Source organism: Oreochromis niloticus, linkage group LG17, assembly GCF_001858045.2.
Source record: "Oreochromis niloticus isolate F11D_XX linkage group LG17, O_niloticus_UMD_NMBU, whole genome shotgun sequence".
NCBI lineage: Eukaryota > Metazoa > Chordata > Actinopteri > Cichliformes > Cichlidae > Oreochromis > Oreochromis niloticus.
The window spans coordinates 3,286,560-3,541,375 of record NC_031981.2 but is presented as its reverse complement, the minus strand read 5'-3'; the positions used below and the strand labels follow the sequence as shown (position 1 = coordinate 3,541,375).

At 41.1% G+C, this 254,816-nt stretch overlaps 7 protein-coding genes and 2 long non-coding RNA genes across 18 annotated transcripts in view; 4 read left to right on the top strand and 5 right to left on the bottom strand.

Annotated features, from left to right (window-relative positions):
* LOC100711030 (protein FAM19A2) overlaps positions 1-10,160 on the bottom strand; it is an 86,600-nt gene extending 76,440 nt beyond the window's left edge. The window contains exon 1 of one of the 2 annotated variants that reach the window (XM_005451807.4): positions 9,124-10,160. The gene's annotated coding sequence lies outside the window, so the exon portion shown is untranslated. The remainder of the gene's footprint in view (positions 1-9,123) is intronic. The other variant, XM_005451806.4, reaches the window with a different exon arrangement.
* Positions 10,161-10,255: 95 nt separating this feature from the next.
* On the bottom strand, positions 10,256-39,509 carry etv6 (ETS variant transcription factor 6). Of its 3 annotated transcripts, none has more exons than XM_003445043.5 (8): positions 39,098-39,509; positions 35,399-35,528; positions 19,488-19,652; positions 16,262-16,396; positions 12,887-13,507; positions 12,599-12,741; positions 11,007-11,107; positions 10,256-10,877 (listed from the first exon to the last, which is right to left on the bottom strand). In XM_003445043.5, the coding sequence occupies exons 1-8, from the start codon at positions 39,125-39,127 to the stop codon at positions 10,775-10,777; spliced, it is 1,428 nt and encodes a 475-aa protein (XP_003445091.1). In that variant the 5' UTR covers positions 39,128-39,509; the 3' UTR covers positions 10,256-10,774. The 3 variants fall into 3 exon arrangements, with proteins under 3 accessions (XP_003445091.1, XP_005451865.1, XP_019202232.1); XM_005451808.4 differs by having other exon boundaries at positions 35,399-35,525; positions 39,098-39,508; XM_019346687.2 differs by lacking the exon at positions 35,399-35,528 and having other exon boundaries at positions 39,098-39,508.
* A 2,395-nt stretch (positions 39,510-41,904) lies between these two features.
* Positions 41,905-42,860, bottom strand: LOC112842668 (uncharacterized). The gene is made up of 2 exons (XR_003214599.1): positions 42,735-42,860; positions 41,905-42,388 (listed from the first exon to the last, which is right to left on the bottom strand). It is a non-coding gene; the product is annotated as an uncharacterized LOC112842668 (long non-coding RNA).
* LOC100711295 (poly [ADP-ribose] polymerase 12) lies at positions 42,819-112,179 on the top strand. Of its 6 annotated transcripts, none has more exons than XM_019346679.2 (12): positions 42,819-43,304; positions 44,779-44,914; positions 101,212-101,893; positions 101,983-102,033; positions 102,121-102,247; positions 103,540-103,705; positions 105,046-105,166; positions 105,261-105,357; positions 106,440-106,515; positions 108,430-108,560; positions 108,925-109,076; positions 109,248-112,179. In XM_019346679.2, the coding sequence occupies exons 1-12, from the start codon at positions 42,952-42,954 to the stop codon at positions 110,003-110,005; spliced, it is 2,850 nt and encodes a 949-aa protein (XP_019202224.1). In that variant the 5' UTR covers positions 42,819-42,951; the 3' UTR covers positions 110,006-112,179. The 6 variants fall into 6 exon arrangements, with proteins under 6 accessions (XP_019202224.1, XP_019202229.1, XP_019202228.1 ...); XM_019346684.2 differs by lacking the exons at positions 101,212-101,893; positions 101,983-102,033; positions 102,121-102,247; ... (5 more) ...; positions 108,925-109,076; positions 109,248-112,179 and adding exons at positions 45,433-45,916; positions 46,009-46,059; positions 46,147-46,273; ... (5 more) ...; positions 54,716-54,867; positions 55,125-56,440; XM_019346683.2 differs by lacking the exons at positions 101,212-101,893; positions 101,983-102,033; positions 102,121-102,247; ... (5 more) ...; positions 108,925-109,076; positions 109,248-112,179 and adding exons at positions 45,433-45,916; positions 46,009-46,059; positions 46,147-46,273; ... (5 more) ...; positions 54,716-54,867; positions 55,125-56,440.
* Positions 66,009-81,503, top strand: LOC109195140 (poly [ADP-ribose] polymerase 12). The gene is made up of 12 exons (XM_019346685.2): positions 66,009-66,530; positions 67,180-67,315; positions 71,553-72,147; positions 72,237-72,287; positions 72,368-72,494; positions 72,920-73,085; positions 73,903-74,023; positions 74,125-74,221; positions 77,252-77,327; positions 77,800-77,930; positions 79,768-79,919; positions 80,115-81,503. Exons 1-12 carry the CDS (start codon positions 66,253-66,255, stop codon positions 80,735-80,737), a joined length of 2,553 nt encoding a protein of 850 aa, XP_019202230.1. The 5' UTR covers positions 66,009-66,252; the 3' UTR covers positions 80,738-81,503.
* A 7,537-nt stretch (positions 112,180-119,716) lies between the features above and the next one.
* Positions 119,717-249,202, top strand: syn3 (synapsin III). Of its 2 annotated transcripts, none has more exons than XM_005451810.4 (14): positions 119,717-119,882; positions 131,458-131,927; positions 148,084-148,141; positions 162,274-162,365; positions 180,994-181,150; positions 181,911-182,000; positions 227,801-227,863; positions 233,771-233,913; positions 234,576-234,650; positions 234,906-235,008; positions 241,429-241,560; positions 242,989-243,007; positions 243,106-243,262; positions 243,366-249,202. In XM_005451810.4, the coding sequence occupies exons 2-14, from the start codon at positions 131,515-131,517 to the stop codon at positions 243,487-243,489; spliced, it is 1,626 nt and encodes a 541-aa protein (XP_005451867.1). In that variant the 5' UTR covers positions 119,717-119,882; positions 131,458-131,514; the 3' UTR covers positions 243,490-249,202. The 2 variants fall into 2 exon arrangements, with proteins under 2 accessions (XP_005451867.1, XP_019202537.1); XM_019346992.2 differs by having other exon boundaries at positions 119,717-119,889.
* Positions 165,184-171,550, bottom strand: LOC109195211 (uncharacterized). The gene is made up of 3 exons (XR_002056904.2): positions 171,327-171,550; positions 165,763-166,260; positions 165,184-165,640 (listed from the first exon to the last, which is right to left on the bottom strand). It is a non-coding gene; the product is annotated as an uncharacterized LOC109195211 (long non-coding RNA).
* LOC109194546 (protein ZBED8-like) lies at positions 171,585-173,666 on the top strand. Its single transcript, XM_019346991.2, has 2 exons — positions 171,585-173,503; positions 173,652-173,666. The coding sequence occupies exon 1, from the start codon at positions 171,598-171,600 to the stop codon at positions 173,494-173,496; it is 1,899 nt and encodes a 632-aa protein (XP_019202536.1). The 5' UTR covers positions 171,585-171,597; the 3' UTR covers positions 173,497-173,503; positions 173,652-173,666.
* On the bottom strand, positions 182,123-199,168 carry LOC100696712 (metalloproteinase inhibitor 3). Its single transcript, XM_003445045.5, has 5 exons — positions 198,829-199,168; positions 190,332-190,414; positions 188,722-188,833; positions 186,369-186,490; positions 182,123-184,414 (listed from the first exon to the last, which is right to left on the bottom strand). The coding sequence occupies exons 1-5, from the start codon at positions 198,950-198,952 to the stop codon at positions 184,217-184,219; spliced, it is 639 nt and encodes a 212-aa protein (XP_003445093.3). The 5' UTR covers positions 198,953-199,168; the 3' UTR covers positions 182,123-184,216.
* Positions 249,203-254,816: the final 5,614 nt, after the last annotated feature.

Sequence of the window (254,816 nt, the reverse complement as noted above, 5' to 3'; positions counted from 1 at the left end):
CAAGTAAATAGTTTTTAAAGGTAAAATGGTTAAAAAAGTGGTTAAAAATGGCCAATTATCCCCTGGACCCCAGAGGGTTAAACATTTTCTTTAAAGTAACACAATAGTTACTTTTCAAGTAATTAATTACTTTTAGAATCTTGTAACTCATTTACTAACTCAGTTACTTTTTTGAAGAAGTAACTAGTAACTATAGTTAATTACTTTTTCAAAGTAACTTGCCCATCACTGGTTAGTTTGAAGCCATATTTAGTCTTTTGCTAATCGTACTGTCATGAAGTAACATTTAACATGCTAACTGATGCCTGTAGACTCTGAGATGTAATTCTTGGAATTTTTACAATTTCTTTGAGCATTGCGAAGTGTGATGTTGAGTTGAATTTGCTGGGACAGTCCACTCCTGGGAAGACTGGTAAGCAGCGTGGAATGAAACACTAGTAATCCAGGGTTTGAACCCTTTTTTGGCATCAGTAGTCAGCTTGTCATTTTAATCAGGCAACTTACATGTTAAATGACATTTTTAAGCAGTTTAATTTTAGTTTGGTCGACTCTGAGATAATCCCTCCCTTTGAAATGTTACAAACACAATTGGAGAGAGAGATCCTACAGGTGGATGCCAGGGTGGTGTAGGGCTTTGGCAGGCAGGAATGCATAGGAAGTAATGGGAAATCTTGCAGCTTAAATGGACCACCAAATTGCAAGGGTGTGTTTGGTACAGGGTGTAAGGAGAGGAAGTTGTGCTGCATGGGCAGTTGAAGTTGCTAGCCTGAACTAGCTCGCAGGGACCGCTCAATTTAAGTTTATTCATTTTATACTGAAAAAAAAAGAAAGAAAAGAATTTGTTCCATTTTTTCGTTTGCTTAATTGTTTTGGGCACTTAGATTTTATTTGACAATGTGTTCGTACATGCACGCAGTTAATAATTGTATCATTTCATATAAATTTGAGTTTGTCATTTTTTAATAGTTAACTTTGTATTTGCACCCACAAGTTGTCACTTATTAAAGAGTGACTCATTACATCTCTTCGTCACAGGTCTGTATTGTCATACAATGTTCCATTGCATAATTAGCCTTACCATTACTTTTCCAGTAATGGTACACATTAGCATTTGCATGTACAGATATCTGACAAACCAAATTATACTGTTATCGTTGCTCTTAACTGACTGCTTCATCAAAATCTGACAGTTAAAAACTGCTTGCCATAAGATAAATTCTGGTCTTTTACAGTATTTTTGACAGCACTTCCATGATGTAACATGTTATCTGTCATTTAAGTTAACCTTCCGGTCTCTTAAGTCTTTGTACAGATTGGCATGTCTGTTAGCAAACTGGTTGTGTTTCTCTGTTGATCTGTGGAGCCTTTAAACATCTTTTACAGATGGGGCTTGTGGTTTCTGAGTGCTTTCTCGTCACTGTTGACTGTCTGCTTTTTCTAATCCACAACCTGATAAAACCTAAAGATACTCTTTATAAGGATTCAAAAATGATTTAATATCATAAAACATAGGCTGGTCTCTGGTCATATTAGATGTCTTCAGCTATAAATGTCACAGATGAGCTGGCAGCTGTGAAGTTCAACCTCTCTGCTCTTCTATTTATTATTGTGTCTGCATACTAAAATGTAGCTATGCCATCAAAACATGACACACTGGAACAAAAACTGCTGCCATCACAGTGTTGTAATATTCATACAATGTTTTGCCATGTAACTACACTGATATCCAAAAACTTTGAAAAATACATCAGCGAGCTGTGCTTTTGCACTGGTTGACATTTTCTTTCATTATTGTGTGGCTGCTTTATTTTTAGAAGGAATGATTATTCATATTACTCATTTTAAATAGATGTATGAAAATAATCTGCTGCTGTTGTTCAGTCGTTTTTAACAGTGCAATAACTTGTAATTGCAGAAAAAGAATAAGATGCTTTTTGTTCAGGAGTCTTTATTTCCTGTCTGTGAAGCCTGGACGTGTTCCCCATCGACTGTAGAGTTAGCACAAAGACTGAAAACTGAAAAACAGAGATTTTAAAAAAATGTGCGAGGTGAAACTTCAGGTAAATCTAGTGTAGCCACATTTCAATGTGTAATGATAATATAGCATAACTACAGTTAAAATCTTATCGTAATATAAACATTAGGCAATTTGACAATTATGCTACAAGCTAGCTAGCAGCTAAATATTTAACTAGCCTAGATTGGCAGAGTTGTACTAACTCCTAGTCTTTAGTGAGTGACGTTAACTTAAGCCAAATACTTAAATCTCACTCTAAGTCTATACATGTATTGTTTAACAATGTATTTATTAGGTGACCTTGTTAGTTTCTTTTTAAAAGAAATTCAAGGACTTAAAAACTTATATTAGGTACAGTTTGGCAAACCCTTAAAAAGCTAAACCATTATATAACTGGTTGTATAGATCATCAGACAATCCTCACAGACAATCACAGCAGCCTGCTGTTGGAAGACATTCAGGTAAATATAAGAAATCAATAACTGAGGTAGACTTTAAAGATAGCAGGCTCACAGCAAACAACCTTTTGAAGTATACCCATCACATCAGGTTTATTTAATTTTTGCAATAAAGTTTCAAATCCATCTACAAGCTGTAACAAATACCAGCAGCTCAATGTTTCTCAAGCCGGCGCTCTCTTGTGGATTGCCGTAACAGCTTCAAAAAGAGGCATGAGACATAAGAACATGTATAGATTGGACAAAGAGAAAAAGCGAAAGCAGCAGATTTCACTCTGTAGACGACGCAGCAGATTGACGCAGGAGGAGAAGACTTTGACCTTGGTCTCGACCTGAACAAACTGTAATGAGTTCTGAACTTTCTGCCTCAGCTCAGTATTGTTGTGGTTTTCAGAGTGCTGAGAGCTGGCAAACAGGATATTGAGCCCCAGATGGGCTTTGGCTCACATCATGAAAGTACTGGAGGCCCACAGCTCTGCACACGCCATCAGCCATCGAAATGAAACGGAGGGAAGGGGATGGGTGGAGGAGATGTGAGAAGGGCGAGGCAAGAAGTTTTTCTGCTGTCGAAAATACGAGTTGGTGTGTTTGTTTGGAGGCTTTCGGAGGCTGGAGTTATCCTGTGTGACGGGCGCGTGTTTAGAAGCCACTGGGCCACACAGAAAGCAACACTAGGACGCTGCTGAAGAGATAAAACAGCCACATGGGGGGAATCCTGGACACAGACCAGTGGATACCCGTTTTTCCCTCAACATCCTTTTTGTCGCTCTCACCCTTCTTGCGTCTCTCCGTCTTTTTTTCCTCCTCTGCATGAAATAGGATCACATTTAACTGGAGGAGGACTCTTCCGTGTGGAGGAGGAGGAGGACAGCGTGGAACGATGAAAACCTGGCTCTTCCAGCAAAGGGACACTCAGGGATGGATTGAGAGGGAAAAAATATTCAAAGCGTATGATGCAGAGGAAGTACAGGAAAAACCTCATTTCAGCAGCTGTAACAGATCGGTTTGTTTCCATCGTATTCCCAATCTTGGAATGTTTTTGTAGGACTTTGAAAGTATTTTTGAATCGTGGGTTTGTGGTTATTTTTCCTACACTTCAGGGAATTCCAGACATACCAGAGAATATCACATTTTATAATTTATAGATCCAGAACCAACATTCAAAGTCAGAGCAGGTGGTGTATAACCTTGCTATGCAAAGGTTGTAGAGATTGTCTATAAAGTGTAGCTATGCTGTTTGACTTGTCTGAAATCAACAGTAAAGTTAGCAGTCAGTTAAATTATCTGTTACGTCTTCATTTAGTGTCACCACAATACCAAAATCAGATACATGCATATATATTCACAGCAAAAGCATGAAAATGAATAGAATACCTTTAAGGAATACTGGGGGAAGGACTGAGTCAGAAGTACTCTGTCAGTGTCAAACCAAGGCAGCGAAATATAAAGAACAGGTGTAAGATCGCGAACAGGTACCCACAGCATTTATGAGGGACGAGGAAAGTAACGAATACCAGCTCAGGGATGTGGACTGAAAGTGAACTGATCATTTGAGAACTGCATGTTCTGGAAATTTAAAGTAAATGTGGAAATTACATGATCACAAAAAACATGTTTGTTTTTTTTTGTCTGAATATATTTGAGTGGAAGGAAATGACTGGGACTAGGATGACATCATCCATGACATAGAAATGACATGGAATAGAGTTGGTGGTAGGTTTTAAATTCCTAACAAGATTAGAAAATTCTTTTCAATTAAAACAGTATTTATAGCACTGCTGATTCTCCTGGTCTTGATTTGCATATGACCATATTTACCTTATTGGTAAAACTGCCAAAAATTAAAAATTAAAAAAAGATTAAGCTAAACTGAACTTCTGTCATTGCTGTTAACCTTTCCATTAAACATAAAACGCATTCATTTGAATAAATATTTGAGAGGGCAAATCATAAGAAATCTATCGCTTAAATAAAAAGATTTTTTTCACAATAATGTACTAATAAAAAGAGGAATACAGTACTGTTTGATGGCAGAGTAAGAGGATGATGGCGTTCCCAAATTTACAGTATTTTTTTAACCAGGTATTGAATTTCACTGATTACAGAAATGCCCATAAACATCTGTAAAAAGACGGGTGTGCGAACGTGAAGCTCCCATTTTTTTAAAGTTTTGCCCATCCTTACTCGGCTATTTTAAGTATAATAACTGAGTTAGCTTATTTATTACTGTAGTTATACTTTTTTGTAGGTTCGATTTGTTTTGATCATAGTTAATTTTTTTTTATGTAACAGGTCATTTCCAAAATAGTTTTTATGCATCTGTAATGGTGAATCCACCAGTATACACAAGCTCTTTAATAGTTGTGATAATTTTAATTGTAAATATATCATTATTATTTTTATCCATGAATTTTCAAATTTACCATTAACATAGAAGGCCAATGCGCCAGCTCCAATTTGAGTATAAAAACGTGAGTTTGCTATTTGTTAAATAAATAACAGTATCATTTCTAGTGTTAAACAAGTTTTTGACAGATTTCTAAAATATTTGTGTTTTCTTGCTTTATGTCAGGTGGTCGAACAAATTTGTTAATGAATCTATTATGACTGACCTTCAAGTAACCATTTATAACCTCTAGTTGTATATTTATATGGGCCTCTGTGATTTTATTTGTAACAAAGACTCCAATCACAAATTGTATCCATCTATTCTTACAACTTTCCACATTAACACAAATTGCTCCACTGGTGTGTAATTTCCCACTCCTTATCATTACATTGTAATGCTTTGCTGTGAATCACAGCTACCAGACCCAAAATCATTTTTTATGTTTCTGTAATGTTTGGAAGGTTTACTGCTGCAGAAGCCTTTAGCCGGATACTTGAAGCCCAGATGGGGAAAACAGCCCAGTTGGCAGCAGGTTGATGTTATTACATAGAAAAGAAAAAAATGATTAATTTGATTAGGACATTTCAATATATATGTCATAGATATAGGAAACAATACCGGTGTGATGAACACAAATAGAGCCACTTTTAAAATGCATAGTAAATAATAAGATCACTCAGTTAATATACTCACAGGATGGACAACACTGTAAAAAAAATAGAATTTAAAAGAAAAGAGGAAAATGTGACGGCACATTACCTGTTGTTGTTACAGAAGAGTACAGGCATTTCTGTAAATGGTTAAATTCAATCACTGCCTTCATTACCAAAAATGTTGTCAATTTATCATTTTCTACTTCATGCTTTGCCTCAAGAAGCTGAACTTTTTTGCCATATTTTCATTGTAAAACATGGCAGCGAGAGTGAGGTTTTAAACAATGTCACCAGTTGTGACAATTTTTTTCCCCTTTTTTTTGAGTGCACATGTGGATTTTCCTCTTACAGTCAGGCATCCGGGTTAGGCTGCCCATCAATCAGCCCCGTGATTGACAGGCAGCCTGTTCAGGGTGGATGTCAGCTGGGATCGGCTCCTGGTAATGAATCACTTTTCTTATACGCTACTACCTGATCAAGATGGATCTTCGTCACCAAACACTGGGCCAGCTTCCTACTCTATAACACAGTGAACATCCTTTTCAAATGAATGCTTGTTGTTCAGAAACACAATGAAAAAAACACTGACAAATCTGTGTAATTAACATTTACGCTGAAGGATCTGAACCAGCACCATCAGGTAGTTCAGAAACCAGCACTGAATATTCAAAGTGGTGAAAGGAAATATGGGAAATAAAGGAAGTGGAAGAAGCAAAGTGAGAAAAGAATCTAATCAGAAGGAGAAGACCGAGGTCAGAGCAGGAAATATATCGGAACCTTTAGCTGCTTTCATATCATTTCTGCAGAGCTCCTGTTTATTCAGCGGCTGGTGAATTTGTTTTAGTTCAGATGAAACAGAGAGAGAGGAGAGCGAGCTGCACATCAAATAGAATGAGAAAGGGAGTGAGGAGGGGGGAGAGAAAAAGCCTCTCGCTTCCTCCTTACATCAAACAACCGCACAGCGGGTGCCAATCAGCTGCCGATATTTTACACAAATTCCAATCGTTTTCTGTTGAGGAGAGCGCAAAGTCGAGTATCAAGGAGCCGCAGCAGAGCACCTGACCTCCTCTGAGGTCTTTCATTTAAGGGATGAGGTGGATCAAAAAAAAAAAAAATCCCAGAGCAGTTTGCATACAGGTGTCATCCGAGACATTCAAAAGAGTCTCTGTACAAGTGCGAGAAAGTCTCATCTCAAAGGTTTTATTTTATAGAAATAGTCATTGCAAAGAGTCTAACAGGGGGGTCAGTAGCCTGCCTCACAGGCATGAGGTATATAGTCAAAAAATGATTTTATGAATGAATCAGGTGCACATCACTCTGAAAGAGGCCTGCAGGATCTTGGAGCTGAGGATTTTCTTGGATTTTATTACGTTGGTATGACTTCTAATCAGGACATCTTCCATCATGGTGCACTTGATTTGTGCAGTTCCTGTTTACTTTCTAACTAAAACCCCCAAAGAAAAAGAAGTTTCCAGGTTAATTCAGAGACAGCCCCCGCCTCCCGCTGATGCTTGTGTGTTGCCCGTCACAGCTGTTCGGCGGCAGTGCTGGGTCGGCCTGGTTGGCGAGGAGCAGCGGACCATGAAGCTTCAGTGTCACTGCTTCGGATCAACGGCCAGGCAGAGCCAGGACGAGGTTGCGTGACCTGCCCCTAAAAGGTGACATTGGCCCATCCGCCGGTGCTGGCCAGGCAGCCGGCACCAGTTCGCCCAGCTGGACCGAGGGAGGGGGCCCGGTTTGACCTGAGCCAGGCGAGCTTAGAGCCATTAAAGCTCATCGTTCACGCCGGAGGAGCTGCTGCTAATGCTTCCAGCTAATTGCGGACTGCCGGGGCTGCCAGTTCTTTTTCTGAGGGGAAGTAGAGTTTGGCTGATAAAAAAAAAAAAAAGTCGCTATTAGTTGCCAGATGATGTCATAGTGTGGTTTGCTCCAGCCCCGCGCTCTGTGCTGAGACACAGCAGTGGTGGAAGAGGGAGTCTGACCCTTTATTCAGTACACTCACATAAACATATTCAAAGCAAATACCCCAAGTGAAAGGAAACGAGACAGAAGACTCAGTCTACGTGTTCCACTTAGACTGAACTACTTCATATACTGTGTTTGTTCAGATCAGTGGTTCCCAACTTAACTCTCTTGACATGGAAAACAAACAGTTTTTCTGTAAGGGGCCACATCAGAAAGAAAAGATCTCAAAAGGTCATCGTGTTTATGTTAAATTGGAATATGAAAAGTAGCAGCAGCCATATTTGAAAACAGTTTCTTTGACAACAATGGTTTGACTCAAACATTTCATGTATTTGAGTTTGTAGTTACTTGGATTTGTGTACTTTTATGTGGATCTGTAGCTCATTTTTTAATCTATCAATCCTATCCAGCAGGGATTGTGAAGAGTGGCTGGTATTAGATATGGAAACATGAAGCTGCTGACAGTAACTGGAGCTTTAGCGTTGTTTCATGTAGCGTTTTTAAAGCCAAACGTTGTAATTGGATAAAGGTCGAGAGAGAGGTGGAGTGGCAAGTTTTCCGGACATGTGATGTCTAAATAAAGGTCGAGGGGATGGGGAAGGCAAGACGAGGAAGACGGCACTGAAGGAGGGCTCCACACTAATTTAAAGGTAGCTTAGCTCATCATGAGGAGAGCTATTTAACCTTTGGAAGCATTTTAAACCCATTTCAATAAAAAAAAAAAAAAAATTTTAAAAGTGAATTGGATTGTGGGATCCCATCATTTTGGAAATACAGTCACAAAAACATCAATGAACGGGTGAAATTCTGCTGTTTATGCAAGCTTTCTGAAAAAAAAATATTTTTTTTTAAACGTGCTCCTAAATGTTGTTTTTACATCAGGCCAGTGTGGGCTTAGACTCCATCTCATCAGGATTTATTCCTCTGGTTCCTGATTCACTTTGGAAATGAAAACCTTGTGGCAGCAGTGGACGGGGAGCCCATGTGAACCTCCAGCCACTGTGTCACACGATTTCATCATCACAGGATTTATTTGCTCCTGGTGAAACCACGTTAGCCTCAGAACAGGAGGTCAAGCTGATAAAATGAGTCCACTCACATCTGTCATCGCACCTCTATCGTCTTATTTCCATACAAAGTTTCTTACTTGCACTAAATTCAGCACTAAAATCAGAGCACACAAGCATGACCCCAGGTTCAGAATCATCTGGTCCAGACTCCAGTGCAGACTACCGTTTATTGACTGAGTGAAGCTAGACTGTCACCTCTGCCTGCTGCTCTACACTGTACTGTATATCCAGGACTCCCAGTGAGGCGGCATTGATTTGAGGGAGTGAAATTAACTGAATTGATTGCAGAGTTCAGCGGCAGTGACTGACAATGAGAAAACTGCACTTCCTAAAGCCTGACTCTTGTACTTTCTTTTTCAGGAGTTACTGCAATTAAAACAACAACAAAAAATAGATCCAAATTTATTTTCTGGTTATTAGGGGGGCAATGCAAATATGACTAATTTTAATGGGGAGAGGCTCGATTGGACAAATGCGACACTTGAGTGATTTTTACGCGCTGACCGGCGGGGAAAGTCTTCCCGCCACCCACCCAAAGAGGGCCGTGAATGACCGCTTGCATGGCTCTTACCTGTAGTTGTCCCACTCCCTTCCCGCACCTTAACGCCCTGTTAAACCATCGGTGAGGCTACTGGTGTTACAATCCAGTGACGTCCCTGTGCTCTGGAGACATTTGCGTCCTGGATGAAAAAAAAACAAAACGAAAAAAAAAAACAAAAAAAACCCGGGAGTGGTGGCTTTTCTTGCCCCTCCGGATGAACTCGAACAGGCTTATTGCTCTCGATTATTCGTCTTTTTAAAAGAGCGGCGATGGCACCTCATCCACCACAGAGGTGAGTCTCCTGAATCCAAACCCTTTGTTTTAATCCCGATAGTCCACAAACCCGACGAAAGCCTGCTCAGCTGTGTCTTATTAGGTTCAAATGGGTCCTGTTGTGCGCATTAGGCGGGTGATAGTCACCCGTGATATCAGCTCGCACTCTTCAGATGGCGTGAGGTGGATCCCATTAGTCACTTCAGCCCACAGTCTTTGCTCAGCCGCGTCTCCTCGCAGTCTGACAGCTCCGCTCCGTGCGCACTAACTTTTATGGAGACTCCAGAGCGCACGGCGCGCATCCGCTACCTCTGCTGGTAGCGTTACAGTAATCGGATTACCGCTATTGACGTAAACTGCGATATTAACCCCGCCAAAAGAATGGGTGATCATTTAAAATGGCATTTTTAAAGCTGAAAACAATAACACAAATGGGGGGACCCACAACACGCGTGTTTCATAATTCATAAAGGCGAGGTTCAAAACTGCTGTAATTATATGTTAGGAGACCGAAAGTGAGAAGAATGTGAGACTGTGATCCAAAAGTAGTGCAAGGAGTGAAGCAGGAACTATCAATGATGACTAATCAGTGATTGGTTGCATTCGTTACTACACATCGTGCCAGTTCATCAATAACGCCAATGAAAAGCTAGAGATTCTCAGGCACGTGCCACCTGTCCGCCCCCTATTTAACCTTGTGCACTTAAAAACACAAAAAACAGCCTTTAGGCGTTTGTTCCACTCGCTGAAGTGTTGAACTGCTGCAGACATCCATCCACATGCCGAAGCTTCCGACAGCAAAAGTTGTCCACTACTGCCATCATGTGGATATGTGATGTACTCCACTTACAAACACACCCCGAGAGAAATCACATAATACGAGCACATCTCTGATCAAAAAGTTTATTCCATGGTGAAAACATTCCGGTCACACACACACACACACTCACACACACACACACACACACAAATTTCTTTCTTTCTTTCTTTTTTTTCTTTTTGTTTTTTAGAAACAGCAAAATTCCTTTGTATAATGCATGTGAGGAGACAAAAACGATCAAACAAAAGTGACATAAGCACAAAGTGATTGGCTTTTGCAGCTCGAAAAGAGAAGGAAACACTTAGAGGAGAGACCTTTCAGTTCAGTCCATCCGAAAGATCCAAAAACACCCGATGCTGTTTTTTTTTTCTTTTTCCCCCAGGTTAATATCATCCTAAGGCCATGTTCGGAAAGACTGCATTTCATGCCTCTACCTGTAGGAATGACACCACTGAACACCTGTGCACTCTTTAATTTCAATGTTGATTTTTCAAGCTGCTTCTGAAAGGCATCAGCGGCTGTAGTAGTAGTAATAGTAGAAGTAGTAGTAGTAGTAAGCAGTTTATGGACTCGCTTTCCCAGAGTTCCTCAGCATTCCTCTTTGATGTAGATTTGTTCGTCTGTGTCGGACTCCAGGTGCTCCAGCCTGTCCGTCTGTCCGTTCATTATCTCGTCAGGGGTTTTCATGAATCTGTGGCACAGACGAGGCAACGAGTTCATCAAATCATTCAAAATCCTGTTTTATTTTGTTTTATTGATGACTGAAAAAGTAAATAACGGTTTGGAGCAGCGAGACAAGTTTGAAAAGAAGATGATGTACCTGAACAGAAGCCTTTGGCCAGGCTCTTTCCTGATAATGTTCAGTTTGTAGTAGTGTCTCAGTGCTCGCGACATCTTCTCGTACGTCATATTGGTCCTGTTCTGTAAGAGTTAAATCAACACGAGTGTCATGAGTAACGCTGTCAGTGTGACAGTGAGGAGACCTGACCTTAATTTAAGAGCAACATTTTTTTTGGCCACTTGGTGTCAGTAAAAGTCCACAAAAGCTGAAAAGACCACTATATAGCAAAGACCCCGTGTTTGCTGTATAGTGTGCTTCAAATTTTCTAAATTTAATGTTTCAGCAAATAATTATTAATTTACACAACCAGCAGGCAGGAGGTAGGAGATACACAACCAAACAAGAGGCCAAAAAACAGCATACAACTGAGGGGCACTGGAATCCCCATCATCCAGAACATCAACCCATCAAAAGATGACAACAAGTGAAAGTAACAGTTAACTCATCGTCATTTTTGTACGCACAATACCTTTGATACTTTACGTAGTTGTGGTTTCAGTGTCAGAGCTCAATATATTTTTGGAACATTTTTCAGTCACAGTGTTTGTCTTTGTGTGATGACGCCTGCTCTTTGGAGCTAACTTATAGACACGTGTTGCTAACCGGTCTTGCATTAGCTAAAAGCTTGTCCTGCACTGCAGAGCTGGGGCGCTCTACAGCAGGATCACATTTGCCCAAGCACACATTCATCCTAATTGTTGGCCAAAATTAACAAAACAAAAGTAGTGTTTTATCACAAATACTGGTGTTAATCTTCTAATGTTGTGTTTTTACTCAGAACATAAAAGCACAAGCTGCACGACTCTAGCACTGCATCCGCATCACTTATTGTGGTAAAGACAGAGTTGAGCGTGAAAGGGAGGTTGTTGAGTTACAGGTTGAGCTACATTCCTGCCACTCTGACTGGAAGAAGAAGATCACAGAGGAAATGATCTTTCTCGGACTAGATCCTCTACTCCTCCCCTTCGAAGGGAGCCCGCTGAGGCGGTTCCTGAATCTGACTAGGACCTGAACACTTCCAGGTGGGGTGTTTAAGACACGTCCTACTAGGAGGGCACCATAGATGAGATCCAGGACACCGTGGAGAGATTGGCTCTCGATGGTGTAACTCAACCGAATCACTGACATCACCAATTTACTTCATCGCAAAGGCTGGCTAACACACAGCTAGTGTCCTTACAGCTAAGACAGATGAAACACTAAATCCATCAGTGTGTCTGTGTTTACTGCTGTATTTCACTGAACTTTACATCTCGTCTCTTTAAACATCCTATCAGCATTTCTACCAGAGTGATGAAAAGAAGCATCTGTGGTGCCAGGAAACGTTTGTTAGGACTATAAAACTGAAACAAGTCGACAAAATTGTCGGGAAAAAACCCCCAAAAACAAAAGTTCAGTATTCAGTGAAAGTGGTTAATTAATCAAGTCTGTCCTGATGTTTTATAAGAAAAAATGAGTTAGTGCAGCTTTATGGTTGGAGGAATGACGATAAAAAGTCCCTTCTGTTGTGCTGCTCTGTTATATACACTGTACATAATCACTGAACACCTAGAGCCCGTGTGTGCATGTACCTTGTGATTCCCCCAGAGCCTGGCCAGGCCGTTGGGGTCCATGATGCGGAAGACTTTGTTCTCCGGATCCTCCCAGCGGATGTAGTTCTCGTACCTGCTGTCTGAAAGGAGCTGGTAGACGTAGTCCCACAGCAGCCTGCAGTCTGCCAGAACCCAACAGGGAAAAGATTGAGTGAGCTGCTATCAGTTTGTGGTTCTTTGAAAAAGTTCTCGTGCAAAGTTTCTGCCACCTGACAGATGCCACCTCACGCAGCTTTGATCCTCGGCTCCATCGCCACTAAATCTTACCTGCTATCCGCCCGATGGGCATCTGCTGCTCCTCTGGAGGAGACACGGGCATGATGACGTGGTTCCTGTAGAGCGCCTCCTCCTGCTGCTGCTGCAGTAACTGCTGCTGTTGCTGCTGCTGCTGCTGTTGGTGCTGCTGGGCTAGCTGATGATGGTGTCCGTGGACTTTCCCTTCACGGCCGTTCTCCAGCGTCACCTGAGACAGGGGTCCCCCGCGGTTGTGCCTGAAGTCCATGCCAGCAGCCCCGCCGCTCCTGTTTGGACTGAGGAGCAAAGGGTTCATAATGGCGCTAGGCATGAGTTGGATGACGCGAGGAGGACCTGCCTCCTGGCCCCCAGGGCTGCCTGGACAGGGGGCTTCTCTGGGTGTAGCGCAGCGCCCGTTGGGTGCAGCCGGGGACACCGACAACGGGTACATTTCCTCCGGCAGGTGGTGATTGCTGTCGGGCAGCTGGGAGAAGGTTTGCAGGGAGTCCTCATTGGCGGGGCGAGGGTGGTTCGGCTCGGTGGGAGATCGTCGTGGGGCCGGGTGGTGCGGCGAGCGGGAGCGGTGCCGCAGTTCGATGGTTGGTGGATGCTGGGGGATGGGTTCTGTACCACGTGGTCCCCGTCGTACCGTTTCTGAGAGCACAGTTTACAGAGTGTAATAAATGTGTAAACCCAGAACAGTCTCCTATAACGTAAAGCTGGAAATTCATCAGGATACGGCAGGAAATTCTATTTTGAATATTCTACATGTTGCTCGATTAATTTACACAAAGGAGAATAATCAAGAATCTGAATCTCAACACCAAATCTTTCATTTCCCTGGAGCCAGCAGGTTTATATAACTCCCAGTGTTTACCTTACAGGTGTGCCAGCACCAAACTAAACACTGCTCTTTATTTGAGGCCAGCAGTCACTAAGCAGAGAGACACACAAAACACAAAATGTGACACTTGGACTTAATCTGGTCTCAAAGATGACAACATCCCTCTCAGAGTCTCAACTCACTATCAATATTAAAATCTTTCATAACTTGTACTGACTTAAGGGCCGTGATACTGGCTTATATTAAAATGTTAGTGTTCTGATGCTATTGTTCGTGTGCATGCCCAGCTTGGGTTTCACCAGAAACAAACAGCAGTATGAAGAGAACATTTAGATTGCAAAGCATGAAATTCTTTTCATATTTTTATACTCATGTAACTTGTTTCCTGGTGCTGTGATTTATCAGCACAGTCAGCTACAAGGTGCTGATCACGAGCTTCACACAAATCAGAAAACAAAAAACACTAGATGTCACTAATATTCTACTTTTTGCCTAGTGTTTTTACTTTTGAGGCATTTTGGCGAAAAACCTGTTGCCACAACTCATACTCCTGTTGTTCTTTGAATTTTGCTCTGATTTTCAAATATCTCCGGTGGAACCTGAGACAAGGAAGACGGCTGCAGAAAGCAGCCAATCATTCAGCCTGCTGTAGCTTGTGGTGTGCTTTATTGTTTAAATAAAGCTGCATTTCCTTGTAGAGCAGGTTTTACTGTCAACATTTGAAGTCTGCAAAGTTACCGCTCCATTCCATCTCATTGTTGGTGTGTCACATTTCCTCAGATCAGAGCCAGAAAACAGTCTCAGGTATTCCACTCAAACATGATTATTACTTCCTTGTTTTCAACAAAGCAGAGTGTTGAGTAAAAGCCGGCGCGTCGTAGAGGACAAAGGCAGACATAATCTGTAGCATAATAATTCGAAGATATTTTCATTCAGATCCAGTCTTGTTTTGTTTCACAGTGTCGCCTTTTTAAGGAAAGAAACTTTTTGCAATAATTGTGTTATTGGTTTAATGACGGGACACAGAAATAGGATTTATTTTTTAAAAAGCATATCATGGAGCCAAAGATGCATTACTTATAATAATGTCAGCGCTGTTTGCAACAAACTGTTACTCTTTTAAGATAATATGCACTTTATTTTTTCCCAGAGCTGGGAAATTTCTTAGATACACGGCTGGAAAGTCAAACAACGGCAGAATGCTCTTTGTTCGACTCTCATAAGCAGCTTCATTCGAAACTTCGAAAGTGGTTGTTGCTGTTAAAGAAGGTCTTATCTCAGTTACTTGGTTTAAGAGTTCATCCTCTCTATCCAGCCCACACAGAGTGATATTACTCAGTGTTCAACGAAGATGTGAAAAGTACAACTGTTAGTTCAGTCAAAAACATTTGATTTGTTATCACAGCAAAACAAATGAGTTACAATCACAGTTCCATTGTAACTATTTATTCTTATTGTGGCAGCAAAGTTTAGGAAGTCACCTTTTCCTAAATTAGTGTAAAGACAATTTTACATTAACCTATATTAATCCAACCTTTATCAGGAAAACATCATTTAAAAATCTCTAAAACAACAGCTTGTAGTTATGTTAAGATTTTGTTAAGATGCTGTTGTGACAAATTGGGCTCTTTCACAACTATCTTGCATTAATTACAGTGGTAATGTAGCTGCTGTTGATCTCATGCTGGAAACATCACCTCAACAGCTTAGTTGTACAAGACAGACTAGTTTTTGTGTTATTACCCAAACATGAAACTAAGTGTCTGACAGGGGAAAGAGACATTTTTGGGAACAGTTTAATCATTAGTTGCTATTTTTTTGTACGTGTAATTGTCATTAGCAGCGGCACTATTTTAAGCTTTAAAGAGCAAAAGAATGACTATATTTATGTTTCTCTCTGGGTATCAGACATGCATGTTAGATTGACTGTGATTCTAAACTTTTCACAGGTGTGAATGTGAGCATGAATAGTCTCTGCGTTAGCCCTGCTACAGACTGGCAATAGCGCACCCCAGCGCTCAGACAACTGGGATAGTCCAGCCGCACCACAACTCTGAATTGGATAAGAGTAAAATGTATGGATATTAAATTCAATTTGACTTTCTGTATTTTATACTTCTAGTCTTGACACTGACAATGACTGTAAGGGTGCTCGGAAATCACTTATTTATATAAAACATGTACATAAATTGTACCTACATGAATTGTGTTAAGTTAATTGGATACTGTATACCCATTTCAGCAGCTAGCTATTTATGCATTCCATCATATTTCATATTCTCTAATTTTTCATATCACATGACAGTTTGGGCTCAAGCATCACCATCTATCATGACATCTGACATCTTTATACAATAAAACTCTGAAAATGCAGCACATCAGCATTAAGTGCATTGTCCCTTGTAAATAAATAAAGAATAATTTTGCTTACTATTAGCAAAACAAAAAGAAAGGTAATGCAGACAAGCTGCTGTAATGGGAATGCATCAATGTTTTTTTTTTACTTTTTAAAAGCATGTGATGTATGCATGAACAGGGGGCGGGGGAGTGTTTACTGGACTGACCTTCGAGCTTCAGGTGCTGCACAGCGCTTTCGGGCAGCGAATGGAAGGAGTTCCCAGGGAAGTAAGCAGACGGATAAAATACATGAGACTTCCTCTGCTTCAGGATATGTTGCAGCAGCTCGTACAGGACATCCCCTGCAGAGATGCAAAGGTCAGAGGTTACCATGCGTCTCCTGGTAGCCGCTTTACGCCTGCATAATAGGTGAAATTAGCATTGGCATCACAGACTCCAGTTCCACTTCTTCTTCTCCTCTCTGCTTTCCAGGCAGTGTGGAACATGAGCAACAATGGAATAAATTTAGAGAGGTGCTTCTACGATACAGCAGCCTTGCACTTTGTTTGTTCCTAGAAAAACGTTTTCCTCGATATTCAACACCTTGCCCCGATGACCCAGAGGGTATAGAATTGTAAGTTCCCTATCGGGTGACCCTACCCAGTCAGTTTCCTCTTACAGAAGTATTTTTTCTTCCACAGAGCAGATAAAACATTACAATGCAGTTATTAGCTTAGTCAAATGAGAAGCACATTTAGTTTCACAAGAGAAACTCTCTCCAAGGGGGGAGCAAAAAAAACGAGCTTGGATTTGTTAAACAAGAAAATGTGCTCGACAAGTCCAAATACCTACAGTGCATACAGCGTCAGGACATCTAGGAGATAACAACAACTATGTGTTGACAAAAGTAAATGAGCCATAGGTCTATATGACCCCGGTGTCCTCCTTTAAGTGGTTATATTGCAGTGGCGACACCAGGCACAAAGCTCGAGCAGGAAGTTCACTGAATGATTTACAGCTGTTTTTCTTGCCCGAACACCAACGGCAACAGCTCCGCTCCTGGCGCGCCAAAATATTTACACTGTTAACAAATGAGCACAGGTACAGTGGATGTGATTCTAGCAGAGGACTGCCTTCACACACACTATCTCAAAGGCTTTGTGAAAGACTTGCCATAACAAGGAAATGATTCTCATAAAGGAAGTGATGGTGAACACGCATGCACAAACAAACACACACACACCCCTTTCAGTTCTCACTTTCTGGTTCTGTGGCACTGACTTACACCGTGGGGAAAATTCCTGCTTCCTGGTGTTTGCTTTAATTCTGTATTTAATATGCTGCTTTAAAACCAGAGCTTTGCATTCTGTCTAAAAACTACAAACTGTACACGATGAAAGACAAATACCAGCAAACTAAAGAAACTGCAAAAAGTGTTAGGGGTAAGCGATAACATTTTCCAACTGGTACCATTACAACTGGTGACTGCACATATTTCTGCAGAGATGTGCGAGGGCAGGAAATCGCCTATTTGTGGTTTAAACTGCATAAAAGGCAGTTCATTAAACCATTAAAATAACAAAAATCATCCAAAAAGCAAACTAGAAATTGCCCAACTGTCTTGCCATCTTACATTTTGTCAGAGTGGAATCCTGGAGCACTATCTTTAGTGTTTCAGGTTTCCCAATAGGTGTTTTCAAGTCCAAACATGTCACTGCAATGGTAACAGGTTATAACATTCCAGGAAAAAAAAAACTCAGGCTATTATTTTAATGTTCTATTCTTAGAGCTTCTACAAAAGAGAAATACGCAGAGAGCAGGGACTGATGGGAACAGCACCCTTATAGTCACGCGAAGGAGGAAATGGATACTTCACTAGCCAAAAAATGTGCTCTGTTCCCTAAACTGACGTTTACAGTGAGAGCACGACTGAACAACCACTTGTACAGAAATATGATCAGTCTTATCGCTCTGTGTGTGTGTGTGTGTGTGTGTGTGTGTGTGTGTGTGTGTGTGTGTGTGTGTGTGAAGCTCCCGAAACCTGAAACCATCCAACACCACGACCACAGCGTCGCATAAGAAAAGGAAGAAAAAAATGCAAAACCTGTAATGATGATGAATCTTATTTTCCACGTATTTCCCAGACCTCGATTTCTCGACAGGATGTGAACATTTTGCATAGTGCTGAAACATCCTGATACGAGCCCGACAGCAGCTGTCAGCTGGTTCTCATCCCTCTATAACCAGAGCCACTGACAACATTCAATATCCTTTAAAAGGAATCGGGGGATGTATATACTCCGAACAGAGCAACTGTTACTTAAACCAACTTATTTAGACGTGACTCAGCTGATCAATATTATAATTTATACAGAGTGGATGGCACTACCAAACCCACTGATATACAGATCCCAAAAGGAAAAATGTAGAAAAAGAACAAACAAATTAATAAATGAAACTTTTATATTTGTCCAAATGAATTACCTGCATTTAATTATTTATTAATTTAACAATTTAACTGAATGAATTTAACTATTATTAACAATATCTTTTAAAATTGCAAGCCTGCTCATCATCCCGACCCAAATCACACATCGCTTACTTCATCCTTGAGCGATTGAGTAAAATTTCCAACTCTGTCAGGGGAAAACACTTACTGTTGTTTTATTTTTATGCGCCTGGCCGCTGGCGTTGCCGGGGTGACAGTTGAGGTTGCCTTGTACTTCCTGATCAACCGTCTCCTACTTCCTCCCCTCCAGCAGCTTTGCTGTAACAGCTACCTCCCTCCACTGTCACCTCGCCCTGCTACCATCCATCCCCTGCTCCAGCTGACTTTATTCCTCTGCCAATACGAGAGCTTTGTTTGTCTGCGTTTTTGTCACCAGGATTATGCAAAAACTAGCAGGCTGAATTTCATGAAACTTGGAGGAGATGTGTAACAACCCTCTTCCACTTCGCTGTGTGAAACAGGGCATCGACCTTGGCAGAGGACGTGCTCTTAAAGCGTCCTCTTAGGTGATTTTCTTAAAAGGATGTAATGATCTATGCAGTAGCATCACTTTTCATATACAATTATCTTTACTGTCGGTTTGAATTGCAAACCAGGGTCGATCGAGCCAAACACTGCAAAACTACATTTCATCATGTTCATTGACTACTCGTTTATAGTCATTTTTCCTATTTTGTGATCCGAAGTGTCAGTATTTTTGTCTAACAAAAGCATAGTCTCATGTTTTTCTGCACTTAGTCCAGTGTTTCCATCATCTAGGATCGCTCTTTCTTCCCAATCCCTGTTTCCAGAGTGAGTCCTGCTCTAGTTGGAGCACACAAATATCTAATGGAATCTATCTAAGTGACTCATTTGTTAAACACTTCACTGATGTTTCCAGTTTTCCGAGCTTAGACTGCACCTCAAAACGGAAAAAAAATAAAAGCGTGTAGAAAGAGAGGTACCAGAGTGAGGGGATCGGTAGCGGAAGTCCTCCTTGGTCAGCAGCAGCAGGGCTTTGCCATTCATCTGGAAAGAACCGCTGGTGATCGGGCGCAGGGCAAACTCCTTCTCAGCCCATCGTAGCCACTGGGCCACGTCGTCCCTGCTCCAAAAGACTGGCTGCAGACCTGGAGGTGGAAAAAAAAGACAAAGGATTAGGTAAAGAAATAAAATGGAGGTGAACGGAAGAAAACAAAGATGAGTTCAGTGACGAAGCAGCATAAGGATGTGGGTGGTGATGGTGGTGGTGGTGAGGGGTGGGGGTGGGGGAAGAAAGTAGGAAAGGCAGGAAGGAAAGGAGGGGGAAGGGGAGACAGGGTTAGGGAGGAAAGGAGGAGGGGAAGGAGGGGGATAGGAAGGAAGGAGGCAGAGGCACTAAAAAGGATATTGAGGAAGTGGAGATAAAAGCCAAAAGGAGGGAGTGATTACGGGAACGGCAGTGGAGATAAAGAAAAAAAGATGAAGGAGGAGACCATCAGAAAGGGAGAGGAGGTTAGAATAAAAGATTAGAAGACGATAGGTTAAGGGGGAGAATACAGAATGACTCAGGGATGGAAAAAAAAAGGTAGGAAGGGAAGAGCAGAAAGACTGTCAGACTTATTTTATTTGATCTGTTCTGATCTGTCCTGCTCTTTGCTCTCTGAACTCCAGACAGGCACATCAGAGGACAGACAGTTTATTAGTTTGTGTATAAAAGGACAAGGACACATGGAGGGAAAAGAGCAGGGGAAACAGGAATGGCAGTATCTGTTTTCCTTCCTCCTCACTTGCAAATGTTTCTTTCACTGCCGTGGGAAGAGGAGTAAAACTTCTGCATCTTTACCGATGAAGAAAGATGAGAGAAGACTGCAGAAATGTAAAATATCTGACCGAAAGCTCGGCCTCACTTGAAAGCTGTACAGAGTTATTTGATTTTTAACATCATAACTGCTGCAGAGGTAGCGCTAACTTTACTGGAGCTAAACGTCTGCTGGGAGCTTTTCTTGTGGTTGCAACTTAGCCTTTAGATTGCTAAAGAAAGAAACCTGGTGAAAATATAACTGAGACTATATAGAAAAGATGAATATTTCTGTAGTTTGTGCTATTGTAGGACTTACTTCGCTTGCCTAGAAAACAGATGTATGCTTCCAGCTACAAGCAGCAACTACCAAAGCATAGCTAGCTTCAAAAAGCTCAAGAAGAGACTAAATTAAAAAGCAAACAGCGTCTTGCTTAAATGTTTTCATTAAAAAGTCTGAATTTTACTGTAAGAAATAAAGTAATTATATGGAAATTTGCTCTCTTTTTTTTTTAACCACCTAGGTAAGGATAAAGCGCTAGCTAGCAAAATGATAAAAAAAAATACATACTGAAATTGAACTATTTCATCTTATAGGTTACTTAATGCTTTTACAAATCTTTGTCAGTACTGCTAACTTCCAATACTGCTAAGCCTCATAAATTCTCTCGCTGCCTATTCCTTGCTTGCTTGCTTCAAGGCATTTGGACCCAGAAATGGCTCATGACATCACACGCAAGAAGCGGGTAAGTTTAAAGCCAATAAGCAAAAAAATAAAAGGTTATATGTCCAACTTAAACGACTACCAACCACTGCAGCTGAAGCTAATGAGAAACTATTTTGGGAGCTGTTCCTCTAACAGTCTTAGGAAATCCAGACTCGAGATATTAGAAATATTTCTAGAAAATACACCAATTGACCAAATTCCCAGAAATATCATCTACATAGGCAAACAACAGTAGCTTATTCCAATATGCTTTGCTGTGTTATTGAGATTCAATCAAGTGTTATCACAGTAAATTAACACCAGTTTCTGAGTACTGAGGCTGATTTAGCCTCTGTGATTATTTTTAAGACACATAACAGGACGCACACAAACTGACCCATATTTATTTCAGTGGACACAGATCCTGCCACCTCATATCATTTTCTACTGTTGGTGTAACCCAGTGAGCTACTGTATGACTCAGGCTCGCCTCTTCTCTTTCACAAGGATAGAAACACACAAACACAGACTTTCAACACTGTCCGATCAGAACATCCATGACACCCACACAGAGCAGAACTACTCATTTCTTACATCACACTTATCACCCAGCCTCAAACACTTCCTCCGGGAGTTGGACAGCTGTTATCTTGGGCCGCCAATGTCATTGTCACACAAGTAATAGGAACCTAGTGCTCACTTTCAGCCAGCCACCCCCGCCCCACTTTAGCTCCCCCCCGCCTGTCAAACAAAGGAAGTTTTCACAGAGAGCAATCAATATAAAATGAAACCCTGTCTAGATTGTCAGCTTCCTATTTCTTGCCTTCCCTTCTAGACCTCTGTATTCAGACAGTGGCACGAGCACCATGATAAGGCCCGGGAAGGCCTAGGTTATCTGAAGCACTGCGCACAGCCTGTCAAGCTCTGACCCTCAGCTTGTCAACAGGCATCCCACGAAAGTGTCAGGGAATGGGATACAGGTGTTTCACAAACACAGGAACTAGTGGTGGGCAGATAAGGAACTGTATTTCTTATGCTTACTTACTTGGTCTCTGCATTTTTCATAGGAGCCGCTTCTTGGCCCACAGCAGGAATCTTAGCGAGGCTACATTTCCTATTGCCTGAAGTAAGTGTGACAATGAATATGTCACTTTCGTCCTTTGAAGCTGATGTAAAATGCTATCATATCTTCCCGCTGTAGCTTATTTAAATTACTGTTAGTAATGGATAAAATGGAGCTAGAATCCATTAAAAATGACTATGTCATGGAGTTTGTATCAATAATGAAGCAGACTGCCATCCGCATTGCATACACCAGCTGTAAGTTTGTCCCTCGTGGCTGGCTTGTGAGAGCAGTGAAGCCGAGGCGGGCAGCAGTGCAGCCAAGGTCACGAGGTCATGGCTGTGGTATGCTCTCTCCAGGGCCGGAGAGAGGTGCTGCTCTGCCAAAACCCCTCCGAGATCCGGTCTGCCGGCCTCAGCCATCTGCACAGAGCCCAAAGGAGGAAGCAGCAAAGGGAGCAGAAGGGAGGAGAAGACGGAAGAAGGGGGCCCAAATACACGCATCCCACAACGCACTTTGCCAGGAAGCAATCCAGCGTGGGCTCTGTTTCAGCACAGGAAACTTCCTGCGGTAAGGTTAGAGAGCAATGCCGGGAGGCTTATTAACAGACAGCAGCAACATGGAGAAAAAAAAGGGAGAGTGGAAACAGAAAGGAAAGAGCAGAGAGAACAGCAGTGGATTGTTTGTGAAAAGGTGACGAGGAAAAAAAAACGTAAGGCAGATCGGATAAAACTACAAAAACAAGAGGACTAAACAAAGACATAAGAGAAGAAGGCCAAGCAAACAGGAAACAGATACGATGCAGTTAATGAGAAGGAGCTCGCAGAGCAGGACATCATAGTCTTTCCTAAAGTCATATGCATGCTCTACGTTGCTCTGAGGATGTACGGTCATGGTCAGACTAAAAAGGTCCTTACAACAGGTTGGTGACAAGCTTCAAACTGTGTGCATTTTACAGCACGATGGAGCACCATGTTACAAAGCAAAAGTGATCAGCAAGTAGCTCAGAGATGATCAAACTAACATTTGGATACACGGCCAGGAAGCTCCCCGAGATCCAAATTGGATTAACAATCTATAACCAATCCTTAAAGAGCAAAGGATGAGCAGAAGCCTACAAACTGATCAGCTTAGAACACAAAAAAGTAGCCATCGACTGGGATTTGGCCCAGAAGCTAAAATCCAGAATGCCACACAGAGTGTGAGAAGCTATGAAGAAGAAGTCTCCACACCATATATACTGGATAGGTTTATTTGCCAATAAAGGTCTTTGAAACCGATCAATCGATATCATAAAATGTATAAGAAATAATATCACTAAAGCAGCAAAGTGTATGATATGTATATCAAAGAGAAGGCAATAAGTATCATAACTGTATTAAACAGAGCAGTACAGGCCAAGCCAAAATGACTTCATAAGAAAATTGGGACATGAATGAAAGGTGAGCCAAACAATTCATTAATCGAGTCTTACTTGAGATGCTTTTAACTGTACCAGATTCTGGTTTAGTTTTCCAAAGCTCCTCCGAGCTGCTGATCATTCACAGTCATCACTGTCTCATGTTTCTGTCTTCTATGGTTACTGAATTGACAAAAGAACACTTTGATGTTTTTTCAACATGGATAATTTCTGATTCACATTCAAGTTTCATTTTCAGGATCTTGTTCTGCATCTCATATCCGTGTAATGTAGACAGGAACTGATTCTAAACAGGACAGGAAACACTAAGACACAAACATCCTTTGCTTACTTAGAGGTGAAAAGGAAAATGGATGGCATGGACTGCAAGTGGAAGGAGAACACAGAGAGTGCACCTTTGAAACTGAAATTCTGTTCCTTCGATACTTTCACGCGCTATCTGGAGACGATAAATTTGTCCTTTTTGGTTGTTTTCTGTCAGAGAATCTTTTACAGATTTGTTGCGGGAAGAAAATCAATTCCAGTCCCCCTTGTCGCTGGCCTGCCTTTGCCGACTGCATCTCAGGTTAACAGTCTTCATGAGAGCGTATGCTTGCGTTTACACTGAGTAAAACCCTCAAGCACGACAGCAGCAGGATCTCAAACCCTCGACTAAACCGTGGGCTCCTAATCCTCTCTGATGACACATAATTTTCACTCAGTGGTTTCTCAGGCCCCCGCTAATGTTCACTACGCACACATACACACACTGAGCTCACAAGTTGCCAAGGCAACTCATGAGCGCTTGGGATGAATGAAGGGAAGAGGAGGATGAGATCACTGGTATCTTGTTTCGTTGTTGCGGTACAGAAGCCCTCAGCTTCCCCTCTCAGCCAGACGAGTTAATGAGGTCCGTCCTGCTGCGAAGCTAAAAGGTCCCGTCCAGAATCTCAGATCAGCTGCGTAAGTCTTCGCCATCGCTCACACTTCTGCCTCTCCTGCTTGTGGATTCCTCACCTGGCTAAAAACTTTGACAACCGTCTCTTTTTTTCTTCTTGACTAGCTAAAAAGAAAAAGCTTCAGATTGTTACCCCTGTCCCACAGCTGTGCCACTTAAGCTGTCTTTTAAAGGATTATCATTTTGTCATTAATGGCTGTTGTTTTGTTAGCAAGCTTTCTCAAGCACCATGACTTCAACATAACTACTGACTATTTACTTATAATGTAAAAATAGTAGCATACCACTATTAACTTTGGAATTCACATTCTGCGACTGACTGTAAGTACAACCATGCTGTTGCCCAGAGTTAAGGGTGTTACCACTGCGAAGAGTTCTACTTAAAATTTTAATTTAACTTTGTCAAACTTAATACTACAGCTTTATAGTACTGGCCCAAAGCCTACTGAGGAGAAGTACTGTGTTAGAGCACCAGATCAGCGATTGCTAGCTTTACTTTGTTTCAATCTACCACTGCAAGAGAAATTAATGAGCTTATTGCAATTTTTTTGTAACATTGTAAAACATTATAATGTAACAACTTACGCCAAATAGGACACAAATTGCAACCCCATTCACACACGAACGTGTTGTAGTTAAATTCATGGTATGACTGTATAGAACAAAATAACAACACATTTAGGAAAATCCATTGCATAGGTTTAGCATTTTCAAGCACTTTCTGTTATTATATTTGCACAATTAAATTCAATTTGAAGCATTATTGTGTTCCAGTTTGTGTTCCCTGTTTCTAGTTTGGTTGCTAGATACAAGTCTCTGTATGAGAATGCCAAAATCAGTTTCACTTAAAATTTCCATTAGAGGAAAAATAAAAGAGAATAGAAAAAAACTGTTGCTATTTATTGATCCAAGGTTTTCTAAAAAGTTTTATGCATCCATTCCAAACAATTAACAAACAGCTGCTGACTGAATGTGTTTAGTCATGTTCGAGCGTCATCACATTTTGGAGGGACCTGTTTCCTTTCTCTTCATTTGTAAAACTGGAACCAAATTGCTTGCATGCTATATTTTGAGTCATAGTAGGATCTGAAAGTCAGGTCAGATATTATTTTCTTTCAGAAACTCCAGACTTTCAACAGTCTAGATATATACAAAAATACACAACTGATACACACACTTCTCAGACTGAGAATTTCAGCTTGGCCTGACCTGGATGAACTATAACTAAATAAACAACAAAAAAATATACAACCGCATCAGTAAGGCTGGGACTTTGCTCTCAAACTCAGAGCTCCTTAGTCACTCAGTTCTTCAGTAAATGTTTGTCTTTTCTCTCAAAGCAGAAGTAGGCGGATATTGGTCTTGCTATCTCAATGGAGGAAAGGTTTTCTTTCTCCAGACAGTGGAGGAGGAGGAAGGAGGAAGGAGGAGGCGGGTTAGTTGTGACCTCCTGACACCCTGACTCAGGGACATGTGGATAGAAGTGACACGTTTCCTCAGTTACTCCTCACACACACACACACACACACAGCATCACCCCCTCACTTTCTGCACCGTACATCAATTCCCTGTCAGGTGGGTGCGGCAGGGGAAAATCCACCTCCAAACCAACACACACACACACACACACACACACACACACACACACACACACTTTTACTTTTCAGCCAGGAGAACCAACCCCCACCACCTCTCATATTCATCCTCTGCTTCCTCCTCCGGCATGCACAAGCCTGTCCCCGTCCAGCAAAACTGGACTTCATCCAGTCAAAACAAACATAAAACAGATCATCAATCACACTTAACTTTTTATGGCCAGGAAGTAGCACGGCCTGTTTTTGATAGTTTGTTGTTAAGCACAGGAGCAAGCCGGCTCTTGTAGGCTAGTTCCTGAATTCAGCGTCAACTGCCACTCTTCCTTTTGTTCAGAAGCCAATTTTTTCCCTCCCCTCTCCCTTCTTTTCTTTTTTTTTTTTTTTTTTTTTTTTTGAAAATGCAGGAGCTTCAAAGACGTTTGTTAACTAAATCAAAAGGCTCATGCTTGTCTGAAACGCATACACACCCTGTAAGCACACTACTCCTGTTCTTCTTTGCATGTGGAGAATGGGAGGGCAGGATTTATCCGTGTCATCATATCTAATGCAAAGTGCATACCTTCTTTTAAAACGAGACAGTGTCTATTTGCGAAACCTCAGAGTCGTTTGCATTAAGTCTGTCGCTCCTGAAAGCAGTTTCAGTAATGACAGAGAGTGAAAGCTCAAACTACACAGGGACAGTCACACATTACATTTTGTGTGACTGTTAATGTTGACTGATTTAATCTGGAGCAATTTGTCTTTTTCCACACTGCAAAGCTTAATGAGTTTTAGTGACAGTTGAAATCTGTCAAATCATTAAGGTTTATTGCTGTTTCCATCCTCCACTGTGGGGTTTTTTTGTAAGTACTCGTAAAGCACAAAAACCTGGAAACCTGCGTCAACACTACACAAAGGTGGAGGAAAGCGTTTATTGTCCTGGAGCAAGGTGCATATATGTCCACGCGGGTGTTCCCTGGTAGGTGTGTGCATGCTTTTCTTCTTTGTAACAAACATATAACAGAGCAACGGCTGCCTTTCCAGGTAGGCTCTCATTCCACTGATGGACTCACTCCATAGTCTTACAGACTGCACCAACGGTAGTCCTTGCTACCAGGTGAGTTCCTAGGAGAGTGGTTATGTTTATAGGGGCCAACTCACTGCATGAGGGGCCATTATAAGGCTCAATACTGTGGCCTTGGAGTCTGCTCAACCCCGGGGACAAGGTCCTCTCTAAAGTGTTAAGAGCTAGAAAAGAAGGCCACTGGAAGTTTTTTGAAGACAGCTCACTGCTTAGCCTTTTTGCTGAGACGTGAAATGTCAACTCCAAAAAACCTGAAGACCAGTCGCCTTTTTTTCCAGGTATTAAGACTACCATGATAACTGAGAACCTATACAGACATATGCCCTCTCTGAACAAGCATGTGAATCAGGGATCGCAAACCGGCGTCTCTTTTGCAAGTCTTTGCTGCATCTCCACTGGATCCCTGTGGCTTCGACCAAACAGCAACGAGATTACTTATTTTCAATAAAAGTTGCAAGAAGTCTTTGCAGACCCATCATGTGTAGGTGTGTAATCACGCCTCAAAAACACATTTTGAGCCAAGAAAACCCTGGAATTGTTCCAGGAATTGTTTGTTGGTAATTTTTTACTTTTTTAAATCAACACTTTCCATTACTTTTGTTCCAAAATGTAATAATTCCAAAGTTTAAGTGCCAAATTCTTATAAACACCTTGCCCCGGTCTAGTCACAGGTGGTAAAAGATTTTAATTGTTTTCACCTATTAGTAATACTTATATGCTAATTTATACTTAATAGCTTGTGTTGCCTTTATAATATAAGGGCCAAGTCCATTTTGGGTCAAAAATGACTCCACAATTGTTCTTCTGACAGTAAGAAACCTGCTGCTTGAACTTAATGGTATCAAAAACCAGCTTTGCTCAGCAAGCCAGCTGTTAGGGAAGAGCTGATGGGATGAAATGCCACCAAGTTGCAGTATAATAAAGCTGGGATCCAGGTGAATAAAGGAAATAAGCTAAACTAGTCTGTATTAAAAAAATCTTCTTTTTTTTAAAAATATCAACTCTGCAAATTTTCCTTTTAAAAATCATAAGTCATCGAGGTCAATAGGTCATGGCCATGCTCAACATTTCAAAAGAGCCCAATCACGTTCTGTTTGGCAGGAAGTATCTCCCAAACACAGCGTTAATAAAAGCACATGGAAGGAATTTCATTAACTGGACATTTATCCAGAGGAAATGCACTCGAGTCACGTGGACTATTTGCAGCTGAGATTAACACACAATCGGTGTGTAAAACGTGTGTGTTCATGATGTTTCGAGTAAAGAAAGCCCACCACCACCATCGTCTTGTTAGAAACGCTATGTGGAGTGTGTCGCGGACAGGAAGAGAAGGGGGCTGCGCTCAGCTCACTCGCCGGCATGTGAAAACAGTTTCCCTTTCAGAAAAGAAAAGAGAGGAGTTAAAACATGCACACACACACACACACACACACACACACACACACACACACACACACACACACACACACACACACACACACACACACACACACACACACACACACACACACCCCCACACACCATCAACAACAACATTTATTCAGGAAGCGCCGTCTGCCCACTCAGGAAATTCCTGAGGACAAGAGCTGCTTCCAGGGGCAGGAAATTTCCCCTCAGAAAGACCAAACACACATGCACACACACGCAGACACACACACACACTTTGTGACACCAATTTCCCCACAGTAAAATGGGTAATATACCACAAAGTGAGAGAGAGAGAGACCAAAGGAAGCTTGTGGGGGATTGCAGTCATGCATGGTAACACACACAAACACATAGTCATACACACACACACACACACACACACGCACGCGCCCCCCCCCACACACACATACACAGTATACACCTACACTACCTCTGGCAAGCTTTACACAAAGACACAAGATTCACTCACACTCATCCACCCACTCTTACAAGCACGCATAGTGCAAACCCAGCTGTGAGCACACACACACACACACACACACACACACACACACACACACACACACACACACACACACACACACCAAGGAAACCAGCCAGTCTTGTTTCCATGGACATAGAGGGTTTTTTTAATCATCGGGGAAGATATTTCTACTGTCGCAGCCAGAGTTCTTTTGTATTTAGTGTTTGTTGTAAAAAATAAAATAAATAAATAAAAATAATTGCTGTGTGTCGCAGACCTTTAAATAATTCACTGTTATCTCAGTGACTAGACCCTCATTTGCGTCATTCTCAGAGTATGTAGGCGCCATGTTGGCCGATACTGCCTGGGTTGCGATTGAATTAAAAACCAAACAAATTTAGTTCATCAGTTAGCATCTGCATGGATTCATTACGTGTGTGTGTGTGTGTGTGTGTGTGTGTGTGTGTGTTCTTTTACAACTTGTCTTGCCTTTCACACAAACAGCTAAAGAAACAAAAGGACATGGATGGTTGACGGCACTCCTCCGCTAGCTGTTTAAAGCTGCACATTTGTCTACTACTTGACTAATACTGCTGCATTATTCCTTTAATGGCTTGTTTTAAAGCCAAAAAAGGATCAAGTCAATTTATGTCTTCTCAAAGCAAAGTCCAAGCATTTAATTGACACATGCTCCAACAAAGCATGTCTGTTTCAAACATTTACTGAAAAACTGTAGCAGGGTTTCAACCAACGCATACGTGTTTCCGTGCAGTACTGAGCGTTGTTCAGTGATGTTATGCATTGGTCAAATGCTGATTGGATGACAATTTGGAATAGGCAAGGGAGCGACGGCAAAGATCACCAGGAATGGAAGAAATATGAAAAATACATTAAAGACCAGGAAGTACAACTTAAAAAGCATAGAAAGTGTCTGATTGGACACGTTTTGTTTTAAGCGTTTGTATGTTATAACTTCACTATTCTCTGCAGCTGGCTGACGGACCGACAACAGCACAAACAGGAATAGCCCACAGACCAGTTGTGCTACATATTTCTGACACTGCCCACTTCTGACAACAGACACTATCTGTAGCTTCTGTTGTCCAAAGGTCCCGATGGACTACCCATGTGCAACCACTGCTGAGCCATAAGTTCGTTAGTAAGGCTTTACGCACACTTGTTACAAGCTTTTACTTCTGGACTTTACATTGCATAATTATTAAAGCTTTAGCTGGGCTTTTGATAAACAAATTCACCCAGTTTTTTCTATAAAAGCAAAGACTAGAGATAAGAATTGAAATGTACACAGTATAACTTATTTCCTTCTAACTAATGCCACTATATAGGATATGCGATATGGGTAAAAGTATTGGGTCACACCTCTTAATCGTTAAAATCCAGATGTTTCAGTCCCTTGTCCACAGGTTTACAAAATCAAGCACCTAGCTATTCAATCTGCCTTTACTAATATTAGTGAAAGGGTGCGTCGTGAATTTCAGCATGGCATTGTAATAAGATACCCCGCTGTAACAAGTCAGTTCATGAAACTTCTCCCCTCCTACATATCCCAGGAGCAGCTGAAAGTGGTACTGCAGCCTTATAGTGGATTTAGCAACCACAGCAACCCAGCTATAAGGTACCAGACCAAAGTTATACACCTGGGTCACTGAGTACTGAAGCACATAGTGCGTAAAAGTTGTCAAAGCTTTGCTGACTAAATAACTACAGAACTCCAAACTTCCTCTGAAGTGAACATCAGCACAAACATTGTGCACTGGGAGCTTCATGGCATGGGTTTCAAAATGGGGGGGGGCAGCTAGCTTAATTTTGTCCGTGGCAACAAAGGCACCAACCAGTACCTTAAAAGCTCAGTCACATCCTTGTTCGCAAAAACACAGGTTGGAGTTTTATTGGCAGCTAGGTGGGTATAATAACTTCCAGAAATCATGTTGCCAACAAGTGGTTACCAGGCAACCTTTGCATAATTCAGGAAGCTACTAAGACAAACAAGATGAAGCGTGTTGATTAGCGAGGTTTAGAGTTGCTGATAAATAGATTTTGTTAACTGAGATCTAACCAAACTACCTTTCCTCTGTTTAGAGTGTTAAGTTAAGCTAATTAGCTGCTAGCTAAAGTTGTATATTGAAGAGATGGACACGAGAGGTCTGATTTTCCCATTTAATTATCAGCAAGAAAACCAATAACAAGCACCTTTAAGCTTGGTCAAAGACTGTGCGTATCACCAAGGCTCTATGTTGTCTCAATGGCAGTTATTCTAAAGGTCACTTGAGACTGGCTTCAAATAAGAGTCAGTGTTTATACAGCACCAACTGAAATACACAAAGTTAAGAGATTAAATAATTCAGTAATAATGTCTATGGCTTAATATAAAAAATGTGGGTTTTTTGCCTCCATGAGAAATCTTCTTTCACTTCTTTTAAATGAAATATATGATATCACACAGCTTGCTGTGCAATACCAGCAGCCTGTCCAAAAACTTTTGTTTTAGTTTTAATGAGTGAATTTATTTATTGGAGTGACTTTTAGCATTAATTAGCCTATGACTTGCTAATTAAGCTTACTAGCATTAGATAATAGCAGTACTGCAGGCTTTTGTCTATATATGGTCACTCAAGGGTGTAAAAAAAGACTATTTAAGTTTCAAAATAGTGATTCATCATGATAGACATGATGATAGCAGGATCTATCTTTTATATACAGACTATGATTAGGTCAAACCTATCAACTGAAGGAAGCTTCAAAGTTTTTTTGCTTTAAATATTTTCAAATATTTTATTTTATAGTATTTATTTTCTAGATTTAAACTCTGCTTATTCGCATATTTTATCACATCAAACTGTTATCATTTCAAAATTAAACCTTTATATGATGTCACTAAACATGTAGACTTTATAAACCAAAGATGAGTGCATCTTCAGTAAAGATTAATTGCTTTTTTTTTTTTTTTAAATCCCTTTATTTAGTTTGTTTTACTCGAGATGTGTTGTGTCTTTACATATATTTCTTTTTATATTATGCCAGCATGTAGTTACAACTTGACATTTTTTAGCCCAAAAATGTCTTCATAATGAATAAAATTCATTCACTGACAGAGACAATGTTTTAACAAACTGCATTTGGTAACAATTTAAACTCACCGTGTTAGAGTTTACAGTGTACTGCAGTGATGTCTGACAGAAAGGGTTAAAAATTGAGCCTAGTAGCATTCTTTAGTGTGAGGAGCAGGCTGCAACTCTCCCCGATCTAATCCACTTCCTCCCCAGGAAATGGAGAAGGCGGATTTCTGCCCACACTGCAATTTCCTCCCTCATTCTTTTTCTTTCTGTCTTTTTTCCCCTCTCCTCCTCCGCTCTCTCCTCCTCCTCCTCCTTCTTCTCACTCTTCCTTCCCTCTTCACCCCTCCTCCCCCCACCGTCAGGATAAATCTCCCTCTGAGTGCGGGGGTTAATGGATGACTTGTTTTCCAGCACGTGTGTTTATATAGCAAGGAAGAGAAAGGACGAGCAGAGGTGTTTTAGACCTTGTGAGCCGTGACAAAGACGTGTGGCTGGCTGTCTGAAAGAGGAGAGTGGATCCCCTTTAGCAGCAGACATAAACTAAACACTGCAGAAGAAAAAATGAAAGACGACCTGCAGATGTCTGAGTCTGCGTGAGCAACTGTGCTTGACATCTGATTAAAACAGAGTTCGACTTCCACATGTCTGCGGATGTGAAGTGACCCATCAGTTTACTCGACAGGAAACCCAATGCGGACCTGTTGAGCGTTCTTCCTTTTTCTGCAACAATACAAAAGAGGAAGTGGGCTGAGGGAATTTCCTGTGCATCTCATCCAGCTTTAGCCTGACACCCAGCCTAACGCCCCGCCAAGAGTCCTGAACTTCACACCAGCTAGAGAAAAACTAACTGGTTAAATATTGACATGTGCACCAATGAAGCAATTCAGGGTTAGTCTTTGAACTGTTAGCCTATCTCTCGGCACAGCTCCAACCCCGCCCCCTCTATGATTGGGTAAGCAATGAATGAGCAGACGCAACCGAACTGAAGTCCAGTAAAACTGTGAATGTCACCAAGTTGCTTCACCAAGTTGTTCCCAAATATATTTCATCAGACTTTTTCCTTTGCTGGTTCACCTAAAGCCGGCTAGTCACTTTCACCTTGCCCTTCACTTCACCTCTCTGGAAAGACTAGACTGTGTCAGTGCTGACAATGTAAGGTAGATGGAAGCTCTTCAATTGGTTTCAACTGATACGAACAGAGAGAAGGAAAGACACCCAAATGATTGTTTTTAAAAAATCAATGTTTCCACAAAAAAGCCGCCTGACTCATATCTCACAAATATGTTCACATTTAGTCTACTTTACATTTAAAGTATCACAATAAATGCAAAGTCTCACAATCATAAAAAAAACTGAAGAGAAAAACTTTTTTTCAAATAATAGAATCCTGCTTTTTCTGTTTTTGTAGAATTGTGTCTGAGTCATCCACGATACTGCACGACTTGTCCATGTCAAAATGTTCTGATATCCATTTTCTATTTGTGTCAAAATAACCTTTCCTCACCATTCAGTGATACAGTGATAAATGCTGTCCAGAGACCATGAGAGCCATCTGCAATGGCTGTCAGCATGTTAGTACTGGTGGCTCAAACCAGACCCATCGTCACCTCAGAAACACACCTTTACAGTTTCAGGACTGTATCTTGCACACTTGCAGTCTGGAAACTTAATTGCTACTACCTAATGATGTAGTCCAAGTTATTCCTTTTAGATTAGTTCCAAGTCTGCCCTGGAGGACACATGTTTAACAGTGACCTCAGGCTACAGCCGGTGTTTCAGGGCTTACTGTTTAACTCACATCCACACTAAGATTTCCAGTTTTGTGAGCAAGAAACAGTTTATAGTCTATGAATATAAAAAAATGAATAAAAAGATAAATTATGATCAGATTAGAGAAACTGTTTTTTAGATTCGCATTTAGATTAGCATTTCTGCCTTCCTCTTCTGCAGCCAAAGCTCACTCAGATACAGCTGCTCAATACTGCTGGATACAAACAGAAGCCAGAGATGTTCTGGTACCAAAAACCTATGCTGCCTATTTTGATTAGCAATAATCAAAATTATAAGAAATATAAGTCTGCCAACATTACATACAACAAGCTGCAGGGTATGGAAGAGCAAATACGGTTGTGCCAACATAACCACAGAGCTGGCAAAGTTCAGTTACAGAAGTTCTCTTTCAACAACCTCGTTTTAAGTTATTAAATGACACCTTTTGCACACGTGCTCATACACTGCAGGAGAACTAGCATCGGCCAAATCAATAATGATAACATCATTATTAATAACTGAACATTGTGTATCTTGTGCAACTCAGAGATCAGCTAAATATGGGCATAAATGCAACAAAGCTAACTTGAACATGGAAAACTAGCTGGCTAACTGCCCCCTGTAATATAATGTTAGCTAGTGTTAGTTATCTTACTTCCTGCTATCCAGCATACCATCTATAAAGCTAGCTAACCAAAGTTGATGTCTTATATGTCTAATCTCCTCGTTTTAAAGGGGTAAATTGGCCACCTGTGAGCGTGCACTGTTTTTTAAGATAATTAGCGTGCACTGTTTTTTAAGATAATTAAATAACTGAATGTTTTCATATTAGTAAACACTCTAACCTTCAGCCACTTGGTGACCAAGGACTTACTTGGATGTTGTGTTTAAGGATGTTTAAGAACTCCTCTAATTCAATGATCAGGCAATATGTAAAGTAAGGATCTTGTGTATTGAACAGACTTAATTTAAACACGGTTCCTTGTATTGTATGTTCTCTGCTCCATATTGTCTGTACCTGACTGCTGTGTAGCTGTTATTCCAGTGCAGAAGGTCAGTCAGCTGTGCTCCAGTGGAAGCATGAGTGATTAAAAGCCTGACCCCAGATCTGCTTCAACGCCTCCCAGCTAAGAGACACAGCATGACCAGCTCAGCACTCATGCGGTGATAATAGCGAGTGTGCTGCCCTGACTGGATGTGATGAGTTTTAACTATTTTTATTTATTCATGATCTCACTTTGATAGTCCATTACTTCTGCTTGCTGACCTAAACTCTCCGATGCCATCACCTCCAGAAGTTAAAACTGTGTCAGCAGGAGACAGAGAGAAAAAAAAAGCTCGCCTTGACAAGGGATTTTTGAACAAATTATGAGAACAACTTCAGATCTGGTTTCCCAGATCATCACTTAGGACCAAGCGGAAACATTTCCAGAGCAAGATGCCAAAAACACTGACAAAAATCAATCTGTCCTGTTCAAATGACCGGCTGATCGATGCATGTGGGAGTCACTGGTCATCCTTGTGTGTGTGTGCACGTGTGTGTTTGTGTGTGTAAGCAAGAGAGTGTGACTCACGCAGGTGCGCAGGCAGCCTGGCAGGCTCGTCCTCCATTCGGCTGGCTGGCCTCGCGGCGGGAGCATGGACGGGGGAGGAAGTAGAGTTTGGCAGCGGGTTCGCGGAAGGACTGAAAGAGCTCCTCTCCTGCTATGAATAGACACAGAGACACAAAGCATGGCTCACAAAGCTCTGCGATGCACCGGCCCTGAACCCAAACAGCACCACGCCAACTCGCCTCACCTCGCCGTGCACCCACACTAACGGCTAGCCTCGGTACACAGAGGAGAATGTGCGCCTGATAAACTGATGCTCAGGCCAGATGAGCTGTGAAGTCACTTTCTGGACATCCAAATACACAGAATGCCATGCATGCTTTAGGACGTGTGTTTCATTGGACAGAGTTAAGGTCCTAAACTAAGCAATGCACTGACAGACAAGATGTTGACCACAGTCTCTTCTGCTCTTGGTTGTCAACGACTACAGTGGATTTACATCAGAGATCGTGTTTTCTGTTTAAAGACAAACTGACTAATCGATATAGTTTTTCCAGGTATTCAGAAACAGTTAAAAATGTCACATATTTGAACAATGACAGCTTTTCGGATTTTAAAAACATCATCTTGAAATTGTCCAGTATAACAGCATTTCTGGTTTTCATTTTTACTTGATGAGTCAAAATGTGAGCATTATTTTCATTCTTGGACTAATCTAGAATGAAAAGAATTAATCATATCAACATGGTCGAGCAATAAAGTTGTTATGTTGAAGTGCATCACTTTAACATCTTTGGGATTTTCACTGTTTGCTAGGAAACAATCCTCTTCAGTGATTTCTGGGAATTTAGACACTCTACACATAAATATCTTTAGATAATAATCAGGACATAATTAACACAATTGTTAGTCAGCGTCCTTGTATGGACGTGCAAGCGAATTCTGTGTATTTGCTTTGTTTTCTTTCAGATGGTTCACTGCAGTTTGCAAAAGCTTTAAAATGATGTAATAACAAAATGATGTCTTTTTTCCTTTCAACACAAAAATCCTTTTCATGGTTAGTCAGTACATAGGTGAATGCGAGACTTTCAAAGTTCTGAATAACATAAACTATCTTCTAAGAATTTCTCAGTCAATAGTCAGGCAACAATGGGAGTTTTTCACTGGTTTCTGCTCCTCGAATGTAAAGATTTGCACATTTTTATGAGAATTCTGCTACTGTTTATGGCCTGCACCGAACGTAGGCTAAAGGTATGAGGTTTTCCAGTTAACTGTAATTTTCTGTTGACTGGTTTCCTTTCCTGCAAAGCATGATTCCACCTAAGTTTCTTGAGGAAATGAAGCTCAGGGGTTTTTTTAGTTAGTTTTTTTTTTTGTTTTTCTTTTTCTTGCCGTTTCACCTTCCAGCCTGTTGTCACCACCCAGCTACTTTGAGACCTGCACAACAACTACATGTACCAGGAATTTCCTGTGGAACCCCAGCAATAATCTTCCAGTCTTCTATTTCCTCCTCTCACAGGCAGAAGGCCTTTCTCTTGACATTCAGCTGTCTAAAAATTCAGCTGCCTGCGTCTTCACACAGCTTTGCCTGGGTCTGTGAAAACGCGACCTCTGGGACCAACGGAAAGTGATTTGCAACAGAGCCGAAGGTGAGGGGGAGTCGTCCTGTCTCGCTCTGACGGTAAAAGTTCTCAGAGGGAAGTTCTGATCATTCCTCGGGAATCGTGCCCTGACATCAGACTCAGTAATGAGCAGACATCCCTCACAAACAAAACATCGTTTTTCCTTTTCAGTTACTGGACAGTGCGCATTGCTTTGAGCTATTTCAGTCTGACCTTGGCACCTCAAATAATATTTCTATTATTACATGTCCCAGTTACAGTGATAGACTTGGATTTTTGACTAATGTCCAAAAATAAAAGCACAGAGCCAGTTTTAGTGTGACAAAAACAATAATCGGATCTGAAAATTGTTGCAGGTTAATCAGCTATTTTTAGCATTCAGTCTCTGCTGATCAATATTGTCTCCTTGTCCTCATGCTGCAACAGTGTATCATCTTCATTACTGATTAATCAATGGATCACACAGATCACAACATGCTCTTGGCAAGCACAAAGTGGGTTTAAATTGTTTATACGTAGTATGACCAACGGCTACAAAAGCCAAAATATTAGAGACGCACTGATATATCAGCTGATATTGGCCGCATTCACCGAAACTGATGACAGTCAATGACATTTACTTTTATTATCAGTTTTACATTTGCTAAATGTCTGACAACAGCGTAATAAAGTCTTTATAGTTCACTTATTTCTTTTGAATCAATAGCGATACTTGGCGATTTTAACATTTTTTAAAATGCAGAGTGCCCTCTAGAGGTCACACTATGAAATGTCAGCACTCGCAACATGTTTTAAGGGTGTTTCTCATCTTTAAGCTGTGTACACGCTGTAGGTATTCAAAGTGCAGAATGAATGAACATAGGCTCAACTTTTAGGCGAGCGATTAAAGTGACTATCAGCGAAAACGCAGAATACCACTGAGTGACTTATAATCTGGTAGTAAATGCATTAAACACTTACCTAGAAAACCGGAGCCTGGAATGTCCACAAGTAACCAAGCACCAGTTTTAAAACTATGTGCAATAAGCAAATCACTTCCAGTGTGGACACAGCTTAAATTTTTTTTAATCAGCTGCTTTTAATGCAAATTCCAATAGACCAGCAAATAGCTAATATAGCCCAGTATCAGCCAACAGATAAATCAGTTGGAATCTAATTTCTTCAGACAAAACACACAAACAAAAACAGAGTCAACACTGACCTAGCATCAGTATCGGTTTGTTGTTTGTAGTTAGCTAGCTATGTTATGTTGGTGGATAAAATAAGTGTTCAAAATTTGTGTGAAGGCCTTTAAAACACACAAGTCATTTCTTATTAATATTTTTCTTTCTTTTATTTCCACTGAGGACCCCAGAGGACAAAAAACACTTTTAAAATAAATATATAAAATATCGGTATTGGTATCCGTATCTGCCCAAAATGTCACAATTGGTGCACTTTTTTAAATGCCTGCATTTGCCTGCAAACAGTTGCTATCAGAAAAAAAAATAATTGCATGAAATCATGTTGCATAAGGATGCATGCACCTCTAATGCACCCTTTCCCTTTTTGATTTATGTTTTTGATGAATTCCTCGTCGCTAAAAAAAAAAAAAAAAAGGCAGGAAAACATCAACCATTCCCCCCTCCCCAGTACACTGTCTTTAAATGTATGGTTCAGTTCAGCTCTAGAACAAGCATTTCTTTATCCATCAAATTCTGCTTCAGTTGCAGTCCTAACACCCACCTCCAGCTCGTATAGTTAAAGGGGGAAAAAAGCTTTTTTACTGATGCTGCACATACATGTAGGTAGGTTGCAACTCGTTCGCCCCCCGATCTCTGCTTACTTTTATAGGGGGGTCGGTAATTCAAACAGTCACACAGAGTCACGACTTCTTCCAATCATGAGCAGAGTGGAGGCGAACTCAGAGCGTGGAGCCGCGAGCAACAGATGACTAGCAAAACAAACTGAATGGCGCTGTACAGCCGTCTGCAGGAGGTGATACAACCCTGGCGGCTCTATCACACGGAGCGGAGACTCAAACCAAACAGTTGAAATTGTCTCCTGAAGACAAACGAGGGAGTGCGTTAAAGGGGGTTGGGGGGTGAGCGGACAGTGTTACCTTGTTCGCAGCGGAGGAGGATTCAGACATTATCTCCAGTCAACTTCTCTCCGTCCACTTTTCCGTCGCGCGCTGTTCTTTATCTTCTTTCCTTTCTTATAGAAACCCGCACAGCTGCAGCGCGAGCGGCAGCCCGACTGCTCGGCTTGTGTTTGTGGGAGAAGTTGTTTTTTTCATGTAGCCCGCTTCTTTTCCTTTTTTTCCTTCCTCCTCCTTCCTTTATTTGCTGGCCGGGTCCATAGCGTGGTCGTCGGTGTGAAAACTTCTTTTGTCTGCGTGTGTTTTCCCTTCACATGTCGGCAGCGCGCTGGTTAATAATCCCTTCCTGGAAGAGCGAGACCGAAGAGAGAGAGCGAGCTCGACGGACACCTCTCTCTCTCGCTTTCTCTCTCACTCTCTCTCTTTCTCTCTCTCTCTCATTGATCTGGATGTGTGTAAAACGGCGAAATGACGTGAATTCCCAGCATTGAGCCTTGCCCCCTTTTAAAGGGAAACCCAAAGCAGGAAATCGCAGGCAGGTCGCGTAGCTACACACACAACTGCAGGCGAAGAGGCTAAAAAGACAGACTGATTTTCTTTTTCTTTTTTGCCTTTTCTTTTTTTTTTTTTAAATCAAAGCTTAAGGCAAATGCGGTTACACAATATGCTAAAACCTCACGCTTTAATTAGACAGACTGCGGCACAAAAATACAAGGATGTAATATGAGATGAATTAGTTCACATTTACTGTAAAGTCGCCTCTGCTCATACTCGTACTTTGTAAAGCCCTTGTACGCAAGGTGTGACTGTAGTAATACTATAAGAAACAAATATAAGACTAAAAAGAGTTTTAAAGTATTTTTTGTCAAGTGATTCTAAGAATTAACAGGCCACACCTCAATGGGCTGTTTTGGGTTTTTTATGTTTGTTTTTTTAGCTTTATGAGAAAAAGCATTTAGGTATAGTACACAGACTGTATGTTGAAAATGGACATAGCTACCTCAGAGCTCTGTATCTGGAAAAAGAGACGAAAAACAGCATTTGTTTGGTGCTTAGCAAGCTAAAGCCAATACAGCATTCTACTTCTTTTATTTTTGGCTAAAATCATCCCTGCATTCAGTGAGTCACACATGCACAACATTGGAAGCACAGATTAAAAGATTTACGGTTTCACTACCATTTAAGCTCAGTGCTACTCAGGTTAACTGCTGGTGCTACTCTGACTTGAGGGGGGCATTCCATATTGAAATTCCAAGTGGGAACTCAGAAATTCTAACTTTTTCAGGACTACACCATGATATGTTACACAAACAGTGTGTTCCACTTGCATTCTTTCCAATGGCCAGCAGGGGGCTACTCCTCTGAACGGATATTTAGAGATTTAAAAATCTAATATGGGTTATGACAATGCAGTTTGAAAATTTCGTTTTAGTGTCGTAACTTATCGTGGCTTACTCTTTTACACTCTACTCCCTTGGTTGCAGATTCATACCATTTAGCTCTGAAGTCAGATGCTGGAGTCGGTGTTATGTAACACTGAGTTAAGAGCATTCCAGTAATGAAGTCAAAAAAGCAAGGAAATGTGTGGCTTATTTAGCAAGTCACAAATGCCGAAGATCAGTGGTGCACTTTTCAAGTATTCCAGTTTTACTAAAGCTTACGTGCACTCCTGTGATCTTCTTTTATTAAGTGGGCATTGGTGCTGCTTTGACTTTCTAAGCTGGAAGTCCGGCTTGAGTGAGCATTCCAGCTGAAAATTTCAACTGGGAACTCAAAAATTCAGTTTTTCAAATGGGATGCACCAACAGAGATCCCCTGCACCGTGACATCAGTAAACACATTTTTCTGATGTCTTTATGACATTCATTCTGTAAATTATTAGAGTCATTAGAGATTCATAGAGTCACATAGATCCAATGCAGAAGTCTAAATCAGTTATCAGGCAGTATCTCTTGTTATTTTCTACACATCTTCCTACTGAACCCCTATTGGTATAAGCAGTTTGTGAGTGTTTTCTAGAAATTCTCCATTTCTGGTTTGTCTTGCACTTTTCACAGTTTCACTACCAACTGAAGATTTGACTTGAGTCAGGCTGATATAGGATTTTTAAGACCAATACTGATATTTAGCACTTTAAAAACCTGATATATCACTCTCTATTTTTTTCCTTGACACAGGCACCACATAAAGTTTCTTAACATTCATTATGTCCTGCTGTTTATGAGTCTTTACAAATATAGAGTGACAGTGAAAAATAATCTTCTTTTATTTTATTATTATTATTTATTTTAATATTGGTCAATTATCATCCACATATAGCATCCCCTACCAATATATCAGGCATGTTCTACTGGCAAGTGTTTGCTTATAAGTTGGTGTCGTCCATTCAAACTATGGGTTCCAACATTCTCCTAGCAAACAAAACAAGACCAAATAGGTTTTCGCCTGCTGGTCGGGGAATACGCTTCCATTCAAAATGGAAGACAAGCGTGGTTCCCAATCATATCAGTGGTGGTCAAACCTCAGTGCACACAGTGGGTATGTGTAATATGAAGTAATGACAAATACACTGATAATTAACATCACTCTGCAGTTCTCCTCAGCCACATAAAATGCTTAGCCTCTTTTTCTTTTCTTTTTTTTAGCCTTTTTTAGTGTTTTGATTTCATTTGGTTCCAGAATATTTGGGTTAGCAGTCCAAAATACTAGAATGAACTACTGGATTTACTACAGTTGGTCATTGTTATTAGTCATCTGTAAGCACTAATAGCTTGTTTTTCTGCCCCCAGATAGGCAAAATCCAGTTGATATTTGAAGAAAGAAACTGATAGATTATATAGGATATAGTTACTGTAAAATAAGTTTAAACATCTTAATCAAGTATGGTGCTATGCATCTTAGACTCTTGACCAAGTGACTATAGAGCAGGCTACTTAACCTGGTCATTGTGATCCTCTTGGTCAGATTTGTCTGTATTCCTTTATGATACTAAAGAAAAATGTGGCTTTTTCAGAGTAACAAGCATAATAGTTTCTGGTGGCAGCAGATGGTGGAAGAAGTGACAGGCAATAAAAAAAGGGGGGGGGCGAAGGAATGGAAAAATCACTTCCAACATGTTTATTCTCCTCGGAGTAAGGGAGGGGGACAGGAAGCAATGAAGCTGGTGGGGAATGTGCTGCACGTTAACAAGAAAATGCAGATGAGTGATGCCGGGGAACTTTAAATGTTCCTCCTGCTGCTGGAGGCTAAGACCTGGTGAGCTGGTTTCCAGTGCTAATGAAACATATCCGTTATAATGTGCTGGAAGTTCATCTAAATGAGAAAAACAATTTAAAAGTCGATAGTAAGTTTTTACATGAATTTCTGGTTAAAAATACAGCACAAATTTATTATAATAGGCAATAAGCCCAATCCTTCTTTTTGCATGTTTGAGATGGAAACAAACTGCAGGCAGGAGCCGTTCTGCTGCATGTTTCCAGCTGGTGGGACTAACAGATGGCATTAATGGGATTACAATAATCGGATTTTTAAAAGTGGCATATGTAATCTTAAACACCTACTGTAAAAACACAGTAATCTGATTACAGACTCTTTGAAGAGAAGAATACAGAAAGCATTTAGATAAAATTAATGAGGCTTGTTTTTGTTATAGCATTACTGGAAATGTCTTCACTCTGTTCAGCTGTGAAGCAGAAGAAAGCCGTTCTTTCTTTCCATGTTCAGTCGAGGTGTAGGCTGCATTAGGAGGTCATACAGCACGGTGACTCCCCCAAGTGGAAATCAGCAGCATTACAGCATCAGTCCAAGATAAAAAAAAAAATAGTTCAGTTTCGCTTTCCAATCATCAGAAATGATGCCGAAGTTTTCTTCCTCACATGAAGCCATCGTCCGCTGTCGTCAAGCTGCGGTTTGGTCTCACAGGCGGAAGGAAACGCAGGCAGAGCTCGGACACGATGGAGACAGAAATACTGAAAAGGATCTGCGCCAATCAAGGAGCAATCAAAACTGAGGATTTAGTATGTAATCTATTTTCCGGCGATCCCACGAAGTTGTCGGAGATCATTTGTAACCGAGAGAAATTTGCTCGTTGTTGTCCAAACGGACAGGAGAAGGTGGTGGCCAGGACCCACCTGAGACTTTGCAGAGTGAAAGATTGCCCGGGGACATGCAAGGGTCTGCACCTGTGTAAAAACTTCCTCTTCGGATTGTGTGAGTTCAGTCAGCTCAGGTAAATGTACTAGACTTAAAGTAAATAATCGAGTTTACTGTATTGGGGTATTATTATCTCTGCACACCGTAAACATGTGTAACGTGAGGGTTCACTAGATGGTTTGGAATCTCTCTGAATAATTAGGAACAGCAAGAGGGAGACGGATAACTTTTTAGCAGCCTCTTTACTCTCAGCACACAGCAACAACAACAAACCCACACTTCCTGTGTGCCGCCCTCATGAATACTTCACTGGCCTCTCAGAAGCCAGGAAATCTTATACTCAGATCAAAACAGGGAAAACAACTAGGTAGATATAACACATACTTATTACTGGTTTGAACATGCATGTCTAACCATTCAAACGTGTAAACATGTAAATATCAAAACACGTAACCACCAAATAGCTACATAACTACCTTTATAACCTTTGTATATCAAATTAGATTTAAATTTACTTCTACACTTTACACATGTAAAGCCATCTGCCTAGTGTTCATTGGTTTCCCTCTCACTCAGTTATTCTCTGGTGAATTTTGAATTCTGCAGCTTTTCACACAGTTAATGTCAGAGTTATAGTTGGCCATCTGACAGCTCAGGTGGAGGCAGGATTTCAAACTCTTTTATCCTGTAAACCTGATATCTGCATCAGTTGCTACTGACAACAAGAAATAAGTTTTGACACAATGGGCTGAACCATGTTTTAATTGGGAGGGACACTGTGCAATATATTCAGTTTTAGAATGTTTTATTCTCCTGCCTGTCCTGCCTATATTGTAATAACTCAAATAACAGGAATAGAAATTAAGACACAAACAGATAAACAAGAGGAGCCTACAGAGAATTTATAGAGCTATTCTTGAAAAAGCGAAACCAAAAACATCAAACAAAGTTGCTCTCCAGTGGTCCCTTAGACATATTTTCTCTGATGTTTTTTATGTGCAGCTGCAACATCAGCTTAGCTTAGCAGTTAGAAAAAGAGTGGAAGTGAAAGGAAAATGGCTAGGTTTGTCCAAAGAGAATTTTTCCAGCATTAGTAAAGCTCAAATCAATATTGAAAAGAGTTCTCAGTTTTTAAATTAAAAAATGTATTTATGAAAGACAATGTGTTTTTGGGTTGAAGTTTTGTCTCAATTTAAAATGTTAAAGGGATTCTAGTTCTACCCAGCTATATATAAAAAGCTGGTATTGGACTAATCCCTCTAAAACATATTTCCCAAAAGTCAAGTTTGACATTTATGTAATATTACTACCACGAGTTATTAGGCTGTTATTTGATTTAACCCTTTGGTTTTAAACACTAACAGCCTCAAAAACAGCTGACTTTGTACCAGACAGATAAGCTTTCATAATCATCCCACAGTGAGAGACATCGGCTAATTTAAATGTATGACACTGTTTTTGTTTTTGGTTTGGGTTTTTTCTTCTTAACTGAGCAAATGGATGCTAGCACTCACAGACCTGACTCAGCTGTATGAATTCTGTTATAACAGGAGGGGCTGCAGCTTCTCCCATGAGCTGACCTCTGATCATAACCAAAGACTTCTGAGGGAGCATGAGCTGGAGAGCCTGAGCCGAGGAGAGCTGTGCACCCTGCTGCTGCAGAGTGACCACACACTCCTTCCTGCTGTGAGTCTTACTACCGAGCACTCTTAAGTTGAATTTCAATCAATACTGGATCTGCTGATCAAGCAGCCTTTCTTTAGACACATTTTCTTGTCATGCTGATATCAAGCTCAACCTTCCCACCAACTTCACAAAATACAACAATATTAAAAAGCTTGAGAGAGTTTTTCTGTTGCAAACAAGTTAAGAAAATGATCACACATTGACCGATGACCTCAGGAAAAATATTCCTGATAAGTTTAGGATCTTGGGCACCAGTTTCACATTTTATTTATTTATATAGCATTTTGCTAACTTTAATTTATCGTGCATTTATTGTACACTAAAATAAGTGATAAAGCAAAGTATGATTTTGTGTTATACCTACTTATATATGGGTGCTACATGTCCTCAGTTGCTTAGTCAGATTTACCTCTCACTTATAGCTAGTTAACATAAATAATAGATATAACATTGGCTATATCCATCTTTTATATACAGGCTATGATTGTAACCCCCTTTGCTTTTCTTTTCTCCACCAGATATGCTACAACTACAACAACGGTGATGGAGAGTTCGGCAGGTGTCAGGATGGTGATGGTTGTAGGAGACTCCACATCTGTGAGACCTACATCAGCCGTGAATGCAGCTGCTGGAAGAACCACGATTTTACTGCTCCACAGCCATTCAAAGCTTTGAAAGCTAGAGGCGTACCTGACACACTCTTTCAGTCCTTGAAGGCTGCTTATGCAAATAAACAGGCTTTGAGGCTGGCTGGAACCAACAGGGACAATAGAGTCCACAGAGGAAACTGCTCCAGTGGTGAAGTCTCTGCTAATGACAACAACACTAATGAAAGCAGTCTTTTTGGTAAGAGCAAAAAGCGGTCACGCCGTTGGGATATAGGGAAAGACGGTAACCACGTCAACCGAGAAAACACCCATTTCTCAAGTGACATTCATGCAGCTGACGATGAAGCTGCAAAGGCCAACAAAGGGCACAACAAGAGACAGCGGTCCATTAGAGGTAAATAATAGCAGCTGAAAACACTTCTGTGGGGAGATGAACTAAAACTGCTGTCTGAGTGATGCGTGTGAAATATTTCTTGTTTATTTCAGATAAAACAGAGATCTGCATGTACTTCATTAAAGGTCACTGCAAACATGAGGGTGAGAAAGTCATGGTTATTAAGTGTTTGAGGCTTTAATGTAGCTCCTTCTTGACTTTGATCAGCTGCCTTTATTCTTTCTCCTTAGATCGATGTTATAAAGCTCATGACAAGATGCCGTACAGATGGCAGGTCCAAGAGGGAGTCCAGTGGACTCCTTTACCCGACAATGAGACAATTGAGAGAGACTACTGTGACCCCAGGAACTCTCACAGGTACTCACACGATTAAATTCAGTGGGATTGAACTTCTTCAGAGATTTATTTTACACAATCATCACAATGTTTTTAGATAAAGTGGAACTATTAAGCTTTTCCATATTTTCTTTCATATATACACTGATAAAATAACAGATGCTCATTTTAAACTTTCTCAAAGTTAAAAAAAAATAATAAGAAGAATTTGAAACTTTAACATAATTATATCCTATAAAACAAAGAGGAAATATGAACTGAGATAAGATTTTCTGTTGCTACAGGAAAATCATTTCATTGAGTGTTTCAATGCACAAAGGTTTTGGTATAACTGGACAATTCCATGTTAATACTTTCTTGGTTTTTTGCAGTAGCACCAGCCCGGCCGTGCACTTTGACACGATGACCTGTGGACAGAACAAAGTACGTCGACTCTCGACAGAAAACTCGGTGATTGAGCCGATCTTCATCCACACCACCGAGTGGCTTTGGTACTGGCAGGATGAGTTTGGGAGTTGGAACATGTTTGCATCCGCTGTGAGTAACGACAGAGTCTTGGCAGAAATTTTGGCAGATTGCCAAAAATTAACCCATAAGGACCCGGACCATTTTTTTTCAGGACAATTATGAGTGACGTCAATCAGAGTCAACAAGCCCTTAAAAATAGCGAGTGATCACTGTCGACCTGTTGACCTGCGTTTTTATTAGCACTGTTCATATGCAGCATGTTTTCAAGCTCAGTTTTTAAAACCTTATGATGTAACTACAGCCCATTGCCCCACGGTTTACAAGACACCAAATATTGGAACAGGTCAGGAAAGAATCACTTTGAGGCTAAGAAAGATTAGAATGGGTAAATGAAGCTGAGGATCAGGAATTTTTCATAGTGAGTAATCCAAACCATGCAGCAGTACATTAATGACTAACCTCATATTGTAGATGGATTATCTTAGGGGTTCTCCTGACTGAAGTTTCGTCCATTTACAGGATCTTTTTCCTGCCATGCAGTTGCATCTCTGGCTATCGGGAATCTCATGTTAAGTTTTCTTGAGGGCAAAAAACTGGACTGGACTGTACTAATGTGTTTTATATTATTAAAGACCAGTTACCATTTGGCTTAGGCCAAACTGCTGAAACAGCCACACTGTCACACATTTGAATAATTTCATTAATTTTCATAACCACCGAAACAAAAAAAACAACAAAAAAAAGTTTTTTTTTACCACACTGTAAACTGAGTGAATTTGGGTCATTTTAATATGTGAGGTTATGAGGACCCTTCAGAGATGGCTTAATTATTGACTCTCGATAAGGTCAAATGTCTACTTCAAGAAGAGAAAGCATGGCTCCAAATGAATTCTAATGATGCTAATTTACTCCTGGATATGTTAATCACTAGCTGTTTGCTAATACATTGGTCATATCAGCTTATTGTCAACAAACTGTTGTCACTCTTTCATCAAATATCCAAAAAGTCTATTTCAGAGACCATTTTTGAGGCCACTGCCATTGCTTCTGCTGTAAGCCCCAATATATTGCAAGTGCAATAAATGCTACACACAATTGGAAAGAAATATAGCTGCCAAAAATGTATTCTTAAAGGAACTTAACATTTTGATGTTGCTCATCAGTTTGAGTTACTCTGCTTGTGGCCCCCTGTGGAGTCATGTGATTTTGGTAGGAAGGGCCGAGTGGTTCTGAAGACACAGAAATATAATTTTTTTTTTTTTTTTATAAAAAAAAAATATTTTTTATAAAAAAAATATAAAAAAGAGACAGAAATATAAAAAACCTACCCTTCTTTGCAGTTGTTTTGATATGGGTTTTTTTTTCTTGTGGTGTTGTGTTGTCTAAGCTTTTAACTTATAGATCATCATTAAAATTGTATTATTATTTTTTATACCTGTAAATCAAGGCTGCCAAAGTCTGTGTTTACAGCTCGGGCATCTCTGAGGAGTGGTCAGCAGCTGTGGTGACTGTAAGGAAAGGATTGTAAGGAAAGTTTGAAGCCTAATCTTAAAAGCAGAGATAGTGTCTGTCTCCCGAATCCAAACTGGAAGCTGGTTCCAGAGAAGAGGGGCCTGAAAACTGAAGGCTCTGCCTCCCATTCTACTTTTAAATACTCTAGGAACAACAAGTAGGCCTGCAGTGTGAGAGCGAAGTGCTCTAATAGGGTGATATGGTACTACAAGGTCATTAAGGTAAGACAGGGTGTGATTATTTAAGACCTTGTATGTGAGGAGCTGAATTTTGAATTCTGGATTTAACAGGGAGCCAATGAAGGGAAGCCAATACTGGAGAAATCTGCTCTCTCTTTCTAGTCCCTGTCAGGACTCTTGCTGCAGCATTTTGGATCAGCTGAAGGCTTTTCAGGGAGTTTTTAGGGCATAATGAAATACCGTAGTCCAGCCTAGAAGTAATACATGCATGAACTAGTTTTTAAGTGTCAGTCTGAGACAGGATATTTCTAATTTTAGAGATGTTGCGCAAATGGAAGAAAGCAGTCCTATACAGTATCTCACAAAAGTGAGTACACCCCTCACATTTTTCTAAATATTTTGTCATATCTTTTTTGGGACAACATTAAAGATATGACACATTGTGCCCAATTTGGACATTTTTCCTTCTTGGTGTCATGTGACTCATTAGTGTTACAAGGTCTCAGGTGCAAATAGGGAACATGCACAGGCACATCATGGCAAAGAATTCTCTGAGGATATGAAAAAAAGAATTGTTACATTGTTGCCATAAGGATGGCCTAGGCTATAAGAATATTGCCAACACCCTGAAACTGAGCTGCAGCACAGTGGCCAAGACCAAACAGCAGTTTAACAGGACAGGTTCCACTCAGAACAAACCTCGCCATGGTCGACCAAAGAAGTTGAGTGCACATACTCATGTCCAGTGGTTGTCTTTTGAAAATAGATGAATGAGTGCTGCCGGCATTGCTCCAGAGGTTGAAGGCATGTAGAGTCAGAAGGAAGCCTCTTCTAAAGATTATGCACAAGAATGCAGTTTGCTGAAGACAAACAGACTGAGGACATTATCTGTGGTCTGATGAGACCAAGACAAACTTATATGGTTCAGATGGTGTCAAGGGTGTGTGGTGGCATCCAGGTGAGGAGTACAAAGACAAGTGTGTCTTGCCTACAGTCAAGCATGGTGGTGGGATGCTGCATGACAGCTGCTGGCACTGAGGAGCTACAGTTAATTGAGGGAACCATGATTGCCAACATGCACTGTGACATACTGAAGCAGAGCATGATCCCCTCCCTTTGAAAACTGGGCCTCAGGACAGTATACCAACATGATAACAACTCCAAACACACCTCCAAAAAGACCAGTGCCTTGCTAAATAAACTGAGGGTAAAGGTACTTGACTGACCAAGCATGTGTCCAGACTTACACCCTATTGAGCATCTGTGGGGCATCCTCAAATGAAAGGTGGAGGAGTGAAAGGTTAGATGTGTCACTCTTGGTTCAATTGGGGAGGGGACCAGAGAAAACTACAGAGTCCGACATTGTTTTGGCAAAGTTACACACCGATTCAATATTGATTTTAGTGACCTCTGATTGACGTAACCGGGTGTCATTACTGCCAACGTGAATTATCATTTTACGCTTATCCTTGGCCAGCAGTTTTAAATTTCCCTCAGTGTCACCTGCTCTGGCCCCTGCAAGATAATTGACTATGGTTGCTGGTGTCTGTAGCTTCACATGTCTCAGAACAGAATGACCAATTACCAGAGTTTGATCCCCGACGGGTGTGTCGCCGAGTGGGGAAAAGACTCATTCATACAGAAAGGAACATGTTGGTGCTATGTCTGCATTTATAAATTAGATAGCAGTTATCTGCAAACGTTAGCTAATCTCTCTGTGAGTGATTAGAGTCAGTCCTTGCAGTCAGACTTGGACTGATTTGGACTTTCAGGGTGTTGACCTCGCCTCCAATCAGACAACCTGTGCAATCACCTTGCGCTCAAAAGTGTGCAACATCCTCAAGCTCTGGGCAAAAATGTATTCACTACAAGTTGTAGTTGGTCACAGAATATGAATAAATCAATCAATAAATCACCAGGCAGCCACCAATTTTTACTCCAGTCTTATTTTTACTTGTGTGATAAGCCACGGACTAATCCAGTTAGCGCTATCAAGCTAAGTGTGTCCAGTATTGGATGATCGTCAGTTGAATGTAAACATTATCTCAGCACGAGGGTCCATGAAACCAGCCCTCTTGTTCATAGCAATCATTGATACACTATGGTGTATCAATTTTTCCCTCATCCCTGTGGTTGGCAGTTGTCATTTTCTTATGAACTGTTCATTGTTCATATGCCAATGCAGGTTTCCTCCAAGGTTAAAAACATGTTTACTGTTCTCACTTTGCAGACTAGTGGACATAAAGCAGCAGACATCAACAGCGCAAAGCTGGAGGAGAAGTTTCTGGCCAATGATAAAGACGTGGTGGAGTTCACTGCTGGTTCACAGTCATATTCACTCAGTTTCCAAGGTAAACAAAGAATATGGAACCATGCTGACTTCTGTATGTTAAAATATAAAATCGGCTTGATAATTGTTGTGCAAGTTTAAACTTTTGCCCCTCAGACAAGATGCAGACAAACAAGCACTATGGCACCAAAAGACTTGTTCGTAGACGGCCACGGTTTGTCTCTGCTGCAGATGCCCTAAAAAAGAAAGTCAGGTATGTCATCCCCAAAACAGCTCCACCAGACTTCTTCACTTTTTCCTAAATTCATGAGATACTTGAACTCTCTTGTCATCTTTATTCCAGTTGGAAATGGGATTTGATTTTTACACCAAGATCTCTAGAGACCAGCATGTTGTCTTGAATCTAACATAATTTCTATTCAATACTGATCGGTAACCATGCCAAAGTACCGATATTGCCTTGGTCTTTAGAGTTAAGCAAAGCTCACTAATTAAAAACAAACAAATCAAAAAATACATTGCTGTTGTAAAGTACAGCTTCATAAAGCTTGACAAGAGCTGATGCCGGTAAACTTTAGTCCTGCAATTTGTCTCATTAAACATTTGCCTGATTGAAATGTCTGGATCCAGGAAAGTTGTAAAATTAATTTTAAACAAAAATAAAATTGGCCTTGTTTTTTCGACCTTTATAAAAATGACATCATTAAAGTAAATTTGAACTCTTTCTCTCTGCAGGTCTTCAGTTCAAACCTCCGCTTCAATACCAGAAACCTGGGACAACACACAGATCCCTCAAACAGGATACTCGGTATTGTAAAAACCATAAAATATAACTATTCTTTCTCCACTGTTTTAAGTCACACTCTTAAATTTTGATGTTTCCAAAATTAATTTTATTCTAATAATATTAAAAACAGAAGTAAGAAGTAAATTTACTGACAAATAGCATCTTCAACTCTGCCAACAGCATTTTGTCCTCATGTCTAAGCTTTTCATTGGACGGGACCAGGATCAGAAATTCGTTTATTAGAAGGACAGCTCATGTTAAAGTTAGAGTTAATGTTAGTAAAAGAACAGTTTCATACAAGGTTTTCTGCTTCTTCACGTTCGTTCACTTGATTGTTTTATTCCTGTTTTTTATGGAGGCTTTTTTTCTTGTGACAAATTCTTAAATAATTTGAAAATGAAGTGCTGCCGTCTCACCTGGCTAATCTGGTGTGAGAACAGTTTCTGTTGCAAATGGTGTAGGAGGAGACAGACAAAGGAAGAAAAAAAAACTATAATAAAGAATTTAGCTGATATGTGTCGCTTTAGAGCAGTAGCTCCAATTTTTAAAAAACATTAGGTAACAATTCATTCAAAGTAAACAAGCTAAAACATACAACTTAGCATTGCTAGGCATTTCTTTCTTTTTTGTAAACAAAAATACTTTAGTATTTTTGAATAGGCTAAAAAAGTATATTACATTAGGGCAGCCTGATTATTCTTTAATTATTATTTAGAAACACATGAGCTGATTGCTGTTAAGCATTGGGACGGCAATTTGTCCCTATTCAATTCAATTAAATTTAGTTTTATTTTATTTATATAGCACAAAAAAGTCGCCTCAAGGCATTTTATATATTAAGTTAAAATGTTGCAATAACACAGAGAAAACCTCAACAACCAGACGACCCCCTATGAGCAAACACTTTGGCAACAGTGGGAAGGAAAAACTTCTTTTTAACAGGAACAAACCTCCAGCAGAAGCAGGCTCAGGGAGGGGCGGGGCCATCTGCCATGAGCAACTGGGGTTGAGAGGAAAAGCAGAGAGCAGAGCACTTGTTATTTTTCATTGTCATTGTGAATAAAAAATATTTAATGTTCCTGTTTTGCTTTTTTCGTACAGCGAATCCCGCTCCAGCCCAGCTCAGAAGAATTTAAGGAGGTTGCAGCTCTTTTCTATAAAACCATGAAAGACTGTGATAATGTCAACATTGAGAGGATTCAGAACAAAGCTCTGTGGGAAGCCTTTCAGTTGTACGTATTTCATTTAATGTGCACCCATCTGTCACTTTAAGTATAAAGTTACTGTACCACTGCTTCCAGCTAAAGTCAGGTGATGGTTGTAAGAGATAAGATAAGATAAGATAAGATAAGATAAAACTTTATTAATCCCTCGGGTGGGTTCCTCTGGGAAATTCGGTTTCCAAAAACCTGATACCTGTAACTGATATGACTGAGGTTTTTATTAAAGTGTTTGTAGTATTACCAGTTGTCAGTTCGCTGAAGTTTGCAGGCATTCATTTATGCTCCGCTCTCTTAAAGCCCCACATTTCATTCAGGATTCATTCAGAGATGGCCTCACATTTGACCAGTGATGGGAATAATGGTGTTATAAGTAACGGCGTTACTTTTTTCAGTAACAAGTAATCTAACTAATTACTATTTCTATCGTTACAACACCGTTACTAAAATGCAGTGGGGTCGCGTTACTATTTTTCAACAAACAGACGGTTGAAGCTGTGCTCAGCTTACCGCACCTTATATATGTTGCACGGAAGTAGCTGTAAGTAATCTGGACGCTACAGCTTTAAGCAGCTGCGCGCTCCCGCGGATGGCAATCACTTTCTGGCCGACGATCACTTTGTGGCACAACACCTGGAGCTAAGGGGGCAAAACAATCACATGAGTGTTGCTGTTTGGCTGAGGAAGAATAAAGTAGTCGTGGTAAGCCAATCACATGACCATTCAAGATGGCAAAGCAACAAGGTGATATATACCAGTTTTAAATTGTGTTGAGAGGCCACGTAAAACCAGAGTCATGATAAACAATATATACGGAGTTTTTTCCTGAATAGTTTCGTCATGTTTACTGTCTAAGGACAGCGCTAGCGAGCACTCTCTGCTTATGACCTTATGTCAGGCCTGCAGGTATCAGGCTGTGATGTTCTCCTTTATAGTGGACAGTGTGTGTGGCCTCTTATTGAATGCAGAACAGCTGATTGTTATGTAAATAGCTTGAAATGGTTATTAAAAAAAGGGTAAAAGGTAAATGGCTGCAAATAACTTTGTTGTTTGCAAAACTTGTGCACAGGATTTTAAAATTGACAATTTATATTTGCATTTAAAGTTATGAAATATGATTCAATAAAAATGTTTGTGGTTGTTACAGTAAAAAATATCACTTTTTCTACTCGGATTTTATGTTTTTTGTCTGATTTCAGATCAGTTGTGCTAATACAGTATGTCAAAATGAAAACATAACAGTAAATTCAGACACGTGAGGTTGTGCTGAAAAGGATGATACCAAACAAGGCAAAGTAAATAGTTTTTAAAGGTGAAATGTAGACGGAAAATTGAAAGTAATCAAAAACAGCCAATAATACTTAAAAATTAAACTTTTTTTTAAAGTAACGCAATAGTTACTTTTCCTGGTAATTAATTACTTTTAGAATCTTGTAAGTCAGTTACTAACTCAGTTACTTTTTTGAAGAAGTAATTAGTAACTATAATTAATTACTTTTTCAAAGTAACTTGCCCAACACTGCATTAGACTGTAGAATACTTTGGTATACAGAGGAGTTCATGGTTGACTCAGTGACTCCAAGGTGCCCAGGTCCTGTTGATGTGTAAAAAAACCCAAATCGTCGCGCCTCCACCACCGAGCTTGAAAGCTGGTATGAGGTGTTTGTGCACTGTGGCCAGACATCTTTGCTTTGATGTCATCTTTCTGAAGGACATTATCCCAGAAATGTTGTGGTTTGTTCAGATGCAATTTTGCAAACCTGAGCTGAACATTTAAGCTGTATTTTCAGAACCAGAAGCTCCATCTGTTGTTTATACAGCATTTAGCTGCATTTAGCATTCAATGTTATCCTGGTTTCCGCTTGTGGCTACAGAGACTATTGCTGCAGATGTTTGTAGCATATATACTGTAGATGTGTAGATGTATATAGTATATTTATTCACTTTATATTCCCACACTGTACATGTACCGGTTAGAGTTAGTTTTTTCCTGTCTCCTATTTCAAGGCAGAAAAAACAAATGAAGAGCAAAAAAAGAGATGGAAAGGTGACGGAGAAAAAGCTTTTTCATGGCACTGACTCCAGATTTGTAGACACCATCTGTCACCACAACTTTGACTGGAGAATCTGTGGAACTCATGGAACAGCTTATGGCAAAGGTGAGTTAAAACTGTTATTGAATATTCAAATTATGTTTTCATAAAAAATACATTTAAAATCAAAAATTCCAAACATTCTTATTTCAACCTTGCAGTCTTTTTTGTGACACCCTTGGGTGCTGGGAAGTGACACTTAAAGAAAAAAAACCAAAGTCTTTGTTTGTCTCTGTTTATCACTGAAGAAAATAATCCTTAGCCCTTTGTCTTTTCCCACAAATAAATTTTTGATAATTGTATCTTTTGGTGTGTAAACACAGGTAGTTACTTTGCCCGTGATGCCAGTTACTCCCACAACTACACCGGTGACACTGACGTCAGAGCCATGTTCATCTCACGGGTGCTGGTGGGAGACTTCACCAAAGGGTCCTCTGATTATCGCCGACCTCCTTCCAAGGATGGAGGGGGCATAAACTTCTATGACAGCTGTGTGAATGATGTAATGGACCCCTCCATATATGTGGTGTTTGAGAAGCAGCAGATCTACCCCGAGTACCTGATACAGTACAAGACCACAAACCTACTTAATGTGTACATTAGGAATGCAGCAACTATGGCAGGATTTAATCAAAGTACTAATAATTCTTGTGTCATTGTTTAACAAAAGTGGTGTAAAAGGGGGTATGCAGTGTTTTGAAATGGAAATTTTCTTTTGAAGGAGCTTAATAGAGTTTGTGCTGAATAATTTAATCATATGCGAACACATACCTGAAAGCAAAAAAGCACAAAGAGATTCATAAGTAGAGATAAATATAAAAAAGAAGCAGTAGATATTAATGACAGATATGTTCACAATAGAAAAAAACTCTTACTTACTTACAGATGATTAGAAAATGTGAATTGTGAGCTGGTCTGTAGTTAATGTAGATTAACAGTTTATGATTAATTAGCTTCTCAGTCAGATGATATTAAAGCATTTTAGGTTTAATTCAAATGATGGGGAAACCTTGATGAAAATGCTGAATGATCAAGTCAAATTAAGCTTTAGAAATGTTAAATGATTTATATTTTACATTTTCCTGTTGCACTTGATAATTTCTATTTTTGTTTTTGTTGTTTTGATGCTGAAATTTTGACCAAATGTAAAATGATTTTCTACAAATTGCCAGCATTTCCACTCACTTTGTATTTATGAGCATATTGAAGATGCACAAAAAAACACGTTGGCACGATCCCATTTGCTGAGGTGTTGTTTATAGAAAATACTCCAACTTTTAAACAGAATAATAAAAAAACAGCAGGAGTGAGTTAACCTTATCAGAAGAAACACCTAAGTGCTTTCCTCGTGAAACAAGTGCTTTCCTCATGATTATTTGGAGGTTTTATAATGTCAGCCACATTTAGTGCTTATTATACAAACGAATCATAAAATGTCAATTAATGATAGACCAGATTAGAGTCACAAATTCTCGTAATGACTTGGCCGAGATACATGATGGACTATGTGTTGGTGCCTGATGGCAGCGACAGCAAGCAGGGACCAACTTTTGAGAGCATGAATAGAAACAAACAGCAGCTCTGTGTTTGGAAAAACCTAAACAAAGAGAAAAATATTAAAAGGGAAGCAGAAAGTCGATGCTGTGGTGGCTCTTAATGTCTTGACTTAACTTTAAGATCGTCCCATTGTGCAGTAAAGAGCACACACCACTGCTCTTGGAGTCACGAAAACATGAAGGTTGCGTTAAAACTTGATAACTGATATAGCATTACACTACTTTCAACTCAGACAAAATCCATTGCTCTACTTTCAAGCACTTTGCAACCTGTCCTCTAATTTGGTCATTTCTTTTGGATGCATTTCTCTTGCTTGCATATATTCATTTTGTTGTATGTACTCCTTTTGTCCATCCATCCATCTTCATCCGCTTTATCCAAGGCCGGGTCGCTGGGGCAGTAGCCTAAGCAGGGAAGCCCAGACCTCCCTCTCCCCAGCCACCTCCTCCAGCTTATCCGGGGGAACACCAAGGCGCTCCCAGGCCAGCCGAGAGATATAATCTCTCCAGCGTGTCCTGGGTCTGCCCCGGGGCCTCCTCCTGGTGGGACATGCCCGGAACACCTCACCCAGGAGGCGCCCAGGAGGCATCCTTGTCAGATGCCCGAACCACCTCAACTGGCTCCTTTCGATGTGGAGGAGCAGCGGCTCTATTCTGAGCCCCTCCCGGATGGCTGAACTTCTCACCCTATCTCTAAGGGAGAGGCCAGCCACCCTTCGGAGGAAGCTCATTTCTGCCGCTTGTATCCGCGATCTCGTTCTTTCGGTCACTACCCACAGCTCGTGGCCATAGGTGAGGGTAGGGACGTAGATCGACCAGTAAATTGAGAGCTTCGCTTTTACACTTAGCTCCCTCTTCACCACAACGGACCGGTGCAGCGTCCGCATCACTGCAGCCGCATCACCAATCCGTCTGTCGATCTCCGGCTCCCTTCTCCCATCACTCGCGAACAAGACCCCGAGATACTTAAACTCCTCCACTTGGGGCAGGGAGGAGAAATATGAAAAAAAAATTCTCTTTTTCATATTTCTAGAGAGCTTTGTAGTCTTCCACAGAAGTCACATCCAGCTTATGCTTGGATAAGCTGGATGTGTCATTTATCCTTTTGTCTGTCATTTATTCTTGCTGTCCTACCATTTCTATTCTTATTTCATCTACAGTTGATATGGAGAACCCACAATTTGTTTTGTACATGCACAATGAAAATAAAAGGCTATTCTACTCTAAAAAAGAGGCATGTCTAATTGGCATCATTTAGTTATCAACTATGATGATAACTTCAAATGAATTCAGCTATGTTGCAACTGCAAGCAACAAAGTTGCAAAACAAATAACAGTCCTGGGAACTGTTGGCTAACACATGGAGGTCTGTACAACTTTTTAAGAATCATCAATGACCCACTGCCAAAGTGATCACGCTGGATGATGTTTCAGGAAGGATGTTTGCAGCAATGGCTCCAGACTCAAGTCATGTGTGCTCAGTGTGAGAAAGTGGTGACAGCAGTGAACTCCTTTCTGTGCTCAAACAGTGCGTGGTAGTGAATCTCAGTTCCTCCTCCAAGTGTCCTCCCATGCTCGTGATTCTCCTCCGTCCCCATTCCTAGTCACACACAGAACAGGTACTGTCCGCGAATACTACCAGGCTTAGTGCAATACTCCAGCGCTGTCTGTCTGAGAACATCCCGGGATGGGCCCTTAAAGCATGTGCCAATGAGCTGGCGGAGGTTTTTACCTCCATCTTCAACCTCTCCCTCAGCCAGAACACTGTCCCCACATGCTTCAAGACCACAACCATCATCCCTCTCCCCAAGAAAAGCCCAGCCACCTGCCTGAATGACTATAGACCAGTTGCACTCACTCCAATCATTGCAAAGTGCTTTGAGAGAGTGGTGCTGGCCTACATCCAGAGCAACATCACAGACACTCTGGACCCCCTGCAGTGTGCCTACTGGCCCAACAGGTCCACGTCAGACACCATCACTGCTGCCCTTCACTATTCACTCTCCCACCGGGAAAACAAAGACTCAGGGTACTTTTTGTTGATTACAGCTCCACCTTCAATACTAGCTGTGTCCCAAAACGTAGGCTGCATCCTCCGGAGGCTGCATTTGAAGGCCGATTACGTCACAGCCAGGCAACGAAGGCTGTCCCAATTCGTCGACTCCTTCAAATGCGGCCGACAAATGCATCCTTCATTTCCCCGAATTTGAAGGATGGGTCGGATGTGTCCTTCGTGGCCCACCATATCCCAGAATTCATAGCGCGGCCCAGCCAATTTCAGTTTCCAACAATGGCGGCCGCTACTAAGTTTTAATATTACTCTTATTAATCTTTCCGAGTCACAAAATAAACTTTTAACATATTTTCAGGCGAGAAAGTAGCTGTGTAAACTTCTAATATCTGCTTGGTTAATCAAGACATCACATATTTGCAAAAGTGCGCCGACGTTTTCGGAGACGTCTGTTACCCACCCGCTCGATAGCAAGCCGGGGGGTTCAATGGTCACTCCAGCCGGTTGCAGCAGCGGACTCCCGGCTTCATCGTTTTCAGACCCCCGCTCTTTCAGGTTAAACATGATATATAAGTCACTTGGATAACTTAAAAATGTAATTGTTTGGCGTTTTTCGGTGTTTTATTTGTTCCGGAGTAAATCGGTTTGGCTGAGATCAAAGTTATTAGATTATTAGATTAAATAAAACTTTATTAATCCCTCGGGTGGGTTCCTCCGGGATTTTCACACAGCTGAATAAACGTCAAACAGAAAACTGATTAAACAGAAGTGTGAGACGGTCGAGAATTTACGCCAGTGTCCTGTTATATTTAGATAGCAAGGAGCAGACGGCTGCGTTTATTAAACTCCACCGAGACGGCGGTGACGCAAATCTGAAGGCTAGACCGTCCCATTTCACAGCCTCGCACTTCCGGCCTTCTCGGTCTTCAAGGGACCCGGCCCACGTAGACCGCGAAGGCCAGGTCCTCCGAAGGATGCAGCCGACGTTTTGGGACACAGCTACTGTCATCCCACACAAACTCACTCACAAGCTGGCAACGCTCGGCCTGCAGCCCACCCTATGTGACTGGCTACAGGACTTTTTGACTGGCAGGCCAGTCCGTCAGGATCGGCAACAGGACTTCAGCCAGCATTATTACAAACACTGGCGTTCCACAAGGTTGCGTCCTCAGTCCCATCCTCTACACCCTGTACACCCAAGACTGTCACCTCCAACAAAGATAACATCATTTTGAAGTTCGCGGACGACACTGCAGTGATCGGTCGCATCACTGGAGGGGACGAAGCGGCTTACAGGAGAGAGGTGGCCAGTCTGGTGTCATGGTGTGAGGACAACAACCTCACCCTCAACACTGACAAGACAAAGGAGATGATAGTGGACACGAGGAAGAAGAGGAGGCCTCACCCACCGCTGTCTGTCCGTGGCCTTGAAGTGGAGAGGGTGAGCAGCTTTAGGTACCTGGGCGTCTACATCACTGAGGACCTCACCAGGACACTGAACACCACACAGCTGGTCAAGAAGGCTCAGCAGCAGCTGTATTTCCCGAGGAGGCTGAGGAAATTTGGTATGTCGGCCAAGATCCTCAGCAGGTTCCACAGCTGCATTGTGGAGAGCACACTGACCAGCTGCATCACTGCATGGTAGGGCAGCACTACTGCTATGGACCGCAGAGAGTGATAACAACCGCAGAGAAGATCATCAGAACTCTGCTGCCCTCTCTGCAGAGCATCTAGTATCACAGAGTCCAGAGGAGAGCTGCCTCCATCCTCAAAGACCCCACACACCCCCAACACACTTCTGCCCTCGGGGTGGAGCTTCAGAAGTGTGAAATCCAGAACGTCCAGACTCAACAACTCCTTCTTCCCCACTGCCATCAGACTCTTGAACTGCTGACCTATTTTTGTTTGCACATCAGGTCATCCTGCATATTAAGCCAGCACATTAAGCTATAGCTCCTTTGTACACATCTCTGTTTCATGCCTCCATATTTTGTCTCCTTTTCTGTTTTCATTTATTTATTTGTACTATTTGTATTTTATATGTTCTATTCTATTGTATATATTAATCAGCATCTGTGGGTGGACAGCAAAGAAAGAATATCATTGCACAGAGAAATGCCTTTTTCTCTTGTGACACATGACAATAAACACTTTGAATCTTGATACATTTCCACACAAACAGAAACAAACTTCACCAAACAAAGCAAATTCCATTAAAATTCAATCACAAAAATGTTTGTGCACACATATGATTATGGACAGAGGTCCACCCTACCAACCACCCTCAGAACTCCGTGCATGCACACACTAACGCAGATACCTTTGCACAAAAACAGAAACAAACTCCACCAAACAAAGCAAATTCCAAGAAATCAAAACACAGAAATGTTTGCACACACATATGATTATCCGCAGAGGTCCACTCTACCAACCAACCTCAGAACTCCACGCATGCACACATGAATGCACATACATGTGCAAACATACAGAGTTACCCTCTATAATAAACAATAAGGAACCAAATACTAAGTTATTAAAACACAGAAATGTTTGCACACACATGCCTGTGGGCAGAAGTCCACCAAACCAACCAACCTCAGATTTCCACCCATGCACACACGAATGCATATACATCTACAAACATACAGAGTTACGGTCTATCAAAGAAAATAAAGAACAAACATTCCTAAACTAAATTTGGATGTTATATTATTTTTTATTTTAAGGATTACAATAAACTTCAGCTCTCAGTGAATCTGTAACATTACTTTGGTCTGTCTACATAATTTTCAAATGCATTTTTTAAATAGTTTGTTTGTGTTGTTAAAAGAGTTTGTGTCACTGTGCGCAGTGAAAAACTCACCTGATGTAGCGATAAGGTGATGTTCACCAGACTGACACAAGGTTTTTATATAAAAACAAAATTCGACACTGAAAAGCCTCAGTGGGAATTTTTGTTTACATATAAAGAAAAGGAAGTCTTTCCAGTGTTTTCAAAAATGTGCTGCAATGACTTTTTTGATACACATCAAAACGTCACACAGACAAACCCACACACAAAAAACAACAAAATATGTCAAACATGCACTTCTTGTTCATTTTTATTGAGAATTTCACCACTTTCAGTTTTCATGGAAAATAACTTGTGCTATTCATGACATTTCTCAAGTCAGTAAATAGCTGCCACCAAAGTATAAATCAAGTATAAATCTAAATCAGACATGTGGAATATACAAAAGAAATAATAAATAATAAATGGGTGGGTTTGCATACTCAGTAATGTGTATGTGGCCAAGAACTTTAGTCCATGCAATCTTACTACAGTTTACTTGTGTCAGCTAGTGTGATTGTAGAAAGTGTCACATTATTTTATTCTAGAGTGACAGTAATTACACACGAGCTTTTAAGCAGGCATAAATATTAACATAAATATATAAAAGGAAAGACATTCATGAAAATCACTGTCAAAGCTGCTGAAAACTGAGCAGAAGAGAAATATTTATGTGCTGTTACATTTTCCTGAGAAGTGATTGGCTGTGATGACTCATTCAAGCCTGCTGTCTGTTCTCAGCCCTTCTCCTGTTTCACTGACGTATATCCATCACCAGAGGGCTCCACTGACCTGCCTGTTGACGTCAGAGTAAACCCCTGTGTCATGTGGCCTGGCTGGAGTTGCAGGACCAGGCAAGTTCAAAGGGAGTTGTGGAAAAGAGAGCAGGGAGTATGGCAAAGTAGTGGAAGGATGAGGTGGAAAAGGGAAGCGTGTAGATTCAGTAGACTTAACATCCTCCATGCCCTCATCCTGACTTAGCTGCTCCTCTCCCGCACTGCTGAATCTACCCGAATCCATGCTGGGAAGCTCCGGGCTGTCAGCCTGTTGTTTCATAATCAGAGCAAACCTGAACAGTCTTGTCAAACACACCTCCGCTGCTTCCAAACAGCATCCGAAAATCTGCCTTTTGTTTATTCCCTCCCTCATTCCCGTCCTTGCCCTCAAGCTCCTCATCATGGCTATCAGTCACATTGATGCTCTGCCTCCATGCTCTCATCACTCTCAAATCACCTGCACCGGCTCACTGTAGCTGCTGCCTCTTTTTCTTTGACTTTTGTCTGAGCTCAAATCTTTTGGATATGACTTCCTGAGGTCTGGAACCCACTAAATGCCTTTCCTTTGGACAACCAGGAAACAGCGGTGAAGTTGACCTCTGGCTCTGCAGGATGATTAGCCTTATCAACAAGAGCATGGACACAGTTTGTTTTAGGTCACCATTGTACTCACAAAGAGCCAGTATATTATACTGAAGATTACACTCACTGTGACAGGATGGCTCGTAGGAAGTGATTACACTTACAGTTCAGATTAAGGGACAACACATGGAAACACATGTGACAAGAAAAAAATGTTAGAAAACAGTAAGAACAATATAGATGTTTCTGTTTGGCAAAGTTCAAATCTGATTTAAAGTAAAAAAAATCTGAGTCACCAAAAGCCAATCAGACAATAGAGTTTAGAGTTGGTATAAACAGAGAGCAGCCATAAAGAGAGAGGAGATGAAGCTTCTTTCTTCACTTAAAATAATAATTCTCTATTTTTAGAGAATTACAGTTTCACTTTCTTGCCATTAGTAGGAAGCTGTACAGAAGCTATAGTTAGCTTTAATTTCACTTAAAATACATTAACATAGAAAAGTGAAAGAGCCTAACTGTGGCAAAAGATCAAAGCTAGAATTTAGCATTTTTAAAGGTCCGTCCTCAGTAACCTCTCTCTCTCTTGTTAACTGCAGTATATGTGCTTGATTATTTGGCTAACCAGTCTTTAAAAAAAGTTTATATATGTGCTGTTCCACAAACGTAATGTTTTTATTGTAGTCACTGTAGCAAGTGAGATCAGTGAGAAACAGGAAAAGGCAGTAAATATGTCAAACAACAACAGCAGGCTAACTCTCTGGAAGGCTGGGACACTCATCACTTCTGCAGACGAGCAGCAGAGACAGAAGAGTAAACAGGGAAAGGGTTTTCTTATTTTACGATGTCCAAACTAGGTCCCCAATTTGGACGTCAATATAACATTACACATCTTTGGACTGGATCATTTTTTGGACGTTTATGACAGCTACAGTTACATTTCCCTGTTTTTCTTTAACTTGTTTATTTATTTCAATTACTCAAGTTATTTGTTTTTAACCAAGTTAAAACTGTCATTTATTAAAATGTGATGAAATATTAAAAATGTTGAAAACCACATGAAAATGTAAAATATAAATGGTTAAAGTGTTTAGAGAATTTTGGAATTTTGAAAAGGAAAACAATAATAAGAACTTAATAAAGTTAGATGAGCATTTGCACCTGTTAACGCAGTAAGAGATGGAGGGACATAAGCCAGGATTCGAGAAAAAATGAAATGAATGGCTACTTTGACCATGAGCCACTGTGATGACCGACTGCACCCTGCCTTCCTTTTGGCCTACTTGTGTCTTATTTGCAGGCACTGGAGAGGCAGAGTTCCTGTTCACAATTAGTGACACTGGCAACACCTGGGCCCGTGTGCCAGGCCTCCATAAAAAGCCTTTAGTGGCTAGTTGTGCGCCGGCTCATTCCCCTGAGTCACCCTGTGGGACTCTGGTTGCTTTTGATTGGGTTCTTGCATTGAACAACTTTACATTCACCATTTTTCCACCCATGCACTCCTCTACACCACTGATGGTACTGACTACACACACACACCATAGTTTGTGCAAGGTTTCTTTTTCCTGTTTTATTTACTTAAAATAAAATTGTTTGGATGGCACTCCCATGCATCTCTGGGTCTTTGTCATGGCTGTGCAGCCTGGTTTGTGACAGCTACTCCTAATAGCTGAAGTGTAGCTTCTGATTGTCACATGCTGCAGTTCAGTGCAATTAAGAACCAACCCAACAAATGTACAAACCAAGTAAAATAATCAAACAAAATGAAATGTATTCATAACATATGTATGTATGATATTATCCCCTCTCTCTCTCACACGTGTGTGCGCACACACACACACGCACACACACACACACACACACACACACACACACACACACACACACAGAGGTATAGCATTGTGGAGGAATTTTGACCCACTCATCTTTGCAGAATTGTTGTAATTCAGTCACATAAAGTTGTATACATAAGGATGGGAGGTGCACCTACTTGTCTCAGGAATGGGGAGTGTGTGGAGAGGGTCCACACCTTCCGGTTCCTTGGTGTCCTCATCTCTGCTGACATCTCCTGGACAGAAAACATCTCAGTGGTCGTCAAGAAGGGCCAACAGCGGCTACTTCCTGAGAGTCCTCAGGAAGTACAAGCTGAACTCCAACCTGCTGCTGACCTTCTACCGCTCTGCTCGTCCATTGAGAGCCTGCTAACCTACTGCATCACGGTATGGTACAGCAGCTGCACTAAGGTGGATAGAGCGAGGCTTCACAGTGTGGTCAAGACAGCATAAAAGATCATCGGCTGCCCTCTCCCCTCCCTGATGGGCAGCAAACATTATCAAGGACAGCTCCCACCCTGGTTTCACCATATTCAGCCTGCTTCCCTCAGGGAAGCGCTACAGGTGCATCAGCAGAAAAACCCACAGACTCAAAAACAGTTTCTTCCCTAAAGCCATAACCACCCTGAACTCACACATGCACTGATAACACAGCCCCCCCACCCCAAATTTTTTCTATTCTATTCTATTCTAAGTGCAGTCACTGCTGGGCCCTTTTTGTGACTGATTCGGTGTTGCTGGTCCAGGACAGATCCTCTGTGATGTGATCACCAAGGAATTTGGTGCTCTTCACTCTTCTGTGACACCAGCAATGCTGAGCAGGAGATGGACAGCCTTGGTCTTCTTAAAGTCAACAATCAGCTCTTTTGTTTTGTCATCATTAAGAGATAGATTATGGCATTGCATCAAAGTGCCAGCCACTGCACCTACTCTCTGTATGCATCATCGTCCCTGGCAGCTAGTTATCAAGGCAGCCAGCCTGTGTCTCTGTAACCAGTCGTAGAGCTCCTTACATCGCACGGCATGACGAACTTGCATTGCTTTTTGGAAATGTTAAATGGAATAGCTAATCTGACATTTAATCTGATAGCTAATCCAAGGGCTAATCCCTTAATTAATCCCAAAGCTATTACATTTGCTAATATGGTTTAAATTATTAAGGATAGAAAAGGTCAAAATAAATCTTTGATTTTTTTAAACCCATTTCCCTTTAATTCTGTTTACTCATTTCTTTTTTTTAAATTGTACTTTAAAAAGATTTTGAAAATGTGTTTTTTTTTCTTTGGAATTCTAAAATGGGTTTTGAAATGTGTCTTTTGTTGAGTTATTTTTTATTTTTTAGAAATTGATTTGAATATTTATTAATGCAATAATAATTTATTTTAAAATATTGACGCATACTTTATTTATCTCTAAATAATATACAAAGTTACAAAATGAATTTGTGACTCTTCTGGTCCCCCATATAACCCTCGCTGCAAGCAGCAAACAGCAAACAGCCTGCATTTAGAATTTAGCAGCTAAAAAGCCAAATATTCACCTCAAAGGTTTGATGGAAAGTCTGGCATAACATTTGTTTTAAAATAAATTCTAAATGTTTTCGTTGCGATTTTTCTGTTTTATTTAGATCCTGTATCTTCATGGCATGTTTCATTACTGGAAATGTTTCAGCTGTGAAGTAGAAGAAAGTCGAGAAGTGGGATGTGTGGAGGTCACAGCGCGGCGACGACTCAGAGTGGAAAACAGCAGCATTACAGCATCAGTCCAGATTAAAAGTTGTTGAGTTTCACTTTCCAGTCGTCAGAAATGAGGCTTTCGTCAGTTTAATGTCACAGGTGGAAGGAAACGCAGGCAGAGCTCGGACACGATGGAGACAGAAATACTGAGAATGATCTGCGCCAATCAAGGAGCAGTCAACACTGAGGATTTAGTATATAATCTGTTTTCCGGCGATCCTAAGAAGTTGTCGGAGATCATTTGTAACCAAGAGAAATTTGTTTCGTGTTGTCCAAACGGACAGCCGAAGGTGGTGGCCAGGACCCGCCTGAGACTTTGCAAAGTGAAAGACTGTCTGGGGATATGCAGGGGTCTGCACCTGTGTAAAAACTTCCTCTTCAGCGGATTCTGTCAGTTCACTCAGCTCAGGTAAATATACTGGACTTAAAGTAAGTAACAGAGCTTATTTAGGGATTGTTATTTATGTAATGTAGTTATATCACATATGGTTGTAAAATCAACAGGTTTAAAGTCCAGGACACTGATGGTGCCTTTAGGTATTGTTAGGAAAATCTGGCAATTTACAGCAGTTTGACACATTTATTCAAAAAGCTAAGCTGAACAAGTAACAAAATGTGGCTTTGAAGGCCAGTAGGAAAAGTTGCTCTCTGGTCGTCTTTTAGACTGAAGCTTATCTTTGCAGTGAGTAAAAAGAGTGAAAGCGAAAAGAACATGGTTACGTTCATCCAAAGAACAGAAAGATTTTCCAACATCAGCAAAGTTTACTATGAAAAATAAAAACTACAGGGGATGCTAGGTCTACCCAGCAACATATAAAAAATCTACTATTGGGCTAATTATTTTTCACATTGATGTCGTACTGTTTCAGCGAGTTGTCAGGGTGGCTATTTGCCTTGAACCTAACAGCTGACTTTGTACCATGCAGATAAGCCTTATCAATCATTACACAAAGACAGCTGTCGTATATGACGCTGTTTTTGTATTTTTATTCTTAACTGAGCAAATAAATGCTAGCACACCCAGTCATGACTCAGCTGTATGAATTCTGTTATAACAGGAGGGGCTGCTGCTTCTCCCATGAGCTGACCTCTGATCATAACCAAAGACTTCTGAGGCAGCATGAGCTGGAGAGCCTGAGCCGAGAAGAGCTGTGCACCCTGCTGCTGCAGAGTGACTACACACTCCTTCCTGATGTAGGTGTAAATTGCATGAGTGCACCAAAGTAGCTTTAAATATATGGATTAAACAAAGTAAAAAATTCCATTTGGAAAGGAAAATGTGAATATTAAGGTGGGTAGGATATGATACTGGTTTCACACCAGCACATTTGGATGGGGTGTTTAGAGAATGTACAGCATACTGTAAAATACAGCTTCCTACAACTCAGTGAAACTTACGGGTTAAATAAAACACACTTTTACAGATACTTACAATTGAGACACCATTTTAATAAAAATAGTTGCAAAAAGTTGCGAGGGAGGATTGTGAGGAGGCGGGTCTCATTGACATGATTGTCGACACCTATAAAGGTAAAGTACATAAAAGGCTGATCTCGAAACTGTACTCATGTTTACAATCATACAGGACCCACTCCACCCAGTATGTTAACAACTTCTTTCCTGGAAGAATAATACTAGATTTTTCTTTACACCTAAGTATAAATCAATTCAGAATAGCAAACCTGAATCTGGTAACTGCTGGAGGCAATGTGGCAACACTATGGCTGACCACTTCCATATATTCTGGGACTGTCGGGCTATTAAATGTTATTGGGCTGAAATACTAATGAGGATTAAAAAGTTAATGGGTTTTGAGATTGAGTTTTGCTTTGCTATAATATATTTGGAAAATGTACCAGTTGAGATGAATACGAAAGCTAAACACCTTTTTAAAATATTCCTGGCAGCAAGTAAAAAAGCAATAACTAAAAGATGGCTGGACAAGGACCCACCAATGGCTGGAGAATGGTCAGCCATAGTAAAAGATGTTTGTGACATGGAAAAGATGACTTTTTCTCTAAGACTCTGTAAAGACAAATTTCAAAGATATTGGTCGAAATGGTTTTCGAGTTTGCTAAAGGATTGTGAAAAATGTGGGGAATGGATCTTTTTCATTCCCTTCCCCTTCTCTTTTCATTTAACCTGATTTTCTGGTGCTTTCTGGTCTTAATTCCTTTTGATGCTGAATGGACACTTGTGTAGACATGCACAAAAATATGTAAAAGGGTATGCATGCATGAGTATGCATGCATGCACGTGTAGATATGTATTATGTATGTATATATAAATGTTGTTATGCCCCTAGTCTAGGCGTGTAGAGACGCACATAAGATTTGAGGAGTTTTTGGTTCCCAAAACAAACAACCGAACCCGGTTATGAGTAAAAAAAAAAAAAAAAAGGTGATTTTATTTAGTGTCAGGAAGCATAGCTCCAGGGTGAACCCAGGCCAAAATAATAAACAAAACCAACTAAGTCCTGCCAGAGAAAACTAACTAAACCCTAAGAAAGAAACAAAACAAACAAATGACAATAACTTTCCCTCGCTTCCTGGCCCAGAAACAGGAGAAAACAGTTCAAAAGAAAAGGCGGCTCACCTCTTCAGCTTCAGCCTGTGCACGCATAAGCACTAAATCCATACACACAATTGGCGGCTCTCACAGAGCACGCTTACACATATACAAAGTAACCCAAAATTTGGGAACCAGGGCCAGGTCCACGTCTGCTGTCAAAACTGCTCACTCTGGCACTCGCTCGCTTCTCTCTCTCTCCCGGCAACTGTCAGAGCAGCTTTTTGAACCCCGTCACGTGCTCCATGGTCCAATCAGCAGCTCAATGCTCTTCATTAGGGGAAGGACCTGCAGAGAGTCCTAAGACACAGTAAAAAGACACACAAACAGCAGCTCACAGACTTCTTATAGCCACAGGCCGTAACACCCCCCTTCCCAAAATCAAAGCATCTCCTTTGTAGATGTTTTGACAGTTATAAGTAAAGGAAACTTCGCAACAATGCATCCGCTAATACATTCTCTGTACTCTTTTTGTGGCTAATTTCCAGATTGAAATCTTGCACCAAGAGAGACCATCTCATAAGTCTTTGGTTCGAGTTCTGCATTCGCATTAGGAACACCAGGGGACTGTGGTCGGTATAAACGATCACAGGCGATGGGCTGGACCCGACATACACCTCAAAATGCTGTAACGCGAACAGCAGGGAAAGGGCCTCTTTTTCAATCGTGCTGTACCTTTGCTGATGGACAATGAATTTCTTTGAGAAATAACCGATTGGGTGATCCACACCTTGTTGATCTTTCTGTAACAATACGGCACCTGCTCTGTTGGAACTGGCATCTACCTCTAATTTGAAAGGATGCGCAAAATCAGGGGCAGCCAGCACTGGCGCACTGCAAAAGAGAGTTTTAACAGCCAGGAACGCACTCTGACACGCAGAGGACCACACAAAAGGTTTTAACACACTAGTGAGGCTAGTGAGGGGTGCGACCACTTCCGCGAAATTTCGACAGAAACCCCGGTAGTAGCCCACCATGCCGAGAAAACGGCGGAGCTCATGCCTAGTACAGGCAGGGAAATCTAGTATGGCCTGGATTTTTTGCCAAAATAGGGCGCACTTGTCCCTGACCCACCTGTTTCCCTAGATACGTCACAGCGGCTTTGCCAAAATCACACTTGGCGAGATTGAGGGTGAGGCCCTTTCCAAGCGATGGAACACATCAGTGAGCGTTTCCATATGCTCTGACCAGGTGTCTGAATAGACGACAATATCATCTAAATACACTTCACAATTGCGAACCCAGCACAATATTCATAAGGCGTTGGAATGTGGCGGGGGCGTTGCGCAACTCGAAAGGCATGACAGTGTACTGAAGAAAATGGTCAGGAGTAACAAAAGCAGAGATGTCTGCCGCACGTGATGTTAGAGGAACTTGCCAATAACCCTTCAACAAGTCCAGCTTAGTAACAAACTTCGCAGAACCGACCCTATCGACACAATCTTCCATTCTGGGAAGAGGATAGGAGTCAGGTTTGGTCACGCTGTTCACCTTCTGAAAATCCGTACTAAACAGCGGGGTTTTATCCGCTTTAGGTACTAGGAGACACGGTCAGAGAAAAGAGTAGGATGATTCTCAATCAACCGACACACGTCATTTTGAACAGCATCATCTAAATCTCAGCTCTCAGTACAACCGAAAACCAAATCATCACTTACCGGGTCATACCGGGTTTTGGAAACTGGCACCCCCACAGTCGCAACTGTTGACACACCACTAGCAAAGTAAGGCTTCATCATATTGATATGACACACATGACACTTTTTCCTTCGCTCTGGGGTGTCTATGACATAATCCGTGTCACTCAATTTCGCCCGCACTGTGTATGGACCACTGAATTTTGCCTGGAGAGAAGAACCAGGGACCAGTAGTGTTAAAACTTTGTCACCAACCTCAAATTTCCTTTGCACAGCTTTCTTATCAAACTTCCTTTTCATCTTTCCCTGCGCTGCGATAAGAGCATTGCGTGCGATTGCAAATGCTTTATGCAAACACTCTCTAAAAGAACTCACGTAATCCAACACATTTTCCTTAGGAGCATCTGTGTCGGACAGAAAATTCTCCTTGAGTAGTCGCAACTGGCCACACACTGTGTGACCGAACACCAGCTCAGCAGGGCTAAATCCTAGCGACTCCTGCACGCTTTCCCTCACCGCTAAAAGAAGCAGCGGCAACTCCTCATCTCATTCCTTTCCAGACTCAAGGCAAAATTTCCGCATCATAGATTTCAATGTCTGGTGAAAACGCTCGAGTGCACCTTGCGACTCCGGATGATATGCACTAGACTTACGATTTCAGCAACCCAAAAGTAGAAAAGAAGTTCACCAACGCCTTTTAACTTTAAGGGTGCGCAACGGAATTGCTTCAGGAAAACATGTAGCGACGCACATCAAAGTCAGAAGATACTGGTGTCCCGATTCTGTTTTAGGAAGTGGACCAACACAGTCGATGAGTATGTGCTCAAAAGGTTCCCCTAAAACTGGAATAGGGTGTAATGGAGCGGGTGGAATGGTATGTAGATACTTGAAAGTGTGTGTGAGTATGTACATAGACGTGGGTGTGGGTGTATATATAAATGCACTGTGTATCTCCAAGTGGAAAAATTACATTTTAGTAACTTCACATAGCCTTGGGTGAATCCCCCCCCCCTTCCATTTTTTTTAAATTTAGTTGTTTACTTTTCTTTTTTCCTTTTTTCCCTTGTTGTGTCTGTGTAAATGTTAATGTTCCTGTTCCTATAAATAAATAAAAATGAAGGTGGAAGAAAATAAAAATAAAGAAGTTGGACATCACCATGGCTATATTCATCTTTTATATACAGTCTACTATTGTAACCCCCCTTTTCCCCCCCTTTCTCCATAAGATATGCTACAACTACAACAACGGTGATGGACTGTTTGGCAGGTGTCAGGATGGTGATGGTTGCAGGAGGCTCCACATCTGTGAGACCTACATCAGCCGTGAATGCAGCTGCTGGAAGAACCACGATTTTACTGCTCCACAGCCATTCAAAGCTTTGAAAGCTAGAGGCGTACCTGACACACTCTTTCAGTCCTTGAAGGCTGCTTATTCAAATAAACAGGCTTTGAGGCTGGCTGGAGTCAGTGACCATGGTCAACAAAGTCAGAGAGGCAGAGGGAGAGGTGGCCATCAGCTCAGCAGGGGCTTTAGGGGAAACCGAGGAAACCACAGCAGCCGCCAAGATCTGCATCGAGCCCGTTCACTTAGTGACATTGCTGCAAACATTGATGGTTTTGACCTGTACTCCAGCAATGGACTGAATGAAAGCGACGATGAAAACTCTCCCACCAGTGACATCATTGTGGCCGCTACCAGGAACAGGAGCAACCATCAGCGTTTTCATAATGCTCGTTCCTTAAGTGACATTCACGCTGCTGTCAGTGATGTAGCTGCTAAAGGCGGAGAATGGCAGAACAATAGACAGAGGCCCGCCAGAGGTAAACAACAGCTGAAAACACTTCTGTGGGGAGATGAACTGAAACTGCTGTCTGAGTGAAGCCTGTGAAATATTTCCTGTTTCTTTCAGATAAAACAGAGATCTGCATGTACTTCATTAAAGGTCACTGCAAACATGATGGTGAGAAAGTCATGGTTATTAAGTGTTTGAGGCTTTAATGTAGTTCTTTCTTGACTTTGATCAGCTGTCTTTCTTCTTAGATCGATGTTTTAAAGCTCATGACAAGATGCCGTACCGATGGCAGGTCCAAGAGGGACACCAGTGGACTGATTTGCCCGATAATGAGACAATTGAGCGAGACTACTGTGACCCCAGTAACTCATACAGGTACTTACATTTATTCTTCAACTCAGACATCTCAGGGGGTTTTTAAGATCTAGTGGAACTACTAAGCATTTCCACTTTTTTTCAAATATGCATTGATAAAATAACAGATGCTCCTTTTAAACTAAAATCAAGCTCAGTGTATGTGATAGTAATTTTTTATGAGGGTAAAAAGTTTTAGGAAAGTTTTGATTTTAGGAGATGCTGGTTCTGTACGATGTCAGTGCAAGATAATGTTATTAAAATGGTCATTTCAGGCACGCTGTGTTTGTTTCACGTACCACATTATTCCACAGTCACCAAAATTATTATAGTGAAATTTAGTTTAAATCACCACTAAATACTGAACAAAGAATCAGAAAAATCATCAAAGTTTTCACATAACTGAACATCTTCATGTTAATACTTTCTTGATTGGTTTTTTGCAGTAGCACCAGCCCGGCCGTGCACTTTGACACGATGACCTGTGGACAGAACAAAGTACGTCGACTCTCGACAGAAAACTCGGTGATTGAGCCGACCTTCATCCACACCACCGAGTGGCTTTGGTACTGGCAGGATGAGTTTGGGAGGTGGAACATGTTTGCATCCGCTGTGAGTAACGACAGAGTCTTGGCAGAAATTTTGGCAGATTGCTAAAAATTAAGGCACGACTTTAACAGTCCACTGTGTATCCACATTTAAAAAATCTAACTAATTGTGAGTCTGATTTAATAGTTTTATTGAAAAACACAGACAAACTATTTCTAATGTGAAAAATTCCTCCTAGTTTGAGCCTGCAGTGATTTGTTTCCCCTACAGGAGAAGTCTACTATGCATTTCAGTGCTTTTTCAGCTTGTGTTTCATGTTGTTGTTCTATCCTCCAACAATATCATCCTAATCTTCTCATCAGCAGTGATTCCATTACACTCAAGGAGAAATTTTAAATCATTAAAAAAAAATCTGAAAAAAACAGTTACAGCCATTGATCATATTTGGGTGCTAGATAGCAAAAGTCGCTTCCAAAAACTAGCTTGTAGTACATGGATCGTCACTTCTCTGGTGTGGAAGGAGCCTGAGCTAGTACCTAGGTTTCAATGTTATTTGAATGTGCAAAAAAAACATACCAAAACCCATTTTTGTACCAGGCTGTAAACATATTCAGTTCTGCTGTAAATTTGCTATCTAAGCTAACCTTACGTGGCAAAGTGGCCGTTTAAGGGTAAGGCTGTTTTTTGGTTCTTCAGTGTTTACTTAATTTTTGACTCTTAATGCAGCCAGGTCTCCTTCAAGACAAAGTATGGCTCTAAAAGAATTATAATGATGCTGATTTACGATTAGCTCAGGTACTATAATCTTATCAACTGTTCTTTATTAATATCCCAATGCAGGTCTGAGGTCAAAAACTCGCTTACTTTTCTTGCTTTGCAGACTGGTGGACATAAAGCAGCAGACATCAACAGCACAAAGCTGGAGGAGAAGTTTCTGGCCAATGATAAAGACGTGTTGGAGTTCACTGCTAGCTCACACTCATATTCACTCAGTTTCCAGGGTAAATAAAGAATGTGGAAACTGTTTGCTGACTTCAGAGATGTTAACATGTACAATTGACTTTATAATTATTGTGTAAGTTTAAACTTTTTTACCCATCAGACATGATGCAGACAAACAAGCACTATGGCACCAAAAGGCTTGTGTGCAGACGGCCACGGTTTGTCTCTGCTGCAGATGTCCTAACAAAGAGAGTCAGGTACATCATCACAAAAACAGCCGTACCAGAAAGTTTTTAGACCCCTTTACCTTTTTTTCTAAATCATGAGATCTTTGAATGCTGAGAAATGAGAAATATTGGCAAAATATGTTGAAAAACTCAAAAACTGGTGTTGATAAATTTTAGAAGCTCCTTTTGCAGCAGTACAGCCTTGAGTCTTCCTGACATCTCTACAGGCTCCACACTCGTGAATTTGTTTTTTCCTGGTCTTTATGGCAGATCCTATGAAGCTTTGTCAAAATGCATTGAAGACAACTGTCATTTTCACGGCACCATTATTTTGTACCAGGCTGTAAACATTATCCATTTTGCTGTTAAAGTGGGCCAACTTTTTAAGCTAACTTCAAGTGGCCATTTAAGGAATTGCAGTTGTTTTTTTGAAGACAAAACATGACTCTAAATGACTTCTGATGTTGATGACTTACTCTTGGATATGTAAATAAGTAGCTAGCCATATCAGGAATGGGTCATATTAGCTTTTTAGTCAACAAAGATTTCACAAAACATGATGTCCACAGGTTTCTTAGAGACACTGTTGAGCTTCTGGTCTCTTCCCTCAACAAGACTCAAAGACTCTAGGAACAATCCTGATTGTTCTTAAATTCTTCTGTTTCACATTTATCAGCTGTGTTCATTTGATCTGATCAACCCCAACAGCTATAGTTTCTACAAAGAGTTGCTAAGACTTCATGACTTGTTTTTTACTGGCTATAGTTTGAATTACAGGGATATTATATGCACAGCTCTGTGCCTTTTTTCAATCACGTTCAGTCCGGTTACCCATTTGATCTAAATCCCAAGAATTAAAAGCAAAAAAAATATATACAATTTCCCTCATTGTATATATTCTATTACTTATTCTATCCCCTGTTGAATTTGTAAGTTTGCTCATTAAAAAAATGTTATGATTTTAATAGAGTTTTATTTTAATAGGAAGAGTCAAAAAAATCAACCAGATATTTAGAAAAAAACACATTGCATAAAAGTTACAAATAGATTTATATGTCACTGAGTGAAATAAGGATTTGCTCTTCAACCAAAAATGTCTTAATACTTGGTGAAGAACCCTTTGTTGGCAAACACAACAGTAAGTCACCAGCTTTGCACACATCTCAGTAAGGATTTTGGCCCATTCCTCTTTACAGAAACTTTCTAAATCCTTTAGATTTCATGGCTGCTGCATAGCAACTTGCAGTGTCAGCTGCCTCCACAGATTTTCTATAGCCTCCTTTATTGCCTTGATAGTATCTTTTTGGTTGTTGTCATGCTGGAAAATTCATCCTTTACTCGACTTCTGTGTTCTGGCCAAAGGGAAGGAGGTTCTCGTCCAAGATTTTACATTACATGACACCGTTCATTGGCCCCTCGATGCAGACAAATAGCCCTGAATCATAAAGTGTCCACCTCTGTGATCCACTGTGGGGATGGTGTTCTTTGGGTCATACTTGGCATTTGTCTTCCTCCAAACCTGCCAGGGAGTTGAGGCCAAGTTTCATCTGACCGCAGCACTTTCGCCCAAGCCTTGTTTGAATCATTTAAATGTTCAATGGCAAATTTAAGGTAATCCTTAAGAATAACCATTCTTGAGTCTCTCTGGCCTCTTGAGCAGAGGGACCTTGTAGGTGTCAGTCACCAACAGCACCACTGATAGCACACAACACGTAATGTGTTACCAGTGGTGTCCTTCATGACTGTGGTCCCAACTGCCTTCAGTTTATTAAGCACCTCCCTTGTAGTTTTGGGCTTTGCGGCCCATTCGAGCACAGTGCCGGTCTACAGTCTTGTACCTCATGTGCTTTAACAGCTATTTGCCCATAGTTTGTGGAGAGGCTGGAATGCAAAAAATGGACAGATGTGCTTTATATTGGATTTCGTTTAACTTATATTGCACCAAATTAAGATAATGGTCCCCTCAAGGTGCTTTATACACATAAAGAATTGAGATCAAAAGTAGCCATAACTGACTGATTCTGTGGGAGGCAGAAATTTGGCTTGCTTGTATGGGATAAAACTGTTAGGATGCCTGGGTCGTTGACCCAGAGTTTTGAGTTTATTATATTATTTATCATTTCTAGTCTTTGGTTTCTTTGTTAAGTTCTGTCTTATGGTTTATGTCTCTGTGTTCTCTAGTTGCTGTCTCCCTGTCCAGTCAGTCTGTGTCTGTAGTTCAGTCTGTGTTATGTTTCCTGTTTTACTTTGAAAGTCGGTGTCTCATGTAAATGCGTCTGGTTTTGCTTCCTTTGTCTCGTTAGGCCTGATTTGCCCCAGCTGTGTTTCCCTCCTATTATCCATTCCCTGATTGCTCCCTCTGTGTATTTAAGCCCTGTGTTTCTCTGTGTCTGTGTCGCGATCTACCCTTATCTTGCTGTGTGTTCTGTTAGTCTTCCGGTGTGAGTTTATTTTGATATATCCAGTTTGTTACCTTTTGAGTTCGGCATTAAGGCTGTTTTGAGTTCACGTTTTGCCATCGAGTGTCTGCACTTTGGGTCCTCCTACTACCACTCCTGCCTGCACACAGCCTTCACATAACAAAAACCCTTATTTCACTCAATGACATGCAAATCAAAGAACTCGGTAATGTGGGGTTTTGTTTCTGAATTTGTGGTTGATCTCTCCATTAAAATGAAATGACCATCAAAATGAGAGACTTTATATTTTAATTTCTTTGTAAAGTAAGCAAAAACCTACAAATTCAGCAGGGTATCAAACAGTTATTTCCCCCGTCTGTGTGGAGCCTCAGCAATGTGTCAGAATTCTTTAGTTTTGGTTTTTTGTTTCGTTAGTTTGTTTTTCAAGGAATTTGCAAGAAATTAAAAAAATATGACGTTTTTCATTGTCGCTTATAACGGAAAAATATTTTATTCATTTAAAATCAAAACTTAAAAAGTTTGAATAAAGGAAAGTAGTCTGCATACCGCAGTGATCGTTAATTACATTTATCTGATGTGTGTTTTCAACCTTTAAAAACAATGTCATAGTTAAAGTCATTCTAACTCTTCCTCTCTGCAGAAGGCCTTTGGTTCAAACTTCCACTCCAATACCAGAAACCTGGGACAAGACACAGATCCCTCAAACAGGATACTCGGTACTGTAAAAAAAATATAACTATTTCTTTACTGCTATAGGCCACACTCTTAAATGCAGATGGTTTTCTAAATGTATTTTATTTTGATAATATTTTTAAAAAGAAGTAACCAAGTAAATTCACTGAGAAAAAGAAATGAAGAAAAGATGAGAATGGTAGAGCTGAAGATGCTAAGATTTTCACTAGAAGTGACCAGGATGGGCCAGGATAAGAAATGAGTTTATTAGAAGGACAGTTCATGTTGGATCCTTCAGCAGTTCATAGAGACCAACCAAAGAGTTTGAAGCATAAATGAAAATAAATTCAAATATTTCACACTATCTGCTGAAAAACCTGCTTTACAGGTTTTCATATCACCTTAAAAGATTTTGTGTGTTAGCGTTGTGACACATGTTATTTGTCTCCACTAAAATTCTAATTTTCCTTTATAATTGTGACTGAAAATGTTTAATGTTCCTGTTTTTTCTAATAGCGAATCTCACTCCAGCCCAGCTCGGAAGAATTTAGAGAGGTTGTAGCTCTTTTCTCTGAAACCATGAAAGGCTGTGACATCATCAACATTGAGAGGATTCAGAACAAAGCTCTTTGGGAAGCCTTTCAGCTGTACGTATTTCATTTAATGTGCATCCAGTAATTAAATGTGTTTGGCTTGTGTTGTAAAAATGCTTCTTGGAATAAATCTCAATCTGGAAAGCCTGTTCATTTTCCCTTAATTGGTGCCACGTTTGTAAGGAAAATGCAGTTGCAGGTTGAGCAGCAGAGTTGAGTATGTGGGTTGACATCCTATTCTTCAACCGGCATTTGTCACATGTCCCTTCTGTTCTGTCCTCTCCACTCCTAAATTCTGGAAGTAGTCTTTGGGGGTGAGCGTTGACATCTTGGAGGATAGAGCGGAGCTCCACCCCATCACACTGCCAAACACAAATGTTAATCTTCCCTGTTTGATAAGAATTTTTTTAAAAAAAATTTTAGGGTCGTGTTGCTTAAGTTCATCGAGTTTGGTGGACATTTGTTTTTGCAGAGCTCTCTTAAGGTCCCACTGCACATTTCATTCATGAATGAGTCTGGGCCATTCATTGGGCATCATGTTGATTTGTTTCTTTTTCAGCCATTCTGTTGTATATTTGCGGTTGTGCTTGAGGTCATTGTCCTGATGCATGACCAAAAGTTTTGCTGTCAGACAAAATGCGTCCCATGAACAAATTGTAATTCATGGTTGACTTCATGACTGCAAGGTAGATTTTCAGAACCAGAAGCTTTATCTGTCTAAGATCAACATATATATTTTCTGACTTTCTTCTGCTTTAGTATACCGCCCCAAAAAGTTAAATGGACTCATTCTTATATAGCGCTTTTCTACTCTCCTGGAGTACTCAAAGCGCTCTATACAACATGTCTAATTCACCCATTTATACAGGCGCTTCTAAACTCAAGTGCACACTAACAACATTCACACACTGATGAAAAGCCAGATTCTGTTCATCTGGACGTTTTCAGTGGGAGAAACATTTCGTCACTCATCCAAGTGATTTCTTCAGTCTCAGCTGACTGCAGGTTTCCAACCTTATAAATAGTACATTTACACAATGACTGAAACTAGCACCAATGAATGAACAACAGGCTGTGAGGTCAGCTCCTTGATAATTAATATGCAAATTGTCATGCTCATTGCTGTCATGCTCTGGGGGACCTGTAGATGTCTGGGGCCTGGATCTCCTCATGCCTGCTTCATGTCCTGGGGGGCAGGGCTATGGCTCCCCAAACCTACTATTGGACACTCACATGGACAAACCTTATGAATAGAAGCGTGCTCACACACACAGGTGTACACACAGGTACTCACAGACACACACACTATCTTGGCTGGCTGCTGCCTGTAAACATATCGTGCATGACTAGTCCTGTATGCTGCTCAGTAACGTTCTATATGTATTATTTACTGTTACTTATGCTTATGTTGGTTGTTACTGTGGTTTCCCTACTGTTTTCTTTTGGTTGGTTTGTTTTCTTCAGCAGGTTTTCAGTGTCTTTCTCCATCCCTCTGTTTCCCCTTTCCTTCTCCTTCTGTTAACTCTCTTCCCGACTTCTCTTTTCTTCTTCTTTCTCTTTCTCGTCCCCCAGGTTCTGTCCGTTCTGATTGTAATAACTTAAAAGTAATATAAAAAAATAAAATAAACTATGACACTCAAGTGGACCAGTATAGCAAAAGCTGTAATGGTCCACTTGAGAAAATAACTCTGTTGAGCATTTTTCGTGGCCTTCAGACAATAATTCTGATATTGACAGTGCTGGACAGGACAGATAAAAATAAATAAATAAAAAGACATTTAGCATTCAGTCTTATCCTGTTTCCCACTTGTGGCTGCAGACACTGTTGCCTCAGATCTACATAGATTGACTTTACCCCTTTGAGTTAATTCTTTCTGTCTCCTACTTGAAGGCAGAAGAATCAGATGAAGACCAAAAACAAAGGAGGAAATGTGACAGAAGAAAAGCTTTTTCATGGCACTGACTCCAAATTTGTAGACACCATCTGTCACCACAACTTTGACTGGAGAATCTGCGGAACTCATGGAACGTCTTATGGCAAAGGTGATTGGAAGAAATGTTGAATAAAGTTATTGATTATTAAGCATATGGTTTCAAAATGCATCCATTTAAAACACAGAAACTTAAAACATTTTCATTTCAGTCTTGCGGATGATTTTTGTGACACTATGGGTCCCTGCTGTCTTTCCCCACAAATGCATTTTTTTCACAGTCATTTTTTTTGGTGTGTAAACACAGGTAGTTACTTTGCCCGTGATGCCAGATACTCCCACCACTACACCGGTGACACTGACGTCAGAGCCATGTTCATCTCACGGGTGCTGGTGGGAGACTTCACCAAAGGCTCCTCTGATTATCGCCGACCTCCTTCCAAGGATGGAGGGGGCATAAACTTCTATGACAGCTGTGTGAATGATGTAATGAACCCCTCCATATTTGTGGTGTTTGAGAAGCAGCAGATCTACCCCGAGTACCTGATACAGTACAAGACCACAAACATGTTTATTGATGGCACAGTACCAAAGCGAGCATCAGGGTCGAGCCTAGCAGTAGCACAGCAATCTGTGGTGGTACCAAGACAAGTGGCAGTAGGGGAACCACTGGTATTACCCACAGCAGCAGTAGTACAGAGACCAGCGGTAGTACACAAACTAAATACCATCTTAAGTCAAACCACTCCGCGGCACCTTCTCAGCACAGCTTCTTCCATGTACTCAACCGGTGGAACAGTCAACAGACCCACACCACCAACTCCATTTTCCACACTATCCTCAAGGGAATTGTTAGACTTTTCTGAAAATGTTAATTACAAGGAATATGTAGCTGAGTTAGTAAAAAAATTTTCCAGAAGTGGTACCTGAAAATGTGAGTTATGATTTGTGAACAGTGCTCCAGAAAAAGAGTTGGTAGCACCAGCTTCCCAGTTAGATTCTATTAAAGTATCTTAGGTTTAATTTGAATGATGAAGAAACTTTGACAGACATGCTGAATATGTACATTAGAGGTGGTGCAGGTTTCTAAAGAAAGCTTCAGAAATGTTAAATGATTCTTTCTCTTTCCATTTTCAAATTTCTCATTTGTTTTTTCTCTTTGTTGTTTTGATGCTCAAACCTTTCCTCCTAAATCACATGTACTGTAAAATTATTTAAGATGAATTTCTAAAAATTGACAGCATTTCCACTCATTATGTATGTTTCTATGTTCAAATTAAACTTTGAAATAACTTTTATACAGAATAATACAGAAATGGCAGCACAACGCTAATATCTCATAAGCACGCTGAGTGCTAGACGAAAGAAGAAACCAATACTAACTTCCTCATAATTATCTCAGGAAGTTAGTGGTTATCATATTAGCGCATCCTACTGTATAAAGACACTGTCAGATTAGACCATTACAGCCACAAATTCTCCCAATACCTTGGCCGAGACACATGACGGACTGTGTGTTGATAGCTTTGCTGGTTAGACAGCCTTTGTGATGTCAACAGGAAGCTGGGACCAACTTCTGGGAGCACAGATAGAAACAAAGTGCTGCGGTGTGTGTGATACTCACTTCTCTGTGTTTGGAAAAACATGTAAAAAAGAGAAAAAGAAAGAAAACAATAAACGATGAGCACAAAGACGATACTGTGGTAGTTGTTCATCTTTTAGCCTTCGCCCTGTTGTGCACTGATGAGCGCACACTGCTGCTGTTGGAGTCAAACACATAGAAGTTTCCTTAAAACTTGATATGAGGGCAAAATATCAGCCTGTCAGATTGTTATGAGCTATAATAATAACCTACAGGTGACCAGGGATGGGCAGTAACGCTTTACAAGTAACTACACCAGTAACGCGTTACTGTAATCCGATTCCTTTTTTCAAGTAATGAGTAAAGTACGATATTACTATTGTAAAAAGGTAATTAGATTACTGCTAAATCCTGTAAGCGCTACTGTGTTACTGAACCGTGATTTTATTTGTGAGAGTGTCATACGAGCGCGTGACGTCTGTGGCAGCAACAGACGTGTGTAGATCAAGAATGGATAATATGGAGCTCGGGAGAGAGTGCGACCATGCAGCGTTGGAAGTACTCACATTACTTTGAGTTTGATTCTGCAAAAACATTAGCGTCCATCTTACCTGGGCTTTGACATAAAAAGAATATGGCTGGCTCATACTCAACCCTACCACTGTAGCACTAAGAGAAGCTGACGCCAGCTTAGCTTACTAGTAATGTGAACACAGCAGCCTCTCAGGGAAATGGCCACTGTGTTCTGGGGCTTCTGGTGTGGCCAACAATCATTCGTGTCTGCTTGTTCCTTGTGCCAGTGTTTCTAGTTCACAGTATAAGTGCAGGTAAAAAAAGTTTATAAAAAGAAAAATTACTGTTAGATGGTGATGGTTTGGATATTGCATTCTGTATATTACCTTCCTCTTTAGCTCTCCATTTGAAACTCCTTCCGGAGTAGGCTTAAGATAAGATAAGATAAACCTTTATTAGTCCCACATGTGGGAATTTTTTGGTCCCGGCAGAAAGTACAACTTTATGAGCAGTAAATGTTAAGAAAAACACAATAGAATAGGATAAGATAGAATAACATACTATACAACAGAATAAAGTACCAACAAAATAGAATAAAATGCTCTGTTATAGTAGGAAAAAATGTTCACATGGTATTGCACATAATATTGCATATAAGGGAGAGTGGGCGAGGGCTATCATGGTGTGTTGGATGTTTGTGTGTGTCTGTCTGCACATGTGTGGTCATCTGCAGAGACCATGTTGTAGAGTCTGACAGCAGTGGGGAGGAAAGACCTGCGAAATCTCTCCGTCCCACACCGTGGGTGCCGCAGTCTCCCACTGAAGGAGCTGCTCAGTGCTGTCAGAGTCTCCTGCATGGGGTGGGAGATGTTGTCCAACAGGGATGACAGCTTAGCCGCCACTCTCCTGTCACTCACCACCTCCACTGGGTCCAGAGGGCATCCTAGAACAGAGCTGGCCCTTCTGATCAGCCTCTTCAGTCTCTTCCTGTCCCCAGCAGAGATGCTGCTGCCCCAGCAGACCACACCGTGCTCATTATCATGATTACACATGATTGGTCAGTAGTACTTGGACTACCTGTTATATTTTTATAATGACTAGATAAGATATGAGTAAAATATATGATTACACACTGTTTAAAAATACAGTTAATCCAGTTCCTTCGCAATGGCCCATCCATACGTGTCACAAGAGTTTGCTCTATAGCCCAGCACAGTCTCGAGTGTACAGGAGATATCAGGAGATATCAGGAGAGGCGCTGTTGCGCAAGGACACATCCACAGAGCCATAGACGCATTGTGACGCCGTGTGTTTTCATTACTGGACATGTTTCAGCTGTGAAGCAAGAGTAAGCCTTTCTTTCCATTTTCAGTCGAGGTGTATGGAGGTCATACAGCGCGGTGATGACCCCAAGTGGAAATCAGCAGAATTACAGCTTCAACCCCGGATGAAAATAGTTCAGTTTCGCTTTCCAATCATCAGAAATAATACCGAAGTTTTCCTCCTCCCATGAAACCAGCGGCCGCTGTCGTCAAGCTGCGGTTTGGTCTCACAGGTGGAAGGAAACGCAGGCAGAGCTCGGACACGATGGAGACAGAAATACTGAGAATGATCTGCGCCGGTCAAGGAGCAGTCAACACTGAGGATTTAGTATATAATCTGTTTTCCGGCGATCGCACTAAGGTGTCCGAGATCATTTCTAACCAAGAGAAATTTGCTCGTTGTTGTCCAAACGGACAGCCGAAGGTGGTGGCCAGGACCCGCCTGAGACTTTGCAGAGCCAAGGACTGCCCGGGGACATGCAGGGGTCTGCACCTGTGTAAAAACTTCCTCTTCAGCGGATTCTGTCAGTTCACTCAGCTCAGGTAAATATACTGGACTTAAAGTAAATAAACAGAGCTTATTTAGGGATTGTCTGAGTCTTCAAAGTTAAATGGATGCTAGCTCTACCCAGCTGTACATCAAACCTTTTATTGGGCTAATCCTGCTAAACATTTTTCCCAAAACGCTGAACTTGACTTTCATATAATTCTGTCCATGAGTTATCAGGCTGTCTTTTGACTTGCAAACGGACTTTCTACCAGAAAGATAACCCATGGCGTACACGACAGCTTTGTTGTTGTTGTTGTCATTATTGGTTTTTTTCTTTTACTGAGCACTTACAGTCATGACTCAGCTGTATGGATTCTGTTATAACAGGAGGGGCTGCAGCTTCTCCCATGAGCTGACGTCTGATCATAACCAAAGACTTCTGAGGGAGCATGAGCTGGAGAGCCTGAGCCGGGAAGAGCTGTGCACCCTGCTGCTGCAGAGTGACTACACAGTTCTTCCTGATGTAAGTCTAACAACACACACAGCATGAACCAGACGAGTCAGTCTACTTTGCATTCCTACGACACAATGCCACACCCGTTGTTCTTTCCACTAACATGTTACTTTTGTTTTTTAAATGAATTGAAAGTGTTTTTCTTGAAAAATGTTTGGGTTTTTTTGTTTTTTAAATTTAGCTATTGATAACAATGTTGAATATTATTACACAGGAAAAAAACAACTACACGTAAAATAATTACACCATTGACGCCTCTGCCTTTCTAAACGGAGGGACAGTAACTGCGTGTGTAAATGTAAGCGTGTAAAAACTGCAGATAGTCAGATTAACAGTGACAGTATTTTGTCTCCATCCACCATTGTAGAAATTCATCTCATGTAAACAATAACGTGGCGCACAGCGTAAAGTGAAAAAAGGCGCATACGTTTCACGTTGCGTGACGAATTCCGTTTTCTTGTAAAACAAATGGGGGCCTAGAAAAAAAAGTTTGGGCACCACTGTGTTAAATGAATAGAAAGTTCTTTAAATGCCTGCATTTTGTTTATTGGTCAGCAGGGGGAGATTCAAATGGTTGCATCTCCCCTTGAATTTACCTGTTTTTTTTAGAAGTTTATGACAAAATGACCTAAACTGATTCAAATCAAGCTTGTGCTCTCAGCCGTTTATCGTGTTTCCTGTCTTACTTATTTATACCACTTATACGTACAATGCCTTTTTAAAGTCAAAACAACAACAAAACAAACAGGAATGTCAGACGGCGTTTAGATAGAACGTATGATTATAATCCAGGTTTGATTCACAGTCTGTGATTATAACCACCTTCACGTTTCATCTTTTCCTCTTTCCACCAGATATGCCACGACTACAACAACGGTGATGGAGAGTTCGGCAGGTGTCAGGATGGTGATGGTTGCAAGAGGCTCCACATCTGTGAGAACTACATCAGCCGTGAATGCAGCTGCTGGAAGAACCACGATTTTACTGCTCCACAGCCATTCAAAGCTTTGCAAGCTAGAGGCGTACCTGACACACTCTTTCGGTCCTTGAAGGCTGCTTATGCAAATAAACAGGCTTTGAGGCTGGCTCGAGTCAATGACCATGGCCAACAAAGTCAGAGAGGCAGAGGGAGAGGTGGCCATCAGCTCAGCAGAGGTGGTAGAGGTACTTGGGGCAACAGGGGCTTTAGGGGAAACCGAGGAAGCCACAGCAGTCGCCCGGTGCAGAATCAAGCCTGTTCACTTAGTGACATTGCTGCAAACATTGACGCCCTTGACCTGTACAGCGATGGACTGAATGAAAGCGACGATGAAAACTCTCCCACTAGTGACATCTCTGCCGCCACTAGCGACAACGATGCGAGCAGCGAAAATGACGTAAGCCAAAACCGGACATGGCGTCCAAAAAAAGCTGCAGTGCCTTTTAGAGGGAGAGGCGGCAACAGGGGCAACCATCGGCTTTTTCAAAATACTCGTTCCTTAAGTGACATTCACGCTGCTGTCAGTGATGTAGCTGCTAAAGGCGGAGAATGGCAGAACAATAGACAGAGGCCCGCCAGAGGTAAACAACAGCTGAAAACACTTCTGTGGGGAGATGAACTAAAACTGCTGTCTGAATGAAGCCTGTGAAATATTTCTTGTTTCTTTCAGATAAAACAGAGATCTGCATGTACTTCATTAAAGGTCACTGCAAACATCAAGGTGAGAAAGTCATGGTTATTAAGTGTTTGAGGCTTTAATGTAGCTCTTTCTTGACTTTGATCAGCTGTCTTTCTTCTTAGATCGATGTTTTAAAGCTCATGACAAGATGCCGTACCGATGGCAGGTCCAAGAGGGACACCAGTGGACTGATTTGCCCGATAATGAGACAATTGAGCGAGACTACTGTGACCCCAGTAACTCATACAGGTACTTACATTTATTCTTCAACTCAGCCATCTCACATTTTATATAAAAGTTTTGTGCGTTTCCATATTTTTTGAAGGTAAAATGCTTCAGAAAGCTTTGGTTTTAGAAAGCGCTGGCTCTCTGTGATGTTAGTATGAGGGTTTTTTTTATTATTGTAACAAACTGGATTGCAAGTTAATTTGATTGTTGTGTCTTCAGCGTTATTGTGTTCAGATTTGTCACACAGCTATGACAGAGTTGCTCCACACATGCAATGATGTGATTTACTGAGTGTCCTTGAAGGTGTAATAGTCTAGAGGCTGTTAAGCCTGTCGATCATATTAGACAGAGAGTCTGTAGGAGAACATGCTTGTGGTTGGCTGAGAGTGTATGTATGGGGGTGGGAGTTATGGAGCATGCGTGTGTGAGTGTGCGTGTGTGTGTGTGTGTGTGTGTGTGTGTAGGGGGGAAAAAGGAGCACAAGTTCAAGAGAAGACAGAGGGATTGTTTTTATTCTTCAGGGAGCGCTCTCTTTGTTTTGGCGTTGTCTACAGCCCACAGCAGACTGTGTTACTGTTCCTAATGAACAGCTGGTAGACGGGATACCGACCGTCTCTGTCTCCTGTTGGAGGGACGCTACAGTACGGTGGTTTCAGGCGCAGCGCTCTGGATAAATATTAAAATAAAATATTTGATTCTTTGCTGAATTTGTAAGTTTGCTCACTTAAAATGAAATGAACAGAATTTTATGGTAGTTTTATGTTAGTTACTCATTTTAATGGAAGCAGATAGAATATCAACATATCACAGAGAAGTTGTTTGACCTGCATGTCGCTGAGTGAAATAAGGATTTGATCACTGACATGGCAGCCAGAACGCTGTCTCCCTCAGTGTCACAGGAAGCTGTGTGGAGTGTGGTGGTTGTGGTTTGGTGACCAGGTTTTTATATTTTTATGTTCAGTGTTAAGCACATTGAGTTGACATGAATTTCCAACAACAGTTCAGGGAGTCAACAACAGCTTTGGGACAAGGCAGAGAAGATGAAGCTGTTTACAGAATACAAATCACAATCAATCTATTAACCAGTTAATTACCATTACTCCTGATCTCAACTGTGTATAAAGCAGAATTTAAGACCTTAAGGTCCACCTGCTCAAGAAGAGACATGTACGGGTCCGTCTTGAATTTGCAAGTGAACATCTTCATGATTGAGAGAAGGCTTGGGAGAAAGTGTTGTGGTCAGTCAGTCGATCTCTTTGGCCACCATGTTTGGCAGAAGAGAAATGCTGAGTATGAGCCAAAGAACACTATTACCACAGTCAAGCGCGGAGGTGGGAACATGTTTTGCTGCTGTTTTCTGCTAAGCGTTCAAAATGAGTTCCCCAGAATGAGGTTCCAATGCATAGTAGGTTTGAGAGTTAGGATCAAATTCTTGTAGAGAACCAGTTCCCTGCTGTCCAGATCAGCTGATTTCAGTTTGTGTGTTGGAGGAAAATAGTGGCGCAGTCTATAGCCTGGATATGGACTGTCCTTTTATTCTTATTGCACCAAAAAACAGACAAGAGCATGATGGTAAAGTGGAAACTGCATCTAGGACAGAAACAACTGCACTATGGTGGTAACACAACTTTGGCTCTTTGCACAGAGTGCATGCTAAGACTAAGCTAGCCAAGAATCCAAAGTAATGTTAAAGCCGCTGCCCATCAGCCAGAGCCTGAACTTCAACAAGTAACAAACTAATGAGCAGTCAGGTTGCAGTCTCTCTTTCTACCTGTTCATGTTTCTAAAGTAGAATCACCATGGCGATCGCGCTTTGTGCTGGTTTTCATCTTTGCTTTGTGTTGGCAGCTTTTTGTTAGACCTAAATACTATGACAAGGATGATATGTGTGTCCTCGTGTCATCATGATTTGTGTTGGTGTGCTGGACTGTAGCCTAAGGTTTGTACTTCCCTGGTGTAATTAGGTTATATACTGCATTATTTTAAAAAGGGGTTTTGTGTAATTTGTGTAATACATTTTTACATTTTTACGTTTTTTGAATAATGACCACAAAACTGATCACAAGAAAGATGGGAAATCCCTCCAACATGCACAAACATTTGACCACACAGCATGCAATTAACTTCCATGAATGTAATGTCTTTGCTATGCTGCTTAGAGATGGTGGTGACTCAAAGCAGAGCCAATGAAAACCCAAGAAGAAATGATAAGTGATATCAATCATGGAATCGGATATCGCTAAATTCTTATCAATTCCCATCCCAAATGGACAGAGCCATGCACCGTACAATCTTGAAAGAGAACTTCCTTCCCGCAGCGTGCAGACTGAATGGACGGATTTTCCAGCATGACAGTGACCTAAAACATACCAAGTCAACAAAGAAGTGGCTAAAGAAGAGCAAAGGTCATGGAGCAGCCTAGACAGTCTCCAGACCTGTCCTATAGAGAATCTGTGGAGGGAGCTGAAGCTTTGAGTTATTGAGTGGCACCCAAGAACCTGAAGGATTTAAAGAGTTTCTGTAAAAAGGAGTGGTGTAAAATCGCTCGGTGATGTGTGCAAACCTGATGACCAACTACAAGAAATGTCTTAATGCTGTGTTTGCAGGAAGGGTTTCTCCAACGAATACGTTGGAGAAACATTTTGCTTCCAGATCAAAAACCTATTTCACTCAGCGACATACAAATCAGTGCAGACCCCCCCACCCACCCCGGTACTGTACAGTACACAGCTGGCAGTGGATTCAAAAAATGTTGTTTTAATACCTTCTTAATTGTCTGTCTGCAGTAGCACCAGCCCAGCCGTGCACTTTGACACGATGACCTGTGGACTGAAGAAGGTGCGTCGGCTCACGACAGAAAACTCGGTGACTGAGCCGACCTTCATCCACACCACCGAGTGGCTTTGGTACTGGCAGGATGAGTTTGAGAAGTGGAACATGTTTGTGTCCACTGTGAGTAACAACATTATTGTTATTGTATTTTAAATTTTCATGTTGTTGAGAAAAAGACAATATTAGGACTTGGTAGAGCGGTACAACACACTTTATTTTGTCAGTACGATGCACAACATCACAATGACAACAAAACAGACTGACATCATCATGTAATATAAACATCATTAAATTTTCGTATAGCTCTGGCCCGTTGGAGGGAGGTAAAGTAAATCATTTTCCACTACCATTTAATTTTGACGTTGCAGCCATTCAGAGTTTACACTTTCTGATCTTTTTAACAAACCAAAGGTTAAAGTCTTTGCCATGAGTAACTCCACGTCTTAGGAGGGGTGTAATGGTGAAGTAGTTCCTGACTCATATTTTTGTGAAACAGTGAACAAACATGGAAAAATAGCTGCAGCAGGTCAGAGTTTTATATCCACGCTGACGGCGTGCCTCAGCATGAAGAGCAGGTGGAGCTGATCTGTAATATTACATTTAAACTGCAATAAATGATGTACACAAAGGAGAACGAAGTGAAGCTGGCAGAGATTTACTCTTAAAATAAATTAAGATCATGATATTTCTCAGCAGTTTGAGTTACACTGGCTGTGGCCCAGCGTGCTTTGTTATTTTTTTTATTTTGGCTTTCTTGATTTATTTGTTTCATGGTTATTTTTTTTCCTTGCTCTATTCTCCTATTTACAGCTCATCTCTTAATCTTTAATCTTTTACCTGCCAAATTTATTCCTCTCATTTCAAGCAAAAGAATTCAAGCATTGAATTTTTGAGGATAGAACTGAAATAAGCACCATCATTAACTCTATTCTGAATGAAAAAGCTGTTGAGATTTTTAATCCTAAAATAAGCAGTCACTTACCTTTGATTTACAGGCGAGAGGAAGAATTACATGCTACCAACCACATGAATACACTATAGCTTTGCTTTTCTTCCATTTTCATACAAAATGTCTGCAACCTAGAATCAAATTTTTTAAACTCTTAAGGCTCCAGGTGTGGTCGTTAACACAGGTACCTGACATCCAAAAGATTCCTAGTTTGATAGTTTGAAACACAAATCTAGTGTCAGGGGTTCACAAGTCCCAAGCCATGCCAGATGGGCGCCACATAAATGAGCTCGGTGAGGAAGGACGTCCAGCGTGACGACTCTGCCAAATCAAATGTTACTGTTTTCATAATTGTGGCTATGCTAACTTGGGAATATCTACCTTGAGACCTTTATAATATTACAAGCTCTTTAGACAATATTCTTTTGCTTCCCAACTATTTATTGTTCATATGGAAATTCAGGTTTGTTATGTGTTTAAAAACCTGCTTGCCTTTTGTACTTTGCAGATTGGTGGACATGAAGCAGCAGACATCAACAGCACAAAGCTGGAGAAGTTGTTCCTGGGCAATAATAAAGACGTTGTGGAGTTTACTGCTGGTTCACACTCGTATTCACTCAGTTTCCAGGGTAAACAAAGAATATAGAAACTGTATCTGATCGCTGATTCCTTTGTTTTAAAAGTGGTGTTATGATCATTGCATAAGTTTAAACTTTTATTTATGGTTTTTTTTGTTACCCATCAGACATGATGCAGACAAACAAACTTACTGGCATGAAGACGCTTGTGTGCAGACGGCCACGGTTTGTCTCTGCTGTAGATGTCCTAACAAAGAAAGTCAGGTACGTCATCCCAAAAACAGCCGCAGCAGAAGGTTTTCAGACCCCTGTTTTTAAAAAATTAGCCTGATGTCAGAATGATCAGCTTCTTCTCTGTGGTGTTCTTACATCTGAGAAATTCATTCCAATTCCCTTTGGGGAGGAGAATTCATTTTCTTGTTCAGTTTACTCTTCTCATTGAGACAATCAAAGCTCTACATATGGTTTTATATACTTTCCTTTTCCTGTATCTTGACCTTACCACAGTATTACCTTGGAGATCTACAAAGACTTTATTTGGAAAAATCTCTGTGCGCAAGTGTGAAGGCCAGAAATCACTAGTTGATGCCAGAGATCTTTGAGCACTCAAGTGGCACTGCATTAAAAATAGGACTGTTGAGCATCTCTCTGTCAAAAGTCCTGCAGCTGGTCTCAGACATTTATGGACTGTTGTTAGAAAAGAGAGGGGATGCTACACAGTGAACTGATTTTTTTCTTATGACGGTACAGTTTTTCCAGTTTTAAACATTCAACATGTTCTCTGTGCTCTACTGTGAAACAAATCATTGTGATCCAAAAATTGCAGCCTCAGACATAAATCTAAATTCTTAAGTTTGTGTTGGTTGTTTTTTAATGAATTTGCAATAATAATAATAATAATAATAATAATAATAATAATAATAATAATGATAATAATAAATGAAAAATAAAAAATCAAGTAAAAAAATATTACTATTGTTATTATGGCTTTTGATGGGGAAAATTTCAATTTGAATTTTAATTAATTTCAGTACTGACATAACTATAAATGTGTTTTGGGGTTTTAAAACAAACAATAATGAAAGCATTCCTTATCATTTCTGTTTGCAGAAGGCCTGTGATTCAAAATGTCGGCCCAATACCGGACAACTGGGAGAAGAGACAGATCCCTGAAACAGGATATTCGGTACTGTGAAAACCAACAAATATTAAAAAATATAATTTTTCTCCATTAGTTTAGCTCACAGTCAAGCTTAGGTCATTTCTAAATGTAAACATCGTTGAGTAATTGAGCTGCTCACCTAATATTTCTTATTGTTTGTCTTCACAGTGTAATTTTTAACAAAATGTGGACGGGATGGTCGTTTTTCACATGTATGCAGATTTTAGGAGTCAACTTTCTTTAGTACAGCTGCTGAAAACTCAATGTCTCAATTTATTCTGATATAAGACTTTGTATTTTTAATTTTCAAAAAAAGCTACAGATTTGTACAATGAGGTGTTTGGTAAGAAAAAAAACTTTTAAAACAATATGGTTTGAACTGAAAAAAGCATTGGCAACAATGTTTTCAAAGGAAAAGACAGTCAATGATTTCAGTGTTGCGAGATATCTGCTGGTTTTTTCATTTCTTTGTTTTTTTGAACAACATTTGAAAAGTGTCTTACATTAGCACAGCCTGATTATCACTTTCTTCAGCCAGCAAAGATGCTGTGTTAGCTAAATGGAACATAATAAAGTATTTGGCGAAAAAGACAGATATTTCCTTCAGCAGTTGGTGGAGACCAAAGCAGAGATAAAAAAGTGTTGTTTAGAAACTGAACTAAAAGAAAATGTTAATAATTCTTTCTGTGTCTGTGTTTGATGATGGCCTTTTTTAAAATTGTGATCACAGCTTGTTTTTGTTCAGTGTTATTGTGACTGAACATTTTCTATGTTTCTCTGTTTTCTTACAGCGGATCTCCCTCCAAAGCAGCTCAGGAGAATTTAAGGAGGTTGAAGCTCTTTTCTGTAAAACCATGAGAAACTTTGATATCATCAACATTGAGAGAATTCAGAACCAAAGTCTTTGGGAGGCCTTTCAGTTGTAAGTACTGACATCCAATTAATATGCATGATTGCAGGTAGCCACCTCCTGTCTGATAAAGTGACATCATCATTTACAAAACTCATGTTGTATAAAGTAGACTTAAAACTATTAATGGAGAAAATCAACCCAATAGGAAAATATTTAATAAAGTCAAAAATGAACTGAGATCTTTTTTCATGCATTTCAATAAACTGACCACTTTTTTCAACTTTTCGCCCCCTGCTGGAGATTATAAAAATGTAGAGCTTTAAGGTGGCCGCAGTGGTGTTACTTTTCAACACCATCACCATCTTTTACACAATTTCTACTACTAGCATGCGGACTTTCTGACTTTTTCTCTACTTTTTCTTTATATCCTTGCCTGGATCTGGTCCCTTACCCCAGTGTTACCTTGGAGATCTACAAAGACTTCCCAAAATTTCATGGCTTGTTTTCTTCCAGATATAATGTGAACTATGGGGACATTATATGTAGTAAAATATACTGTGGAGGAGAACACAACCATGAGAACAAAGGGAGACTCAGACCACATAGACACAGACTAAGGCTACGTTCACACTGCAGGTCTTAATGCTCAATTCCGATTTTTTGATCAAATCCGATTTTTTTGTCTGCTTGTTCACACTACAAATAAAATGCAACAGCAAACGCGCTCTAGTGTGAACGCTCAAAGCGGCCCGCATGCGCAAAAGAAGACGTCACACACAACGTGCTCTGTTTAGACCCAGAGCAAACAATATTGTTTGACTGATGGCCCTTAATATAAAGACTTTGGACTTTATGTTTCCCAATTTTTGCTTTAAATTATTCTGTTATTTACATAATAATGTAAGAAACCTAATAATTATCCTTATTGCTGTTTTAGAGGAGCGGTGCTTCAAAGGATAGTTGCAGATTTCTGTCAGAATCTGCAGAAAATACAGTAAAAATAAAATGTTCACGTTGTCTTCCCAACAGTTTCACTGACATCTACACTGGATGGCCAGGAAGCGTTCGCGATGTCTTATCGGGCGCTTCTCCAGCGCTGATAATTGGCATCTGTCTTGTGTCAGTGATGTAAAAGACGGATTTAATGCGACATGACCGTTCAAACAGCAGTCGCTTTCTAAAACATCGGATATGTATCGGATTCAGTACCACATATGAAAGTGACCCAGATCGGATTTGAAAATATCGGATTTGTGCTGTTCAGAATGTCATACCATCATCGGATATGAGTCGCATAGGGTCAAAGAAATCTGATTTGATGCGCTTTCGCCTGCAGTGTGAACGTAGCCTAAGACATGTGAACTTGACACAGTGACGGGAACATGGAGACATGACTGACTGGGGAGACGGGATAGGATCATAAAAGATGATGACTAAAGATTACATAACCTAATGGGAATGCCTTGGGAAACAATAATATATTGAAAGTGAATACAGAGCTAGAACATAAACTGCGTCTCAACATCCAAAAGAACAAATCATGAGCTCACAGAAAACTCAAAACATAAAAAAACTTAAAACACAGGCTCAAAGACACAAAACCGTGATTCACAGCTTGGTTTAATTAGTTTCCTGTCTCCTTTTTCAAGGCAGAAGAATCAGATGAGGACCAAAAACCGAGGGAGAGATGTGCCTGAACTACGGCTTTTTCATGGCACTGACTCCAAATCTGTAAACACCATCTGCCACAACAACTTTGACTGCAGAACTCATGGAATGGCTTATGGCAAAGGTGAGTGGAAGAAATAGTTATTGGTTATTCAGCATATGTTCACCATACATTTAAAAAGCAAAAACTCCTGCCATTCTCATCTTTGTGACACCGTGAGTCCTGTGAAGTTATTCTCATGGAAAACATCGATTTTTCACCCAGTAATTGCCTCTGCATGTTTACCAGTGTCCTTCCCCACAAATACATTTTTTCACAATTGTACCTTTTGGTGTCTAAACACAGGTAGTTACTTTGCCCGCGATGCCAAATATTCCCACGACCACACCGGTGACACTGATGTCAGAGCCATGTTCATCTCACGGGTGCTGGTGGGAGACTACACCAAAGGGTCCTTCGATTATTGCCAACCTCCTTCAAAAGACGGAGGGGACATAAACCTCTATGACAGCTGTGTAGATGATGTAATGGACCCCACCATATTTGTGGTGTTTGAGAAGCACCAGATCTACCCCGAGTACCTGATACAGTACAATTAGACAGACGTGTACTGGTGACCGAAACCAGCTACGCTATCAGCTTACCAACCCAGCACAGTTTCTTTCATGGTGAGACAAATGTAAGCAGTCTGAGTACTCTGTGTAGAAAAGAGATATGAGAACCACACCGTTTCCCATTAAGCATTTAGCAATGTTGGTAAAAATGTGTGAATTGTTCTGGGAAATACTTGGTAAAACTATTTTAGGTTTATTCAAATGATGAAAATGCTGAATAAGCAAGTTTCTTTTGTTTGTTTTGATGCTCAAACTTTTTCAACTCGATCAAATGTAAAGTGATTTTTAAAAGAAGAAAAATTTCCACAAATCACAAACATTTCCAGTCAGTTTGTCTCATGTGCAAAAGATGCACATAAAAACAGGCTGGCACAATCCTATTTGCTGAGGTGTCTTTATAGAAAGTACACTAACTTTTATACAAAATGTAATAATGACATTTTGTATAATGTTCTTAATGATCTGAGCATATATCTGTATGTATCTCCTTAATGGTGGGCCAATCTAAAGAAAAGTTTTTCAACAACATTGCAGTTATTAACATCTATATCTTTTTTAAGCCATGTCTTTAAGTTTTCATATTCATCGCCCTGAGAATGCGATGATGTCTCCGTTTGTTTCCAGTGTGACAACATATGTTGCCTGTACAAAACTTGACGGTCACTGAAATTTGTATCTGCTAAGGAATTTTGTTATACTAAAGATAATTACAGAATGAAGAATTTTACAAAGCACTGCAGGCTTAGCAAAAACCGCCCATAGGACAGGTTTATGCGAGTAATATAAATATGTCGCAGCGTGCTAACCATATCGGAAGAAAAGCCTGAGTGCTTTCCTCATGATTATCTCGGGAAGTTTTATACGTCATCCACGTTTAGTGGTTATCATACGAAAGCATCGTACCTAAAACATATCAAATAATAATAAAGGATAACGTTGGAGGCGATTAGAGCCTCAGATTCTCGTAAGGATTTGTCCAAGACACATGACGGACTACGTGTTGGTGCCTGATGATAGCTGTGCTGTTTTAGACGACCAATGTCAGCAGCAAGCAGGGACCAACTTCTGGGAACACGTGTAGAAACAAACAGCGGCAGTGTGCGATACTCACTGCTCTGTGCTCGGAAAAGCTTGAGAAAAAAGAAACTGAAAAACTTGGACCTTCTAGTCCAGCGGTCCCGAACCTTTTTTTACACCACGGACCGGTTTAATGTCAGACAATATTTTCACGGACCGGCTTTTAAGGTGTCGCGGATAAATACAACAAAATAAAATGATACGACCAAGACGAAAACTGTGGTATTTTGTAAATATAATAATAAACACGAATTCACTGTGTAATTGTGTAACTTTATTAGCAGCGTCCTCCTGAAATGTGCCAACACTGAGAGTAACATCCTCCTCTCTGCCCCTTAATGCTCTCTGGTCACTATGGTAATGCGTAAATATTTATTTCAAAATAAGACACAACTACAACACGGGAAAGACCCAGGGAAACAGAGTTAACGATAAAAATCCTGAAAACCATAAATTCACACTCGAGTCTCAACTCTCGCGGCCCGGTACCAAACGACTCACGGACCGGTACCCGGGGGTTGGGGACTGCTGCTCTAGTGCAGCACAAAGGTGATGCTTGGTGGTTGTTAAACGTTCACTTCGCCCTGTTGTGCGCAGTGCACCTCGTTCCATCTGCCAGTCTTTCTAGTTCATAGTCTGACTGTAAATGGTAAATGGCCTGCATTTATATAGCGCTTTACTAGTCCCTAAGGACCCCAAAGCGCTTTACACATCCAGTCATTCACCCATTCACACACACATTCACACACTGGTGATGGCAAGCCACATTGTAGCCACAGCCACCCTGGGGCGCACTGACAGAGTAAATGCAGAAAAAAGTTGGATAAAAAACATAAATTTCTGTTTGAAGATGGTTTAGATGTTACATTGTGTATATTTCTCTTTCTCTTTAGCTCTTTTGCAGTCATAGCCCACTTGGTCAGTAGTACTTGGATTAGCTGTTATATCTTTATAATGATTAGACAAGATACAATAAAATACAAATACACCATACTACTAGTTTTGCTTTTTGTTATTTTTCTTGACACTGTATGAGAGGGTACTTACAGCCCATTCAGGTTGCACAGTTAGACCAGTTCCTGGACCGCTCTGTCTCCCAAGACAAGAAGGTGGGCTGTGCGTGAGGAAACCCTGAAAGGGCCATAGAAGGGCATCAACCCAGCAGCAGGACCGCTATGTTGCTTTATGCAAAAAGTAATAGAAAGATCACTGCCAAAGCCTTACAAAATGGCATATTTATGTGCATGTTCCCGATGAAACTGTTAGGAACAGACTCCATGAGCATAGCTTGAGGTCCTGATGTCTCAAACAGCAGTCATGAGAGCTGCTGACTAACACATGGAGGTCTGTGTTACTTTCCAAAGATATGCCTCCAAAGGCTTACCCACTCTCAAAAAAGTCATACTGGATGTTTCAGGCTTCATAAAGTTTGTTGATGGCGCCTCCAGATTCTTTACATGTGCTCACTGTAAACCTGTTCTATTATTAAAGCTTTTATTCTTCTGAAATGTTCTATGAAATCAGATTTTTGTGTGTGTGCATGTTGGCAATCATTCAAATAAATCATTAAGAGTTATCAAAACTGTTCACGTGTGTGGTTCTTGATTATGGCCCACTGTGGTTTACGTGGCCTAAATTATAGTCTGCATCAGTACATATGATGATCTGCACTTCCTTCTGGAGTCGCAGTCGCAGAAACAAAACCTGCAAAACAAACAAAAAACCCAACTCTTTACTATATTTGTTAAAGAGCAGAAAGACGAAGCGGACAAGCTTCAGCAATAAGCTGTGATCAGGAAACCCAACTGCAGGTGGAATATTTGCATAACAGATGCGGTGGGTTTACAAACCTTCTTTCTGCCCTCAAAAACTTTATTTAGTCTGAAAAGATTCGGAACAAATACAGATGAAGATAATATTTACAATAACAACATTCATATTTTCCCTTCATATTCAGTTCTGCTCAGGTGTTCCAATCACCTTCAGTTAATGAGAAATACTTTTAACTTATGAGATGAATCATCATCATAATCATCAGTTTGAAAATTCTGAACACATTTTAATGATCACTAAATCACTGTGATTTTTACTTTCCAACAATAATGAGTTAACACAACAAAACACAGCTAACTGCTGTTCGTGGATTTTAAAAAGTGAGCTTGTTGGCGAGCTGGAATGTAAAGGCGCCTGTCACTAAAGTATTTTGGGCCAACTTCTGTTTTTTAAATGTGCTATGGGCTATAAATAAAATAGACGTGACAGTCAACACATAGTGCATGTATGAGGCATATTTTTTCATTTCCAAAAATGAATAAATAACACAGTTCAGTCGGTTACATATTGAACTTGGAGAAGATAAAACAAGATATCGATCCTACTGTGCTCGTATCAATCCGTTACCAGTATTAGTGTTGGTATAATACTCTTGATATTCACACTGTTCAGTCGTTCAGGTGTGCCACTGGGGAATCACCACAGTTTTTCACTGTGTTCTGTGTAGCAGCTATGCAAACAAGAAGAGCAAAGATATTTTTGGACTTGTGATTGTTGTTAGTGCACAGCTGTGGAGCACAAGTCAAAAAATGCTCACGCAATGTGACACTCATAAAGCTGTTACAACACCAAGACAAAGAGTTTTGCTACAATAAGAGTCCCAAAGACGACATGACTTATATTTAGGTTCTATTTAGGTTCACCCCCCCACCCCCACCCCAGTCAGACATGCATAAGCTATTTGGGCCCTACAAGCTGCAAACACACAGCCTGGCAGCTGATGGACAGTTAAGCAGCTAAAGACCCGAAAATTCACCCCAAAGGTTTAAAGGAGAGCAAAGCTAAAACAGGAGGTAATAGCTATGACTTCCTTTAGTCAGACTTTGCAGGATCTTTATATGAGCTTTCTGTTAATCAGCTCTACTGTGTTAACGTTACACTGTGTGCCGAGTACAAATGTCTTCCCTGTATTCTCTCATGGACGCCCCCAAGTGGAAATCAGCAGCATTACAGCATCAGTCCAAGATAAAAATAGTTCAGTTTCGCTTTCCAATCATCAGAAATGATACCGAAGTTTTCCTCCTCCCATGAAGCCATCGTCCGCTGTCGTCAAGCTGCGGTTTGGTCTCCCAGGTGGAAGGAAGCGCAGGCAGAGCTCGGACACGATGGAGACAGAAATACTGAGAATGATCTGCGCCGGTCAAGGAGCAGTCAACACTGAGGATTTAGTATATAATCTGTTTTCCGGCGATCCTACGAAGTTGTCGGAGATCATTTGTAACCAAGAGAAATTTGTTTCGTGTTGTCCAAACGGACAGCCGAAGGTGGTGGCCAGGACCCGCCTGAGACTTTGCAAAGTGAAAGACTGCCCGGGGACATGCAAGAGTCTGCACCTGTGTAAAAACTTCCTCTTCAGCGGATTCTGTCAGTTCACTCAGTTCAGGTAAATATACTGGAAGTATAGAAAGAAAGGTGAGTCATGGCCAGAGTGAAACAGCCACCGTCTCTGTTCATGCAGGCCTTTTCTAGTAATGCTGAAAGTGGGTGCAAAATACTCCAGGGTTAAAGGCCCTGACTAGTGACTCTGTAAGACTGTTTACAGTCACTGAGTATGACACTGACGGTGGTTCGTGTATTGTTGGGAAAACTCGACATTTTAAGCAGTTTGACACAGGTTTGTTAGAAAAGCTAACCTGAACAAATATCATCATGTGACTCGAAAGGCCAATAGGAAAAGTTCCTCTCGGTGCTTCCTTGTACCGACTTCTGAGTCTCAATAGAAACTTTACTTTTATTGTCGTATTTGTGTACAACCAAGTTACGGACCTTTAAAGAGGCTAAAACGTCAAATAATTCGTAGTGCTTTTATTATTAGAAGTATTTATTATTGTCGTCATATTAACCGGTTTTGCTCCAGAAGCCAGCTACAATGACAAATTCTCGGGTTTGGAAAAATATAAAGCAGACACGGCGGTCAAAATTAATTTTTTTATTGGTATTGGGCTGAATCTGGAAACAGACACACACAGCATGTGTAAGTGTAATGATGAATTAATCCACGTTTGGCACCACTTGGTTATTATGTTTTTAGAAGTGTGTGGCCCTACTCCTTCTCATGTCACAGTCATGACTCAGCTGTATGGATTCTGTTATAACAGGAGGGGCTGCAGCTTCTCCCATGAGCTGACGTCTGATCATAACCAAAGACTTCTGAGGGAGCATGAGCTGGAGAGCCTGAGCCGAGAAGAGCTGTGCACCCTGCTGCTGCAGAGTGACCACACACTCCTTCCTGCTGTAAGTCTTAACCTAACACACGATAAAGCACCCTGACGAAATACTTTAGGTTGAACTCATCATCATTGTCATAAAACCTTTTCACATCTGATTTGTTCTGGATCATGTTCATTTAAATTGTAAGACAGTGCGTTGGCAGATCGGTACTGTTGATACTGTAGCAATAACAAACAGCACAGCTGATACCCACACAGTGTAATAATATAATATAATAACATAATATAATATGTAATTCTTCACAAATTGTCAGTCATTGAGGTGTTCTTAAAACTTGGAGGTAACGTTGTTTGCCAGTTGTGTATTGTTCTTCAATTTTAAAACACGTTTTCTGTCATGTTGGTGTCAAACCAGCTTTTTCATACATGTCAAAAAGTATATTAAAAGTATCAAAACACATGCAATGTAATTGGTAAGTAATCAGTTCCTTTCGTTTGTTTGTTTGCAGTACTGTCCACAGTTTTCAAGATATCTTTTTCAGATTTTGTGTGATGATAACAGCTGATTTAATTTAGATGAAAATTGGGTCACAGTCAAAGTCGCATCTAATTTGAAAATCAGTCAAAACTTTATATTATCCACAATTTTTTATGGATCATCTTGAAACTTGACAAAAATATACTAGAGTTTCGGGGGACGTGAGTACCTAATTTGACCTTGACCTTTATTGTTTGTGCCCAAGGTCAAATTTCACCTTGGAAAGAAAAGTCAAGAAAACATATCAAGTAATATATCATATGGAAGGGGATGGTGAGAGCGTTACAGCACACTTTTATTTTTTTCTATACAATGCACTACAGTGTTACAAAGCTGCCATAAAAAGCTGACCTCATCATGTTGCAAAAAGACTTCCTGTTTTATCCTGTTGTATAGACGTTTATGAATAAATGACCTAAGAAAATGTTTTGAACAATTTATTGTGGCATTTAGAGTAAAATCAATTTAAACTGGTTAAAAAAGTAGGATGTTGCAATGTTTATATCCATCGTTTACATACAGTCAGTGATTGTTTTCCATCTTTTACTTACAGTCCATGTATATAACCACGCTTTCCTTTCATTTTTTTCCGTCTCCACCAGATATGTTACGACTACAACAACGGTGATGGAGAGTTTGGCAGGTGTAAGGATGGTGATGGTTGTAAGAGGCTCCACATCTGCCAGAAGTACATCAGCCGTGAATGCAGCTGCTCGAGGAATCACAATTTTACTGCTCCACAGCCAATAAAAAATTTGCAAGAAAGAGGCGTACCTGGTCCCCTTCTTCCATCCTTGAAGGCTGTGTATGCAAATAAAGAGGCGCTGAGGCTGGCTGAGAATGGTCAACAACAGCGGAGAGGCAGAGGGAGAGGTGGTAGGGGTGCGACAGGCAGCAGGGGCAACAGGGGAAACAGAGGAAACCAGAGCAGCCGCCCAGTGCAGTCTCGAGCCTCCTCACTTACTGAGATGCTTGCTGGCACTGACATCTTCGATCTGTACACCAGCAATGGACTGAATGAAAGCGACGATGAAAACTCTTCCACCAGTGACATCTCCGCCGCCACCAGCGAAAACGATGTGAGCAGTGAAAGTGGTGAGACTCGAAGACGGAGACGCCGTCACGGAAAAAGTCTAGCAGCTGTCAGAGGGAGAGGCGGCAACAGGGGCACCAATAAGCAACCACTACCAAAAACTCATTCATCAAGCAACATTCACGCTGCTGTCAATGATGTAGCTGCTAAAGGCGGAGAATGGCAGAACAATAGACAGAGGCCTGTCAGAGGTAAACAACAGCTGAAAACACTTCTGTGGGGAGATGAACTAAAACTGCTGTCTGAGTGAAGCCTGTGAAATATTTCTTGTTTCTTTCAGATAAAAAAGAGATCTGCATGTACTTCATTAAAGGTCACTGCAAACATGATGGTGAGAAAGTCATGGTTATTAAGTGTTTGAGGTTTTAATGTAGTTCTTTCTTGACTTTGATCAGCTGCCTTTATTCTTTCTTCTTAGATCAATGTTTTAAAGCTCATGACAAGATGCCGTACCGATGGCAGGTCCAAGAGGGACACCAGTGGACTGATTTGCCCAATAATGAGACAATTGAGAGAGACTACTGTGACCCCAGTAACTCATACAGGTACTTACCAAGTTCTCACTGGACTCTCTGCAGTCCTGCAAAAGACAACTTGATAATCTGATAATCAAATACACTTGACTTTTTTGATCATCACAGACTGTATAAAAGCAGAACTTTTGGCAGTTTACTGGTTTGGAGCATTCAGTTAGGTGTAGTGATGGGAATCGAGAACAGTTCCCAGTAGTGGCATTCCTTGGAATTGTTAGTCTGCTTGCTTATTGATTCTAATATTGGTTCCACCTGCACTTGAATCAGCTGATTTCAGCTCATGTGCCCGAGGATGAAAGTAGTGGAGTGGTCCACAGCATGAACACGGACATTACTTTTATTTTTATTCCGCAAAAGAACAAGAGTGTGATGGTAAAGTGGAAACTGCATCCAGGATGGAAACAACTGCGTTATCCTGCTAACACAACTTCAGCTCTTTGTAAGCACTGACACTGACAACATGCTAAAGCTAAGCTAGCCAAGAACCCAGAGTGATGTTAAAACTGAGTGTATGCTGACCCCGGCTCAGCAGCCACAGCCTGAACTTCAACAAGTGACAAACTGAGGAGCAGCTCAGTTTCTGCCTGTATATGTTTCCAAAGTAGAATCACCGTGGTGATCGCTTTAACGCCTCTTTCTGCTGGTTTTCATCTTTGCTTTGCGTTCATACCTAAATACTATGACAAAGATCATATGTGTGTTGTTGTGTGGGCCTGTAGAATAAGGTTTACATTGGTAACGGGTAATTCACTAGCTGGTCCCACGTCCTCATTTATGTTTGACAGCATTTTCGTAGATAAAGGTGAATGGCTTTGACATGAATTGAGCTGCGGTTTGAGGAAGGCCTCAAAAGGAACTGACGGCGGCTCCGGGACCCGGCAGATCCCCACGTACTAAATACAAGTGAAGAAGTTAAAGAATTGAAAAGGGGATGGAGGGTGGGGCATGTAAACGAGAATGAACAGCTTATAGGACTAGGGGAACCTATATAGATGAGAACTGGAAGGAGTGTGTTTGGAGGCGTGGTCCCACTCCTGAAGTTCTGATACTTAATCTCCAATTATGAGACAAATTCATCCTAAAGTCAGACCCAATACAAACACAAACACAAGGACCTCATACCAACTGTCCACATGGTTGTGGAAAGGAGACGATTTAGATGAGGATTCCATAGCCACAGGACACAATTCTTTATTTCTATTTCTGTTTCCTTAATATCAACTTCTTTCAAACTTCACACACCAGTAAAGAGGTAGCACGTGTTAAAATGTTAACATTATGTCTTCTGTTTTGGGTGTCTGCAGTAGCACCAGCCCAGCCGTGCACTTTGACACGATGACCTGTGGACCGAACAAAGTACGTCGACTCTCGACAGAAAACTCAGTGATTCAGCCGACCTTCATCCACACCACTGAGTGGCTTTGGTACTGGCAGGATGAGTTTGGGAAGTGGAACATTTATTCCTCAGATGTGAGTAGCATCAGAATCCACTGTTCTTCCACAGTTGTTAGCACGTGAGTCAGTACTTTTCTTGGAAACATGATCAAAAAAAACATTTGTAATGTGGCATAAAGTCCCTCAAAGTATCACCCTACAGGGTGTTTTCCCCCTCCAGGTGATCTCCACAAAGCATTTCAGTGCTTTTTAGCTTGTGTTTGTTTTTATTATTTTGTCCCCAGCAGTGTTAGCTTTAGCTCTCATCAGGAGTGATTCTGTGAGACACACGCAGCATTTTTAATGATAACAAATTCTTAAAAACCAAGTCTATAATACCTGCTTAGAACCATATGTAGGAACACTGAGCATGTAGGACCTTTATATAAAAGGTGCACACAAGCACCTTAGTGTCATCCATCGGGGTTTTTGACTATGTAAATGTGTAACTGTTTGGCAACACGTTCAATATATCAGCTTTGAAGTCACCTAATATTTCTCTGCTGTCACTCTCTCATTAAGTACTTAAAAGTCTGTTAAAATGTCTATAAAGTCATACTGGCTCAATAGATTTATTACATCAGAGGCTGTTATTAAAGCGTAAACTATCTGATTTTCTATTCTAATCAAAGGTTAAAGTCTTTGCTCTGGGTAATGCCACGTCATAGGACTGGTATAATTGTGAAACACTTCTTAACAGATTGTGAACAAGTGAACAAACATGGAAAAAATAGCTGCTCCAGAGTTTTATTGAAGTTATCCACACTGACAGCATGCCTCAGCAAGAAAAGCTAGCGGAGCTGATCTGAGCTAAAAATGGTCACTGAACCTCTGTTTCACTGACCATTTTGGAGGCCACTGCATTGCTTCTGTTACAATCACAACTATATTTTTCATATTTTTTTATCCTCTCTGTATTCTGTTGTTTAAGCTGCTGGACTTACAGCTCACGATTAAAGTTTTAATCTTATCTATAATGGCTGTAAATCGAGGCTGCCACAGTCTGTGCATACAGCTCTGGTATCTCTGAGGAGAGCAGCTGAAGTCAACGGCTACATGTACCAGCTGTGCTCAGTTGAACATGTGAAGTGAGCATGCTCATACTGGACTGTTGAGTTTAAAAAGTAAATAAGTAAAGTTTGGAGGCTCAGTTCTTCAACTTTCAAAGCTTAAGTCTGTTAGCGTAACTCTAATGGAAAGAACGTCAGACTTTCAAACGGCCTCAATGGTTTTCAGCCAAGCTAATTTGACAGTCGCTATCTTGGAATTTTTATTAAATATTATAAAATAATTTTTCTTACCAATTGTTCATTGTTCATATGCCAATGCAGGTTTGTTTTCAGGTTAAAAACACAGTCACTTTTCTTGCTTTGCAGACTAGTGGACATAAAGCAGCAGACATCAACAGCACAAAGCTGGAGGAGAAGTTCCTGGCCAATGACAAAGACGTGGTGGAGTTCACTGCTGGCAGCCAGTCATATTCACTCAGTTTCCAGGGTAAACAAAAATATAGAAACTCTCTCTGTTGACTGATTTCTGCAGGTTAAAATGTAAAACTGATTTTCTCATTACTATTAAACTTCCCCCTCAGACATGATACAGACAAATAAGCGCTATGGCACCAAAAGGCTTGTGTGCAGACGGCCGCTGTTTGTCTCTGCTGCAGATGTCCTAACAAAGAAAGTCAGGTACGTCATCCCAAAAACAGCCCCACAAGAAAGTTTTAAGATGCCTTCACTTTGATTTACACTATGTAGTGTTTTAAATGAGTCTGACAGAGTTGTTAACTCCTTGATTGTTACCAACCAGTCTGTAGAGACCAGTGTATCTGCCAGAATCTAACATAATTCCTGTTCAATGCTTGATTGAGCCGTTTAATTGTCATTAGCAATGTTACACGCACATGCAGTGAAATAGGACGCCTATTTCACTGCATGTAAGCCAGGGATCGGGTGGGGGTCGGGGTGGGGGGTGTAATGGAGAGCGCCAATGTAGACAACAGTCTGGACAGAGACCTGCCTGACCGCATCAGGTGTAAGCATCGAAGGCGTTTGGAGGGCTGGGTGTGTGATTGTATATCTGTGTCTGAGTACATGTGTATGTGTGCGTGTGTGTTTCCTGTGTCTAACTCGAGAGAGAGCGTGCCCTTTCACTTAGTTTTAAGCGAAAGAAAACAATCCCCAAGCCGCCGCAGGTGACCTTGAGGAAGAATTTGGGAGAATTTACTCTTTACTCTTTACTCAAAGTGGCTTATTTCAAGCTTCTTTCTACCATAAAGACATAATTGATAAAACAATGACACAGAGATATGATTCTAGACCCGTGCCCTGATCTAGACCTGCTGAGGCCTGTCACCCTGGATGTTCAGAAAGAGTTCCTAAGATTTCATGGTTGGTTTGTTTGTTTGTTTTTTTCTGATATTAGTATGAACTGTGGGGGTTATTACATGCTCAGGTGTGTGTCTTTCTTAACTGCATCCAGATCATCTCAGCACTGGGTCCTATTTGTTCTTTTTTATTTACCAATTATTAAAAAATAGAAAAACAAACAAAAACACCCCTAAAAGTTACAAGCATGAGCTCTTGTCATTCTGGCATGTGATGGGAAAAATGTTTTGTTGATTTAAAATGAAATCTTAAACCATATGTAAAAAGTGAAGGTGTCTGTATATTGAGGAAACTTTTAATGGCGTTTGTATTACTTATGTTTTCAGACATATTATACCCAAACCTTGTGTATTTAAAGTCATTCTAACCCTCTCTCTCTGCAGACGGCCCGTGGTTAAAGCATCTGCTCCCATACCAGACAACTGGGACAAGACACAGATCCCCGAAACAGGATATGCGGTATTGTGAAACCATAAAATATTACTTTTATGTCTCTGCTGTTTGAGCTCACACTCAAGTTTAGACATTTTTAAATACATATATATATATATGTATATATGTATGCATATGTATATATCCACTACAGCTGGATAGCGTAGTGGTTAGACTACACGCCTTTGGAGCAGAGGATCACAAGTTCGATTCCTGCCTGGGGGCGTCTGTATCCAGTAAGGGTCGTAAGGCTAGACCCCCTATGCTAAGCGAGACTACCGCAGACATGAGCGAGACAGATAAATATGACGGCATGACGGCTCGGACGTCGCCCGGATCAACAAGGTCCGCGTCAGGTGTTGAGGAACCAGGGCACCCTGACGACAAGTGGGCTACTGGAACAAGAAGGCATCAGTGGGCAAGAGACGAAAACAGGGCGTTGTTGGAATGCTACTACGCAAGCAACCCTGGCGGAAGGGGTTACATGAATAGGATGAGGGGCCTATGGATTCTTCGATACCCAACATCCACAATGACGGCGAAACAACTAGTAGCTCAGTGTTCCAACATTCGAAAGAAGGGACTGCTCTCACAGCTAGAGATTGACGAGGTACAACATAAATGCTACGGCAAGGAGGAGTCAGGACGCCAGGTCAGGTCACCCGAGATTGGGTACATAGCCCCAAGTGCGATAGGAGAAGGATCGTTGAGTGCGAGAGGAACTGACCTGAAAGATAGGATCATGGCCAAGCTTGAAACCTGGATCCCCCGTAGCCGGTTACCAAGATTACGTGAAGTACCCTCAGAAGGTCTGCTAGATGATGTTAATGCAGCACTACGGACGATACCTACAACCACGATTACCGACACTAACAAGCTGATCTACACTACGGCAGCAGTGATCAGTGAGATGCTTGGCTACAAGTTGAACAGCCACAAGGGGCAGTACCCTCCATGGAGAAGGAGGCTAGAGGGCAAGATCAAAGTAGCACGAAGGGAGGTTAGCCAACTAACGGAGTTGCAGAAAGGCGCGACAAAGAAGGTGCATAAGAAATACAGCAAGCTGTCCGTACCTGAGGCCTTGGAAAGCAGAGTACATATATATATATATATATATATATATAATGTGTGTGTATGTGTGTGTGTGTTAACATATTCCAAACATAGTTATGCTAGTGCGTATCTGGTTGTGTTTGCAGTGTAATTTTCTAGCAAAAGGTGAAAGCAATCAGTTTTTTTAAATACAACACTATATTAAACAATTTAACACGCATACAAAATAACAAAAAAGAGATGGAAAAAAGATTAAATAAGACAACCGAACGACATAAAATAAAAACAGACAAGCTTTTATCTTAAAAATACGTTTTTAAGATCATATCTGATCTGTCATCCTTCCTCAGATAGAAACTAGATTCTGGCCTCATAGTATTTTTCAGTGTGGACTCTTACATTACACCATCCTGAATACTGGAAGTTCCAGTTATCCATTAAAGCTGTATTCACCCATTGTTGATTTAAGACAAAAACCATTTACTTTATTCATTCACTGGTTCCCACGTTGCTTCCTGTGCAGATGCCCCTTCAAGTGGAATTTCTACAGTAAGCAAAAGATTTTCCCAAATGATTTTTTCTAAGAACATATTTGGGGGAAAAAAGCTTAAAAAAAAGAAAAAAGAAGCTAAGCTTAGACATATATTTCCTATCGTTGAATTGAGAGTTTCCATTTCTGTGTTTCTCCGTGTAGTGCGACTCTGCCATCAAGTTGTTGTTTTTAGGACTAAAATGCCTTTTTTTAACACCGTTGCTGGCCTTGTTTAAAAATAACATTATAGAATTTATATTTGTACTCAGTATGAATTCTTTAGCTTTATGTCTAACTAAATGGTGAAGGGAAATGCTCGTGTCGAAATATTGCAATATTTTTTTGTTTTCTTACAGCGAATCTCCGTCCAGCGCACTTCAGAAGAATTTAAGACGGTGGAAACTCATTTCTGTAAAACCATGAAAGGCTTTGATATTGTCAAAATTGAGAGGATTCAGAACAAAGCTCTTTGGGAAGTCTTTCAATGGTACGTATTGTCTTCTGCGGTCCACAGGTCAGAGGCTTCAGTAAACTCTGACTTCTTTTATCCATTTTTTGCCCCCTGCTGGTGATTTGAAAGAATACAGATTTAAGCTTCCTGCACTGGTGTCACTCCTCAGAGCCAGAGGCTGTGTTAATGTTTGTGTACTCAGTCTATGGTCAGCGTGCACACTTTCTGACTTCTTTCTACTTTTCCCACTGTTTGGCAGCATTTTAGCATTTAGTGTTTTCCTGCTTCCAATGCTTAGCCACTGAGAATGATGCTGCACATAAATTCACTTCATGGACACACACACGACATACAGACAAACCAGACTGACGTAAGATATTTGTATGTCTTCTATTTCAAGGCAGAAGAATCAGATGAAGACCAAAAACAAAGGAGGAAATGTGACTGAGAAAAAGCTTTTTCATGGCACTCACTCCAAATTTGTTGACACCATCTGCCACCACAACTTTGACTGGAGAATCTGTGGACTTAATGGAACGGCTTTTGGCAAAGGTGATTGGAAGAAATGTTCAAGCTGAAACAGTTATTGATAAAAAAGCATGTTTTCATAAACCATAAACCAGCTCCAAACTCGCCAAACAGACATTTTTGTCATCTGTGGTTGTGGTGCTTATTTTTTTGCCCAATAATCACAATGGTCTCTTTTTTTATGTCTAAACACAGGTAGTTACTTTGCCCGTGATGCCAGATACTCCCACAACTACACCGGTGACACTGACGTCAGAGACATGTTCATCTCACGGGTGCTGGTGGGAGACTTCACCAAAGGGTCCTCTGACTATCCCCGACCTCCTTCCAAGGATGGAGGGGACATAAACTTCTTTGACAGCTGTGTTGACGATGTAATGAACCCCTCCATATATGTGGTGTTTGAGAAGCACCAGATCTACCCCGAGTACCTGATACAGTACAAGACCACACACCCACTAGTTAGTACATTGATGTACAGTGGTGGTGCATCAGCACCAGCACCAAAGCCAGTGGCAGCACCAAAGCCAGTGGCAGCACCAAAACCAGCAGCTACCATATCGGCTTACCAACCTAGCACGATCTCCTCTGGATATAAAAACAGTGCTTCCTCTTCTTTTTACTCACCTAGCACAACCTCTTCCCCCTACCAATCTAGCTCCACATCTTCCAGATACCCATCCAGCTCTGTGTCTTCTGGGTACCCATCCAGCCCCGTGTCTTCTGGGTACCCATCCAGCTCCGTGTCTTCTGGGTACCCATCCAGCTCTGTGTCTTCTGGGTACCCATCCAGCTCCGTGTCTTCTGGGTACCGATACAGCAGCGCCTCTTCGCAAATCAGTACTTCCCCCTCCTTGTACTCAAACAGCAGAACAGTTAACCAGCCCACACACGTCTCTCCATCTCCCTCAGCACCCCCAAAGAAAACTTCCAATTCTTGTGTCATTGCTTAACATCAGTGGTGTAAAGGGGGTTCGGTGGTGTTTTGCAACAACAATAATAATAATAATAATACTAATAATAATAATAGCATAAAAACAGACAGCAATGACAGATCTTGAGCACTAAAAGTATTTATTGGAGCAACTGAGAGGAAAAAAATTGAAGCCACAGATATTAATGAATTCCAGAAGATTAGAAAATGTGATTTATTAGCTGCTTTTTATAATGAACAGATTACCAGTTTAGGATCAACTCAATTCTCAGTCAGCTGCTATTAAAGCATTTTAGGTTTCAAATGACTTTGAATGATGAGACTTTGGTTTGCTGAATAAGTAAGCAAGAGGCAGTGCAGTTTTCTGAAGAAAGCTTCAGAAATGTTACATCTTCCCGTTACACATTATAATTACTTTTTGTTGTTGTTTTGATGCTCGAATTTTTCCACCTCAAACAAATGTAAAATGATTTTCTACAAATTGCCAGCATTTCCGCCCACTTTGTTTTAATGTGCAAATTGAAGATGCACATAAAAATGTGGCATGTTACAATGCAACACGTTCTCACTCCCAAAGTGTAATATTTGACACCATGTGACAAATCATCACATATTACGCTTCCACCTAACACGTCCCTAAATGACGAGATCGGAAAAATGAGGAAACATGAGAACCGTTTGGAATCAATCTACACGTTCGTTCATTTTAGTTGAATCGCTTTGGAAAACACTATCCAACGTCATTAAAGTGCTGGTTAGGGTTGGGGATGAGGTTAGGCTTAGGCCTGGAATACAGGGCTGGAACGTGTATTACAGCAGGACCTTCATTCTACTGCATTTCACCCATAACCCGCCGCGTAGCATAAGAAGGCGGAAGGTTACCCTTCGCGTTCCTCAGGAATGCCGCGGGATGTGACAAACCGTCAGGATGTTACGCCTCGGGAGTGAGAATTGGCTGCATGTTGGCACAATCACAATTGTTGAGGTGTTGTTTATAGAAATTACACTAACTTTTTTACAGAATAATAAAAAATAAACGGCAGCAGCGTGCTAGCCGTATCAGAAGAAATACCTGAATGCTTTCCTCGTGATTATCTCAGGAAGTTTTATACGTTATCCACATTTAGTGGTTACCATACGAACGCATCGTACTGTATCAAGTAATGATGAAAAACACTGTGTCAGATTAGGCCATTAGTGTTACAAATTCTCGTAACAACTTAGTCAAGACACATGACGGACTGCGCGTTGGTGCCTGATGATAGCTTTGCTGCTTTAGACGACCGTTGTGATGTCAGCAGGAAGCTGGGCCCAACTTCTGGGAACACGGATAGAAACAAACAGTGGCGGCGTGTGATACTCACTGCTCCGTGTTTGGAAAAACCTGAAAAAAAAAGTTTAATGATGTTCACAACTTTACAACTACGAGTGACAAACTCAGGAGTACATAGCTACCTTGAGTCACTTTAAATAATGCTCTAGTGACTGGATGCCAGTATATCTCAGTGCTCACAGAGCAGGTGATCCATATAACATAAGGCTGTTGCAGAGGGCCGGGCCCAAATCTGACCCCACACCATTTGCATGCCTTCTCCCTCCTTTACTGTCCTATCATAAACAAACGCCCCCCATAAATGTTGTTCACTTACTGGACTTGCGTCTTTCAGTGAACATTAAAAGAATATAACTGGTTGAGAATGAACCCCAGTCATTGCAACCTTACTGTTTCAGAGTGAAGGCCTGTGTTTTGGGACGATATCCAAGCGTGGCCTGCTCGTTCAATGTGTCTATAAGGTCTTTTTTTTTTTTTTTTTAATGAATCTTCCCGTGAGAAGATTAACGATTGTTTGGATATTGCATTTTGCCGATATCTCTGTACGGTCCTGCACAAAGCCTGCTTAACCGTGATTGGTCAGTGCTCCTTGGGCTTTCTCTTTAATCTTTCAAGTGATTTGAAAATAATTAATGATTAAAATGAAAAAAATGTGACTTAATCTTTTACCAGCCACTAGAAGGGAAAACAAACAGGCTATATTGATTATTTTATTGATAAAATGTAAACGAAAGGCTTGTAATGTGTATGGTGGGTGATTTGTGTCATGCAGTGTTTAGGGTGTGATTATTGATCATTTCACCTGCTCAACATGAATAATCACTGTTTTCACAATTATTAAAGTAAAGCCTGTTGCAGCACATTAGAGTATGTGTGTTTGTTTGTTGCTGTCGGAGCTGCAGTTCGTTCTGTGGGGGTTTTTTTCTGCGTCTCATAACTGACATAAAAAATGCCACCAGCAGTCATTTTGGGGCTCTTAGTGAAATGAGGCAGGGCATGAAAAATGATCAATATGGCTGCCGGTGCTTCATCCGACACAAAACATTAGGCCTGTAAAGTAACCCCGCTGTAGCCCCCCCTCCTATCAGCATACATGCACTAGCCTCCTGTTATGTTTCCTATAAACTGCAGTGTGAATATGGGTATGTTTGGATGTTTCCACTGTAGCAACGAACGGTGGAAACAGACTTTTTGCACAATTACAAAGCTATTAAATCCATATATTTTAGTCTTCTGTGATCTGAATGAAAGAAAAAGAAAAAAAGTAATCGGCCTTGGTTAAAGATCGAAAACAGTGTCACACTGATTTTGATTAGGCCTCACTCCTGGGAATTAGTTTAGCCATAGACTGTATATAAAAGAAAAAAAAGAATACATTCTTAGCTTTGTGGAAGTGGAATTCACAACGAGGCAGATGTGACTTTGAAATGCAGAGATAAATATGCTCAATTGCTAATGAGCCGTCGGGCAGATGATTGTTGACAGAGCCCCCAAAAACGCATCAGGAAAGGGGTTACTGAGCTGAGAGAGCAAGGCGTTTAAGTGCAGTTTCCTCTTTAAACTTCTAAACAGCAGAATGTTTGTTTCAAGTTTAAGTGTCGCCCTCTGGTGGCCATTAAGAAGCCTGATTCTATTACATGTCATATTACAGCAGTGTCAAACCTTCAGGCAGTATCCATCTCACGTCTGATGCGTCCACATCATGGTGACTTTTAAAACTTTCCTCTCTGTGCTTGCAAGTTGCAAAGCATAATGCAGACAAATGGCATTATGGTGTCCATCTTACATATACAGTCTATGCTTTATCTTCATATTTTAGATTTTCTGCCCACTTCTTTTTTCCTTTAGCCCTTACCTTTTAGTATAAGTACCTGTTGAGGGGGCGAGGTTAAAATAGGGAGGCAGGTACAAAAACAAACTGATAAAGCCACCGAGGCGTTATCAAACCAAATGCATTGTGTTTCCACATATATTTATTTTTAATGTATGTAGTCCTGTTTCATTTCCAAATAAATCTACATTACTGGAGCCTGTTTGCATTAATGATATCAAATCTGTAAGAATAAGTGCACCTGTGGTGGTTGATGGTGGACTGACTCCATCACTACCTTTGGTTAAGTGTAATTGAGAGCAATTTTTTTTTCCTGTATGGAAAAAGACCAACAGCTCAGCCTCCACATTAGATTACAAAGACCCAATTCCCAGGGTGAAAATAAATTTGGCTGCCACTGCTGCTGCATCCATTTATCCACCACCCGTGCTTCATTATACCTCTGCTGCCCATTAAGATAGAGCTGTCCTATGGGAAATGCAGCTGTGCCCTGCAGGATGCAGAAAGCCCACCCAGCGACAGTAAGTATCCACTGACATTAACCAGCTTAAGTGGGGCCCCTTCCTGTCTGACGTGTGCTTCGTGGCGGCTGCAGTCCTGGCCCTGGCTGTCATTTCCTGGACCTCCAGAGTCAGCTGCCAGGACCTTCCAGGCTTCGGCGTATCAGACAATCTGGTCTTTCCTGCAATGCACTGGCTTATGAATTAAATATGACTCCTTTCTGCTTTGTTTGCACGCGGCCCTCCTGGCGTGTGAGATGTTTATGTTTCTGCTGAGTCACAGTGGTTTCGCTCCAGCTGATGGAAGAATGCTATGGCAAAAACCGCAGGGTGGTGTGGGGGTTGGGGGGTTTATGAAAGCGAGTCAGATCTTTATTTCTGGCTGATGGCAGAAGTTTTTGTGGAGTATCTGAAATAGCTGCTTAAACTTAAATTGAAGGTGCAGCCAGCAGATCCATGCATGTGCAGCCTCAGTAGATGAATAAGGCACCTGTGGATCAGCTGACTGGTAATGGTGTAGATATACAGATATATCTAGAGTTACAAAGATTATTTCTGTGTTGTTAAAGATGCTTCATGTAGCAAGATTTCAGACATCTTTGTGGTGCAACAGTGTAATGTTAGTAAGTAATGTAAGGGGTTCAAAAGTCGTCTAGGGAAGTGTTAGAAAGTGTTAGAAAGCATCTTTGTATGGATAATTTTAAAAGAACTCTTTGATTTATAAACAAATATCTAGAAAAATAATGACAATTCCCCCTCAGCTCAGCTCTGTTTAATGGTCAGTGCTAATTAGGAAATGTTTATCATGCTCTCATGCAAAATTAATATTGCTGAATCCCATCACATTTGCAAGGTAATGCTGGCATTAAGGTCAAATCACTTAGATCTCTCAAAGCTTTTCTGGCTTCATTTAGGTGTGATAATTAACAAAAAACAAACAAAACAACTTATCTACTTATCCCACAAGACACCTGATGATGTACCTGATGATGTCATTTCACCCTTGAGGGTGAAGCACAAGAAGCAACTGAGCAGCAGGAAATGTGGTCTTCTTACAATTCTGCATAATTCTCAGATGGTCGCAATACTCAGGTCTGCAGTTATTTTTTCACTTTCTGTGATATTGTCATTTCCTAAAGAAAACCAATAAGGATGCTGCAGAGAACGTGTTGCATTACTATTTTGGTGCTCAGTGGATTTAAACAACACATCTAGAGCTGTTTCCTCTACAAATGGTGCTTAAGAGAAAGGCACACATTAGAGAACAACTTGCAAAGTGCTTGGAAGTAGTTCCAAGGACTTGGTCTGAGAATAGAGTCCATATGTGAGTGGCCTGAGGGATGAGGGTTACTCAGACCATGACTCAGATTGGTGGGCGGGCAGGAGTGGGGTGTGGGGGGGGGGTCGTGTTTGTCGGTCTCAATGGCCCAGGGAAAGAAGCTGTTAGTGAGTCTGGAGGTGTGGGACCTGATTGACCCGAGGTGCGACCAGTGAGCAGCGGGTGGGTGGGGTTCAAAGGGTCACCTGTGATGGCCCTTGTTCTCCTCAGACAGCAGGATCTGGCGATGGCCTCCAGGGGTGACAGAGGGCGGCCAATTATTTTTTGGGCAGTGTTAATTACCCTCTGTGCAGCCTTCCTGTTCTCATTGTGGCCCCTGCGTACCAAACATCCAGGCAGTAGGAGAGTCTCCACTGTGGAGTGGTACAAGGCCAGCAGCAGCTTCCTGGCCTCATGGATCAAAGATTTCCTCACAAACCGGCCTCAATAATTTAATTTAATATTTATTTAGGACAGTGCATGTTAATGAACATAAATGTAAAAAAAAAAATTACATGAATGTAAACATGCCAGATTATAGCCAAAGGCTAATTTCCATCTGTTGTCCTTAAACATAAAAAAATAGACATAATAATTCATAAAAATTCATCATTCATTCATAATAAAAACTCCATCACCAAACTTACACATACATACCATTCTGTTCCCAAATAAAACATTAAAACTATACAACTCATACATGATCACACACTTGATTTGTCCATAACCAGTTTTTAACCTTTGCCTTTGCAATCAGCCCGACTCGACCCCCACCTCTCCCCCCGACTGTCACTCAGCACCGGATATTATTTAACTGTATATTGTTATAGACACTGTATACAAAAGATGGCTGTATCCACTGTGATGTCACAGTAGCCATCTTGTTCTTTTGAAGTGGTATGTGATGAGCGAGGCATAGATTTCTTTTCTTACAAAAAGAGGTACGCTGAATGAGAACCACATTTTACATTGTAGCTCTAAAAAATAATCTGCTTTACTTTTCATTTGGAGCGTAAAGGCCTTTACACACCTGAGGTGTAAAATCCATGCGAATATTTCAAACGTTTCAAATATTTTTTGGACTTACCCATTCATAATGCAGCCGTTCATGCTGACCGCGTAATTTCACTTGACAAATTTGGTGCAAAAAGTAGATGTGATACAGCTTTACAGCTACACCTTTCTAGGATCAAACCATGAAATTTGTCACTAAGCATGCCTTCTTGTGAGAATTGGATGAACCTAGAATTTCCGTTTCTTCCATTTCTCTGAACATGAGGACCAGCTCATCATTGCTGTCAACTTCCTGTTTTTCATCATAGTGCATTTTTTCAGGATGAATTTTACAAAAAAAGGCCAGACGTTTGGCGTGTATATAGGTTGCACAGGAAGTTTGGATCCGTGAAATCCAGAAATTCGTTGCATTCGTTGCAGAAGTTCAAAATGCATTCAGTGTGTAAAATATTTACTAAAGATGTCTTTGCAGATGGAATTCTTTTTGCAATAGAAATCACCATAAGTCACCCCCTCCTGGCTATTAGAGAGAATGCAGGTTTAAGGCAATTTTGTTTTTTAAAACAGAGCTGGAGGCTATAGCCATCTTTTATATACAGTCTATAACGAACCCCTGTATACATCCTTGTTAATTAATTTATTGCAGTAAATGCACATCATTTTAAGGCCTTTTTCCTTTTCTTTTTGCACTTTCCACGAAAAGAAATAAAACTTAAAGAAGTGAGTCTGAGGATTAAAAACAATGAACGCAGTACTTCACAGGTGTACTTCTTCCCCCTTTCCTGTTTAAGCCATCTTTTATACCAATCAGCACTCAGTCTTTGCATAGTTCGGTAGGTGTTCCTCTACAGCAGGGGTGTCCAACTCCAGGCCTCAAGGGCCGGTGTCCTGCAGGGTTTAGATCTCACCCTGGGTCAACACACCTGAATCAAATGATTAGTTCATTACCAGGCCTCTGGAGAACGTCAAGACATGTTGAGGAGGTCATTTAGCCGTTTAAATCAGCTGTGTTGGATCAAGGATACATCTAAAACCTGCAGGACACCGGCCCTCGAGGCCTGGAGTTGCCCCAGGTTGACTTTATATCAAAAACAACACCAGTGAATGACGTCACAGCAGCTACATCCATGATTTATATACAGTCTGTGGTTCCACTATATGCACATTTTACTCATTGTAACTGTATTAAACAACTCACTTGGTCATTTTCCACAATCCACAGTTTCATTATACATCTAATCTGAAAAAAAAAACCCCAACAAGAACAACCCAAAACAGCAAAAACTGCACTAACAGTGCCACTGCTGTGAGATAGAGACTTCAATCTTCTGATGCTGCGCCGTCATGTCAGTTTGTATTTGTGTTCAGCTGCTGTACAGATGTGTCCTGCTGTGAGCTGATGACAGCATTTGCACTGCACTTTGGGGATGCAGCGTCCTTCTCTGTTCTTGTCTGCAACAGCTGTTTCACTGATGGAAAACTGAGCCAGGGCAGCAGTGGATTTATGGCCAAGAGCAGGCTGGATCATAAACTGTCACTGACACGACTAAAGGAACAAAAAAAGTCAAACAGGCTTAAAATCGAAACAAAGCAGCATCAAATATACATACAAAAGCTGATTCATGTGTACATCTGTAAACAACCATCAACAGCTCGTGCTGAGAGCTTTACTGCAGTGCAACAAAAAAAGTGGAGTTAATTAGATCCCACTGCAATGTTTGTGAATGCGTTTGCATCCGGAGGGCTGGGAGATGGACCACTGCTTTTCATTAGAGTGTAATTAGCTCCAAAACAATCCTGGGATTTGTACATTCATTCACACTCTTACCCTTGAATTCATTAAAAGTTTTCTTAATCCAGCTTTGTGCCCGTGATGCTGCCGTCTGGCGTGCTCACTGAAGAGAGCGCAGAGTCATTATGAGGCAAACATTCTGCATAACAAACTGATGAAACCCACTCTTATTGCATCAGCTTTTTCTGTTTTGACCCCAGTGAAACAAACTGGGCGTCGTGTCTGCAGACAGTCGGTCATTAAAAGAAATCAGTGACGTTATTACTCTCTGTTACATCAGTAAAAGCCAGGGGGTCAGCTTTTAATCCCTTCTTTTTTTGCTGTCATCAAATATTTACCACTGCTGATATCAGCATCACCAATATCTTCCTACTGGTTTCTTCATTTATATTTTGTTGTGATGATGGTAAGTGGTGGTATGTTGGGAGGATGCCTGTCATCGAAGCATTAGTAGATGTTTTATTGGTCACTTGGGGGCAGCGTAAATACCTGTAGACCAGGGGTGTCCAACTCCAGGCCTCAAGGGCAGGTGTCCGGGAGGTTTTAGATCTCACCCTGGGTCAACACATCTGAATCAAATGATTAGTGCATTACCAGGCCTCAAGACATGTTGAGGAGGTCATTTAGCCATTTAAATCAGCTGTGATGGATCAAGGACACATCTAAAACCTGCAGGACACCGGCCCTCGAGGCCTGGAGTTGGACACCCCTGCTGTAGACTTTGGTTGTGGCAAGTTGAGCGCCTTAATTCTTGTGTGCAGATTCAGTGAGGTGCTGGAATCATTCCTCAGAGATTCTAGTCCAAGTTTACATGGCAGCATCCTACAGTTGCTGCAGATTTGTCAGCTCGGCATCTGTAATTTGAATCACCACATCTCAATAGTGCTCTATTGGATTTATATCTGGTGACTGTGGAGGCAATCTCAGTGCAGTGACCTTACTGTCATAAGTGCCTTTCTTGGGTTTTCTATGTCACTACTAGGGGTGGGCCAGTCGTTCCAAATATTAATAGCATTGATATGAACGCTGGTATTGGTATCAGATTGATACTAGCGCAGTAAGATCAATACTTTGTTTCTATCCTCCAAGTTCAGTTTGTAGCCCACTGAACATAGTCTGAACCTTTTTGTGCTGACTTTGATGTCTATTATATTTATAGCATACAAACAACAGACGTTGACCCAAAGTCCTTTAATGACAGGCACGTTTAGATTGCAGGTCTCAGAAAAACCCAGTTTCAAAATACATGAAAAGCTGAAAGGTGTGTTTTGTTGTGTTAACTAATTATTGTGGAAAGTAAAAAGGATGTAAAAGTGAATCAGTGTTCATTCAAATCTGCTCAGAATTTATGATTCATACACACATGCTCTGCCGTAGATAAGCTGCCTTTTATAGGGTAAAAATATCAGTACTGGTATCGGTATCAGAAATACTGGCGTTGAATTTACTTGGCATTTGTTCGATAACAAAATCTGTAGTGTCATAGCACTACACTACATTTCGGAGGCAAATGTTAAACTTAGTGCCTGTGTGTGTGTGTGTGTGTTGCATTATTTCACATAAGTTTAGCAATGAGATATTCGACAATTTAAGATTTTTGCAGACTGTCACCGTCACCATGGTGATTCTCTTTGAGTTTGTCAAAGTGTCCCTTTGCACATTCTCTATATGCACTGACATCCTTCAGCAAACTGAATACATGGATGAGCAGGTTCATATTTTCTACATTAAATGCACATTTCATGATTAATTTAAAAAAAATCAAAACATATTTAAAGGGATATTTGAATTAAACACATGAGAACAATTTTTATAATATAATTTTCTTTAATTTATTTTTCCATTTCATTTTAAGAAATAATTATCCGACCAATGAGCTTACAGGACCGACTGCGGTAATGAATACGCTACACCCCTCACGTTCCCAGCATGCATTGTGGAGAGAGAGTGAGAGAAAGAGAGTGAGGGGGGACTTGGCTGGGAGGCTGAGGAGGACCGTGGACCTGAGCGCAAAACAAGAAGAGGCAGCAGCATCAGTAGAAGAAGACGAAGAAGAAGAAGCAGGGTCATCGCCCGACACTTGCTGATAACTGACAATTGCCGCTCAGGTAAATTGTGCGTGTTTGCGCTTTCTGGTTCTCAGCATCATGCCCACGTTTCTGTTCCCAGCCTTTGTCGGGGTGTTTGTGCTTCCTGCTGCGGGTTGTTCTGTTAGGAGAGAACAGCTGCTGCTTCACACAATGAAGCTTATTTTTTATCCTGGGCATTAATCATGTTTTATTGATTATTATCGCTCCGATGGAAAAGATGTGTTTTGGCTACACGAGCGCAGTGTTTTGCTGTGTCAGGCTCATTTGAATTGGCAGCTCGGATGATATAGAGTAGGTCTGTGCAGGGATTCCCTCAGCCGTGTCTCTGCAGCCTACAGTCCAGTCACTCCTCCGCTGTAAGGGAGGGGAGGTGGGGAGAGGGGCTATCCATGTCATGACTGTGACCAGGGGGTGGCCAGTCTAGTGCTGTGTTAAGGCAGATGTCAGGCTGCATTAATTTATGTGTGTGTGTGTGTGTGTGTGTGTGGTTCCCATTCAGAGACATGAAACTGATGTAGAAGAGCCTGTTTTAGTGCTAATTGAGCTGCTACTTTTCACTAATCTGGTTTAAAATAAAAAGCTAACTTTTAGATTTTACTTTATATGCTCACCCAGTCCAAGGTATTTTAATTATTTAATAGTAATATCTTAATAATAATAATAAAAATCATATCTAAATATGCTTTTAAACCAATTTAAACCTGCAGTAACTATTTCGGCCGCTTGGGGGCAGCAGAAACGAGCGCAACACAGAAAATTGATATTTTTATTTTGACTTCTTAGCATACAGATCAGAGCTGACCAGCTAGCCAGTATTAGCCTATCCTGATGTATGTGTATCATGACAGTACAGAATGTTACCGTCTATATGAAAGCTTAATAAATTTATATACATTAAGAACATAAAAGAAGAAAAAGAGTTGCCGATTCGGAGTCAAGTAAATATCGGCAATTGGTTGAAAAACCTGATATTGGTCAGAAGAATATTTTAACGTCATTTGTTTCTGGCCTTCTGGTCCAATATTTACTCTATTTCTGTGTCTGTTAATTTAAGCTAGGTATATTTTTTAGCAGCTAAATGCTAGCTAGTTGCTAGCACAGGGGTGCTTGCGACCACCATCTTGTTTACTAGCCTGTTGCTAAGGCTGTATCCACACTGGAAGCGATTTGCTGGATGCTAAAGCTTTGACAGCTGGTCACTAGTGGACATTCCAGGTTTTGGTTGTCTAGGTAACTTTCAGATACTTCGGTCTGCCAATCAGAGTTTTGTAATGATGTTTTGATTTAGATGAATGATGACTGTGCTGTTATTTGTTTTTGTTGCCAGGTTACAGATCAGATTATACCACACCCAGTGTTTTTTCTTATTTACCCAGAGAGCATAATTGTTGTGGAGCAAGAAAAAAAAAAAAGCCCTTAAAAAGTAAATAAAAAATTTCCTGATCTTTAAGTGTTGCAAACAAACATGCGTATTTATTGTAATGCACTTTTGTGCTGCACAATGGATGCAGCGTTACAACTTAGTTATTAATTTTTATTACCAATGACGCCACACTACAAAATAAACGCAATGAAATAGTAATGAGGTCATCAGGAGGCAGATGCAAGCCTTCTGTCCATCAGCAGTTACCTGCTTCCCTTCCAGCAGATGCTCCTCAGCATGAAAGGCCGACTGCAGCTGCTAATGATTCACGTTTTCTGGATAAAAGATGAATTGCAAGATAAGAGTGACCTTTTTGTCCTTAATCAGCCGGCGTTACTGGACGCGTGTCAAAGTTAATGCAGAAAATAGAGCAGTTTGTGAAATGAATAGGAGATACAAGTTGTAGTAATGTGGAGGCTTGCTCTGAATGAATCAATATGCCACTGATGCTGCGATTATGGAAATGATTCACTGACAACCTGTTGGTCATAGCTCAGATATGAAGGGAATGGATAGTGTACTGGATTACATTGTGCTGGAGCTTTATACGGAATGCTGAAAGCCAGAATTGTGTTTACACTTGTATATTTTTCCCTTTAACTGAAAGATGTTGTCTCTTTTAAGCTCAAGGTTGTTTGAGACTGACTGAGTGATTGATGGATTGATGAACCTCTAATCTCTGCAGCGATTCAGTACATTTAGTCTGCCTCCTGCCTTTTTGTGTGCACATGCACTAATGCGGTGTCTGCAGTGACGGCTTGGCTCGGTCACTACCGCGGTGACTCGGCGGTGACTCCTCGCTGCTGCTGCTGCAGACACTTATAGTGAACTGAGACTGTTGTGTCACTTGAACTATCGAGTTTCGCAGTTCGACGATGACTTTCCTGCTCCTCCTAGGTGCGCTCTCAGTGCAAAATTAGTGAGATTTTCAGTTTAGGTCCAACGCTTCGTGGTTTTTGAAATGGATTTTGTATTCCTAATCGGAATTATGTCCCCATTATCTAAATTGTGTCTTGGCACAATGTCTTGCTTGGAAGTAAGTTGGTAGAAAGGAGAGGCAGTGCACTGAAAGCATTTCGCAGCATGTTAGCATTTTGGTGCATTGAAATCAACACCCTAGAGGCTAATAGTGTCTTCACAAGCTGCCATTTTGCAAGTTTTGCGATGGCTGATCAACTAAGCAGCAGGCGTCCACGCACCCTCCCACAGCAACTCAACATACCATCTTTGCTGTAAACGTCTCGGCCGCCGCAGAGGCAAGAACGTACAGGGAGAGAAAGATACTGCAGATTAACAGTATGTTTTATAATGTTGTGCAGTTAGTATTTTTGAACTTGTGATGTATTGGGAGGTTCTTATGGATCTAAGTCTGGAAAAATATGTGGCAAAACCTTTTGCTTGGTGTGGCCCAAATTCAAAGGATTCAGTTTTCTGCAAAGTTAGTCAAATTTAAAGGTTTTGGTTTTAACAGTCAGACCGATTGAAGTCGTTTTGAGCCAGTGCTGTATAAAGATGGATGGATGGATATATGTATGTACGCATAAATAACAGTTTAGCTGATAGCAAATGCCGCTGCTGATATTTAGGATTTAGAACATTTTCTGCTCTGAGCACATTCTGTATTGAGCATGAACACTATATATGTGTTTATTACCATTAATTAATCTACTTTGTTATGTAGCAATTTTGGTAATGGACTTCTTATGAGGTCACGTGATACAGCCCAATAAAGTCATGCCGTCATAATCTAACCAGTTTAATATTGTGCATTAAACATATCAGACTGAGACAGAAGTAATTTATTTATTCCAGAGCTTTATGTTGATATTGTTATTGTATGATAATGGTAGAGATGTTTTGTTTTTTTCCATTGGCTCCATAGCCTCCTAGTGCACTCCTAGTAACAACATGAAAAAGGTGGCGGAGTGCTAGGCACACAAAGATGAGTCATGCGAACATCCCTGTTTCCTGAAAGGTTGGCGTGTTAGTTAGATGGACTTCTGCCCTGCTTGTAGCCGTACGTAAAATAAGCGTGGGTTACTAAGTGACTGAGAAAACAGTGCAGATTATGTGATGATGCTGTTGTTTTGTTACAGTCTGAATTCTGTTATTTGCAAAGTGTGGTGTACATATGGACCATCGAACGGTTAGTAGCATTTACAGCTAAGCAAACGTATGAAACATGAGCAGTGATGATCAGTGAAGACGAAAATGTATTTTTAGTTTCCCAAACGTTGCTCAAAGGCAGTAACATCTGATTGTGTTAGCTTGTGGAGCCATATAATAGGAAATACTACTAGCTTTGGACTGGGTTAAAAACAGCACTGCACTCTACAGGAGGGGCCAGAGTCGTCTCTGTTTTCTGAGGCGGCTGAGGTCCTTCAACATCTATCGGACAATGCTCAGGATTTTATGTAAGTCTGTTGTGGCCAGTGCCATCTTCTATGTTGTTGCATGCTGGGGCTGCAGGTTGAGGCCAACAGCCTCAATAAACTGATCTGCAAGGCCAGTAATGTTGTGGGGATGGAGCTGGACTCCCTTAGGGTGGTGTTGGAGAGGCGGATGTTGTCCAAGATAAGGACAATGCTGGATAATACCTACCACCCATTCCATGACGTGCTGGCTAGTCACAGGAGCATGTTCAGTGAGAGACTGAGATTACCAAAAAGCACCACTGAATGACACAGGAAATCATTCCTGCCCGTGGCCATCTCCCGGCACACCTCCTCCATCTAACACACTGTAAACACTGCAGTAGTTACAGCCTTTTGCACACGCTCTACAGCAGCGGTCCCCAACCCTTTTTTGCACGTCGGGCCGCTTTAATGTCAGACAATGTTTTCACAGACCGGCCTTTAAGGTGTTGCGGATAAATACAACAAAATAAAATGATACGACCGAGACAAAAACGGTGGTATTTTGTAAATATAATAATAAACACAAATTCACTGTGTAATTGCGTAACTTTATTAGCAGCGTCGGAAATGCGGCATCAACATTGAGAGTAACATCCTCCTCTCTGCCCCTTAATGCTCTCTGGTTGCTATGGCAACGCGTAAATATTTATTTCAAAATAAGACACAACTACAACACGGGAAAGATCCTGGGAAACCGAGTTAATGGTAAAAACCCTGAAAACCATAATTTCACACGCGAGCCTCAACTCTCACGGCCCGGTACCAAACAACTCACGGACCGGTACTGGTCCATGGCCCGGGGGTTGGGGACCGCTGCTCTTACGTAAAATAGCAAATGACAAAGTTCACAGGTTAGAGTTAAATGTCAATCATATATATTTCACCTCTGTAATATTCTTGATATTTATAATTGTGCGATTTGTATATATTAGTGCTATTTGTTCAATTTGCAAACTTTGTAACATTTTGTATTATTAATTAGTTTAGTCTGTTACTGTTACTGTCTTGGAGCAACTGTAACCAACATAATTTCCTTAGGAATTATTAAAGTATTCAGATTCAGATTCTAATGATTGTGCGGCCATATGTAGCAGGAGGCAGCCATTGCTTCTGAATAAGCTAGCATCAGGGCCCCAAAAGCCTTCAAAAGTGAGTCAAACCCCAGAAAGACAAAGAAAAACATGTCATACTGGATGAAAACATGAGATTTTATTTTTTTTACAAGCAATGAGATTCGCACCTTATATCTAACTTTGGTACTATATAAATAAAAATGAATTGAATAGACCCCAAAGGTGGGCTGACTTATTGACAGATGACTAGATCAGCTGTCAAGTCAAAAATCAAAATTGGGTTAAATGTTAATAGGAGAAGTTAGGTAATCTAATACAATGTAAAGAGGTATTATAGTTAAATCAAAAAAAGGCAGACGTAGTAACGAAGCCTGGGACTTTGCTTTGGAAAAACAAAAACATATGTATTTAATTTTTTTTTTCTTGAGGTGGGTGAGAGCATTGGCCTGAAGCAACAAAACAGCAGTGATTTAATTAGTTTTTGAGGCTTGAGACAGGATGGCTCTACAGAAGAGGTCAAGGTAATTTGAAAGAATCTTATAAACCTTAATGGGCCCGGCTTATTTCATGGCTGTCTGCCTTGTAGATTAAGATGCTCGCTGTTGAGTAGTTTGACCGATTTGTTTCCAAAAACAGCAAAGGAAGCAACAACACATGTGTACAGGTAGACAGAGAGACTGACTGATGATGATGATCGATGAATATTAATATGATCTATGGTAACCATGACAACAGGGCCTGCCACCAAGGAATTTTTACTGTATGGCTCCAGGATAGTAACATCATGAGCATCAACACGGCACCGATTCCCACACATTTATTAATAATCCCCCAGAATGCCTCAGGGCAGGTTCCAGCCAGCTCGTTCTCCCAGCGTTTTGTCTCTCTGCTCTCTTTAAATTCATATACCTCGCTCTGACTCGAGTCCAGGCAGCTATGCTTTGCTCTCACTCGTTACAACCCCCAGCCACTCACCTCAGACTGTCATGAATAATTAAAACCTTGTTCGACTGCTCGTGGTGACACGCTGCACACCGGGGAGACGAGCACTGATCCCTGTAAGCTCGTTCCAGTTTAGCAGACAATATCTGCCCGTGTGTTCGTGTTTGGCTTTGGGGTGTGAGGGGTGCTGTACGCTCCTGTAAGAGCCTTAAGAAGGAAGTTAAAAGCAGTTAGGATCTTAGATAACACACAGTTTAGGTTTCCACACTTTGTCATTTAGGAGAAGCAGGGACTTGAAAACCTTAGCGGGGAGCACGTAGTCTTTATGGCACGGTGTGAATATATGGCACACTCTCTTAACTTCCTGTAGGCCTGTGGAGTGGTCAAAGAAGACGACGTGGCACTGCTGTATGTCTTCCACCACTCAGTCAACACTTCTATCAGGCTCTGGTGTGTAAATTCACAGAAGAGGCGTTCAGATTATGTGTTAGATGTAACAGATTCGCAGACAGGATGTGAAGGAGGAAAGAACAGGAAGGAAGGCTGCTGGGTCTGCCGCACTCTCTCCTCGTCAATTTCGAGATTTTTAAATATAGAAAAACGCACGCTGTACATCAGCGGGGGTCCAGAGTATGGTGTGGCATTATCGTCCTCCTTCCCCTTCATTATGGAGCTAAGCCTGTGATTATTGCTGAGCCAAAGTCCTGTTGGCTGTTAGAGTTTTCTCTAATATCTCTTTTATATGCTGCTGATTTTAGCCACTCAGGCGACAGCGAGTTCGGCCGTTGTGTCAAATGTGATTCGGCATAACAGTCGCATTGTTGCTATCGTCTATTTCAACTAAGCAGTATTCAAGCTTTTGAATGTTTGGATATTTCAGTATAAACTCAGGCTTTGCCACAGTAACCAGCGATTGACCCTGTTTCTGTTACTTCCTGCTAGAGTCCCATGAGCAGTGTTGCCACCTGTTCAGGAGTAACAGTGTGCGAGTATACTGCTGAGAGAACGAAGAGGAAAAACCTTTAAGGCTTTTATAAAACTTCAGGCACAGAGGAAACTTGGCTGAGGGGGTGGTTGAAAAAGTAGAAATGTGCCACAAGTGTAAAGATAGAGATTTTTGTCTTTTCAATGAGATCAAGTCGTTACAAAGAGGACAGAGCTGCCAGTCAGTAACTCTTTGCCTGTAATCGCTACAGTTTGCTGTTCTCTTTATTCTATGACTGTCATAAAGGAAGCACACTGTTGACTGTGATTTCATCCTAGAAATAACATCCTGCTGCTGTATATTCAATAGAGAGTAAATGTATATCAGTCTCAAGCCACAGATTATGGTGCTGAAAACAAACGGTGTGCATGTGCCAAAATCTGCAGTGCTTTAAATGGCCACTTGAGGCAGGCTTCAAATGTGAGATCCATGTGGAAATGTCTTATATTTCATTTTCATAATCGTAAAAACTCTACAGAAAGTAATATAACTAATCTTGTGCTTAGCTGGTCATGGGAGATGGCTGCCCCACTTTCTTCCTTTTAAAAAGAAGTTTTTCACCCCCACTGTCAAAGCCTAAAGTTCTGCACGATTAAGGGTGTAGTTGTTGAGGGTACTATCAGCTAGGCATCATAAGGTCTTCCACATAACTGGGTGGAAATCCTGAACTGATTAACAGAATGCTAATGTTTTATTCAGGACAACTACTTGGGCAGTCCTTCCAGTGGCTCCAAATTCAATCAATTGTTATATTAAATGCTATTTATGGCCATTGACTTGAATATTTCCAGCCTCACACAAGAAGTCATTGAGATCATGTGTTGGTGCTTGTGTGTATTTCTTTCTTTTTAATTATACTAACATCCTGTCCCAAACCCTGTACTTTAGTTATCTGTGTTGCTTGAGGGACTTTTATATGTTAGCGATGCATAGCATATATTTGCATCTGTACAATTCACATTGCTAGCCATGGTAGCTAGCATTAGGTACCTTGGCTAGCAATGCTTTAAATCTAGCAATGCTTTACCTCCCATTACTTACTTCTTCACCCTCTCGTCCTAATGCAATCAAAAGTATTTCAAAATACCAAGACGGCATCAGGTAAAAAAAAAAAAAAAAACACTCAAGGCTTCAAAAATGTCCATAATTTATAAAAACCCATTTCCCAAAAAGTCGAAGGCGTCGTAAAATGTAATTGAAAACCGAAAGCATTCATTTTGCAAATCTCATAAAGCCATATTTTATTGATAACAGAACACAGAAAATATATGAAATGTTTAAACTGAGAAATGTACCGTTAACTCATGTTAATTTTGATGTCAGCAACACATCTTCAAAAAGTCTGTAAACTTCTGGGAACTGCGGAGGTCTTAAGTTTTGGTTCATGATACTCTAAATGATTTCAGTTTGTGAACGTTTTGGACTGCAGACAGGCTAGTTCAGTTAGCATTGTCTTGGTAAAATATACAAGGCCTTCTCTGAGAAAGCTGTCAACTGGATGCCTAGAATGAAGGTAGAGCACCACACAGACAAAACAAAACACAGGGCTTAAATACACAGAGGGAGCAATCAGGGAATGGGAGACAGGAGGAAAACACAGCTGGGACAAATCAGGGCTAACGATACACGGGAAGCAAAACCAGATACATTAATATGAGACATGGACTTTCAAAGTAAAACAGGAAACATAACACAGAGACAGCTGACGGGGGAGACAGCAACTATGGAGCACAGACAGAAACCAGAAGACCAAAACTCTAACATAAACCACACAGAGAACCTAAACTTAGAACAGTCCTATAACCCATTAGACAAAGAAAGCTAGAATATAATCAAATAAACAAAATGAAAGAACCAAAACACAAAACACTAACACCTGTAGATGATGAGCTATTCAAAGTCTTCTCGGTTTTATGTTGAGGAACATTCTGAAATTGTTCCGCAATTTGTAGATGAAGTGTTTTTTTGCAAACTGATAAACCTCAGCTCGTCTTTATTTCTGGGAAAATTTGCCTCTAAGGTGCTTTTTGCCACAAACTTGTTGCCATTTAACCAAATTAGTTGCAAAGTATTCTCCTCAGTTTAAACACTTGATCTGTTTTCTATGTTCTACTGTGAATGAAAGATTGATAGATTTAGATTTTATTCAGTATTGCAGCATTTTGTAGAAAATGGGGTTCCCTCGGTACCATATGTTAAAAACTGCTTTATGGTGAGACACTTTTTAAATGCCTATAAAAAAAAAAAATCAACATTTTTACACTAACAATCTTTCAGTTTTGTGTAATATCAAAAAAGTCACATATATTTGCAGCTTCACACACTTTTGTGGAAAACTTTTGAAACTTTTATAGCTAATTTTAGTTTTCGGCTTTGTACTTTAGTGTTGTGGTTCATTGTCACTGCTGCACTCTCAGCAGCCCTGCTTCTCTAGCGGGGAGCCATGATAATATGACTGTATGCTATTTGCCCAGCAGCAAACAGCAATAAGGTGAAAGTTAGTCACTAACGGGGGAGCATAATTAGCAGATTAAGGGCCTGATCTTTTTCTCGGGACCTAGTGAAGGCGAAATTAGAGCTAAGTGGATGGTGAATGCTGTATTTTAATTTGCCGGATGGCCAGGTGATGCAATGAATGTTTTGTCTACAGAGTTAAAAGAGTGCAAGTCTTACCTTAGGATGAAAACGATCAGGTCATTGTGGACACTGTGCTGTATTTAGTAATAATTCATGTAACCTGACTGATATTAATCGGGCGTTACTCGTCTCTGAGCTCAGTGTTCTGTCAGAGAGATCCAGTGCTGCTTTCTCACACTGCTAACAGCTGTAAACTGTGCTGCTGCTAAGCAGAATAGTACAGTTCAGCTTCTGTGCAGCTCAGGTCTCACTTCAGTTTCTTGCCTAGCAATGATCAGGCAACAGCTGTAAGTTTCACTGAAAGCTTCCTTTTGGCGATAAGCTGACTACAATAACTTGTCAAGATGTAACATTTGCTCCACATCCTTCTCTTATGTCTGCAGGCTTGTCAGGTTCTCCTCCCCTGCAAAAACACAGCCACAAACACTGGGTGCATCCGCCTGAGACATGACGCCACAATAAGAAATGCACTTTCATCTAATCCAAGCTCCATTTATAGTGGGAGCAGCCTAGTTTTAATCAGGTTTAGGGGTTTCTTTTCCTCTCCGCTTGCGTGCGTGCTTCACTGCAGTTTGATGGCTAATCTGCCTGAATGTCTCTCCTCTGCCTCGCTGGGTTCCATGTGTTATATAACAGTTTTTTCCAACTGACTCTTGTCTGCTTTACAAAGAAATGAGCTATGAATCTCCTCCAACTTTGCATCATCACGGCTGCGTCGCTGAATTATTTGCCAGCGGTTTCTGTCCCACCCGGCATGGGTAACTCGATCTTATGCAAATCGGGTTTAACAGATTCATAGCTGTTATAAGAAAAAAGAAAATCACAGTGGAACAACTTTTAAGTGTCACAGTAATAACAGCTCTAGTTTTTCATCCTCATCGGTGTGACACTGCTTTCCATCTGTGGTTCATTTTGCCTGAGGTCTGATGCTGATTAGTGTGAACATGGAAAAGTAGAGAAGCATCATATTTTTAATTATTGCCACTTGGATCAGATTCATCTGTGCCTCAGCATCTAATCCTGATGCTTACATGCCATATGTAGTCTGCTCAGTGAACTAACTCAAACTCTCCATAGATACTGCTGATAATCTTTTACTCACTTTAGGCTGTGTTAAAAAATTCATAACCTGACAGCTTTTTCAGTGTCTTATCATCTGGATTACTGTAAACACACTACTGATATATTATCATCAGAACTAATCTTGAGAAAGCATTTCCTGTTTTTTTTCTTTATACCAAAGCTGCAGGACACTCACGAGATGGTCCGCTATTAATAGACATGAATAAAGCTAAATGACTAGAATAATTAAATACATGGTAAATGAACTGGTACTTACATAGTGCTTTTCCACTCTAATAGATTGCCCAAAGCACTTTCTACTACAAATCTCACTCACCCTTTCATCAGTTCTATCTGTGAAGCACCAAACTGTCCCCTCATGGTGCTTTATATTGGAAGTTAAAGACAGAGAAATACGATTAGATGAGGAAGGAAAAAAAGTTATTTTCCTCTTTAAAATTGGGCATTTTAACAGAAGAGTCTGTTGAGTTTGACTTCATTTAGGAGCAAACCTCAAGTTGCCATTGGAGGAACTGCTGTCAAGTTTGCATCATTCTGTTCATGTGCACTCATTTTGAGAAAGGGGGTTTGACACTTTGTTGTTCTGTTGTGACCTTGTTTGCTCGGTGTAGGGAAGCACCAAACAGTTCTCTGTGCCATAACTATCATCGTCACTGTACATCCTCCATCATGATCATCATCTAGTCACTAACTGTGTGATAAACTCATTTTGTACGTTTTTATCAGAGCTGTTTTTGCTTGATTAGCTGCCTGCTGGAGCAGGAAACATGGCTGATTAGAGCAGTTAGTCTGAATCAAAACATTAATTTTGCTGGCTGCAAGCAATTACCCAAAAGAAGTTAAAATGCTTCTTTAGCTCTGGGGGATTTTCTGTGAATATGTCAATTCAGAATGCGACAACCGAAGAGACAACCACTCCAGCAAAGATTGGTGTAGCTTGTATGTTGGACTAACACAACATCAGCCATAGAGAGCACTAAAAACTGAGCCTGAGCTCGCTTCTTATGTTTTGGATCTTCTCTTTTTCTTTTAGGACTACAGGCGTTCTTCCCTCTCACCTCTGGCCTGACTGATCCACCAGCCCATCACCATGAACTACCTTCGCCGGCGCCTGTCAGACAGCAGCTTTGTGGCCAACCTCCCCAACGGCTACATGATGGATCTGCAGAGGCCGACCCCACCAGGCTCATCAACTTCTTCTCCTGCCTCCCCAGCCACAGAGAGGCGGCAGCCCCCGAGCGTCCCAAGCCAGCCTCCAGCCTCGGGCACATCCTCTGGCTCAGCCTCTGGTCCGGCCTCAGGCTCAGGGAGCTTCCTCAGCTCCTTCTCCAGCGTGGTGAAGAGTGCACAGATGGCCCAGAACGTGGCGGCTGCCGCGCATGCTAAGTCGGCGGCGGCGGCGGCGGCTGCTGAAGGCGCCTCTGCAGGAGGTGTTCAGCCAGCCAAGCCTGTGATACGCAAGCCTAAGATCCTGCTGGTGATTGATGATCAGCACACAGACTGGTGAGCGGAAGCCTTTTAATGTAGTAGCACAAGTGTGGGTTTATATTTGAGCAGAAAACATTTCACATCACAGTGCTTGCTCTCTGAAGTCTGAAATGACTCATCTGAGATCACTTCAAATTCCAGCAAATAATGAACTGAAGTGTGACTGATTTGTTTGTCAGGGTACTAGAACTCTTCCATGTCATTTAAAGTCGTGCTTCCCTTAAAATTTCCACAGCGGATCACAAAAACCAATGAGCAGTTAAGTGGAAATAACCTTCCTACTGCTGTATAAAGTGTAGTAGTATCTGCAGGTAGGACCTGGCAAATTAAACTTTGTTCAAACTTAGAGTGAACTTCTTTGATACATCACCAGACCTCCTAAAAGCAAGTCTACAGCTGGAAGACATATAAAAAGTTCAATCAGTTTACCCTCATATAAGGCTTCTTTACATTGACTGTTTGATTATTAAACTATAAATTAGCATTTTTTTTAAAAAAATATATAATTAGAGAAAAAGTGTGCATGCTTTGTAAAAGAGAACTGTTCTCATGGATGTAAGAGTGAAGCTGGACTAAGCTGGCATTAGAGTAAAATGAAGATTAGAAACAGCTAGCCTAGCACTGCTAACTGACAAAATATAGGTTTTTATTCATAAAGAAATATCTATAAAAATATAAAATATAAATATAAAGTGAGTTCATATAGTTCATATAATTGAAGTAATTCTGCAAAGTGCTAGGCTAACTGTTTCCAATGTTTATGCTAAGTTAGGCTATCTACTTTTAACACAATGATATTAACTGTAGTACTAATCTGACACTCTTGTCTGGAAGCAAGTAGGTGTATTTCGAAAAACATCTGTGTTCCTTTAAGATGCTACTTTTGAAACATCTCATTGTCAGTAAGCTAATTAGCCACCAAATTCTTTAGCATCTAAAAAGAAGATATTGCTAAGATTAAAAAAAGTTCAACTTTGATAGCTTGTATTTCTCTTTCTACTCTCCTGCCAAATGAGAAACATTCTTGTGCTTCAGTTTGAATGAAGTGAGACGTGTTATTGTTTATGATAGACTCGTACGTCCTTGGTCTTAGTCGGCTTTTGCATTAGCGTTCTTTGCTGGAATTAAAATTGTCATGGTAACAAGGAAAAGGAACGATGGAATGTGACAGAAAAAAAAAAGTGCTTTAATCAGAAAAAATGAGCTCTTCTTTCGCTGACAGCCCATACATGAACTTCAGCTGCCTTTTGCTCCCAACGCCGGAGGAATTGATTTCCTGAGCTGCAGTGAAGACACACAGCAGCCAGTTTATCGTGTTTGTCTTACGGAATCAATAAACCGCTCATCCATTTCATGAATTGTTATTCTGTTGCCTGACATTTGCTGGTAGACCGACCTCAGCTGGGCTGTTATTAGCCATTTCCAGCCGCTCAAGCTGCGCCCACAGAATTAGTAGGTATCATTATGTGCGGAGGCATCCTCTACTAGGAGATCAGGCAGGGGTCTAAAAATGATCCCTAAATTAAAGCGCCCCACTGACAGCCGTGTCAAAAACACCAAGATTGCTCTCAATTTCCCGCAAAGCCGGGTGGCCTCTTTTCCTTAAGCCGGCTGGCTGCAATCCCAAGAGGACCCATTTCTTTTCACACCCTGGTGTTTTTGAAATGAGTCGTCAGGGGATCATCCACCCTCTGAGGCATAAAAGCTCATTCAGCCACTCTGATGGAGCATCCTCAGTGTTTGAGAGAACAGCGGGGTTTTTTTAAAATCACCAACCCTGTTAGTTAAATAAAGAGAGAAGAATGGAAGTTTTTTTTAAAGGGCGGTTGATTTATTTATTTTTTTGTGAGCTTTTGCAGCAACAGGAACATCTGAGCAATATAAAGCAATCCAGGCTAACTAAACCTTACCTTCAAAAGAGATTTTAGTATTCACATTTTGATCATATGAGTCAACACTGTCAAAATAGCTTGCGGCGCTGTTGTAGTGGGTTATATTATATGTGATGGATTGCGATTTTGAAGTCCAGGTGTCCATCTATGCTCCATAGTTTTGCTTTGCTTATTGTTATTTATTGATTGCAGCTTTTATTCAAAGTTTGAGCTTCTTTCTGCACAGTTTGACACGACAGTGCTGAGTTTAAGGCCCACACTTTAAGCACAAGCAGGATTTCTGTGATGCCACAGCTTGCTTTGAAGCCTTAAGCAATCCAGCATAACACCTACACATGTGAGATGTAGAAACACATCATTTTTTAATCATTTCTGACATTTTTTTTAAACATTGCAACAGACTGGCGACCTGGCCAGGAGACCTCACATACCCAGCCACCCTCAATTTGATAAAAGGGATTTACTTAAAGCTTCCAAGCAACATTTTAATAACACATTATTTTTTTAAATATTGGTAGGCACTGCTTTATTTTTGGCATCGTTGAACACATTTTCTGCAATAACTTTTCAGCATTTTGCAATTTAAGTGCTCTGAGAGGAAACTGCATTTCTGTCTACTCTAGGATGTCTTCAGAGGTAGGAGACAAAGAGACAGCGTTCCTGTTGGTTATCAATGCAAATGTGCATGGATGTCACTTCACAGGGCAAAGAGTCTCATTCAGTGTCAGGAAATAGAGCAGGAAAACATGATATTGCTTTTAACTACTGAATTCAAAGCGTGTCAAGCTGCTGTTAAACGCTGTTAAATGTATAACTGTTCCTGAGTTAACCACTGGGTGGCACTGTAGCTCACTTAAAGCCTCATAGACGGCTGCTTATCATTTCCCTTGATGCTTTGATGTTTCTCTGTAGGAGTGATGAGCTTTGACCAGCAGATGGAGTTATCTGATAGACTATAAATTTTATCTGAAGCACTTCCTCTTGCAGTCTTGTAGCGTTTGAGCCTACAGATGTTCTCAGAGTATTAGTCTTTACATTATCACTTATCACTTTGATTTCATTTCAAGCCAGTCTGGACTGTATGACCTCTCATGTATTCTCTAGAGATTAAGGTCAGGTCTTTTCCATTTAGATAACAGATTGAAAGCAGTAATTAATCAATAATTAATATCCAGTTCAAGATGATTTTTTTTAGATTCACTTAACACTTTGGACAAAGCTGTTATCACTGATGTCCATTGTTAGTGAATATACCTAAAATTGGCTCCAGAAGCTGCCGGAACAACATCACATCCATCTAAAGCTACAGGTGCTTCTTCATATGATGCCATTTAGCCAATATGGAAACTGATACTGTTGTTGGACTAGTCGTGTCAAACATGAGGCCTGGGGGCCTGAATTGGCCAGGCAAAAACTCCAATTTGGGCCACTAGATGAGTTTGGAAATGTGAAGGACATTTTGGACTTTGGACCGACAGATCGTTCATTTACTGCAGCAGGATTTCTTCATTGTGTAAATCACCTTTGAAATTGCATCTTTTTCTTATGATAAAATGTCTCAGGGGTTAATTAAACTTATTTACACTGAGAGAAAGGAGAGTTTCATCGATTAAGATCGAAGTGGGCTGCATGAGGCATGTAACATGAGCTTGACATCCCTGATTTGAAGCTTGAATTTGCTTGATGGATGTCTTGAGAGTAAAGACAACTATTACTCATTCTGCAGCATATTATAAATGTTCATCTCCAGCTCCTCTCTGGTATGTTTGGACAATATCATTGACCAATGGCAGCTTTAAGAGTGTCAGTCATGGTGCTGCTGCTAACAATAAAACTGAACCAGCACTGAAGTGGTGACTGTGAATGTCCTCAAGATCAGCTCAGGAGGTGGCTGTCGACTTGAGTCTTGAGCCACTTTAACCAGCAGTTGAAGAGTTAACGCTCGACTCTCAGATGCAGATCGAGGGGGGAAAAAAATTTGGCTGCTCTTTTTGCAACATGTCTTCAACTAAACCTTGTCGCTGTATTTCATCTATAACCGTTGGGAAAGTGATGTATTGTGTGCTGCTTTGCTGTTGAAATCTCTAGGTTGCTCAAATGACAAAGTGAAGATAAGAGTTCCAATTGTGTTGGCCAGGTTTCTGATTTGCTTTATGACCCTTTATTAACTCCTGATGTACTATAGATTTTTTTTTTTAAGCCCCAGGAGTCCAATGGTCTTTCAACATCGCGTTCTAAATATATGCAATGTGGTTTTCATGTATTTACATAGAAAAACATCGAGCTTATCCTATATATGGTTACAAGTTTAGAAGCTAATGTAATGGTTTTTGTATGGAAGAAGTGCGATTGCTAAAAAACACAACTTTAGCTCTTTGACAGACATTCAGCAGGTATATGGACATCCATCCATCCATCCATCCATCCATCCATCCACTTTCTTTTGTTTACTCCATTTTCCAATTTCTGATGGGGGATTCCAAGATGATCCCAGGACAGATAAGATGTGTAATCTCTCCAGTAGACTGGGCCTACTTTAAAGTTTCTCTTCAGCTTGTTGTGCTTAAAAAACACCCCAAAGGTTATCCCAATGAGACGTTTAAACCAATTCCATTGGTTTGCTCCAGACACCCTAGGACAGGGTTGTCCAACTCCAGGCCTCGAGGGCCGGTGTCCTGCAGGTTTTAGATCTCACCCTGGGCCAACAAACCTGAATCAAATGATTAGTTCATTACCAGGCCTCTAGAGAACTTCAAGACATGTTGAGGAGGTCATTTAGCCGTTTAAATCAGCTGTGTTGGATCAAGGACACATCTAAAACCTGCAGGACTCCGGCCCTCGAGGCCTGGAGTTGGACACCTGTGCCCAAGGAAGAAAAAGGCTTTGTGGCCTTTTATATCTGCCATCTCATACTGTCTGTCATAACCCAAAGCTCCTGGCCTTAGCTACAGGTTGGTATTAGCTGGAAAAATTGAAAGGTTACATGTTTCCTGGTGAAAATCAAAATAATTTTGTACTTAAGTGAGCACAAGTGAGAACAGCTTGGGCTAGAAACCCAACTAAACACAACCAGCGCAGATTGTCAGGCCGTGTGAAAAACGATGAATTCTCTTGCAGCTTTTCTTTCTGAATTACTGCTGGAGAGCCATGTGTTTATGTACAGCTGGGAAAAGGGAACAAAATGCCCTGATCATCGGCCATCAATCTTTGAAACGAACTAAACAAAGTGACTGGTGCAGGCAAAGGAATATGTGATTTCCACAGCAGCTGCCTCGCTCTGCTGCCCGAACCTGATTGTTCTTGTTGGAAAAACAAACAAACAAAATAAAATCATTCATGTCATTCATCCAGGCCTTCTACTCGTCTAAATATGCTTAATATGATTCCATTATGACATAAATAAATGGCTTTTAAAAAGACGTTTATATACAGTCATGTGGTCCATAAATGAAACTGTAGTTTTCATTGGGTTGTGCAGGAATATAGTGAAGCTATTTTAGATCTCTTTTGAGTGTAATAGGAACATCAGAACTTGTGCTGTGATTTCAGACAGGTTGCTCAATAGTTTGTCCAGTCTTTCTGAGCAGCCCTGACTCGAGAGCACTGTGAACATATCGGGTGTCCGTTGATCTATCCTTTCCCCCCCGGGGCTGAATTTCCTCCTGGGCATTCCAGCAGAGAGGCTGGGATCTCTGGGGAAACCCTGCTCTGTCCTGACAGACTTGGCCTCCAGCAATGACTGATGCACAATAGCAGTACACAGCACTGAGAGCATCACCGCAACCACCAACAATCCCTCCTTTTCTGCCTCTCCCGCTGCCTGTCTTTCAGGCTGACTCGTAAGACGACGAGCCAAGTAGCTGTCAGTCTGTTTGCTCTGTGTTCTGAATGATATGAGCATCTGATTGCTCAATTCAGCCCCACGGTGGCATGCTGCTTACTTCTTCACGAGTAGCCCAGTACTATTGACATCCCCAAGTCATCTCGAACCACATGAAGAGGATTTTACTTTTCTGTTTTGTCTGCAGAAGAAGCACAGAGGCCACACACTGGCACAAAAAAAGCTAAACATCCTCTTGCTGCATTTGTTAATCTATGCTTTGTCTCACAAAGAGGCCAAACGTTCAGAAGTGTAAAATGAATTCATTAGAAGGCCACTGGGTTTATAAAGCACTCAAAGGGTAAAGACAGGAATTTACTTTAGGAACCTTTAGTGCGCATCTAAAAGGTCCAGATAAAAACGTCCCAGACAGTTTGATTAATTTTATTTGATCATTTTTAGATACAGATTTCTGAAAAAAAAAAGCTTTAAAGTGCACACCTTACAAAACGGGCATGTTTATTTTGGAGAATGCTCTAAACATTAACAACATGAGAAAAGAAACGTGAAGTCGCTCACCTGCTTTCAGTCTGAGTTTGCACAAAGTGAATCAGAGGCAAAGCCTCAAAGTCACTCCTTTATAAAAAAGACGAATACATTTACATGTTTTTCTGCACACAGGGCAAAATCTGAGCATCAGAACTTTTCTACTTTCAGCATCAGCTCTGGTACATAAACCTCACAGTAAATGCAGATGGCACAGTTTTTGTGTTTCAACTTACTGGAGGCCACGACACCCACTCCACTTGATTTACCAGTCAGTGTATGTTCCCACCTTCAGCTATCGCCACCAGCTCTGGGTAGTGACCAAAAGAATGAGACTGCAGGTACAAGTGACAGAAATGACCTTACTCCAAAGGGCCTCACCCTTAGAGAGAGGGTGACGGGGTTGATCATTTGGGAGGGACTGCTGCCCCATCCATGTCAAAAGTAGTCAGATGAGATGCTTTGGGTATCAGCCTCCTGGACGTCTACTAAGTGAAGTGTCCTGCTGGGAGGAAGCCCCGGGGCAGACCCATGACATACTTGTAGGGTTACATCTCTGTGCTGGTTTAAGCTGCGTACATACTGGCAGCGATCGTTTTGCAGCTGCCAGCTGGTTGCTTGCAGACATTCCAGGCTCTGGTTGCCTAGGCGACCTTCTAATGTATTTACTAGCAGGTCAATTCAAGTTATTTATATACTGCCCAATCACAACAGTTACCTCAAGGTGCTTTATATTGTAAGATAGAGACCCTACAATACAATATTGTAAAGGCTTACAATAATATAGAGAAAATTCAAAAAATCCGATGATCCTCTATGAGCAAGGACTTTGGCAACAGTGGGAAGAAAAAATTCCCTCGTAACAGGAAGAAACCTAGAGGGGAGCGAGGGAGGACAAAAGAGCCAGAGGTTAATAATAATAAATGATTAAATGCAGGTCATATTTTTCACTCTCATTGGTATCCTCAGTCCCTTGCCAATAAAGTTTGTTGCAGATCCCGCCCACTTTGCGTTGCCATCATTTATTTTGATTGTAGTCAGTGAAAGCCACAAAACATCATTCACTTTTAGGAATGCCTTGGAAAAGCTGGAGAAGGTGTCCATGGAGGGACTTAGGCTACGTTCACACTGCAGGTGAAAGCGCATCAAATCCGATTTTTACGTCACTGACACAAGACAGACGCCAATTATCAGGGCCGGAGAAGCACCCGAGAAGACATCGCGAACGCTTCCTGGCCATCCCGTGTAGATGTCAGTGAAACTGTTGGGAAGACAACGTTGGAGAAACGTGAACATTTTATTTGTACTGTATAATCTGCAGATTCTGACAGAAATCTGCAGCTATCCTTTGAAGCACCGCTCCTCTCTAAAACAGCAATAAGGATCATTATTAGGTTATTTACATTATTATGTAAATAACAAAATAACTTAAAGCAAAAACTGGGAAACGTAAAGTCCGAAGTCTTTATATTAAGGGCCATCAGTCAAACAATACTGTTTGGTCTGGGTCTAAACAGAGCGAGTTGTGTGTGACGTCTTCTTTTGCGCATGCGGGCCGCTTTGAGCGTTCACACTAGAGCGCGTTTGCGTCGCATTTTATTTGTAGTGTGAACAAGCAGACAAAAAAATCGGATTTGATCAAAAATTCGGAATTGAGCATTAAGACCTGCAGTGTGAACGTAGCCATGGACTGTTGCTCCCACAACCTGCAGCCTGATAAGCAACAGAAGGTGGATGAAGCTACAATTACACTTCTATTACAGATTGAAATGATAAAATGCAGTGGTGAAGTGGAGATGCGACTCACCAGTAATTGCCACAATCCAGCTGTTGATGACACATTAACAGGACATTATGTGAGTTTGGTGCCTGCAGTTATTTGTAGTGTTTTTTTCTGAGTTTATTACAAACCTGCTGCATAAAACCAAAACAGGATCCATCCATGATCTCCTCCAAAACAACAGAGCTGTATGTGTAGCTGTAACGTAAAATAATACCATCCAATTATCTATGCATGCATCCATCGATCCACCCACCCCCTTTGAGTCCAGGGGGCAGCACATTGAGCAGAGAAGCCCAGACTTTCCTCACCAGTGCCACCTCTTGTAGCTCATCCCGGGAGGCACCGAGTCAATTTCAGGCCAGCTGAGAGATATAATCTCTCCAGGGAGTCTGGGGCCTCCTCCCAGTAGGATATGCCCAAAATACCTTACCTAGGAAGCTTCCACGAGGCGTACTAGTGAAATGCCCAAACCACCTGAACTGGCTCCTTGTGGAAGAGTGGTGGCTCTACTCCGAGTCATTCTGGAATAACTGAGCTCGTCACCCTACCTCTAAGAGAGCCCAGCTATCCTTCGAAGCAAACTCATTTCCTCCAAGAATTACTTAGAATAAATTTCCCAGACACAGCAAAACAGTTGTATGAAGCGCTCTCATCAAATGAAACCATGTACTTCACTTCAGAGAGGTCACAGTCTTTCAGCTGCAGTTTAATAAGTTTGTATGGGTTCATTTCCCACAATGTGGCCTTTCAAATCATCAAAGTAACTTTCAAAAAATAGCCACAAAGAAAACTCTGACTTCACGGATTATATGTTACACATATTCCATGAGCTCTGTGGCTCATTCCCTCAACGTGTGAATGAACTGTGAAGAACACAAACATATATGTAACCTATGTCTGACTGACAGGATGCTACTTTAATTTAAAGCCATTGTTCCTAGACTGACATTTCTGTCAAAGCAAGCATGGCTGATCATCTGTGCCCACTAAGATGGGTTTGACCTTTGATCTCTGATCATTCACCTGTGTGATACTTGATACTTTGTGCCCTTCTGCACACAGAAAGCACATCCGTTGTGATCAGCACTATCTGATCTTGGCTGGCTTTTTCTAATCCAGATAACTCTTTATAGTTCCACTTTTATTTTTATTAGTGCTGTCAATAGATTTAAAAAAATTAACAAATTAATCTCACAATTTTCTGTAATTAATCACGATTACTTGATCAATAGCCTGGCTGCAATTACACTTTTTCAACTTTATATTTAAGCTTGTAACAGACATTTATGCAATATAATTAAGTAAATGGAGAATAAACACAAAGAATGTATGCTTAAATTCAAACAGAATTTGAATAGTTTTCTTTTAGCACAGGTTCTCTCCTGTGAAATACAACTTTTAAAAAAAACCTATATACTAATAGGTAAGTATACACTAATATATAATATATATATTAGAGATGGCACGATACCACTTTTTTATGTCCGATACCAATACCGATATCATAAATTTGGATATCTGCCGATACCGATATGAATCCGATATAGTGTGTTTTTTAATCAATAAAACTGTTTTTTTAAATATCTTGCTGCATTTTGTATAAGTTCATACTCAAGTTTAAATAAACAACAACACTAAAGCTATTCTGTTATACCTGCATGCAAAAAATACACTGCACCCAAAATATTTCATAGTTCAGCAACACTGATCAATCTAATAAACTTAAACCTGCTCCATCCTCCCTATTCTGGTATTTTAAAGAGTACTTAGCAGAAATATTAAGCAACCTAACTAATAGGGTTGCAAACTCCCAGCAAAAGAAAATAGGGAACCACCCCCCACCCTCCACGTCATGATGCATCAACTTTAATTTGATGCAGGGTGAAAAAAAATGCACAGAAATTAATTATTTTTCAAGAATAATTAAATAGATTCAACATCTTTCTTCAACAGAATTGCAGAATTCACAGATGGTACCTTCCCAAAGGAAAAAGTACTATAGCTTACTAGGGTATATTAGACTTAATAGTTACTATATACAGTAATGGACTTTATACATTTTACATCAGATTAAAACTTTGGGTGTAAGATTCAGATAATTACTTATTAAAAGCTAGATATTTTAAATGAGAATAAGAAAGAAAAGTATGTCTTTGTGCCCCCTTTTCCCTGTTCATGCCCTATCTGGCTAAACTTTGCTAGATCCGCCCCTGCACAGTTATCAGCCGTCAGCTACGTAGAAAAAGATCCTGGTCTAGAAAATAATATTAAATAAATTCTAACAACAGCTTATCAAGGTTAAACGTGCTGCTGTTGTTCAGCCGCTGGTTTCCTCTTTCTGGTGCAAAGTGGGCCAAAAACAAAGAAGAGAGACGGACTCGCGACAGAAAAGCCGATCAGCTGATCATTAAGCAATTTCAGATTGAAGTAGCAGCAGGAAGGGGAGGGAGAGAGAGGCAGTCGCTCCATATATCGGTTGTTAAGCTTAACATGGGAACGCTTTACAAACATTCAGAGATGAACTTACACACTTGCTTTACTTCTCTCTGGGATAACTTCCTCGGAGATGAAATGCTGGTTTGGTAGCGAGGCTACAAATACACACAGCCGCTCTATCACGTGAGCACACTGCTCCCACGTGCTACGGTTATGAGCCGAGTTACGCCATGTCGCACGTTTTGTGAGGTGCTTTTTTGATATTTAATGGATCGGATTACATTTTTTATTTCTCGCCGATATCCGATCCAGTAATTTAGGCAATACCTCATTTAATCTGTAAATGTTTGTCATTGTCATCTTCGGTCGTCGGCCCTTCATCTTCTCCCTTTACGCCTTATTGGCTGGATCTGTCTCTTGATAGCAATATGTCTCATCTCTCATTTTAAGTGTCCCCCCGTTCACATCACTCCCTCATCTGTCACTCAGGCATCTTTCATATCTGCTGCCTCCCATTACACACGTTCTCAGTGATACCGATACGTAATATCGGATCGGTCCATCTCTAATATATATATATATATATATATATATTATAGCTATAATATATATTAGTGCTGTCAAACAATTAAAATGTTTAATCAGATTCATCACACGGTTACTGTGGATTAATTTTGATTAATCACGATTAAATATTCATTTCATTTCATTCATCTGTATTAATCGAATTTCATTTTGCATGAGCAAACAGACTCGAGAAAATAATAGAAAATATACGCACTTAACATGTTTACTGAACATCTTCAACATTCGTGTTAACAAAAAACTCTATAAACATTTTTCCACTCTCTCTCTGTCACTCTTGGGAGGCACTTCAGGTCCTTGAGACGAGGAACTAAAGCAATGTAAAGCATGTGTTCTCAATGATATTAATAGGTCTGCAGTTTGTTGCAATCCACTTGGCCATTGTGTCAGTCAATATGTCCGATGTAGACTTACTGAGTCCCCGATGCTCCGTGATTGGTTTGTCGCAAGCTGGGAGCCAAAGTCCTAGCATCATCCCCGACTTTGCTTCAGGTCAGTGTGATATTTTAAGCTGCAAGTGCTTCAGTAAAAAGAAAATTACTTCTTGCACATCGTGCAGAATACTTTATGTCGGTCAACTCAAATTTCCCATCGAGTGGGCCAGTGTGCGTTTATCATCTTCCATATTGAGGTGATTGGTTCAGCTGCCCGTCACTACCAGATCAACTGCACATTTGCGCATGTGCGAAGGTAACTCTACTTGGACAAACTGCCCGAAATGCATTGACAGAAACATTTCAGGGATTTTGAGTCATTCTGCACTCCAGATGTGTTAATTGCGAAAAACATTTTTTAATCCCGTTAACCATGATGACGGCTTAATCTGCATTAACGCGTTAATTTTGACAGCACTAATTTTTACTTCTAAAAAAGTTCACATAGCTGCCTAGGACATAGTGTTACAGCAGATGTGACGCTATTGCGAGACTTTGTCTAGATTCTGCTGTCTCCAAGTGGCTAAAGAAATCACAATTTGCCGTTTTAAAGCTGAAGATATTGTGATGGTCTTGTTATGTATCACTATTTTGCCTTTGTGGGAGTCCCTCCTACAGTGGATGTCCAGTCCAGTGGCCCATTTTTGCCCTCGCCACACACATGTGCACAATTAGAAGGTGAAAACAACACCAGCTATGATGTTTTGTAAAAATATGAGGCCAGTATAGAAAATCTCCTTTAAAAACAGAGCAGTATTAGCACAACATCAGCTCTGATGGAGTTCTTCCTAATAAAAGCAGCGATAACACATGCATGACTCATACGCCTTCTATGAGTGGTACACAAAAAGAAGTAACTTATTCTCACGGTTACAAAAAAAAAGAAGTCGTTAAGCTTCGTGGTGTTTATATAGTGGGCGTATGCACGACTGAGGGATGGAAAGCCCAGGCCTCTGTGCAGCGCTTCTACATGTGATCACATCTAAAACACTCATTCAAACCAGAGAGGCCAGTGGTCTGTAAATTAAATTGATGTAAATTAAATGTTTTGCAATACCTTAAACACATACTGGGCTTTTTTTTTGGCCATTCAGCCCGCCTCCTGCTCTGAGGCAGCGGTGGTCCCGACTGTCAGGGGGCACTGCCTGTCTAGTATGTAGGTCAGTCACATTGAAGAATCACAGCTTCCACAATTACAGAGAATGAGACGGCTTGGGACCCAAAACTATCAAGCCCAACAGCTGAGAGATGTTAGGAAAAAAGATCCTCCTCAGTGACTGTAATGAACATTAATGAATGGAGCTAAAAGGACACATGTGGGCAGATGAAAAACAAAAGAAGGCGGACAGGCAGAAGAGGAAAGAGGCTTTCTGTTGTGTGGAAGAGAAAAAAAATGTTGCAAAAAGGGAAATGTGTTTCAGTCTGAGGAGGTTGAAAAGCCCGTCCCAGTAACAGAAGGCCTGCAGTATGTAGCCCAGATCCTCAGCTCCTCAAGCGTCCAGCCTGGAGCCTTTGACAGATTGTTCATTGTCCCACGTCTGAGAGTTCAACAGCATCACCTGCGGCTATAAAACAAAAACAATAACCGAAGATCTACGCTTAAGAAAGGAGAGCTGACTTATATCAGATAATGGTGCTTTTATTTTGAGTTGTGTATCGTTAAATACGAATCAAGTTATGGCAAGTTGTATGCTTGAGTTTTTTTTAACTGTAAGGTTGTTGCAAATGATTGTGAGAAACCCCCTCTTCAGTTATATTCGCCGTATATCATTACCCAACTGGGCACTGGGCAGTTGTGTATGCAAGACAAACTGGACGTATTTTTATTCACATTAATGTAGTCATAGATAAATTGATACTATGAAAGTCTTAGGCTCAGAGCCTCCTCGGTATACAATAAAACTAGAGCATGATATTGTTGATACTGTGGCAGGTGTTGGGTCAGTCCACCATTATGGTCTAAATTAGAAATGAATAAACTGAAACAGCCGGATGGATGGAAACATATTCCAGTTACAGTTATATATTTGACATGGACATAATGTGTAGACACTTAGCTTTCATTTGAGGGTCTCCAGATTCAAATTGGATCAAAGTTTTGGGAGTTTCAGATCCTGAACATGTGCCGCCCTCTTTTCAAAGGGACCAAATGTAATTGGACAACTGACTCAAAGGCTATTTGGGGTGGCTGTAGCTCAGGAGGTAGAGCAGGTCACCTATTAATCAGAAGGTTGGTGGTTCGATCCTTGGCTCCTCCAGTCTGCATGTCAAGTATCCTTGGGCAAGATACTAACCCCAAGTTGCTCTCTGATGCATCCATCGGAGTATGAATGTGTGTGAATGTAGTTAGAAAAAGCACTAAGTACAGATAAAGTGCTTGGGTGAATGTGATATGTTGTATAGAGCGCTTTGAGTACTCCGGGAGAGTAGGAAAGCGCTATATAAGAATCAGTCCATTTACCATTTATTTCATAGGCAGGCGTGGGCAATTCCTTTGTTATTATATACCATTATCAATTAAACAGATATAAGGCCTGGAGCTGATTTGAGGTGTGAAGATTTTTGTTCTGAAAAACATGCAGTTAAAGGAGCTCTCCATGCAGGTGAAACAAGTCATCCTTAACAACAAAAAGACAAAAAAACCATCCAAGAAATGGCTAGAATAGCCGGATTGGCAAAATCTACACTTCGGTAAATCCTGAGAATCAAGGGAAGCACTGGTGAACTGGTGCAAAAAGACCTGGATGTCCACAGAAGACAGTAGCGGATGATCAAAGCATGATTTCCATGGTGCAGAAAAACCCCTTCACAACCAAGTGAACAACACTCTCCAGGAGGTCGGCGTATTGATATCCAAATCTACAATAAAGAGAAGACTGCATGAAAGTAAATACAGAGGGTTCACTGGAAGGCACTCATAAGCCTCAAGAACAGAAAGGCTGAATTCTAAAAAAGCCAGCACGGTTCTGGAAAAACATTCTTTGGACAGATGAAACCAAGATCCACCTCTGTCAGAATGATGGCAAGTAAAAGTTTGGAGAAGACAGCTCATGATCCAAAGGATACCACATCATTTTTTTAAACATACCAGAGGTAGTGTGATGGTTTGGCCGTGCATGGCTGCCAGTGGCACTGGGACACGAGTGTTTACTGATGATGTGACACGGGACAGAAGCAGCCGAATGAATTCTGAGGCGTTCAGAGACAGACTGTCTGCTCAAATCCAGCTAAATGCAGCAAATTGGTTGGGGAGTGTTTCATAATACAGAAAGACAATGATCCTAGACATACAGCCAAAGCAACCCAGGAGTTCATTAAAGCAAAGCAGTGGAATATTCCAAGTCAGTCACCTGATCTCAACCCAGCATTTCACTTGTTGAAGACTAAACTTCAGACAGAAAGGCTCACAAACAAACAGCAACCAAACGCCGCTGCAGTAAAAGCCTGCTAGAGCATTAAAAAGGAGGAAACCCAGCATCTGCTGATGTCCATGAGTTCAAGACTTCAGGCTGTCATTGGCAGCAAAGGGTTTTCAACTAAGTGTTAGAAATAACATTTTATTTTCAGTTATTACTTTTGGGCCCCTGAAATGAAGGGATTGTGTTGAAAAATGCTTTAGTTCCTCACATGTTTATACAATCTTTTTGTTTAACCCACTGAATTAAAGCTGGAAGTCAACTGCATCCTTATTGTTCCATTTAAAATTCTTGGTGGTAATGTACAAAACCAAAATGAGAAGAAGGTTGTCTCTGTCCAAATGTATATGGACCTCATTGTAGCTGCTCTGTGTCTTTTTTAGACTTTTTTTTACTGTGTTTTGTTCGACCGGTTTAGCCATGCGTTGTACATTCAAATTAACCAAAGAGAAAAATATAACAAAGTTCACTTTTCACTTTTCTGTACACAAACAACATCTTGAAATAGCTCACAGAAGCCACGTGCCTCTTGGTAAATCTAAATTCTGCAAGTCTGATGGGACAAAGTCTGATGGGATGTAAGATAACTCTTCTGGTAACTGGAACTTAATTGTGCCAGACCTCGAGGAAACGGCTGCACATCAGGACAGGATGATTCCTGTATTTTTCCCGTGTGACTGTCACGTGACTTCTAAACTTTAGAGCAGTGAGAGATCATTGAGTAAGTCCTCGATATGTAGCAACTGCAGTGCAGTTTCACCCACTCTACAAACTGCTGCCACAAACACATGAGAAAAAGCAACACACAGCTACTCATTCATTATGCTGCCTGTATTAAAAGCACTTTTTTCACCCTTAGCCAAGGGACTGTGTTTACTTGAAGCCCCGCAAGGTCAGATTCTGTAATCATGGAAAATGTGAGTCATTATTTTGCCTACTTGCAAGGTATTTTGGAAGGTCTGTTGAAATTTCAGCTCTCTTTCTATCAAATAAACGGAAAGATATTTTAAGGTTGTTTTCACTGTTAGGAGTGTTTAGAGCACGTACGTTATTCTGCAGGAGAGGAATCACCATGTTGAACAGTGCATATGACCTATAGTAACAAATCATTTTGTGTTGAAACAGTGATTTATATCCTCTGAGTATCGGCTGTAGAAATGCCAGAAGTGCATTATGCAAACAAAATAAGTCATCTGATATGGATCAAAAGCAAATCTATTATCATTTCTTTGACAAACTCTCATTTTTATTTCATCTAGGGCCAAGTATTTCCGAGGGAAAAAGCTGAACGGGGAGTACGAGATCCGTGTCGAGCAGGTACAGTGTATTTAATAACACTATTAAAGTCATCGTTCATAGCTATTGTGTTATGTACTCATTGATCCTTTAAACATAAATATTTTGCTTCGTAGCGATTGCGCAGGCTACATGTCAGTAACTTTGTTCTTTGAAAATATTTATAATAAATGATATGAAATGATTTACGAAATGTTTGGATTTTTATCTGTTCAAAACTCCGAAACCAAAAATGTAAAATAATGAATAATGCACACCAAGGTTGGTGTCCATTATTTTAATAAGAATGTAACAAATGTTGACAGATTATGGCAATCCTGACTTCTCATATCTGACAAACTACATGTAGTGTTCCATTTAAAGTTTTTGTAAATCATCAGTTTGACTCTTTGGGACGTGTGTGCAGTGGTCCCTCGTTTATTGCAGGAGTTGCGTTCCAAAACTAACCTGCAACAGGCGAAATCCGCGAAGTAGTCAGCTTTATTTTTTTACAATTATTCTAGATGTTTTAAGGCTTTAAAACCCCTCACTACACACTTTATACACTTTTCTTAGACAGGCTTGAACATTTTGACTCTTTTCTCTCTTGTTTAAACTCTCAAAGTTCAAACCTTCGTAGAAAAATAAGTCCAGTATTATAGAATGAAACCAACTTCAGAGTCACGCTGCTAGCGATCGAAGATTTATGTAAATTTGACAAGCTGAACGCATTCTGTACTGTACAGGAGACACGGCACAAGATTGACTGACAGTGGTCTACAGCCAATCAGGACGCAGAACACAATGCGCTGTAAAAAAAAAATACACATGCAAAATTGCAAAAAAACAAACAAACAGTGAAACGGCGAGACCACGAAAGGTGAACCACGTTATGGCGAGGGACCACTGTATTGCACTTTTCTTTCGAACGTGAGGGCTTCAAGCATGAAGGCCGTCTTACTTTTCATATGTTTTCTTCAAGCTAAAACTGCACCGCTAGCTTAACGGCTAATTTAAGTTAATGAAGTTGTACTTTGTCTTAATGGACACTTAAAATTTCTTCTCAGTCTTGAAATCTAAATGATAAGAGGTTTTTTTTTTTTTTTTTAAATTAACAGCGTATAACATTTAAGTGAGTGCTTTAGTTGTTTAGGGGAAAAAACCTCCTAACACCTTCACTCGTGTTTCACCATATTCAGGTACTCCTGTAAGGAAGAAAGCTTATGTTAATTCAGTACAGTTATGAAATTACCGCTTATATGTCTAGACATACGGTATTTACAGTGTGTAGATAGCATCTAATTTACCTTAAAAAAAGCTGTTCAGTTTGACATGTGCAAGCCATTGTTGAGACTGAAGCTGTCTTTGAAATGGAGTGCTGTGTTTTTATGTGAGAAGGGAAAGAAACCACAGAAAGCTGGAACGCTGATTTTATAGCCTGTTTGCTTTACTCTCAACTGTTGTGGTCACATCCTCTTTGTAGGACGGCGTGGGAGCAGGAATGAATCAACACTTTCTTTTGATAACTGATTTTTCTTTTTTTAATCTTGCGGCGTCATAATTACTGAACTCCAATAAAAGTGTAGCTGATTTAATAATAAGCTCCCTTAAGACAATAGTGAGGGTGAAGCGGCATATGAGCACCCCTCCACCCCCCACATAGCTCAGCTATAGCTTGAACTGACCTACTTGGATTTTGTTCGACCCTCTTTCCCAGAAGCCCCCTGCACTGACAAATACAAGTCGGTTGCTAATTGCCTTCAGCAGCCAGATTCTTCATCGGCTGTTTGGAGCCTCAGAATGATGGAAACACAATCTCTGTGTGAAAACTTTGCGACATGCTGTGATGAACCATTTTAGGGAACAACAATAAAAGCAGAGAGTCCCACTGCACTGGGTTCTGCTTTATGAATTCCACTGTTGTTGGCTTTTTATATAAATGTCCTTTCTTGAGTGACGTTGGGCTTTGGGGAGGCCAATCAGTGTCTGATAGGTTTCCACTGTGTTTTTCTATCCAGGTATGTTTTTACACACTGCACTGGGAGTGTGTTTGGGATAATTGCTGTTGCCAGTCAAACACTTTCCAGATGATACTACTTGGCAGATAAGAAAAATCTAACTGCACTTTTCTGCCTTCATATTTCCACCCAGTGTGACAGTTTGGGAGCTGAAATGCAGTTCCACACCATGACAGAGCCTCCATCGTGTTTTGTGAACTGTGATCGACTAAAGGGCCCATGCGCATCTCTCAGGTCTTTGTTGCATTTTTTTTTTTTTTGCCATTTTTGAAGAACATGACTTTTAGATGCTATTCAGTTGCTTTAGATTTTAGTTTTTGGGGCCTGCCACTTCCTTTTTTGTCCTCCACTTGTTCAGTTTCCTCAATTTTCTTTAACAAAATGTACACCATGCCAAGATATGCCAAGTATTTGGCTAATAGCTCTTTGGGAATCACTTTGTTGGTGCAAAAATACTTTTTTATGCCTGTCAGATTGTGTTATCTTTGGCACTTTTACAACTAAAGAAATGGGAACAAATGGTGTGACGGGCTGCTAGTGACAAAGTGCCTAAAGATACAATTTCAAATGGGCTCTTTGCTAATTTGTCTGCTTTGTGTAGACACAGCACTGGTGAAAACTGGGCCAATGATCAAAGAAAGATCCACAAAAAGCCTGGAGATCTACTGCTCAAGACTGCTTTGAAAAATTACAAGGCAGTGTGGCTCTTCTGAAGCAAAACATAAAGAAATCGATGGTGGCTCAAGACTTTTGCCCAGTACTGAAAATAGCCTCTTTGTTTTTTTCACCAGTGTTAGCAGATAGCTCAACATTAAGGCCGTTTAGGTGCTCCCTCAGCTGTTTTTTCTCAAATCTCTGTTATAATGTAATTACAAACTGCATGCCTTACATGGATGGACATTTAGTTTGCTAGTTGTCATGCATCATGTTCATGCTGGTTAAGCTTTCTAAAGCAGTGCCAAACCTTCATAACTCTTCTCTGACTTGCTTGCTGCCATATAAGGTACCATCTTTAGCCTCACAGAGCACACACTCACCACAGCGTGTGATGGTGCAGTAAAGGAGGCCGGATGCCCGTCTCTATGAAAGAGGACCAGGAGAGACTGGCTTCGATTCTCAGATGGGATCTCTCATTAAAGTGTGCTCCCTTCACAGGACATTTGCATACCTATTATTGTGGATTATTCCCTCTTATTTACATGACTCACTTCAAACTTCAGTTTAGTCGATGCTCACAGCCCCGTGTACGCTGGCTAATCCAATTTTTCTTTTTTTAACCACTAAACAGATGCTTGTGGGAGTGCTGCTGGTGGCTTCTTTGTGCTCCTAAGTGACTCATAAAACAAGCTTGAACCCATTGCTTTCTCACAAAATCATTACTTGCAGCTTGTTCAGTAGTATTTCTTGATTGTGTTGGGGTTGAGGGTAACTGTATGTCAGCATACCTTCTGGATTACAAATACACAAACAGTCATAACTGCAGAGAGCGTTCCCTGTTTCTGTGTAACTTCTTCACTGCAGTCAGCACTCACAGGGCTGGGAGTTGTAGATTTATTTCTCTCACTGAAGCAGTTAATTCTGATGCCTTAAATGTTATATGATGTTGGAGATTGATCGTAAGCTGTTGTGGGCAACCGTGTTCAATCACATGGTGATTGCCTCCTCAAACGCTCGACTGCGATCACTCTCAGACAGGACAGATTGTCTGCCTTGATCTCACCTCATCATTAGCATCCTCTTCTGTCACACCAACCCTCTGCATGTCTTCCTTCACCACATCCATGAACCCCTCTGTGGTTCTTCCTCTTTCCCTCCTGCTTATATTGAGCATCCTGTGCTCGGTGTATCCATATCCCTCCTGCACATCACAGATTTGCCTCTCTGAGTCTCCACGCTGCTCTACCCAAGCTGTCCCTGTGATGTACGTGATTCTTATCCTGTCCATCCTGCTCATTCCCACTAAAAATCTTTATCTCTGACACCTCTAGCTCCTCCATCTTTCTTTTCAGAATCAGAATCAGAGAGACTTTATTAATCCCAGAGGGAAATTGTGTTGTCATAGCAGCAAATATACAACAGACATCAAGCACTCATATAAAGTGAGTGTAGAAACAGAGATATTGACAGATAAATATTAAGGTAAATAGCTCAATAGAGATACAATTATAAATATACATATAAATATAAAGTGACAGGGAGTGCTGAGGTGTGATTAATTCTGTTCCACATGTGTGGATCTGACCCAAGTGGATGAATTAAAGAGTCTGATGGCAGCAGAAGGAACGAGCTCCTGTAACGTTCCCTCAGACGGTGAGGTTGAAGCAACCTGTTGCTGAAACTGCTCTTCAGATTGTCCAGTGTGTCATGGAGGGGTGGGAGTCATTGTCCATGGTTGCCAGCATTCTGTCACTGATCACCTCCTCCAGAGTGGCGAGCTCGCCAACAACAGACCCAGCCTTCCTGATGAGTTTGTTCAGTCTGTTTGCGTCCTTTGCTTTGATGCCTGCACCACAGCACGCCACAGCAAAGAAGATGTTGCTCGCAACAACAGACTGATAAAACATAGAGAGCAACCTGCTGCATACATTGAAGGTTCTGAGCTTTCGTAGAAAGTAAATCCAGCTCAGACCCTTTTTGTAGGCAGCGTCGCTGTTAGCAGACCACTCCAGCTTCTGGTCCAGGTGATACTTACAGGATGTGAATATTTCACCATCAGTCCCACCAATGCAGAGAGGGGAGGGCCGGGATCTGTTCCTGTCCACCACCAGCTCCTTTGTTTTGGCCACATTTAACTGCAGGTGATTGACCTCACACCACCTCACAGAGCGATCAATCAGTCCTCTGTACTCCTCTTCCTAGCCCATCTCCACACTTCCAGTAATGGCCGTGTCATCAGAGAATTTCTGCAGGAGACGAGTTTCTTTGATGTACTTAAAGTCGGCTGTATAGATGGTGAACAGAAAGGAGGAGTTCCCTGCATTTCCATCCCAATCTGTAATCACTCTAACCTGGTGCACATCCTTTGCAGCTTGATTTCTTGAGGTTTTTTTCTCCTTCCTTAGCGTTCGGCCTCACATACAACTCACTACAAACCATTTCCTTTGCAAGATTAATGAAATTTGCTAAATAGTAAAAGGGTAAAACGGGTTATGACAAAGGCTCGGTAATATGTACAAATTTCCCAGATATTCCTCCTCTCTGTGGTCCTGTCTAACCAAGCAAGACCCAAACAGGGAAACATCAGAAATCAATTATATCCCTAAGATAACCCCGTCTTCTGACCTGCGTCTCTATTATATCCTTCATAGATGTTTCCTTGAGTTTTATCTCGCAGTAGGTGGCTGTAGATTATTCGACCCACTGACTCAGTCAATTTGTTATTTGAACACTTGCCTGCTGTTTTACATTTAGACTCAAGAGCTGTGTTCATTCAGACGAGTGGTACATTCCACAGATCTTTGGAGCTTGTGGGATATCCATCTCCTACAATGCCTTTTGTATGTGTCTGAAGGGTCTTGGATGTGTTGCAGCCTTGTGGCAGTGCCAAGTTCAAGACCTTCTCATTTAGTTTCTCGTGCACTGACAGTTTTTTACTGTGCCTGTTCCACTTTTAGATATTCAGAAAATTCTGACAGTCTGCTGCAAGATTTTTGTAAAGTTCAACAGTTACAATCAATGTTGATCACAGACGTAATGACACCCAACAACAGGCTGGCAGACAAACTGCCTGTTTACTACCCACAAGTCATAAACACTGCAATTTACACAATTGGACAGATTAAACAGAACTGAAGAGGTCTGTTGTTTGCAAAAGAACAAGAGGCACTTCTGTAGGGTTGCCGGCTCATGTGTGGTTTGGGTCGCGCGGGGCAACATCTGCTGAGCAGGCATATGACCTCAGCGCTGTCCACGCTCCTTTCCGCTGCAGTCATGGCAGCTCACAGGCAGTTGGCTGTATGTTATCCGTACCCTTTTTTGGCTCGTACTTGCCCATGACATAGGGCATGTGGGGAGAGCTTTCAGAAGACGGATGGTTTGGTGTGTAACTTGCTGCCTTCTGTTGCTCCGTTGCACTTAGCATCTGTCGTGAATTTCAGCCGTCAGTGCCTCAGTGGATTATTTCACTGTTGCACAAGGTGGTAGCTATTAGCAACAAATACCTCTCTGTGGTGCATATGAATAGTCCACTGTACTTCAGGCTTCTCAATTGCATCAGCATGGGATTCAGCCGAGCTTATCGAGAACGACGAAAACATTAAACAAAGTATCTGCCCCGCAACTACTGTATGTTCCCCATGTGCTGAGTCAAGTCACGCAGTTTTGTTCTGACTGCAGCGTAAAAGTGAACAGCTCGACCTCAAATAATAAAAACAGCACCTCACATGCCAGATAATGTGGGATTAATAAAACTGCTATATTTATGTAACGTTTTCTATTCAGAGTTGTGTTTAAACTAGGTTTTGGTTTGTCAAGGTTTTTCCCCTTTGAAACCAGAGATGTAAAGCAATAAAAGAAGCAGTTTGGAGCAGAAAAACATCTATTTTGAGGTGAAAAGAAATCGCACAATTGGAGATGGGGATAGTGAGATTTTATCAATAGCCACTGGGGAACAACAACAAAAAGAACAACTGTTATCGGTCGGGGTTAAAAGAAATATAATGGGCATTTGTGGAGAGGAACCATAATAGTTCAGTTGGGTCAATCATGGCTTAGATCTACATAAACTGTTCTGAAGAACATTTTAATGATTTATCTTTTATTTTGCCTTCATGATTCCCTCTAATACCGGAATATAGCGCTGAAACTGCTTTAGCCTCTCATACTTAAAATGACATTCAGCTGCGTTCATCACTGACACTTGAAGTCACGATTCAGCTCTTATCATCTCCAACACTTAAGATTTAAGATTAAGCTGTATTTATGTCTTGTACTTGAAATGACACTTCCACTACCTTTATCTGTTTTATATTGAAATAAAAAATCCACTTCATTCATTTCCTCTAGTTAAAATTACACTTCAACTGAAGACTCATCTGTGTTTAGTCTTCCACTTGAAATGCTACTTTCACTGCTTTCATCTGTTTTTAACTGGCATAGCTTCCAGTTTGTCTGTATCAAATGACACCCCCACCCCATTCCTTCATTTTAGCTGAACTGACTTTTTACCTTGCAGCTCAACAACTGTTTCATTCTCATTTAAAATGCCAAATTACAGTGAAGCTGTGACACGTTTCAGTTGCTTTCATTACTCAGGGTTACTGTCACAGTGAGCTGTGTGGCAGGCAGTGGTCGGACTCACGTAGAACTCAGAGACAGAACACACAGCTAAGGTGGAGGCGCAACAACGGGCAGGGAAAAACACAGGGCTTAAATACATACTGGCGTATTCAGGGAATGGGAGACACAGGAGGGAAACACAGCTGGGATAATGCACTCATGACGAGACACGGGGAAGCAGAACTGAAACCATAAACATGGGACAAGGACTACCAAAGTAAAACAGGAAACTGAGACAAAGCACCAAGACGCAGACTAGACACTAAGACGTGGAAACAGGAACCTGAAGCACAGAGATGATACAAAACAAAAACCACAATCCAAGGACTGAAGATGTAACATAAGCAGAAAACCATAAATCATAATGATAATCAGAACTATCAGTTCACCAATAAACACAAAGCACTGGGTCCATGACCCAGTACAGTGACAGTTACTGAGACTTCACTGCTTATGCTGAAGATGACAGTTCAGCTCCTTTCAGTTTGTCTTGGAGACTCACAAACTTAGACCCAAAATTTCCATTGCACTTATTACACTTCAAATAAATTCAGACAATTTCAGCTTTAATACTTCAACTAATCTTTGGTTTGCTCCTTCAGTCAAAACTGGAAATCATGAAATATTTTATGTAAACTTATCAAATGTTTTCACCTTCAAGAAAGAAAAAAAATTGTCGTTCTGGACATTTTTGCAAATCAAAGATTTAGGTGTAACATGGCTGGTCTGTTTAAGTTGTTTTTGATTCAGGACCAAGCAAAAGGCACCTTAACCACGTGAAAGTTAATGACTTTCCTCAGTCCAGATCTAAAAATACCAACAAAGATTCCAGATGAGCTGCTGTCAAATGGTGTTTACTGTACTGTCCTTGGGTTCATGTAACTTGGCAAAGTTGACAGAGTGCACAAATAAATACTTCTTGTTGCCTTTTACCACAGTAGTGTTTGCCTGGTATGAGACTTTATCAGTCAGGAAGAGGCTGTATCTGATTCAAAGGCCAATTAGACGTTAGCTGTGTGCTAAAAAGAAGAAAAGATCACAAGTTTGTATTGCAGTGATGAAAGTAGTAGAGTAGAGGGAATGACAATGAAATGCAAAGTGCAGAAATTCAAACAAGCTTAAGTAAGCAAGATTTGTTGATCTCAGCTTTGAGCCATAGTTAAACTTAATCATAAATCAACTTTCTCTCCAAACTGTGTTTCTGCTATAGCAGTTTGACGGCACACCATTCTTAATTCAGCCTGGATGCAGGTCAACAGATGAGAAGAATCAGTTCTGGAGGCAGTTGTCCTGTGTATCACTTCCTGTTTTCCTTTCCCAGGGCAAGAGCTGTTCCAAGACAAGTGTCTGAATGTGGTACCGTGATGGTAACCATGGCACTGTGAAAAGCCTCCTGCCCTGGCTTCTGGGCCTGTGCCCTGTACCAGCTTCTTCATCCATTACTACCCAGTGACACTGGCTGTTAGCACTCCTTTTAAATGTAACCAGCCAATTGGAGATGGCGTGTAATTCTTGAAGCTTGCCAAAATGTTGCCCACTCTCTGGTTTTATCAGGTCGCCGCACAAGCCACTGTAGGCTCTGGTGTTTGGGATGGGATTTGTTTAGAAGCAGCACGGTGCATTAGTGCGTACATGTGCATGGGAGTGTCACGCAGTCAGTGTGCATTTGGGTGTGTTGTGCATTTAGGAGCCTTTCTTGGCACGGCATGTGCTGCAGAGCACACAGATGTTTCTTTTGGGAATGGGTATCAGTAAGAGGGGAGCTGAGAAAAGAACCAGAGCCAAATACATGTCCTTCAGGCACAGTGAGCATGAGTGGCGCCTCGTTGTCCCTGAAATAAGATTATGGTATTTATTCGCCCCCTGCTCTTCCTCTGAGAGTGCAAAACAATAAATAAAAAGAGGTGGGTGTTTCTTTTTTTCCCTCCCTCTCACTCTTGCCCCTCCACCCCCACCCCCACCCAAAAAAACCCAAGCAGTTTTGTTACTCAGCAAATTCTTTTCAAAGGAAGTTTACTCCCCCATACAAGGTTTACATGGGCCACAGAGCTATCCTATCCTGATAATATTCCTTTTTATGTAGATGAAAGCCCATGTCAGTCTCAATAAAGCTTGGCAATGCCTCAGATGAAAAACGCAGCTTGAGGATGTCCAGATACCAATTTGTTTAACTAGCAATGCAAATTAGCTGGAGCTTATTTGAGCAGAGGCCTCACTCATTGTCCACAGTTGAGTTTATGATGGCTGATCTGCATGAGATGTGTTGCCCTGCCTGTCTGAAGTGCACAAAGTACGTTTTTATTGCAAATATTTCACATAAAGATAACAATGTACTACCAGAAATTCATCCCTGTAAGAAATAGTAAAAACATCCAACAAAGATTGAGATATGACCCTTCAGTTGACCCATCTACTATTTGCCAAAGCCTCAATAGAAATGGTGTCAGTGGAAGGTTAGCTGTCAAAAAGCAATTCTTAAGGAAGGGAAACAGCAGAATATGCCAAATTACACAAATACTGGACTGAAAATGAGTGGCATCAGGGCCTTATGGAGTTATGAATCCAAATGTTACATTTTTTGGTTAAAATCACCATTAATATGTAAGAGAAAGGTAAAAAGGTCTCTGCAACCATCAAATGACAGTGAAGGCTGTCATGGTTTTTGGCTGAATTCATCCAGTGGGGATCTTATCAAAACTGATGGAAGAATGAATGCAGAAAAATACTGCTCTGGAAAGCAACTGATTGGCAATAGCTTCACGTTTTGGCCTGACAGTGATTCCAAATCTAGTTCCAATCCAGTGAAAGCATACAGGGATCGAAAAAGACCAAATGGGACACTATCAGTCATGGACTGGCCTCCCCAGAGCCCGAACCTTAACATTATTTAAGCAGTGTGTGATCATCTCGATAGAGAACAGACCAAACGTTGACTTTCAAGCTTGTTAGAATTGTAAACGAAATCTGATATTCACTCCTTTTTTTTGTCTGTATTGTTGTCTCTCTAAGGGGAAATGTCTTAGCTGCTAAATGCCCAATTGTGTTTTTGTAATGTGTAATGAATTTGTGATTTTGTCAGAGTTCTCCACTGGTAGAATAAAAGCAGTCTACCAATGACATTGCGAGTTAAAAAAACAGCAAAAAAAAAAAAAAAAATGGTTTGCTGACCATTCTTGCAATTCAACAATACAATATATATTATATATAACAATATATATAGAATACAACTTTCTCCATGCTGTGAAACTGTGACATACCTTAATGCAGATTTGTCAGACCAGCTGCAAAGTGTTTCTTGCATCTAACAAGTCCATGATTTAAACCGCCAGCCCTCTGGTCATAAACGTATTTCTGTGATTAGCTGAATGCCATATGTCATTAGCCATGTGCTATACATGTGTGCTGGGATTTATTCCAAAGGCCAGATATCACTGTGGGAAGGTGTTTTTCACCCCATCAGTGTCCTTGGAAAACGTTTGAATTGTAAACATAAGAAGAATCTTTTCAACTGAATTGACCACAATCCGAGTTTTAAATCATTAAAACATCACGCTGCGAGAAAGCCAAAGTTTTTTTCATAATAATAATAATAGTATCTTCAGATGTAGCCCATTAGGTGTGCTACATATTGATATAATTTCTGGGTCCGGCTCTCCAGCCAAAAGCAGTGTTTTTAGTATCTGGTCCTCGTGCCGTAGTCATGCAGCAGTTAAAGCAGAGCTGAGAACCAAACAAACGCTTGGCTCTCTGTTTGACACTTTTGTGAAATGGTTATGAAATGGTCGCTTGGTTATTATTTCATTTTTGCTCACCGAGCCACAGCCGAGCCACAGCTGGCTCGGGATTAGCATACCAGGAAATGCAGCCGTGTTTCCTGTGAAATGTGGCGCTCGAGAGTCGACCACGTCACTTCAGATTGACTCTTTGCTTTTCCACAGAGAGCAGGCTACTTGTTTAGGGCCCATTTAATCCGCTACTTGAGTGTCATGTCTCATACTTGGAACTGATGTGACGACTAGCAAACGGCAGTGTTTCGTGTCTGAGGTCAACCGACTGCTGTTTAGTGTCCCTCCAGGGGCGCTCTGTACCTGCGGCAGATGGACGTTTACGGTGACACAGCTTGACAGACTCTCCTCTGAGGAAAAGCAGAGAACATGTTCAGAGTGAGGAATGAGGTCTGACAAACGGGCTGGAGCTGCATATTTAGGGAGTAGCTTTGGTTATATTACGCAGACATATGTAGCGTACTATTGTTTCTGCTGTACAATGCAGTTTAACTCTTAATATATGTGACTGCAGTAGCTGTAGGGGCACCAATGACTGTAAATATGCGTTGTTTTTTAAGTGGATATGATGACTGTATTTGTATGAGAAGGTACAGCTGGAGAGTTTTTAGCTAATTCTAGCTAGCACGAGTAATTCACTATTATAAACACAAAGGCGTATTAATGTTGGCTAGCAAAGAACAGAAATGTATTTACTTGACAAACTTGCTCAGGAGGTAGAGAAAGTTATCTACGTATTGGAAGTTTGGTGTTTTGGTGTCTGGGTGTTGCAGTGTGTATGCCAAAGTGTCTTTGGGTGAGATACTGAATGGCAATGACTCGAGATACTCTCTGAGGCATTCATCGGAGCATGAGTGCATGTGAATTGGATGAATGAAGCATGTCGTGCACTCAAAGTGCTTTGCTCCGAGTTGTCAAGTAGAGTAGAAAAACTACATAAGAACTAGTCCATATACCATTTAATTAGAGGATATGGGAATTCTTGGGGAGAAAATGAGGCCCAAGTGGAGCTGAACCACAATTTTTGGTTGCTTTTTAAGTCCTGGAGTTTGCCATATAGATGAATGCCACAGTTGACAGTAAAGGTCTAAGCATAACTTCATGACCATTCATCTAATGGTTAGAGGTAGATATACACTCAGCAGAACCTTTAGTAGAAACTGGGTTGGATCCCCTTTTGTGTTGGCAGAGATTCAATAAGATGCTGAAACATCCTTCGGAGATTCTGCTCCATATGGACATGATACCATCACACAGTTGTTGCACACCCATGATTCAAATCTACTGTTCCACTCTCTGTTGCTCTATTGGATTGAGATCTGGTGGTTATTTGAGTACAGTGAACTCCTTTACATGTTCAAAAAACCACTTTGAGATGTTCTGAGCATTGTGACATGGTGCATTGTCCTGCTTTAAGCAGCAGTCAGAAGATGGATACTCTGTGGTCATAGAGGGAATGGCATGATTAGCAAAAATACTGAGATAAGCAGCGGCATTGAAACAATTCTGACTTGGTAGGAAGAGGCTCAGTGTGCCAAGAAAATATTTCCCACACCATTACACCACCAGCAGCCTCAGCTGTTGACTGAGCAAACAAGGCATGCTTTCATGTTGTTTATGCCAAATTCTGACCCTACCACAGCTATTAGGTCACCAAGGTCGGGACCTCTTTTCCAAAACAAGACAATAAAACTGAGACAAATCAGTGTTCATTTGCCACATGACTTTTAATTTGAAAATTTTATGAAGTCCTTGCCTGTCCTACAGTCCCTCTCACTGGGATGTATTGAGAAGGTTAGGTTGATAAATCACCCACAAGGAAGGATAATAGGTTGATTTAGGAGCGATGGGCGAATCAGAGGCACAGTAGGGCCAGAGCCACTGAGTAAGTAACTTTTTCCATTGTGCAATTTTAGTTTCAATATTTACTTTCAGTATTATGCTATACATATAGCTCACATTTCTTTTTACTCCCACAAAAGAAGGAAGATGATAAAATACAGTCTTTTACAGCTTTCAAAATTTCTGCTTTTGATTGTGTCGCAGCTCTGGGAGCCAGTCTCCTCTGATGTGTAGCCTTTTCTGGTGGTTATTAGAGGTGCTACACCTTAAACATAAGATATTAACAGTAACAAATTTGGACCTCATTGATTTCTAAACCTGAGCATGATGCTGAACGTGACATACATGCGCAAATCCAAAAGGCACATTTGTTGTCGTTTTCCCATTTTAGCAGGTTTGCCTGGGTTTTGTGTAAGTTCTGGTCTACAAAGAGTTTTTTTGTGAGCTTTTCTTTGCCTGCATATGTGCTGAGGTCATTCTCTAATGGTTGGAGCTTGTTTGGGGAAAGGAACGTCTGATGTACCTCTGACCAGCATCACTGAATGGTGCAGTCAGAAGTATGCGCACACCCATTAATGATGTTATGGTATTCTGGCACACGCTGGAGTAATTTCCTATTTCCTCATTGCTGTCTAGCTGCAACACAGTTTCTTATTATTTTGACAATTTCTTTAGGAAACCTTGAGAAATCCTTTGTAGTAACTTGGTTATCAATCTGACAGAATTACTCTTACTCTACTCTGAAGTTTGGTCCAAAGCAGTAAACATGAATAGATTTATGGGCTGTTGTGACAATCAGTACAAGGAAATTTGAACCATCCCTCCTAATCGTGCACAAAGTCCATTCCCAGAAGTCAACTGTCGCCTTTCCTTCTGAGTATTTCTGGAAGTTTGACTGAGTCATTAGGTAGCCAGGCTACGGCCTTTCACAAGGCCCTCACTGTCCAGGAGGCCACTGACTGGGAATAACTCAATTAGCCTTCTCTCACCAGCTCACTCTGTCACTCTGTCTTTTGCTCACTTCCATGCAAGTGCAGAAATGTAAAATGGAAGTGAAAGAGTGTGTTGTAGCACTGTCTTGGTGGTTGTTGGTACTTTTCACAAACAACAAAAAGTCAAATTTGAATGCAGTCTAACGCAGTGCCCATATTTCTTCCAGCTTGCAGACATTGATTCAAAGGGACTGTAAAATGTTCTCTGTTTGTGCATGTTGTTGTATGATCTTGACATGCCTTGTCTTCGTTACCTCTAGGCAGAGTTCTCAGAGATCAACTTGGCTTCCTACGTTAACTCGGGATGTATGGTGGACATGCAGGTCAATAAAGGTGGCACCAAAGTGATCAGGTAAGACGCTCGAAGGGAAGTCGTTTGAGGCACTGACCCATTCAATATATACTGTGCCACAGTGAGCCTGCACACTTCTTTTCTCTCAGTGCTGTTAAGCATGGCTCTGTGTTTCAACCCCCCTCCCCCGGCATGAGTTCGACTCTGTAAAATCAATGCTTTAATGCGATTTAGCCTTTGAAAAAACTAAAAACGGCTTGCTTACTCATTTTTAACCTTGCAGGAAAATCTGTGTGACAGTGGAAAACTGTTTAATCTTTTCACTTTGGTCACAGTTTTCATGTGCTTTTGAGCTTTCTTTTATCTCTGGCTCTCACAGCGTCACCGTGAGGTTTTTTCACCCTGCAAATGCATGTTAAACAAGCAGGAGTTGTAGCTAAGTGACCGAATTAGAACTCTGGCAAAACTGACGCTTCTACTTGTACTAGTTTTTTGCATAAATGTTTCTAAATAACATGTAGACCTCATGTTGCTTTTACTTCATGAAACCTTTCAGTACAGCTGTTGATGATGGTGACAAGCTTGGACTCCACACAAGTCATGTCTTTGGTATTTTTAGTGAAGTACTGAGCAGTTGGGTCAAAAATGAAAATATTAGCAAACTTTTCATTCTTTAGTTCGCAAGAATGGCGTCTCTTCCTGTAGTACTGGTTTAATTTTAGGAAAACTTGCACACAGTGATCAACGAATGGCTCTTGACCAAACGTTTGTTCGATGTTAAGGCCATGTTTGTTGTTTTATTGACCCTGTTCCAAGAATCACAAGAATGGGCTCCTAAAAGAATCGGTCTGGATTATGATTAATTTCATAAATGAAATGTATGCTGTGAGATAACATTGCCTCCAGTCTAAACCATTTCCACATGGGACAGGATTTAGTCTTAGTCTTAACTAACCTCTAGAAACCCATGTACAAGCATAAATCCAACTTAATTGTAAGTTAAGATTTTTTGCTGATGCATGGCTAAGGCTTCATACGTACAGTTCTATGATTGCCGTTGTTGATATTACACCTCTGTCTACTTATTGTTCTTCCGTTTTACGCCTTACTTACATAGGTTGTAAGTAAGCAGGCTGATTGGATGAATTCTGTCAGTAATCATAGTTCCTCATTGAGTAGCACCGAACTGTTCTTTGGATGAATAAACTGTAAACTGATTAAAATCTGTTCATTGTATAGATCATAACCAATGAAAGCTAATTTTCAATTTCATTAAATAACACATTAATTTAAAAAAGAAATTGAAACACAAATTTACAAATCATATATCAGTTCATTACAGTACAGTACAAACGTCTTATGCCACCTCTCGTTTCACAGGTTTATTCTCTAAGGCCTCAGTCACAGCCTAGAGACTGGGCGATGACTGTGGGCCTGTGTGGCTCGTGCCTGAGACACTTAACACTGACCTATGAATCAAGCATATAAAAGACAGACTGAATTTCTAGGGGTAAGCCAACAAAGCTTCATCAGAGAAGGTCAGAAATGAAAGAGTGGGTGTTAAGAAGCCATTCTTAAGGAATGACTTCTGTAAAACTGTAAAACACGGTGAAGGCTGTGTCATGGCTTGGTGCTGTATTTCAGTGAGTGGTGTTGGTAATTTTGTCAAAATTGATGGGATTATGAATGCAGGAAAGTACTATCCACCATGGAAGTGGATTTACTAAGGAAAGACTGATTGGCAGTGGCATGACAATGGCTCCAAACACACTGCCCGTGCAGAAAAATCAAACCTAGATAAAGACACAGGAACAGAATCAGTAAAGGGCTGGTCTCCCCAGAGCCAGGACTTCAATATTATTAAAGCAGTGTGGGATTGTGTTGACCGAAAACGGAGCAAACTCCAAAGAAGAGCTTTGAATGACCCTCAAGAAGCCTGAAGAACTTTTCATGAAGACTTTAATGATGATTTAAAGAAACAAAAAGAAAGCTAGCCTAAGAGAGTCCAGGCTGTGATACAAAATCTGACAAGTTAAATGTGGTGCCGAATATTGACTTTCAACCTTGTTAGAATTGTACAAATCTGTCGATTTGTGCATATTTCAATAAATTTCTGCACCTGTTTCCCATTTTGCAAAATAGAAAAAAAGATGGACAGCCCAAGGTTTTTGCACAGTACACTCCAAGCAGTAGAAGATGGACTTTACATGTTGTGCTTATGCAGTATAACAGGACAAATAGCCATTGAATGTACCAAGCTCTGACCTGATATATCTGTGTGCATGAAAATCAAACATATTAATCAGTTCATTCATGGATTTTTTTGGCTCTTTAATCTGTTTTTATCTCTTAAGAAATTCAAGTTTGATTTGATATTTTCATATTTGAAGTGTGGCGACAGTTATATTTCATGGAGACTGTATCTTAACACAAAATGTTTGTCATCTGGTGAGTATGATGACAGTTAGAGATTAGCAGGGCAGTCATGTAATCTTGAAACTGTCTTTATACTTTCAACTGCGACTGCAGTAAAATCCAAGCAGTCAGCAAAATTACAGATGCTGACTTGAATTGACTTGGCTGTCTGAAATGTATTTTTCCCTGAGTTTGCTTTGCCGCCAGAAGTGAGGCTTTATTAGAGGGTATAGAAATACAAAGTGTCCTTTAAATATTTGTTTTTGTCTTTGTTGTCAGCGTAACGCAAACAATATCAGTGCTGAGATACATTTAAATATTAACACGAGTGATGAACACACACATGAGGAAACTGATTTACTTTCCGTCCATATGACCTTGACTAGTAGTAAAACACTGGAGTAGAACACTGTAGATATAAATGTAATCAAATACATTTTATTGAGCTATTTACAGCTGTTTATAACTGTTTACAGTGAAACAGTGAAGCAAAATGGAGGGAATGAGGCTAGTAAAGGGTATTGTGTAAGGAAAAAGGGGGGTAAAGGATCAAGGTGTGATGGGGATACAATCAGAGGTGTAGGATTCTGGTTTGTCTCCTGAATCCTTCACACAGTTTCCTGGATGTGGTGGAGGTATGGGAGAGGGAGAGCTGGGGCTGGAGGGTAGAGGCAGTTTCTGAGAGGGATGAGTTAGGGGAGAGGAAGGTGGAGAGGGGAAATGGTAGGAATCAAAGTTTCTTTCTCCTCACTCCTCCTTCTTTCGTTGTCTTTCCTCTGCAGTTTCCTCTTCCCTCCATCTCCTCCAAGTCTTTTCCTTCCTTTCTTTTCCTCCTCTCCTCCCTCCTTCTTTTTCTCCACCTTTTAAGCTTTCTGATTTTTGTGCCACGACCTCTTCCTGTTCCTTTTCTAAAGTGCAAGCTGTTTGACAAAAAAAATGTAAGTTAAAGATTCTGTATTAAACTGTGAAACATTCTGAAACCAGCTTTTGGGATCCAACGGAACATTATTGTGAAATCAAACGATCAGCTCAGGCTGCGAACCTGAAGCTGTTGGATCCTGCTGATGAGGAGTTTTGTCTTTTTCTGCCTCTCTTGCTCCATCCCACTGATTCCCTTCATCCAGAAATTCTCAGAAAGAACGTTTCTCTCGTTCTCCTCCTGCCGGACTTTGGTTATGCAGGATTCCTCCTGCCGAGCAACGTTATCTAAGAGCAGCTCAGGCGCCGTTCCATTCTACTTCTTTTCTCGCAGTGGAGGAGGCCAGCGTGCGCTTTCATCCGAGGTGTTGGTTTTTCACAGATTTTTCGCTGACCTCGTCTTTTTGTGTGAGGTTGTTATGGAGCTGTCTTACCTTTGTTTCATGCCCATCTTCTTGGATAGCGATCTTTTCTTTGAGAGAGCTGTGTTCCTCATTTAGAGTTTTCATTTCTTTTATTGTTGAGGATCCTGCGTCTCTTAGCTCTTGCACGGTTGCTGATTGTAGCAGCTGGTTTGTGGGTTGCTGCTGACTGAGTGCAGTGTTGTCTCAGCTGATGCTCGCTGTAAAAGGCAGCACAAATGTGAACTAGGCCTAATGCCTGAAAGCATAAATGTAGCTATTGCAAAAATCCAGCCTGATTCTTATCATTAGATACACATAAAAACACAATGTGTCTACTTATGTATGCACCACATTCACTCCAGCACGCCACATACTGACACTTGGCTATAGGACCTGCTGTTATCCAAGGACAGCAAATGTTGCCACATGGGATTCTTAGGTTTCTTATTTCCACACTTACACAGACATTTCTTTAAATGTGGATTTTTCCTCGCTTGATTTGAAACACAAAAACTCAAGAAATGATCTCAAGCTATTTCAAGTTCATGGCAGAGCGACAGGTGGCGCTATAATGCACACTGTGAAGAAATGTTGCCAATCAAAAACCTGCAAATGATAACATGGCACATAATGTGACATCAAAAAAGGAGCTAAAGGCACCTTTGAAGATGTGGAATTAAATCTCAATTTTCCATATCCACATGTAAATGCAAAAATGGAGTTTTGGAAAATCTTCACCCTGGTAGATTTTCACAAGCGATCCAAAATGGCGTTTATATAAACTTTCCATAACACCTATGCCACTGCAGTAGCAACGCAGGATGAGAAGCACGTTAGCTGTTGCATTTGACAAGATCCTTAACCAAGATCAAGATTTGGCAAGAAAGCGATGACGCCAACCTGGTGATTTGGCCAGCTGAACCTTAGTGTCCAACAAATGCAGGTAGAGGCACCTGATTAGTCTTGGTGCTTTATGGACTTCCTGCCTAAACATAGGAAATGTTAAGAATGCCGGTCTGGTGTCATGTTGTGAGGACAGCAACCTCACCCTCAACACTGATAAAACAAAGGAGATGATTGTGGACATGAGGAAGAAGAAGAGGCCTCACCAGCCGTTGCTTATCCCTGAGCGTGAAGTGGAGAGGGTGAGCAGCTTTAGGTACCTGTGCGTCCACATCAGCGAGGACCTCACCTGGACACTAAACACCACACAGCTGCCCTCTCTGCAGAGCATCTACCATCGCAGAGTCCCGAGGAGCGCTGCCTCCATCCTCAAAGACCCCACACAGCCCCACCACGGACTGTTCACACTTCTCCAGACGAAGGTTTAGGTGTGAAATCCAGAACATCCTGACTCAACAACTCCGTCTTCCCCACTGCTATCACACTCCGGAACAGCTGACCTACCTCAACTGCAATTTGCACTTCAGACACTTTGCACACTAAGTTCATTTTGCACATTAAGCTCCTTGTGTATGTTTCTGTTCTGTGTCCTGTGTACTGTTTGTTTGTATATGTGTCTTTCTGGCTGCTGTTACAACCAAATTTCCACCTGTGGGGCAATTAAAGGATTATTCTATTCTATTCTATTCTATTCTATTCTATTCTATTCTATTCTTGTACATCCATCTACATCGACATCTGCATACCACACTTGTCTTCCCTTACTTATTTTGTACTTATTTATTTATCTTCCTTTATTTTTATCCATATTTCTCTTTATTTATCTTGTTCTTTTAACCCTTACCCACCTTGGCATTTGTGTATGGACAGCAAAGGAAAAATTTCATTGCACAGAGAAATGCTATTTCTTCTGTACATATGACAATAAACGCTTTGAATCTTGAATCTTAAGTAGTAAGTAGTAGACCCATAGGCACTCCAGGGCCAGGACGCGATGTGTCTCAGTGCTTCCTCCCCTCACTCAAGTGAAGCTGAGAACAGAAAAGCAGCCGAACACCCAGGAAAGCAGATGACTGATTACAGATCTTCCTTGCTGAACTTAAGCAGAATCTTCACTGAAACAGAGGAGCTGATGCTTCAGTTCAAACGGCCTGAGGCACAAAATGAAAAGTAACTGTCCACATACTTACGAACTGAACTCTACATATCACTATACACGGCGTGCAACGTGGCACAAGCTGTACAGCCTACAGTAGAGCAGAGTGACACCACAAGGTACAGTAGTTCTGGCATTTTATTCCCTGCTGCTCTGCTGTAGTCAGCCCTTTGGCTTCTCTGCTCTCTGCTGCCAAAACCTCCAGCCAGGCTGCTCGGCTCAAAGTGGGAACACTGGTCGCGGCAGCCAAAGTTTGATAAGCCACAGAGCAGCGTTCCTCTCCTCTGCCATCTTCACAGAGCTCTAACTGTGGTTAATAAAAGCAGATGATTCATTAGTGGTGATTAATATTGGGCTATGGGGACGTTAACTGCTGGCGATTGAGTATTTTATTGAGCTTCTTTTACTGTTGCACTCACTGGAAGTAGTTTGGGGCTGGAGCCAGATGCTTAAAATATAAATGTACAATTAGAGTGGACGTGGAGGATTGAGAAGCGTTGGCGTGCTCTCTGTAATGTAACACTGAACCTCCATCGTGGCGAGGATCACAATTTTATAAAAAATATTTTACTAGTCTTGGAGGATCTAATTAATACTTCTGCACACATTATTATACCCTCGAGGACACTGATACTTGCAGTAACACTAGATCTCACTAGTGAACCACTCCAAAGGCCCTTTTACATAAAGTTCAGCAAATACATTTAGTAGATGATGAAATGGTGAGTATTATTAACCCACTTAGCTCCAACCAAAAGCAGCAGTTGTATGGACAGAATAGCAACGACATTCAGAGTCCAACCAGAACCTTGTAGATTAGAAAGAGCAATTCAGACGTTCCTCCATACTTAGTGATGATAACTGCAAAAAGACACAGGTACTCAGCAGCCTCACTTTAATGTAGCAATATAACTGAGCTGTACTCGTGGGTGCAGATTGGCAACATGTTGCCAATCTGTCTGTGTTTATAAAGGAGTGGGTTAGGATTGTTCGATATAACGATATATATCGGATGATAATATGAACACCTCTATCGTTTCATATTATACCCTTTTGTTTGTTTCGTGGTGTCGCAAAATAAACTGTTTACGTGAATATGTTTTCACGGTTTTGATGGTCACTGTAGTAGCTATGTTAATTTCTTAAAGTTCTCTTTTATGTATTTATTATTTATTACACTACGGACGGACAAGCGAATGTGTTTACACGTTGTCATTAGCAACAATAACGGTAAAGCCGGCGTGTGGCTTCGCCGTCCGCTTGTTTATTTTCCACATAAACCTTTCACAATAAAGCTGAAGATCGTGTTGAGATTTTTCAAAATAAACTGAAATGATATACATTATTGTCAAACATCAAATTTCAGAAGATGCATCAAACAAATTACCTCAAATGAAAACATGAAGTAATGATAAATGGCGCTTATAGTAACCACATGGATGCAGGGACAGAGAATCCCAGCATGGCCAGTGAAGATGAGGCAGAGCCAGTTGGCTCCAAACAGAAGGACCAGTCAAAACAAATCGAGGACTTTATTCCTAAACGAGGGGCTACCTCTGTAGCATGGACATGGTTTGGTTATGAAAAGTCTGACACGAACCAGAAAACTGTACTATGGAAATTATGCCGCAAACCGGCCCCCACCTCAGACTCAAACATGGCAAAATAAATGTCTCATCAGGATATGAGATTTTGGTCATATCGCACATCCCTAGAGTCAGTAGTTATTTGCAAATCGTTGCTAGTCTGTCTGGGAGTGATTGCAGTCAGTCCAAGTTGGAATGCAATTCTCTGGAGATTGGTTGTCCTGTGCAGGCAACCAGAGGGTGGGGCTATTTTACGAGCAAAGAGGTGGGTATTTGGATAAAAGGTTATCCTCTAAGCCAGGGGTCGGCAACCTGCGGCTCTTTAGTCCTTATACTGCGGCTCCGCTTGGTTTGGGCAAATAAATTAGAAGTATTTAGCTGAAGTGTATTTTATTTATGTTAGTTCTTTTTAACTTGTAGTTCTAAATTGGAAGATTATTGTGATATTGAAATATAAAAATAAAATGATATTCTATTATTTTTTCATCGCTCAAAATAAGAGTCACACTCGCGGAAGCCGGTATACCCGCCGAAACGCCGTGCATTTATCGAGACTTTCAACCCCAGGTAGGCCAATTATGGATCTTCGGATCCACATTATGTCAGCAGCTGTTCTCCACCGTGAACTATGTTAAAGACAAACACCGTTCACGCCTGACAGATGACAGCTTACAGTCCTGCGTAAACTGACTTTGTATAGCCCCGATTTGCGGACTCTGTGCGCAGAGGTTCAGGAGCAGAAGTCCCATTGTAAACATATCACGGCAGACCCGACGATGTTTCCATGAGCATGCTTTTGAGCATCTCTTTATTGAGCACTTTTCACACACGGTTGCTGTATGCATACAGCCGGCTGTAGCTTTTCAGCTCACAGCCCGACAACACAACAGCACAGATAGCGCAGACTTTAAGGCAGCGAGGCGTGATTGCGGGTGTCGCTCAGGTGCGTCCGCCTCCCCTGCAGCGGCGCTGCAAACCACGCCCCGCCGCACGCATTAACTAGGTAAAATACATATTTAGGCAGAATTTTGCAAATATCTATTTTTCATTTTTCAGCAGCATAGTGCTTTTTTCCAATTATTTTTTAAGAGTCAGGTCAAGGCTCCAACAGCCCAAAGGGGATATAAGGGTGGGGCTGACAACAGTTTTTGTTTGCTACATGGATCATTTTAGTTCAGGTTGGTGTCTTTCCTTTTATTATATTTCTTTAAGAGTTCAAAATGTGTTGATTACATAAATATAATGTAATTTTCTCTGTAGCACTTCATGGATTTCATAAGCAACACACTTAAGTTGTTCACACAAAGCATAAAGATAAAAAACAATATATACAGTGTTATCTTCATTTTAGATGTCAAAAAGTATTTGCGGCTCCCAGTGTTTTCTTTTGCGTGGAAACCGGGTCCAAATGGCTCTTTGGGTGTAAAAGGTTGCAGACCCCTGGTCTAAGCTAATGTTGGGCTCGAGTGTCCTCAAAATCACACTTTCCCTCTGTTAAGTTTGATTACATGCTGACATTGCGTGAGAGTTTATTCGCTAAGTGTCCCACTTCAAAGAAAGTTTCACTAACGCCAGCGAACAGCACCAAAGACAGCAGCGCTTACCAAAAGAAAGGTTCCGGATATTCTCAACAACTCACCTCAGTATCGCTGTCTTTGGTCAGAATTGAGCTTCACTGACTCACTGACAAGTTTTACAGCGTTCTCCAGAGACATGGACACCTGACTCTAAGGCAGTGGTTCTTAACCTGGGTTCGATCGAACCCTAGAACCCTAGGGGTTTGGTGAGTCTGTCTCACGGGTTCGGCAGAGCCTCCACCGCGGAGTTCGCAGAGGTCCAGACACACCCGAATTATCGTGTAAATTTGTGATGACACTCCCCCTTCTGGCCATCACTGGCTGCAGACGATCATGCTACACTGCTTGGCCAATCAGGGCTGCGGGGAATGTAGCGCGCGCAGTAGTCAACATGTGAATGTCGTGGTAGTACTAAGTGTGATTTTTTTTTTTAACATTTTAATCCATACTATGTCGGGCAAAAGAAGAAAGTGGTCGGACGAATATGTACAATATGGATTCACATGTATCACGGAACGTGATGGGAGTGAGCGTCCTATCTGCATGATTTGCAATGCCAAGTTGAGCAACTCTAGTCTCGCACCAGCAAAACTAAAGGAACACTTCTTGAAGCTGCATGGAGACGGGGAATACAAGAACACAACACTTGCTGAATTCAAGGTGAAGAGAGCCAGATTCGATGAAAGGCCCACTCTGCCTGCTCTTGGATTTGTACCCGTTAGCAAACCGATCCTCACAGCATCATACGAAGTTGCTTACCTGATCGCAAAGCAGGGCAAGCCACACACCACTGGTGAAACACTCATGAAACCAGCTGCGTTAAAGATGGGAAATCTGATACTCGGAACAGCGGCCGAAGGTAAATTATCCCAAATTCCTCTTTCAAATGACACCGTCAGCGACAGAATAGAAGACATGAGTAAAGACATCTTGGCTCAAGTAGTCGCCGATCTGATTTCAAGCCCGGCAAAATTCAGCCTTCAGCTCGATGAGAGCACAGACGTTGCTAATCTAAGTCAGCTTACTGTTTTTGTGCGCTATGTGAAAGACGACATGATAAAAGAAGATTTTTTATTTTGTAAGCCTCTTACAACAACAACTAAGGCAGCCGATGTGAAGAAGCTTGTGGATGACTTCTTCAGAGACAACAATCTTTCATGGGACATGGTTTCTGCAGTTTGTACGGACGGAGCTCCAGTCATGCTGGGAAGAAACTCTGGTTTTGGTGCGCTAGTAAAAGCCGATGCACCACACATCATTGTGACTCATTGTATTTTGCACAGGCATGCATTGGCAACAAAAACCTTGCCTCCAAAAATGGCAGAAGTATTAAAAACTGTGGTGGAATGTGTGAACTATGTGCGAAATAGTGCTATGAGGCACCGCATCTTCAGTGAGCTGTGTAAAGAAGTGGGCTCTGAATTCGAGGTACTTCTGTACCATTCTAATGTTCGGTGGTTATCCCGGGGACAGGTGCTGAATCGTGTTTTTGCCATGCGTGTGGAATTAGCCCTGTTTTTGCAAGAGCACCAACACTGTCATGCAGATTGCTTCAAAGATCCTGAGTTCATTCTCATTTTAGCGTACATGGCTGATATATTCGCAGCTCTCAATCATCTCAATCAGCAGATGCAGGGTGGTGGAGTCAATATCATAGAAGCGGAAGAACACCTGAAGGCTTTTCAAAAAAAGCTAACGTTATGGAAACGGCGAACAGAGAACAACAACTTCGCAAACTTCCCCCTTCTGGACAACTGTGTAAGTAAGATCGAAGATGTGTCTGGAATCGGAGATATTTCTGTATCCACGGAACTGAAGCAAACAATTGCAACGCACTTAGATGAGCTTGCAAAGTCTCTCGACAGATATTTCCCTAAGAGAGTCATATCCAGCATGGGTGAGGCAGCGTTTGCTGTTGAGACAGCAGATGTCAATGATGAATACCTTGACGAAATCATTGAAATTCAGCAGAGCCAGGTTCAACAGCAACTCTTCAGAACAACAACGCTCTCAACGTTTTGGTATCCAATTATTGCTAAGAAAGCCCTGGATTTTTTAATACCATTTGTTACAACATATCTTTGCGAGCAATCCTTTTCGACGATGCTGGACATAAAAACAAAGAAAAGGAACAGACTTTTCTGTGAAAATGACATGAGAGTGGCACTTGCCAAGGTGAAGCCACGCATATCTGAACTGGTCTCTCAAAGGCAACAGCAGAAGTCACACTGATTTGCAGGTATGTAATTTGTTGTAAGTTCATGCATTGTGTTGGTTTTGTTCTTTGAACAAGGTGATGTTTATGCACGGCTCATTTTGTGCACCAGTAAAAAACATATCTATGTCTTGAATTTGAAAAAAATAAATAAAATTATTTTTCACTAAAGAGGGGTTCGGTGAACGCGCATATGAAACTGGTGGGGTTCGGTACCTCCAACAAGGTTAAGAACCACTGCTCTAAGGTAAACAGCGGACTATGTACTCGAATTGGGGGCAAGAAAACTGAATTCAGCTGCTACCAACCTAAAAGTTCACGTTTCTATTAACCATTATACTTACCCATAAGCATTTTGTTTTTTTCAGGGATGTAGTCCTTTAAAATGTCTCGATGCATGTTCAATCATCCAGGTAAGTAAATCCCAAAAGGTTGATTCTGTTCATCTGGACGTTTTCAGTGGGAGAAACGTTTCATCACTCATCCACTTCTAGTCACATGTCATTGCTGTGATTGGTCAAACTTTGCTTAAGTCCCTTCAGCGGGCATTACACCAGACTTGTTTAAGCAAATTAAAAGATAAAAATGTCCTGTGGAATCTTTTTGTAGATAAACAATAAAGTTTACACTTTATGTTTCTCAACAACAACAAAAAAAACCAACCTGATCAATAACTCCACTATTTAAAATGAGCTTATTTAAAGGATGTAAAATATGGTATTGTTATTCATCACCAAGAGCCAAAGTGAGGGCAGTCATGGGTAAATACATATACATACAAATTATCACGTACTCGTTTGGGCCCAAATTGCAGTTCTGTCATTTTCTGTCAATGAAAAACATAATTTTGGATGAACTGTCAGGGCTGGAGGTGATGAATCGGTTTCAACATTAGATCCAGTCTTCTCTTTAATTCTGCGCTTTTTTCACTCTCTGTCTGAAAAGGCTGAATTGGCTCGTCACATTCCTCGCCATTCTCAACCCCACAGATGGACAGGGGGAGGGAGGCCGCCAGATTACATTAGCAGATCCTTGTCCTGTTTCTTTCTTTCTCTCTCTTTTTTTTTTTTTTACCCCCTCCTTTTATATAATTTTCTATGCTGAGAGCTACCCGCCAAAGAGGGCCACCCCCGCTTCCCTTTCCAAATCCCTTCTGCACATATAACAAGACTCTCCACCTTTGGTTACCTCAGGTGACAATTTACAATTTAGACCACACAGAGGCTGTTCACACACGTACACACACACACATTGGCTAGCAAAGAGTCCTTAACATCCCGCCCCCCTTCTGCTTGACCCCCTTAAAAACCCATTTTAATCAGGGAAGGAACTGTCTACCCAGAGCAGCCTGAACACTTAATACCTCAAACAGGTTCATCTTGTTACCGAGCAAATAAATCCCGCTCACAGACACGCTGAGTTGAGACGTGGCTTTAGGAGGCCTGAGGGTGGTTTCTTTTGACTGCAGTGAAAGCATGCAGCGGCCGTGAGGCCCGATCCACCATCTCTGCCTTTGTAATATAGCCATGAATACAAATGGCCCCGCTAATTCACTCAAACTCCTAACAACGCTCATTTCCCCTCCTGCCAGAGGTCATTTGGCGCTGTGTTCCTCTCGCAGCTCCTTTTCCTCATTACATCTGCCTCCCGTGGGACTCCTAATCTTCAACGACTAAACATTCTCAAAATTGCGGCACGCTAAAGTTACTCCCACTCCTGTTTAGATTTAACACGTGTGAAGTTTTATTTTTTTGGTGCTGGGCCCCGTTTCTTTTTTTGGGTTGTTTTCTGTGTGACCTCAGCGTCGTGTCAAGATCAGCCTCGGATTGCGAGCTCAGCTGGAGACAATCCAGACCTCTGGCAGCCCTGACAGCAACTTCCCAGGATCTGAGATGCTGCCAGGTCACTCTGGTGCCACCAGGCCTGGAGCCACGGCCGCAACCACAAGGAGTCCTAGAGTCAGACTTGGGGACCACAACAAGATGCTAGGCTACAGGGAGAGACGGGACACAGAGAGAGAAATAAGAGTTCTGCAGAGCCTTTGGATATGGTAGCGTCACGTGTCCTGTCCTTAGTAAAAATCCAAAACAGCAAACTGAATGAATTGTTTTAACTTCATAAAAGTGGCTTCATTAATTATTTAATCTCATCAGTGTTCAGGTTCACGTTTTTGCTTCTGCTGTTTCAAACTGTTTTTAGTTGAACAGAGATTTTCTAAAACTCAGGAACCTTTTCTGTCTGTGCTGCACTCGAGTGCAGTGGGTCCTCTGAAATGTCCTGCAGCTACAGACGCTAACGAGCGCTGTGACAGGACATAAATTTTATTAGCAAATAATTCATTTTATTGTATCGATCACTTATAGCTTGTTTTAATCATGCAATCTCTAACGTGTTAAGCTAACTGTGTTTTTCAGGATTTGAGGTAAGCTAATTGGCTCGCAGATCCAGCATTTTGGCCATTATCTGTTTTTTTTATATAGTGACCAAATGTGACTATATTCTGATGAGGATGCAAACGTCGGGACCTCTGAGCTAATACTAGCTATTGTTATTAGAAAAATGCGCCTGCAGTCCACAGATTAAACGTAACGCTAATTTTGACTAGCGAAAAGCAAAGTATACTCGCCAGGGAAACAGAAAAGCCAGCTCCAGTGGTTTCCAAAGTGTGGACTGGTGCCCCCTGATGGGGCGCAAAAAGTACTGCATGTGGGCCGCAGTAATACAAAAACTGAAATTCAGTTTGAAATTACTCACAATTATGTACATTCACATATTTATATAAATGTATATATTTATGCAAAAAGCAAATTAAAACTGGTAATAGGAGGGGGTTAGTTTGTGATATCGCTCATTACTCCGACCTAAATTTACTGCTCTTGGGGGTGGGTCACTCATTCGCTTTAACACTTTGAATATGACTGGTAGCATTAGTGGTTTTTAGCCAGCACCCTGTGTTAGGTTCCCATTGACGTAAGGAAAAACTGCCTTAGAGTGTTCAGTCAATCCTGAAGAAGAAAAAGTGGCAAAGTGGCTATACCTCATGAAAAATGTAAAAGTTGTAAAGAAAATCATCTGTCCTGTAGTTGTCATTAAGTAGGAAATTTTCCCCATATATACACATAAAACAAGTCTGAAGTGCGTCCTCCTAACAGGAAAGCACAGACTTCTCTCTAAGGTGCATTTCCCTCTGATGACAGGGAGCCAGCGCGGCACAATGCACCATTGTGTACGAGCGCTGTGCTGATCCTCGGTATGTACTGTTTGACATTTGTGGCATTCCCGCCGAGTTCTACCCCGATTATGCTTATCAATGAGAGACAGACTGATGGTGGAAGATAAGGCCCTCACCAGCTTTTGAATCAGCCACAGGACCGTTTCGAGAACAAATGTTCCCCACAATTCAGACATCCCTTTGGAGCCTATTAGAAGGTCAGAGATTCTGTATGATAAATGGATCTGGAGACCAAACGGCAGCATATTGTCCTGAGTTTTGAATACTTTCCTGCTCCAAGAATGCTGATGAAAACATCCTGTTGGCGCTGTTGTGCGGTATATTTTATGATGGGCTTACGTAACCGCCAGGCTCGCTGTGTATTCACAGCCACTATAAAGTGGAGTGTCCTGTTTTAAACATGTTTATCTGTGCTTTGAGATTTACCTGCCTTGTGCTATAACTCTTTCTGTCACATAGAATTTGCACCTTTTCTCACTGGAGCAGTGGAAACGCAAACACAGCACAAGCTCATAGAGTTGGCGGTGTTTTTTTGGGTTACTCATGAAACAGATGCAGAGCAAATATTACTTTGGAGATGTTAGTCTGTCAAATTAGTAATCGCTCTTCTTCTGGGTCTATTTTCTGTCACCTGTTCCAAAGGGAAATATTTTACTGTTGGAGCAACTAAATGTTCCCCTGTGTTCCCCAGCTAGCTGTTGACCTGTGTTTAAAGGGTTGTATGATGGATCTTAGTCAGATCAGAGCTGGAACAGGTAACAGAAATATTAAATTCAAAACCTGTAAAGCCAAAGCAACCAGACGTGAGATGCTGAAACTCACCCACAAAGCTGGGGGAAACTGCAGAGTCAGGCAGTTTTTCTCTGTGGGTTCGTCACTGGGAGCGGCTGCATTCACGAGCAAGGAGTCATGAGATGGAGATGTTGACTTAAAATAGTGTCAGTAGCAGCTCCCAAACATTTTCTATGACTTATAATCAGCACATACTTTAGCTCATATTTGCACAGAGCTGCTGTTGTGCAGTGACACCTCCCTGTTTTGAGGGTTTGTGTGAAGTGACTGTAAGAGTGACCTGTTGATACTGGACAAGTCACCAGTCTATAGCGGGCGAACACGGAGAAAGCAGGACGCCCTCAAACTCTCACATCCACAGCTAGAGCCAGATGAGAGTCACCAGTTAACCCTATCATGCTGTGGGAGGAGCACCTGCACAGACAGGTAGAAATAACATGCACGCGCCACACAGAACCACCCAGTCGCTCCTGGTCTGGCTTACTTTACAAATCCTGTCTTATCTGTGGGCTTATGAATCCACAGGGATCCTTTCTGTCCTCGGCTCCTAATCTATATCTGTGCTCTTCCCCCATCAGAGCCTCTTATTAGCCTTTTATTGCACTGTAACCCATTCAAAGGCCACATTAGAATATCGCCTGTGAAGCGGTGAGTCTCGGGGGCCCGAGGTATTCGCATCATAAAACATAAACGTGCTGCTTCAGGGTTAATCTGTGGCTCGCGGGAGGCAGTGCTTTAACAGGACGAGTCTGGGTGAAGACACACAAAAGCAAAGTTAATGGGTGACAAACTTCAGTGATGCTCTGCTGCTCCAGGGCACTGCCTTCATTAACTCTAGCCCAGTGAAATCCCACTGTGCTGAACGACCGCTGCGTCTGCCTGTTCTGTTATAATCAAGTAGTGTAATCAAGTATGTTGTTTGAGGCTAATAAGGTGTACCTTGATTAAACTGCTCGTGCACAGTTGTAACCACAATGGAGTTTGCTTGGAACAGCACGTCCTGTGTTTGGGAAGCAGTCGATTCTGGTCGGGTTCTGGGCTTCAATAAACAGCTCCATCCAGTATAAATAGCAGCCTTTGGTCTGTTGCCACTGTGGCCGAGCGCAGCAGCAGGGAGGAACAGCTGTAGTCGCTCTGTCGCCGAGGACAGATCACTCCTCAGCCATCCTGCCAGTCTTCTCTGTGCAGTCTAACATAAGCAGCGCTTGAGGACCACAGAGTCTGCTGCAGGGCCTTGCTATAATTTCAGCCCTCTGCCTACTGCACGCACCTGTGTCTGTAACTGGAGGTAATCCAGCGGCTTGCTGTGTACCTTTGTGTTCTGTTTTAATAAGTCTAAGTATTCGTCACAAGGGAAATGTGTCAAAAGGCGTCTCCCTTAGCAACAAAGAATTTTCCCACTCTGTTGTTTCCATCAGCTTTATATTGCCTCAGTGTCTTTCATTGTTTTGGTTTTATATCCCACAACTTTGTTTGGGTTTAGTCTCACCGCTCTCATCAGCTTGGTTTCCACCTGCAGCGGGCCGATGCTTCCTTTAGAAAAATCATGTCAGAGCATGTTAGATTTGGTACTAACCATGGAAACATGAGTGCGAGGATTTTACCAGTCTCAGTCTGCTGAATCTTTGTTTCAAAGCCACTGGAATCTCACAAGTATATACAATGTGTCATTTTACATTAGTGTCATTATGTTCTGGAAATGGGTAAGTGAGTCTCTCACGACCAATTTATTAAATATGGACACTTTTGCAGGTCTTGTGTCGCACAAAAGTGTGTACAAGCCAGATGTCACTGTATGATTGAGATCAATTTTAGAGCCTGATCAAATTAATGGGCGGGGCTGATATATTAGCTGATATTAGCTATTTGCCAGTACGTGTGTATCGGCTTTTATAACGGCTGATGAATAAATGAAAATTGGAAAAAGTAAAGAACAGGCAGGAGAAACGCCCTTATGAATGTCGATGTTGCACAATTTGTCCACTAGAGGGCACCCTGCAACATCCCGTATGGTTAGAACACAAAAACCTGATGCTCCGAGCAGAGAGCGGCACAGCGTAAACTATTAATCCGTAACTCGTTGTCATAATAAAACAAGATCTTTTTTTAAACTTCATTGCCAAAGTAAGGACTCAGAAATTCACATAACAAATGTTTATTTCCCATGTCTGGAAAAAAAAAAAATCCCCTAACATGTCAGATTTTCAAATAAGCAAATATTGGTCTTATATTGGCTGGGCTCTAATAAATTTTACATCAATGTAACAATTGGCAGGAACATTTGTATAGAACTTTAAAGTTTCCAGGTAAATAAATAAAAGTCAAACTGAATTCCCATTGTTACTATGAAATGTGGGCTAGTTTAAAAGAGGCTTTCAGGTGGGTGATGGGGCACTTGGCCCTGATCCCAGAACAGTGTGTGAAAAGGAAGGATTAGGCTGGGTTAATTGGATAGATGGTCCAAAAAGATTAGGTGCTGCAAGGAGCCTTTCTTTACCCCATCAGCTCGATGCACTGAGCAGCAGAGGGCCTGACTGTAAACACAGCGTCCAGATATAGTGTGTTAATAATGTGCCAACAGAGCTGTCAGCCTGCAAGGAGACACTGTGCTGGAGATACTTGCCCTCAGTGCTGTTAGGTTAGGTGTTAAACAGGAAGTTGATTGTTACATGGAGGAGTGGGTGGATGGTTCTGATCCGCCAAAAGAGTCAAATTTTACTCCACCTGTTGGGTCCAGTTTACATGATTATTAAAAAACTTTTCTGGCACATCAGGCACTTTAAACAGCTGTACTCATAAACCAGTGCTATCAGAATATGTGTATGTGTGTATATATACATACACATATATATGTGTATATATATATATATATATATATATATATATATATATATATATATATATATATATATATATATATATATATATATATATATATATATATAAAGAGAAGTACTGGACAAACTAAACTGGATCCTATGATGACACTAGTTGAATATTTATCAGATACCATGGTAACTTTTTTGTCCAACAGTTTTTGATACAGTTTACTTTTGGTGAAAAGGAAATCACTGAAGTCAGTAGATGTCTGTCACGTCTGGGTGCAAAAGCTTGCAAAGCTCTCATGGCAGTGGGTGTTGATCAGTCAGACCAGGTACACTGCTTCCTGCTTTTTCTGAACACTCAAAGCACACGACGTAGTCATTAAGGACATGTATAACACAACCACTGTGAAATGCAGGCTAGGAGGAGCCCGGAATTAAACCACCAACCTTGCTCTACTTATTGAGCCAAAGCTGCCTGGAATCCTTTCCTACTCTAACCCTACTCTAACCCTCCTTTCCTACAAATTTCCCACCTGTGGGACTAATAAAGGCCATCTTATCTTATCTTATCTTATCTTATCTTATCTTAAACAGCCTAACTGTATGCGTAACCTTGACAACGGGCCCAGTTTGATGGTTCCTTTTCCATATCCGTCCTGCTGCAGGTCCTTCAAGCCAGACTTTGTTCTGATTCGCCAGCACGCCTACAGCATGATTCCCGGTGAGGACTTCAGGAATCTTGTCATCGGCCTCCATTTTGGCGGCGTCCCAAGCGTCAACTCTCTCTTCTCCATATACAACTTCTGCAGCAAACCTTGGGTGGTAAGCGCTCCATAACTGCTCTCTTTGCTCTACTTCAACCCACACAAAGGTGTCGCAAAGTCCCTCCCTCGGCAGCTGCCTCCGACTGATTTATTTGTGCTATTAAATGGAGCTGCAACACCTGTGATTGGAGCCAGCCAGCAGAGCGGGCGGCCTCCGCCACCACGTGTTTTTAGTCACGGTGCTGAGAGAAGCTACAAAACTGCAGTGAAAAGTATGTAGATGCTTGGCTTTGAAAGAGGTCATAAATTTAGGTTTAAAGCAGGAAATATGCAGCGCAGTTTTGTTAAATGTGCCATTCTTCACTACATATTTACAGTTCTGTTACCCATTTTACAAAGCACACGTTAAAAAATGAGGTGGTTGATCACCAGTAATGCACCTATCATGCTGTATATGTTAACCAACTGCTGAATGCAACACGTTTAAAACATTGAACCGAAGCAGGTCTGAAGACATAAATCTATCGGAAAGGAAATTCCAGCACCTCGAGAATAAATAACTCCAAGAAAGAATTACCTCGGGGTGTAAGCAAATGGATTATTGATTTTGGAAGAACAGGTGATGAAACCCTCACACTAACAGGTGGGTCTAACTGTACCAGGCCACATTTTATAAACAGATAAAAAAACTGGAGTTTCAGACGATCCATATTCTCTGCTCCTAAAAGTCGTTAACACGCATGAATCTTATAGAAGTTTCTGTTTGCCGTCCTTCTTGAATAATGACGTCTTCCTGTCTTGTTTATTTCTGCTTGCAGTTTTCTCAGATGATTAAGCTGTACCGCTCCCTCGGCCCTGAGAAATTCCCCCTGAATGAACAAACTTTTTATCCCAACCACACACAGATGGTGAGTGCCTCGCAGATATTATTCTTCATTTCAACGGGACACAGGGAGGGTGTGTGTGTGTGTGTGTGGGGGTGGTGGGGTCACTGTCACGGATGTGCACAAAAATCACCAAAGACCTCCTGTGGAGCATTTTTCAGTAAGTCTTTATTATAAAAATATAAAACACAGAAATTAAGTCAAACATTTCTACAACCCCAACAAGGAAATATCCCCAACCCACATAATTCATAAATCAGTGTTTACACACAGACTGTACACAGCTTCCTTGATTGGATTTTTTTTCCTTTTGACTGATTTCTGTGTTAAGCAGATAGTATATTTACATAAACATGAACCACAGAAATAATGACACAGAAATACCACAGCTGGAGGAAGAGCCTCATCATTATGTATGAAGGTGAAGAACGATAAACTAAATACTGCTAATAAATTCAGTTAAAAAAAAAAAAAAAAAAAAAAAAAAAGAGAAAACGTTATAATGGTACTGATCATTTTATCCTCCCGGCTAACCTTAGCTCAAAATGCTGTTTAAAAAAACAAAACAAAAGAGAACAAAAAACAAGAGAAAATATAGAATTTTGTAGAAATTAAAGGGATAAAAAAGTGACATAGAAATGGACCATAAATGAAACACAACCTAGTTAGCCTGGCTTCACATAGTCTGGAAATAGCATAACTAGCATAACTCACGCCATCTCAACATATGAAACATACACAGTGTTTGAATGAATTTTAAAACACCATAGTTTGTCCTTCCTCTCTAGTATGCTATGCCAGGTAGTTTACAGTATCCTGCTTTAAGCTACCATAAGCTAGGCTAAATGACTGCCAAAAATAGATGCATAATTAGCACAAACATGTAAGAGTAATATCAGTTTTAGCATAAATTACGAAGGGGCTCTTCCTCTTTGTGAGGCCAGTCTGTGTCTGTTATTGGAATGGAATGAAGGGAAGTAAAAATAAGAGAAAACCCCAGACGGGAACAGGCGAACAAGAATGAATTTAGTGACAATATATTGTTACTTTCATTTATATATAATGTTCATCTCAAATAGTTAAATACAAAAGATTGAATATACACTTACAAAATATGTCCTTCTCTGAAACCTCTGTTATAATTTTAATTTTATTGGATTGGTAACGAGTACCAGCTTGGGGGGTGGGGGGTGGGGGACTATAATGAAGCCAAAACAACCCAAAAAAAAAAAAAAAAAAAAAGTACCATAATATTGAATTTGCTGATGCTGGTGCTTCATTTAATACACTGCAGTGAGTTCATGATATTATTTGGCCTGTTTTTCTTTTACGCACATATACCACATATTATAATCCAATAAACATATAAATAAATGTAATAGAGGTTTCAAATGAGTTGATTTCTGTAGCTTATTTTATATACAGCAACAAATAAAATATCACCATCTCTGCAAGAAATCGGGCGCTTCCCCGCGCTGGCACTGTGTTACTTTTAGCATTTGTGAAGCAGCGCGCAACAGTCGCTTTAAAAACAGGAAGCAGACTTACTACCATTAAAAAGACGTGTGTTACAGTTCAAACTGAACATAACCGATGAATACTTCACTGTGAAACATTGTCCATTTCACAAAGGGGTTTGAAGCCAAAATAGATGTGTATCTTTAACATATATAATATGTTGGCGCTGTTTCGGCCATGTTCGGTGTATTGATAGCAACAAGCTAGCTTTACTCAGCAAATTTACAAAGGATCATCTTCGTAGTATACTTCGCCTGACACCTCCTGGCTTTTGCTTTAGAGACTTCTCCTTGTTCAAATGATCCTGACACTAGCTAAACTGCAGGTTGCTAATTAAAGCCAATGCTACTGATGCTGTAAATAATACTTATGAGTGATTAAATCTTTTCAGAAGCTCTCAGTAGGTGGAGCGAGGTCTTACACTTTTTATTGGCCCTTTCTGTCTTTGTCACCGATGTCAACTTGGTGCAAAGGATGGTGTTTGTAGTACAAGGGAAAAGGAGCTACAGGACAAGCTGTACAAAAAAAAAAAGGGAGGGTGGGGGGTATTATTTTCTATCAGAAGTGCTACAAACAGGCACTGTAATAGATTATTACCCCTTTAAAAGGGGGCTATCACCCAGGCAGGTGAGCTTGAAGAGTCCTGTAATACTCTAAATGTGACCAGGGATGGGACGGAGTTTGGGAGGCGGCAGCGAGTTTCAGTCAGAGGGCGTTTGGGTTCAGGGGTCAGTGGCATTGATGGTGGTTTTATCACGGGTGGTCATGCCTCGGTACCAGCTGCAGTAGCCCTCCTTCTGCTGGATGCAGGCGTAGTGTCGGGACTGGTAGCCGGGATAACCGAAGTGGGACAGCATGTCCGTCCATAAGCACTCGTTCTTGGAGGTCACGAAGCAGGGCAGGTAGTGGCAGGGCTTAATCTACAAAAACAGAAGAAAAACCCGAGATGAAGCCTGACGAGCACTATCCCATGATTTGACCTTTTGCTAGAACATACATGATATTTAGTTATAACAGCTTTTTATTAGTGCTGTCAGCGTTAATCTGGTTAAAATGACCTAACTCCATAACCACATTAACGCGGCAAATCTCCGTTAGCGAGTTAACGCGGATCGCCCCGTGTGTGGGGCTGCATGGCGTCAACGCCTTTGCACGGTTAGCACGTCAACGCGTTACTGCCATGCAGCCTCACACACGGGGCCATCAGCGTTAACTCGCTAACGGAGATTTGCCGCGTTAATGTGGTTATGGAGTTAGGTCATTTTAACCAGATTAACGCTGACAGCGCTACTTTTTATATTATAACTGAATATCATACCATAACGCTAATTAGCTTAGCACTTATTAGCTTTGCAAGAAGAGGTTGAAAATGGCAGAAAATGGTAACACTAGTTGAGCTTGGATCTGGCTTCCTACTTAGCGTAGCAAAAAGACAAATAAGCAGATTTTGGCAATAAGAAAGACGTTCCCTGAATACTTAAACAATTTATCGATTGCATTTTCTCAATTCCTGAAGTACTTCGAGTTTACAGTATTTAGGTTTATTTAAGGTTCAAAGTAGAATTAGCTTAATGAGTGCTAAGAAAAATAGCTTGGATTTTCAAAGACACTTGACGTGAAATACACGCTTGTTGAAACAAGCAAAACATGCATCTTTGCTCTACTGCCTTTCAGCGTTTGCTTTCATGCATTTACTGCAGCAGATTTATTGATCTGATAGGACTGGGGAAAAAATGACAGCTCTCTAAATAACTAAGCACAAACCCAGTAAGTCTACTCTGGCACGTGCTGCTTTGTGCAACGGAACGTTGACGTCTTCCTGAAGCAGCAAGCGGTTTTTGTACTTTCTTGAGGATTCAGTTCGATGTTAGCCTTTCGTGCGTCACCGCTCCAGGTGCTCACACAAAAAGCAGCTTCACAGATGAATATACAGCCTGAAGTGACAGGAAGATTCACATAACTACCCGGGGCGCTGCGTAACTGAGTCATCACACTTATCTGGATATGAATTCAGCAGCAAATTCAATTAGTGCATTAAAGGCCACGTTTGCCATTTTTGGCTGCTTTTGTTACTCAGGCCAAGAAAGTTTATCTTCCGTGGCTCAGAGATGTCTGACATAACTTCCCAGTTCGAGTGCTTCTAATGATCTGTAGAGAGTAATAAAACAGTGCAGTGATTTCTGTGTCGTCTTTGCGCTTAAGGGCCGTCACCGTAAAGCCTCAGCTGATTGATTGCCTTCTTCGGATGCCTCTGGGCTGCTGCCACGTACAATCTGAGCACAGTTTACTTGCTCTGGCCCGTATTTGGAACAAACAGGTCTCCCTGCTAATCCACTTATACTGATAGGGGCCCAGCGCGTTAGCAGATGTCCGCGGCGCCGCTGTACAGTAGGATGTTTATGAGGCGTTTCGGCAGCTGCGCAGCAGCAAGCTACATGTGTGAGTCACATGAAATGGGAGACTTGAGCTGATTCCAGACCTGTTACTTAATTCCCAGTGACAGTAGTAAAACTTGTTTTTTTCTCCATTTCTATCCCAGCTAAACATCCGTGATGGATAATAGTGGGAATTAGACACTTAAAAAGGAGCTCATATTTCAGTCTTGATAAAAAATAATATCCGTTCAATGGCTTGCAGTAGAATTAATGATTAATTGATTTGATTCTTCACACAGAGCCACCATAACTAAGTATACACATCCTTCCTCCTGTACTGCTTAAATCCTGTTATATTAATCAACTTTATAAGTGGTCATCCAGCAGGATAACATTTAGTTGCTTTTGGAAAAATGAGCTGCAGTAAGCTCCTCTTGAGCCTCGTGTTCCCTCATCTATCATATCCTTGTTGGGGCAAAGGTTGCCTGTTGACACTCACCCTGCAGTTGCAGCCCAGCTGGTAGCGATGGTTGATGCCTTTCTTCTGTGCCAGCGAGAGGCGCTCCCACCGCTCGTTCAGGTTGCACAGCCCCGTGTAAACCTTGCCGTCGTAGACTCGTCCTGTGGAAGCACAGGATATTTGGATGTCACTCTTAGATTGTGTTCTCCCCTCTGTACAAAACGATTTTTAAGTACCCCTTAGTCTTCAAAACAGACTCTGGAGTCATACAAACAGTTGTGAGGATTTGGCATTTTTCTTTGCCAGACACACACGACAAACTGAATCTTTGGCTTTGGACCAACCAACAGACCGATATTATCGACCTAATTCACAGAAATTCAAATATTTTCCAAGGCCTTAAGGAGCCTTATAACTGTATTTACTTTGCTCTCTCTGCTGCCCAATAAAAGCATCTGTACTTGATTAATGTGTAAAGACCCACACATTAATCCCGACTCAGGTCACGATGCATGCATGCCACTTTATTATTTCATAATTGTCCCAGTGTAACACTGGATACTGTAGTCCCATCACTCAACCAGTCCAACTTGTTTGCCCATGGTAAGACAATATCATACAGTAAGCCCATATTAAACCAGCACCTCCATTTCTGGATATCCAAATGTCAGCAGACATCTATTTTTAGTGCTGGACCATTTGCACCTTACGGACTCCTGAGACAGGTGCACAATGACACACTGCATGTGCTTGGGAACATTTCGATGTCATCAGTGTTGTCACCACATGGGAATCTGACAGCTCACAAATATGTGCATCTTCGACCCCCAGTGCACCTCCCACTCGGCCTGCATCCTTGCACTGGGATTACTGGAGTCGCTTGCGGGTTTATTACATGGTGCCAAGTGTGCAACATGCGCCTAAAATACTAATCGGGGTCGGCGCCCTCATGCTTGATCAAAAGAGATTTTTGCAGCTCACCCTGCAGGCCTCGGTGTGTTTAAATTGCTCTTAATACAATCCTAATCATATGGAGTTCTTTCTATAGATGCCCTGAAAGGAGCGAAAGACACTGATGTCCCCTCGCACCCGGACTGGGTAAACATAGCAATCACTGCCCAGCAACGCCAGCTCGTTGGCTTGCACTGTGTGGTGTAGTTAGAGTATTTACAGGTCGGGACTTAGCGACAGTTATATACACCAAGCACAGCAGGGTCCAAAGTAAACTGCACCTCTGTTAGAAATAGCAACTCATAAAGTGCTTCTGCTGGAAAATGCCAGTCGCTTCCTGCTGGCTGCTAATTACGAGTTGTGTGAGAGGAAAAAACAAAACAAAACTGCAGTTTCTAGACTGTGCAGCTAAGGGAAATGAGTTTTAAGAGGGCCATTCCTTTGCCACCTTGCACGGTGGCAAGCAGTAGGTTGTAATTAGTGGGAAACTTTGTGTGACAGCACAAACCAAGAAATCCTTGGGGAGGAGAAGTGTGTGTGTGTTGGGGGGGGATCTTGCAGTGATGCTGGCTGGAAGGCCTCTGAATGTTTTCAGCACCCATTTGGTGATAAAATGGATTCAGTTTGGAGGATTTTATCATGCCACAAGCTCAAAAAAGGATATATTCAGAAAGAGTGTTGCTAACGGTCACACGTCCCCTGAGCTTGTCACATACAGGCAGTCACTAAGTTATTACGAAACAGACCACAAGTGGTCAGTTACAACTTTCCATGGTGCTATCACAAATGATTACCTGAAGCCATTTATCACAAGAAACCAAAGGCAGTAAAATCAAATAAAAACAGTTATTTTGGACAATCAAAGACCTTCACAATGAGGATATTTTGGAAAAGGAACTTTGTGGCCAGCTCTTATCCCACCTCCATACCCTTTCAAAGGCCTGTTTGATGTTTGATGGCTGAGACTTAAACTCAGAATTAAGTGTCAGTTACACTCGGGGTAAAGCTTTGGCACTTAGCTGTGAAGATTCAACTTGGAGGAGGAGTCTTTGGAATGCACCAATTAATGTGCTCACGAAGACGTGACTCTGAGCCCCTCCCCCTACACACAGAGTGGAGCAGCCACTCCAGAATACTTTTTAACAGAAAACGAATTTTAGCCAAAACTTAATCGTTGCTTGTTCCACTTCCATTAAACTCTGCACTAAAAATTACTCTGTGAGGAGCAGACAGCCATCGAGCAAAGCTGGATATACCTTAGAGTTCAAGATTTTTTTTCCTTTATATAATTTGATTATGGTGACATTTTTCCCCTTAGCACAGATTTCTGTAAAAGTTGCATAGCCTAGCTTTGAGAAGGTTTCTCACACTTAACGTTGACTATTTCAGGAGCCTGAGTAAAAATCAGTCGATCAGAGCAACGCTCAAAAACACGGCTCACCTGTGATCAGGTACTGGTACTTGTTGATGTCAAACTTCACACCGCACAAACTCTCCGAGGCGTCTGTGTAAATGTGCTGCACATGCTGGACTTTTTCAAATCCTTTGTACATCTGTAAGACACAAGAATCAAACATGGAATTACACCCCCATACTCTTTAAAAATAGGCAAGTGTAATGTTTCTGCGCCATGGCACTCTCTTCCTCAACCTCCACATATAAATAATGAGGAATGGAAACAGCACACTGGCTTTATCAGATGACATTTCTTAAGGAGCGCCTCAGGGGAGAAGGAGTATTTGGCTCTGCCCTCAACCTAATCATAGATAACATAGCTACGTTGTGTAATATGCTTTCACTTTGATGGTGTTTTGGCAAGGTCACTGCTAAAATCCAGTCCTTCCATTCAGCTCAGTCATGTAGAGCCCGAAGTGAATGTTTGCTCTGAGAACTTTCTGGATTTTTCTTCCCCTGGCAGTGTAATTTATTTGTCTGGGAACAACAGGAAATCCCTGTTTAGATGCGGCGTTCCCAGAAAAGCAGAACAAACCGTTACTTAAGCCAGAAACTGTGGCACTTTGGGAAAGCCAAAGGCACAAGTCTCATAGGATCTGTTGAAATTTGGAAGGAATAGTTATTAGAGCAAAGCGCTTTTTTCAGTAGAAACCAGCAGACTGAAATACAAATAAATAAACCAAGAGGCTCAAAGGCCACGTCTTATTCCTGAGGATAATCCCAGAGTGACACCTGCTATGCTTCGCCATCAACAGGCCACTTGATGTTTTTGTTACAAACTGGGATTTTACTGATGCATCGCATGACTCTACTGAAATATTTACACTCAGAGCGAGGAGTTTGGTTGAGCTGTAATGCCCGTAAGCCTGCTAATCCTCCAGCCTGGCTTCTATCTGAGCAGCAGGCTGATGTCAGCATCTGTCAGAAATATGCAGCGTTATGTAAGAATAATAATCCATGATTTGTAGTCAGTTATACTTAAAAATGAGAGCAAAGAATGGTCTTCAGTTGAAAAGATGCAGAAATTTCACAATTTATTTACATCCGATTAAAAACAAAACAAAAACCTTAAATAAGTGACAATACTGGGGAAAAGCTAATAATAGCAAAATTATTTTTCTCTGTTCGTGGGAGCTAAAGAAAAATGTATAGATATCAATCTTATATAGAGAATATTTTAGAATATTGAGATAGTTTGTAATTAGCTTAGTTTAGCAGAAGAACTGGAAACAACCAGCCATTTCTGCAAATGTCCAGTCAGTTGCTAATATGACTTTGAGTTAAATATGGCGCTGTAGTATAGTCAGCTATACTATAGCGGGAAAAAAACAAAAAAACCTTTGATATTGTTAAACTACTCTGTTATTTATATAACATGTTATTTGATCCTGTTTTTGAAATGTAAACAAAAGCAAGATTAGCTGTTTCGCAACTTTTGGTCGTATGCTACGTGTCCTGGAAATCTCTTCTTCGTCGTGTTATTGCACAAGCACAGGAATTAAACTGAAACTTGCCGTAAAAGGATTTTGGTTACTGTAGCTTTGTATTTAACTCAGGGAAACAGCATCGGATTAAGCAGATGATGTTTGTTCTCACCTTCATTTGCTTGACAGTGTAGCGCATGGTTCCAAACGGTCCATCTCTCAGCAGCTTCTTGCCCACCACTTTAGCTCGAATCACTGTGAAGAGAGGACGCAGGTGCATTCCTTTTAGCATACAACTTTCCAAGCAAATAAACACATTGCTTCTGTTACATGTCGTTTCAAGACCAGGTTGGCACCACAGTTAATCATTTATCCAATCTTCTGCATTGGTGCCATTTGCTGAGAAAGCCAATAGAGAAAAATCACTACAGGAAACAATAAGTTTGATACAGAAATGGAAGGAAAAGAGTCTGAAAGGCATGGATGTCTGCAAATAACTACTCTAGTGTGGGATTGGAAAAAAAACATTCATGTTCACTGTTATTAACTTTTGACAATCTGAATACTAAATCTTTACAGAATCAGGAAAAAAGTGTGACTCCAAACAAAAACAGGGTCCCATCTTTGGGAGTACAGCTTGACAACGATCTGATCAGAGTACAGGACCCTCATGTAAATGTTGGCGAGGTGAAAATGCTTAGCGGCGAGTTTGATTTGTTTGCTTTCACTTGTGTTGGAGTAAGGGGGCTTATTATGAAAGGCCAGGAACTGGGAGTGTACAAAATGAGTGATCATTTGAGCTGCTGCTTCAGCGCCTACCTCGAGCTGCGGGCCCTGCATGAGCTTTCAGTCCCGCTCTGAAGTTCACCTGCTGCCCAAAGCCCAACAGCCACAGACACAACTAACACTGACTATGTTTGTTATCTTCTCCCTGTGGAATTTCCTTCCCAGATTCTTTGGGGTTTCACATTCCCCAGAAAGGGGGGAGAAAGAAATGAGGCATGTGGCATCTTCTGTTGGGTTTCTGTTTGTCTAGCTGTCCTGCTAAAAGGCAAAAGGAAATTGGGCATAAAACTACAAGCCAAATAGGAAGCTATTACAGCATGGCCACCCAAACGTGGTGACCACAGATTTATTTTAGTCATACGGTCCCCGATTTGAACCGAGACTTTATTTATGCAACACACCAAATCCTATTTTGAAGCAGTAGATTGAGCAATGCAGCCATCCAGGAGCCTCAAACAGATTTTGTGTTACTTGTCATTCATTTCAGTCTTCTGTAGTAGAAAGCCTCACTTTTAGTGTCACTGTGCAGCAAAACTGCAGAACTCATGTGGTGGCATTTTGTTAACTGTCACTGTTAACATCACCAAATAAATAAAATAAAGATTAAATCACATTAACTCATAAATTAATTAAAAACACGGGTCAGTCCTTCCAGATTAACACACTGTTCAGAGCCCCTGTCTCCCTTCTACTTTCTTTTGCAGTAACTTGGTGCACAGCATTCGATCCATTAACCTGTCAGCTCGCTCTATATGAACTCAGGAGCGCTGCTATGTGATCAACCTCTGCTAAATGTATCTAAATGCTGTCTGACAGACGTCTGCAGCTGCAATTACAACAGCACAGGAGCACAATTACCCAGGAATGTGCAGATATAACTGGATACTTTTGCCTCAGTCCAGTACACTGCCACCATTATTTTCAAATGCCACCCGAAAACGCAGTTTCCTTCTCTGCCCCGGCCTCAAAACCAACCCTCACGACTAACAAATGTTTATGTTTGAAGAGTCACAGGTCAGCTGATTTAGCTGAAGTACATCCAGATAGGACCCCTTCGTTTTTCTTTAGACGAAGGCCACTAATTGGCCTGTGATAATAAGTGTGAAGCACCAAAGACAGAGGATTTGTGTCATTTCCTCGAATTGACCTCGTGACCTCCTCTGCATTCAGCAGTTATATTATCGTATGACTGCAGAGTTGCCAGCTCACATCAAATAGTCTTCATTATAAAAGTGTTTATTTAAACCCATTTCTCACATTACCCTGGTTCATCTGGAAACTACAGGTATACTAAGTGGTACCTTCTAAACTTCTTTTAGTGTTTTAGATCGACTCAAAGTTAGCAAACTACGCTAGCTAACCTAGCCTGGCTTCCAGGTCTAAAAAAGGAAGTCAACAGCACTTCCAGCCTTAAATGTGTATTCTTTTAATGGCCAGCAGGAGGCGATCATCTGATTGAAAAATAAAATTAATTTGTATAAAAACATTTAGTTTATCAAAGCTATTATTTTAGTAAAACACTTTTCTTATTAGTTTGTGGGGATCATCACCAGGTTCAATAAAACCTGAAGTTATATTCAAATAAAGCGCATAATTTACAAAATTACAGTTTTTAAAATGACAAAATTACGTTTCAACTGTTAATGAGTGGAAGCTAGGTAACCTAGTGATAATGATTGAAAAAACAATGTATGGCTTTAACAAGTTTTGAACTAAACCAAGTAAAATAAAGTGTACTAGTTTTGTTACAAAAATTTATTTATTTATTTACCTGGTTGAAGGTTCACTCCATCTTGTGAGCTAAATATATTAACTATTACACCATAGCCATGTCTGTCATGTCAAGTTTAGGTTAGCGAAACCTAACCCGGGCTTATGCAGTGTTCTTGCTATTGGAACTGTCAGTGACGAGTGAGGAAGAGGAGTCTTTCCCTGTGGTTGTCACTGCAACTGCTAGTATAACTAAAATATGTATCAAGACTATTTTGATCTGGAAGCACCCTCATGAGAAGAAGAAATGAATCTCTTTGTGCAACAAAAGCAGTAGGCTAGGCCCAAAATGGAAAGAAAGTTGACCTCAAGTAGTTCACCAACCTATTGTTATTCAAAACAGGCTATAACCGCCACACTCTTCCGCCACTACCTCCCCTCAGAACACTTTCCTTGTGACGCACAGGGATTCATCTTCTGCTGAAGACCTGACACACACATTTTCAAGAGTGGGAGTCTTTTTGTCATGAGAGAGGTAACCAGGAAATAACCTGAAAAAAAAACCTCACTCTCTTGCCTGAAGCAGGCGATTACACAAGCATGGATGCAAATGCTAAGTCTTAAGGTGAGCGTGTAATTTAGTTAAACATTTAGCCAGCCTACGTACAATGTGGCAAACTGCAAGCATGGCAAGAATAAGGCTAGTCGTTTGTGTGTGTCTGTGGATGTGTGAGGGAGAGGAGGAAAGCAAGGCACGGGGCGCGTGACGCCGATTTTGGTATGCAGAAAGTTGTCCAAGCTTGAGGAGGCGAGTAGGAGGAAGAGGAATTCTCAGGACGACACACTACCACGCTCAAAAATAAACACTGAAACCGAATCCTGGTTGCAGAGCTTTGTGTCAGGTGAAAAACACTGGAGCAGAGAGCATGCAGCGCTCGCTCACATGCCAAATGGAAAGGAAGCTTATGAAGCACAGGGGTTTTTCTTTCCTATCACTCTCATACCATGATGGTCGATTTCTGCCAAATCAAACATAAGAACCTAACAGTCTTTAAATTTGGCTTAAATGTGCTCAAACGTAGCAGACTTCTTAAAAAGTACCCAACTGTAATGTCAGTTATCAAGCTTCTAGCTAATATTTAAGCTAAGTGAATACCAACACACAGCTGGTAATGCCAGACAAAGCAAAGTGCAGTGCATGAAAACAAAAATCCATTTAACAGCCTGTGAATTCAACTTCTTATTCATCAAATTAGAAAGTTGATTTCCCTTCATTAGAGGCTCCTGCGGGATCGAGCGATGGGAACCTTGAACCAACTACTCGTTTAAATGTTGCCGTCACGCTAGCAGACCTCAAAAATGCTAGTTGCCCGAGTTAAAATTGGTACCCTTTTGCACACTTTGGCCAAAGTATCTAAAACACAGCATCGTGCTCTACAATGAAACCTTGTATCTAAATTAGGGAGTATGCTGAGAAAGCTCTGGGAAAGGCAGCCACAACCCAACACTGGTTGCTATCTGTGCATCGTACTACCTTTGCACCTGCTTTGCATTTGCCTCTTCTTGCTTTTTATCTTTGCCACTCACCGACTTGCTGTTACTCACTCAAATCACCAGCTGCCTTTCACCTTTTTACCTGTTAGACTGCAAGTGTTGCGTACATCTTGGTAACACTGACAGTTAGAGGTCAGTATAGATCAAACAGTACTTATTACTATTCTTTCAAGTTCGCTAATATTCAATAAACATACTGAAGCTGAATAAATGACAGGTTTTTGGTATTCTTCATTGTGTTTTCATGTATGAGTGTTGTACCATTGTGCGTTACCCCTGTATTGGCCTCTTGTTTTGGAACAGTTAACCTCTGGGTGGCTGTGTGGTCATTAAAAGGGAAGGGCGGGCTGAACATTCGATACGCCTGGCTCAGGGGACGAACATCCCAAGCTTGTATGGAATCCAGACTCTTTGACATGTCCTCGAATTTTAACTCACTTGAGGAAAACTATGAAAATCTGATCCAAGCTTACATAATGAAGCGGTGGGGGGAGGGAGCAGAGGCTGCTAAAGGGAGTAGCTATTTACCTGAATGCTACATAACTCATTAATAGGAGGAGGAGGTAACAAAGCCCAATGCCATGCATCACTCTAAACCCACTATGCTTTGCTTGTTTCCCTAAGCTCCTCTATGGATAGCAAACATCCACAGTGGGGCAGGATCCATTCTTTCAATGGCCTGATCCCCAATCCCAAACCGAGCATAAACACATATCACGCTAATCCTCAGCTTCTAACCCGGTTTACAGCGCAAGCATGTAAAAGTTTGCTCCTGTCACCTCCAAGCACTTTGGGAATGAGCGGCATTACGAAGCAATATTGAATTTCAGGGTCAAAGCTTACTCCCAGACCTTTGGAAAAACAAGTGCTGCACATTTCCTCCTTGTGAATGGGCTGCTTTAACCCAGCTGCCTAGTAGAGGCCAACAAGGTCTTTGCATAAGGCAGCAGCCAGGTCATTGCCCAGTGCTCAGGGATGTACCGGGGGGGGGGGACAACAAAAAACAACCATCTACAACTCTGCCTACTCTAACAGTAGCCAGTAAATTTTGGGCCTTTCTATCACATGACCACAGAATAAAGTCCAACACAGACAGGAAACTGCAGCACATTCATGTATTGTATGTCACAGTTTTAGATTTGTCAAGTAAAAAGGAGACATTCTGCAATAACCTAATTTTCAACCCCTTTAACTTAATTGTGATTCATCCAGTGGAGTGCCTGCGGGTGATTGTGGGTCAGGGCCAAGAAACCGAGAGGGAAAATGCTTTGAACTCCACTGATGGTCTTAAATTTGGAAGATACAGGCTTGTTGCCTTTGATGTTGACGTTGAGAATTACAGCCCTTCTCTCCTGTCAAATGAGCATTTCAACCCTATGCCATGTTGTTTTCCACGTCTCCGAGTCCAGCGAAGAAAGCAGGAAAGCAGGTTTCAGTTTAAGGTGACAGGAAAAAGAAAAAAAAAATAGACATTCAGCTAAAACAACAACAATAAAACGATCTCTACACCAGTTATACAGTTAAGTTGTCCATGATTTGGTAATTACACATGCTGGGAGGCTACACTTGACCCAGAATATTCTGACCATGTGACCTTTTAGTGTTTCTGAAGCGTTTCTCATCGAGGGACTGGAGGTGCGCAAGCAAACCACAAGCATTCAAAGCACACCCCAAGCTAAGCCCAGGGCCTTGGAAATGGGATTTGTGGGGCTCACAACTGATCGCTGGCCCCCATTGAAGTCAGTCCCAGATTCTACACTGCAAGTCTCATGGGGTGCCAACACCACAAGCTATCCAAAAGATCTGAAGGACTGTGAAAGGCATCGCTTGAGCGTTTGTCAAACAGGGTCACTTGGCTGAAGACACACCCACAGCTCTGTGATCAGTCCCCACCAAAGAGAAACAGCCATTTTGGGGCTGTAATGTCACAGTTTCTGTTATCTCCTCTTATAAACAGTGGGATCCTCTAAAGTATGACAGGCTAAACCTGCACCACCTCCTCCTCCTCTAAGACGCTGCAGAGGATTCACCAAACCATCATTGTGAGTTGCTGCCCACGTCAGAGCTAAATGAAGTGACTTCCACCTACAGAGGCACGCTGGTTCTGTCCTCAGAATCTGAGCAAAGAGAAGCCTCCTTTTCACAAGTCTGGCAAAGCCTTAGGAAAAGCAAAGTCTTGCGGAGCGATTATGACACTTTGAGACTGGAAAAAGGAAACTGCAAATGAAATGGCATTTTTAAAGTTACACCATGTCCTCGATGTGATGTTTTTTTCTTGCTGCCAAGGGGTAATAAAAATATATGAATTGAACAGGATGTCAATCGAGGAGAGAAAAGCAGGTTTATGAGAGCTGCTGGATTCTGGAAACATGAGCTTTATTATTGTTTACTGATGTCGATCCATATGCCTGACAGGTTAACAGAGCATTTCAACGGGAACATTTACTTTCAGAGTTAGCTGACACCACTAGCTTTGTGCCGGTATGAATACAATGCTGTACAATGAAGATGAACATAGCTAAAGCTTCAAGCTTAGCGATTTAGCCGTTGCTACCTTGATGTTTTGAAACTTGATGTGATGGCTCTAGGCTCACCCTAAACCAAATCCTCCTCTGAGACGCTAATGGGGACCATAGACCCCCCAGTAAACCTCTACAGAGTTGGATGTTTTATAAGAGTTTAATAGTCAGAGGAGTCGCCGCCTGCTGGCTACTGGAGAGAATTAAAGTTCAAGGCACTTAACCCTTTAAAGCATGAACCATCAAATAATTGCCAAAAAATAAAATTAAAAATTTATAATGGATAGTTTATTAAATCTGACAAAATTACAAATACACATGTATATTAATTTGGATATGAGTTTTAGTTTATATCATATTTGTTACATACAGCTTTTTATGCTATTTATTGCTTAAAAATATATTGTGCATTTATTTTTTCAGGTTGGGGTGGGGTGTGTGTTCAAAAAGAAAATCACACTGATGACGTGGTACACTTGGCATTACAGGTGTATTACTGAATTCAGACCAATAAGCTGTGTCCATCTTTTATCTACAGTTTATGTTCACTACCTTCAAGTTAGTTCGCTTAGCTTAACTTAACATAAAGACTATGAAAAAAGGAGGAACGAGCCAGCCTGGTTATGTCCAAAGACTCAACTATAATTCTAAAGTTGAAAAAATAATGTCTTCTTTGTTTAATTCATACAAAAGCTTTGGCCGCAGACATCTAAACACAGTCAAAAAGGCACTTTTAGGAAGTCTGCTTTACCTTTTAGAATAATGGGAAACATTTGTGCAGTAAATTATGATTCTGTGTGTGTATTTAACATGAAGAAGTCTCATATTTCATTAAGATTTTAAGGCATCAGTAACTAATATTCTCTATAATGGCTTTCAGCCTCTACTGGTTACTAGCAGCAAGTACAAGATCATTAACAATGATGTCAGAGTGTGTTTATGTGAATTAGCTGACAGTAGGTGTTAGGGCAAACACGTGGGCTTACACACGTGGCTGCAGTGTGTGTGTGTGTGTGTGTGTGTGTGTACGCGCGCTTGGTCTAAACTGAGACATTATTGTTTGAGCTCGGGTTAAGGGTTTTAGAGTGCCTCATGACGGTTCCCACATTTTCAGGTCAAACGAGATTAAAACAAAATATCGGCTCCAGTCAGAAATCCAAATGCGAGTCTGTGCTCCTCCTACGCAATAAAAACCGCCTTTCTGTCCGATCTGAAACACTTCAGCCTTCTCTCCCTACAGCGGAGATCAAATGATCCTCAGGTCTTTACTGGTGTTATCCAACCACAGAGGTCAGGTTGGACCGGCGTTCCTGGCTAAGCCAGGTCCTAAGTTCATATTATTCTGGGCAGTCAGAGAAAGCACACCCAGTCCAGTAAAACAAGCCATGTACACCTCGACCCTCCACTGCTGCTTTATCAACCCGAGGCCGGGCGTACTGAGCCGCTCAACACAGAAATACCAGCGTGCAGATAAATAAACAGCATTTGAAACATGTAAACTCACTGTGGGTTTTCAACTGGTTCCAATTCACACCAATCAAAGCACATTCCCCCTCACCCACCCATCCTCCCACCAGAGCACAGCTTTGGGAAGAATGCGCAGACATTTGTGTCCGGAGCAAAAGCGGAATATTTGAAGTGAATTAAAAGTCAAACAGTTTTCTGACACACAGACACACACAGAGCAACAACATTCAATCATCTGTGTGGGGAAGCCTGCTAAGGATCATCAAGGCTGATGCTGGAAGAGAACTCTGCACTCGCTCCGATTTAAACAGGTGGGACCACGAGGTGACCTGAATCAGGTGCTTCTTAAACTCGGGTCCTCAAGCGTCTTCATCAGTTTGGGACATTTTAAGCTCTCTCATTTTAATCAGCATCCCGCACTGACCGAAAACTACATTGTTTATTAAAAATATCCAATTCACAGTGAGAGATACGCATGCTAAAACCCAGAAAGGACTGGAACGAACCAGTTTTTTCACGCTCCTGTGACAAGCAAAGCGTTTATTTAAACATCTGACCTCAGTGCAGCGGTTAGAATAAAGTCACACTAATTTTCAGGAGTATGAGAGGGGAAAAAAAATCGGGGTTACCCACCTATGTCGGAGTTGCAGAAGGCGTCTTGCGGGTGCGTGAGAGCGCACGAGCAGCCCTCCGTCAGCTGGTTAACATGCAGGGTGCTGAAGATAAACAGCAGGCTGACCAGGTACACTGAGTGCATTTCTCCAAACTTTCTCACTCCCTCTCTGGAATAAAACTGTCCGACTAAGTCCGCTGAATCACCACCACACACTGGCTGCTGCTTCAGTAAGTAGTCAGTAGATGTAGCAGGTTCTGAGAGTACCGTCCACGTCTGTAGTGCCGTTCGTCTGTCACTGCTCGCTTCTCTCCTCTGCTCGAGCGTTTCTCCCTGAACCCACGGAGGAGCACACGCGCACATATAAGCGCGCGACGAAAGGTTCACGCCCCTCCCTCTTCTGAGCTCGCGACCAGTGCGGCCAATCACACGCTATTAGGAATAGCAGACACGATGACATACTGGAACATGTTCCCCGCTTGATCTTATTTTCCCATACAGACATAATAACAATAATAATGATAATACAGAAACATAAAGTAGAGCATGAGATGTTAGCTAAAAAAAATATGCGTGCAACTGTTTGGTGTTGGTCACAGAAGGGAAAGCGGGGTGGAAGAAGTGAAGCTCAACTAGTAAAAATGTCGTCTAGCGTCATGTTTATTACAAACATATGATTTAGTTATGTAATAACTAATGAAAGATATGTAGATAGGCAGTATGAACTCACATGCCATACTGGCACATAAAAACAAACAAACAATAAACACAGTTTATAAGTAGAAATGAGCAACTAATGAATTTAAAGAGTTGTTTATCAAATCTCATTCACTAGATTAATTCCAAAAAATACTTAATCTCCCCCTCTCCTCGCCCCCTTCTGACTGCAATAAGAATAACTAAATAATAAACAATGTCTCCTTTATTCTTTTGTTTCATTTTTGCTCATTTCTCACCATGGGGCCTCACTTAGTCATCCTGCCCACCCTCTGACGCCCCCTTTAATTACTAATGCTGAGTAATAGCAAACACAGTCTGCAGCGGCAATCCAAGGCAACCAGTAAAATCAACAGATGTGAGGGCAGAGAAAGCCACTTTGTCTTCTTTTTTCTCTCCCCTCTCCCTCTTTAAGGTTGATCATCACTGTGCTTGAAGATTCATGTGGACCTGTGGATAACTTCACTTTGTTTTGCAAAGGCTTTACTCAAGCCACCTGTTAGGCACATTCAGTTATATTAGCCAGTTAAAGCCTCTTTCCTCTCCCTCCTGACTGCTTCACAGATCCGCTGCTCTGTCGCCGCCGGGGCTTATCTGCCGAGAGACTGAGCGAGCTATGTTAAGTGTTCACGCTGCTCGTGGTTACATAAGCGCGGCACAAATAATCATGTCGGGGAACTCTGACCCTAGATGGGCCTTCATTAACAGTTATCACGCTTTGAAGAGACATTGCAGGCACACCAAGGCTTAATTTTGTAATTAGCAGGGTACCGATAAGCATGTGAAATTTCAGTTTTAAACTTTTAATCATAAAATTTAAAGCTGACTGTTTGCCTTATACATGTGTCCCAATATACTTGTTTCTTTGATTCTGTTAGAGTAAACTCTTTAAACGCTGTTTTGGCACCTGCTTAAGCCAGCTTTCTTCTGATTGGCTGCCCCTAGCAAACTGAAGGTTTGAACAGCCAGTGGGGGCGGGCCTTGTGTAACTGCTACATCAAGGACACCCCATCTTTTTGACATCATGTAGATCAAAAAGTTGAAAAGTTGTTGGCAGCATCCATTGATTTTGCTCCAGAGAGATTGCTTGCAGAGAGATATGCCAACTTTGAGAAAATTCAGTCATTTAAAGGCCACTTAATGGATGCTTTTGTTAATGTGTCACACTCAGAAAGACTAACAGGCTGAAATACTGCACAGGCACCTCATGACTTTCCGTTTTATCCCTCACCCATGACTGAAACAAGAACTCATCAAAAGAAGTCCGTGTTTGTTCAGCGGTACATTAAGGTGTAACGCGTCAACGCATTTCATCCAGCAGGACATTAACCGTCTGCGGAAATTCATTTTCACAGTGTGTTATCAGAGGTACGGCCTCATCCGATGGTCAACAGCAACTACATTTCCAGCACACATTATTGAAAACACGTCAGCTGCGTAATTGTCTTCAAGCACAGAAAATGCCCGGTCTGCTGTTAGTTCTGTTAGTTCAGTCTCCGACCTCAAATCTAAGCCAAATTTATTGGCATCCCCTAGTGAAGCAGTGAATCCGCATGTGTCATTTGTGGCTTTGGCGATGAAAACGGGAAGGTCCAGACAAGCAGGAAGTTAAGGCCGGCTGCAGAAAGGAGTGATTCACTTGGGCCAAATTACATATGACTTCATAGCAGTGGAACAGCTCTGCATTTCTAACATATTGTATAAGATAACAACATGAATCAGGGCCAAAGAATGCACAAACCTAATATGGTGATTATTGGCATAGACTGCTTAAAAATATAAATTGTCCTTAAAGTTGTCAGAAGTGATTGTCAGCTCAGAGCCAGTTCTACCATACTATGACAGGCTGAGGACTGACCATTTTCTTTTCTTTCTTTTTTCGTTTTCTTCTTCTTCTTCTCAAGTCCCTCGAGTTTGTAGGTTCTCTGTCATCCAGGAAATGGTAGTCCTAAGTTAGGAACTCCAGGCCTCAAGGGCCGGTGTCCTGCAATTTTTAGATTTCAACCTGGGTCAACACACCTGAACCAAATTATTAGTTCATTACCAGGCTTCTCTAGAACTTCAAGACATGTTGAGGAGGTCATTTAGCCATTTAAATCAGCTGTAATGGATCAAGGACACATCTAAAACCTGCAGGACACCGGCCCTCGAGGCCTGGAGTTGACACATGTGTCCTAAGTGCTTGAAATGAAGGCATCAGGACTAGAAGAGCACAAATCACAACAGGTGTTTGCAACTGTTGAAGATTTCCACCAAGAAGAAGGGATCTTTTTCAGTAGGGCTTTATAGATAAAAATATACTAAGTGCTATTGTCTCTTTACACTTAATGAAAGCATAAAAATATAATATGAAATAAAAAATGTAATTTGAAATAAAGAACTGTGAGAGTTTATTCAATTGAATTAAATCCAGTTTTATTTCTGTAGTGCTAAATCAGAACAGGAGTCACCTTAAAGTGCTTTATATTGTAAATAATACAGAGAAAACCCCATCCATCAAAGAACTCCCTTATGAGCACTCACATGGTGACAGTGGGACGGAAAAACTCCCTTTTAACAGAAAGACGAATCCAGCAGAGCCAGGCTCAGGGAGGGGCGGCCATCTGCAGTGACCGGTTGGCGGTGGTGTGCTGTGAACACACTCGCACGTTGTCATGACCATTTAAGTCATGGCACACAGTGCTCACTGAGCCCATACAATGACTTTGGACTCCTGTTGGGCACTGTGGCGTCATTCTGGGATTGATTGTCCCTTCTTTGTTTTGTCCTTGCAGAGTCGTCTGCAGATGTACGTGTGATAAGGAGCTATAAATGAACTTGAATGGGCCCCGCCCTCCTCTTCCTTTTGGGTCTGTTTCTGCTCACTCTAATCTGGGCAGAAAGCAACATGCTAACTTTGTCCTCTGGTTTCTGTCAACAGGAATTCTTGAAAATGTAGGAAGCTGCAGAGTGAATGTTTACGAGAGAGGCCGACGGAAGGCGGCTCGAAAATGAAAAGCGCAACACTTCAGTGCAAAATATTTCTCAGAATGTAGCAAGCATCAAAAAAGTGATTTATTATGTGTAGCGCAGAGCATGTGAAGGTAAATTTTCCTTTTTGGAGTGAGCAGCTGAATAGGGAGAGCTGTTTACCATATGTGTGTGGGTTCAATGTGTCTTTTTGGCTTGAGACGCTCTCGCTGGATAGTCGAGAGAGTAAGACAGATGCGGTAGGGATGCTCGAGTTCAACAATAAGTTTATGTTTGAAGATTGTAGGTGCACTATTAAAAATGCTAGGCCGATGCTATGCAAGCATCGTGTTCTACTTTAACTTTACTGTCAGAAATGGGACAAGATAAAACAGACGATGGCCTCCAGAATATTCTGGTTATGTGTGTCTCTCACAGTCTGTCACTGTGACTTGATCCATGCAACTGAAGGGAAAAAAAAACCCTCAACACCCTCTGGAAATCATGCCGCTAAAAGTAGGCCAGCATCCTGTAAGAATAATGCAGAGCATAGTGCATTTCATCTGAAAAAGTCGAATTATAAAAAAAGGTTTGTTGTGAGGCTGGCCGTTCGCCGGGGGGAACAGACAACAGCTTTGTGTACCGGAGGTCTTTAAGCACTGGTTGACAAAAGAGAACATAGTGGTGACTCAGAGGAAATACCTTTCATCCGACTGACAGGCCTCTAGAGAGGCACAGGAAGAGTTGAAACTTGAAAAGATAGCACCGCTGGGAGAGACGGTCGCCGAGGGACAGTGTCCAGCCCTCACTCACCCGGCCCTGGTGTTCGGCTTACATGCCATTCCACTTAAATGGGACACACAGGATGACCCGTGCTCTGCAGCTCGGCGCTGTGAGGAGAACCGGTAGTGAAAATCGTGACACAGGAGGCGCACTGGCGGTATTTCGCAGGAGGATTTGGGATCTTGCGGTTTGGCGAAGGATCTTTCTCCAACTCGCTGGGTGGCTGCTTGGACACAAAGGAAACACCTGTTGTTGTCCAGTGAAACTCCACTGGGTCGTAAACTGAACCGCAGGTGGAGTGTGGTTATTAGGAAGGGACTGGAGGTTATTTCACACAGTTTACCCAAACCAGTGCTGTTGGTACAAGCAGATGCTTTATCACAGGCATTTAATGTTTCTATTTTCAAGTCAGCATTGACACTATGAAGTAAAAGTATTTTTTGGCTTGTAGGCATAAAGGAAAAGTCATCCAAAGGTTGCCAGTTTGAGGCCAGATGCATGTTATTCCTCCTATCTCACAGTTTCTGTTTTCTGTACTAAAAATTTCGAGGATTGATTTGCTTAGTTCTGTACAGGAGTAATGCTTCAGGTTCACCAAACATGTAAGCCTTTGATGACCGCTCCTGGGTCAGATGTGCCATGGAATGTATGGAATGTGTATTTATAGTGGTTACACCTGCAGTGCGCCTTTGATGTGGAGCTGTCTGATTCACAGGCAGAGCAAGTTTGGTGAGCTTTTCTTCTGTATTCTGTGGTGTTTTCAGGTTTAAGAGTTGCTACACTGTTGCAAAACTGTATAGTAGGAGTAGGTTAACAACTACAGGTTTAAGTTACTAAGCAACCTCTAGCTCAGGGGTCAGCGGTTACTTTTCTCAAGGGGCCACATGGTAAACTGGGACTGTTGTAAACTGGGAGAGTTCCACGAAGAAACTAAACTTAATTCTGCTGAATTCTAATTCGATCTTTTTAGAAACTGCTACTGATGAGGATGGATGTTACACTTAAGTGATGATATGAATGAAACAGCCATAATCAAAGTGGTGATATTTTGTCACTATTTAATCAACATTCCTGTTTTGTCCCATTTCATCCCCCAGCCTAACTAGGCATGCAGTTACGTCTGTGAACTTCCTGTACCTTTGATTGAGCGTGTTGCTGCCAGTTCCTCTGTAATCTTTAACTCTTCTGTTATCCCACATACAAAGATTAGTAACTGGGCTGTCTTGCAGGCAACACAGCTTTCATTCTGAGCCAAGGAGAAAAATTCACGATTTCCTGGATCTGTCTTGTCTGTCAGTCTGGAGAGAGACACATTCTCAAAGCTTTCTTTTTTTCTCAGGGCATATTAACACAGCAGAGTGCGCTCTTCCATAACACTCTTTGATGAACTTCTCACATTTGAGTCCTAATTTTCCATTGACCAAAGGTTTGGATGTAGTATGTGGGCAGTACAATGCTGAAATCTGTGCTAGCTGGTACTAGCAAGATAAATGCACATGCTAGATTCAGGTGTTCAGTGTAGCCACAACATTAGAGCATTGTTGCTCTAATGATGCATTTGAGCCATCAAAGTTCATTCTGCTCCAAGATCAGGGCTTGAAGGTGGACAGCACTCTCAGTACTGGGATTTTTTTTTTCCTGCTATCTTTGGGTGGAAAAGAAACAAATTCCTTGCATCCACTTCTCAGCGTCCATCACTTCTAAAAATTGACCTGCTAACTTTGTTAATTAACACCTTAATTTGTTAATTAACGTACAGCAGTGTTGCGAGGGGCTGGTGACACCAACACACCAAAACTAAAACACACCACAATACAACGTTATCACAATACTTCACTCACAATATGATATTATTGTAACATTTTGCAATATGGGGACTGCAAATTATGTCCTCAAATGTAACACTGGCAGCTGTCGCTGTCTTATCCAGTAAGATAAAAACATCTCACCTCAGCATAACAACACTGTCACTCAAACCTTCCCTAAATGTTGCCATAAGATGGAGTCAGTCTGCTATCATTCCCCTATCAGTCTGTGATTGAGTGGGGTCAGTGGGGTCAAGTTGGCAATTACATGCAATCTTCTGATAATCTTAGTATTAGTAGTATTCCCAGAACATTTAAATTTATTTAATAAAATATTGACATTTGGGCTCCCTGTATGGATACAATATCACAACATAAAACACTGGGATATTACGCTGTATCAACTTTTACCCCCTTCCCCACGGTGCTTTTAGTAAAACCTGGAAGCTGCTGAAAGATGCTAAAACACTTTGTGCTGTAGAGCTGGCAAACAAAAATGAAGCATCGTAATAAATATTTATCTGTTAGTCTTTATCTGCATTAATAAACTGATTTTTTTTAAAAGGCGAAATGCAGGTTTGTGATCTGCCCTTTTTATCATTTAGCACTTCTGAAAATGAAAGAAATCTAATGCAGGCCTCTTTGTTGTTCTGTGTTTTTTTTGGTGCCAGAAGGTAAGGAGCATTTGTCTGAACATAAAGGAGTAGTGGACTTAGACTGTGACCTTGCTTGCCTGATATTGTTCCAAATAAAGGAAGTGCAAGCCAGTTATCCTGTCTCTGTTTCTAGGTGTCTAGGAAAGTAGAGCAAACCAAGAAATGGCTTTAAGGGCACAAGTGATGTCATTGTTTCTCTGGTATGGAATGACGTTACTAGATAACCTTAGCTATCACTGTTGCTTTTATCTGAACAATAGAGTTTGAATAGTTGGAAATGAGCTCAGGGCTTGCTATCTGAAACCAGTCTGTACAAGTTTGATATTGGTGGCTGTTAACTTCCCCACTGTTACAGCTGAATTTTAAAAAATGACATGACGGCCTGATGTTGAGCTACTCAGCATGTTAACTTCACTGAATATTTGAGCAGATGCTCACTGGTTACCAACTCCAGCATGTCTGTCATTTGATGTGTAGTTAAGACATCAGAAGAAGAAACACAAACATGGCCCTGACCCATGATCCTGCTCACAATGGGACTCCCCCTACAATAAAATATGATGAACGGTCAGTAACTTCCTACTCAGGCGGGCCAAATGCAACCGCAGCACTCGCTGCTCAGACGCAGGCTCCCCTGCTGTACTGTACTGTACATATTTGGTGTGTGTGCGGTCAGGAAACCCCACAAAATGACTATGTTGTATTACAGCATGAGACAATGAGACACCAGGCCTAACCATAAACGTGCGCATATGACAGCATGGAAATAGCTTTGACAAATTCCTTAAGGTTGAGAGAATGCCGAAGCCGGATTCAGTGCTGAGAACAGGAAAAAAACAAAAAAAATGTGTTAGGTGGCCTCAAACTAGGTCATCATCACATTAATCTGTGACATATTTATGTAAATTTAAAAAAAAAAATGTTAAAAGATTTTTTTTTTTTTAATTTAACTTAACTGGTAAATCTTACAATATGAAAAGGCCTCCGGGAGAAAAATATATATATGTATATATTTTTAAGAAAACATGAAAACAGATTATCAGGCTTTTAAAAGATGAGACATAATAACCACATAAACTATGCTGCTCACTACATGGTTATTATCATTTTTTTTAGTGGCTCATAATGTTATTACACTCCTCAAAAAAATGAAAGAAACACTTTAATCAGAGTTTATCATCAACTCCGTTAAACTTTCTGGATATTGATCTGGTCAGTTAAGTTTAGGAGGCGTTGTTAATCAGTTTAAGCTGCTTTGGTGTTGATTAACTTAGCAGCAGGTACAGGTCTTTGTCCTGAGCCACAGCCACCCCAAAACAGTGCTCAATGAATTCAAGCATGGTAGGACGCCATCACTGAAAGAACTACGCAGTTTAGAAACTCAGCCACAAAATCTTACAGAGGGACATCTCTGTGTGCTAAAGCGTAGCCACCAACTCTTTGCTAACTAAGTAACTGCAGAGTTCCAAACGTCCTCTGGGATTAAAATCAGCACGAAAATTTTGCACTGAGAGCTTCGTAGCATAAGTTTTCATGGCCAAGCAACTCCTAGCAACGTCCTACAACAAGAAAGCCTCAAAGAACAGTTTTACTCACATTCATTAGACAGACAAGAACCAAGAACTGCTCTTTGATATGTTAGCATGATTGCTGTCCCCAAATAGTCTATAAATGAGTGCTGTCAACATTAACGCATTAATGTGTCAAAATTGTCAAATCCCCGTTAATGAGTTAACGCAGATTAGTCCGTGTGAGGGGTTACTCGGCGTTAATGCGTTAATGCAGCTTAAGTGCATTTAACAATTTACTAATCTGGAGCGCAGACTCACCCAAAATCCCTGGAATGTGTCTGTCAACGCATTTCAGGCAGTTTGTCCGAAGTTTGTTCATTCTGCACTCCAGACGGGTTGAGTGCGTTAAAAATTTTAATTGCATTAATCGTGATGACCGCGTTAACACGGCTAAACGCGTTAATGCTGTATTAACGACTTAACATTGACAGCACTACTATAAATATAACACTGTTACCTTGAAGTGATAGTTAAGGGGGGGTTCCAAATTATTTTTCAGATTATAGAAAAGTTAGTCAGTATTCTGCTCTCCTTAGTGCTCATTAGTTAGCTCAAAACTGTTAGTAAGATCCAAATGCCCCATTGCCAGCTACCAACACCTAGCTGACTAGCAAAAGAAACCTGCGTGATAAGGTTAAGCTTGTAGTCAACACATCTGAGCTGAATAAAGTGCACCACTGTCCTTCTTACTAGTAAAATTTAAGAAGAAATTATTTACGTATTTACGTTATTGGTCACCTGTTTTAATTTCAGTTGATTTCTGGGAAAGCAGACAAAAATAACCTGCATTTCTGAGAATCATTTACTTATTGAGTAAGAAGCACAAACAGGTGCATGCGTTTAGTCATATTGCTTTCCTTTAAACCAGTGTGGTTCTTTAGCAAGTATCATGGTGTTCTTTATTAACTGCTTCAAACAGAGTTCATCTGGCAAATGGTAAATGGTTTCTTCTGATCAGAAACTGTAAAAAAAACAACAACAAAAAAAACAGCTTTTCCCTGAAACCCGAGCAACAGTGGGAAGGTGCATGTGGGAGGGGGAGAGGGAAAGTTAATTTAGGGAAGATGGTCAAGTGAGTCATCGTCAGGTCAGAGGTTAAGGGTGTCTATGGGGTTCGCAGGATGCTGACATCACACACTGGGAGGGCGGAGGGTGCTCAGGCAGGTTAAACTTAGAAACATGACATCACAGTATCAGGATTCCCCTGCCACTTTTTTTCCATCTGTCTCAGCATACTGTATGTAATTCAGGCGAAATTTTCCATAATGTTTAACAGAACAGGAAACTGAGACAGTTGATGAGTTACTGTTTTAAGAATCATGTAACCTTGTGGAAGAGATAATATTTATAGAACAGTTTAATTTCATGGACTTGGTGAGAAGTGGAAAATTCCACAGTTTATCATTCCTGTAGATTGCTGCTTTTTTCAAGCAGTATCAGGAGGTCATGTTACCCTGAATCTGCTCTGTTTATTCTTACCTGGTCTGTAACTCAGACCTATCCTTTTCTTACTAATTCAGGCCTCCTCTCTCTCCTAAATGTTGTTGCATAACAAGAGGCCAAATCAACGTGTGAGTGAATGTGTCATTAGCATAACTAAGCCGCAGAAAATCATCTGAAGCTTCAGCAACCCCCCACCCCCACCCCCACCCCAGCTCTACAGAACCTTTTCATGTTCTCTGGCACATTGTAATATATACACTGCTTAAACAAGTTAAAGCATTACTTTGAAAAAGTATCACATCTCAATGGGGCAAAAGAATGTTGAGATTTATACTGATTTGGACTGAGTAATGAATTAAGCGCCAAAGGATGCTTAATACATTACTCATTTTTATTCATTTCATTGGAATAAAAATGACCTATCTACAAGGAGAATTCAAAAAGTGAAAAAATGAAACTCAAAAAGGTACTCAATAGTCAAGTCCTAATACGCTCTCCTCCCTGATCTGGACCAGGGCATCACTGAGCTCCTGGACAGTCTGAGGTAAAACCTGGCAGCGTTAGACTGAACCATGATGTTTCTGAGGTGTACTTTTGGATTTAGGTTAGGCGGATGTGGGGACCAGACATTGGTATCAACTCCTTCATCCTCCAGGAGCTGCCTACATACTATCACCACATGAAACCGGCCATTGTTATTCACCCTTGTGTTCCTCCATCGGTATGCCTCTCCAGACCATCACTGACCCCACACCAAACCAGTCCTGCTGAATGACGTTACAGGCAGCATAAGATGGTCCACAGTTGCTCTAGACCATTTCACATCTGTCACATGTGCTCAGCGTGAACCTGCTTTCATCTGTGAAAAGCACAGTGCTGACACTTCTGGTACTCTATGCTATGGTGCTGGGCAGTGAGCACAGGCCCAACCAGAGGACGATTGTTTGGTCAGACACATTCACACCAGTGGCCTGCTGGAGGTCATTTTGTAGGGCTCTGTCAATGCTCGTCCTGGTCCACCTTGTACCACGAAATAAAAATACTTTTTAATGCTGCAATGTTGGGCATTTTAATATGGGAGTCTGCAGGGATGGACTTAGACTTAGAGCCAGCCTCGTGTGGACAGTAAAGGAAATGCTGTATAGGCACTCCTGTACTGGCTACATTTTCAGAATTGAAGATTACTTTTTGCCACAAACTAATAATTGCTTAACGGAAATGATAAAGATTTTAAAATAGTGATGTAGTCCCATCACATCCACAATGATGTTGCAAAGGTTACCACACCGAAGCACACGCAGACAGCTGCTGACTACTTTCTAGTCCATTTGGAATAAGTATGTGTGGCTGGTTTGAGTATAGTCACCACAGCAAATTGGGCGTTATGTGAGCACACACATAGAGCCTCGCTTACACTCACTGATGGCAACATTTACATCAGACAGAAGGTGTACCTCTAGCACAAAGAGCGTAGGCTTGGCCAAGACTCTTTAAATGCCTATTGGTCCCATCTTTGAAAACATTGACTGACAAAAACTGCTCTCAATGAGTTCCTTGTAATATGTGAGCGATCTCACACGTGGTTGACATTACAGATGGTTAGCCAATATATTTTAATAACAGGACACAGCCACTACTGCAGTCCAGTCTATTCATTTTAAATAAACAGAGATTTGTTTGAAACTCAGTGTTAAGTACATGTCCAGACTCCACTTGAGTGCAGCTATTTAGGTCCAGCTCCTCTGCGGTTGTGCTGTAATAGGGACCTGGACAGGCCTTATTAGCAATAATCAATTCACTAACCTACATTCCTGCTCCTGAAGAAAAAGGACAGACGGGTCCTGGGTGAGCCAGTCCTGCAAAAGCCATCAACACTGTGCCACATTCCTTTCACTCTAAAGGAAAAGCGATGCTTCTTTCCCAGTTTCCAGGGGCTCCGGCAGTATTAGGTCTCGGAAAAGATGGAGCAGAAATGAAGTGGCTGTGTGCAGATTTGGCCTCGCTGCGTTATGATGCATGGAGTGAATGGAATCATTCAGTCAAACCTTTCAGCTGAGTGATGCTGGCAAAAACAATCGCCGATCCAAGCCTGCACCTGTGAGTAACGCGACAGCGCACAAATACAAAATGTTCTCTCGTGACGTCAAATGTATTTTCCCCTGCCCGTGTCTCCGCACACTTCGAGAGTTCAAAGGTCACAGTGACACACACTGCTGGCAGTTGGTACTGTCCGTGAAAGCCGCTCAGCTGCCTCTACTCATCTCGGACCACGTGATTCTTCCAAGAAAACGTCCTTGCAGTCTCTCTTTGAATAATTCCTTCCTGCACTATATACTGCTCCAATTTCCTGTTCCCACAGAAAATACATTAAAACAAAGGAGAGCTGGATGTTTTAAATATGCAGTTTCGTTTATGATATTTGGGACATAAAGCAGATGTCAAGAGTCTGCATAGAGTGTTTCTGTAACTGCGTTTACACAGGGCTTTAATTTCATGGTTTGCTACAGTTTCGTGCAACTTCGTGAAGAAAATTACAGCTCGCCAAGGCATGAATTAAATCCCTCAATGCTGGGATCAAGTGTTTATTCAAACGGAGCAAAAGGCAGAGTGGGAACTTAGACTTTTCAAACATATATGTATTCAATTTGCTTCACCCCCGACAACTCCGGTCTAGACCCAAGAGAGACAAATCTGGGGCCTATGCATAGGCAGGCTCACAACCCTTTTATTAGTTGTCATTTTTATGAGAATTAGAAAATTCAAGCTTCACATGATCCCATTCATCTGTAGACGTTATTAGGACAATCAGTAATGAAGTGAGAGTCTGGACATGCATGGTGTGATTTGATTGACAGGTGTCCTGTCATAGGCAGCTGTAGCCAGTCAGTGTACCTGTATAGACCTCCCCTCAGCCAACTGGAGTAACTGAACTAGACATGTTCACCGTGTTTGTGCAGTTGGAGCATTTTCATTTTCAAATAATATGACTTACTTTTCGGCACAAACCATCTGAGATTGTACTTCAGTTTCACTGAATAAGTTCTAGGCTTTTGTTAGTCTTCTATCTCAGGGATTTTATTAATGTGTCTCTGTCTATAATACCTGTGCAGCTTACAAATGTAATCTGCTTACCGAGCTTGCCAGTGTTAGCTGACAATTTAGCACCCTCTCATTCTGCTACTTCTACTTCTGGCTATAAAAAACCAACATGGCGAAGCCAAAACCAATGGGTAATTTCACGGTGGCTTTGTCCATCTTTTATGTAAAGTCTATGGTCTATATACTCCCATGTTAACAGCGTGGTACATAAAAACAGCTAATAGCCTCAATGGGTAGTTTCTCCCATCATTCCCTCATTGAAAAGTCCATTTTTGTGTAGAACTGATCCATTTGTACACATTTAAATGTTAAAGTTAGGGGTGTTTGACAGGAGGAATAAGCAACTTTTTGGACAGTGGAGGAGGGAAGGCAGCCATGTGCAGTGTGCATACCAGGGCTCGGCCCAAATGTCAGCACTGCTACTGTTTTTAATTAAGACATGGTACATAGGGAGGAGAGAAGGAGAACATCAAGGAGGAAGATGGTTTGGAACAGCTGGATGTGGCAAAGCTAATCTGTATTCATACCAGCTGTGGAAGCAGCGGGAAAGGGCGGTACTCTGCAAAACACTGCAGCAGTACTGATAAATGAGCTGGAATTGATCTACATTTGAAAGCAATCAAGCTGTTGAAGTCTCCTAAAGACATTTCAGTCATAGAAAGCGTTCAGGAATAATAAGTGCAAATTTGGATTTGAACCAGAATACATTTGATGGTAATCAACTACAGTGGTGTGAAAAAGTGTTTGCCCCCTTCCTGATTTCCTATTTTTTTGCATAATTGTCGCACTTGCATGTTTCAGATCATCAAACAAATTTTAACATTAGACAAAGAAAACCCGGGTAAATACAAAATGCAGTTTTTAAACGATAATTTCAGGGATTTAAGGGAGAAAAGTTATCCAAACCTACCTGGTCCTGTGTAAAAAAGTAATTGCCCATCTTGTTAAATCATGTATTAGTTGTGATTAACCACATTTTTTGGAAAGCTGAGTTCAGTTTCACTAAACACAATCAGGCCTGATTACTGGCAGCCCTGTTGAATCAAGAAATCACTTAAATAGAAGCTGTCTGACTAAGTGAAGCAGGCTAAATATCTCAAAAAGCAACACATCATACGATGATCTAAAGGAACCACTGAGAAACAAAGTTACTGGCATCTGTCAGTCTGGAAAGGCTTAAGGCCCAAGGCTTTAGGACTCCATTGAACCACACTGAACCATTATCTACAAATCGAGAAAACTTGGAACAGTGATGACACTTCCCAGGAGCAACCAACCGACCAAAATTACTCCAAGAGCTCTTGGGTTGTGCGGCGGGACAATGATCCAAAACACACACCGGCAGGTCCACCTCTCAATTGCTTAAGAAAAACAAAAAAAAGACTTTGGAGTGGCCTAGTAAAAGTCCTGACCTCAATCCGATCTAGATGCTGTGGCAGGGGTGGTTAATTCCAGGCCTCAAGGGCCGGTGTCCTGCAGGTTTTAGATGTGTCCTTGAGCCAACACAGCTGATTTAAATGGCTAAATGACCTCCTCAACATGTCTCGAAGTTCTCCAGAGGCCTGGTAATGAACTAATCATGTGATTTAGGTGTGTTGACCCAGGGTGAGATCTAAAACCTCCAGGACACCAGCCCTCGAGGCCTGGAGTTGCCCACCCCTGTGCTGTGGCATGACCTTTAAAAGGTGGTTCATGCTCAAAAACAATCCAATGTCGCTCAATTACAACAATTCTGCAAAGAATAGTGGGTCAAAATTCCTCCACAGCGATGTAAAAGACTCATTGCCAGTTATCGTGCAAAAACGTGCAAAAAAAAAGGAAATCAGGAAGAGGGCAAACACTCTTTCACACCATTTAGTTTCATGTCATTTAGCTTTTTAGCTTTTTCGCCTTCAAAAGTTTTTGCTTAGCAGTAAATTATGGTAAATGGCCTGCATTGGTATAGCGCCTTACTAGTCCCTAAGGACCCCAACGTGCTTTACACATCCAGTCATCCATCCATTCACACACTGGTGATGGCAAGCTACATTGTAGCCACAGCCACCCTGGGGCGCACTGACAGAGGCGAGGCTGCCGGACACTGGCGCCACCGGTCCCTCTGACCACCACCAGTAGGCAACAGGTGAAGTGTCTTGCCCAAGGACACAATGACCGAGACTGTCCAAGCTGGGGCTCGAACCGGCAACCTTCCGATCACAAGGCGAACACCCAACTCTTGAGCCACGATTGCCCAGGAATTCAGATACGTTTTGTTGGTTGTTTTTTTTTTTGTTTGTTTCCAGATTTGGAAAGTAAAGAAAAAATCCGGGAAATCACCAAACAGTCAGTCAGTTTTTGTCCATCCATCCATCTTCTTCCGCTTATCCGGGACTGGGTCGCAGGGGCAGCAGGCTAAGCAGAGAGGCCCAGACCCCCAGCCACCTCCTCTAGCTTGTCCGGGGGAACACCCAGGCGTTCCCAGGCCAGACGAGAGATATAATCTCTCCAGCATGTCCTGGGGTCTCCTCCCAGCCAGTCTTGGTAACCAGGGATCAGCCCGCCAGGGCCTCTGCTCCTGGCCGCCACCCAGCACACAATGCACCCGACCCCTACAGTGCCTCCTGCGGGTGATGGGCCTGCAGGAGGATGGGCCCATGTCCCCTTTTCGGGCTGTGCCTAGCCGAGCCCCATGGACTAAGGCCCGGCCACCAGACGCTCGCCCTCGGGCAACCTCCCTGGGCGTAGCTCCAGGGCGGGGCCCCGGTAACCCTATCCCAGACAGGGTAAACTGTTCCCTCGGTGATATTCTCATAAGGGTCATCTGAATCGCTCGTTGTCTGGTCCCTCACCCAGGACCAATTTGCCATGGGAGACCCTACAAGGGGGCAAAACCTCCCGGACAACATAGCCCCTGGGATCCCTGGGACACACAAACCACTCCACCACGATAAGGTAGCAATTCAGTAGGGAGTCAGTTTTTTTGTTTTTTTTTAATTTCGTAAGGAAGCTGAATATCCATTTCATTAGCCACAAAACCACAAAAAAAGTTATTGTGTAACTTTTCAATACAGACTCTTTTGTCCCTTGTAGCGCCTTTAATCTACATGCAACAGTTTATCACAAACTCGATGTCTACAAATGATGAAAACTATGAGCAATATCATGATAATTCTTAAATACACATTCACATTCAGGTCAGATTTTAAGTATGAAGTGAGGAAATATAATTTTGTGTAGCATACCCTAACCTTCTAATCTTACATAATCTGATAAAAGTATTGAAATGAACCCGCGTCAAATCTAATGAACAACTGTGGTAGAACCGAGATGAGCAAACGCACCAGAAGGTTGAGTGTTTGTGAGATGACTAAGATAACGGGTAGAGATCCTCTCTGCCAGTTTAATCAAAACACTGTTATTGCAAGCTATCTAAACACCTTTGTGGATATGTTAACAGCTAGAAAAAATACTTGCATAATGTGACTGTGTTTCCATGCTGTGCATAAATGTTTGTGTAGAGTCTCTGGTCTGGATTAAGGGGGGATTCCAGTCATAAACCTAAATGTAGGATGACTTGCCTCCTGCTCTGGTTTGTACAGCTATGGACAACAAAACACACACCCTCTGGTCTCACCAGGGTATGGTTCATGACTAACCACAGAAAGACTGAGCCATCCAAAAAAAGAGGTTTTAAAGGACACACTCCAAAAAGAGTTAGATTTTGTTTGATTTTCCCCTTTTTCTTTTCTAAAATACCTTCCACCATTTATAAGTTTCTAAAAGTTCATCATGTTAAACAAGTCAAGTTAAATCCAATAAAACACTTCTGAGACATTATGTTTTGCTCCATCCATCACCGCCAGGTTGTACCTAAGCTGTACCTTGGGGTGACTTTAGCTCAGTTGGTAGAGCAGGTCAGCTACTAATTGGATGCCTGTCTCCTCCAGTCTCCATGCCAAATATCCTTGGGCAAGATACTAACCCCCTGTTGCTCTCATACGTCCATTCGAGTATAATTGTGTCTGAATTTTAGCTAGAAACCACTTGCATAAAACAAAGTGCTTGTGTGAATGGGTGTGTAAAGCGCTTTGAATGCTCATTTAGAGTGCAAAAGTGCCATATAAGAACCATCCCATTTACCATTTACGGGTGATGCCCTGTTCCAGATCTGGGAGGAAATCACACAGGATACCATCCCATCCCAAGAAACATGCATACAAGCAGATGGGGGCAATAAAAACTACTGCTCACTATTTTGAGTTACTGCAATGAGATTTTAGCAAACTGGACTAGTGTGCCGCATTTTTGATTTTCAGGGTGTCTTTGAATTCAGCCGACTGTAGGTTGATCCTTTTCTTTTCCATCAAATGATGTGGCATCCTTTCATTCCTAAGATGTAGCTCGAGTTCATATCAGTATAGATATCCAGCGTGATTTTTTTTTCCCCTTCGGAAAAAAATCACGGACAGAAGTGAACTTCATTGTCTTTCAGTGTAATAGTAACTTTTTAGATTCAGGTTTACTGGTTTAGTAAATGTAAATCAATTTGAAACAAATGAGTGCATTAATTCTTACAGTTTTTGTGGCTTCCCATTGATTGCTACAAATGTGGGATCTAATATATCTTTTTATCTAAAGGAATACTCTGTCAGCTCTAAATATTTCATAACATTTGCATGAAGTTGAAGGCCTTTATCTTGAGAAAGAGCCCAGCAGCAAACATTTCTTCCTGTCCTTAAACACTTGCCTATGGTGACAAAGCAGGTGGCTTGACCACCAGAAGATGCCACCAGCCATTTCCATCACTACTCCATCAGCACTTTAGTGCTAGGAAGCATCCACCCCGGAAACTCGGGCTTGTTTTCCAGACAGCTGCCTCCCTCATGGAAATACACCAGGACAGACCCTAATGGAAGCCAGATGAGTTTAAATTCCACAACAATAATTACCACGCTGCATTAAATGGCTTTTACTGTACACACTTTAACACAATGGACATCTGCCACAGTTTTGGGCGGATGTTTGTCCAGGAAGTTGCTATGACAACTTTTTGAAGTCTGCTCTAGTGATGGATCCTGGAACTACTGCATGTGTCATGATTATGTCACTCTTGCTTTGGGGGCATGTGTAAAATTTGTTCTGAAGATTTATAGTCTGAGTGAGGAAAATGGCTGACTGCTGTTCCAAGTACTTGAAAGAAATTTTAGGAGGTCTTAGATACAAATTAGGACTTTAACTTTGAAAGTCCTCGTTGTAAAAAGTAATTGTAACAAACAGGGACAGTTTCACTAAGAAATGATACCAGATAAGGACCTGTTGACATTATTTTGAACAGCAGTATCAGATATGAACAGTTTAGTATTTTGGTAATTTTTAGGGGAAATGTACATCTTGTATCTGTCCACTCTATACAGTATATATAACTAAAATCATGCGATGAGTTAGCTTAGCTTAGCTGCAAAAATAATTGTAACAAACAGGGACAGTTTCACTAAGAAATGATACCAGATATGGACCTGTTGACATTATTTTGAACAGGAGTATCAGATATGAACAGTTTAATATTTTAGTAATTTTCTGTCTGTCCACTTTAAATATGTAGCGAAAACCAGTAGGTTAGCTTAACTTAGCAAAGAGGCTGGTTACAGTGGTAAACAGCTAGGCTGTCTTTATCCAAAAATAACAAAATTCTGTGTCCTAGCACCTCTTAAGTAAGTTAACACTTTGTGACTTGTTTAACACCTAAAAATTACTTTTTACAGCCTAACACGGTGTGCTGAACCATTTATCTCTACTTGCAAACAAAAGAGTTTTAAAGTAGAGACACGACTTATTGAAAAATGTTGACTAAACAAAGATCAAGTACAACTTCTGAAATACTTTCAGAGGGCAATAACAAATATCTTAAAGTGACAATAAAGCTCATCACTCAAACTGAGTATGAGCTCTAATTCAGTTATTGGATGCTGCTCTTTATAACTGTAAAATGTTGCTTCACCTGTAGCCATAATATAAATACTAACCCTTGATTCTCTAAATTGTATGCATTTGGATTCAACCCCTGGTCTTACCAGATGATTAAAATCTAGACTTGTACCCACCGTCGTTGTTTAAAGCACCTTATGTCGTCCCCGCGGGGTTCTGGTCTAATAAATGTTTATTTCCACTGGCCACCTATCCACTTAATATTGCTCCAAAGCAAATTTACGCTCCTGCTTTCATTTAAAACACACAGGTTTACACGGAGCAGTTTCAAAGGGTTCCATTCCTGTCAGGTGTATGAATTCAGTCAGTAACTTAGCAGGGACCTAGCGTGATAAACATTACTGGCCTCTTGAGGCTCCCTTAGTCCCCAGGCAGAGTTTTGATGTGGGCGAGCTGTCTTTGGTCTCAGTGCGGTCAGACTCTTGAAAAGGATTCTGGGTCGGGGTCCCCCCTGCTCTCGTCGTCTGCCTAAACCATTGTGCCTCATGTCTTCTCCTTGATGTGGCAGCTTTGAGTGGCCATAATAAAAATTAAGACATCATAAATGCAGGATGGATGCACCATGTGTTTTCCTTTATAATGCATGAGCCCCTAGTGAGAGGTTTAACTCCCGCTGCAACTCAAGCAACTGAACCCTTCTCTGCAAGGTTTTCATTGTGTAGTGTGTGTCTGTGTGTGTTTGTGTGTCACACTGACAGACCGCAAGTAATTCACTGTGGCGCAGAAGACAACTGTTGGTGGGTTGGTTGACTATAGAGGTTGACTTACTGCTGCTATAATAAATAGTTTTGGCATTAGCAATGGATGAAAGGATTTTATAAGGCTTTTCAGCATCTTTTTGTGTTGTGTTTATTCTGAAAGCTGAAAACTTGCCGGCATTTATTTGTGATTAATCCTGAGATTGATTTGCCAGTTTGAATTTGTCACTTCGCTGGGACAAATGAATATGTTTCCACTGGATACAGTCCTGCCCTCCAGTCACAGATGGAAGCGTTCAACATGTCACATGGATTTGTTTTGAAGTTAGGAAGGCATGATTCACCTCAGACACCAACCTGAGGAACAGTCCCGGCTGACTCACACAAGCTTTGCATACAGCTATGCGGAGGGGGCGGTGAGGTTGGCGGATGGGTTTCCCTGAAGTATTTCTACCATGTGCCACCTCCGATCGTCTGCCACTTTTACTGTAACTCGAGGGGAGCCTGTGTGTTCCCAAAGAAGGACCTAGACTGGTAAAATCACCCACCGTATAATTAGCTTTTTTAGCATGTGACTTCTTAACATCTTTACCACACTGGATGCCTTTTACAGACTGCTGGGAACAAAAGGCTGAATGGTGAAGCTGAAGTTTCAGACCAACATTTCCACATCGGACAGCTCCGAGACGCTGACGGCCACCGAGGTTTTTTCTTTTCGAAGAAGGAAACTTGTTTTGTCATACTCTCTCCTTAAAAATATCAATCACTGTCAAGTAAAGACTTTTCCCATAAAATAGACTCCCTTATGTCTGAGGAAAAGCTTACCGCCACAGTTTAAACCAGTCACTCCTTTTTATAGCTGAAATATTCAGAATACAATTAAAGTTTTCACTCCAGCTCTCAAATAGAAATGAGACAGTGCTTTGCAAAGAATTTCAATTCTGCTTTCCAAACCTTTTAAAATTTAAACCCAAGTGTCATTAAATGTGTTTTATTTAGAGACTTTAAACATGACAAAACAGACATGACTTAAGCTCACAAATATGACTTCTAGTCCTGTTAGTGAGCAAGCTAACTGACAGCCGTTGACCTTGCTTGCTCACAGAGCTTTTATCCTGCTCAACCGCTTTGCTAATGAAGCGCTGCACAATAGCTTTGATAACAAGAAGCCAGAGGGGAGACCAAAACTGAAAATAAAGAGTATATCCATCCATCCATCCATCCATCCATTCATCTTCATCCGCTTTACCCGAGGCCGGGTCGTGGGGGCAGCAGCCTAAGCAGAGAAGCCCAGACCTCCCTCTCCCCAGCCACCTCCTCCGGCTTATCCGGGGGAACACCAAGGCGTTCCCAGGCCAGCCGAGAGATATAATCTCTCCAGCGTGTCCTGGGTCTGCCCCGGGGCCTCCTCCCGGTGGGACATGCCCGGAACACCTCACCCAGGAGGCGCCCAGGAGGCATCCTTGTCAGATGCCCGAACCACCTCAACTGGCTCCTTTCGATGTGGAGGAGCAGCGGCTCTACTCTGAGCCCCTCCCGGATGGCCGAACTTCTCACCCTATCTCTAAGGGAGAGGCCAGCCACCCTTCGGAGGAAGCTCATTTCTGCCGCTTGTATCCGCGATCTCGTTCTTTCGGTCACTACCCACAGCTCGTGGCCATAGGTGAGGGTAGGGACGTAGATCGACCGGTAAATTGAGAGCTTCGCTTTTACACTCAGCTCCCTCTTCACCACGATGGACCGGTGCAGCGTCCGCATCACTGCAGCCGCAGCACCAATCCATCTGTCGATCTCCGGCTCCCTTCTCCCATCACTCGCGAACAAGACCCTGAGATACTTGAACTCCTCCACTTGGGGCAGGAACTCATCCCCGACCCGGAGTGGGCACTCCACCCTTTTCCGGCTGAGAACCATGGCCTCAGATTTGGAGGTGCTGATCCTCATTCCTGCTGCTTCACACTCGGCTGTGAACCGTTCCAGTGCGAGCTGGAGGCCTTCACCTGATGAAGTCAACAGAACCACATCATCCGCAAAAAGCAGAGATGAGATTCTGAGGCCACCGAAGTGAAAGCCCTCCGCCACTTGGCTGCGCCTAGAAATCCTGTCCATAAAAATTATGAACAGAACCGGTGACAAAGGGCAGCCCTGGCGGAGCCCATCACCCACCGAGAACGAGTCCGACTTATTGCCGGCAATGCAAACCAAACTCTTGCAATGGTTGTATAGGGATCGAATGGCCCATAGCAATGGGCCAGACACCCCATACTCCTGCAACACCTCCCACAGGACACCCCGAGGGACACGGTCGAATGCCTTCTCCAAGTCCACAAAACACATGTAGACTGGTTGGGCAAACTCCCATGCACCCTCAAGTATCCTTGAGAGGATAAAGAGCTGGTCCAGTGTTCCACGACCAGGACGAAAACTGCATTGTTCCTCCTGTATCCGAAGTTCTACTAGCGGACGAACTCTCCTTTCCAGCACCCTGGCATAGACTTTCCCAGGGAGGCTGAGGAGTGTGATCCCCCTGTAGTTGGAACACACCCTCCGGTCTCCCTTCTTAAAGATGGGGACCACCACCCCGGTCTGCCACTCCAGGGGTACTGCCCCTGATCTCCACGCAACATTGTAGAGGCGTGTCAACCAGGACAGCCCTACAACGTCCAGAGCCTTCAGGAACTCGGGGCGGACCTCATCAACACCAGGGGCTCTGCCACCAAGGAGTTGTTTAACTGCCTCAGTGACCTCGCCCACGGAAATTGGCGGGTCATTCCCCTCATCCCCAGACTCTGCTTCCTCCTCGGAAGACGTGTCAGTGGGATTAAGGAGGTCCTCGAAGTATTCCTTCCACCGCCTGACAATTTTCTCAGTCGACGTCAGCAGGGCTCCGCCAGCACTATACACAGTGCAGGTAGAGCACCGCTTTCCCCTCCTGAGACGCCTGACGGTTTGCCAGAATCTCTTCGAAGCAGTCCGAAAGTCTTTTTCCATGGCCTCTCCGAACTCCTCCCACACCCGAGTTTTTGCTTCAGCCACTGCCCGAGCCGCATTCCGCTTGGCCTGTCGATACCTGTCGGCTGCCTCCAGAGTCCCACAGGCTAACCAAGCCCGATAGGACTCCTTCTTCAGCCTGGTGGCTCCCTTCACCTCTGGTGTCCACCATTTGGTTTGGGGATTACCACCACAGCAGGCACCAACCACCTTGCGGCCGCAGCTCAATGCAGCAGCTTCAGCGATGGAGACGCTGAACATGGTCCATTCGGACTCAATGTCCGCAGTCTCCCTCGGAATGCTGTTGAAGCTCTGCCGGAGGTGTGCGTTGAAGATCTCGCGGACTGGGGCCTCTGCTAGACGTTCCCAGCACACCCCCACTACGCGTTTAGGTGCACCGAGTATATATTGATTTAAATGCTGTGTTAGGTTTAAAGTGTAGGGAAGCTATGGCACGGCTAAGTTAGTTTGACTTAGACTTCTGTAGCTACGATTGCTGTAAAGGTATGCAGAAGCATCTTTGATGGCACAACATGTGGAACCTTGAAGCAGCAGAAGACTGCATCAGGTGCCACATCTGTCACTCGCAAGAATTTGGCTCAAACACCATGAACATCCATCACAGATCCATCCTTACTTATATCAACAGTTCAGGCTGGTGTTGTAGTGGTGTGGGTGTTTTTTTGGCTCACTTTAGCCCCCCATAGCACCAACTAAGTATCATTTAAACACCACAGCGTACCTAAGGACTGTTCCTGACCCTTTATCATCTCTTTATGAACACACATGTTCTAATGGCTGCTTTCAGCAGGATAACACACCATGCCATAAGAGCAAATCATTTGAAACAGCTTGAACAGGTCAATGAGTTCACTGTACTCCAACCAATTAAGAACCTTTCAGATGTGCTGAAACAGGAGATTCCAGGAGACAAATCTGCAGCAACTGTGTGACGCTGGCATGTCAGCATAGACAAGAATCTGTGAGGAGTGTTTTCAGCCCTGCTGGATCTCTGATGTGATGAATTAAAACTGTTCTAAACAAAATGGGGAAGCAAGCTCTATCAAATAAAGTGGCCAGTGAGTGTATACCAGACTTCTTCTTTCCTTGTTACAGTCATTTCAGGAAGAGTTACTGCTGTTCTGCATTTATTAGCTGTTTTAATTCAGCTTTAGCAATTGTTGGACCTGAACAGAGCAGCACAGGAGCCCCACTGACATCTAATCTTATACTCGTGTTAATGCAGAACTAGAGCAAGTTTAAATATTATAAACAGGGTCAGCCACTAGCATGGGCTTTGTGTAAATTTAGCACACTTTTTCTTTTAAGTTGAAATCAAAGTATTATGCATCAACCTGCCAAAAGCATGTAATGCAAGACTTGAAATGTAAAATATTGAGACCGTCTTTCACTTGAATATGCCTGTCATGTTATCCCTACAGATGACACACAGTGACATCCTTGGTCAAATGACTCTTCACATAGTTCCTGGATGTCTAAATTTGATAGTTTTGGCAATCAGTCTTAATCTTTGTCTAGCTGATATTGGAATTTCAGCTGAGCTGTTTTTGTGGTCAGTGAAGAAACAAGGAGATAATAGCGAGGCCTCGTCAGTTTGTTGGGAAGCACAGGATGTGGTCTTCTCATCTTGACAAGTCTGCCGTCATCGCCATGCAAATGGGAATGACTGGAAGCAATGTGTCCAGACAGAGTGGGTGGCTGCGGCCCTTTCCACCCTGAACAGCAGATAAATAGACACCCACACTCTACTGCTACTGCTGGGCTCTTCTCAGACACTTGTTGAACCTCAGGCATCTTATCATTTGTCATGTGACGCACACATGTAACCGCTGTACAAGTTTGGAACTCCTGACTGCTCTCATGCTTCCCACAGTCTTTAAAACAAAGAAAAAACACAGGTCTGATTTAGATGTCAGCTCCGTTTCTGCTAATTAAGAGAGTTAGGACAAATTATGCATTAGAACAACTTGTTGAATCTTGTTGAAGGATGTGGAGGTGTTGAGTTATGCAGCAGTAGATTTGCAAGACAAGCAGAAAGATCCTTGGCCAGATAGAAGCATAAGTGAAATTTTAACACCACAAGAAATTCATTCCAGCTCAGTGTAGTGTGAACACTTTTTAGTTATGTTATGGTCTCAGATGTGCTGTTCTGTAATTTAGGGATATGCAATGCTTTTGCACAAAACTAAAGTGGTGACATGGCTTTACACAATAAGGTTCTTCGAAATCACACAGTAAAGCTCTGATATTAACTGATCTTGATAGTACATATTGATAAAGCAGGTTCCCCAATGGGGTTTGTAATCACCAGGATTTAATGTGGGTATAAATCATAGACTGTATATAAAAGATGACCATTCCCATTGCAGGACATGAGCATGTTTAGATGGGAGGAGTGACAATGAAATGCTAGCTAGCTTGGATAGAGAAAGGTGTATTTTAATCTGAAAGCCAGTTTTAGCGAGTGCTTCAAAAAAAGCTTAAAAACAAAATTTCTTTTGTGCACCCGTAAACACATCAATCTTGATGCAACTATACCCTACAACAGGGATGGGCAACTCCAGGCCTCGAGGGCCGGTGTCCTGCAGGTTTTAGATCTCACCCTGAGTCAACACACCTGAATCAAATGATTAGTTCATTACCAGGCCTCTAGAGAACTACATGTTGAGGAGGTCATTTAGCCATTTAAATCAGCTGTGTTGGATCAAGGACACATCTAAAACCTGCAGGACACTGGCCCTCGTGGCCTGGAGTTGCCTACCCCTCCCCTAGAACATGTACTGTTTTATCATTTTGTCATCTGTTGTTTGTCATCTGAATGTAACCAAAATTTTTAAAAAAGAAAAACATCTTGTATCAAATAAGACTTGAAAATATCCAAAATAAACTCCAAACCTATAAGGAAAGTTGCTTATGTCATGGTCAGAGGGAGCTGACTGTTTGTTTGAGTGAATAGTAGGACCCAAATGCAGACATGGTAGGAGATGGAACTTAGTTCTAAACAAAAAGCGAGCTGTTTGTTTGGCTGAGAAAACGTCAATACAAAAACAAAGCAAGAGCGAACAGGGTAAACACTAACCTGAAACCTAAACTGGGAAATAACTAAATAACTATGAAAACTGTGACGAGAGACAAGGACATGAAACCGAACAGGTACGTGCGAATATGGAACTATGAAAGAAACCGAACATGAACCTGATCAGTACGAAGAACTCTGAGACATGACGTCGCTAGACATGTAAACAAAGACTGAAAGAAAACACAGACTAAATACACACAGGAAGTGATCAGGGGAATTGGAAACACATGGGGAGTACAGCTGGCTAGAATGACATCATGACACCGCAGGGAAGAGTAACACTAAGCACAATGAACATAGAAACAAGACTTTCAAAATAAAACAGGAACATAATGGGATGCAGACATGAAACGTGACAGGTTAAAGACACGAACCAACAAGGGAGACTTAAACACAGGAGTGATGACACAAAAGCATCTAATACACAAAGAACTAAAACTGAGCAACCTTGGAGCTTAAGATGACAGAATGAACTTAAACATAAACAATGAATATCGGAATACAGGGAAATTCAAAACACTGGATCACATGACCCAGGACCGTGACAGTTTACTGCTGTCATAAATGAAGTGAGACATTATATTTATCTTTTAGATGTAAACCTGAAGAAGTCCAGTTTCTTTCCTTCTGAGCTCCTTGGACTTTTTATGGCTAGATGTCTTTTTTTAACCAGAAGAGGTGATTGGAAGTAATACAGGTTTAGAAGCACTTTTACTTTTCAGTCCTGGAGGCACCATCCATCTTTTATGTACAGTCTGTGCTTTGAAGGCAGCTTGAAATCTGTGCGATATTGATGGATTTCACAACTATTTATTTAAAAAAAGAGGCAAAAGCAAGATTTGATTTCATGAAACTGTGGAGGCTGATGACTTAAACCTTGTTACCATAGTTACATTTCAGTCCATGACTCTAAGGCACAGATATAGGCTTTTATATACTGTCTTGCTGTGTTACATTTGACTTTTTAGATTTACGTTTTTCCAGTTTGTGTATTCCTCCTCCCTTACATAATGCCTAGTTAAGTTAAGTAGTTGGACTACAAAGAGAACCTCATTCTGCAGCCTTGCCTCCCTCCTTTATTCTGGCACTTGTAAAGTGATAATGGAGTCAGTTAGAGTACACTTTATCTTGGCAGTGTGTCAGACAGGCCTGTACTGTCAAAACCTGTCAGCAGAAGCGGCGTTCACAGCCTCGAGCAGCTCCGTGTCCGTTCAAGCCTCGAAACGAGTTGACAGCAGCATTAGGATGTGCAGTCACATGACTGCCGGGGAGGCCCTGGATCAAATGATAGCAGCTGTTTGGGCGTATCCTTCCTCCTGGCAGGCCTGATCTTACATTTCAGTGTATGATCTGGCCTGGTGCCCGTGCCCTCAACATCTTCATTTACAGTGTTTATTTAAGCTTCACCTGTTGGTATTCACATCCATAAGCACAGTGTACGCAGTATTTATCTAGATGCATTTGTGAAAATGGGAAATACACGAAGGCTTTTCGACTATGGAAAACTTGACTTTGAATAGAATTGTATGTTTCTGAGTTTTTTCTAAATTGAAAAATTCAAATAATGGTATTCTCTATTACAGCTGCTGTAAACGTGACCTTGAGACTTCTCGTCTAAGTAGGCGTCGCTGCCTGAGAGCTATTTCACGCAAGAGTGGGAAAAGTGCTCATGAAACTGGAAAAGTCCCTCTTCAGACTGCATCCCGTTTACAATCATATCAGCAAATTGATCAAGGGCGTTTAAACCACGTTTGAAGTAATTTGTTGATATTTCATCCATTTCAGTTGCGTAAACTATGAGAAAGAGTGTGTTTGCGGTCTGTCGGGTTTGTCCAAACCCATTCCAATGAGCTGTGGTCTTCCCTCCAGCTTCCCAGAACGTTGGTGTTTTGTGTAATAAACCCACACATTCTTCTGTCTCCTCCTCATCCCTCCTAAACTGGGCAGCTTTAGGTTCAGTAGGAATGGCACGGGAGCCAGGGCGTTATTTTACAAGACGGATCTGGATACTGGATGTATACATCCAAGACAGTTGCAAAGGAAATAGCTGTCTGCTTTGAGTAGTGTCTCAGTGTGGCGTTTACCACACGTCTGTCTTACTGTATATATAAAAAGGGAGAGTGCAAAGTGCAGTTCTGTTCTTTTTCAAGCATTTAGGACACTCCCCGACCTTATTCTTATATATTATATCAGGGATTTACATAAAAAAGCAAGAAAATAGATGTCACAGTTGTTGTTTGTGTTGACAGTTTTCAATAATGACACTCAGTAGATCCGTAGAACTAGACAAGAATACATTTCAGATGTTAAAGAGCTAAATATTTTTCTCATAAATCATAACTGCTGCTGCCAGAAGCGTAGCAGCTGTATTTGGTGATGATACAGTTCATGAGTGTTATGTTACAGTGACTGTGTAAAAGGTCATGGAACATTAAGCAGACTACTGAAAAAGAAAATATGTATTTGACCTTTGACTTTGTCACTGGCGTAACATCCAAGTCCTTGGATGTTTTCACTGTTGTGCTTTTTAGACCATTTTCAGGCCGTAAATCAAAAGCAGATACATTTTGTTCGGGTCATTTGTGCAGATGGAAACACGGTAATTGCACTCTGGTGCAAAACAATCACACCAAGACCCTTTGCAGGAGATGGCTTCAGTTGTACTTCTGTCATTTTAATGTGCAGCACTTTGCTCAGGTCTGTTTAAAGTACTAGATAAATCAGTTTGAAGTGTGAGCTACAGTAAACGCCTTCCCGTAGTCAGGTATTGTTTGAACTCCGACACCACAGATGTTCACCCTGGATTTACTTTTTTTCTTCCACAATAACCAGACAAAATCTTCTCACATGGTTTGTTGTGCCGGAGTAAGTGAAGCGAAAGCTGCGAAAACATCTTTAGCGTGATGTCGGGGTGCGAAGATATCTGATTTTCACATCACATCGTGTCACACATCAAATTATTGTGGTCAAAATAATGTGCAGTAACTATATTATTGCATTATCTATGAAACAAGTATAGCAGTAATGGTAACAAATGACTTTGTTTCTGTCTTTGTTGAGAGTGAGAGCTTGGCGGTCAGACGAGGTGCAGAGGCACACAGAAAGAACAGTTACACATTATGATATTATCATATATGCATCGTTGACACTGTATTGATCGTTTTAAATTATACAGTTATTGTGAAACCCCACTGTTATGTTTTTGTTTTTTTACAGGTCACAAGTCCATCCTTCCCTGTGGTTGTGAAGATGGGCCACGCCCACGCCGGCATGGGAAAGGTGAGTCTCTCACAATTTGTACATGAATCCACTCTTTTATCTTCAAGCATATATTACACTTCAAGCTGCAGAGATGAAAATGAAAATTTCCCTCTGATTACAAAAACAGTTTGGATTTGGTGTTAAGATGAAACAAGGGCGCTTGTGTGTGTGTGTGTGTGTGTGTGTGTCTAATTTCAGAGGGAATAATCAGAGATTTCAATTGACTCATTTTAGGGTGGAGCCTTTAATTATGAAACCCGAGGCAAGGCTCTCCCTTCTTTTCCCTCTCCATCCTCGCCTCTCAGGCTTTATGCAGTCACCCAGAAGTTAAATGATACAGCAAATAAAATGTAAACTGGTCCATATCAGTTTAAAGAACTATTAAAATTAATACCAGCTGCTCCAGGACATAGTAACATCATTTTGACCTGCTGTCACCTGGATCTGGAACAAAACCTGAAGCCCATTTCAACCACTAAGCTACATCAGCTAACATTTTTGACTATATTTAGACAACAAATAAAAACAAGCTGACACTTTATAAGTCAAAGCCTTCAGTCCCCACATTATCAGAACAGGTTGGCCTTTTGCTATATTTCAGTTAAAGTGTGTTTTTAATCTGCATCACTGATTTGTGTCATTAAATCATCTCTTCGTCTTCTTTCTGCTGCAGCAGCGAAGGTCTCATGTCGCAGCTAACCAAACCAGCCACACCTCTGTGTGAGCGCACTGTAACATCATGACAACAACAACACTGGAGTTAAACCTGCTGTCATTCAGTCCTGTACTGTTGTTAAAATAGACAAGTTAGGAAAATATACCATTTGAGGACAATTCCAGAAAATAATACTAAAATATGCTATTTTTAAAAGGGTCTAAACTCGCCTATGAGATGGAATTTAAATTATATATAATATGCATGTCAGGTTTTTCTTTTTTTATTTTACACACAAGCAGCTCAGTAGCTCAGATTTTCTCTTTTACCAGGTCAGACACTCTCACACACACACACATACACACACATCCAAGTTGTCTATATTCCATATATGCAAATTAAACATGATACTATTGGACATCTTCGGTTGGTCTGAGGTTCAGACAGGAGGTTTGAAGCCTAAACTTCTGTCTGTTCTAGTTTTTACAGACTTGCAGCATCTCTGTCAGGGTTCAAATCGGCCACAGTAGCCAAGTTGCTCTCACAGTAAAGTTGTAAAGTGAGTAATGTGTTCCTGGGGTCAAACTAAGTTGATATCTAAGTGTTAACCTGGTGGACAAACAGTTTTACTGCTTTGTTACACAATAGCCTGACTAACAATTTCCAACCATTTACCGTGATTGCTGCATATAAATAACCTGACTGATGCTAATCATCTCTGCTAAATACATAATGAGAAATGAACTGTGGTTATTTTTTAATTTGCGTATGTAATTTATTTATTTCAAGACATGGAGTCACACTCTTGACACAATGACATAATTCACACATTTAGTCTCTCCCCTTTCTCTCGTATTTAAATATACAAGGAGCGACACTTTCTTTATGTCTTTTTCCCTCGTCTGTGGGCTTGGTTTCCTGTTCAGGAGCCAGACATGCTATAGAATTTCCCATGAGCCTCATGGGGAACATGGAAAGTCCGTTCAGACGAAGATCTTGCTTAGCCCCTCAGACCTCACAGAACTCAGAGAATGAATATGCAGGATTTAGCTCACTGCAGTTTTATTTGCTTTTGAGAGAAAAACCCGTCGAGGTGGAGCAAAGAAATTAAATGTGCCAGCAACTCTCATATAGTGATTACAAATAATGCTAAATTAGAACTTAAACACACTACATGTAGTACTCTACACTTTTGATATTACCATTGCTAATACATTTTGCTGTGAGGCTAGGTTCATTTTGTCTTTTTTTTTGCTAACTTCTCAAACATATTATGCATATGCTGTATAATATATAATTGCTGAGGTTGTTCACCTTATGACCTAATTGATTTCAGACATTTACTGGAATTGATGGCGATTTAGTTCATTAGATAACAATAGAAAATTCTACAGCTCAAAGTAATATTATCATATTTTTTTTGTTGGGTTGTCAGAGGCAGTCTCTATGGATGAAACACACATCAATGAGATCAGTTAAGGACAAATCATGTTGATATTAGTGTGGTATTGTTACCTGTAACTAATAGCAAAGTTTGTATATATTTTTATCTGATTGCACTTTACATATTAAAATGTAATTACACACTTTGCCTTTTTCATTTGACAAACATAACAACAGCAGTAGAAGAGTAAGCCTTTCTACTCAACTTTCCCATTACACTATTAGAGCAGCAGGCCTCTGTAATGAAGGTGGTATGTCATGTTATCTGGACACTAACCACCAGTTTCACCACCAGGCACAGCTCTGCATTTCTGTGCCAGTGCTTCACCTTTTCCGGCTTACCTTCTGTTTCTGTCTGCATCATTGCAGTTTGTTTAGTTACTCAGAGGAATTGCGTAAGTCTCTGGACAGGTTTGTGTGCCTAAAGCTCACAACTGGACCAGTTCCTTGTGGTCAGCTTCTGCTTTTGCTACCATGACGTACTCTTTTAGTCACATTGCTGTAGTCAGTGGATTTTGTTATTTTAGCTTCTGGTCTTTTCGTGTTTCTATAAGAAACACTGACTGTATTATTTAATTACATGCACCTTTAGTGTTTTTACAGTTTGTCACAGTTGCATTTTGAAATCTGTGAACACAAAACCCAGTTTTTCAATCTGTAATCACTGTATGTCTACTATTCTACACACAGTGCTTTTAGAGAGCCTTTTGCTAATGTAGGAGTTACCTGTTCTGAGTGTCGTGATCACAGAGTTTCTTTATGTGGGGTTGTTCTGTTTAGCTTATCGTCTTTTAAAGTACAAGGACATGATCTTTCACAGCTGCTTGTATTTTATCTGAAATGCACTGTTGGTCTTCCTCTTCTTGCCTTCTGCTGCCTCTTCATCTTCCTCATCCTCCTCATCCACCAACTCTTACCCCACACACGTGCGTCTCATTGTTACTATCTGTTTTGTGGTATCGGTCTTCAACTCACCATGGTGCCTGTGCGCCCTGACGTGGCGTACGCTGGTCTGATCACTTCATTAGCAAGTGTGAAAAATGGTGCATTGTTATGTGTAAGCACTGAAATCTGCCACCTGTGCTTACCCTTACGCAACACAAGTAGAGAACTGAATGAATGTGAGCTTATTTAGAGTTTTGCGGAAAGGGTAAAATAATATCTGCAAATCATGTCCTAAAAGAATGTACGTTCAGTACGTTCAGCATGTTGGTTCTCATAGCAAAGAGTGGAATTCAGTGTTTTAGCAATTTAAAGAAACTCTAATATAAACTAGGAGAAAGCTTGATAAATAAAATACAAGATATTTTTAGTGTATGCTTTAAAAAGAATAATACACACACACACATACTATGCATATTTTCCTTTATATATTAAGCACTGAATTTATTACCTACAAAGCACATTCTCTAGGTTTTCAGGTTTTCCTATCAAGCCTCACTTGTCCTGGTTTGACTGGATGCTAATGATAGCGAATGTTAGATAATCTGAGCAGACATAATATAATGACGCTGCATTTGATTAAGGTGGAGACAGTTTCTAGCTACAATTCTGCAAACTGGAATTGAGACCAACTTTGAAGGAGAATTTGTTTCCAGTTTGTGTCACAGCTTCACAAGTTTGGCTGCCACTTAGTTAGTCAGTTAGCAAACGTTTGCAGACATGTCTGTGTCTTCCTTGCAAACTACAGGTGACCACAGCGGTCTGCTAGTGACCAAAGCGATTTAAAAAAAAAATGTTTTTTGGTGCAGCACTCTCTTTGTGACCAGTTTCACCTAGCAACAGCAAGCAACCTCCAAGAACCCCCAACCACTCAGGGAATAGACATTTTTAACACCCAACAACAGTTAAACAAGATTTTGGTTACTTCTTCGTCTTTTCTAATTAGCTATTCATGACTATAAACACAGTTTAACCCAATCTTGTCTAGACTTAAACATGTTCATTCTTTTAATACAGTACACCCGCTAATAAAAAGCACAAGCACCCTGTACTTGTATTTAAGCGAAAGTCCTGGAATAAAATGTGCTTAAAGCTAACAGAAAAGCTAACAGCACACAGTCAAAATCCATAATTTCCTTAATGAGCAGCATGTGGTACAAGTGTTTCAAACAAGGCATTAGTTGTGTTGCTGTTTTCTAAAATCTGATATGGATCCCAAGGATATGCTCTAAGACAAATACAGTCATGTTTTTCTAACTCTGTTGGCTTATTTGAAGATATTTCATAGTCTGCCTTGTAAGCTCATTTTAGAAACTCACTGATTTAGCGTCAGCGACATATGTGGGTTTTGACAAGCACACTCATTATGTAATCACCCATCAAAGTGACAACACTGTTTATGTGACCACATTCACCATCAAAGCTGCCCACCCGTCTTTAAAAAATTAAAATTTACTTTTATTGTTTTGGTGTCATTGGTGTCACTCTTTTCGGATTTTCCTTATTTCTTTTCCTATTGACGTTTTTTGTGTGTGTGTTCATTTTCTGAAGGTGGGTTGCATCATTTGAAAACAAAAAAAATCTCCTTGGGATTTCTTTGTTCCACCCAGACAACTTGTCCTTAGTTTTTACTAGTTTTGGGGATTTTAAAGTGCATTAAAGTTAAACTCTTATAAACACACAATTAAACTGTTGCCTAAGACCTCACAAATTGTTGCATGTAGACACAAGTGTCTTGTGCCTTGCCTTTTCAGAACCTCTTTTATCTCTCTTTGAAGCACATTACAAAGAAATAGGAGTGTGGGCTAACCCATTGTCAGACATTTCAAAAGTAATACTAATGCCATGGCAACAAACTGAACCAATCCGACACTACGTTTGCTGGGTTTTTTATAAACTAAAATTGACCATAAAGTGAGGCAACCCTGTCGATGTATATAAAGGGACTTCTTGACTCATGGATATGCAACTGTTTAGTCTACAGAATCATGTAAAGCTTTCTATATATTACCATTTGTGGAAAACTTAGTGTCCCAATGTAAACACAGAAACAGACTTTGTTTGTGGTACATACCATTTCAGTGTGGAAAATGGTTGCCTTTAGATGTGCTAAGTTCAGCTGAACATATATTTGAAGAACAGAAAAACAGAAGACGAAACCCCCGAGGAAAACATCAACCTCCTGTTTTCCTTATCTGGTTTGTGCTTTATCATGACGGAAGTGCAATGTTCCCATCACTTCCTCCGTGATGGTACTAGTGAGAGGGATGGTGATGAGTGAGCGGATGCTCTGGACCGACTCGTTTGGTGCCTCAGACAAGAAAACTCGTAGCTGCACAATAACGTTGGCGATTGATGGGACTGTCTGTTAGGATGCCCAGTTTCCCATTGAAAGCGCACCTCATTAATCTTTGTATCAACATAAATTACAATAATACCACTCAACAAGAAACATCAGAGTAAGTCTTCTAAAAAATATATGAGAGCCTTAGTTTCCTACAAATGGCCCTCAGTGGTAATTATCACTGGAGGAAAATATTTGTTTCCTCCGTATTTTACGCTGTCACACCTCATTGTTACCTAATAATCTCACGGTGAAATTGAAAAATGGCTTTTAATTATATGATATAAACATGTTGTGTGTCGATAGGCTCCCATTGCATCATTTCCCTCTTAGTCTGCGTCTGCAGTCTACTGTTTAATAACTGGGAAAGAGGTGACGTAGTTTCAACGCCGCCCCCGGCAATGTTTCCATACATGGACCCCTCATTATTCAGCTTGTGTACAAGTGTGAAATTCCTGTGGGATTTTAAAGCAGCCGCTGCCAGTTTCAGCAGCGTCCTTTGTAATTAGCTGCCCACTAACAAGTGGCGTCTCTCCTGCAGATTAAAGTCGAAAACCAACAGGACTTCCAGGACATCACCAGCGTGGTGGCTCTGGCAGGGACGTACGCCACCACCGAGCCCTACATCCAGTCCAAGTACGATATCAGGATCCAGAAGATCGGCAGCAACTACAAAGCTTACATGTAAGGTGTTTTTTATTGGCTTGCTGCAACCAACTTCTGGTGGCTGTTGGTGGCATTGCAGGTGAATTTGATGGCAAAATTTTTAAGCATTTTAGTAGGTCAATGGTAGCAAAGCATGTGGAGCCAGTGGGAAATGAAGGCCTCTCATAAAGTATCATCTATAGAATAAACAGTTTAACCAATAATGGCAAATTATATGTTAAAGTAGCACTTTTCTTAGATTCCAGGCAGTTTTTAGCATTAATGCCTTTATTTTCATGGCCTCATGCCCCAACTCCACCCATTTGGAAGCCAGAGACATTCCTGTCAGCCAAGGATATTACAACAAAGAATTTGAGCTGAGCCTTTCAGCTTTCAAGACTGTATCTGAACAATTGCTCAACCGAAATCAGAGAGGGGGGGCAAAGTAGCCAAGCCTTATCTCATCGTATTTTTTTCCCTGCCCTTACCATTAAACTGTGTGTTTGATTGACTTTCACACAAACATTATCTAGGTGTGGATTAAAATGGTCATCACTGATGAACTGTCGATAGCTTCCCCCTTGAGGTTTGTTCCTTCAGCCACACAACCAAAGGTTGGGAGCGATTAACTGTTGCTGGAGCATTTTAGCTCGTGTTTTGCAGACATATTAATTCATTTCCTGGTGCCCCCCCCCTTTCAGGAGAACATCCATTTCTGGTAACTGGAAGGCCAACACGGGCTCTGCCATGTTGGAACAGATCGCAATGACTGACAGGTGAGCTGGTTCAGAGATTCTCTTGGAAAAATGCAGATCTGTTTATACAGTTAAGTACGCTGAATCGTTCACACATCTGTGTTCAGTTGAATACACTGGCACTACTTTTAAGCATGAATCTGATTATCTCATTGTCCAAAAGTCTTGGAAGCTTTTACTGACATTTATAGCTGTTAAGTCCCTTCTTCCTTTAATGATATCTGTGGTGATTATTGGGTCTTTGAACAGTCAGTTGTTTGCGTCCCTGTGCTTCAGATATCGTATGTGGATAGACTCCTGCGCTGAGATGTTTGGGGGCCTAGACATCTGTGCTGTGAAGGCCGTGCATGGAAAAGACGGGAACGACTATATTATCGAGGTCAGTGTGTTTTCATCTACAGCTCCAGGAAGAGTTTCAGGAAACAGGGGCTGAAACTTGCTCTTAGTATTTCATTGCATTAGAGTGTATTTTAGATAAATAAGATCTGTCATGTTTCATGAGAATATTGCAGGACATTTGCAGTGGCCATTTCAGACATAACAGTTAACCAACAGATCACTTGTCAGCAGCATCACGAGGCTAAAGCAGTTTGTGTAAGCGTTACCTTGGATTCATTCTCTTTCCCTGCTGATAATACTTTTCATATCATGGGTGAAAGTCAACCGGGAAGGGTGTAACCAGACTTGTTGGCACATGATCTTCACAGCCTTGAAAGAACGATTAGTCTGCAGACCAAACACAGGCAGCTGAATGAAAACAACATCAGGAGTCAGCGGTTGACTCACTTCATCTTCTAATCCAGTCTGTTTGTTTGAGTCTGCTGGTAAAGTTTGGCATTGGAAGTGTAGCTTGCAGTTTGTAGACAAATAAAACTGTCATGGCGTGACTTGACGCAACCAGTTTGGTTAGAGGTTTGGGCTTTCAATGTGATGAGCGTGGCAGTAACTGTGCCTGGGACGGGGTTTCCACTGGGGCCACTAGAGGTTCACTGTTCTGTATCATCACAGCATATAACATATGTTACACATAAGCATGGTTTAGGTGCAGTCTGCGGTTTTTTAGGTCGTTTAAGAGGGGGCAAAAAAAGAACGTGGAACTCATAAATATACATCGATTAGTGTGTAATTAGCTATTGTCTGAATGCAGGTGCCTCATGTGGGTCCTGTGTGAAAATTTCAGAACATATCTTTACTTGTTCAGATTCATGAGACTCACCTTGATCATCTGGGTTTTTAAAGTGCACTTATAGCACTTTATACTATTTTGCATTCACATGCCAATAGATGCATCAGAGAGCAACCTGGGGTTCGTATCATGCATGCACCCTGCAGACAGTATCATGCATGCAGACTGGAACAGCCAGGGATGGAAAATGCAATCTGACATGGCAAAGGTTAGCATAGCATCAAATCTATGTTGCTATCATTGTCTATTAGATTAGTTAGATAAATTATTGTTGGTCATTCACATAATTTTTGTACTTTTTTTTCAATAATAACATGAAAATTAGACTTATTATTATTCATTTATTTAGAATATGTGTTATAGGGCTTTATGGGTCAACTCACTTTATTTATCACTATTAAATAAAGAAAATCATTTAATAATTACACACACATGCCATCTCCAGCAGCCTCACAGGTCTCACAGCCCCAACATAAGCTTCCCTGGAACTCGCACTTTCTGTCTTACTTTTGTGCCTTTCCAATAATTTGTTGTAATGCTTATTGAATCTAATCAAGGTTGTCAGTTTATTTATTTCTTTTTTATATATTTGATTTCTGTCCTTTTTAAAAATATCTGTTTATATAAAATTGTAAATGCGTTACCCAGAAATGCACATTTTCCTTTAATAATTATTCCCAGGGGCAAAGCAAGAGACAAATAGTTGTGTCCAATCAGTTTTGTTTTTAGAGCAGCTTCCTATGCCTTCATGTCTGAGGAAATGAGCCAGTCTGGACATCTGAAATGCCCAAACTTAGGATCAGAGCATGACATCACTCTGGTGACTATTTATGTGCTGGGAGAGAGCGGTTGTGAGAAAGCAAAAAAGACCTCAAACTATCTCAGGAAGTATCTATCAGCTCCCCAGGGGCGTGTAGTCTCAGCACTAGGCTGCTACGACAGAGAAACCCATGACACAGTCAAGTAGCAATGTTTCATGACAAGCATTACTTCCTCCTCCTTTACTCCAACCCTAGATGGAATTTAATTAAGTGCGACGTTGAAGAGCTGTCGGCCCGTCACAGTCAGAAGCTGTTTTCTTTCTTTCTGTTTTTTGCGTCAGAACAAAGACAGCAGCCGTAACACCTCCTCACCCTAATGAAAAGTAATGAGCTACTCAGAAGCACTCCATTAACACATTACTGCAGCTGGTATCAACATGAGGCAAACTCCAGCTTGTGTCACTTCACCGGAAAATGTATAGATAATAGGGGTGCAGTATTGTTATGTAACATGACACAGTGCACCACAGCGTTTGACCAAATGACATGACAGAAAGTATTTTATATACACAGCTGATCCGACAGGATGTGTCAGCCATATGACATGAAGTAGAATGACAGTGCTGGTGTAGTCAGCGTCAGTTAGTCCATCTCTTTGGGTAAGACTGCGAAGATTGTTGCAGACCAATCAAAACACGTCCCATAGCAACGGCACTCCCCAATGGCAGAAGCCTCACCACACCACAAAAGTGTGGTTTGAGTAACACAACAACGACCAAACACTCAATGAATGCCAGATCCCAGCGCAGCTGTGCATCCATGGGACGCACTAAGTCTAATGAGGCTTCCCATCCCACAACCCACAGGACCCAAAAGACCCACCGTCAGATTTTGGTTGCGCGTCCCCAAAGGACACTTGCTGAAGTCCCTGTCATCCTATGACCCGTCTGAGTTGTTTTCACAGCACTCGGGGAACCTACAAAATAGCAGGCACATAATACTATAAAGAAATTGCAGTTTTATTTAATATAGCACATGTAAATTCAACAGGCTTTACATAAAAGATAAAAATGTAAAAGCTTGTAGGTCTGTGACGCCTTAAGGCAAGAAAAACAACAAAACTTTCTAATCCTTTGAGATTATTAGTTTAAAAAAAAGTTTTTTAAAAAAGTTAAAAAGTTATGAAGAGCAAAGCTGTCAAAAAAAAGATTTTGTACAAATGTAACAAAATAAATATGATTACAATGTCAAACGTAATATTTTTCTACTGGTCCACGAAAAAAACAATTTGTTTGGTATTTTTAAATATGAATATACTTCATACAATTATTATATTATACTTGTATGTGACATATGTATTTGAATTCGATATTAATATAAATCTGCAAAAAAATGTTAGCAAAACTTAAAGGGCTAATGTTATGCCTAAAAACGATTAGAACATTATTGGCCTAATCGTACGAAAATATCATTATATTATAGATTCAGCCATCAGGAGTGACTTTATCTGTTGACAGAGATATTTTAGATATTGTAACTTCAAGCTAGCAAATGAGAACAGCACACATGTTGCTATCTTGAAGCTAAAGTTGTTTTCCCAGAAATGGATGACCCTCTGGCCAGCCCTGAACTTCAACTGCACCATAATTTTCAACGAGCACATTTCACTTTTGCTCTGTAAACATTTGCCATGCAGCCCGTTATTGTCCAGAAAACACAAAACTTTGCTGCTTAGTAAAAGTACAGGACAACACCTCTGTGTTCCAGTGGTGAAAGAACTACAGCAGATCCAGTCTTCTGTTAGATGACTCTGTATCCTAATAAATCAGCAGGGTGGATCCTGCTTTAGCTTGCCACCGCACGCCATTTGAAGTGGGGCCTGGCGGTCTTTTACCAGGCCTGCATTCAGTCCCCTGTGGTAATGACTCAACTGGCCAAAACACCGTGCCACACCCGACCTCGCCGCCAAATCCTAGCCAAGAAGCTGGGTACACACAAAAAAGGGGGAGCTTTAAAGGGTTCTTTAGTTTGGGAAGTGGTTCTGTGCAGAACAGAGAGATCCCAAACAGCTGTGAAAAACAAAGAAAATGAGTGGAAAAGACGAATAGTTTGGATGTCCTCAGTTTGTTATAGGCGTTCTTAGAGGCTCTTTTAAATAAAGCTTTTGATTTGCTTTCAATGTTTTTGCATCAAATGTGGATTTTTTAATCCATTTAGATTGTGCTTACAGAGGACGACATAAAAACAGATCTTCTGTTGTTTTAGTCATTATCACTGACAGATTGTTCCATGCCTCAACAATTAGCTTTTTACAGAAAGTTTTTGCAGCGTGTAGCAAGCCCACAAAACAAACAGCCCAATAAAGGTATGTAAAAAAAGCTTTAAATGAATAAGAAATAAAATAGATTAATTTAAACCTACAACTGCCTTTGGATGCCTCTGTCGTTTACTTAATCTTCCTTGCTAGCTGTAGTTTCAGTCCGAGTTTCTGTAGAGCAGTGCACTCTTGGTTTCTTGTATTACGCAAAGAAAACATTAAATAAATCTTACACTTTGGTCCGTAGTTTGCTGTACCAAGACGGCTTTGGTATTTTTGCCTCTGTACACCACCACAGTGGCTCTTAAATCAGATAGTTGACATGGAATTAAAATGCTTTATTTCAAAGGGTTTTACAAAAGTGTTAAATGAAGTTTTCAGGATTGATATTTTTATGCAAATCCCCCATCTTCAGAATCTCAACAAATAATTGGACAATTGACTGAAAAGCTGTTTCAGGGCGAGGTCCGGCCTGTTCTCTTGTTTTGGAGTAACCAAATCAAAAATGTACCCTTTTAAATTATTTACATAGTTGGGAGAAGCAACTTCACCATAGCTCTCAAGCCAAGAACACACGCAAGGAGTAACCACTGGTTACACTCTTAGACAGTATAAAACATGAAGTTAGCCATAGTTTCTGGTCCTGGTCCTGTTTTGGAGCCTCGAGTTGAACATTTCCCCGTTGCCATCTTTGCAACATAGAAAACGCTGATGATCAGACGGTGAAACTGGCGAACGGCTTGTTATTGAAAGTCATTAGCCGGCGACGTGTCGCTTCCATACCATAACTAATCCTCAAAATTTGAAAAGAACCAAAATTTACAAAAAGACTTGATTTTTCTGTTCAATATGGCCCAAAACAAGTGAACGAGCCAGCAGGAAAGTGTTTACAGACAGAAAGCCATTTCTTCTTTTTGCAGCCATTGCGATCACCATATGATAACCTTAAACAGATTGCAGGTCTTAGACGCCAAGTTTTGTTGCTCTGTTCTATACTGTCTATGGCTACGCTCAGGATCAAGAAGGCCAGATTAAAAAACAGGTACTGTTCTGAAAAGATTAACTTGTAAAAGAATGATGGGAGAAAAAACGATGGATGAGGAGATAAACATGATCTGAAGTTTACCACATCGTCAGTCAAACATGGTGGAGGTGGTGTTATGGTATGGACAGCTATTTAAAATGTGCCCAAAATTTTGAAAAAAAGCCTAAAGAACAACTCTAGCCTGTGTGAAAACAACAAGTAGCTGCTCTGCATCGTACCCCAATCACCCCCAACCGGTCAGAGCAGCTGGTTGCGCCTCCATGAGCCCGGATCTGTCCGAGGTTTCCTCCCTTTAAGTGTAAGTTTTTCCCTCCCACTGTCACGGGTGCTTGCTTAAAAGAGGTTGTTTGATTTTTGTTTTTTTCTCTGCATTGTTGTAGGCTCTTTACCTTGCAATATAAAGCACCTTAAGGCGACTGTTGTGAATTGAAGTGAGTTAAGTCTTTGCCTGCATCAGTATCTTGTGCCATAATAAGTCGCATTCATTTGAATCTAAGCAAACACCAAGTGTGTGCTAAGAAGCCAGTTTGTCTGAAATTGGACTAAAGAACATATTTGGGATTTAACTGATACCACTAATAAAAACAACTTCAGCCACAGAGAGCTCCAGTACAATCTAATCTCTGCCTGGCATATGCTGTGTACCGGAGCACACACACACACACACACATGCATGCATGCCTGCTGATGTGTTTACAGCCTGCAGCTGGGGTGCGGTGCAGCAGCTTCTTCCACCATGCTGGGCATCTACATCCTAGCCAGCAGCAGCAACACTCCTTTGCTCCTGTTTGTTTTGGTTTTTAGGGAGGAGGACAGCAGGTCTCTGAGCCACATGAGCCCTGTGGTTCTGCAGCACACATGGACCTGCATGTGAGCTCCAGTGCTGGGAAATGTTTTTTTCCTTGTTTTTTTTTCTTTTTTGATTATTTTAATTATTTGTGTGGCAATGGGTTTGGTCTATGCCCTTCAAAGTCATGCCCCAGCAACATAATATTTACAGATGGAGCCACTTTTTTTGCAGATCACTGGAAATTCTAACTTTGGCTGCTTGTGTGTGTTCAGATAAACCTATTTAGTTTATCCAGAGCTTAACTAGAGAAACCTGTGAGCCATCAAAATGAAACTGTTGTAAAGCTTATATTAACCTACACAAAAAGAAATAAACTAAAGCATCTTTTTTTGCTTCTGTTTATGTGATTGATTGTCAGAGCACCAAAGACCTCCTGAGAAGACAGAAACTTGCAGTTTTCTGCACACACTTCTTTATATCCTCCAAACTGTGGTTGCCACAGGGCTGTAAAGCTTGTTTCTGACCCCAACAAACATGTGATCTACACTAAATGACTCATCACTTGTGTCCACACACAGCATTATCACTAATATCACTTGAGGGTCAGAGGAGAGGAATTCTGAATAAGAGGTAACATACCGCCATCTAGTGGCGGAATTTTAACACATTGGCTGAGGTCCGTTTTTTTTTCTCTCTGCAGGTGATGGACAGTTCAATGCCTCTGATTGGTGAGCATGTGGAGGAGGATAAACAGCTGATCACAGAGCTGGTCATCAACAAGATGGCCCAGGTGCTGCTGGGAGTTTCCATGCCTCAGCCTTCTACTGTTAAGGTACAAAAAGCTTTTAAACAAGTCACTACTACTACTGTAACTCACTTTTTTCATTGTACCAGATAGTAATTATGAAAACTGCTACTAATTACAAAACTTTGTTACTACTTCTACCAATAATGCTAATAAAATGTTTCTACTATGAATACTTATTATCATGTCTGTTAATTAATAATTTTGTCACTGACGAACACTATAATGCTACACAGTTTTACCAACTGTAGTGACTACTATTGGAGTAACACTGTAATTACAAGCAGTGCTTGTATGGCTTTACTTTCACCTGTATTAACACTGATAATGCTGCTGTTATTTTTACTGATACTGTCACCACATTTTAAGTAGAGGCATGGTTAAAGTAAAATTACTGCTTAATTCCAGTTCTTTAAATGAGTCCACACAATAATAAGTTATGGATGGAATTTGAAATCATGCCCAGTGTTAGTCCGGGAAGTATCCTGACACTCTTCTGCAAATTCAGTAGGCAAATCTAGTAGAATACCCATCTGCAAGCCGCTTTGCAACCCACCTTCACTGCTTTCATCGCTGTATCGGGTTTAATCGGTGCCGTGTCTGTTGCCATTTTTCCCTGGATCTCACTGCCGTTCCCTGAACATTACCATGGCAATAACAGAAAGCAATAACAGTATTCTTTTCACCATGTTGGTGCAGACCACAATGGAATTTAGACCTTAATGTGGCTAAACAGGAATAACAGATGTATAGCGTCTAGGTAGCTATGTGTTTGTGGACATTTTCAGGTGTGGAGGGGGACTTTAGACATATGTGACACCATCTGGGAAGCTGTCCTTGGAGAGTATTTAAGCAAAGTAATATATTGTGACTCATCACCTGCCAGTCAGTCAGAACAGTAATTCAAATAAGTTTGGTAAATCAAGTTAATCAGTTAATAACTCAAACTTCTGACAAAGTCGGTAATGAGAAGACGGGTTTTACTTGAGAAATCCTTCAGTGCCAGACTTTACACTTCTTTGTGTTCTCTCTATTTCTAGACTAGCATCTGAATGAATGCTATAGCAGCATCTATGCTCATTTCACTTGGGCCCGCCCTTGTTGTTTTTGTTTTTTTCAAGCTGTCATCACAATTAATGACTTCCACAGCTGCCAGTATAGATTGCTTATTGCTGGTTCATCAACAACCATATAGCTTGAAGCCTGATGGGACCATCTGAAAGGAAACAGCAGGAGGAAAGCTCTGTGATCTTTTGGGGTAGGATATGTTGGAGCTGATCATCTGTGGCATCAACCTGAGTTGATGTATTTGCAAAGACATTCGAAATGTCTCATCGTGGAAACTGTTCCCTTTCCATGTTTTCAAAAATGTGTTGTTGTCATGGTATTAGCAGTAAAATTCAAGCATTTTTATGTAAATGATGCTACATCTGTGTCTTTTTGTGTCTTCTTCAGACCACACAGCCCAGACGAGGTAAGTAAATGCTTCATTATGATTAATTTCACTATCTTCTGTGGCGATACAGTACAGAGAAATAATAAGCCTGTGCATCACGTGTTCACATATGGTAGGGGGACACCGTTCCGCTTCCGCCTCTCCATCTCAGTCGGCCCAGGGATCCCCTCAGAGAGCCCGGTCCGCCACTACATCTCCCAGCCAGGCGTTCCAGCCCGGTCCCATCCCTGCCTCTTCTGGACCTGGAGCTCAGAAACAGTCACCGCAGCTGAAGTAAGTCCAAGCTGGGGTTCTGTTAATCTCACACATGACTTTGCTTACCGCTGTATGATTTTCCTCGTCGGGTAGCTAAACCATCTTCGTCTTCGTTGCGCAGCAAATCGCAGTCGCTGACAAACAGCTTCACGGAGACGTTACGAGGAAGCTTGACCGACGACGAGGCCAAAGCCGAGACCATCCGCTCCCTCCGACAGTCCTTCGCCAGCCTCTTCTCTGACTAAAAACATCCCTACAACCGTTCTCTTCCTGTCATCAGGTTTCAGAAAATAATAATAATAATTGCTTAATCTGTTTGTTATGGAGTCGCCTCTCTCCTTTCCATGTTTGTGAAGTTTAACACTGGTGCAACCCTCTGTCCTCAAATCAGTGATCAATCTATCACTAGAAAGGCCAGTGGATTTCAGAGGACTTACACCATGTTGACTGGAGATGGTAGATTTTAAGATGTCACCAAACCCCCATTCACTTTTCTATTACTTTCAGGGAGCTTTGTGTTCTGCTAATCATTCCATATTCACGTTTAATCTACGAAACTCCTGAAACATTTCTACTCACTCCACTGATGTGTTTAAACCTAAAACCTATCCATAGAAATTGAACTTCCTAGAAAACAAAACCAGCCAATGGCCTTTTTAGTGGTAGGTGATCACAGTAGATATTCATATTCTCGCTCGTGCTGCTTGGTATATAATTGTTATTCTGCATTCTCTTTGTCCGACTGGTGAAACTATTTCTGTGTTCATATTTCTACATTTATGTACATCCGTCTATCTTCAGTTAATTTATTCGACACACAGCTTCCAAATTGTTTGCAGATGTCCATGGCAATATTCTGATCTGAACCAGTTCCACCTGAGTCATGAGAAGCGTACTGAATCCTCTCGGTTCACCAGCGGTCTCTTAAGCATCTTAGCCAGCAGCAGCATTTCTCAGACATCCGTGTGCTGTAGACACATATTGGCTTATGTAGTGACTCCTCTGCCTTGGCCTAACTTTACCAAAGTGCTTTTTAATAACAAAAAAAGAACAGTTTTTTTAAAAGAAACAACCCCCTTAACTTGTTTGAGATCACAATCACACAGCTAAGAAAAACCTTTGAGCTTGTGATTTTTTTAACGAGGTGCAAATGCTGTACTGGCTTACAGCCATCGTCTTCCATCACAGCTCTGCTCTTCCCCTGCAAATTGTTCCTTTTCTTAATCTTTTGTGCTTTGTTAATAGCACTATGGGGTATTTGTGTGGGGATTGATCTAGCAACTAGTACTGGTGAGTCTTTAGAAGCAAACAGCAAGGGTCTGATATTTTAATCATCTGTCTCTTGTTCTCTGTCAGCTAGGATTGCAGCTCATTTATTGTAGTTGTTTTTAGGAGTTTTGCTCTGTAGCAGATATAACCTACGCACACATATACCTGCAGGAATGGCAGCCATCCTCTTCTAACATCCGTCACTGTTTTGGATCTGCATGTAAATGAATGTGATATGTGTAGTCACCCTGTTTTATTCCACAGTTTATTTGATGGGAGCTGACGCTTACTTTGAATTCTCTGAAAAGAACAAGTGCATTTTTGGGTAACTTATTGTGAAGTTAGACACAAAGTACTTTTGGTTTATCGTAGATGGACTCTGTAGATTTTCAGCATATTTCGCAAGATGGAATGTGCATACGCAATGAAGCCTTCAAAGAAAAACTCTTAATTGATAACTGATGGCAAAGATCTCTTATGACTATTCATTAGTTTGATCTGAAGGGTATGCAAAAAATCTTTGATAGTGTACCAAAGTCTTAAATTTTCCAAAATATTCTTTTCCTTTTTTTTCAAAAAATAATGAGTGAGCTACAGATTTTAGCTTCTTGTAGCGGCAAGCTCGGAGACACAAACTGACTACATGATTTTGCTTTCCATGCAAAGAACAATCAAAGTATGATAATCTATATAAATTGGTACTTTTATTGGAAAATTATTAAAATAGTAATAGTAAATAATAGTTTTATCTGAAACAACTAGTCTTGTGACCTAGAATGAGCTTATAATAGTTTCTGCCACCTTCCATTTAATTCAGAATCTGGATCTTTCGTAGTTTAAATGATAATCCTAACCAAATCCCAACCAAAGCCAGTGTTAAATGATGAAAGTTCCAGAAAAGGAGAAAAAAGTTAACTAGCCATTTTTGCAATAATTACATTCATTGCAGAAAGAAAATTGCCACCACAGATTGCATATTTATCCTGCAAAACATGGAAACATTACAGAGTGGCAGTCGCTAAAGAGAGCATGGCTTAGCAGATGTAAATAAAGTGAATTCATGCTTCGTTTAGTTTCCTTAGCTTCAGCTACTACTCATAAATGTAACTAACAGGTGTCTTTCTTCCTTTGGAGCAATGTTACTGTGGTGGCAATTTTTTTATGCATTTTTCAAATGGTTGGTTCTTGAGTTCAACTAGAAAGCTAACTAGCTAGCTAGAATGCAGCTAGTCAGCTAACGGATTTTAGCAGCAGTTGCTTATTAGCTTACTACGCCAAAGGGGACTCCATGGGTTTGTTAAAAATAAATTAGTAAATTAAACTTAAATATGCATTTCTTATACAACATATGATGGAAAAGGTTTGAGGCTAAACCTACTAGGATACACGAAACAACAGAATAGTGCTAATTAAAAATAAATTGCATAAAAGTGCTAATTACTCCTAATTAGCTTCAGGAAGACCATTTCAAATTTTATTCTAGCTGAATTTTATTTAAATCATGACCAAGAGAGTATGCTTTGTTGTTTCTATCTTCCAGAGGGGATGATCCACTTTAATAAAGGCATTTGTGAGTTTTCAACGCTAGTTTGGTCAACTTGGTTGGGGTTTCAAAGGTCTAAAATTCCACAAATGTATTTCTTTATTTATAAAGAGCAGGCTCGATCTGCTCATGTTAACCATCCTTGACAATTTAAATATTACTTTATTTTTTTAAATGCTCATTAGCCTTTAAAGTAACAACATCATGGTTTTCCACTGTAGGCAGTAAGCTAATTCTCCTGTCAGTTGTCATGCTATGGCAGATAAACACTAATGTAATAATTACTTTGCTTGTATTTTTCCTTTTGGAATAATGAAAACATTGACATTGTTTACTGTGATTCTTTTGTTTCAAGTTATCGCTGGCTGTATTAATTCTGACTTTTTGTCACATTCTCATTTGCAGTGTCTTGTGTTAAACACTTTTGCAAGCATCTCGTAGCTTTTGGTACTGTGTCAAAGTGGACCAAATCTGCATTTGATTGTAAGGCCCCTTAAAGGTTTACATTAAATTGTTCCATCTTACCTGTAAAGATTATTGCCACTTCGTATATAATACTGCAGTGTGATAAGCCATAACCAAACCGTGAGGATTTTCTGTCCCTTATGTGCCACGCAATAATGGCTGTGACATTGCTGATAAATTGATATGTTAACTTTAAACACTGTGTCTATAGATTATCTTGTACTGGAGAGAAACAGCAGTCACTCTCTCTGGATATCGAGGTTATCTCAAGATATAATTATTTGCTCATTCTGTTAGGATGAAAGATGAAAGAACTATGATGTCACTTTTCTCACATTTTGGGTTAAAAATACAGTTTAGGATCTCATACGTTCCATAAATCTGTTTTATCAGGTCAAATTATAAACAATGACCGGACATCAACTAATTTTAGTTTCGTCACTACTGTAGGTTTGCTTCCCTTTTGTCTGAGGGTGAGATGTGCTCTCAGCTGTTTTAGCTGGACGCGTACCTGATAGTTTCTGAGCTGATTTAATTGGAACTGAGCTGCAATGTTGATTGGTAACTACCTCAAGTTCAGCAGTGCTCTGCTGAAACTGACAATAGAGTGGTAGTACTGGACAAGAGTTTGTGCACTGAGCATGGCTTCATGTTATAACTGATGTGCTCATAAAACAATAAACCTGCTGTGGTAAAACAACATCTAAGTGCAGAAAGAATGAGAGGAATATAATTTTGTTAAAGTCAAATATTAAATCAGACATTTTAAAATTCTTTTTTTTTCAAAGATTTTCCCCCAAGTTTATCCAGTTTTTCAAAATTTTATTTCATTCATAAATTGTCTTTCCTCTTTCATAACATGTCAGTTAAAGAAAACATTTTGTAACGTGTTACTAGAATGCAATATAAATTGAAATGATTTGGGCTCTTGAAGGCATCTGTGTCGAAATCTTATTTGAATATTGTATGTATATTATTTCAAGTGATGTGCTTACTATACTGTACATGTTACAGATTTCATATTTATGACAGATATTTTGATGTCACTTTTTGGAATTTTACTTCCTTTATTATGAAACATAGACTGTATATCAAAGATGGACATGGCCACCGCGATAGCATGTGTTGGTTTGTAGATAACAATCCTAGAGCTTTCACTTTCACATTTTGGTCTTTTGAGTGTATTTGGAGCTGATTAGTTAACACTTAGACTAGCTAGTTAGACTTTCACCAAAGTGCATCCATTATTCACTGTGATATTAATTTGGATGCCAGTTTTTGCTAAAAACAGGCTTAAACCAAATGTACCAATGTGTAAACATAAAAAGGCTGTCCCCCTAAAACTCCTAGAGCTGGAAAAGAAATGATGAAATTACAATTAGGAGGCTAGCTTACTGCCATTAACAACTTAACCATGGGCTAAAGCACTGCACTAAATAGACTTAAAGCTAGCATTTAAGACCATAAATACAACAATAAAGTGAGAATTTTCCCATTTCTTTTACAGTCGAATTTCTTTTTGAATCCAGAGGAGTTGCCCCCTGCTGTCATTTAGAAAAAATGCAGGTTTAAGGCTCCTCACCAGCTTCACTTTTCATGTCCATCTTTAACATACAGTTTGTGGGTTTAAAAGGGCACTTTCACAGGTATTTACGCCCCAGGTTTACTTCTGCTCACTCTGTAGATATAAGCATTTCTAGGAATCTCAAAAGGTTGATTCTGTTCTGGATGTAGCGCTTGCAGTGGGAGAAACAGGTTTCCCCAACCCTATAAACAGGACATTTGCACAATAACTGTCACTTGAAATGTGCTGTTTATAACATTGGGGAAACCTGCAGTCAGCTGAGACTGAAGACATCACTCGGACGAGTGACGAAACATTTCTCCCACTGAAAACGCTACGTCCAGAACAGAATCAACCTGTTTTGGATTTACTTACCTGGACGATTGAGCATGCATCAAGACATTTCTAAGAATAGTTCACATATCATTTGTCATCGTAAAGAGAGAGGTGTTTGAGTTAAGCAGGTTGATAGCTATCTTAGCCAATCACAGTGCCAGATTCACCTGTTTCTCCCAAAACAGGTTGCTGATGTCACCAGTCCTATATCTGGGAACTTTTACAGTGTGTATGGAACGTATGCTCATTTCATAAAGCTTTTTTTTTCATTTCCCCAACATTGTTTTAGTTTAATCTATAGTTTGGAGCAAAGGCAATACTCTGCTACCGGGGTTGGCTCATTGTTATTTGCTCTGGGTGTGTTGAAGTGATGCATAGTGTAAGACTGATTTAATATGCAGCCACAGAGACTTGCCATGAAATACAGCAATTACTGAAAGCAAACTCAACTCTACTTTAATGTGGCATACATATGTACAAGAGAGAAATAATGCCATTGCACGGGTTCATTTGCCAATTTTTGGGTTCACTGTGTCCCTTCCTCTCTGCTGAATGGTGGGTGATATTGTAAGTGTATTAATGTTGTGTATATTGGTGTAAATGTGGCATGAAAACCAACCCCTCTTGTGTGCCTCAGGTGTATAAATTTAGGCGTTATGTGATCTCGATGTCTGGCTGCTTATTTGTGAGAAGTGTGATGTAATTTATTAGTATTAACATTATTTCTGTTCTTTTGTCTGAACGAAAGATTTCTGTTAATAAAGTAAAACCTTTTATTATACCTGTTGCAGTGCATTCCAGTCTTTATCAGTCATCTGCTGAGCTCCACTGGATCAGATTTGAAGGGTTTTTTCTCCATTTATGGTCACTGAAAGAGAACGCTTGGCTGTTACTGTACTTTTAAAAGCCTTGTTTGAAAAACACAACTTTCAGAATATGTAGCGATAATCCCAAAATCCTTTCATCTTGGATTATTACCCTTTTTTATTTCTCTTGGCATGATACTCAGGGTGTTAAAAGCTGACTGGCAACACGAGGCCATGGAGAAAGAAACCTGCCGGCATCCAGTGCTTCCTTTCATCTGCTGCCCACTTCACGTCAGGTCCAGAAATTAATTGTGTTAAGAGATGATATGAAACACACTCAGCTGTGAATATGTCACTGAGCACACACGAACGTGTTACGAATTCTCAAACAACGCGATCATCATTCAGGTATTACTACTTTACGACCGAATGTGGCTGCCAGACTCGAAATATTTTATGCCCAGCTTTAAGGAGTAAAGCACTCGAGAAGAAGTGAACTGAGACGATCATATTTTTGTGGCCAACCTTAAATTCAAACTACAGTATTTCTTTCCCCCTTTTGTTAATCACTTTGAAGCACTAGGATAAAGTGTAAACAGATGTATGTGTGTAAAATGTCTGAACTGAGAACAAATTTTGAACACTTCTTGTTCCAACATACCCACATGTAGTTGGTAGTGTTACTTAAAGTATGCAAGTCCAAATAAAAGCTGCGATGTTTAGGTTAACAAATACAATGAAAGTTCATAAGGATATTTTCTTTTTCTTGCATCCAATCATGATTAAGTGATGAGCCCTGTTACCCGTCCACTAAAAGGTATGAACAAAGATTTATGACACCTTTACCGACACCACTGATTAAATGATGCACATGTTTGCACATCAAGCAGACACTGATCAGCACTAGCTTTCAGTTAGAGTCGTGTTTCTATTGCACTTCATTTCCACCGTATGCTGAAAGCATTATGTGGCTCTTGCACAGCTAAATACCCCTCTGTGTACATCGCCTAGTCACTACTTTTTTTTCTGTTGTAGGTTATAAAAACAAAAAAGAGAACCTTTGAGCTTTTAACCTAAAGGGAATACTATGTGTTCATCAATCACCGTGAGTGACCCCATTCACATTACACACTCATCGTTTTATCTACTTTTTTTTAATAGTTATAATACTCATTGGTACAGAATTTATGAAATTTCCAACATGACACAACATCATGGACAACAAACAGACTGACTTTACCTCCAGCTGCAATATTTGTTTGCTTAAAAAGATAATCAGATATCGAATTATTTAAGATGACTTACACAGTATAGTAACATTGGTGGGGTGTGTGTATACCAGCTTGACTGTATCATAACTTTAAGAAAGGACCCCACTACCTATACTGTACACATCATCCAGATTTATGTTACTTCACTGCAATATAAACAATATCACCTCTGTCAGTGCGCCCCAGGGCAGCTGTGGCTACAATGTAGCTGCCATCACCAGTGTGTGAATGGGTGTGTGACTGAATGTAGTGTAAAGCGCTTTGGGGTCCTTAGGGACTAAGTAAAGCGCTATAAAAATACAGGCCATTTACCATTTACCAATATGTCAGTAAGAACACCACAATCTGGCAACCCAATAGAGAAGATAGTTATAACAAATACAAAGTGAATGATTTACTGTTTATATGACAGAAGCCGAAACACTAATGTGGAGGTTTCAAAAAGGAGGGTCCACAAACTATGGAGCTAATATCTGTCTTCAATATACAGTCTGTGCCACCATCAGTGGAAGCGGAAACAACAAACATTTCTATAACTTTAGCAAGTAAAACACATGTCTGTATTTTATCTAATGATGTAATTCTTTGTTTGGTTGATCTCTTGGCTTCCCTACATTCAAGGTACAACATGTAAAATCTCGCCACTAGATGGCAGTAGATGGCAGATTGCGGCCAACTGAGTGCAGTTTTCTTACCTCTCCCAATTTCAGTGAATAATCCTAGCTATGCTGGCTGCTATAGAACAAACAACTCATGTAGTGAGTGTAGGTTGTCTGTCTGTTTACCTCAGCTGTCAATATGCCGGTGGGCCACGTCTATTTACTCTGGATGAGGCTGTAAAACTTTGTGAAAGGGGTCCAATACAAGTCGACAAGTCAGTGAAGCTCACTTGTGGTTGATAGCAGTGACACTGAGGTGAGCTGCTGACTATATTCTGAACTTTCCTGATGGTTAGCTACTGTTAGTCTCTGTTAGCTGCTGTTAGTCTCTGTTAGCTGCACTTAGCTGGCTTCAGTGAAACTTCCTTTAAAGAGGATGTGACACTGTTGGACTCCAAGCAAATAAATCCTCATGTGAGAAAGTGTTTATCAGAGGGAAAGCGTGATAAAGGACACTCTATGATACTGTAGCCTAAGCTTAGCTGGCATAATGTTAGCTTATAACCAGATGTGGTTGTTTTATGAAATGGTCATATATCATTTGAAAAACTCATCTGTGATCTTTAAATTAAAGGAACTAATAAAGCGTACTATTTATGACAGTCTCTAGCCAGATACGATAACGCGATTATTGTAGCTGAGATGACGATGTTCATCTCAGCTACAGTATTCAAGATGGCAGCATGTTAGCTTCTACAAACCAGAGCCTGCTCGTGTATTTTTAATGGATTAATTCTAAGTTTCTCCAAATACATCAGTGTGTTGGAAGACGTAATTACACACTACTAATGTATTTTTATGGGTACAACATTTTCCTATTAAATTACCCAAAAATTACTTACTGTACCTTTAAAACAAACTAATGATTACAACTGTGTGACAACAAGTGTTGACATCTAATACCTTTCCTTTTCCAGGTGACATGTAACACTCATGTAACATGTCCCAGTTAATATAAAGCATTTTAAACTGGATTAACAAACTCTTTCACCTGTTTGTTTTCTTGTGATTTGAAGCTCCTCGAGTTATTTAGTATGAAATCAAAGAGATGGCAAGCTTGTGTTCTGCAGATCAACCCGGCTACATTTGACATCAACTGATTTAAGGAGGGAGAGACTGCAACCTTATTCTTCCCCAAGAATTCATCCCACATGCTGATTTATGTTATCTTTACAAAGGTGTTAAACTCTCTTCCCTACAATGAACCTCTGACCTCTCACAGCACCCGATGCCTGCTCTCACTCTTTGTTCTGCAGCTCTCAGTTGTTTCACGAACCACAGTTGCATACCAGACCACTGGCAGCCTGATGGTAATCTGCTGCCAGTGTAATTTCTTGCATTCTTAAGGTGGAATGTCCAATCTTTTATCAGCCGCAGGTCCCTGCCTGCCTGCCTGCAACCTCCACTGGCTGAAAAGAAATCCATTCCCACCACACTGTAGTGTGCAAATATCGATGAAAAATAGATGTATGAACTAGATTACTCTTCGCCTCTTACCTCCAAATGCTGTTTAGGGCAGGAATCAAAGGGTCTTTACACATTTCCACAGTAAATTGATTAAACCAGTAGGCCAGTAGGGGGCATTGTCCACTCAGCTATACCCAATCCACCCCTCCTAACTGTTTAAGGATATTTAAGCCTTCATCATGTTTCAGGGAAAGCACCTTCACACATCTTCATTTGCATCTCATGGAAAACAAGTCAGTGCTGTCTCAGACAATAGTGGCACCAGCCTGTCTCTTAAGGATGGAAACTGGGAGTGATTTACCTGCAAGATAACAGACCAAAGTATTTTCAACTTCACTTATTTTTCCTAACATGCCAGCATTACATCTTATTAAGTTTAGGGTGCTGTTACAATAGTTGTGTGATACAGTTGTGATCTGTGTAAGACATGACCCAGTACAATAAAGAAACATTAAGGCGCCCCCTAGTATACACTTTTAAACAAATAATATGAAAAAGAAAACCGTGTAAAGTGGGTAATGTCACTTAGCCAGACAGATACATACAGAAGTATCACGTGACTCTGTTGTTTCTATTACCTTTGTCTTTTGGCTTTTTGTGGTTTCAGTTCATTTGTTGTGTTTGGTTTCGTGCAGTCGTCAGCAGCTGTTTTCAGCTAAAAAGCTGTGATAGACCCATTTTTAGGGGAAAAAGGCAAACATCCAATTATTTGAAGATCACCATGTCTTTCTCAACACCACCAAGGCCATCCACACAGCTCCAAATGAATAACAATCTTTCTCAGTTTTTAAAAATATACTTGCCAGCACATCAGTCCGGTATTACACAGGATGCTTCAAAGCATGAACAGCTTCAATCCAGCAGAATCAGAATAGGACTTGTCCAGGTAAATGTGAAGAGGAAAGAGGCAAGAAGGTGTTGCTTAGCAACAAATGGAACATCAACACATGAAAACTGCACAAATAATTATTACATTTCGCATCAACGTTGTTTGAACACACACACAAGCACTGCGGTGATGCAAAAAGCTGCTTCTAGAGGATCATACATAAACAGTTCCTGTATGAAACTGTGAGATTGTAACATCACAGTTTTCAGAACAAGTTTCACTCAAACATTTGTTTGAGTTTATGCTCTCTGCATAGACTGTTTCTAAAAGATGAACACAGCCAGACCTTTTATTTTACCCTTAGGTTTTGCCTTTAACTTTGCTTTGTTTGGTGTCGTTCAGCACAACCTCACATGAGTTTACAGTTTTATTGTTGTCATGTTGACATACTGTATTAACAAAATATTTAAAAAATAAAATAAACCTGAAGTCACACAAAAAAACAAAAATACAACTAGGAAAGTTTGGTTTTTTTTATTGTGAAAACCACAGCTGGTAGCTGGGATAGCCCCCCCCTCCTCACTAACCTTGATAAGCAGAAGAGAATGCATGGATTGTTTTTTTCCCTCTGTGCTTAGAATATTCAGTTTTTACCTTTTCTTCCTGCACAAACATGACAACAGTATTCATGAAAAAGCACGCCATATACTATTTAACTTCAACACAATTTGGTAAAACTGTTACGTGTTTTAAAGTCTGTTCTGAGAGTCAGCAAAGGTGTATCCTGCTGCTACATCATCTTAATTCGGCCGTGTGATTTGGATGTGCCAGCGTGTCCTCCATTGAATCTAGAGGTTTAATATTTAGCTGGACTCGTTAGCTAGTTGTATGCATGTACTGTGAGCGCATTACACTAATGCTTGCTAATTAGTTCTATTTGACTGAAATGTGCATCCGTAAGAAATGTTTCAAAAAGCACCAACAGAAAAAAGATGGTGAAATTGCAATGCACCACTTTAACCCTCAGATTCCTAAAGTTGGGCATTTTAAAAGGAGTCTAGGGAATGACTCACTTTTGGAAGCAGCCTCAAGTGGCAAACTGAGGAACTGCAGTTTTTGTCACTTCTGCAGTGGGTTGAGTTAAATACTTGTCAGTGTCCAAAACCACTCCCAATCCCTGTCCAATCCTTGTTCTCATGATAAAACTAAACTATCACAATAGTCAAATGACATATTTGACTGTGTTAAGGCTGAACACAAATGCTGTGTCCAATGCTGGGAAATGTTTTATTTGTCATGTACTGTCATGTTTTCTCGTGAAAGCTACAAGTCAAAGTGTGTAACTAGGAATCCTGCAGGAAAG

What these genes read in the sequence shown, in the direction of transcription:
- syn3 (XM_005451810.4), top strand. Translation starts at nt 131,515, where the DNA reads ATGAACTACCTTCGCCGGCGCCTGTCAGACAGCAGCTTTGTGGCCAAC. An exon ending in GGTGGCACCAAAGTGATCAG is followed by an intron (nt 162,366 to 180,993) that starts GTAAGACGCTCG and finishes GTCCTGCTGCAG; the next exon opens with GTCCTTCAAGCCAGACTTTG. An exon ending in GGAACGACTATATTATCGAG is followed by an intron (nt 235,009 to 241,428) that starts GTCAGTGTGTTT and finishes TTCTCTCTGCAG; the next exon opens with GTGATGGACAGTTCAATGCC.
- etv6 (XM_003445043.5), bottom strand. Translation starts at nt 39,127, where the DNA reads ATGTCTGAATCCTCCTCCGCTGCGAACAAG. An exon ending in CCTCCTCCGCTGCGAACAAG is followed by an intron (nt 35,529 to 39,097) that starts GTAACACTGTCC and finishes GTCTATTCATAG; the next exon opens with CAGGAGAGGAGCTCTTTCAG. An exon ending in CTACCGATCCCCTCACTCTG is followed by an intron (nt 16,397 to 19,487) that starts GTACCTCTCTTT and finishes GCATCTCTGCAG; the next exon opens with GGGATGTCCTGTACGAGCTG.
- LOC109194546 (XM_019346991.2), top strand. Translation starts at nt 171,598, where the DNA reads ATGCTACACTGCTTGGCCAATCAGGGCTGCGGGGAATGTAGCGCGCGC.
- LOC100696712 (XM_003445045.5), bottom strand. Translation starts at nt 198,952, where the DNA reads ATGCACTCAGTGTACCTGGTCAGCCTGCTGTTTATCTTCAGCACCCTG. An exon ending in GTACCAGTACCTGATCACAG is followed by an intron (nt 186,491 to 188,721) that starts GTGAGCCGTGTT and finishes GTGCTTCCACAG; the next exon opens with GACGAGTCTACGACGGCAAG. An exon ending in AGCTGGGCTGCAACTGCAGG is followed by an intron (nt 184,415 to 186,368) that starts GTGAGTGTCAAC and finishes CTGTTTTTGTAG; the next exon opens with ATTAAGCCCTGCCACTACCT.
- LOC100711295 (XM_019346677.2), top strand. Translation starts at nt 83,412, where the DNA reads ATGAAACCAGCGGCCGCTGTCGTCAAGCTGCGGTTTGGTCTCACAGGT. An exon ending in AGGTCACTGCAAACATCAAG is followed by an intron (nt 85,929 to 86,008) that starts GTGAGAAAGTCA and finishes CTTTCTTCTTAG; the next exon opens with ATCGATGTTTTAAAGCTCAT. An exon ending in TCCCCGAAACAGGATATGCG is followed by an intron (nt 106,516 to 108,429) that starts GTATTGTGAAAC and finishes GTTTTCTTACAG; the next exon opens with CGAATCTCCGTCCAGCGCAC.
- LOC109195140 (XM_019346685.2), top strand. Translation starts at nt 66,253, where the DNA reads ATGGAGACAGAAATACTGAGAATGATCTGCGCCAATCAAGGAGCAGTC. An exon ending in AGGTCACTGCAAACATGATG is followed by an intron (nt 72,288 to 72,367) that starts GTGAGAAAGTCA and finishes CTTTCTTCTTAG; the next exon opens with ATCGATGTTTTAAAGCTCAT. An exon ending in TCCCTCAAACAGGATACTCG is followed by an intron (nt 77,328 to 77,799) that starts GTACTGTAAAAA and finishes TTTTTCTAATAG; the next exon opens with CGAATCTCACTCCAGCCCAG.